The sequence below is a fragment of the Phoenix dactylifera genome, chromosome 6, assembly GCF_051530095.1.
Source record: "Phoenix dactylifera cultivar Ajwa chromosome 6, Ajwa_hap1_PhDact_Kaust_v1.1, whole genome shotgun sequence".
Lineage (NCBI taxonomy): Eukaryota > Viridiplantae > Streptophyta > Magnoliopsida > Arecales > Arecaceae > Phoenix > Phoenix dactylifera.
Genome location: NC_143195.1, coordinates 36,447,908 through 36,731,118, shown reverse-complemented (window position 1 = coordinate 36,731,118; position 283,211 = coordinate 36,447,908). Strand labels below are relative to the sequence as shown.

At 39.4% G+C, this 283,211-nt stretch overlaps 25 protein-coding genes, 1 long non-coding RNA gene and 3 pseudogenes across 68 annotated transcripts in view; 15 read left to right on the top strand and 14 right to left on the bottom strand.

Moving 5' to 3' along the window:
- The window catches only part of ATRAD17 (RADIATION SENSITIVE 17), a 15,050-nt gene extending 7,805 nt beyond the window's left edge, over positions 1-7,245 (top strand). For 2 of the 5 annotated variants that reach the window (XM_089923643.1, XM_089923644.1), the window contains exons 6-12: positions 441-543; positions 772-1,082; positions 1,164-1,548; positions 4,071-4,190; positions 5,237-5,351; positions 5,435-5,495; positions 6,538-7,245. In XM_089923643.1, the coding sequence (XP_089779769.1) occupies positions 441-543; positions 772-1,082; positions 1,164-1,548; positions 4,071-4,190; positions 5,237-5,351; positions 5,435-5,495; positions 6,538-6,786 (1,344 nt within the window). In that variant the 3' untranslated portion in view covers positions 6,787-7,245. Of the gene's footprint in view, positions 1-440; positions 544-771; positions 1,083-1,163; positions 1,549-4,070; positions 4,191-5,137; positions 5,352-5,434; positions 5,496-6,537 lie in introns of all 5 variants that reach the window. The other 3 variants (XM_039126328.3, XM_039126329.3, XM_039126331.3) reach the window with 2 other exon arrangements.
- Positions 7,246-7,936: 691 nt separating this feature from the next.
- Positions 7,937-10,288, bottom strand: LOC149753420 (GDSL esterase/lipase EXL3-like; annotated as a pseudogene).
- A 326-nt stretch (positions 10,289-10,614) lies between these two features.
- On the top strand, positions 10,615-11,819 carry LOC120110916 (uncharacterized). The gene has a single exon (XM_039126958.3). The coding sequence runs from the start codon at positions 10,644-10,646 to the stop codon at positions 11,817-11,819; it is 1,176 nt and encodes a 391-aa protein (XP_038982886.3). The 5' UTR covers positions 10,615-10,643.
- Positions 11,820-26,189: 14,370 nt separating this feature from the next.
- LOC103714603 (MYB31 transcription factor31-like) lies at positions 26,190-27,621 on the top strand. The gene is made up of 2 exons (XM_008801911.6): positions 26,190-26,600; positions 26,993-27,621. Exons 1-2 carry the CDS (start codon positions 26,338-26,340, stop codon positions 27,438-27,440), a joined length of 711 nt encoding a protein of 236 aa, XP_008800133.1. The 5' UTR covers positions 26,190-26,337; the 3' UTR covers positions 27,441-27,621.
- Positions 27,622-41,179: 13,558 nt separating this feature from the next.
- LOC113463215 (ATP binding microtubule motor family protein) lies at positions 41,180-65,440 on the top strand. Of its 5 annotated transcripts, none has more exons than XR_016395626.1 (25): positions 41,284-41,845; positions 42,396-42,598; positions 46,460-46,583; positions 46,678-46,772; positions 48,687-48,822; positions 50,434-50,499; positions 50,638-50,700; positions 50,972-51,022; positions 53,798-53,880; positions 55,359-55,473; positions 58,897-58,954; positions 59,110-59,315; positions 60,251-60,505; positions 61,260-61,371; positions 61,478-61,587; positions 61,757-61,822; positions 61,945-62,044; positions 62,151-62,263; positions 62,371-62,457; positions 62,562-62,670; positions 62,918-63,003; positions 63,492-63,619; positions 63,783-63,855; positions 64,071-64,236; positions 65,318-65,440. XR_016395626.1 is itself a non-coding variant. In XM_039126336.3 (24 exons), exons 1-24 carry the CDS (start codon positions 41,354-41,356, stop codon positions 64,161-64,163), a joined length of 3,024 nt encoding a protein of 1,007 aa, XP_038982264.3. In that variant the 5' UTR covers positions 41,180-41,353; the 3' UTR covers positions 64,164-64,462. The 5 variants fall into 5 exon arrangements, 2 of the variants coding, with proteins under 2 accessions (XP_038982264.3, XP_038982265.3); XR_015988292.2 differs by lacking the exon at positions 65,318-65,440 and adding an exon at positions 65,072-65,204; XR_005511890.3 differs by lacking the exon at positions 65,318-65,440 and adding an exon at positions 64,961-65,087.
- Positions 65,441-65,466: 26 nt separating this feature from the next.
- LOC103714627 (E3 ubiquitin-protein ligase UPL3-like) lies at positions 65,467-88,954 on the bottom strand. 3 transcript variants are annotated; one of them, XR_005511888.3, is made up of 18 exons: positions 87,601-88,954; positions 86,647-86,757; positions 86,387-86,503; positions 86,098-86,265; positions 85,866-86,027; positions 81,522-81,770; positions 81,326-81,447; positions 79,782-81,201; positions 78,225-78,320; positions 76,388-77,965; positions 76,055-76,285; positions 75,864-75,968; positions 70,215-70,295; positions 70,060-70,128; positions 69,849-69,977; positions 69,620-69,742; positions 69,351-69,538; positions 65,467-65,864 (listed from the first exon to the last, which is right to left on the bottom strand). XR_005511888.3 is itself a non-coding variant. In XM_039126335.3 (17 exons), the coding sequence occupies exons 1-17, from the start codon at positions 88,486-88,488 to the stop codon at positions 69,473-69,475; spliced, it is 5,715 nt and encodes a 1,904-aa protein (XP_038982263.3). In that variant the 5' UTR covers positions 88,489-88,954; the 3' UTR covers positions 68,979-69,472. The 3 variants fall into 3 exon arrangements, 1 of the variants encoding a protein (XP_038982263.3); XR_005511887.3 differs by lacking the exon at positions 65,467-65,864 and adding an exon at positions 68,979-69,157; XM_039126335.3 differs by lacking the exon at positions 65,467-65,864 and having other exon boundaries at positions 68,979-69,538.
- Positions 88,955-91,591: 2,637 nt separating this feature from the next.
- On the bottom strand, positions 91,592-101,422 carry LOC103714628 (Ubiquitin-like superfamily protein). Of its 6 annotated transcripts, none has more exons than XM_008801950.5 (4): positions 100,763-101,422; positions 100,010-100,115; positions 94,937-95,036; positions 91,592-92,696 (listed from the first exon to the last, which is right to left on the bottom strand). In XM_008801950.5, exons 1-4 carry the CDS (start codon positions 100,977-100,979, stop codon positions 92,613-92,615), a joined length of 507 nt encoding a protein of 168 aa, XP_008800172.4. In that variant the 5' UTR covers positions 100,980-101,422; the 3' UTR covers positions 91,592-92,612. The 6 variants fall into 6 exon arrangements, with proteins under 6 accessions (XP_008800172.4, XP_038982267.3, XP_088580129.2 ...); XM_039126339.3 differs by having other exon boundaries at positions 91,996-92,208; XM_088724003.2 differs by lacking the exon at positions 91,592-92,696 and adding an exon at positions 92,962-92,982.
- Positions 101,423-103,003: 1,581 nt separating this feature from the next.
- On the top strand, positions 103,004-105,351 carry LOC103714630 (Tetratricopeptide repeat (TPR)-like superfamily protein). Its single transcript, XM_008801951.6, has one exon. It carries the CDS (start codon positions 103,195-103,197, stop codon positions 105,259-105,261), a length of 2,067 nt encoding a protein of 688 aa, XP_008800173.4. The 5' UTR covers positions 103,004-103,194; the 3' UTR covers positions 105,262-105,351.
- Positions 105,352-120,378: 15,027 nt separating this feature from the next.
- On the top strand, positions 120,379-128,062 carry LOC103714631 (rac-like GTP-binding protein 5). Of its 2 annotated transcripts, XM_008801952.6 has the most exons (7): positions 120,379-120,895; positions 122,046-122,133; positions 122,228-122,337; positions 122,458-122,521; positions 127,301-127,365; positions 127,471-127,536; positions 127,617-128,062. In XM_008801952.6, exons 1-7 carry the CDS (start codon positions 120,797-120,799, stop codon positions 127,719-127,721), a joined length of 597 nt encoding a protein of 198 aa, XP_008800174.3. In that variant the 5' UTR covers positions 120,379-120,796; the 3' UTR covers positions 127,722-128,062. The 2 variants fall into 2 exon arrangements, with proteins under 2 accessions (XP_008800174.3, XP_088580127.1); XM_088724001.2 differs by having other exon boundaries at positions 120,408-120,895; positions 122,228-122,521.
- A 519-nt stretch (positions 128,063-128,581) lies between these two features.
- LOC108511563 (ubiquitin-conjugating enzyme E2-17 kDa-like) lies at positions 128,582-130,216 on the top strand (annotated as a pseudogene). The gene is made up of 3 exons (XR_015988291.2): positions 128,582-129,000; positions 129,101-129,220; positions 129,949-130,216. The product of XR_015988291.2 is annotated as a ubiquitin-conjugating enzyme E2-17 kDa-like (transcript).
- A 5,915-nt stretch (positions 130,217-136,131) lies between these two features.
- LOC103714632 (protein kinase STUNTED-like) lies at positions 136,132-140,586 on the top strand. Of its 3 annotated transcripts, none has more exons than XM_008801953.6 (12): positions 136,132-136,500; positions 136,797-137,048; positions 137,113-137,198; positions 137,277-137,395; positions 137,469-137,584; positions 137,665-138,150; positions 138,254-138,502; positions 138,782-138,942; positions 139,064-139,143; positions 139,239-139,386; positions 139,774-139,923; positions 140,003-140,586. In XM_008801953.6, exons 2-12 carry the CDS (start codon positions 136,883-136,885, stop codon positions 140,249-140,251), a joined length of 2,010 nt encoding a protein of 669 aa, XP_008800175.4. In that variant the 5' UTR covers positions 136,132-136,500; positions 136,797-136,882; the 3' UTR covers positions 140,252-140,586. The 3 variants fall into 3 exon arrangements, with proteins under 3 accessions (XP_008800175.4, XP_088580123.2, XP_017700118.4); XM_088723997.2 differs by having other exon boundaries at positions 136,149-136,622; XM_017844629.5 differs by lacking the exon at positions 139,774-139,923 and having other exon boundaries at positions 136,149-136,500.
- Positions 140,587-141,414: 828 nt separating this feature from the next.
- Positions 141,415-147,742, bottom strand: LOC103714634 (DNA ligase-like protein). 2 transcript variants are annotated; one of them, XM_008801959.5, is made up of 3 exons: positions 147,391-147,742; positions 142,795-143,131; positions 141,415-142,679 (listed from the first exon to the last, which is right to left on the bottom strand). In XM_008801959.5, the coding sequence occupies exons 1-3, from the start codon at positions 147,457-147,459 to the stop codon at positions 142,042-142,044; spliced, it is 1,044 nt and encodes a 347-aa protein (XP_008800181.4). In that variant the 5' UTR covers positions 147,460-147,742; the 3' UTR covers positions 141,415-142,041. The 2 variants fall into 2 exon arrangements, with proteins under 2 accessions (XP_008800181.4, XP_008800179.4); XM_008801957.5 differs by lacking the exon at positions 147,391-147,742 and having other exon boundaries at positions 142,795-146,662.
- Positions 147,743-148,214: 472 nt separating this feature from the next.
- Positions 148,215-154,868, top strand: LOC103714633 (basic leucine zipper 23-like). Of its 4 annotated transcripts, none has more exons than XM_088723999.2 (3): positions 148,215-148,350; positions 148,443-149,454; positions 154,533-154,868. In XM_088723999.2, the coding sequence occupies exons 2-3, from the start codon at positions 148,659-148,661 to the stop codon at positions 154,550-154,552; spliced, it is 816 nt and encodes a 271-aa protein (XP_088580125.2). In that variant the 5' UTR covers positions 148,215-148,350; positions 148,443-148,658; the 3' UTR covers positions 154,553-154,868. The 4 variants fall into 4 exon arrangements, with proteins under 4 accessions (XP_088580125.2, XP_088580126.2, XP_038982273.3 ...); XM_088724000.2 differs by having other exon boundaries at positions 154,432-154,868; XM_039126345.3 differs by having other exon boundaries at positions 148,218-148,350; positions 148,636-149,454; positions 151,361-154,868.
- Positions 154,869-156,993: 2,125 nt separating this feature from the next.
- LOC103714636 (CO(2)-response secreted protease-like) lies at positions 156,994-161,015 on the top strand. Its single transcript, XM_089923641.1, has 9 exons — positions 156,994-157,234; positions 157,724-157,989; positions 158,101-158,212; positions 158,420-158,954; positions 159,096-159,202; positions 159,298-159,540; positions 159,644-159,758; positions 159,877-160,087; positions 160,189-161,015. The coding sequence occupies exons 1-9, from the start codon at positions 157,044-157,046 to the stop codon at positions 160,746-160,748; spliced, it is 2,340 nt and encodes a 779-aa protein (XP_089779767.1). The 5' UTR covers positions 156,994-157,043; the 3' UTR covers positions 160,749-161,015.
- A 2,069-nt stretch (positions 161,016-163,084) lies between these two features.
- On the bottom strand, positions 163,085-165,491 carry LOC103714635 (SKP1-like protein 1A). The gene is made up of 2 exons (XM_088723988.2): positions 164,657-165,491; positions 163,085-163,558 (listed from the first exon to the last, which is right to left on the bottom strand). Exons 1-2 carry the CDS (start codon positions 164,948-164,950, stop codon positions 163,385-163,387), a joined length of 468 nt encoding a protein of 155 aa, XP_088580114.2. The 5' UTR covers positions 164,951-165,491; the 3' UTR covers positions 163,085-163,384.
- A 1,419-nt stretch (positions 165,492-166,910) lies between these two features.
- LOC149753419 (CO(2)-response secreted protease-like) lies at positions 166,911-171,340 on the top strand. The gene is made up of 9 exons (XM_089923642.1): positions 166,911-167,136; positions 168,252-168,511; positions 168,617-168,728; positions 168,932-169,436; positions 169,578-169,681; positions 169,777-170,019; positions 170,123-170,237; positions 170,357-170,567; positions 170,669-171,340. Exons 1-9 carry the CDS (start codon positions 166,946-166,948, stop codon positions 171,226-171,228), a joined length of 2,301 nt encoding a protein of 766 aa, XP_089779768.1. The 5' UTR covers positions 166,911-166,945; the 3' UTR covers positions 171,229-171,340.
- Positions 171,341-176,919: 5,579 nt separating this feature from the next.
- Positions 176,920-179,198, bottom strand: LOC149753418 (SKP1-like protein 1A). Its single transcript, XM_089923755.1, has 2 exons — positions 178,824-179,198; positions 176,920-177,699 (listed from the first exon to the last, which is right to left on the bottom strand). The coding sequence occupies exons 1-2, from the start codon at positions 179,115-179,117 to the stop codon at positions 177,526-177,528; spliced, it is 468 nt and encodes a 155-aa protein (XP_089779881.1). The 5' UTR covers positions 179,118-179,198; the 3' UTR covers positions 176,920-177,525.
- A 10,002-nt stretch (positions 179,199-189,200) lies between these two features.
- Positions 189,201-189,857, bottom strand: LOC103721137 (uncharacterized). Its single transcript, XR_606274.6, has 3 exons — positions 189,681-189,857; positions 189,468-189,542; positions 189,201-189,380 (listed from the first exon to the last, which is right to left on the bottom strand). It is a non-coding gene; the product is annotated as an uncharacterized LOC103721137 (long non-coding RNA).
- A 629-nt stretch (positions 189,858-190,486) lies between these two features.
- Positions 190,487-194,273, top strand: LOC103721150 (CO(2)-response secreted protease-like; annotated as a pseudogene). The gene is made up of 9 exons (XR_016395625.1): positions 190,487-190,968; positions 191,262-191,521; positions 191,627-191,742; positions 191,946-192,446; positions 192,588-192,691; positions 192,787-193,029; positions 193,144-193,258; positions 193,382-193,592; positions 193,698-194,273. The product of XR_016395625.1 is annotated as a CO(2)-response secreted protease-like (transcript).
- A 3,512-nt stretch (positions 194,274-197,785) lies between these two features.
- Positions 197,786-202,176, bottom strand: LOC103721138 (glycerate dehydrogenase). Its single transcript, XM_008811202.5, has 13 exons — positions 201,792-202,176; positions 201,613-201,696; positions 201,390-201,530; positions 200,313-200,434; positions 200,120-200,201; positions 199,376-199,448; positions 199,188-199,279; positions 198,838-198,912; positions 198,631-198,738; positions 198,461-198,538; positions 198,307-198,351; positions 198,114-198,228; positions 197,786-198,026 (listed from the first exon to the last, which is right to left on the bottom strand). Exons 1-13 carry the CDS (start codon positions 201,912-201,914, stop codon positions 198,004-198,006), a joined length of 1,161 nt encoding a protein of 386 aa, XP_008809424.1. The 5' UTR covers positions 201,915-202,176; the 3' UTR covers positions 197,786-198,003.
- Positions 202,177-203,184: 1,008 nt separating this feature from the next.
- On the bottom strand, positions 203,185-214,256 carry LOC103721139 (cell number regulator 13-like). 9 transcript variants are annotated; one of them, XM_088723989.2, is made up of 8 exons: positions 213,837-214,256; positions 212,792-213,698; positions 210,076-210,494; positions 208,419-208,528; positions 206,707-206,778; positions 204,997-205,103; positions 203,764-203,857; positions 203,185-203,636 (listed from the first exon to the last, which is right to left on the bottom strand). In XM_088723989.2, exons 2-8 carry the CDS (start codon positions 213,200-213,202, stop codon positions 203,584-203,586), a joined length of 1,266 nt encoding a protein of 421 aa, XP_088580115.2. In that variant the 5' UTR covers positions 213,203-213,698; positions 213,837-214,256; the 3' UTR covers positions 203,185-203,583. The 9 variants fall into 9 exon arrangements, 7 of the variants coding, with proteins under 7 accessions (XP_088580115.2, XP_088580116.2, XP_088580118.1 ...); XM_088723990.2 differs by having other exon boundaries at positions 208,419-208,525; XM_088723992.2 differs by having other exon boundaries at positions 210,133-210,494.
- Positions 214,257-225,253: 10,997 nt separating this feature from the next.
- Positions 225,254-228,095, bottom strand: LOC103721151 (uncharacterized). The gene is made up of 3 exons (XM_008811225.6): positions 227,782-228,095; positions 226,363-226,827; positions 225,254-226,269 (listed from the first exon to the last, which is right to left on the bottom strand). Exons 1-3 carry the CDS (start codon positions 227,890-227,892, stop codon positions 225,577-225,579), a joined length of 1,269 nt encoding a protein of 422 aa, XP_008809447.4. The 5' UTR covers positions 227,893-228,095; the 3' UTR covers positions 225,254-225,576.
- A 2,915-nt stretch (positions 228,096-231,010) lies between these two features.
- LOC103721140 (F-box protein At4g35930-like) lies at positions 231,011-235,377 on the top strand. Of its 3 annotated transcripts, XM_089923638.1 has the most exons (7): positions 231,065-231,446; positions 231,540-231,578; positions 232,772-232,842; positions 232,955-233,394; positions 233,515-233,589; positions 234,691-234,800; positions 234,886-235,377. In XM_089923638.1, exons 4-7 carry the CDS (start codon positions 233,038-233,040, stop codon positions 235,142-235,144), a joined length of 801 nt encoding a protein of 266 aa, XP_089779764.1. In that variant the 5' UTR covers positions 231,065-231,446; positions 231,540-231,578; positions 232,772-232,842; positions 232,955-233,037; the 3' UTR covers positions 235,145-235,377. The 3 variants fall into 3 exon arrangements, with proteins under 3 accessions (XP_017701671.4, XP_089779764.1, XP_089779765.1); XM_017846182.5 differs by lacking the exon at positions 232,772-232,842 and having other exon boundaries at positions 231,011-231,446; XM_089923639.1 differs by lacking the exon at positions 232,772-232,842 and having other exon boundaries at positions 231,308-231,446; positions 233,271-233,394.
- A 1,263-nt stretch (positions 235,378-236,640) lies between these two features.
- Positions 236,641-239,782, bottom strand: LOC108511800 (GDSL esterase/lipase EXL3-like). Its single transcript, XM_017846184.4, has 5 exons — positions 239,392-239,782; positions 237,946-238,076; positions 237,623-237,853; positions 237,243-237,498; positions 236,641-237,113 (listed from the first exon to the last, which is right to left on the bottom strand). The coding sequence occupies exons 1-5, from the start codon at positions 239,675-239,677 to the stop codon at positions 236,917-236,919; spliced, it is 1,101 nt and encodes a 366-aa protein (XP_017701673.4). The 5' UTR covers positions 239,678-239,782; the 3' UTR covers positions 236,641-236,916.
- Positions 239,783-244,386: 4,604 nt separating this feature from the next.
- On the bottom strand, positions 244,387-247,577 carry LOC148703259 (GDSL esterase/lipase EXL3-like). 3 transcript variants are annotated; one of them, XM_088723982.2, is made up of 5 exons: positions 247,226-247,577; positions 245,678-245,808; positions 245,356-245,601; positions 244,979-245,234; positions 244,387-244,849 (listed from the first exon to the last, which is right to left on the bottom strand). In XM_088723982.2, exons 1-5 carry the CDS (start codon positions 247,512-247,514, stop codon positions 244,653-244,655), a joined length of 1,119 nt encoding a protein of 372 aa, XP_088580108.2. In that variant the 5' UTR covers positions 247,515-247,577; the 3' UTR covers positions 244,387-244,652. The 3 variants fall into 3 exon arrangements, with proteins under 3 accessions (XP_088580108.2, XP_088580109.2, XP_088580110.2); XM_088723983.2 differs by having other exon boundaries at positions 245,356-245,586; XM_088723984.2 differs by having other exon boundaries at positions 245,356-245,547.
- Positions 247,578-249,250: 1,673 nt separating this feature from the next.
- LOC103721152 (GDSL esterase/lipase EXL3-like) lies at positions 249,251-254,365 on the bottom strand. The gene is made up of 5 exons (XM_017846186.4): positions 253,955-254,365; positions 252,649-252,779; positions 252,319-252,552; positions 250,843-251,098; positions 249,251-249,666 (listed from the first exon to the last, which is right to left on the bottom strand). Exons 1-5 carry the CDS (start codon positions 254,214-254,216, stop codon positions 249,473-249,475), a joined length of 1,077 nt encoding a protein of 358 aa, XP_017701675.3. The 5' UTR covers positions 254,217-254,365; the 3' UTR covers positions 249,251-249,472.
- An 11,905-nt stretch (positions 254,366-266,270) lies between these two features.
- LOC103721153 (BOI-related E3 ubiquitin-protein ligase 1-like) lies at positions 266,271-267,442 on the bottom strand. The gene is made up of 2 exons (XM_008811227.6): positions 267,054-267,442; positions 266,271-266,916 (listed from the first exon to the last, which is right to left on the bottom strand). The coding sequence occupies exons 1-2, from the start codon at positions 267,315-267,317 to the stop codon at positions 266,404-266,406; spliced, it is 777 nt and encodes a 258-aa protein (XP_008809449.3). The 5' UTR covers positions 267,318-267,442; the 3' UTR covers positions 266,271-266,403.
- A 6,781-nt stretch (positions 267,443-274,223) lies between these two features.
- Positions 274,224-275,858, top strand: LOC103721141 (heavy metal-associated isoprenylated plant protein 27-like). Its single transcript, XM_008811208.5, has 3 exons — positions 274,224-274,604; positions 274,728-274,803; positions 275,197-275,858. The coding sequence occupies exons 1-3, from the start codon at positions 274,527-274,529 to the stop codon at positions 275,505-275,507; spliced, it is 465 nt and encodes a 154-aa protein (XP_008809430.1). The 5' UTR covers positions 274,224-274,526; the 3' UTR covers positions 275,508-275,858.
- Positions 275,859-282,443: 6,585 nt separating this feature from the next.
- Positions 282,444-283,211, top strand: part of LOC103721142 (uncharacterized) — a 4,873-nt gene continuing 4,105 nt past the window's right edge. For all 7 annotated transcript variants that reach the window (XM_089923637.1, XM_039126355.3, XM_088723981.2 and 4 more), the window contains exons 1-3: positions 282,444-282,586; positions 282,717-282,771; positions 283,153-283,211. The exon at positions 283,153-283,211 is cut by the window's right edge and continues 51 nt beyond it. In XM_089923637.1, the coding sequence (XP_089779763.1) occupies positions 282,453-282,586; positions 282,717-282,771; positions 283,153-283,211 (248 nt within the window). In that variant the 5' untranslated portion in view covers positions 282,444-282,452. The remainder of the gene's footprint in view (positions 282,587-282,716; positions 282,772-283,152) is intronic.

The window sequence follows — 283,211 nt, the reverse complement described above, 5'->3', positions numbered from 1 at the left end:
CGATATTTGTAACAGCTGATCCTTTATCAGTCTGAATACCTATTTATTTTTAACTGTTACAATCTTTCGGGCATATTAATCTTGCTTCTATGGCTAGTTTTTTGCTGTTCATTTCTGAATGGAACATTTTATGCATGTAGATATGAACTTTTTCAAGATATCCTGTGCTGTCTAAACTTTGAAGCTCATATGTCAGAAAGCTGATTGAAAGATATTTAGTGTGTTTTTAGTTGCGCAGTTCTTAACTATCACATATATTAAATAATCAGATAAGACACTTGTCCAGGGGAAGAAGCTTTTTTTTGTTGATTGTAATCCACTTTCATCTGAAGCTGTGGTTTGTCTTCTAGTAAATTAGCTAACTATATCATATTATTTTGTAACATTATACTAAAAATATTTCTGGGCTTATATGTATGAGGGCAAAATCTCTCTTACAGGCAGCCGTTCGTGTAATAGCATCACAACTTGGAGCTGAATTGTGTGAATGGATGACTCCCACACCTACACTCTGGCAAGAGTATATACATAATACTAATTCAGGTACTTCACATTGTAGTTGCAATTAAGTTTGCAGGTTAACTTGATATTTTGATTCTCACATATTGGAACTATACACCAAACAAATGTTCTGTAAACAGATAAGTCAAACTTTTGATAGGCCTTTTGTCAGGCCAAGATTTTCTCCTTGTAAAATATTATAATTATTAGACAGTTGGTGTTCTAATTTTTGTTTTATTTTATAACAACTGATACTGATGCGTTTTTTAGAAATACGCTACATGTCAAAGTTGGATGAGTTTGAAAACTTTGTAGAAAAGATCAGAAAGTATTCATTGCTTCATCCAATGAAGATAGGAGGATCGAGAAAACCAGTTATTCTCTTAATCGACGACATTCCTGTGACAACTGGAAGAGTTGCTTTTGCAAGATTAAACAAATGCTTAACAACTCTTACTCAATCAACTCAAGTTCCAACAGTTATTTTGATCACTGAGTATCATAAAACGGAGTCTGGTGACAATGCCACACACTACTGGGAAGAACTTGCGTCATCTCTTGAGAGAGCTGGGGCTTATAAGGTAAGGTTTCCTGCAGACCTTTTGTGCAGTTAGTAAATCATCAAATTATTCAGAGAAGTGTCTCAATTTGCTTGTGTGCAGGTAGCTTTCAATCCTATTACAGTAAATTCTATCAGGAAAACGCTCAGTAAAATATGTCAGGAAGAGAAGTGTCATGTGACTGCAGAGGGGATAGATCAGATAGCAAAATCCAGTGGAGGTGACATCAGACATGCTATAACATCTTTGCAGTATTCTTGTCTCAAACCAGATAGATTTTTTACTTTGCCTGCATCAACTCTAAGTAACTCTTACTGTGAAATGAATTCCGATAAGTCCAAATTATTGTCAATTTCAAGCCATGAAGATGGCAACCCTGATTGCAAGATATCCTTGCCATGTGGAAGAGATGAAACACTTACAATTTTCCATGCCTTGGGGAAGTTTTTGCACAATAAGAGGGTGGCAGTAGATCCATGTGCACTGGGTATGTATAATGATTACACACACACACAATACTTTTAGAGCATTGGATCTAAATTGGTTACTTAAGATCGTATATGTAGCATGATATATAAGTTTGGTATTGATTGGCACCTAGTTTGATAACTTTGTTCTGCAGTTTACCAAGATTGTCTTCAGGAGGTCCAAATAAATGCATGGGGATGCTTCTTTTAAATTTGCTAATCCTTATTTGCTATCCTTGTGTTGCATTGTTAAATTTCGTGATGTTTGTCACTGTATCTTTTTTTCAATAACTACATCATTTTGCCATCCTCAGTGGATTGATGGACCATGAATTTCTCATCACTTTGAAATTGTATATTATTCTTATTGAAGCAAGAGTTCTCAATTTTTTAATGACTACCATCTAAATCTTTTTGGGTTCTAAAAACCTAAAGGTGAGCATTTCTTTTGTTGTGCATGACCAATAAATTTCAATACCACATTATCTTCTTAAAGTGTAACACTTGTGTTCTGATGTATGCCTTGCCTATAAATCAGGCCCTGATCCAACATGTCTTGAAATCAAGCCATTTAAATAGCAGTTTGGTAGGTTTTTGTAAACTGACAACCTGATTGGGAGCTTATGACCTGATTAACCTGATTAAGAATTGGATTGGGCTGGGTTTGGGTCAATCCTACCCAACTACAACCTGACTCAAGTCTATTATGTATTATATGGTGCATAAATATTATACATTGTATTAATATTTTGTTATAGGTCTAATGTTGGATCTTCATCTAATGGTTGGCCTAGTGTGCGTTTCTCTAGAGATTTGGGAACCAGGAGAGGAGACTTCCCAAGACCCAAAATCCCAATCCCCTTGAAAATCCTAATTTCCTTGCTTAGCTGCCATGAGTCTGTCTCTGGTCCTCCTCTGTTCTGTACCTTTGTGAAGTCTCCTCTCAACCACTAGCAATCCATGTGAAACATTTCTCTCCACGCCATCCAGTTCTCTTACTTCCTTGATGTATAACAGAAAAAAAAGACTCATGTGCATCCAAACTCATTTCTACATGCATTCAGTGAAAATTGTCCTTGAGTGCACCCCTTAGTGTAGTTAGTGGATCCGAGATAGTAGATTAAATGTTAGGTGGTTTTCCTTGGCTGATAATTTGATTAGAGCCTAATTATGATTGCAGCATCTTCTATATTCGGATTAGTTGTAATTCTGCATTGGTTGTGCTTTTTGTAATTAAGAGTATCATCTCTAGGATGATGAAACCACCATGATTGGATCTCTTAAAATTTGTAGAATGCTATGTTCCACTAATTCACTGTCAGTCTCCACCATAGTCGGCGGAATCGTCTCAAACCGCCTGGTTCGGGGTGCGTCAAGTCGTACTGGTGGTGGACCAGGACGGTTCCAACAACCAAAATGAGAAACTAGCGATGGAGGGGGAGAAGGAGAAGGAAAGAGAGGAAAAGAGAGAGAGTGTGGAGGGAGGGAGAGGAAGGAAGAGAGAGGGAGGGTGGCAGCCGACTGGTGAAGGGCCAAGGAGCCACACGAAGGGGCGGAGGAGAGGCTCCGCCTCCGGTTTTGCCGACTTCACTGAAAATTTTCGAAAATAAAAAGAGGCCTCCTTTGGAACCCTTGTTTTGTACGAAGCAGACGAACTGGAGGCGGACCCCCTTCTCCGCCCCTCCGTGCGGCTCTCTGGTCCTCTGTCGACTTCCGCCAAATGTCCACCACCCTCCTCCTCTCTCCCTCCCTCTGTCCCCCTTCTCTCTCCTTCTCTCTCCCATTCTTCCTCTCTCCCACCCCCTCTACTGTCGGTATGGGCCCGGCACAGAACGACATAGGGGCATACTGACCCATGCTGCTAGGCAACCGGTCCGGACCCCGGTTCCGACGCAGCAATCCTTGGTCTCCGCCATTGAAGAGCATAACTAGTAGCTCCCTTCTATATTACCACCTTTATCTGGTGCGATCACTCTAGCTTTGTTAGCATTCGGTATTTTATTCATGGCCAAACTATCATGAAGTTGTTCAGGTTTCAGTTGGATTACAAGATATCTGTTTATCGCAGCAAAGGGTCTCCATCTCCATGAATCCCCATGGTATGATTGTTGGATCAACATCAAAATCTAGTAGCTGATGTTTTCTTTACATCATGGTAGGGTTTTTTTGTTTAGATAGTATCTTTAATCAGGCAATCATTCTTCATCCCCGGCTTTTGAATTTGCAACCCTTTTTCTTTTTCTTCTTCTTCTTTTTTTTGTTTTGAGACTTTTACCCCTTTACTAGCAACGGCTCATTGTAATCCTTAGTAGTTGAACATAATAAATTCTTATCACCTATTTTTTGGTGTAATCATCATATGTTTACTTTGGTATACTACTCTCCCCTACACCATTTACCTTCTCTCTGGCCATGCATGAACAAAGTAAAAGAATCAACTTTTGTTGTTTGCCTTTTATATTGTATTTATTATCTCTTGGAGGATGTTATTCTTTCTTTGCCCTGTGTCTTGATCATTTATCACTTGCTGCTGTGGAACCAGATTCATTTGCTTTGCAGGAGAGATTTGCAAGGAATCCACTGAAAATGGATACTCCAGAGAAAGTTCTTTCTCAGGCACATGGGCAAGTGCGGCCTATTGTTGATTTTCTCCATGAAAATGGTAATACTTCTACCATTATCCTGGTTTTCCACTTCATCGTGTCTAGAAACTTGCTGAGTATTTACAATTCATACTAGAATATGTGTTTGCCCTAGTAAATTATTTGTGACAAAATTTTAATTTTCTTTTTTTGTACATGCTTGTTATATCATGAAGAGAAAGTGTTGATTCTTTTAAATGGCAATTAGCAATAGTTCAGCTTTTGTGGAAGTCATTCTGATGAATGGACTCAAAACCATGTCTTGGATGGATTGCTTAGTTAATTTGATGAGGTCATTCACAATATGGCATTCTGTTATACCAGTGACAAAATTTGGTTCTCCAATGTATGTTGTAGTGATGGTGCTTGACTTGTTCCTTTCCAATTCACTGTGTTGTTGTTCAGGAAATTTCTTTTTGCTAACCTCGATTGAGTTGTGGATAGCTAATTTCTTGGTGTAGGCGATTATCAAACTTACTGTTTTTATTCCATGCATGCAATTAAACATGAAGTTGAGAAACTTGCGGCAAAGACAACATTGTGTATTTGTGAGAGTCTAGAATATGATTTTTGATCCATCTAACGGCAATTTCAATGTTTCAATATTCTGGTCGAATTTCTAGTATGGACTTTGTTCTTTGTTGCCAAAGTGTGAACCCTTTTTGGGAGAAAGGGAGGGAAACCCACGCCTACCATACTTATCCAGGTCCAGCCTTTTGGAATTGCACCACCCAACAATCAAACCTAGAACCTGTGGTTGCTAATTAGAGGGGTATTACCACTGGGGCAGGCCCATAAATGTAAATTATCCCATAAAATGCTTGTTATCTTAATTTGGACTGCTTAAGGTTGTAAATTGGTATTTAATATGAGAAAGAAATTAACCTTGTTACTTCGGTTGCACTCTGAATGTCATGATATTTAAGTATCCTTGTAAATGTAACTAGACCCACGTCTCTTTCTGCAGTTCTCGATTTTATCAGTGATGAGGAAGTTGATAATGTATGGTTGGTCACGTCTTATTTAAGTGATGCTGACTGCCTTCTTGGTGGTGTTCTACGCCCAGCAAGGCGTCAGATGATACCTGAGATATACGACGTGGAAAGTGTAGCACAAGCATTTGCTGCTTCAGTGGCAATACGTGGGGTACTATTTGCAAATTCTAAGCCCTCACCTTCAAGGTCTCTTTGCTCGGTTATTCTATAATAGTAGTATATAATCAGTTCGACATGAAGCTTCTTAACTATGGGTCGTGATATGGCAGGTGGCACACCATCCGCCGCCCAAGGCTTTGGCAAGTTGAGCAATCATCAAGACACAATAAGGTAGATCAGTTATATTATATCAGCTGATATTGATGGCCTTGTTGAAAGATAGCAGACTTATCTAAAACTGATATATCACATGTTAGTGTGTGTGTGCAAAGAGCTAATAGTTATCTGTTCTGTTCTGTCTCTGTAAGGAGGATAAACTTTTGGTTGTCAATCAGTGAGCACCAAGGGTAGAAAAACCTTAAAGGCTATGCCCCAGTGGAGAAAGACCTCCAGATTGTGATTTCCATAAAATTCTGCTTCTGGCTTGGTGTCACAACTGGGAACTTCATGGGGGACACCATCAAAAGTTATTTAGAGAGGGAAAATTTTCTCTTATTGTTAGATACGTGACACCATCAATATTTCTTGTTGATAGGTTGGTGTTAGCATTATTGGAAAGAGAACTGTCTTATCCTTTCATTCATTTCTTCTTTATCCAACCTCTTAAATTCTTGGAAGAAAAAGCACTTAAGAGAGAGCTTCCGTCCTTTGCTGTGATAGCCTAATAAACGTCCTTTTCAAATGGAACAATCCCCAGATATCAGAGACCTTTTTGTCCAATTTATGCGGGGGTTATAAACTTGTTATGCAGTAGCCAAATTATTCTCTAATAAGTTTTCCTCTTGTAGCTTGCTTCAGGACTACTGCAAGAGGTAAACTGGTTTGAGAAAATAATTTTGTAGAATTAGCTTCAACGTATAACCCCACTTGGGAATCATAAGTTTGGTTGGTGGGCGTGTTAAGCATCTGTAGAATCTCTGCAGCAGGAACCAAACCCTTGATACTGTCACCAAGCACAAATTAGTAGGAAACAAAAACGAAAATACAAGTCCTAGTTCATACATATTATTAGATGCTTAGATGCCCCATAAAGTTTGGATAGGTCAGTGTCTCATGACTTAAAATTACTTGCTTCATTGATCTAAATTTCATGTGAATCGATTACTCTTAAACCACACCTAGGCATGGACATTTTATCCAGCTGTCTTGTTATTACATGTGCACGTCCTACTCCCTCTTTAGCTTCCATTGATTTCTCTGTCCGGAAATACAGACTCAGATGCTGTTGGAGAGAGGTGACACCTACAACAGTTCAAGCTTGTGCGGCATGTCCTACAAAGCTGCTGAATGTAGACCTACAATTAAATGGCTTAGCACGCAGACATTGCTGGATGTTCATAAGCATAAAAATCTTTTACATTATCCAGAAGGTGAGGAGGATAACTCTGATTTGTTGGGCATAGATAAAAAAGGAAGCAACTCCGAGGAAAGTGAAGAAGATGATGATATTGAAGATTGGTAGACCTTTTTTTGCTTGTATTCCTCGTTATTGTGATGGTTGTATATCCAGAGATTATATGGCAATATAAACCGAGAATCACATTTGGACATTTTGGCAAGAGAAACTCTTCATCCCAGAAGCTCTGTGATATGTGGGTGTATATCAGGGCATTCAGGTCTTGTGGAATCACTTAATTATTAAAACTTGCATTTGCCTCACCTCGTTCTGCACATCCAAAACGAGGTTGTAGCATGTTCAGATGGGCCACAGTCTGGATTGGGCAAGCACGAAGAAGCAAACCCTCCAAGTTGTATTCAACATCTGATGTGCTCAATTTTTTTGTAGTGAAAATTTTCATTTTGGTGTCTTCGGAATGAACATAGTGAAAACGGTTAACGTGACTGTTTTGTATATTAGTTGAATGAAACATTGTAAATGTGAATGCCATATTATGCGAAGGAAAATTGTTTGCTCACCTCATCTTTGGTTGCGATAGTCAAAGCAACATCTAAATCTTGTATGATGATCCTAACTTGACCATACTCCAAGCCCGTGAAACAGCTGGGGCTGAAGGCCTGACTGTCATATAACCCAACTCTCAGCAAAATGTCTACATATTTCTGAGACTTTACGTTTATGTTGGATTATTGAGTTTCTATTGACTTATTTCAATCTTTTTTTTTTTTTTTCCGAAGCTTGTTTGCAACAAAAATATTATCCGCACCTACGGTGTAAAATTTGCATCTGGAAAAACTTAAGATAATTTTCAACTGATTGCGAGTTTTTTTACGAAAAAAGTCGCTAAAATTTAATTTGCATTCTAATAAAAACTTTTTTGACCAACACCGTTGCATTTAAATTAAGTGGCTGAGGGTAAATAATACGTGGACTCCAACCACTTGGCGTACCAGGATATACTTGAACATCAAGGAACCAACTACTCTACTCGCTCGTTGAAGTGGACGTGATGTGGTTGTGGTGTACTCGTGGTTTAGCGCATTGCCGGAGTACACGGTGGTGCGCTTGATTGCAATTTTGAATTTCGCTTGGTAAAAGTACATTGAACAGAGACCATATTGCGATTAGGGTCACAATCGAGCGCCGGTGAGAAATGTTGCCTTCCCAGCTTAGCAAGTGGATGTACCTCTGCATAAGCTGCTCCACTGGGACCTCATAACCTCTCTCCGTGGGGTGATAGCGATCCCAGGAAAGGACTTGGGCAAACAGTGCTTAAGCTCTTGCACAGCACCGAGACCTCCAAAATTCCTGTACCACAACATCCTTTTGTCGCCTCTTCAAATCCTGCACAAAACTCCAAATTTAAATCCATTAGTTAACCAAGTCGTCGAATAACAACTTCATGCAATTGTTCCACAATATTTACGTCGGGAAGGTGCTACCTATGTCTCAGCCAACACGTAGGTTACAAAAGTGCCTAACAACTTATTTTTCTCCATTACAATTTTTGTGCAACTTATCTTTACCAAAAAATACAAAAGAAAGATTTGTAAAACTTGGCATATTTTTCTGGATAACAAATAAGACAAGCAAGGTAGAGTAGACATCAACGTAGATTAGTTTTGTTCCTTGACTTTTGGTAGTAAGATTTTGCAACTCGCTAATTAGCTTTGAATTATACATTTGCGCGAGTTCATTACGATCAACATCTCCGGCAAGAGTTCTTTGAGATGGTACGCATCCAACTGGTAGAATTCAAAGAACAGCGACCTTTCTTGCTCCAAAATTGACCGATTCCTACATAGCAAAAGAAAGAGAGGGCAAACAAAAATTCCTTAAAGATACCCTTTCTTTCACGCACAGCTCTCTCTTTTTTTTTATGTTTATTTTAGATTCATTCTCCATCCTCGATAATATTTTTTAAATTATAAATAAATCAAACCAATTAATTTAATAATCTATTCTGCATTTTGAAGTTTCATGAGGAGCCTTACAAAATTAAGTTTAGGGTCACACTCAACATCTACATTATCTTTTATGATTTATTGATTTAAATTCTATATCACGTGTTTTGGTTCTAGAGCAATACTTGTTTTCATCCATGAACAAAAATGAAAAGGTGACCATGAAATGTGTATAATGGTATGTGACCTTTAGCTATACAAAAATTATATCAGGAAGAAGCTTGAAGCAGTTTGAGACAAAAAATCAATATAAGCATTTAGAGTTTTAAATTCTGGGGGGATAAAGGTGTTCTGATTTCTCTATGAAATAGATTACCCCACCATCCTATCCCATCTCGGCAGTGGCTCTACTCATGCTTCCTAATAGATGTCTTCAGTCTTTCTCTCCTTCTTTCCTTTCTTTATTTTTTTCCCCTTTTTTTCAACCTTTTTTCCCCTTCTCCTTTCTTTCTTTATTTCTTTTTCCTTTTTTCTTTCCTTTTCTTCTCCCTTTTCTTATTTTCTTTCCTTTTTCCTTATTTCCTTTTTCTTCTTCTTTTTATTTTCTTTTTTTCTTCCTTGTGTGTGTGCGTATGTATGTATGTATATGTATATGTATATATGTGTGTGTATTTATGTCTATATGTATGTATGTATATGTATATGTATATATAAAATAATCCTAGTATGTAAATTTAAGAATGTTCTATGAAATCAAGGTCAAGTTTAAGTTGGCTCTTTCTAGTTTTATATAAATTTTTAATTTTGATTTTAATTATCAATTATATATTTTTAGTTAGAAAAGAATAGCCTAACGCTTGTCTTGAGCTATTGACCAAATCCAATGCTGACTTGAACCTGAATATTTGGACTGGATTGGGGTTAACTTGACTTTGACCCAACTCAATTGATTTGATGGATCTAAAATCTTTTTCATGAACCTGATTCGGACCAATCAGATAGTGGGTTAGATCTAGGTCAGGCTCAAAGATGCCTCAGTTTGATCCAACCTATTTTTAGCCTACATACTTTGAAAAAAAATATTTCTAAATCCCTGAGTGATCCTTGAATTATATTTAAGTCCTCCAGGCATATATCTCCAAATCTTGGTAAGATTTTCTTTTCATCTAAAAGTAATTGCTGGATAAGGCTTAGAGTTGATATGCAATAAATGTAACCACTAATCCTAATTTTAGCAAATCTTAATTCACCAATTCAGACCTCTTCCAAAAATATAAAGAAGATATGATATTTTAAGATAGGTTAAAAATAGAAAGAACAAAACCTCTCGGTTATGCATAAATGTGTTTTGGAACATTTATTTTATAATAGTAGAGGCAGAGATAAGGAGCAAAATATCATCAAGGGGGACAAAAACACTTTAATTTGCTGAGATGGCCATGGGATGGTACTTTATTATTCAATTCAATGCATGCACAGCTTCCATAAACTCCTCCAATCAATTTACGCCACGTGGCATAGTTTGCTTCGTCCATGCAACTGACCGGCGCCCTGCGGCATTCAACTCTCAGCATGCAGACACATTCCCCTGCCACCGCGATTTTCACTGACGGACCGCAAACCGGAGGCCGATAGGGGTCGGGGGCGTAAGGAATCACCATCCTTCCCTCGCATCCACCGTTGGAGCGAGCAATTGTCGCTTCGAGATCTGTGCAGAGGATGACTGAAGGCGTTCGGAGCGCTTGGCAATATGTGCGGATCACGATCCAACGGTCCACGTCCCGAAAGGAGATCAATCATTCTTTCGCGCAAAAGATACAGCCCGAATCCGGCCGATCCTCGCCAATGTTTTAACAGCCCCAGCGCCCCACGGAATACGCTCCTCTCTCTCTCTCCCCAGAAGCGGCCGGAGTTTAAAAATTTGGGCAATCCCCGAGAGGATTCTCGCCTCCCTGTTTCCATTTCCATCGATCGCCACCCCCAGCGCTCCTCTCTCTCGCGCGCGCATCGACGACGATGTCATCCCGATGGGCCAACATGCCGACCGATCTTTTGAAGGCCATCGCCAAGAAGATGACCGAGCCCGCCGACTACATCCGCTTCCGCAGCGTGTGCCACTCGTGGCGATCCTCCACCAGCCGGTTCGCTCTCCCCTTACACATCCCTTTACTGATGCTGCCATATGATCCAACCACCGATGTCCGCCCTGTGCACTGCCTCTCCAGTAATCAGGTACGCATTCTCTTCTTGCCTGGGATGGTTAACAAGATAGTCCTCGCATCCGGCCGCGGTTGGCTAGTCTTGCTCGACATCACCACCCCCAACGGAAGCCTGTCGTTGTTTAATCCCCTGACCGGGGATGAAATCCAGCTCCCTCCTACAGCAGATTTCTTCCACCAACCTGGGTATCAATTCTCTCGATACAATAAAAAGTTCGTGAGCGTAGGCCATGGAAAGCATGGCACCAAAGGCCTGAATGAGTACGCGGATATCTACCCGTGGCGTGCCTTCTTGTCCTCGCGCCTGATTCCGATTAATGGACATGGCATGGTCATGATGAGCAACTGCTACTCTAACAAAAACGATGTTGCCTTCTGCAAAGTGGGTGATTTTTCCTGGACCGTTTTGAGAACAAACTTAACTCAGACGATCGTTTCCATGGCATGCCATAAGGACAGGTTCTTCATAATGGACGCAGGAGGCAACATCTCAGTTTGCAACATCGCTGGTCCTTTGGAGTCGAGACTGATTCATTCACTGCGAGTCGAGCCTCGTGGTGCTTTGTCTTTCGTGACGGCATCAAAAAGGTTGTTCGTGTTGGTCTCTTATCATGAAGGGGCTGATAACAGTAGAAACAGGAAGGGGTGCTTCAGAATGTTCAAGTTGAGGTTGAACACGCCACCAGGGCCGTCCAGGGTGGAAAGTGCTCGCGGGCATGCACTGTTCAGATGTGAAGCTATAAACCAGAGCTTGGCAGTTCGCACAAAAAAGGACATTCCAGGATATAGACCGGAATGCGTTTATTTTGGTGCTCCTTTCGACTTCCCTGAGGAACGACTGGACGGTGCTGCTCATGAGATAGATGTACTGAACTTGAGGACCGGAAATTGGGAATATTTGTCGAGCGGATGGATGCGGCCGCTCTCAGGAAGACTGCTACCTTCTATTTGGGTTCAGCTCAGTCTATGCTAAGTGTCTAAGTATTCCAGCAGGTAAGTATGTAATCCTCTCATCTATCTTATACTTAGATTTACTGCACGATCTTAGCTGTATGTACATGATTATATTCCTAAGGTTATTTTTGTTTTTAAACTCAATATGTTTTCAAAACTGAACTTTTAGGTTGATTTTAATCGGTAGAAATGCATGTATACATATACATATACATATATACATACATACATCTATATATATATATATATAATATGTATGTATGTATGTATATTTGATGCATGTGCTTTGTTCACATATTGCCCTTTAGTTTTGTAGATCTGTTTTCATTGTGCTGCTGATGTCTCCATTAATTGGTTTCCACAAGTGGTGTCTGCTTCATAAAATGTGCTAGTTTGTTCAGTTCACAACTTATGATCTGCTAGGAATTAAAATATATAATTGTAAATGCAAGTGCAATGCATGTGGAATTCAGAAAATTGAAGCATAGCTTATAATTTTAACATTATCGTAATAAATGACAAAATTTCCACTAATTAGTATGATATGATACAAAGCCATCTTTTGTAATAGGTTAATAACTGAACCCTAGCTTTTAAAAATATACAAATTTATGCTGACTTGTTAATCGTATTACATGCAGTATTCGATGGAATAACACTTTATTGCTCTATAGCCTATGATCCACCGAAAGATGATATATGTGTGTGTGTGTATTAGAGGTACAGATGGGTCGAGTCGGATCGGGTTGACCCTGACCCAACTCAGTTTCTTGTTCAAATTCTAATTTTGGATACAGACCCAACCCAATAGAAGATCGGATCAGATCTACCACTACAATTTTGATCCAACGGGTCATTCAAGTCTGGTCGGATTTATATATAATCCGAACCCAACCAAAAAAAAAATGGATCCTGTTTGGGCTCGAGTCGAGTCCGGTTTGGGTCAACCCATCTATGTCTTCATAACTTGTTTCTACCTCCACAAACTACGGCCTGCGGGCCCAAATAATTTTACAGATTCTGATCAGGTTGGGTCAGGTCAGGTCGTAGAATTGAAAACCCAAAATTATCCAAATTTCAAATGAATCGGATTGGGTTAGGATCGGATCGTAGTACCCAACTCTGAATGATTTTACCAACTACATTGACTAGCAGTCACTTTTCTCTTTCCAAATTGCCCATCTAGTTGCCGAACCTAGTTGATATTATGCTGATCTAAAGTAATCTCTCGAGGTTGATTATGCTTGTTGAGCCAGACCAAGATGGCATCCAAAGGTTGAACTTGAGAAGAACGAGGACCCAATCATTTTAATTGATGGTTGATAAAGTTGCAGATGGCTGCAAAAGCATAAAAGACATCCTAAGCTAATATCCTAGCCCTTTTTGGCAAGGATCCGTGAGGACAAGCTACATGAAGGTTCTAATCTTTTCTAGTCTATGACATGTCCTAAGTGTTAATGAAGTAGGAGAAATAATGCTACTATAGCTGAAGTGGCGGAACGATTTGATTAGAAAAATAAAGAGATGTTTTAACTCCATCTTGCTCAATTGAATATGGTTGAGGGTGGTATGTCACTTAGAACATCGTACAAGAGATAGCAGTTCAGTCAACAGATCTCAATTCGGCGGATGTAGATCAAAATATTCTTAGAGTTTAAAGATTATCACAAAAATGAAGCAAAATTAAGATGGCCTTTTAGCAAAAATTGGTTGAAAGATAGAGGGAAAATAGAGTAATCAGCTAGCCATCTCTTGAGCCAAAGCCTCCCTTTGATGGTTATTTGAAGTGAATGAAATGTTAAGCCACAAAATATAGAATTTTGGATACATTCTTCCATTTAGAGGTTTTAAGTTTGTAACAGCCTAGTACCTCACCCAAAATGGTTAGCTGCAAAATGCTACTTCGGTTCCTTAGCCCTGTATAGATACCTAAGATCTATCGATTACATAGCTGGTATAGGACTAAGCAAGAAGTTTTCACCTCCACTAAGCAACAAGGGCATGCTTAAAATTCATTAATTCTTAATTCCAAGTTTGCTTATATCCATAAATAATGCAACAATTGACAAAGCAAGAGAAGGCTGATGGTCATATAACTTTTCTAGAGGAAGATGCTCAGTTTGTTGATGAGTCAAGTAATTGGAAAGACAACAGTCAACATTTAGAAAGTGATTAGCCAAAAAGCATAGTGTTTATGAGAGCAAAATGACCTCAAGAGGATAAAAATTTGCCTCTTCATCTTGCCAGATTGGAAACAAATTTGTCAATAACGAGTTGCTACCATCTCTATTGAATGGATGCGAAGGAAGAGGGAGAACATGTATTCAATGAGACTTTCTTTCTCATCTTCTCCAAAGCTGCTGCTTCCTCGATGCTTTTGTTCTACTACCTAAGATCTCGACAATCCATTAACACCCCTCTCCTTTTGGAGCTTATTCATTAGAGGAGTTAGTGTTGCTTATGAGATATGGTTTCATAATCTAACATCAGCTTTACGAGCCAGCTGTTCCCTTTGGGAAGCCTTGGGATTGTTTCTCCCTTTTTCATGGCCTTCCTTTAATTGGAATCACACACCTCCACCAGTTCCATTGTTGATATGTGTCAAACCAGCTAGTAGATCTTTGAGCTTGTCAAAACATATATTTTTAGTAGATTTGCCAAAAAGGTCCTTGTCAGGTAATTAGGAAAGCTTTAAACTTAATGAAGTTTTGTTTATGTGTTACTCAAAGGTCTTTATCTATTCTCTTGTACAGATCCAAGGAAAGTTCTAAAATCTATAATATGTAGATTGGCCTTTTAATTAATAAAATATATATAAACCTTGATGGATTCCACATCTCTCTTCTTCTATACAGCTTGTTCATTTCCTCATTTTATTTTTTTTTAAAATCTCTCCTCAATCAAAGACCTATCATAAATGCTAAATTAGTTTAAAACATAGTCTATCTTTCCTAGTTTAAAACATCACTAGTTTACCATTTCCATATAATTGAATAAAGTGTCTATATTCTCCCATTATGCTTAATGACACTGCTTGGATCTGGAAGCTGGGTATTCATCCTAGAATAGCTCTCCTGCTGTCGAATGTGGATTTGGATCACCTTCCATTGCCTGAAGAATAAGAAGACAATCAATCATGTTATTCTACATTGTTCAAGGCTCGCAAGGTCTAGCGGGTTGCATGGGACCTTGGCATCATTAGTGGTCTGTTGCACTCCTTGGATGCATTGCTCAGATATCTCAAAGAAGAGTCCTGGAGTAGAAACAAAGTTGGTAGAGTGATCTCCACCTGTTACATTATTTGCCACATTTGGTTGTCCAGGAACAATTGCATGTTTGAAGGTGCAGATCAGGATCCTCTTACCACCATCATGAAAGATTAATCATATCCCAATGAATTCATCCAAGCAAATGCTACTCGGCGGTCTTTGATAGCTAAAGAAAGCTGGGCATACTCTACAGACGAGTCTGCATCGTTCAGGGTGATCCACTTCGGTTGGAAGCCTCCACCCTTGGCTTCCTCAAGATCAACTTCGACGAAAGTATTATGGATCACGTTGCAAATGGCAGTGCTAGGTTTGTTCTGTGATTAGTGGTCAGAATTGGTTGCAGTGGATGGTTGTCATTTCTATGATTGTGCAATGCCAAGAGCGTAGGATGGCTCGGTGTATACCATTACAGTCATCAACGCCCCTGATATTATTCCCGAGCGGGATTTCGAAACTATCATTGCATTCAGAATTGTTAACTGCACATGATGATACTCATCCCATTCTGGAGAATTTGAAGATATTGATCTCTACAATGAGATTCATTAAGGCAGCTCATGTATGCAGAAAGTGAATAGTACTATAAATTGGGTTGCTTCTCATGTGGCGAACCATACTAGCTCACTGATCTACAAATCCCCCCTAATGATGCCCCTTCAGTTGCATGACTTGATGTACTCTGATACTGTTGGTTGTACCTATACTATGGCTACGTAATCATGCAATTTTACCAAAAAAGTGTCTACATTATCCATGAGACAGAAGAACGAAATTTAGGAATGCTTGGAGCTAGCTATTTAATATAGTCGACATCATCATAAGGTTATGATGCGGTGCAGGATATGGCTAGCTAACAGATACTACAATCAACTGGATCATCCCAAATTTTGTAGAAGCTAGCGGATTTCCTGCCAGATCTTCCAACAATCCAATATTTGGTCAAAAGTCCTAGAAATTTCCTTTTGGAGTTGTCATTTATGTTTGCTGAATTTTCATACTTTGTGGCTGAATAATTATAATGAGTTACACTTTTATTTTCAAGGCCGAGTTTTGTATTTTTAACATGATTATATAAGGCCCATCAATATAAGGCAACCTAGGGTTTAGCTTGAGATAGACTTTTTTTTGATTCAATAAAAGAAAAAAAAATCTTTAATGGAGTTGAGTTTTCTTCCATATCTAATCCATTTGTTTACTATGTCTATTCTCTCTCTACGTTGCCTGGGTTAAGGCCTGCAACAGATTATCTTGAGATGAGTATATTTTTAGTCACATTAACTAGTTTGTCATCAAATTAAAAGAAAAACAAAAGAGAGGAAGGCAAAAAAAGAGGACTAATTCCACAACTTTAAGCAAACTCAAAATCACCCAATTTATCTAGTCTCCAAAATATGATACTCGAGTAGACAATCGCAGAAAGGCAACATTTATGGTTACTTAGGAGTCCATTTGTTACATATTTGGTTAGAAGGATTTAAGCTTGATAATTTTGATAACTAAAGATTAAATATCTTGATAAAATAGAGCTAGTTTCACCAAATAGTATGTTCTAATTATCCTAATCTTAATATGGAAGATATATTGGTTGCGGTTAAACTGGTCTACAATGGCCTACTCGAAGAATTCAAGATGACGTCATAAGGGCAAAATTATGAGTATTGGAAATCCTATTCATGTAGATGATGTCAAGATAACATTAGTCACCTTCGAAGACCCATTTGTTAGGGATCTTGATGCAATGATCCAAACATGATAACTTAGAGAATAAACCACCAACATATCATTCTACTATCATAGTCATGCAATGTCGTACTCTTGTGATTGAATATCTATTAATTGCATATCAACTAGTCAATGGTGGATTGCATAATTGCCACCCTTTCTCCCTCTATCTCCTTTTCTGCATTGCATGCCCTTCCTTTTTCTATCTCTCTCTCTCTCTTCCCTGCACAATATCCTAATCATCCCCCTCTTGCATTCTCTCTCTTTCCACGTGGTTCCTCCATCACCTCATCCATCCGTTCTTCTCTTCCCGTGCACAACCCTCCCATCTTCCTTCTCCTTCTTCCACTAGAAAATTCTTGTGCTCTCTCTTCTTCTTCCCTCCTCCCATGCGCAAGCCTTCCTGAGCATTGCCTTGCTTCAGTGTCGATCATCTCCTCTCCCATGTCTCTCATCATACTGTAACAATCCAAGACCTCACTCAAATAGCTAGCCAAAAGGTATTATTTGAATTTTTTGATCCTGTATAAGTATCCAAGATCTACCCAACGAATAACTGATGTGGGACTAAACACACGCTTGCATGGATTCTCACATACACTCTCCGTTTAAGCCCTGACGTTCTCGTCGGGCTAAGGGTTCAAATCCATTCAAATCTAATCACAAATACCACGATCGGCTCGTAGTCAACCCCAATAGTTCCATGTTGCAGTATCCCCTGGTCTACATAGATTATGGGCTGGATCCACTTTGATATCATTTGTAATAACTCAGGACCTCACCCAAAATGGCTAGCCAGAGGTATTATTTAGGTTACTTGATCCTGTATAAGTATTCAAGATCTACCCAGCGAATAATCGATGTGGGACTAAGCATACGCTTGCACGGATCCTCGCACATCGGTGTGAGGACCCGTCGAGCGTGTGTTTATTCCCACATCGGTTATTCGCTGGGTACAGAATCAAGAAACCCAAATAATACCTTCCGACTAGTCATTTTGGGTGAGGTCCTAAGTTGTTACACATACCATCCCTCTTGCACCACTATCCCCTCTCCCGTCCATTCTCAAATAAGTCATCTTTTTCCCATTTCTGTCTATTTATCCTCCTTTCTCATGCATGACCTAACCCTTCTCTCTTAGATCTAGAGGCTTGGACTAATTATCTCTTAGGGTCATCAATTTCGAGGGTCTAACCACTTGGATTTGTGCACAATGTAATCACTAACACCTTATTACTTAATATCTATCTTTCTTGCATTTTATAGATTAGATCTCTCAATTGATGTTCAAATAAGGGATAGTTAGACCCTTTGGATTCTAGGTTAAGTTATAAGTGCCTCAATTAGGGCTCTACCTTCCAAAGATAGCACCATTGTAGATCTAGGGTCACCATCCCTAATCTGAAAGAACCTAGATTGAGGAGCCCTAAGAGGGTCTCATAATTCAGAGGAATGGACTTTTAAGGATTATGCTAATGATTGGTGTATTTATTTTAAATCATGTGTAGCCTTTTATCAAGAGAAAGTCTTTGTTGATCTAGATCTATAGATCTCTTGGCCATCCTAGCATTTTTTTTTTACCATGCATTTTCATATGATATTATTAAAAGTTTATTTTTTAAGCTTGTAACTTAACTCTGTGATGTCATCATATCTTGATATCTAGTTTTAAATTATATTTTGTAAATATCAATAATAGTTCCAAAAATTGAATTTATGGAATTATTATAGAAATTTTATAATTAAAATAAATATTATGTTTACCCTACATAAAATGGATTTTAAAATAAGGATCAAGCATGAAATTTTCTACTTGAGCATTATGATGAATTTTTAAGTATCAAAAAGAACATGTTGGCTTGATTTAGTATTGTTGAAATATGTAGAATGAGTTATTTAATTGTTTTGTTTTAGTGAAAATTTGTTCAAAAGTTTATGAATATTTGAAAACTCCATATTTTTTGTATATTAGAAAAATTAGTTATGGAATAGATATGGACTGATTATTAGATACTCTCTAGTCTAGCTATGACATGGGTCTAGTTAGCAGAACTGATCGCTAGTAATATATGTTTAGAAACTAGTTTCTTTCGAGGCTCTACTATAGGACTAAATATGATTTTGGCCCACCTTACCGGGCCAATGTGGTTTTGAATCTTGTCCTTGGGATAATGGTGGTGATAGTCACAAAGAATTAAAGATGTTGTATTTGTAAATGTTCTTGAGAATTTCATGAAAATGTGTTTTCTCAATAGTTATATTAAACCTAGAATTTTACTAATATTTTGAAGGTTTAACCATTTATGATGTTGAACATCTATAGCCAAATATAGAATTCTCGTCCCGAATTTGCAAAATTACTTCTTTTACAAATTCATGGAGCCATCTGCATTTATCCAAGTAGTTTTTGTTATTATATACTTGATCTAATTAGAAGTGTTATTACTGAGCTGTTGGCTCATAGTCCATTTTGTTGTCCTTTTTCAGATACGGGGTAATGTGAACCGGATTATGGACCGAGTGCCGGAAAGCCTAGGGCTTAAATTGGTCTCTTTATGTTGGTCTTAAGTTTATGTAATGCAAAAATATTATGTATGACAGTTTGATAATTTGAAGGCACATACTTGAATTAATCCTAACTTACAGTTGGAATGTTTATGTTAGAATTTTATAGATTATGCCAATGCCTGTTCATTGTTGCATGGAGAATATGTTCTTGAAAATAAGAATTTCTCATGCAGGCCTTGCATGTCTTATTTTCCAATGGGAGTTCATCAGATGAAAATCCTGGATATAATTTGAGGTTCAGGATTTGCAAGACAAGTTTTAAGGGGTGTGTGACTCATATTATTCAGTAAACCTTAGGCCAAACAAAGAGAACAACTTTGGCTTGGCTTTGCAGATGCAAGGCCATTTGGAACAATTGAATTGTATGTCATTTGGTTTCTTGGTTGTGTCACATCCATCAATCCTTCAGAGGCTTGTCATCATGGCCTATAAAATCATGCAGAGCAATAATACTACCTGTTTTAATAGAGACTGATTCACATGTCATCTATTCATGGGCGAGGTCATGTACATGGCTGCATTGCCCTTAAACTAGTTCTGCACATATATGGTCTCCTATCTGCTCTCAGATACTTGACATTTGAACTCACAGGTTTTCCATTTGAACTGGTTTGTGTCAGACCAAGTTGTATTGGAACTAGTACTGTGTTGTTTTAGGTAAACTTTTGCGCTTTAATTTGGTTGGTTCCAACTCAGTTGACGTCAAAGATCAGACTTTGGCATGGATCAACTCAGTAACTGGTTTACTGCGACTTGATTTTCTGCAGTTCGCCCTGTTAATTATGAAAGGTAAATAAATATGACCTCGACATATGCATTAGTTCACATAACTATAGAGTTTCCACTGCATTGCTGCCCCCTCTTTTTTTTGATTTTATATGTGCTATTGATCTCTCTATTTTCACAACCGTTCTTCTATATAATTGCAGATATTTCACTTGTAAATACCAAAGCAAAATAAGAGTAGTAACTGATACTAGTTGACGTCTCTAGCTTACCACCATATATTTTTATATTCTCTACATCCATGAATCAAAATGAAACCTGATTTTATGTCCTTGTATGTCTTTATTTGAATTATTCATCCTCGCTATTTCTCTCTGAGAATCTTTTGAGATATGAGATGATTCATAATTTTAGGCTTTCTACTGTATTAGCTAGTTAGTTGTGATAAAAATGATTTTCTACTATTCTATGTTTCTATATTTTTCGATAGTTATCTATTGTGTCTCAAATTAAAAATGGGCAGGAAATGTTTTGCCCATGGACCCGTTAGGTGGATTCATTACACTTTCACAACACCTCAACAGCTATTTTTTACTTTTCCAACAACTAAAAGTAAAATTTCATATATTATGTTGCAACAAGTTATGATCATCAACGAACTGGAATTCAAAACCTTGGAATATGCCAAATATACCTAGTTGCAAAACTTCTTGTTCCTCCTATAGACTTTTCAGAAATACCTTGATCGTTAGAGCTTTTTTTTTTTTTTTTGCCAGCCTCATTATTGATTGTGATTTTGGAGGCTTTCATATTTGGAATTTTCTTTATGAGTGACTGATCTTTGAAATCTGTCACCCATAAATTGCTTAATTATTCCTCCCCAATTTTACTTTTTCTCTTCGTAACCATAGAAAGATATACCTACCTTGGGGCTACATTATTTCCATGTTGATGTGAGGACTTACGTGGATATATATTTAGTCTCACATCGGTTATTTGCTGAGTAGAACTCAAGCACTTATATAAGATTAAGAAACTCAAATAATCTTTAGACTAGCCTTTTTGGATAAAGTCTTGGATTATAACAAATAGTATCAAAGCGGACCTTGCTCATGGCCTATGTGGACTAGAGAACACTGCAGCACAAGATCATTGTTGCTGACCATGGGCTGATCGTGGTGCTTATGATTAAATTTGAATTGATTTGGACCCTTAACTTGGTAAGGATGCCTAGCTTAAATTGGAAGAATATGTGAAGACTCGTGCGGGCATATATTTAGTCTTTTGTCAGATATTTGTTGGATAAATCTTGAATATTTATACAGAACTAAGTAACTCAAACAGTATTTTTTGGATGAGATTCTAGGTTGCTCTACATTTTTTGCATGACATCCCTGCTTGAGCCATATCAAATATGGCTGCCCATGTTCACTTCCACTTGAGAAACGCAATGCAGTAGTATTCTTGTGTCACCGGCGGCCCGCAAGCACTGGCTCGGATTCGTAGGAATTATTGTACAGTTTTGGTCGGTAAATATCATCAGAAATGAATAATTTGTGTTGGGGATATGAAATTTTCAGATTGTTTTGCAATATTGTCCAAGCTTGATTTTGGAGCCACATAGGCTTGACATGCAATAATTTAGCTCGCTTGAATTATATACTCAAATAAAATTTGTCGTGTTCATTAACAAAAAGTTATCATTGTATTTTTCTATATATTTGTTATTTTCCCGCAAAACTCTTTCATTAAACATCACGGATCCAAGCTAAATTGTATGCCTTTTTTTTCGTTTTGTCTAGGAGATGCTGCACTTAAAGTGGTTTTATGAAGAATTACTGTTCTCTAACTTCCACATTTGTATGCATTTATTTGATTCCTTTTCTTCCCTCCAGTCTCTCTTGAACTCATAGCACCACAACTTGTTCCAAATGACTCCATAATATAATTGAGGGAGTTCGAGGAGTACTTGGCACAATAAAAGCAAATGAAACAGGATCAGCTGTCCATTAAAATCAGAATACCTTATTTTTTCTGGGAGAATCTTTTTGGAAAGCTTCCTTTCCTCTATTTAAGGGGGCCCGACAACGGAAGCCGTTCACCAGAGAAGCCAATTCCTTAAATGCACGACACAAAGTTGGTACCTAACTGCCTATCTTTGGGTCATTTTGGCCAGCGGTATCTTTTCACGATGGGCTGAGCTCGGCCCAGCCCTATCCAAAGATGAGCATATTTCTCTCAGGCACATATCCTGGCCTTGCCCACCCTTCGGGCCTACCTTCTAGGCCTAAGCCGGGCTTTTTTCATGGCTACAAGCTCCAGGCCAAACCACAGACTTTATGCACATTTTTAATTTTATTATAATATTAAAATAACTAATATAAAAAACTAAACTTTATTAAGTTCATATTTCAACAGTAATTATCAATTAGATCTACAAACATATTAAATGTAAACAAATAATTCTTGCAAAATAAAGAATTCAAGATAGGCCAGGTTCGAGTCTTGGCTTTAATCCCCAAGCCCAAGCTCGGCTCATTTATTAAACGGGCCTAGTTTTCAGGCCCAGTCCGGTCTGGCACTCCCAAATCTTTAGCCAGAGCCCGTCCAAAAGGTATTGGGGGCCCGTTAACAGGTCTACATTGCACCCAGGTCGTCCATTTTAGAAGAGCATTGGTGCAACACCAAATCAGTTAGGGGCAGGTGGCATATCATAGCGTCAAGTAAAAGCCCATGGACAACGCCTATACCTACTGCTCAGGAGAGAGAGGAAGGAAAACCCATTTCTCCAAGCCTATCCATTCCTTACCTCAAAGTTTTAACTCGTATTTAAACTGTTAATGATTGGGTGGTTTTCTTTGGAAGTATGGAGACTCTTAGAAATAGGGTTTACTTCCGGTCTTGTTTGCATATAGCTCTAGCTGGAGGGAACTTTTCAAACTATACCAATATAAGGTGTTCATCAGGTTATAGAAGGGCATTCCAAATTCAAATAATAGTTCCATGTTTCCTCGACAGTTCTTTTGCAGTAGTTCGTCTTTCATCCATTGCTGGTGAATGCAGCAAAGAATTTAGTTTCTTATGTAGTGTCTTACCAATCGGATCATTATACTTTGTCATTTTCCCAAAACTTGATTGACCCAAGTGATCAGGTATATATTAAACATACTAGGTATCCAACAAGAATAAATAATTAAAGGAACGTACTCGGTATCCGACAAGCATAAAAAATTTAAGTGTAACCTTGGCTTTTAGGATGCATTTGCTTTGCGCCTGGAATTAGAATTAAAATGGGTTGAAATAGAAATCAAAATAACTATATCTCTATACATCTACTTAATGACCGAAATAGGAATATAATTTAAATATTAAAAAAAAGTAAAAATTAGATTTTGAAGAATTGAGACATATTTCTATTCTTTTGGAGTTCGAATAGAAATGAGACTCTCATCAACTGAATCGCTGGAATGGGACTCACTTAGTTCTATTTTCATTCTAAAGTTCAACTCCCTCCAACCAAAAATATCCTTAGTTTCTATAGCCCACGAGATATTGAAATAAAATATGCACCTTTGAAAGGGTGGGATCTTTAACAAAAAGAGAGATAATGACGAGAAAAAGAGCAACCAACCTCCTCCCTAACCCCACCTCCGCCTAGACTTGCACCACCAGCATGTGGAACAAGTGGAAGGTAACCAAAGCTCGCACGTTAACCACAACTTTTCCCTACCCTGCCATTCTCCACCTTTTAAAGCTTCTAGAAGAATGCATCATTTTTTCCTAAACTTTTAGCAATATGTAACCATGTACTTTTTTATAGCACAAACATAGTGATTAGATAAGTCCCTAACGTAATGTTGGTATGGTTTGGTAGATGATGATTTGGCATGAGTCCTCCACATCGTGGATAGTTGTATAGTCTCAATCATGGATGTCCAATTGTTTTTTTGATGACAAGGGAGGCTCCAAAAAAAGGCCACCCAGATGGATGTCCAAATTGTGGGGATGGTTCTTTATATTTTTCTCGACAAACACCTAATTGCTGGTCCAGTTTTAAGCAACTACCCAGGAAGGCAATGGCCCGCGCCATTGATTACGCAGGTGCGATAGAGACTCGAGCAAGATTTTTTGGTATGGAAAATGGAGGGGTTCACATTGCGACCACCTCTCTTAATGGTCGAGGATTACCCAATAATCATTTGAATTGTAGGTCTTATAAATAGAAGTATATTTGCATTAATTACATCATACGCTGCGGGGTTTTTTTTTTTTTTGTTTGCTAAAAATAGATGGTTTAGGTCCATCAAATTTGAGTACAGCCAATCATATCAGAAAATAAACAATGCCGAAAAAGAACAGGCATCCTTTTTTATTATCCTTTTTTTTCTTTTTTTTTGATTTTAAGAAGGGTTAATCTTTGCATTTTCTATTATATATCCATCTCATCATCCAATAAATCTGGTTCTAACCAAACAAAACCCATCCTATCATCCTGAGTGGCGAGGAATGATATTGTCCAAACAAGGACTCTTTCAACATTGCCACAAATGATTTGCCAAGAAATTAAAATAGATCTTCATAACAAAGATCTTTCCAAGCTGCTCAAATTAGAACCAAAATATGGTAATACAATTCCTATGTATGGTGACCTTTTTCTACTAATATTTCCATATCTATATTTATTTTATTTAAAAAATACAAATACAGCTGTTAGTCATATGTAAAAATTTATATTTATATTTATTTTAATTGGATATGGATATAAATATGAATATAAGTCAGATAATTAAACTTTATTACCATAGAATCAAATATATTACTAAGTAAATGATAAATCAAGTCAATAGCATATTAAGATGGCCATTTATTTTTTTAAAAAAATTTATGAGTGCTATATAAAATTAAATTGGATTAGAAATAAAATCAAATATTCGGATACGATTTGTATAGTTGTCTATTCATATCCATTTTTTTTTGATAAATATAGATACAGATATCGATATTAATCGGATGCTCAAATTTCTATCCATATCCAAATAATTTTAGATATGAAAATAAATCGGAATGGATATTATCCTATCCACTCTCATCCCTGCTATGTATAATTTTTTTATAAAAATAATAGAGGAAGTGGGACACTTTTTCTAATTTTATTGACTGTGCCTGCTTTTAGGTTCTGCCGTTAGATAATTTTGGATTGCAGAATAGAGGTTGCTCTTCCCCGACACTTCTAGCCCCTAGAAATTAAATAAAGGGGTAATTTGATCCCAAATTTCTCATACGACTATAAAAGAACTTCTCTGGTAGTGCATTAGCTAACAACATTCACTTGTACGTAATACCAACTTTTACATGCACACATCTTGAAGAGGCGAGTTATGCTATATACATATTGGCAGAATTTTTAGTACCACAATTCTAACAGCAGAATTGCATACGTCCTGGGAGGGATTGAAATATGCTATATATATATATATATATATATATATATATATTGGGAGCTTCACAAATTTTTTTAGATGGTAACTTTATAACGACCGTCCGATGATTTTCCATTCCACCACTTGTTGATGGTAGTCTGCATCCAAAATTACGGGATTGTGAGAGACCGACGCGCTAATTGTTCTCTATTGACGCCTCGCATATAAGATTAATAATGCTACTGACTAGATGGTATCTAACCACACAAGATCAATGCTATATATATATATATATATATATATGGGTTTCCTCGGGTAATCTTCCTATTCAATATTTTTAGATTTTATTTTTTTTGGGTTGTATGATCTATTCATATTTAATTTAATGCATCGCCAAAAAAAAAACAGTTATGCATAAATTATGGCAATAAATATGATGAAAAGGTTAGTATGCTATCCGACAGGCCGGCCTTAGTCAGGCCGTTGTCATTCCAGCCAACTTTAGGTCACACCTACTGTGGTCGCATGCCGCTATGCTTTGTCTATATTGTTGGTTGGGCACACCGCAATGGTTGTGCCTTTTTGAAGTGGCGAAGCGACATCATATATATGTGGGATGATGGTGATTGCATGGGACGGGAAGAGAGATGCCTGCAATCCTCTCGCTCCCGGAACCTGCTTTTTCTCACCAACTCGCTTCTAGGAGAACAAGACTCCCACCCCTCCTCCTTGTTTCCAAGTCAAACGCCTATATATCCCCACCTCCCAGGCTCCCACCACCCAAGAGGAGGAAACTCTCGAGAAAGGAGGAGCTTAATTAACCATAGAGCCCATGGGAAGGTCACCGTGCTGCGAGAAGGCTCACACCAACAAGGGAGCATGGACCAAGGAGGAAGATGACCGTCTGATCGCCTACATCCGGGCTCACGGCGAGGGATGCTGGCGCTCTCTCCCCAAGGCTGCCGGCTTGCTTCGTTGCGGCAAGAGCTGCCGCCTCCGCTGGATAAACTACCTGCGCCCCGATCTCAAGCGTGGTAACTTCACCGAGGAAGAGGACGAACTCATCATCAAGCTCCATAGCCTCCTCGGCAACAAGTAAGCAATCCCCTAAAACTCACAATAACATTCAGAGGAACACCTGCTAATTAAGGAGCGCTATTGATGATGGCAATACTTGGAGTCATATGCAGCTCCTTCGCTCATCTTAGGGTTGGAGACGAGTTTCTTTTGGTTTGTATTAATTGGTGCTGCAAGCCTACAACTTTATTGCATGGTTGCCTTTGGGCCTTGGAGGTTATTATTCCTTAAAACCATTTGGCTTCTATATGCACTGGAACGCAAGGGTCTGCCAAGCCTACCATCCCAAGGCATGCAGATAGATTTAATTTAGAAAAGAAATTCACAATCATATTATAACAATATTTAATATATCAGCAGTTGATTTGATATCATGTTCGCTAATCAACAACTTTTATAATTTCCCACAGATGGTCTCTTATAGCAGGAAGGTTGCCAGGGAGGACGGATAACGAGATAAAGAACTACTGGAACACACACATCAGAAGGAAGCTGGTGAATCGGGGAATTGACCCCGCCACGCACCGTCCGATCCATGCACCTCCGTCGGACTTCATTATCAGTTTTGCTGAGAGAGAGGAGAAGGATGGGGGAATTCTTCAGCGCGAGGAAGAGAAGGCTAGCAGCAGCAGCGAGGACTCATCATCATGGCAGCGATACAAGCGCCCGGATCTAAATTTAGAGCTGTCTATAAGCCCTCCCTTCCAACAAAATAAATCAGTGCAACCCATCAAGGAGGAGATGAGACTTTGTCTCTCCTGCAGCTTGGGGCTGCAGAAGAGCCAGGAGTGCAAGTGTAACGGCATTCTTGAGCTCCGAACTGGAGTCTTGGATTATAGAGCCGTTGAGATGAAATGAAATGAAGTGCTTAATTATTAGTCTCCTAGCCTTGTTGAGATGGAGCATTCAAAAGGAAAAAAAAAAAGGATTATATGATAAATCCTGCTTTTCTCTTCTTTCTGTAGAATTGTTGGAACAGAATACTGCACTTTTATTGTTTAGCTGTGATCTTTTTATAAAAGAAAGACATGGATTTCTATCAAGAGGTGCTTGATCGATCCTTCTATTTACTAGTTCTCGTTAGGTTTCATAAATATTTTATTGGTTATATTAACATTTAATTAGAGAAAAAAGATGCTAAAAAACCTTGTCATCCATTTGCTCTTTCTGCAAGTCTTTTTGGTGGACAGTTTGGGGCCTGTCTCATTCAATTCATATAGGCTAATGGACAAGAAGGTGAAAGGAGGCAAGCCGATGGTTAGAAGGTTAGGTAACCTATCAAAATAGAAGGATGAAACAAATATCTGGACAAAGTGATGCTATCAATTACCCAAACCCAACAACAAAAAAATATAGGGCACTCGACTGAAAACGGATCACGCGTTCCATACGTTGCCCTTTATCCGATGTTATGTCAGAGATTAACAGTGATTTCACCTTTAGGTTGGGTGGGGACTCTCATGAGAACCTGATCCAAAGGCTTAAATTGATGGTTAATATAATTTTGTCATTACGTTAATTTCTTGTTATTAATCGAAAACAAAACATGTTCTATATGTTGCCCTCCGTCTGGTGCGGTGTCAATGCTTAATGATGTTTTGTCCTCTATCAGGAAGTCTTGGACTCTTGGGACCCGCAGGAGATAGAACTAAGTTTCCACAAGGGCAGCCGGGTCAACAGCGGACCAGAATATTCTCTACTTTATTGTTTGAATATATAATACTGTACATTTGCCTTATGAAGTGATCCTTGAAGAAGAATTCAGAGATTTGACATGATTGGTTTTTCAAACAAATGTGTTTCTTAATTACCATAAGTTGTGGAGCTTGGTGGGATGCTCACAAGGCTGCCCACGGGTTGATTACAGTTTATTTATGATTACTTTATTCTTCCATTAAATTTAAATTGACACTGTGTGTGTAATAGGAGGGCACATAGTTTTGAATTTAGTGATTCCTTAAATGTGCACTGGTTTATTTAAACAAGAGGTCCCATTGGAAAAATTATAGTATGTACCCAATGGTCTAGGTGTACTGCTAGGGCTAATCACTGAAACGAGCATGGTATAAATGGAACCCATGCAAATACGTATCGCTAGCTGATTGATGGCATGCACCAATATAGCCTTGCACATAGTAATTCCTCATCCTTTTGCCACTGAAATCACAAGCACATATGCTTCTAATTTGGTGGGTCTTTAGAAAAGCAAACAGCAGGTCTTTTTAGCCACCAAATTCACTCAAAAATTTTATGGACATTACTGGCCTGTAATGTAATCTCGCTTCTTGAATTAAGATCTTTTTATATTTCTTCTATATTTCTGTTTTACGCTCCGCTAATATTTTCTGTATCAGTTCTCTCTAAGGACAACTATGGAGCATCATCTATATAAAGTTTATCTTAATTAGCGAATCTCATAATACATGAATTATCTATGAGTTTGTCCCATGGTCTCTATATAATCTAAGAAAAAATTGGCGAAGTGACCAACCATCTCATCATTTTATATGCATGATCAGCAAAACAAATCAGCTTTAAGGATTTGCACCCATGGAATAGGTACTTGTCACATTGATGCATGGTCTTAACAATATTTAAGCATTTAAGCCCACGACGTGAATGTGCGGGGCATGGTGGCATTTTGATGGTAGAGAACTACTGTCAAAGTGAGGTGCACAATTTTTAAGACCATGCATAAAATGAAAAATATAACTTGCTCTCACCTTCTAATTGCTACCGCCTATCCCTCCACATGTATGACGTCGCAGCATCATGATAACTTCTAGTTGCCAATAACTCATTATAAGTTATCCTTGCATTTAGTCTAACAAATCAAATTATGAATAAGTCATCAAACACGACAAAAGGGTAACCCTCCATGGCTAAGACGAAACCTCGTGACTGCTTAGTCCAATTTTTTTTTATTAAAATAAAGAAATTAAGTTCTAGGAAGAGAGTCTTTGCCCAGCTGCGTTTCAACAACGTCAGTATCGACCAGCATAACGAAGGTAAGATTAATTTACCTCTTCAGTCCAATCTTTGATATTTAAATTAACATTAAATTTATACATATATAGATATATGTGGCCTTCTTCTTCTTTCCGGCTGGGTTAGGTAGGCAGAAGCTTCTACGTCCATCGATCTGTCCTCCCATGGTTGACTCCAAGGAAATATTAAATGAGAAAACGCATACCAACATTTCATTTTTCTGCTCGCTTCTCCCTCCAAACCAAACCAGTAAGTTCTTTTTCCATATGTGGGTCCGGTATTGCACAAGGATGACATCTTCCCATCTCCTTCCCGGATTGGCTAGGCCAACCTTCTCGTGCCACGTCATTCCCCATTATGAAACACAGTAGGCCCACGTGAAAACCAAAGCATAAACTGGGGGGTTGCCTGGAAAGAACAGCGGTGGAAGGACATGCATGTTTCGGATTAACTTGTTTGAAATGAATGGTTTTGGACTTTTTCTTAGATGAGTGGAAAATGAATACTTGGGTCTGTTTCCATTTTGTAGCGAGGAAAGCATGGTTTGAATGAGCCCAAGATCATGGGAAGAACTCACAGGATTCTTTTCGCTTACCTTCCTCGGCGAAGTCAAGTCTTGTCGGGAGAAACTAGCTGGCCTATGGTGGTGCTACAACCAGAATCCCAGCCAGATTTTCTGCTCTGACAAGGAAGGTAGTTCTAAAGAAAATGGGCAGGGTTGACCCGAAACCCCCTTGATCCTCTCAATCAAGACTCATAGATTTAATTAACAACGGCATCACACTGCAGCGGCTGCCAAAGGTTTTGAAGATTTGACGAGTCCAGTTTCCTGTTTGAGTCTTAAGAAGTGCTTTCAGACATGAATAACTTTCGTCATCATTTTTTATGAAAAAAAACATGTGGCCGCCATTATGGCATTATCTTTGAACAAAGCACAATTCTACAGCACCTTTGTTGTAATAAAAAGTAATAGATTAAACAACAAATGTTTAATTTGTAAGTCGTAATCATAACGTATATTGGCAGCAACAATTATTTAATGTCAAAAGTGTTAACAATATTTAGTATTTCTGTATATCTTGTTTTGATAAACTCCTTGTTTAATGAAAATGAAGTTAAAGAAACCGTCCCTAGCTCGTTAAAAATGCAAACATCCAAAAGGAGAGCAGCCTTGAGAAGCCACAACGTACAATAAATACAAGAGAGGCAAAAGGAAAAAAGATTGGAACATACAATAGCTAGTTAATTAACACTCGTCTAGCAACAAGACAATTTAAATCATGGATTTGTTTGGCCAAACAACCATCCGATGCAATAGTGCAGCTATAAATTGGCTGATTGGAATTGGCTCGCCTGGATTCCTATGCAGCCGGTTGCTGGATCACTCGTTTTGTTTCCAACTTGTATATTATGTTTCATCACTCACCGCCGGTCCTTTAACACAGGACTCCGACTGCGGCCAGCTTATACTGAAAAGATTTTAATGAACTTAGGGTCAAGCTTACCCGTTTTCGTGTTAGTAGTGAAGAAGTTGTGCAAGAGCTAAAAAAACGCCAACTGTAAACGGCTCTTTAGAGTGAGAAGCTCTGAGGAGAGAGAAAGCGCTGAGGAGCGAGAAAGCTCTGTCAACCCAACGGCTCTCTTCGCCGGTGGTCGGTGAGCTGCTGCTGGCCGGGCCTGTGCGGTGAGGAGGGTTTGTCGTTTGGTCTGCTTCTTGTGTGCAGGTCTCCCATGGCCAGGAGAAAGGGGAAGGAGCCGATGGAGGGGTCGACGGGTCCGGCAGGGGAGCAGTCATCGGGGCCGTCGTCCGCGGAAGGCAAAGACCTGACGGAGACGGCTGCGGCGGCGACGACAAGGACGTGGGCGGAGGTTGTAGCGCAAGGCAAAGGTACGAATCCGGTAAAGAAAGGGGAGAGACCCGCTGGCCGGGCGCGGCCGGCTCCATGGGTCACTCACCGACTGACTGAGACGGAGGTGGCTCGCCTGAGCCACCACTTCTTGTCGGTGTTTGAGCTCCCGGTGGAGCCCATTGAGGCTGCTCGCCGGGAATGGGAAGGGTTAGCGCTCGTTGGCCGGAGCCTCGGTCGGCGGGTGCCGGTCGAGTGGGTGGCCAAGGATGTGGCCGCCCGACTGAGGAAACCAGGGGAGGTGGTGGCGGTGTCTTTAGCCGACGACCACTTTGCTCTACGTTTCCGATCGTTGGAGGTTCGGGATCGCGCCCTATCGGAAGGGCCCTGGGTGGTGGCGGGGCAGCTCCTAGCCATGGAGCCGTGGACGCCGGACTTTCTACCCAGGGAATATCCGGTGCAGAGGGTGGCGGTCTGGCTTCGGCTGCCTGGGCTCCCTCCAGAGTATTGGTCGACGTCGACTCTTCTGGAGATTGCGGCCAAGGCTGGGCGACCATTGGCGGTGGACCGAGTTACAGAGGAGCGCCGAGCTATGGGATTTGCGCGGGTCAAGGTGTCGATTGACGCCTCTGAGCCCCTCCTCCCTGGCATCCGGATACTCGGAAGACGAAGGCCCTCTGGCAGCCGTTCGTCTTCGAGAGTCTACCGGACTTTTGCGTGCGGTGCGGTCGGATCGGACACCTTGAGTCAGGGTGCCGATTTGGGGCTCCGGCACCGGCGGATGGTTGCCCTTCGGGGGAGGAGATCCCCGGGTCGCTCTACGGCCCGTGGTTGGTGACGACCCGTGCGCGGCAGACGCGGGAGAAAGGTCCGCCGCAGCCGCAGCCGGGGAAGACGACTGAGCCTTCAGTCGGAGCGCCCCCATCTCGGCCGCCCTCGCCGGTTGCCTCGCCCAGGCTTCCGGTGTCCCCGCCGGATCTTGAGGGCTGGCAAAAGCCAAGTAAAGTGGCCCGTCGCCACTCCCCGCCGGCGGAGGGGGCCCCGGTTCCCGGTAGGCAGGAAGATGACTCCCGAGTCGACATGTCCGGCGACTCACTCGTGGGACGAGTGGACTCGGAAACCGGGTTGACCATTGGTTCCAAGAAGCGGTCCAGATACTCTAGGTCGCTGCTTGATGCGGGCCGCCCGCAGGGTGTGGGACGCGTGGGCCACGGGGGAGGTCGCGGGGCACGTGAGCCCCGCGGGAGGCATGGCCGTTTTCGCGCGATGGGCTCCTAGGCCCGTCGCGCGATGGGTTTGGCGTGGCCCTGCTTGGCTGGGGCCCGTGCGGAGGATTCTGGGAAGGCCCCTGTGGGCGGGGGCCTTCCACTGTTCCCAGCCCATGTGGGCCCTATGGGGTCCACAGATGGGCCTGCTACTGGGCCCGATCCACGGGCCGAGCTGGCGGGTGAGCCTGGGTTCCAGTTCAGTGCCCGGGCTTTGGGGGTTGCCTCATCGTCCGAGATCCCTACCATTCTAGGTTCCCTAGCGGTGGATGTGGGACTAGGGGATGGTGTCTCGAGCGGGCCTGATTTGGGCACCCCGACCATGACCAGCGATTTTTCAGTCGGTGTAGATTGCCCGATGCGGGATGCACCTGCACCTGTAGAGCCTGGGCTAGGCGACTCGAGTGTCTCCGAGGAGGCGGTGAGCAGGTCTACGGATCACTCGACAGTCGTTCAGCGGGTTCGGGCGGCAGTGTTGCGTGTTGTGTCCGGGCCTAGTGTGGATGAGGGTTTGCGGGATGTTCCTCATCACGAGGCAGCGATGGACCCTATGGCCCAGAGGGTGGATGTGCTTGCGGCCGATCTCTCGGACTTTTCCCCATGAGGATTCTTGCGTGGAATTGTAGAGGGGCGGCTAAGCCAGCTTTTATGTCATCTTTCAGGAGGTTGGTTCAGATCCATAGTCCAGAGATCTGCCTTCTCTATGAGACATGACTGTCTGGTAGAGGTCTGGATCGTGTATTACGGCATTTTGAGGTTGAGTGGGAGTCATATGTGGTTGAATCCCAGGGGTTGTCCGGGGGCATTGTGGCTTTGTGGAAGCGGGGTGTGGCCACAGTCGATGTTTTCCATAACTGTGCCCAACAGGTCCTGATGATTATTTCGGAACCTAACGGTGCTCCATGGATATTGAGCGGTGTGTATGCTAGTACTGACCATCGGACTAGGAGGGTGCTGTGGGATGAGCTTACCCACTTGATCGCTCAGGGATTTCCGACGGTGATTGTGGGTGATTTCAATTGTATCTTGGAGAGGAGTGAGAAACGTGGAAGGAGGGCGTTTACTGATTCCGTGGACAGGAGGGAGTTTCGCGACTTCATCTCGAGAAATGGCCTAGTTGATCTAGGTTTTTCCGGCTCGCAATTCACGTGGTGTAATAACCAGTCTGGTTGTGCCAGAGTGTGGGAGCGGATTGATAGGGCGGTTGCTTCTGCTGACTGGCTCACTAGATTTCCTTCCTACAGGGTTAGCCATTTACCCCGTATTGCTTCGGACCATTGCCCGTTGCTGGTTTCGACGGCAGCGGGCTCTAGTTACCAGTGCCCCTTCCGCTTCGAGAAGGTTTGGCTGTCCATCCCTCAATCCTGGGACATTGTCCAAGGAGCTTGGGGTCTGCCGGTTCGCGGCGACGCCATGCAGAGGGTCTCACGTAAATTGGAACTGACTAAGCGACGGCTGCGGCGGTGGAATCGTGAGGTCGTGGGTGATATCTTTAGAAAATTGGAAGGTGTGGAGGCTGCGATTGCTGACCTTCAAAGTAGAGAAGATCAGGTGGGTGTGCTCCCTGAGGCCGATATGGTTAGCCTCCGGGGACTGCTCGCCGCTCATCACTCGATCCTGCGTCAACATGAGATCTTCTGGAGACAGAAATCCAGAATCCAGTGGGTCAGAGAGGGTGACCGAAACACTAGTTTCTTTCACCGCTCTACGGTCATCAGAAGGCAGCGGAATATGATCCGGTCCTTGCAGGATGACCAGGGCCATCGGGTGGAGGGCGATTCAGATATTAGCCGTATTCTGTTCGACTTCTTTCGATCTCGTTGGACGGAGGACAGTGGGTCTTATGTTGCGGGCCAGCTCCCGAGGGCTGAGTCCCAAATTGGTATGATCGAGAACGCTTTGTTGGTTCGACCTGTTACGGAGGGAGAGGTGCGTGAGGCCATTTGGGCTCTAGGGGAGGATAGGGCTCCGGGCCCAGATGGTTTTCCACCTTTCTTTTTCCGGAGATATTGGGGTATCGTACGGAGTGCAGTGGTGGAAGCGGTCTTGTGTTTCTTTAGGCGGGCTGGGATGCCTGACGATTGGAAGGCTACTTTTGTCACTCTTATACCTAAGCGTCAGAATGCGGTCGAGCCGAGCCACTTTAGGCCGATTAGTCTGTGTACAACTTTATATAAAGTTGTCGCAAGAATACTCATGATTCGTATGAAGCCCTTCCTTGCTGACATTATCTGTCCCGAGCAGGGTGCTTTTGTGGGTAGTAGGAATATTTCAGACAATGTCATGGTGGCCCAAGAGATGATGTGGGATCTTCGACGGGCCCCGAAGCAACACTGCCTGATGGCTGTTAAACTGGATATGGAACGTGCTTACGATAGAATCCGGTGGAGCTTCCTTAGGCTAGCCTTGGAGAGTTTGGGGTTCCATGAGACATGGATTAGGTGGGTTATGGGGTGTGTTCGGGGACCGAGGTTTTCTATCTTAGTGAACGGTTCCCCATCTCCTTTCTTCAGATCTACTATGGGGCTTCGGCAGGGATGCCCGCTATCTCCATACTTGTTTATTATTTGCTCTGATGTCTTATCTCGCTCGCTGCGGGATGTATGTGCTGCCGGTGAGCTAGGGGCCTACGTCCCAGCTCCTGGGGCCCAGCCGATATCACATTTACTCTTTGCTGATGACTGCCTCCTCATGACTCGGGCCCGCGTTGTGGATGCTCAGACCATCAGGAGGGTTTTGGCTGCTTATTGCTTTGTATCTGGTCAGAAAGTGAATGTCCAGAAATCCTCCATTTCCTTTAGCCCTGGTACGACACTCGTGGTTCGACGGAGGATCCGGAGGATTCTGGTGATGCCCGAGCAGGATGGTACCTGGACCTATCTGGGTGTTCCGATCTCGGGTAGGAGATTGCGTGTGTCCGAGTGTACTGGACTGGTGCAGCGGGTTCAGGGTAGACTAGAGGGGTGGCGGGCATCATCCCTGTCGATGATGGGCAGAGTCACGCTGATTCGATCAGTTTTGAGCTCTATGCCCATCTATCTTATGGCAAATACGGTCGTGCCAAAGTCTGTTCTACTGAAGATTGAGCAACTTTTTCGGGGTTTCCTATGGGGCTCACATGGAGGAGGTCGGGGGGTGCACCTGGTGGCGTGGGAAAGCATATGCCTTCCCCTCAGCGAGGGTGGTCTAGGGGTGGTATCTCTCCTCGAGAGACGAGAGCTGCTCCTTGCCCGGCATGCCGCCCGAGTCATTCTGGAGCCGCGGGGGTTCTGGAGTCGGATCATCACTAGCCGCTATGGACGGGCGGGCCCAGAGGGCTGGGCCCGAGGAGGGCGGAGTTGCTCCTTTCTATGGCGCGAGATAGCGCGGTATTTGCCGCTAGTGTCTAGTCACACCCGATGGTTGATCGGCGACGGGTGTAGTATCGATGTTGCCAGGGACCCATGGGTCGACGATCTTCCTTTGCGGCTTTGGCCGACTACGGTTAGTGTTGAGGCTGGGGAGGGTCTTCGAGTTTGTGATCTCATGACTCCCGGGGTGGCTGGCTGGGATGAGACTCGGTTGGCCAAGTTCTTCGGGCAGTATTTGGCGGAGCGGGTTCGCTCACTCCCTCTACCACAGAGTGGCGGACCCGATGTTCGTGTGTGGAGCTCCTCGACCAGGTCCCGGGTTAGGATGGGTGACCTTTTCCGTCTCCTTAGGCGAGGTAGTGAGCCTGGTCCGGATTGCGCCTGGATTTGGCGATTGGGGCTCCATCCGAGGGTAGCGTTGTTCCTCTGGAAGGTGGCCTGGGACCGTCTTCCTACGAGTGCTGTTCTCGGCGGTCGGGGTGTGAGGATCCCACTGCTGTGTGGGGCTTGTGGTGCCACCGAGACGGTGGACCACGCCCTATTTCGGTGCACATGGGCTAGGGCTACTTGGCGTCTGGCAGGGGTCCCACATGGGGTATGGCGTTGCAGGGATATGTTCCTACAGGCCATGCGTCAGGGATCGGGGTCCCCAGTGCTTCGTCAGGCGGCTATTCGAGCGAGCTGTCTTGCCTACCAGATTTGGCTGGCCAGGAACGCTCGCCTGTTTGGTGAACGACGCATGTCACTGCGATTCGTGGTCGAGAGTGCTTGCGCTCGGGCGGCTGAGCTGTGTTTTACTAGTCCTGTTGGAGGGACCTTGACAGCTCGGGACATCTGGGGTTCCCACCCTGCCTCGGCAGTATCCCGTACGGTGTTTTTCACCTGGGAACCCCCACCCCCGAGTTTCCTTAAGGTTAACTTTGATGGGTCTGTTCTGGATGGTGGTTTGAGGGGAGGCGCGGGTTTTGTTATTCGGGATCCGTCTGCTAGGGTCGTGGCTGCTGGTGGCAGGCAGTTATTTGATACTTCGGTTCCATGTGCGGAGCTGAGTGCAGCCTGGGCAGGCGTTCGTTATGCCCGATGCGTCCTACGGGCTAGGTCTATCATCCTGGAGGGCGACTCAGCCACCGTTATTAGTTGGATCCAGGGGGATCCGAGGGGTGGCGGGTGTGACCATCCCCTGCTCCGGGACATCTGGGCCATGGCGAGGGATGGATGGGCTTTTCAGGCCACGCATATTTTCCGTGAAGGTAACGGTGCTGCGGATTGGGTAGCTGCGTTTGTAGCTTGTCACTCCGGAGACACCTTATGGCTTGGTGATGGGGAGTTGCCCTTGGCACTCTGAGGTATTTTATTTTTCGACTTTATTGGGTCTATCCGCTCTCGCCGGGTATGATCGACCCGCACTAGCAAAAAAAAAAAAAAAAAAGAAAAAAAAAGAAGAAGAAGTTGTGCACATAGAAGACTGGAGAAATCTCAGCGTTACTCAAACATATATTATGAGCAAAAAATATTCATACGTGTCATACACCCTTTATTTATCTCTATCATGATTAATTCTGGTCATACATCATGTAGAAGAATCATACATCATGTTGCCATCCTTATCTAGTCCCACTATTTTTGGTTGGAAAAGTATGGCAAATTTGGCACGACATAAGCCTTAATGATCTTATCCTAACCTCTGTGGATCATCATTAGACGGGGACATTAGAAGTCTGGAAAATAGTTTCTACCTACTTTCTATAGAAATGACCATGTGTAAGTATGCACGTAGGAGAGGAGACGAATCCAAGATGACTGCTGTGGGAATTTCGTCGTCTCCTTCCTCTTTCAGGGGAAAGGTTTGTATCATTGCATGGTTTCCTAAAGAAGTGCTGCTTCTTGTGGCGGAGGAATGGTCTCTCTATTTTAGACCGTAGAATAATTTTTCATTTTGTCTATCCACCTAAATTCTCTAGAGGAGGTGTCACGCCCCCGCCTCTGCGGGGCACGTGAGGCATCTAGTGCCCACGTGGAGGCCACATGAGGGGGGACCGCGGGGCTCCTCTGCCAGATATTGTCCGGTTTCGGGGCTTCACACAAGCGTCCTTCACCCCTCCCCGGTTTTATTTTCCTCCCAAAACGCGTCTGCAAGATTAGGAGACATCCGCCTCATATGCCCAGGCTCTGGAACGAGTCTTTCCGATGTGGGACTATTGGGCCTCACACCCTTCCCACCATCGGACAAGAGCCGTCCTCGGCTTTGATACCAAATGTCACGCCCCCGCCTCTGCGAGGCACGTGAGGCACCTAGTGCCCACATGGGGGCCACATGAAGGGGGAAGACGGGGCTCCCCTGCCAGATATTGTCCGGTTCTGGGGCTTCACGCAAGTGTCTTTCACCCCTCCCCGGTTTTGTTTTCCACCCAAAACGCGTCTGCAGGATTAGGAGACACCCGCCTTATATGCCCAGGCTCTGGAACGAGTCTTTCCGATGTGGGACTATTAGGCCTCACAGGAGGTGCTTGTTGTTTGGGTGTCCCTGGTAGAAGCTACTAATTGTTCCATGGTTTCGAATTTGGAGGACTTGGAAATAATTGAGGACCATGTTCACGCAAATCTATGGACTGGTGTCCTCTCGGAAATCCTGTTCTGTGGTTAGTCCTCCCTATAGTTGATGGTTGTAAGGTTTTCAGACTTTGAGACTTCGTGCAGCAGGGAACTGATGTATCTTTATCTCATGGATAGGTGTGTAATTATTTAGCATACGGCTTCTGAAAGCGTCGGTGCAAAAATTACCAATGCTTATAAGCATTGGTACAAGCTCTAAAAAGTACCGAAAAAGACTATTTTTTTTAGTGATAGCAATAGCAGATGTGCAGGCACGCCACCGATATTAAAACAGCCAAAAATAGAATAATTAATGAAGGAATAATATGAGAGTAGCCTAAATCCAATTATCTTGACTTTTGTGAACTTTTACTATTATCACACCATTGATAGAGAAAAAGAGTTTGGGATAAGTTGTAGCATGGGCTATATAGTACTAGAGATCTAAGTTAATATTACTTCTAAGATAAAGTCCTACTGACAAATAGTGAGGTAAAGATAAAATAAAATACATTGATATATTGGATGTCAAAAGATCTTTTTTTTTTCTCTAAAATTACTATCCAATATTTATAAGTGGCTTCTCATAAAAAATAAAATGGGTGCCACAACTCATTTTGGACATGCGTCCTTACTATTATTTGTCATATAGCCCAATATTGTCATACATGATTGGTAGTGCTATCTCTTCTTCCACATCATAGGCAGTGGAAAGATAGATGTAATTATCCTACTCCTTTTATGTCATAAATAAGATGAAGATGGTTATAAGTACCATCCTTAGATTCTACTCTACTAAAATCTCATAATAAGTTGATAACTCTCATCTTCTTAGGACCACACCATACATTTGACTTGTACTTTCCTTGTTGTATCATTCTTTAGATTACAATTGGTCTGGTAGTGGTATAAACAATGATATTGGTAAGATCTTTCTTTATATTTTCTATGTTGTTTATGTTGAATTATCAGCAGCTAGCTCAACCTATGTTTGGCTCAAGTTTCAAATTCAAGAACCTAGCTTAAACATAATTCATCAAACCATCTAAAATCAAAGTCTATACCTAAAAAGCTATAACAATATGATGAAGCCACCTTATTGTTAAAATAGAGAGGGGCTCATTGATTTTAGTCATTGGATTGCTTTTCAATATACTTATAACAATCCAGAATTTATGCTAAAAAAGGCTAACTAAAAGATATTACTTAAATTTTTTGGCTTTATATAAGTACAAGATTTATCTAATATACAATCGATATGGAACTGAACATACGACTCCATGAATCCTTACATGCTCTCTCTATTTAATCCTTAGCATTATCTCTAGGTCAAGAGTCCAAATCTATTCAAATCATGGTCAATTCAAATAGACTCATGTTGCATTGACCCTTAATCTATATAGATCATTGACCAATTTTGCTCCAATACTATTTGCAACAAAGTAGGATTTTATCAAATGTGGAACTAAACATACAACTGCACAAGTTCTCACAATACTTATTTTTAGCCAAACTTGACCGGGCCGAGTTTGCTCGAATTTGAAGTTTACTTCAAGCCTGAAAAACAGAATTGAGATTTATTTACTTATAATTGTGAAAATGCTTCATGCTGTCAGTTTCTTGTGCACAAAAAAAATTATCATGTACACAACAAATGATTCGGCAAATCCATAATGAACCAGAATTGAGATTTGATTACTAATAATCAGTTTGACCGCAAACAAATCTAGCTATACAGTAGGCAAAGCTGATAGCCACTTCTACCATTGGCATCAATTTTTTTTTAAAGGATATTTGTTGGATGTCCACCATGCAAAAGAAAAGCTAGAAAGTGTTAAAAGGGAGGCAGCAACATCAATACTTCATCATGAGTTCGCTGTGAAACACATTGTTAGACTTGCATACACAATAGGTTCGGCATACGGTTATGTTCATAATTAAAAAAAAGAATTTTTTATATGAATGCTCTTCTAAATATCAAATTTTATATGAATATCTTTCTAAAATTGATATTTGCATATATACTCTTATAAAATACTTATTTTGCTACTCTCTTTTTTTTTTTAATTCTTGTTTTTTTATATAAACCCATATTATCTAACGCCGTTAAAAAATTAATGATTTCAAATTAAAATGACTAAAATACTTTTAATGGGTAAATATGTAAAAAAATATTTATAAGACGATCGCGATGGAAGATAAAAAGGTAATTTCAAAATTTTATTTTATTTTTAATTAAAATTAATATGGTTTTTATTAATGGTGTTAGAAGAATCATTGTACTAGGAGCATTTGTGCAAAAATAGTATTTTATAATGGTATAGAAATAAATATAAATTTTAAGTAGGTATTCATAAATTTAAATTTTTTAGAAGGATATTTATGAAAAAAATTTAAAAGAAAGGGAAAGTTTGCGATCGAATTTAAATTGTAGGTTGGGTTCGTGATCCGGACTGGACTAGCGAAATGCACCAGTCGGTCTCGCGTGGGTCCAACTCCAACCCCGCTCAACTGGCACCCCCAATTCATGCACCCACCTCGACCCATCTCACTGAGGCGGTGGATCCCAGCTGGTCAAGCAGATAGAAAATAATCTTACCCCACTTCCGCCGACTCCCGCCCATATACATCTTGAATTTACAAACCGAGGAGCCCAAGAGAACCCTCAGAACCCAAGAAAATACCCATCGCAGAGAGAGAGAGAGAGAGAGAGAGAGAGAGAGCGAGCCATGGAATTTCCCCCCGCCTCGTCTCATCGTGCCCCCACCACCGTCCGGCGAAACCCTCCCCGACGGGCAAAGCAAACACCTCTCGCTGCCGCTCCGGATCCCTCCTCCTTATCATCCGCCGTCGACGGCATCACCCCCTTCCCTCTCGACGAAATCCTCCAGCCCGATCCGCCCCAAATCCCTCCTCCCGTCCCCAAATCCCCCGAACCCCAATCTGCCGATTCCTCTGAGAACCTCAAGGTATTCCTCCGGATTCGACCCCTCGAGATCCGGCCCAGGCCCAGCCGGAACCCCTGCGGCGGCAAAGCCAAGCCTCGAGGGAAATGCGCCTCGCCTAAGGGCGGAAAGAACAAGAACAAGAGCTCTTGTTTGGCAGTGAATGATTCGCACTCGGTCACGCTATCGGCCCAGCCCTCGCTGCTAGACTTGAAGCGCACCAAAAGCGAGGTGTATGATGGCTTTTCCTTTGTCTTTCCGCAGGATTCTCTTCAGGTAAGCTTCTTGTCTCTACCATCTTATGATCCGATCTTGAACCATATATGTAGAATTTGCTGTTGTGAATTCTTCACAAGAATATATATTTTTTTAATCAAAACGACTGTCAAAATTGGCTATAAGTAAGTCTGCGAACCAGTGAACCACCATTGCCTCTGGGCTGCTATCAATTCTTGAAATCAATTAAAAGCAACAGCACTGCATTCAACCACTCAATGTCCGTACTTCTCCTTACCTGGTTACAATCTTCATCTCTTTTGCATCCAGAATGTGTAGAAAAGAACAATGTGGACTAATATGATCAACATTTGACTTGGTTTGGTTAAGCATGCTATGGATAAAAATCACGGTAAAGTGATGATGTTTAGAAATTGTCTTTAGATGCAGCCTTGACAGCCCCTTAAATGTTTGTCTAGGATATAGTCTTGGTTTGAACATTTGAGTTGTTTCTCCATCATTATTGCAAAGTTTATTTCTAACTCATTGTTTCTGTTACTTCTATATATATGTTTGGCATGTGTTATTTTGACGGGACTTGTATTTGCAGCAAGAAGTTTATGACAAGGTGATGAATCCTTTAGTGTTGGATTTTATGGGAGGAAAAAATGCTCTTTTGGTTGCAATGGGCCCCACTGGTTCTGGAAAGACTCACACGATGTTTGGGTGTCCAAGAGATCCGGGTATGTTGCCTCTCGCATTACGACAGATTTTTAGTCATGCAACTGGAAGTGGGGATCCTTATTCATCAAGGTACTTTTTTGTCACACATAATTGCAAACATTTGCTCCTTATGGTTGCTTTATTTCTCAATTTTCTTCTAAATTCACTTTTTTGATAAACTTTTATTGTCAGGTTACTTATATGTGCCGACCATACTGAACCTAGATCAGAAGTTGGCTTTACCTTATATTCTTTTGGCTCTTACTATGCTTAGGGAAGCCACTGATAGAAAAGTCGATGGCTAGTCAATCACCCCTAAAAATAGAGAACGAAATGTTGATTAACAATCCAACCATCTTTGTTGTCTTTTCTATATACATTAAACTACTTTATCTAATGAATGGATTTGGTACATGGTAGTCCTCGCTCACTCTTCTAAACCTCTCGCACTCTAATCCCTCATTATAAGTCCTAATTGGATGACTTGAAGGTTTCTCTTGTCGCATGCCAATATGTGATGATGTGAATAAGTGAAAGGATGCATGATTGCCTATAGGCCTTGTTCTCATGGAAATACAAATGCATTTGTAATGACTTGGCCCATGGTCCTCTTATGAGTGCTTTATTTGCAATCCTAAACAATATTTAAGATAATACAACAAGGGGCAATAATATCTCATTCATCCTACAGATATCATAGTGTATCCAATATTAATTGGCGAGTATTTAATAGAGTAGCAGACGCCATGATACATGTGGTTTCTCATTTAGCATGTGGGCTAAATCCAATGCTCTCAACTATTACTTGCTGCTGTAGTTACTTAGTATGAGAATTTGTTTCCAGGTTGATATTTGGGTTAGCACCCTTTACATCTTGGAATATTCTCTATATTATCTTGATGAAGTGAGTGAACCATTGAAAGACAGGTGTGGCTGGTACATATGTTCTGAACCTTCCCCTTGTAATTTCCTTGAAATGAAGGATTCTTCCTTCCCCTCTCACCTTCGGTGCCTTTTCCTTGGCCCCTCACTTGTCATTTCAGTCAAACACCTTCTTCTCTAGATGTAATTCGTTGATTCCTGTGTATCGTGAACAGATGGAGAGTTAGGACATTAGTGGATGTTAGTCTTGATGAGGTTTACCTTTCTCTATTATTTTATTCATAGGACAGGGATTTTAGCCTAATCTGACTGTTTTTATCTGATGTTGAGATAAATGTCCTCAAAGTGGTACTTGTATCTAATTAGGCTATAGCTGATTCTGGCAAAGACAGAAGGTAATACATCTGCAAGTTATATGATCTTGGGGTTAAAGCTTTTAAGTCTTGTAATGATTGGCAAACATTGAAGGAAGTCAACCAGTAGACCACCTTGCCAATCTTGCCATTACCATCCCTAGTCCTATGGACTGGTCCGTTATTATTCCCCCTTGCTTGGTGCTCCCATCTAATGCTGATGCTTTTGGGTATTTGTCTGCAAGGGTGCAGTTGGGAACTTCTGAGTAACTAAAAAAATGATTCCTGTGAAGATCAGATTTTATATAAGGAGAAGGATTGGAATAAGATTGTTCTTCTAAAAGCTGATGTTAGCTTTCCGTAAGGTAGATCTTGTGAATTGAAAGTCTGTAAAAGGTGGAAAGGGTACATCAGTGTTATGAAGATCTTATTTCATTTTATAATCAGACAGAAAATCATAGCCTGAAAAATTAAGCAATTGGAATTTAAAAAAGTATTGTGTCTTAAGTATGTTTTACGAAAACTAAAATGGAGGTTTATGGCTGTTTATTATTTTGATAAATGCTAAAAGGCAATGTGCATGGACTTGGAATTAGGCTGTTCTCTTTGTACAGGTAAGTAGTTCCTCTAGAGTATGTATCTGTTTAAAATGGATGCTGCCTCTGATAATTATTTATGCTGAAATTTGACTGATGGAAGCACAGGAGCTTGGAACATCGCTAACATTTAATGGTTCACAAGAAGGAGAAGATGAATTATTGTTCCTGAATCAACTCAGAGGGTTCAAAAACCATTGCAATCTGATTTGGGACTTCAAAAATGAACCACATTTTTTTTGTGTGCACCTGATGAATTTACAACTCAACTGTATCGAGTGTAATTACACCAGGCAGAATCAGAGTAGAATCTATCCTTGAGCTCAACAAGGCAATCATCCAGAGATGTCCACAAACAGTCACCACTGTGGTGAGCAACATGCAAAGCGACCCAATCAGCCGGCCCATTGACCTAATTATACACATATTTGAAATGAATCGATTATTGGAGGCTGCAATTGACTTGATTCTGCTGTGATCCTCACTAATTTGACATTCCTTTATACGTTTAGTGTGCTAGTGGGCTGGATCTTGGCAGAGCATATGCCAATCTTGAAAAGGCTCAACTAGATGACTTGGTCCAAAACATAATAGATTGGTTCTGGTAGTATGGCCTAGTGACATCTCTAACTAGGTTGCAATCATTTCCTTTCAATCTCATGTGTTAAAGTCTATAGATGGGGAGATCTTTTGCCTTGGTATATCTCGTTCTTTATTACTGAACACTTATTTCTGAGCTGGTTGAGAAAGCTACATTGACTTGTGTGCTAGTGTTGGGTGTGGGTGTGTCGAAGTATCGGATCCTTTTGAAATCCAAGAAATTTTTTTTCTTATATACCTGTATTCGAGTGTCATACTGAATTTGTGTCTAAGTGCCAAGTGCAGGTATTTTAGGCTAAACTAAAGGAAATGGGTGACATAGATTTTATTTTGACATTTAATTGGATCTTATGGTGGTATGTAGCTCTACCTTTTCAACTAGAGAAGATTTGGTTGGATGGTTGGAATTTGATGACTAGATAACTTCACAAATTGTAGATACAATGAGAGTTGTATACCAAGCTTAAAGTTAAGTATTGAATCTCCATGGCTCCACTACTTTAATCAGCTTCGGGAGGGAAATTTTTGTTTGCTATGTTAAGGCTTCATATTTTTTGTTGTCCCCTTCTCTAAGAGCTTAAGCTTTAGGGTCTAGTGGTTAATTGACATGGTATCAGAGCCAAAGGTCACAAGTTAAAATCTCCATTCATGCCAATTTTTCTCATCTTGGTGAGTCATTCTCGACTCATTTATGCCTTAATGTACGTGGTCCAGGCCGCATATGGGGGGTGTTGAGGCCTGGTATACATTGTTGCCCCCTTCCTTGACAGCTTAAGCTTTTAGGGGTCTAGTGGTTGGTTAACATATTATCTATTGAAGGACATATCAGTGTTGAGGGATATGTCAGTATGGAAAATTTGAAGTGCATAGCCTAAGAGATAACTTAGCACTCTCTCTTTCTCTCTCTCTCTCTCTCAAAGAGAAGAATTGGACAGAAGCCAATCCAAATTAGCTGTCCATTTAAATGCCGGATTTTGAAGGTTTCTTGATTGAAATAAAATAATGCAGACATATAAGAAAAGGAGAGAGTTGCTATAGAATTCTTCTTGTAGGATTCAAGCTTCAATCCTGCTGCTGCAAAATTAATAATGAAACTTGTAAATTAAAAATTCAAACTGTCAAACATAATGTGAAGTGCATGGTCTTATGTTATTGCATGTGCATACATATTTTTGAGAAGATGTTTATATATATCGAACATTGTAGATTTTGATCAATGGTGTGGATCTTCAATATTAAAGGTCATTCATCGTTTTTGCATTGGTTGGGTTAAGGCTTCAATCCTATGGGATCACCAATAGTTTAGTCTCTCTCACATATATGTATACGTGCATACGCATACATATGTATATGGTTGTAATAAAAATACTCAAATGGAAAATCATAAATGTATCTCTAAAAAATGGGAGAGATGGTTGGCCAATTTGTTTTAGAATATTTTGCTTGGCGCTCAGTGTACATGTATCTTTCTTTTTATCTCATTCCTGAACTACTAAAATTGATGGTTGGTGCTTTTACAGTTCATATTACTTATCAATGTTTGAAATATATTCTGAACGAGGGAAAGGAGAGAGAATCCTTGATTTATCTCCAAATGGAATTGATTTGTCTCTCCAACAATCAACCATTAAGGGTCTTCAAGAGGTAGCTGCTGGTTATCATTGTATCTAATTCTTTTGGAAGTTTATCTCATCAAATGCCAATAAGATAAAGTTATATTTCTGTTCTGTCTTTTCAGGTTATGATTTCTAATCTTGCAGAAGCAGAGAGTCTAGTGACATGTGGAATGTTGAAACGAGCTACTGCTGCAACAAATTCAAACTATCAATCAAGGCATGTGGTTATTAAATTATTCAAACCAAAAAATATACCTTTAAAATATAGAAAAATCAGCATCTTTTCCTTTTCCATTTTATTTTTTCCATCATCATGACTCGAGATGTTGACACATTTCTTGGGGTCAGATTGTGGACACTGCATTTGTTTCTTTTGAACAAGGAATCACATTGTGATGTTGCACCATCCATTTTATTATGCTTGCTTGAATAAGAAATGTCCTACCTTACCTATTATCTCTCACTCTTTTGTTTCATTTTTGGCATTTTCTTTCAAATCGGTTCTTGTAAGTTGTTTTATAATAGAAAGAGCTATCTGAGAAAATGTTACATTCAGTAACATGTAATAGAATGTGTTTGCTTTTAAACAAAAAATTTAAAAAGCTGCTTTTGGAGAAAGCTAGAAACATTAGATTCTAACTTATGATTATTTGAAACTGCTAGTTTATATGTTGGAAATGTTGATGTTTTGACTTCTTTAGGAGCACACTCAATGGGAATACGAGCATGGTATGCTGAACCGGCCCGTACTGGCCGGTTCGGCATGTATCGTACCGGTACTGCCGGTTTAGCACGTATCGTACCGGTACTGAGGCCAACTGGTACGGTTCAACCATGAAAAACGAGTTCCGCTACATACCAGTGCAATCGGACCGGTACGCGCGGGGTAGCTTGCTCGCACGCGCGAGGAAGAAGAAGAGGAAAGAAGAGGAAGAAAGATGAAGAAAGAAGAGGAAGAAGAAGAGAAAGAGGAGAAGAAGAAGAAGAGAAGAAGACTTACCGGTACCGAGCCTCGTCAGGGTGATCCTCGTTGGGGTGCTCAGCCTTCCTTGCTCGTGGGAGAAGGGGGGAAAGCGAGAAGAGATGAGGAGAGAGGAAAAGAAAGGAGAAGGAGAAGAATTGGAAAGAAGAAGGAAGAAGAGAAGGAAAAGAAGAAAAGAAAACGACGAGGCCGTGCATGCCCCACACGGGGAAACGCATCCCGCGCGGGGAAATGCGTCCCGTGCGCGTGGCCTTGCTCGTGGAAATGCGGAAAAAAGGTGGGGTAGCGCGCCCGCGCGCGTTGGAAACCGTGCGAGCGCGCTCCTGCGCGGCGGACAGGGTCAGTACAGGTTCAGTACGGCCCGAACCAGTACCAACTCGGTCCGGATTGCCACCGGTATGCCGACCGGTACCGATTCGGTGTACCTTGAGTACAAGTGAATCAGTAGAAACTAAGTTCCATCCGATTATCATGAACTCAATTCAAACTGCTAGGCTTCGTTTAATGGCTAATTTTGGATTCCTAGATTTAGACCCAATTCAAAAACCTCAACGAAGTTGGACTTAAGTCTACCGCTTTTAAATGAGATGGACAGCTGGACTTTGCTTTGAACTATTAGTCAGGCCCATTAAATAAATCTTGACCCAAACTAAGCTATGCTCACCTTGATTTGAATTCAGTATGCTCGTTGACTCGGGATTTGAATTCTACATATTTGATTCAGGTTAGGGGACCAAAGAGCATATTAACTCCTTTCTCTCTCTCTATATGTATGTAAGTATGTGTGTATATATATATTGCTTTATCTGCACATACTTTTGTCTCATTGACTAACTCGAGCTTTTCCATCATGAGTTTACTGAGCCAAACATGTGAAGAAGTGCTTCTCTTTAAAGCACTCTTATGAAAATGCGTCTTGGAAGGCTTTTTCTGAAAAGTAGAGGCAAAAACAAGCATGCCTTTTGTCTTGCTTGCTTATGCAGATCTCAAATGTAATGCTAACTTCTCTAAGCTATTCATTATTGTTTTTTAGTTTTCTTGTTCTTGCTGTTGATCTCGGTTTTTCTTATTCATTTACGAACTGATAACTGCAGAGTTTGTTGGCGACTTTTAAACGTCTCTGATTTTTATTGCCGTTTCTTCTTGCAGCCGATCTCAATGCATCATAAACATTCGTGCTGCTCGTAAAAGTGTGGATGATGAACAGCATTTTCCCCCAAATAATGCTGTTCTTACCATAGCAGACCTTGCTGGAGCAGAAAGAGAAAGAAAAACAGGGAATCAGGTTACCTTTTTCTCCTCGTTAGGTAGTATCTAAATTCATTGGTTACCATTTGGGTTAATTATATTTGTTCATGAACCAACTACTCATGATGCTATACACAAGACGGATGCATATATTAAGTCCACATGCAACGGAGAGGAACATTTGAAAGATCTGGATATTATGGTGTCTCTCTATTCTTCCATGTTTGCAAGTTGTTTCTCTTGTATAGATGCATGAACTATGAACCAAAATGGACTGGACGCATGTGAAGTAGATTGGGAGCAATAATCCTATAGCACGATTATAAGAGGAGCATTACATGAAACCTATGTGTTACACTTGATACCAAGGATACAAATATTTAGGATCATAACATATGTTGTATGATTGAAATACGTGATCCAATTGAGATTGTTTCACAGCTGTGCACTCATGAATGCATAAGGCATGGCATCCAATCCTTGTACCCCTGCTAAGTTATTGCTTGGACCCTCTTTGCCAACCTAATGGAATATTCCACTGTTTCTTCTACACCCTGGAAGCTTGAAAGAGTAAGAGAGAGGAAATTGAGAGGTAGGTGATGAGAGAGAGATTGCATGTGCGAGAGAGGGATCTCATGCATGTTATGGTGGTCAGCCTTCCTTGCATTTATAGGAGGGGGCATCCAAAAGAGGCCATTCCCACCTCCTCTTCTTTCTTTCGATGGAAGTGAGGCAGAGAGAGCAGTAAATATGGGGACTTTAGTTGGGCCAGTCCCCTTTTTCTTTCCCTCAAGAGAAAGAAGAGGGGGGCTCACCAATAGTGGCCTTTTATAGGAGGGGAAATCCAATAGAGGGCACCCTGACCCCCTCCTATTTCTCCCATCGAACAAAAAGAGGGTGATAAATGTGGGGACCATAGTGGTGCCAACTCCCTTTCTGTTTCTCTTAGCCTAAGAGAAGGAATAAGGGGGCTCACCACTAGTGGGGCTGATTGGCCTGGCGCCTCTTCCTTTCCTAGCGTGCGCTCTTTCATTAAATACCTATAAGTGCTAGTTCTTAAACATGCCTTATGAGCCAGGCTCATATTGAATTATTGATGCGGGCTGAGGTTGCATACTTGCATTCCACCTTTCATTTGATCTTGGGCCAGAATGTGACTCCACACCACATAATGAGGAGAGTTACATCAACGTGCCAAAGAGTACGTATACTCTTGAAGACTGATGGCCTGCATAGCAGTGAAGAGAAACATTCACCTATAATCTGGTTAGCATGTGAAGAATTTGTTTGTCATATCACTTTTGATAGGCCTGACATGGAGTACTCTCCAACAATTTTTTGGATCACGACAATTGGAGGTTGAATGAGGAATATGCTTTTCAACTAATGTAGAGACAATATGCTTTGTCAAGATAAATCTTCTTGTCTAGTTTGTTGCTAAATACCAATGGTTGCCGGACATTGTTTATGTGCCTACCACCATAATTTTTTTAAGCCGATATTTAGGACATTAATATACTAACAGGCATGTATAAACATGCTGGGTTTTTACTGTAGACATGACTATGTGATCATAGTGACGATTGTGTAGCTTGCAAAATTTGATTATCCATATGTGTCATCATTTTCACTTTTTTCCCATTTGCAGGGTGCTCGATTGTTAGAGAGCAACTTCATCAACAACACATCGATGGTTTTTGGTCTGTGTTTAAGAGTAAGTAGCTACTAAATACTAAGTGGTATGTTCTTACAGTTCTGAATAATACACAACTAGTACTTTGCACATTTCCTCAGTATTCAATAGAGAGTTGTATATTCTTTTTTTTTCTTGCTCATGATTTTCTTTTTCCAGTCCTTGCTGGAACACCAAAAAAATCCAAAGAAGCCATTGCACAAGCATTTCAAGAACTCGCTGGTATATTTCCATTTCTTGATTTCTGATATTTATAGGGTCCTAATCTGCTTATTCTATAATAACAAGTAAAGCACTGGTAGTTATTTATGCTTTTACCATTAAGTTTTTTTTTTAAATTATTGTGTTACATTAAACAATCCGCCATTTTATATAATGTGACACTTAAGTACTTCCTGGAGTTCTGATTGTGACAGTATGAAGATTACTTGCATACTTCTCTTTTGGAATATTCTTCATCTACTAAGTTGTAATGCTCATTTGTATTTGGTAGTTGACTAGGTATTTGAAAGATTATTTGGAAGGCAAGAAGCACATGACTCTGGTATGATAACATTACCTTCTTCTTTTTTTTTCAAAAAAATTCCCATTTCAGAACTAGTTGCAACAATGTAAACTTTATATGTATCCTTGTTAGCTTATTTCAGTATATTTTCTTAATTTCCTTTGTTTCTAGAGACATTATTTGCTTCACTTTTAAGTTAAATACATTTTTTTGAGACACATCTGGAAATTGACCATATGCTTTGCTTGAATACCCTTTCTTTTTGCATTAATGTTTCATGCTAGCATGTTCCACATTTGTATCAAGCCTTGAAGAAGTGATATTTTGAATGAAAAACTATTTAAATTATCTTTTAGGAGTTCTTCCAGTGTTCTTGCCCATCCCTACCATTTAATGGAGCCGAATCAAAGAAATCTTATTAAGCGATTGCTATTAGATGTCAATTATGGTTTCTTACTGTCCATGACATTTGACCTTGTTTGACCAAGCTCTTTGTGGTGATATAGGAAAAATAATTTTGGGAGCGACTAGAATGTTTTGCAACTTCAGTTTGGAAACTCTCTTGCATTAGGTTGTTCAATGTGTTCGCTACATTTATGAAACACTGTGCATAAGCATTTTGCATAACAGCTTGGTAGTCATGCTGTGGCTAAAACATTGGTTCACCTTTTATGGATCATTTTGATGTATAAATTTATGTACCTACATAGATTTGCTGGTCGTGCTAGCCATTGTCTTGCAGTCAACCTCAGGAATGATAAATTGGTAGTGTCCTGACATATCGAGGTATTCTTTCAAGTGCCTTTAGATGTGGTCTCCTTAGAGAATAAGCTAACAATCCAATATTGTAGGACCATTATGGTTTGGTAATATATTTACCAATAAACAATTGGAAGTTGATGCTTTAGTGGATCTCTCCATTTTCGAATGCCTTGTGGCAATTGGAATGTATAAAGGATTCAAATGATTTTTTTTTTTTCCATTCTTTTCTTGCTTCCTAAAGACCAAATATATGCTTCAATTGAGGATGAAGATAAGCATTTCAAGCAAGCAACACCAAGCCATGGCAATACTTTAAGGATCCTAAGGCTTGTTGGCAAAGACTTTATTAATGTATCTTTATAGATCTTGAATCTCTTTATGATTATCTCCATATAACCACCATATATCCACACAAAAGTTATGGTGCATCATCGAGCAGTTGCTACAGGAGACTAGACATTAAGGTTTCTCATGTGCAATGATTACCCTTGAAGTGAATGATTTGAGGTTTTAAAAAACTGAGAAGGGCTTCTAGGGTTTTGATAATCCAAAATCAGGGTCTGAAGGGCTAATGCATGCTAGTTCATGATACAGTGCATGAATTTCAGAGATTGAGGGGGATAAGGAAGGAAAGAAGGATCTAGTCGTTCCTGAGGTCAGAGTTAAACTTTAGGCTGAGGGATAATCAAGTGATCAAAGGAACGAAGAATTAGTTTTCATAACAGTTTAGATCTAATCCCGGCATAGATCATGTACTCAAAAGAAATTCAACAGTTCAAAGGTATTTTGATTGCAAGAAAAGAAGCGCATATCTTTTTTCTTTCTTGTTTTTTTAAAGCCCACCAAGTGAAATGTAATAGTAACTAGAATAAAAGTGAAGATTTTAAAGCAAGATAGAGAAGAAAGAACAGAAGAGAGGATATGGGAGAAAAGGATAAGAGAGGGAGAGAGACAGTCATGCCAGGTCTTTTCCCTTTCTCTTCAAAGTAAACTCCAAAGAAACAACGCTAACAGCCAGCAATAACCCTTAGTCCAATTAGGACTCCACAAGTACAATAGGAGACTGCTATACGCTGGTCATTGTTACCGTAGGCGTACAATTCTCACTACAGTGATTTCAATGGTAGAACTCCTAAATACTGTCCTATCTAAAGCCCATCACCTAATAAAAAGAAATAAAATGCATTATGTTATCCCCTAAACAATTTTAAACCAGATAGATAGAAAATAAGCTTGGACTGTTGGACTTTTGTTGACAACTTCATGGACCCAAGGATGTTCCCGCATCAGCAGTCCTTTCACATGCTGTGTGATTGGTATGGCATCTTTTATAGCTATATCTGGTTACAGACATCTTACTCTGCCTGAAGCGATTGGGACCATCAATGGCCTTTCTCAATTTGCAGCCACCATAATTATCATCATGATACAAGAAAGTTTATAATGGTCCCTGTAGACTTATTCTTGTCCATGCAAGAAAATATTCTTAATCATAGCTGTTGAGAAGCACATTTTCTCTCAATATAGAGTATCCTGGGCAAGGCATTTTGGAGACAAGTTTGATTTGGTTTTCTTGCGGACTTGGTTATAAATGTATTTTGTTTCTCACTGGAGAGTTGAACATACATAGACACCTTGTTTGATTGAACAACTTTGTAATTGTTTAAAGAAAATCCCTTAGTTCATTTTGAGAGTGAATAATAAACTTATATTTTACCATTTATGAATTTCAAGCTGTCAAATTTTGTCATTGATATCTTACCATTTACATCTTTAATATTTTCTGCATGTCGTTATATGAACTTACAAATAATTTTTTTTGAAGTGCTTAATATTTGTTTAACCATATAAATGATTTTAGGTGCTTAGGGATGGTGGGATTTACTGGCTGTTTAATGTTTTTGAGGATCATTTTGTTAGCCATTCCCTTTCATGTACTTCACCTTTTGGGGTTATAAGTACATTATGGTATCAATAACTTGTCTGGTTAAATAGTCATGAAAAAATTAGGTTCTGAGTATTTTTGAGTATCCATGTTGTTTCATTTTGCAGATTTTAACTGTAAAACCGGGGGAGGAAGATTATGCAGATACGTCCTTCTTACTAAGACAGGCATCTCCTTACATGAAAATCAAGTAGTACTTCAATTTCTCTGTCTTCTTTTCAAAGGGAATATTTAAATGTGTCACCTGTTAGGTTTCAACATTTTTAGTTTCTATATATTTCGGAAATCACTGCTTCGAGATCCACATTTTTGAATGTCAAATATGATATTGTTGTCTGTGTAAATCATGTCTATTTTCATGCTACCTTGGGGAAACCCTCTTGAGTTTCTTTCGACATGTTTTCTAGTCTGGACAAAGAGGAAAGTAGTCAATGTGCTAATCCATGTGCTAATGTTTAGAAAAAGGTGCATGTAACTGCCTAGATGCCTGCTTCAATGTTTTCTGCATCATGTTTGAAACTTACTACATACTATTTAGTATGCTATGTTTTGTTTTCTGGATATAACTCTTTTTTTGCATTTGACCTTATTTTTATTATTTAAGCTGCTTTAATCTTGAGGTACCTGCCTGGTGCTTCGCTATGCAGTCCCTGGCTGCCCATCTCTTGCTTACAGTCCATTAAAACATAGTGAGATGGAAGCTGGTAACGTAAAGAGCAAGCCCAAAATAACACTATTAATCTAAATAAATTGTAACTTGCTACATGCAGAATTTCAAATTGAAATCTTAGTGGGAAATTCATAAAATCCTTCTAATTATTAATCTAAATAAATTGTAACTTGCTACATGCAGAATTTCAAATTGACATCTTAGTAGGAAATTCATAAAATCCTTCTAAAGAGAATATGTTATGTTCCACTTAATTGCTAATTCCCTAGTTGATGGAATAGTATCACTTTAGTTGCTAATTCCCTTGTGGAATGTGCAGTGTAGAAAAAGATGTTTCATATTGAGAAAAAATTGTACTTATACATGTTCTGTTATCCAATAAACTATATGGAAATCATTTTATAGTTTAACATCTTTTGTCGCACATGTATATGGTGTTCTGAACCATTTTTTTCTGTTTCGTGCACTTTTCAGTTTCTATTTAGATGTCTCCTGTATGTTGTTTGATATCTTTCTATTAGCTTCATGTTTTCGCTTATGTCTGTTTTCCTTGATAAACCGATAACAGGGATGCTGATGAGGTTACCAGTTTTATAGATCATTGTCCTAATGACATTCTATCTCTTGTTTTGGGATAGAAGAGTAGCCGGTCATCTCATTGTATGATTGTGCATGTTGTTCCCTTGAGTTTAAAATTATGTTAGATGCTCCTTTCTTATGGTGTCTATAAAACGAATGGTGTCAAAATGCTACATCTCTTTGCACTTCTATATTGGTAATCCTTTCTTGCACTCTTATTTCTTTTGATGTAAAAGGCAGACCAATAAAATTAATTTAAGTTTATTTGTAATTAAATGTTAATTAGTTTGATTTTGTATAGATGGTTTGTTAGTGATGATTTTGCGATATTAGCTATAAAACTATATTATATGCATTTATTCTTTTTACCTTAGTTACTCCTTTAGTTATGTTGTTTATTTTGTCATCTGCAATTTCAGGTTTAATAATCTTGAAGAACTTACAAACCTGCATAGTCAGAAAAGAACTACAACATCATTGATTAGAATGGATCACTATAAGCGAATGAAGTTCGACAACTCAGAAACTTCATTGGTATTTTCTATCCAATGCTTCACGTACCCATTTTGTCTTTTGCTAGTGTTCTTTGTAATCAAAGAAATGCTGTTTGTGTTTTTTAGTAGAGAATTCATACACCACTGAACTTGTCTGCCATATTGTCTGCATACTAATATTGACAAGTTTTGATGCTGTTATATTAGGAGAGTTCAAAATTGTAGCTTGTCATTAACACTCTGATGCTTGATAATGTCTTTTAAGTGACTTCTGTGTTTACCTTTGTAATGCATTAAGAATAAGGTAAATCCTAACTCATTTACTCGATACCTGTAGCCTAGTTTTAACTGCTCTTGATTATGAATGAATTTTGACACATTTTGTGAACGAATTTTATTTCATTAGCTATTTTACGAATATTAATACTTGAAGTCCCTATTTCCTTGTTATTGTCCAAGTCACTTAATTCATGCTTCTTACTTTCTTCAAACGTTGAAGATACTACAAAATAAATATGTCAGTTTGTTCTAATGATATAAAAACATCAAGCATTCAGCTTTGTGGTTGTATTATTCCTTTCAGATGAGTCCTTATCGTATATAACATTCCTAAACGTATGTTGTGTGCACTGAAGGTATGAATTGAAAAGTTGGCATGTTGACAATGTGAATATTTTTTTGTTAGTCAAATTGTTGTCTTTTTGTCTTTTTCCTTGATTTCTTATGGAATAATCTTGACTTCACAATTTCAGTTGTTGACTTTTTTCCTTAGTTTGATATAGAATAATCTTAACTGCGCACAGGATTCAGATGTTTTCATTTTATATTATCATGACTTCATTCGATTGTCATCCATAAATTCCAACTAGGAAGCAGTTGAAGTAAATGCTTGATCTGTTTTGTACATTGGTTCTTTTTTTGGATGCAGTCTGAGGAAGTATATCAATGAATCAATTCCACCTCCATCAGATGAAATTTATTTGAGCAACTAGGTGGGAATACTCAGGATGAGGGTCATAAAACTAGTAGTTTTAGTAATGGAACATCACATTTAGTGAGAAATTCCTAAAGCTGTTGTTTGTATGCTGCTCATCAAACTCTAGTGTTGCCGGAACCAATCAAATGAAGTGTCATCTGAAAAATGGGGCTTTAACAGGACATAGTGGATTAGGTTGGAAAGTCGGGGTAAATACAGAATATCTCCCTCAGAAAGGATAAAAATTCACCTTGTGTTCTGAAAGACCTTTTGTTTTGAAAATAATGAAGGACGAAGCTATCGTACAATTGAAATTGATAGGACTAGTCGGAAGCTGGAGCAGTAGGCATAGAAGCAGTGGTAGGACAGATATTAGCTTTTTATGTGTAGCCTGTGGCTGGTGGCTCGTTGCTAGCTCTAGCTGCTCTTCTGTTCTCTGGCTGCTAGCTCTGCTTAAGGTAGAACTTCTGTAGTCTTCTAGTTGATGCTTGTCTCATGAGTGTGGCTTATTTCCTATTTCTTTTTTTGTTAGCCTATTTTCTGTAGACTGAAGTCCTTTTAAATATTTGTCATGGTTCATAAATATCTCCGCATTGGATTTACAATGTTATGGTGGCTAACCTGATCTTTTGAGTTTTATGCTGTCATAATAAATGAGAAATTTACCAGTCCTAAACTTTGCTCACTGGCATGGTCTTAACATAATCATACCTTCTTGAATGAGCCCACCAACTCTGTTGCTTGTTTACCACTGATGCAGTCCTGTTTTTTTGTCAACATTGTGCTTCTTGCTCATTGAAGGCTGTCATCATCTTTGGGCAAGTTATTTTCGCATTGCAGTCATTAATCCTGTTCCTAGTATCTGATCCTGTGACCATGCTGACTTGATACTTATTTGAGGCAGTTTATTTTGAAGATCGTTCTCGTAGTTGAGGCTGTTTGAGCTGTATGTTACCAGAACTTCCTCTCTGACTGATCTATGTACTCAATGCCCTCACCTTACCAATGGTATGCTAAACAGCTATTTTAAGTGGCACTGGTTTGCCTCATCTAAGAAATAGGTCATCTTTTCCTCAATCCATACCTTCCATTTGGCATGATGGTCTTTATTTATTTTGCCTGTTTGAGGCAATCATCAGCCCTATGATTCCTCATTCCCCAGGACATATTATAGAAGATCATTAACCTGTTTTTTATTGATGGTACGCTTGTTCATTAAGGAACTTAAACAATGATTTACATGAGCTTAATTGGTAATTTCCTTCTTTGACACGAGATGTTACAGATACACATATCTTTAGGGAAAATTCCTATTTATATCAAGGTTTTTAAATCTCAATATATCAGTTTATATCTTGGTGAGTAGCCAAGACTAAGATGAACTAAGATCTCGGTTTATCTTGGCTGATATGATAATTGGGAAATTTTGGGGAAAACTGAAATTTTCCAAGATCTTGGCCGATATTTTCAGATTGAGATATTGGAATCTCAACCAATATGGTAAATCCGAGATTAAGAACAATATTTAAACAATAATTTGAGATTTATTAATGTAAAAACATATTTAAAGGAGTAAAATGATTGAAAAATATCAGCCAATATGAATAATCTATCAGCCAATATCTCAAATTTTATCAGTTATATATTTTTGAGATAATAAGACCCATGCTTTAGACATCTCGTATTAGGGGGTGCCTATGTCGATACAAACCGAGATCTTGGCCAAGATGAAAACCTTGATTTATACTTCATAAAAAAAATTTAAATTTCAAAATACTTGAAATTGATTATGACTAAATGGTTGTTATAATAATATTTTTCATTCAGGGTTGCAATGCCAACCTTTTCATTTTAGAAAACCCTGTATTTTTGTTATGACATTTATAAGCATGCATTCTAGATTTTGTTTGAGGTCTATCACTTACATATGTACCATTTGTCTATGTCTAACAAAATTAACCTAATGATGTTGCATAGGAGCATAAGTTGAAGGTGACTGATTTTAAAGTAGAACATTAGTTTTCATAATTGGATTTTGGATTCTTGATCACTTATGAGTTGAAAAGGGCAAGTTGAGGCGGATTAGGAAATTTTTGTTAGAAATGCTTCGTTTTGTTTTTTTGTTGCTAGATGGATAAGTCTGTGGAGGTCTTGGATTTGGCCTCACCTTTCTCCTCAATTTAACATTGACTGTTTCATCCTGTTCCTGTCATTTTTAAAGAACCTTAATCTTAGTGAAGAGGAATTATCTCTTCTATATGGGATCAGCTGAGATATTTATATCATTCAATAGAAAAGTTAAATGCATGAATTGACCGCATAGACAGATGTGATCGTCATGCGAACAAATTCCAGCTACTCTGGGGGGTTCTAGCTATTTAGCTTGTGATGTATAGGAACTGATGTTAAGAAATATGCATAATAATATCATGTTGTTAATTGATTGATAACGCAATAATGTCATCTTTTTTCTTTCCCCATTCTCAGGTTGACGTAGGAAAAGTTGATACGGATGCAAATGACGAGAATCAGATGTCTAAAAAAGGTTTTGGAACATTTTCCTTGAAACTTATGGTTGCAGATCCTTTCTTGGCAATGTTGAATCAGGGTTTCTTTTTGTTTACAATCCGTATGGCACCGTTCAATCTCCTCCCTCTAATTATGCTTTTTTTTTCCTGGTTAATTAATAAAAAATCTTAGAGGTTAACTCCCAGAAACTTCAAGAGTCTGAAATACCTCAAGTTTTAAATATTTCTCCAAAATCTCGTGGAGGAGTGCATGTGGGAGTGCAATGTAATGAAGAAGTGCATGTTGAGTTGCAAAAAATAAAGAGAAATGAAGAAGTCATGAGGAATTTTGCCAAGGCTTTATGGAATGTTCTAAAGCAGTATAAGCAAAAGCTTGAGGTAATAATCACGACAAATAGGTTTCTTTTTTCATTACACTTGATAATTTCTTCATTGCAGCAATTCCTTTTTAATTGATGATTTTATGTTGCCTATATATTTCTTGACACGAATAATGTCTTCCAGCCAAGTTAACCCTGTAAGAAATGCATGTATGAAGTTCTAAATCCTTTATTTTTTTAAACATTCAGGCATGCAACATTCATGCATACATCATGCATGCATATATAATTTGACTACACACTGAACATTAAATCTTTGGCAATAAATAAATCAATGATTGACTATGCAAAATCGAAAGTCCAAATGTTGGACATAATTTACATCTGAAAAATGCTTAGAAACAAAAAAAAAAAATGTATATCTCGAAGGTCTCTAAACTATACATCAAGTGGTAGAAAAATAAACAACATTAATTGCACCAGTGTGCTAAAATACATGATAGGGAAAATAAATTAAAAATCCACTTTATTGATTATGATCTACACATCTTAAAACATGGGTAAATTTATATCCACTAGGTTTTGATGTTTAGGTTACAGTAAAATATAGTATCAACTGTCCAGATTGGAGACCATCAAAACAAATGAACTTTAGTTTTATGCATTTTTTATTGTGGGCATCACCAATTTGGATGGTTTTTTATTAATTTTAATTGTTATATATTTTACCAAAGCTTTTTTTTGTTTAATGTATAGTCCGATTTATATGTATGTACCTATGAACAAAGGGTGAAATACTAAACATATTTTTTTTTAAAAAAAAATCAAGTCTATCAAGTTTATCTATTCTCATTTTTTCAAGGTGTTTTATTATTTATAACCTATGTTTTCATATTCCGAGCTACCAGTGCTAATCTGCTATAGGTCATTGTTAATTTTTTGTCTTTATGCACACTTGGTCTTCAGTTTTCTGAGATTCAATCATGTCAGCAGGATTCAGAGAGGGAAGTTGGAAATATGAAGGAGGCCCTTAGGAAGGAGATGGCGAAGGTCATGGAACTGAATAAAGAGTTAAAGGAATTAAGGTCCTGTTGTTCATTCCATAAACATCCTTCCCCAGAAGAAATTTTCAGTTCAGAAGTGGATGCTTCATATGAATATTGTGCAGCTGGCCCATCCAAATCTTTATCAATCACTGATGACTTCACCAACTTCGATGCATCTCTTGATGATGATACTACTCCTGAGGTGAGGCTCATCTAGCAGAAATAATATTATTCATTAACTTGCCATTGTTTTGTATTATCAAAGTTCCTTGCTTCATCTTGACTAAATTGAATCTCTAGGACCTTTTGCTTCATTAAACCGACTGAAACATCCTATTTGTATCTCAATTTTTGAATCTATTTTCAGCCCTATTTAGTCTCATATAGCTCTCATAAGCTCAAAAGAGGAACAAGAAATATGAAGAAGTTTTCAATTTAATTTTTCCATAAAGTCCGGAGGTTTGTATGTTTATTTTGAGTTAATAAAACATAAAGTAGAACAATATTTTACCAACATAGTTTTACTATCCGGATTGTGTATGCAGTTGTACCCACAAGTTATTGCATCTGTATCCATTTAGAGTAGTTATGGAGATGAATTTTGGCATCCGATGAATGTACATGTCCATAATCATACTTGCCAAATAAAAATGGATAGAGATATGAATATTTCTAATTTGTGATATGTTTTGAGTGCTACTAAAGGTTCAAGCCCAAGACTACTTATCTACCAAACTAATGAGAAGTATTTTTCCTTTTATCCAGCAAATGGAGATATTAATGTTATTTTTTTCTTTAGGTGGCTTGTTTTTAATAGTAGATTTGTCTGACCCTCAGGTTAAGGGTTTATGTGAAATCTGATATGTTGCAGGTGAAATTTATCATGAGCTTTTTCCCCCCCTTCGTTTTCGGTTGCTTTCTAACTGAAAAAATTGAATATATTTTCTGTATTATAGATAGGAGATCAGCTATGCATAGGCATGCCAGCAATGGTACTTGCCCATGAGGATTTTACAGGATTGCCAGATTTTGGTCTTGAAACGGACTCATCTAACTCAAACCAGTCAGGTTTGGACATAATTATGATCTATTGCATCTTCTTCTTGATCTTGGTAGCATTTTATTCTTTTAACATAGAAGTAATGGCCTAAGCATATTATGGTTTGCCTAACAGAAACTGCTAAGAGAGATTCATCTTCCCCAATTAGCTTCTCAGTAGTTGATGACAGAACCATTTGTTCTTCACCAAAGGAGATGCCTACGCAACAACAGGAAGATAAAAAGGTTAGCATATTTGTGATGCTACTAATTTTCATGACGTTTACTCTTGGGATCTAAGGAAGTTTTTATTTTCCAACACAAGTAGTGAAGTTTCAGCAATCCATTTACATGGTCATGCAATCTGCTTCTTGTGCAATTGCTTGCCTTTTGAATATAGTTTTATTTTGTTCAGATGCGAACTTCAGATACTGCAGAATTAAGCATCTCTCCAGGAGACATTAAAAAATTGAGCTATGAGGTATCTAGTTTTTTTAAAACTAGTGCAGTCTTAGTTAATAAGCACACGCTGATTTTTCTGTCATTAGTATACATTATTCAGCAACTTTATTCAGACCAGTTGTGCCACATTCTATTGATCAGAAGGACAAAGGCTTCCAAGAGAAGGATTATAGAACTGGTGATAAAGAACAGCTAAAGAATATTGATGTCAAGGAGATTTCATCCCCGGAAAGTTCAGCAGGTTCAGTAATTAAAACTATGGCTCTTCTCTATATCTGTTGATGGATTTTTTGTAGTTTGCAATGCATAAATATTTGTTTTCATCTAAATTTGAATTTCTTAAACAGATGGTGCATATGCGGACCCTTTGGTTAACTCTAAACAAACATACCTGACTGTAAGACATGTCAAAATCACTTTGTCTTCGTCAAATGTGCAGAAGGCATTGGTTGAGGAAAAGGTTAAGATCTCATTAATCTTACCCCCTTTTTGAAAATTGAGTATCAAATGCTAGCCTTATCATTTTCTCTACACAGCTTGATTCTCTATACTCCATACTTTTGTCAGAATGCATGTTCATCTCAAGTAAAATATTCTGATATTGTGTGTTCAAGCTTGTCCGTAAATAAAGATGCAAAGACACAGGCTCATCAGGTAATGGGGTACTCTGAATCCATAGACCATGAATTGCATAACCATGCCCTTTTTTTGATCCCCTTGTGTCAGAAGGTATTCTGAACGTTATTTGCAAACCACAGCTTTTATATCACAGGCCTGAAAACTTCCAAGGACAAAAACATGACCATGAAGACCTGCAAGGGAAAGAAGATAGGCCTACCGAATTATCATGCAAACCAGGTCCAGAAGGTTGTGAATCTTGGAAATCTGATTCTTGCATACAAGTTTGTTCTTAATTAAATCAAGAAGGAGCTCCTTTTACCAGTATTTGAGAATTTTAAATTGTGCAGTTAAAATCCATATTACCCATTAAAGTGTGTTTCTGGTTCTTAAAAACCACTTCTTTTTAATAATTGTCTATCTTTTGGGTCTGGATGATTGTGTTTTAATTTGATACTTCTTTCTATGCTGATTAATTATTCTTTTGACTATACAGAGATGCATTCATCTCCCGAGATCCCTCCTCAGATTCATGAACCAATAAAAGAGGGCAAAGACATATTGCCTTCAGTGAGTCAACAGGTATCACTTAATGAAGATAACAAGGTTAGAACTTCAGTTATAAATTGATTTCTATGAGAGTATGCTGTTCAGAGTGAGTGATTACAATTCCGTTTCAATTAATGAGACACCTTTGTCATGCCAACATAGTTGAGTCACTCTTAGATTCCTTTTTTATGATTGTCAAGTATTTATCTGACTTTTTATATAATCTATGTGAAAGACCATATGTTAAAACTTTAAATTTACTACATATAAGCAAGACATTGGGATGCAGAAATTGCATGCTGTGTGTGTGTGTTTTAAATATCAGATACTGATACCCATTGCGTATGGCTAGGGCATATTTTATATTCTAAATGTCCTTGATTCTTGAAGTGATAAATTTACTCCTGCATATCTTTTAAGAAGTCCGAATTGATGTATCCATTGATAATGTTTGTATTATTTTTGTTAAAAAAAATGCTTAGAGTATTTACTACATTTGTTTCTTTATTCTTATGTTGCAGTTACAGGAATCAGATGTACAACCTGTTATAGACATGAAAACAAGCAGCAAATGCCAGCTCACCAAAAATCCGAAAGAAGTAAAATGTGACTCTATTTCAAAACCTAAGGTTGCAGAGAAGCCTAAAAGGTTAGTGCAGTAAAATATTTTGAAAGCCCAAATTTCCATATATAGCCTGTGTACTGCTGCCAAAATTTGTGGATAATAAGTTGTAAAATCAACTTATGTTTGTAAATCTGCAACTTTAATACTCAACTAAGATGTTTTCTATCATGCGTCTTTTCTTATTTAGGAGGTTGATGCCTGCATCAGCCATGCTACTGAGAGAATTTGCTGGTCTTGACATGGAAATCGATAAGCCAAAGGTCTTTGAAAATTTCTTTATTTTGATGTACTTTTGTTGGCAATCACATCAATTTGCGGAAGATGCTTTTATCAAATTTTGATGCATAGTATATTTTAGGACCATGCTAGTTTTGCTTTACTAACCTCTTTACAGTAATGAAAAACAAGAATTTGAGTTTGTCATCAATAATATGCCTTAGATTTTGGTCGGACTGAACTTACTTTTGGATGGCAGGAGAGTAGAGGTAGGCTAAATGCAGATGAAAAAATGAGGTCTGATGGTAGCATTTCACTTTTTCGTCTGTTACAAAGCAACCTTCAGCATTGACATCAAGAAAAAAAAATTGGGACCTTGGATTTTGCTTCATCACCGCTGTCAAGACCTGAAGTATGTTGGGCAGGTATCGTCGAGAAATTTTGGCAATCTTTGTTTTACAGTGATTGTTAAAAGATGCGTGTTCACCTATATTAGAAATAATATTGGAAATTATAGGCATGATTTTTCAACCATAGCATCTAACACATTGCATTGTAAAGGACTTATACAGACACTACATTGAGTTTGCATGTAACCTGTTTTTGTAGCTCTGAAAATCTGTATGATGATATGCGAAAATCTTTTTTTTTGGGGTTTCTGATTTTGTTAATTCGAATTTATATCAAACTTCTTTGCAGTATTCAAATTTTCCCAAGATTAAGTTTTAAAATTCTTATCAGTGACTAGGCATGATGGTACTCATTGCAGAATTCGAGTTTTATAGAAAACTGATGTATATCCAGTATAATGCCTTAAGATATCAGCAGCTTTGCGTACAACCTTGATGTATCTTCACATGTAAAATGCTAGTATCGCTATTGGCATGCCATGATTGTCTTTCGATTCTCATCTAATACAAATGGGCCGAGGGTTGTGCCATGTGTGGTCTGGGTAGAAACTACATACTGTGGATTGAGGTTTTCGGCATATTGCGTAGTGATTGATGTGGTTTAGATGTAGGGTATCAGATTGGGTTAGGTCTAGGTTGAGTCAGAACCGATGATGCCGGTTGTATCGAAACGTTAAAATCACCTAGCCTGTGAAATGGTTTTAAACTCATGCTGACATAGTGGGTCCTGATATTACAGTCAGGTTGTCTCAGATCGGATTTGTTTAGCCCTGATTAGCTTGTCTTTACACGAGGATCATCTTCTAAAGCAGAATAATAGTAGTCTGAAGCAATAACTGGGGCCTAACAGGAACTCAGTGAGTATAAAATCTCGATACTGTAAAACGTCTGAAGGCCAGGGAAGTTATCTTTGCAACATCCAGGGATTTTGGACAAAACGGGAAGGTACGGAATCGACCCACGCTCATCATCTGTATGGGGTGAGTATAAATAGGTGAAACACCGAAAGGTTTAATATATCTTGCAATTTCGAGAACTTTGTGTGTTAAGAAAATAGAAGGCAGAAAAATAGGTAATTAACATTTTTTTTTAACAGGTGACAGTTGAACATAAACAAGCCCAACTTCCTAGGCTTTCCGATGGTCCGACGTTAAGAAACCATACAATTGGAGCGGAGCATTGCGACCCAGGCGCTCTGAACAATCACTTGAGGCTGCATCGCTATTGGGTCCAGAGAGGAGCCTGTGCAAGTAAAATGTACCACATCTGTTCTAATATTATAGTTGAAGTATGTCGCTTTTTTCAGCAAAAAAAAAGTATGTCGCTTTTTACAACATTCTCAACAATGCAAAAACAAAGCCAAAAAAGGCCAAAAAAGAAGTCCGTAGTGCACCTCTTAAAAATTTGGTACACATTTGTTGAATCACATGATTCAGTAATAATAAATTTAGGTTAGGGAACCACAGTCATCCAGAGCATCTTCACGTGTGTTACATGGGCCGAAATATAGTTAGCGGTACCGACCATATATGGACTTACAGGTTTAACACTTGGACCTACGCGGCCCAATTCTTGTCGCACCAGACAAAGGAGGAAGTCGTGTAGGACCAACATGAGCATCTCTGTTTTCGTCAGAAAACGCCCTGCTCGAATCACAAGCAAAAGGTTATATTCTTTCTTTTTCGAAAGTAGCAAGCTGCAGGCCTCAAAATTTTATTTATAAAAAATGATAAACAACACAATAAACTAGTTCCCTGACTCCAACAAGACAATATGATCGTAGAAGAGAATAGCATTGACCGGTTCTAGCCACCTAGGTTTACGGTGTTCGGAAAGTAAAACGGGCGTCGCTAGCTTGGGATGCTTTTAAAACCAGATTTTAGGTTTACCTTGCAATCCACTTCGGATAAGTGGACTCTCGAGCGTATTCTACCAGCCCATCCTCCATTGCTAAATACAAACTATACAGCATTTTCAGTTGTCTTTATCTGGAATTCAGATTGTTGGCAATACAATAAAGCATACTTTTAGAAACAAGACTTTGATGCCAGATTTCTATGAATTGGACTTTGTTCATAAGAAACCATACATATAGTCATTGTTAAAGTATGTTTTAATAAATTGGATTATAAAATCAGACATTATAATTAGTTGATCGATCATTAGATTTGATATAAATCACTTTAACAAATATGAAAATATCTGGATAGAATCACTTTATCTATTACATCCAAGACTCAATGAAGTACCAAAATTTCAAGAAGCTGTAACTGCAAATCAGAAAAAAAAAAAGGCTGCAATATGAGATGAAGTTGGTGTATGAATCTAAACCTAGTTTCAATTCAAAGTTGAGAATTTTTAAAATATTCTAATCATTTTTCATAATTTAGAAAGTGGACTTCTATGAAATAATAGATAACATCCGTCTTCTCATTTTTTTACTAGATGAAGAATCTAACTTAAATGAAAAGGATCTCACTAGTATAAATTAAGGGCATGGGCCAGCATGAGAATGAGTGAAAGCAAAGACTATAAAATATTCTTTCCACCCACTAAAACATTAACAAAGAGAGTAAAAGCAAAAAGCAAAGAATATTTTTCATCCGTTCGCATGTATCAAAATTTATGGATCACGAAATATTAATGAAAGTAAATAATTAAAGCCTCACTTTCTAGGATTCTTACAATTTATTATTTTTTTAAAAGATTTGAGTTCAAATATTTCAATTTTTTTCACGTTGATATTAGAGCCTAAGATCCCTATAGAGTACATCAAAGAAAAGCTTTTGATGCTCAAAGTACATCAAAGAACAAATATAGAAGTTAAATCTTAGTTAATTAGATGACAAAATCATACAGCTCATAAAACATGAGATTCAACTAATACCATCAGCTTCAATGCTTGCAACTTCTATCATAAAAGTACCTCTAATATCTAAAGAAGCAACCTATAAATACTCTAAGACCCCACTTTTTCAAAGTTGATGATCAAATTAAGATCCCTGCTTACACTAAAACTGTTTGTTGCAAAGAAGTTGGATAATTGGCCAAAAACAAGTTAGATTCCTATTTCATAATCTATGGATACACTAATATCTAGAAGATACCTTTTACCTAGGGGTGCAAATAGGTCAAGTCGGATTATGAGTGACCCCGACCCAACCTAATTCCTAGTTCAGATTCTCATTTTGGACTCAGACCCAACCCAATAGAAGATCGGGTCGGGTCGGATCCATATATAACTCGAATCTAACCAAAAAAATTTCAGTCCGTTTCGAATCCGGGTCGGGGCCGATTCGGGCGAAACCATCTATGATTTCAGAATTTGTTTGCACCCTCATGGGCCCAAATAATTTTACAGATTCAGGTCAGGTCGGATCAGCTCGTCGGATTGAAAACCCAAAATTACCCAAATTTCAAATGGATTAAATCAGGTTTGAATTTAGTAAACCCGGACCGGACCCAGAAAATGTAATAGATCTAATTTTAGGACCCGACCTGGTCTCACGAGTCCTCTAAAACAGGTCGGGTCGGATCTAAGTCAACCCGACCTATTTGCAGCCTTACTTTTACCTTAATCTTTTTAGTTATACTCTTATGTATTATAATTCATACATAAGAAATAATAATATTTCTAATCAAATATAAAGCTAATTCAAGAGCCTAATCAAGAAATAATTCGATCAAATCATCCATGAAGAAGACAGTAGATCAAATGACAGGACTTGCAGTGAAAGTACAATTGATCTATTCAAATCTAGATCACCAAGTTCTACAAGTAAGCTCTCTCACTTAGAATCTCCATTGATGATCATGTTGTAATCTTTATTAAGTGTATTGAATATCTCCATGAGACATCTAAGAAAAAATGGAAACTCATATTATCATTATTATGATTATAAACGCACAAAGGCTTCTGTTCATAAATTTGTGAAAAATAGGCTTGGTTCTGAGATGTAGAATCTATATTGAGTCACCACTTAGTAGGATAACCATGACTTGGATCTCTCTCTTGGGTGGGATAACCAAATCCATGCATCTTTACTGATTAACTAATTTCTCGATGCTGGACTTGATCCAAACGAGACACTACTTCCTTGCAAATTTATCTAATAAATACCAAAAAAGATGAGCTTTCTATATATGCATCATTCAAATTAATCAATAAAGATACATAGAGGACATTAGTGAAAGGCATCAAAATGGAGGAGAATAGCCACCTAAAAAGGTAAAAAGTATGATAAGTCTAAGAAAGATGATAAAAACTAGACAAAAAATAAACAGAGACCAAGAAACAAGCCAACATGGCTCAAAGAAAATTATTGCAACTATCGTTAAAGTAATAGACATAGCAAGAAGATATGTGAAAAGCTTTACTCTGAATTGAAGGCAAATAGTCATAAAAAGATCCCAAAGGAAAGACCACTCATAAGATTAAGAAACTGTATAAACTTGAACAAGCAGACTCAAAATTAAATCTGATCAGCAATAACCATAAATTACTATATTTTTATTGGGAAAATAATTCATTTATACTCAACTCGGTGGTTTCATTTCATTTTTCCTATTATATTAGTAAAGCGAGATCAAACAACCACCTACAATTACTTATCCACATGATGGTGCAATGACTTTTGACCATCCTCCAGACACTGCAAATCTTATGTTCTAATTCACCTCCAGCAGAATGCAAGGAAAAGGGCATTTATCGACAACCAAATTCCATAGCCAAGAAAGGGGAGATGTTGCATCACAGCTGGAATCAATTTGAAAGATTCATTTCTTCTTTATATTCCTTCATCAATACATCATAAACCATCCGGCATACTCAAACTTATAAATAAGGTGAAATTTCTCCCTTTATTTACAAGCAATGGCACGGAGCTCTGCATTCCCTCTTCAAAGCTTCAAAATGCCGGATCAATGTCACATTTAGCTGACAGTGAAAAACTTCTATTATTGAAGAACAGAAGGGAAAATCCAGCCAAAACAAATGATATTTGTTGCGGCGATATGAAGAATGAGAATATACAGGATCGGCGGAAAAAAAAAAAAAAGAATGCAACCAACCCCGTGGACGAGAGGAAAAAGAGAAGACACTGGCATGGCTGTTGGAGGTAGAGACTGACCTTAGTGTCACCATTGTATAGGCGCGAGAGAAAAGGCTGATGTTGGGCAGAATGGGCAATTGATTTAGAAGCAGAAGATGAACACCCATAACGAGACAGTATCCATCACTTATGGTCTTGGCTCATGACAGATCAAATGATCCCTGGCCCTCGCTGATTGCATAGAGCAATTTCTTGTGCATGATTTCCTGCAAAAAAAATTAGCGAGGGCTGCAGTCAAGAAGGCGAAATGTCAAAATTGAGAAAGTTTCAGAGGAGAAAATAAAAACCTTAGATGAATAGGGAGGAAGTTTAAGGTAATTGGCACAGGTCATGACACTAGGCAAATCATCATCAGCCAATTCACAAACTCCATTTCCATTCGAGGTTGAGTTTGTCGCACTCGAAGAATGCTGTCATTAAGCATATAGTTAGAGTTGATGAAAGCATAAGCATGAAAATGTTGAGAGTGCATCTAAATGAGACTCTATGTTAGACATTGAAAAAAAAAATCACCACCTTCCTCACGATGGTTAGCTTTGGGTTCAATGCAGCCAGACCACCAGGTGGAAGCCTCGGAGCACCAGTCACAAATTGGCAAAAAGCATACTGCTGCCCCGGTGTGAATTCTCCCATGATCTCAAGCAGCTGAAAGAACAAAAGATACTCAGATATACTAGTTGGTAAACATTTAGTGCAGAAAGTCAGCTGTTTTAAAATTAGCACATACATTGACAATCACTGGACTTTTTGCAGTGTATCCATGATCAAACTTTATATGATCAACCAGTTTTTCCGCCTGCAGCATGTAATGGTTATTAATACATTTCCAAAAGTGATCAAGGTTAGGTATCAATGTGTAGACAATAGATGATAAAATATTACCTCCCACAATTGTCTACGACCACAGATTAGGTAATCAAGCTCATGTGGAGAAAATATTTGCAGAGATGAGATATCGAAGACCTGAAACGGTTTTTTAATTGTGCAATATAAGAGCCCTAACATATACTGAATCTCAGACAATATAAATGCTGATTGATGCACCAAAAAAAAGACTGTTTATACAATGAACAGATTTTTGAAGAAATAATTTGATGAAGACAGTGTTCAAGACTGGTAATTCTAGATGGTGGTGTACTCACCATTATCCTCAATAAAGGAAAAATATATATTTTTTAAGATTATGCAGGATAAAAATGATTTGGAGTTTGGACTAAGCTATCAGACTTAACATATATAGAATCTCAGACAAAAAACAAATGCTGATTGATGCGGGCGGGCACAAAAAAAAAAACTGTGTTTGTACAGCAAACAGATTTTTGAAGAAATAATTTGCTATTGACTGTGTTCAACCCTAGCAATTCTAGTTGGTGATGCACTCACCATTATTCTCAATGATGTTTTTTTCCAGATTACACAGGATATGAACAATTTGAAGTTTGGACTAAGCTATCAGCCTCTAACAATTCAAATAGAGAAGAACATGGGGAATAACTTCAATGTCAAAAGCAAACCAACATGGGTATGCCTTGTAGAGAAAGAAATACAACAGGTCATTCAAATTAATATTTATCATAATATGCAACATCCAGAATGCCTACAAATAGAACTTCATATGTATCAGAGACTTGTCAGTAAAGCATCAATTAATCAAAAAAGGGTTTCTGCATACAAAACAAATTATTTATTCAAATCCATGAACGGCAAAAAAAAATCCATAAACATTTGAATTATGGTCTACAAGTGTTTTCCAAAATTTAACACAATGAACACCGCAGCGGATCAATAACTAGGAATAGCTACCATGCCAGAGAGGCTTGGGTCCAGCATGCAAATAGGGAGGTGAATTAGTTTTTGTGTGAGTAGGCAAGGCTTTATGGATTCATGAGTTACTGATCTAGCTTCATTGAATTTCAGCAGTTCAAAGGGGCCCATGTTTTTCCATTGCAAGGTGAAATTGTGGGTTTTTCCTTCGTAATTAAAAAGATGGAGAAAAAAAAGTCATCGAGCATTTTGGCACCGAGTGCAACCATCTCGATTATACTAAGAACTTCGAAGTCGTCCACATATACAAACTTAAGCATATGCATACACTCAAATACGTGCATGTATCTACCACAACCACAAATATCATTATGTATGTACATGTATACTTATGTACATATGTATGTATATGTAGAGAGAGAGTAAAGCTAAAATCCTATTGGAAGGGTTGAAGCCTTGATCCCTTTAGTATAAGATCCATGACGGGATCTGTAAGTTGAAGATCCACGTCTGTGCCCATTGTCAACTATATTTAGTACTTAAAACAAGAAAATTGAGCATTTGGAGTAGTGTTGTCAAAAGCGCTGCAAAGGTGCCTTGGTGCTCAGCCAACCTAGACTCCCCGGGTTGCCAGCTAAGCACTCTTATATTAAAAGATATATATAATCCCCTTAAGACTTTTTGTTTTATACTTTCTTGCTTTGTTTTTATTTTCACTGTTGTGACAGAAATTAACTTATTTTAGGTAAATTTTAAGTAATATACCTAAGACATGTTTTCACCTTAGAAGTACATAGGGGATCAAAATAAATTTCTAAAATGTTAATGCAGATCTAATATCAACAGAATCTCTGGGAAGATTTCTCCAAAGCATTGCACTCAACTTTGTAATATGAAGGCACTTTTCCATTCTTTTGCAGCGCATATAGAGAAAAAACATCAACTACTTAACATGGAATCCCAGTATTCCCATCCATCCCACAATAACTTCTTTAGGTGCTTAACTTGATAGCCTGGGTTGCCTGGCACAGGCATGCGCATGGGCAATACTACAATACAAACTGTCTCGTACCAAATAGTATTGAATTATGACTTAATAGACAACTGAAAGGAAAAGGTTTTATTTACATCTATATTATTTAAGTGAATGAAAATTTGTCTAAATATATTCTGTGTAAAGAAGGAACCACCACCATTTGAGTTTGATAAGAGCAATGCCAAAACAGGATAACTTTAAATCCCTTCTGATCTTCACATGGACCAGACCACAACTGAAAAGTCTCAACTCTCAAGCCATTCACCTGAGCAAATCACGTCCGTTTCTATATCTCCTAATAAAACTTGATATACTATAATGCAAGAGAGAGAGAGAGAGAGAGAGATTTATTGAGTTTGGGTTCACATATTCAATATATGGTATATTTACATTTTTAGGTTTGGAATTACAAGAAAAGGCAAGTCCATTGTGATTTTTTAAAATTAATGAGACAGGATTATATGATCCTGACATGATCCTAAGTAATTTCTGAATTCAAGTATGGTTAAACTAGTTTTGTTCATCATAATCTAAGTTTAGCCCGTTCACTTAAATGCTTGAAATAAACTTGGGTCTAATCATTTTTATTGTGTTTAGTCCAATTTCACAAGGCTCTTGCCTAACCTGTAATCTAATCTGGGATATCTGACCCATATGTTATGCACATTACTTTTAGAAATGTGTATCTTTTCGAGTGTCCTGTGTTATACATAATAGTTGTATGTAAGTGCACTAGCTCAGCTTTACTGTTGCTTGGTTTAAACAACGAAAAAAATACAGAGAGCTCCATATTAAAAAGTTAAAATGCATGCATGGAATTGGATCATGGACAAGCATACTCAACTCAACTAAGCCTAAATCCCAAATTAGTTGGGGTCAGCTACTCATGGACAAATAAGCATGCCTTGTTTAGGCAACAACTCTGTTGAGCAGTTTTGCAAGTATCCTGCCTTTTTAGGATATTGATGGTAGCATTTGTGATCAGAAACAAGGCTTATTTTGCCATAAACTGACCACCTTTTACTACTTAAAGTAGGGCTTTATTCAAGGTCGAGAATAAAAAATTAACCACCATACACAGGTACATGCAAGGAGCAACTCGATTGTCTCAAACAGGTTTGGTCCTAAAGGCTAATGTCACCAGCTCCAATTGATGAATATGTTGGGACCAAGTTACTTCATGTGGGGGCCATCCAAAGTGACTTTTAAAATTGATAATGACTGATACAGCTTCAGTGATGGCAGGCAAATCTCTTTTCTATATATATATATATATATATATATATATATATATATATATGTATATATATATATATATGTATATATATATGTATATATATATATATGTATATATATATATATGTATATGTATATATATATATATATATGTATATGTATATATATATATCTATGTATATATGTATATGTATCTATATATATGTATATATATGTATGTATATATATGTATGTATATGTATGTATATATATGTATGTATATATATGTATGTATATGTATGTATGTATATGTATGTATGTATGTGTATGTATATATGTATATCTATGTATGTATATGTATGTATGTATATGTATGTATGTATATGTATGTATATATATATATCTATATATATATGTATATATATGAAAATAGAGGCTCTACACTGGCGGAGCTCTCTGTCCGCCATCTATATTAATCAAGGTCGGCGGAACTGGTACCAGGCATCGTACCGGAGAGTTCTTTGGCTGCATGAGTCGGTACATGCCGCAATCCGTGGGACAGATGAAAAGAGAGAGAGAAATGGAGGCCGGCGGAGGGTGGCGGACGCTGCAGGAGACGAGGCCACGACCGGTTCCCCTGTTTCGAAACTAGCTCTCCGCCGGCCTCCCGCCCTCTCCCTCCCTCGCCCGCTCTCTTTGCTTCTCCTTCTCCGGCTCTAGCACGGATTTCGTTTTTGTGCCGGACCGTACCGGTGAGCAGTCGGTATGGCTCAGAACGACCGGAGCCGCTCGGTTCGGGACAGTTCCGCCGACTTTGGTATTGATAATATCCTACTATGCGTCCAAACAAAGTTTGCTTCCATGTGGAAACTCTGATTCGGCCCATCACAAACAACTTAGTAGAGTGGACTCGCAAAAGCGGACACTTTTGTTCCGGGCCCCTCATGTTTAATTTCTCTTCTTCCTAGGATTGAAAGCTACATCAAAGCTCCGTGACCTGTATCGTTCGATTAGTAGGGCTCCTTTGACTAATTTGGACCCTTATAAGAGTACTATGGCAGATTCATTGATTGCCAGAATCATATGATACACAAATACCCCCAAGATTCATAGTAGACCGTTTCCCCTGCCCCATACCATTCAAAGCAATGAAGAAAAGCATGGTTTCCATTAATAGATGTGCACTCTAGATTTCCTTAATCTTCACCTGTTGAGACCTTCATCCAAGGAAAAGTTTATCTCACCAAGTAATGGCTTCCCTCCCAAAGCTGTTAATTACCATTTTAACGAAATTAATAACTGTCATTATTTCCTAAATTGAACTAATTCACAGCACAAACTCCAGAAATTACCTGAACACTCTCTTATTGCATAGTTAATTTTGTCTAAAAGTCTATTTCATTATTGTTTTATAAAAGAATATTAAATCTATTTTTTGCTTAAAATATATATTTATAAATTTCTGGTAATTATAGTTCCTTAATCCTTCTGTGACCACCAGATTATACTAGCAAATTTAAAATTAATAAGATAACAACACATCACAGTCATGATTTATACTAGCTTGAGCTTTAATCAGACATAGTGAAAGCACGATTCCAATAATCTGATTGCTCAAATCATCTACCAGATGTATCGGACTACCAAACCATGAAGGGATTGCTCAAAAAAATATTTTAATATAAATATTAATAAAATTCAATAATATTTTATACGTTAATTGAAATTATTAATACTTTACTTAAAATAGTAAAGGTAATAATATTAATAATACTAATATTAATATTAATAGTAAAAAATAGTATGTTTTAGTAAAAATAATAATATTTTTATTTATAATACTTTTAAAGATTACTCATATTTAATACTAATATATTAACAAAATTATATTTTATTAAAATTAATAAAAATATTTTTTAATAAAATAAATATTTATATATTAATAAAAATATATTATTTTCTAAATAACTATGTAATTAATAGAAATTAATATTTTAGGATTGGTATATTTTATAGATGAAAAAGGTATCCCATGCATCGCACAAGTTATATGCTAGTTTAGCCCCGTAAAACAGAATCTTCATACCCGACCAGCTACAGCTGAACCCTATCTAAGCAGTGAAAGCTATCCCTTCAGATGGATATGACCTCACCATTTGCTACTTAATGTGTTCCTGTTCATTTCCTCTGTCCTATAGTTACAGTTACATCCTGCTTCTTTTATTATTATTTGTTCATATCATTTAGAGTAGCATAAAAATATGAAATGATGGTTCAACGAATAACAATTATGAATTTATGATTAAGTTAATCAAACATGGATTTCCCATAATGGTTTTAAACGAAATATTTTTTTAACTACCTATTATTATTTTGATAAAATTATTCTGTTTTATTACGTGCCACATGTGCTGCCATGGGCCTTGAGCTAGTTTGTGACCTAGTGAAGAGCATGATCAAATTTACCTAAAAGAAAACAAAAAGCATGGAATTCAATGCTACAAAGGAGAAGCTACCTGATTGAACCCTGCTCTAAATGCTTCTATCTGTCGCATAATTCCTGTCTTAACAGTTGCGTCGACTACCAAGGAGATGTATTCTTCCAAGTTGTTAATATTAACCTGCAAGTGTCATCAGTAATTCAAAAATTTTGTACTAAGATGGTCATGAAGTACAGGAAAGTATTGCCAACATTTTTGTTACTTACCAGGGTGCCGTCCCCTCCTTCTTTAAGAATATAATCAGGATATCCAGGAAGTGTAAAATCTAGACATAGATCTTCAATAGGAGCACCACGGAAATGCAAGTCAGAGATTGTCTTTTGATCATCACCAGCTGTTGCCTCCAGAAATTGCTTGCGACGAACAAGGAATTGCATTTCTTGCAATATCTTCCCAAACTCAGCATCAAATGAGATAAGGTCATGCACATCAAGCCCCTACAATGAACCATGAATTGTCACACATGATACCAAAATAATCAAAAGTCACTCAAGAATTTAGAATACAAGAAAGTGTATACATTGCATGCAGTAACTTACTTGACCCAAAATGAGTTTATAAAATACAGTTGACAACGGCAGATCCAAAAGCCGCCCATCTTGTAAAGCTTTTGCCATCACTCGACCAACCAAACGGAAATACTCAACAACCTTAGAGAACTGGCTGCCATCAGAAGCAGCTGCATTAGGAGGCCAAGGGCGAGGAAACAAACCAAGTGGAGCTTGGATAAAATCTCTGCTTCTAAAAGAAAAATCAGGAACAAATTTCTTTGCTTCTGAAACATCATTATTTCCACCTTTCATCTCATATCCATCAACATCCATTGTGGAGTTATCCGATGTAGAGCTGGACCTCCATAATCCTAATCCAGCCTTTTGCAGTTCATGACTTAAGAGAGTATAGAATTCCAGTGTTGGACCCAATCCTGTGCCAACTTCACCAAAATATTCTACTTCAAGAACAGCCTTTGTACTAGAATACATATCCATAACTTTAACAGCAGAATCTAAGATACGATTTCTAGCAACACGAACTTTTTGCCGTTGCAATCTGCTAACACGGACCTCCCTTTCACTGGATGAACTATGATTATCCGCACTTTGTTGTTGCTGAAGCCGATGCAAGGCACGGGATAATCCAAAAGCTGTCGAATAGAAGTACTGCCTCCTTGTTTCAAAAGGAAACAGAAAAGGGCATGCCTTAGTCATTTGATAACACCATGAGGGGAGACTGCCACTGCACAATGCAAGAGCATCCTGAATTTGCCGAGCGAGTTTAGGGGTTAGCTTGCTATTTATAAACTCTTCAGAAGGAACCTTTGCACCAGTCCTATAGAGTTCATCCAGGCTAGAAATCTTCCCCTCAGCAAAATCGTCAGACACTGTCTGCACTCTTAAGCGAGGAGCTAGCTGACTCAGACCTTCCAATACTCGCAACAATGCCAAAATGTTATAAGTAGGATTAGACTTTTCAAGATCACAAGGGAGCTCCCCTTGCAAGATGCTATCAAGAAGTGACATTTGCTGCCACTGAGAGTCAGAAACAAATTTGGAAGAAGAAATAGACTTAGACTTTGAGGTTGAACCTCCTTGAGAAGCCCGGTCAACCTGGCTATCAGCCTTTTGATAAGTTATAGTAAATATATCACTCCAGATCCTGCTGCCATCATTAGGCAGGTCAGATCCATTGAACCTTTCATCATCATCTTCCTCAAGCACCAGCTGGCGTTGGATAGCCTGATATATAGTCAAGTGTTTGCTGAGCTGTTTACCACCTGCTGTGAATACCAATTTATTGTAATGGTCATTTACACTACTGCCAGAGGCCAGGCTGTGACGATCTCGACCACCTCTGATACCTCTCCCACTCACAGAAGCAAGCCCAGCCATTGCAGCAGCAGCGAATGACATTGCACCACCCCTTGAACCAAAAGTACTTCCACTTCTGTATTCAGCTGGGCCTCTAACTGCGGCAGATCTATTACTAAAACCAGATGAAGGTTGTGCTAGATTGTCACCTTCTGAAGAAGCAATTATCGCATCATCAGCTGGATCTCCTAATTTGACATCGTGTACCTTGTCTGGTACACAAACAGGAAGAGAGTCATCTCTGAGGACCTGAAAGAGTTACGAATTTCAGCAACCATCATGACACAATTAAATGTGGAATAAATAAGATCAAAAGGAAATTGTGTCAAAATACAATTTCATTTAATATCTGAAAGACAGCATTCATATCTTGAAAACATAAAATCACTTTTGCATACGTTTGCCAAATAGTGGAATGATAAAGTGAATTGACAGTAAAAAGGAAAAAAAAAAAGTAGTCTCCACTTAGTTAAATTTAAAAAACAATGGATAAGGTTAACCAGATCACCTCATCATGATCATCATCTTCATCATCTAAGACATCATCTTCTTCAATCATCATAGCATCATCTATCTCAACAGGAGACATGTCCAACTCCTCATCCTGCATAGTATGAACAAGACATAAGTAATGATACGATGATGAACCAACATACATGCAATAGTGTCTCAAAAGAACAGAAACATGGTGCAACAAAATGACTGGAGGTAAGTACTGAAGATGTCCACTCCTGCATAATATTGATGTTTGTTGTTCTATAGAATATAGCTAACGCCCACATTAAACTAGCACCAATATCTGTTACAGCCATTCACGTGTGGGAATCTTACCATCACTTAAGCCAGAGTGGGAGAGGACAGTCTTTCCAATCAAACATGTCATTAACAGCCATACCACATGCCAAATTACTAATCTATTAAAAAAATTAGTCATGGCAAAATTTCTATCCTTAGTCAATCAAACTGCAAAGAGTAGACGACAGCATGGATGCCTCTATGACACCACCACAGGGTGGTACCAAACTCCAAGATTTCTGACGTGGAAACGGAATTCAGATGGCCAGAAGAATAAATATGCTAGTTATTAGAAATAAGACCAGGCTTAACCATGAGCAGTGTATAAGCATCATCATTATCAACTAGATACCAGCTTCCATATTCTTACACAGTCTGACAGAGACAGTCTTTCAGGTTGACCAAGAAATTCAAGCAGTACAAAAGGTCAAAAAAAATACAATACAACAGCATGTATATGGGCATCCAGCACACTGTTTACAAAGATGATGGCGATAATGAAAACAATGATGATGATAATGACAACACTGATGATGAAAGAAATGGTGAAAGACAACGTATACACATTACAAGCAAATCTGCAACAGCGAGTACAGCAATTATATTTCAATTTATCTGACGGAATAGTCAACCTTCTAGGCTTTCCTTTTTTGAGGGGGGGATCAATCAGACCAAAGGCTCCGCATACAATCAGCTTCCAACTAGTCCAAAAGATCCCTTCAAAACCATTATCCACAAAAAACCTGACATGAACATGATGCCTCCATTCTAGCTAACCAATCAGCACCTACGGTTCTCTTCTAATTACAATGAGAAAGCTTCCATTCGCTCGTGCCACCCAATATCCAACATATATTCCTCATTTTCAAATGTTCTGTTGGGAATGTTGGGTATTAACGAGACAAACATTGGAAGCTTTGTGCCTCACCGACAATAAATTTTGTTTGGGCTAATATTTTATGGAATTTATAACTCTAGGAATAACCAGACTACCAGTGCCAATATAGCAGTCTGAAATTATAGCCAACTGTAATATTAAAAATAGATCTTTAGAGCCACTGGCTTCAATACATGATGCTTGAATGAGGTTAGTTCATAAATTTCAAAGCACAAAAAAGAAATTGTTTTCCAGTGCATTGGATGAACCAGTACCTAGCACCAAGTTTAATAAATAACCTCAGATTCATACTATACCAAGCTAAGTACTGAGGCAAAGAAAGTGCATTATGTCAATAACTAAGAACCTCAATTTTGATAGCACAAAACAAACCTCAGAGCTAGAGTCGCTGTGTGCTGGTTTCATCTCTTTCTCTGAAGCTGCTTTTCTACGTGCGGCATTTCTTGTTTGTGGTCCTCTTGCTTCATCAGTACTAGATTTCAAAACAGCTTTACCCTTTCCTTTTAAAGAATTTGCAGAACCCTCTTGAGAGTCCTTTCTACCAATACTTCCAATTGTTACCGATGACCTAGATCTGGTTGAAGGGCGATGGCCTGTTGGAATTGATGCAGACGGTGATGATGCACCAGCCCCAGTAGCTGCAGCTCCAGAGTCGAAATTGCCTGCTGCCACCGAAAACTTTTGTCCAGACTCACTCCGCTGAACTCTTGGCCAGAGGAACTCTTCGACAGCTGCTAGACTTGCAAGTGGATCAATGAGTACAACATTTGACGAATAATCACGAAGAGATTTTTCACCTTGTGCTCGGCATAGACGTAACTTGAAGGGCTGGGATAATGCACTTAGACCTGAGGAAAGGCGTGCACTTCCACCACTATATGACCTTGATGAATGACTCAGTACAACTGGAAAGCGTTCTAAAGAAGACAAAGCATTTTGAAGCTTCTGAACTAATACCGTCATGGGATTTCCAGTCCCTTCCTTAATGTCAACAGGAAGTGCAATTGAAATAAATGATTTGTATCGTCTGAGTGCTTGCTGACGAAGCTTAGGCAGGTTAGCTTCTGAAATTTTCTCCTTTCCAAATGTTCCACATGATAAATAATTTAGCAGTGCCAAAACAACTCCGCTGCCAATGAACTCAAATGTGGATACACCATCACATTTAGTTAGTTCAGCCAGTATTTCTGCTATTATTCCATCCAATTGTTCCTCGGTACTAGCTGAGATATCAAAGGAACAAGCAAGTGTGGCCTTACATTTACCTTTAGCTTTTGTCCTGACATTTTCAACACTAGCATTCAACTTCGAGCAAAGATTTTTCAAATGAAGAAGATCATCACTAACTCCAACTTCAGTTGCCCCAGGATCTGCAAGAAAATACTTATCCTTGAAAGACTTGGCACAGGCACTGACTGAAGCACGAAGACTAGAATTTGCAGTCAGCACTTCTACTGATGTTGGACGAGAACCAGTACTTCCTGGTACAGAACCTTTTGAATCATCCAATGAGATGCTTTCTGTGTTCAAGCCACTATTACGCCGTCGATAACGCCGGGAACGTGAAGATGCCCCAGGCAAAGAATCAGCATCCTTCTCAGAGATGGATGCTTGAGCAGGAACAATATTTGACGAATCTGAGCATATCAATGCATCTACAGCGTGAACAACCCCTTCTCTCACGAACATCTTGGTAAATGTTCCAGGAAGCTTCTCCATAAGAATCTCTGCTATCTGAAGAGCAGGAATCAAGATCTGGGGATCCTTCCAAGCTAAAATACCTGCTAAGAAGCTGCACGTCAAAAGTAAAATGAAATGGTTATTAGACCATGAGCACAAAGTACTCGAGCCTTTCTCCCTCCAAGAATTTCCATGAAGATTACTACATATTGCAATATAATATAACTAAAAAGTACCTGGAAATGTTTGTTACACTAAGCAATGACTGAATCATATCAGCAGAGCTGAAATACATCAATTTCCCAATAACAGACAGACACTTATGACGAACTGGACCATTTACACTGGAACTATATACCTGCTCAACAAATAAATCAGGTGTTAAAATGTATGAAGGTAAAAGGAGATGGAGGGGGCGCTTAAACCAAGAACCTGTGTCAGAACAGGAAGGAGGTCCATTCCAAACTGCTGGAGAAGTTCAGGTTGATCATGCAATAACTTCTCATGAGAGGAAACTTCATTTTTTACTCCATTAGTCTCCTCTTGCTTGTGTGAAGAGGCAGCAGGAGGTTTCTTTGCAGCTGATCCTTTCATGAGAATATTGTAAAAAATTCGGAGAGAGATGGTTCCTTCAGGCAAAGGAGGAAGGAGCTCATCCGCAAGGTTAACAATCTCATATATCTAAATAATAGAAGTGAAATTAGTTGCATGCCCAAAACTTCATAAAGGGAAATCAGTAAGGTGTCCATATTAGTAAAATACAAAACACTGAATTTTCTCTAAATGTAATTTCTTACTGAGATCTAACAGGTCTTAAGCAATTTATAGAAGAGATTTCATGCAAATGAAACAAAGATTGATATACAATATAGCATAACCACACATTTAAAGGCGTGCAAGTAAGATAAACAAGATAGCACATCCGCACATTTAAAGGCATGCAAATAACTCGTTTATCATAACACAAACTTCCATCCCTTATCATCATTCAGTAAACAAATGAAGCAACGTGTTTTTCGTGAAGATGGAAAGCTTATAACCAACATGGTAGTGCCAAACTAAACAGTTCTAGTTCAAGGTTGCATAACCAAATAAGGAAACATAATTTAAAAGATACTTGGATACGCATCAATCAACCATGTGGGAGAATGGAAGGCACTTCATTCACAACTGAAAATTCATATCCCATCATCTACAAATTCAGTGAGTAAAACAACCACAGGAAATATTGCCGTGTCTGTATTGCTGTATGCAAGCATTGATGCATCCACTAGTTAGATGCATTTTTGCTAAGAAATGTGAGTTATGACAGATCTAAAATATAAATGAAGGATGAAGGATATAAGAGAGCTAATGACGTACCTACATTGGTGAGTCAACCTTTGCAGCAAGTATTTTACTCCTAGAGAGTAAAAGTCATCAGCTACCACAAAAAGCTTACTAGGATTCAATTCTTAATCTTAGATATATCATTGTTTGCCATACTGAACATCTAGAACAATGTCCCACGGAAGGCCCTAATAACATGAGGTTTTAGTTCTATTAGGTTAACAAAATCAAGATTTTGAACTTGAACATATAATAGTTTTATCATAGGTCCACCATAGTTTGTATTGACATCTCATTACCCAATTGTCTTTAGATAAATATGCCACAATCAGAAAGAGGGGGGGGGGGTGTGCAAGAATGGAAAATCCAGAAAATCCAGTATGGGAAGATTCCATTATCTGCATCATACTTTATTGTAGGAACCATTCTAAGGAGATTGACCATAAGGCTCTCTACCTACTTTGGGTGTTTCTCGTTTCTCATTTGATATTATCTTCTAACTTCCAGACATTCTGTCCAATATCAACATGATAAAGAGACAGAGACTGTGCCTTTATATTAGCATCCCATGTTGATTTTTATTTATGATTTTCTAAACCATTAAAGAAGTCCCCTTAAAATCATCCTTAAGGACCTTCAGCCATTTGATGATAAAAGAATACAATAATCCCTAACCCATTTGCAATGAAAAGATATGCTAAGCATGGAAAATTCTCAGTGATTAGACCAGAACCATTACCAATGACCTTTTATCTCAAATCCTTCATCAAATCTTATATTCATGTTCTGACAAGTCATCGTCTCCAAGCTGACTACTTGAACATATATAAGTTGCTCTTGTATCCTAGATTTCCTCAAATATTTTAATATATAGAGAGCATCCCAATTAGTATTCTAACAATCGCCTTAACTACTAATTTACTATAAATCCTATACATTTTGCATCCAAAAAGATTCACCTTAATATTAATATGTTATAAGCTCTTTACACCCAAAATCAGCAATTACGAATAAGATCCTTAGAAGTACGATTAGAAAAAAGAAAAACCTTCGATAATGCATTGAGTGCTGTATTCATGTCTATAATTCTTCTAACATAAACATGCTATATTGAGTGTAATATTCATGTCTATAATTCTTCTCGCACTTGAACAAACCTTTATTCTCTCATGAAAGATTTCACTGATGGATGAGAATTGATAAACTTCTCTTTTATCTAAAATGTACTACTTAATACACACACACATACATAAACACACATAAATATAACAGAAAAGCCAAACTTGCAACCCAAAGTGAGAATATGTGAGCAAACATTAATTTCTTTTTTAATCAAGGTTCGTTATACCGACCATACCGACGTACAGGTGGGCACCGGTACCAGTACGGTACCAGTATCATACCGAACCGAGTCGGGGACAGCGCGCGCGAGAGCACGCGGCCCACAGCGCGAGGCCCAGCGAGCGCGAAATGCATTTCCGCATGTTTCTCTCGTTTTTTACTTAAAACCGCAGACCGCAAACGCATTTTCCCGCGTCATTTCCCACACGGGATTTCCTTCCTTCTTTCCGAGCCTTCTCGTTTCTTCTCCTCTCTCCTCCGCTCTTCTCCCCGAGCAAGCCCCGACAATAATTCTCTCTCATCCACTCTTCTCCCGCAAGCAAGCCCCGACGAGGCCCGGTACCGGTAAGTCTCCTCTTTCTCTTCTTCTTCCCCTTCTTCTTCTTCTCCTCTTTCTCTTCTTTCTTCCTCTTCTTTCCCGTTCTTCTTCTTCCTCTTCTTTCTTCTTCCCCGATCGATTCCGACCTAGGAGGGGTCGGAAACGATTTTATATGCCGGACTGGTGCCGACTACGATTTTATATGCCGGACCGGTGCCTGTCGGCACCGGTCGGTTCAGCATACCTTGGTTTCAATATGGAAAGGTAAACAAAGGTTTTTGTGATTGCATTTGACCACTCTATATCAATCATCAAATGTATCAACCTTGTTCCCTTGCTTCCTCTCCTAGAGAAGGCATAAAAGTTCTCTTTTGGTCCAAATTTAAACTATATCTATGAATCCAACAACATGTTTACTTGGCAAACGCTGAACTAATTTAACAGCATAAAAAACAGTTGAACCTCTAACACAAGTCAGGATCTATATTTCAGCATCTTCTCCTATGCAATAAATGCATTTTTGATAAGTTCTGAAAAGGGTTTCAAATAAGAGAGATCAGGAGGATGAATAGCAAGTTAAATGGAAGGCCTATGATCGGGCAGGAGCACAGGCAGATTACTATTAAAAAAAAGAATTAATTAAAATTCACATATATATATAAACTATAACAGAGAAACTAATTTATATCCATAAATCAAAAATAAGTCAACAAAAAGATAAATAAAAAGGCTTCCAAATTTATTCAAGGCCTAATTCAATGTAACATGACATGTTATTAGCAAATTTATAATTTATCCGTGCAGATTATATGATAGTATTTGTCACTCAAAAAAACATGATCTAAGTTGATGCAACAAGCAATACTGTCAAATCTTGAATAATTAAAACAAACCAGGAACCTGAGAACTAAATAAGAACTATTTAAAACATGTAACTTGCAGGCCATAACCAAACAATGGGATCAAGGAGGCATCAGAAGTGAAACAAAGAGGGGAAAGCATGGTGTGACTCCACCTGCCTAGCATTCCTAATCTCCTGACAGAACCACCTAACACTTGATGCACCACAAAAGATAGCCAGAACACGACACACCTGAGTTGCCCACACTTACGCAAGTTGCTTTCATGCCTGATTGGCAGCCAGCCTAGACACAACGGCCACTAAAGCAATCAGATACTAGGCGAGGCTAGTAGTGGACCATTTAAATTTATTCTGAGCTTCATTTTCAAGCAAGAACATATGAGTTTGCTCCTAACTGTTTTCATCTGTCAGAAGGAAGGCATCCAATGAAGTGAAGCTAGACTTGTGGAGGAAATACTCTTGCATGACACCTGAGTCAATCACAATCCTATTGCACAAGATTGAAAAATAATTCAATAATAAGGTGTTAAAGAGAAATGCCTCATTGAGCCTTGTGCACTTTATTAATGGCATCAAATGATATCACTTCTTCTAATGCCCAGCAGAATACCAGAACAGGTGGACCATCTACCCGGAAATGGTTGGAAAGCATGATGTGGCTCGCCAAATAGTTAGCCTTATTAAAATAATGCATTCATCACCATTATTTTACTTCAAATATATTAATCACCATTGTTTTAATATCTCTCTATTTATCGCCATTATTTTACTTAAAATAGTATAGCAATCACCATTATTTTAATATCCATCACAATTATTTCACATAAAACATACTAGTACTCTAAATAGAACGTACCATGGTACTCTAAAGAAACCAGCCAGTTGACCCAGAAAACATACCAAAAGCACAAAACACATAAGATACCTGTTCTGCGGGCCTTGTTAAAGCAGGAAAAACAGAAACGCCAGCAACTAGACCAGAACAAGAAAGAATATCTTTAAGCGTGCCACTGATTCCAAGAAGGAGAAGAGTTTTGGCTCCTAATGGGGATCCACTTGCGCATGTTGAGAGAAGGCGAATCAAACCCTGAAATAAATATGTCAAAATTGGATTGAGCAAGGAGTCTACATTAGTCACAGTCTCTTAATGCTCATACCGTGTATGTTGATGTACTCAGAGAAGCCTGTCCTCCTGAATTACTAACAGATATAAGTCCAGCAGCTTGCGCAACCAAGCCATGATTACATAACTCATCCAATTTCTCAGGAGATGAGGCAAATGCTTCTGCAATACGTGTCAAGCAAACAGAGGCATGTTCTAACACCTGCCATAAAAACTAACAGTGAGTAAAAGACAAACAAAAAAATATTTTACTGTTAAAATTTGAACAATGGTCAAGCCAGAAATGGATAATCCAATCACAGGCTACATAGCATCTGATTTACCTTAGAATCATGATAGTTAAGAAGGTTTGTGAGCAAAGGAACTGCTTCCATTACAAAGTCAGCTGCATCTGATGGAAGTTTCTTACACATATTTGCGGCTGTGGACAATGCTACCCTCTGAAAAAATTGACAACTAACATGAAGACAATAGGGAAAAAAGAGGGCCAAAAAAAGGAGGAAAAGGAAATGTTGCCTTAAAAAAGTAAAACAAACAACCAATAATCATTAAAGAAAAAAAATCAAAAAGAATGTATACTTACCTGGACCCCTGTCGAGAAGAAGTCAAGGTAAGACAACACTGCCATAAGTGCCCCAGCACGCAAACAAGCAGTTGGATGCTCTTGTGATATCTTCTTGAGAGCTTGTAGAGACTGAAAGATACGTAAGCGAATAATCAGATTCAGATTGGTAGATGAAACAAATAATGAAAATAAAGATTGGCAGATGAAATCCAAGTAGCATGGAGGGCTTGTATAGCACAGAGGGGTTGTACCAATATATTTACTCATGCAGTGCTTGCTAACTGGTGAAAAGAGGAAATAGATGTCATGCATACATATCATATGAAGAATTTGATATCCAAGAAATGATTTAAAAATTTTCTTCCAGCCACCATACCAACATCATATTAAAACTCACCTACCTGGAAAATATGAAGCCTAAATAACATAAAGCTTCCTACATATCCCAGTCACTGAACTTCCTACAGAACTCAATGCCCAAACTGCTAGTCATGTACACTACACTGAGTCTAGCAGGCAAATAACTTTATAAAACCCAGAAATAAGCTTATTTTAAGTCCAGTTAGAGATTCTGATAAGGGGTCTGTAAGTGGACAGCAGCAGTTGACATGGGAAAAGCAGAAAGGTGGACTGTGCTACGGCTGATTGTACCCGTCCAGAAGATAGCACAGTCACGTCACAGTCATGTTTGGAAGTGTCAGTTCTAGAACATGATCACATTTGAACCAATATATGAACCAATATATCACAATATAAATTCAGAGGTCCTAAGCAAAAAGAAGATAAGTGGATAGCACAGTCACGGCACTGCCCTTGTTTGGTTGTGTCCTAACACATGAAAGCTTTCAACCCAATCAATCAACGTATAAAGCCTGAGGTCTCGAGCATTGGATTTACAGTTCAGAGAACATACGACACCGAGGTATGGAAAGCAAATATGAACCAAGTATAGGAGAAAAAGAAAAAGCATACCTGTTCTGCCAGGTCCATGTATTCAATCGTGAGAAGGCGAGCACAGAAACACGGCACAGCACCATAATGCACCACCGCGGAACAAGAAGACGGCAAGACGTCACAGAGATGGGTGAGTGCCCTCGCCGCAAGCAGCATGATGTCAGGGTTGCTCTCATGGTTGAGCAGGCCCACAAGGACGGGCACAAACGAGTCCACCGAGAACGACCCCAGCGAGTCCTCGGTCCCGATCGACAGCATATCACAGAGCTGGGTCAGCGCCTCCACCTGCCGCCCTTCCTCGCCATCAGATCTCAGCCCTGAAAGGATCTTCTTGAGCCGCCCGCTCTGGTGCGAGGAAGAAGAGGCCGACACAGCCGAGGACGGCAACAGATCGTCGAGACCAGCCCCCAGCTTGCGGAGAAGCCCCTGGAGGGCGCTGCTGGCCGACGTTAGATTCTGGTGGAGGATGCCGACGCCACCCTCGCTATCGTTGTCATCATCAGCTCCCCCGCCATCGAAGCTCAACCCTAAGATCCGTTCTACATCCCTATCCCTATCCCTAGCTCTGGAAGCCTCCGGCTCTCTCTCCTTCCCCTTGTCCGAGGACTCCCGGTCGCGCTCCGCCGGGGGGTGGTGGTTCTTGCCGGAGCTGCTGCGGCGGCGGCCGGCGGAGTCGCTGGCGGAGGAGTCCATGGGGGAAGGGGCGGCAGCGGCGGCAGACGTACGGTTGTGGGCGCGGCGGGAGCGGGTGGAGGTTGCCGGAGGGAGGGCGGGGGGAGTGCTGGAGACGGAAGCGGAGGCAGAGGCGGCGGAGGTGCGGGAGCGCTTAGAGGCACGGGTGGTGGGGGCCTGAGAAGAGGGCGCTGATGAGGAGGCCTCCGCCCGCTTCCGGCTCCGCGTTTCCATACAAAGACACAGACCCCTCCTCGCCCTAGGCGGCGGCGGGGCGGCGATCAGGCCTCGGCCCCGGGCATCTCCGATCGATCGGCAGGCAAAAACCCTAGCTTTATGTCGACTAGTGGATCAAGAAATCAAGAAAGCAGGGTTGATGGAAAGCGTGCAAGGTCTCGGTTCGATTGTCCTAGGGCTTTCGAATTGGGGAAGGGAGGGCGATTGGAGTTCTTGGAATTGGGGGAGGATGGATTTGTTGAGAGGAGGGGGATGATCGGGAGGATCTTTAATTGAGATACGGTGGAGGATTTGATGATTAACGGGAGGAGATGCAGAATGGGGAAGATCGGGGGTCTCGTGGCGGTGGGGGTGAGTGTGGAGGATTCCGCTCAAGAAGAGGGAGTGCCTTCCGGGCAGAGCATCACCTTGGGTGCTTATACCCCTCTCTCTCTCTCTCTCTCTCTCGCTCGCTCTCTCTCCCTCTCTGGGCCTGGGCCTGGGCCTCCTACAAGCTGGAGTCGGCGGTTGCTGTCAGCCAGCCTTGGATTTGGGTCAGTCGTTGCCTTGACGTTCTCTTCTGTGGCTGGATTTTATTGACTGCGTTGGGGTCAGGTTACGCCTGCGCGCGTGGATCTTGATATGAACTATTTCGGATATTGGGCGAAAAGAAAACCTTCATTTTCCAAAGCACCCAACCAAGCCTCAGGTTGATTTCAAGCCTCATCAAGCTCGTGGCTCCAAGATTAACTTGACGGCAAGGAAACCCTATGGCTCCTTTCTCTAGTTTTTGCATTTCTTTAGGTTATCTTTTTTATCTAGACGCCACCGGTCTTTTACTTTATCGAGATCGATTTTGATGGCAATGTTTTGCGAAAAAAGCTTATGGTGTAGCTGGTTTTACCATCAGAAGTTGTTGCCACTCTTTTTTTGCCACATATAACACTCAGGGCTCGTTTGGTTCGCGGAAAATATTTTTCCTCTTAAGAATATGATTCCTGGGAAACAAATTTACAGAGGGCTCGTTTGGTTCGCGGGAAAAGAAGGAGGGAAAGTGTGGTCAACGGGAAAGTAATGAAATGCCTCTTGTTTGGTTGGAGTTTTCAAAGGAGAGAGAAGGGAAAGTTGTATTCTCATGGGAATGTGATTCCCACATTTCATGGGAAAGTCTTTCCCATGAGAAACATGGGAAAGTTACTTTCCCATGAGGCGGGAATCGCTCTATTTTTACTTTTTTCCAAAAAGTCCCTTCAACATTAAAGAAGCATTAAAGAGGCATTAAAAACCTAATTTTTATTAAGGGCATAATAGGAATTATATATAACTTTCCTAGGAAAGTGGATGGCCAACCAAACATAAGCATCTTGGAAATTTGTCACTTTCCCATAGTCAACCAAACATGCCAAAAGTACTTTTCTAGGCATCCTCTTCCTAGGAATTTGTTTCCCGGGAATCATATTCCTAGGAAGGAAAATGCTTCCCGCGAACCAAACGAGCCCAGAAAGATGATGCTTAGGAAAGTACTTTTGACATGTTTGATTGACTATGGGAAAGTGACAAATTTTCAAAGTGCTTATGTTTGGTTGGCCATCTACTTTCCTGAGAAAGTTATGCATAATTTCTATTATGCCCTTAATAAAAATTAGATCTTTAATGCCTCTTTAATGCTTCTTTAATACGGAAGGGATTTTTTGGGATAAAGTAAAAATAGAGTGATTCCCGCCTCATGGGAAAGTAACTTTTCCATGTTTCTCATGACAAAGACTTTTCCATAAAATGTAGGAATCATATTTTTATGGGAATACAACTTTTTCGTCTCTCTCTTTTGTAAACTCCAACCAAACAAGAGGCATCTCATTACTTTTCCGTTGACCATACTTTGCCTCCTTCTTTTCCCGCGAACCAAACGAGCCCTCAGATATATAACTATTCCAATGGCTAACTACATGGAGTATGAGAAGGGATGATCTTTGCTATGAAGTTCATGGCGACATCCCACATTATGCTAGACGGGGATTTTAGAATGATGATTGAGTGGTGGTCAAATGGATGATGGCTATCGTAGACTTTTTTGAGGTGGCACATATCTTTACAAAAGCAAACCATGCATCTGTTTAAGTGGCAACTTATATAGCTAATCTCACTGAGATAACTGTGGGATTCGGCTTTTGTTGCTCCTCCTTGGCCCCGTCTCTTGTGGATGTATTTATACAAGGAACGCATAATATATCCGGCAAATTAACAAAATCTTGAAATTATACAAAAGTATTGGTGGAAAATTTTCAATCATGTTCTCGAGATTCCCATCTATAATAATCATATCATTCTGCATCTAATTGCCGGTTGGAAGAGGCTTACATGGAATCAATCTTTTTAACTAATTTGTTCTACTTCTACCCATCAAATATCAGATAAAACAACCAATTTAACTAATTTATTCCAAGATCAAAATAAATAATTTAATCCGAGTAAACTATTCAACGTTGCAAAGTTAGGTACTTAAAAGGGTTAAGTATAAGCTAACCTGAAGATTAATGAATGCTGCTACTAACGGATTTGCTAAATATTCACTTATCGAGGAATAGAACACCCCAGTAGATGATCGTTAGTTTTAGTCAAGTAAATGTTAAAAATTTTAGCCCAAAAGGCACATATTTCAGTAGAGATTAAAAAACTTAATAAACTAGGATCAAGTGATCGAAGATTTCAGGACATATTATACAGATCTCTATATGGAAGAAAACTGCCCAAAAGAGAGGTCCTCCGCTGGATCGCTAGTAGCAAGCAGAAAACAGAAGCTACGTTAGGCAGCCCAAGAATAGTAAAAACATCTCACATAAAAAGATAAGAACGACACTGTTATTGGCGATATCTAAAATGCCCAAAAGCACGAGGTTTAAACCCCAACCAAGGAATAGTAGCCTCCATGCAGAGGGCAATAGTTCCAGGTTAGGAACTGTTGCAACACTAACACTAAAATGCAATCGATGCAAAGGCTAACCCAACTCATTCCTGTCAGCGCTGTAGAGTAGCCCCACTTGTGCCAAAAAATTTCGAGGCTGCATTAAACTCTATACAGCATATTAATCATATTACCAAACTAGAAGTGTTGAAAATCTTGTCAAGAATATCTTGCGAACTACTCAAGCAAGGTTTCTCATGATTCAGCAATTGGGCAAAGCCTTTTTCAGTTCAATTGTGCCACTTTAACATCTAAATAAAATAATTCAACAACATGAGCATGTGAAAGCTCTTGGTAGCAAATGGTACATTTTGACATAAGCCCCTGACGGCACCAGGTCATGGCCTATAAACAAGGTTCCAAACGTTATCATTTTTCTATTAGTCAATGAATCTGAGTGCAAGCAGAAAATGAAAATCACAGCCGGAGATCGTCGCACTCCAGGTCTTAACATAGTTGGGGCAGAGCTTCGAGCAGCTTGGAAGGATACATCATATGTGAGGCGGATGCTCGATGCCGAGCAGGTGTACATCGAGGAAGACTCATCGATGGTGATCGAGTGAATACGGGGTGCGAACAAGTATGGTGATGGTCATCCCCTTATTCGTGAGACACGCAGGCTCGTGGTAGAGCTGGGGAAGTACCAGGTAGTAATGCTTTTCATAAGGCGAACAGGGCTGCAGACTAGGTCGTCTCCTATATTGCACAACATTCTAAGGAGTTCCTGTGGACGCCCACAGTAGAGCTCCCGCCCCCATTATACTCTTTACTTTCTTCTGACTTGGCAGAATGTACTCACATTAGAGCTATATGAATTGCCGTTTTCCAACAAAAAAAAAAAAAAGCAGAAAATGAAAATCCTGCTCAAGCAACAAAAATCATGAAATGATTATAATCCTATTAATTTCTGGCAGCGGGAACATGTGAGGACTCCTGCGAGTGTTTGTTTAATCTCGCATTGGCTATATACTCGGTTTGATATTGGATACTTAAAAACTTAAATACTGGATTGTTACAGAAAAACAGATCCATACCAGGAAAAGAAAGAATGATAACAAAGATATAAATGTACTTGTGGGTGCACAAAGGAATGCAGGAGTTATATAGACATCCATCAAAAGCTTTATAAACATGAGAACCACCCTCAGGAGAGAGAGATGCTTGCAGCTCAATACATAAGTCATGAACATCTGAAAAAGCGATGTTTTCTTCTCTTAGAATGTTTCCGAGATTCTCTAGACATGATGCATGGGGAAAAAAGGACCTGCATCCAAAGAAGAGAGAGAAAACTTATGGATAATGGGTATTTTTTAAATGGTAAACTGATCATCCTTTAACAGCCTAAAATGAAGCCATGATACGGGAGTGCTCAGATGAGAGAATTTCATGTCCGCACTTATGGAACCAAGGTAGTCTATGCAAGTTCAATAGCATGACTGCCTCTAAGAATTCCATAATCAAATGATAAGATATTTTCCAAAAAAAATCTGGATGTTTTTTTCTGTACTTTGTGACCCATCCATTATTCTTCCACATTACCAAAGCTACATCTGTAATATCAAAAAGTCATAAGACTATTTCAGAAATTTGGCAGTGGGAAACTTGAAGAACAGAATCTATACTTAACCTTATTGTTATAGTCGGCATGCATAGTAACATAATTGTTTGGTTCAATGATGTGCCCAAAAATGCAGGTTTTTCAGTTTTGCTTGGAAAAAAAATTGGAGAGAAGCCAGATAGATAGAACATGTTTCTCCTTTGCTTAAGCCAAGTCATAATCCTCCTCTTTTGGGAGTCCTGGAGGTCAACTTTGTGGATAACTATTTAATAGACGTAAGTTCAAAATTTAATGGAGTGCTTTCTGTTAAAAAAAAACAAGATTGTCCAATAGCGGTTACTGGCCCATTACAATCTGTACATATCAAATGAAGCAAAAGCAGTACACCTTGTCAAATTCTTGTGAAAGAGATTGCAAATTGCTTCTGCTACCTCCATTTGTGAGTGGGGGTTTTTTATTGACACATCAACAGCCAGGGAAGGACCAACAGAATTTTGATCCTATCTCCAATGAGGCACAGGGTACACAAGAGAGGCTCTCACAGAAATGGCAGAATCCTCTCTTTGTAGAGGCACAATTGAAGTAAATGCCCATATACAAAAATTCCTTGCCTTAGTTTTCTTTTAATGAAGAAATTCCGTGCCTTTGTTGTTTTTTTTTGTTTTTCATAAGGAGTCACTACCTTATTAGAAATGGCGAACATTTGGAGTACACAATCCACACATGACCTGGATGGTTCTCTTAATGTTTCAACCTGGTTTGGGACCTATACCACCAAACTTGGAGAATTTTCATCCAATATAAGTTTAGATGCTTGACCTAGTAATAAGTTATTCAACCATTGACCCTTTTTGAAAAACAAGGACTTTTAGTGAGCAGCAATTCATAAATATTTGCAAGTTGCATCACTAAGAAAGCTCAAAAGACAACCCCCCCCCCCCCGGTGGGGGGAAAAAAACAGAGAACGTGAGAAGTCCTGGGTCTATTATCTGGTTATACAAGTTGTAGATCTCAAATGAATTAGAAGCAAAACCTCTTTCCAGATGTGATGTAAAAACTAATGAATTGCTTCTGATGCTTTCCATTTTGCACAGGACACATATAACGGTATATCTAGGTCCAAGGACAGAAAATATGGAATTTTGCTCCTATCTCCATTTAGACATGCTGCAAGAGTGGCATAGACTGCAGAATCCTTTCTTCATGGAGTAGTTGAAATATTTGTCCAAACATTTTTTTTTCTTCAGTTTGAATCTGAATATACTTAAGGCCAATAGGGTCAAGTTTTACTCGGGTCGTACAGAGCTAGATCCCAAGCTCAAATTGGTCTTTTAGCACCAACAACAGATCAGCAGCAGTCATCTCTACAAGTAAATTATTTTAAACGCCCCAACTGTTTTTACAGCACAAATGTGTGCATGGCATGCACATCTTAAGAAAAGGCACATCCAGGATCTCTGAAAACCGGATCAAGAAATCACATGATTTCCAAGACAATCAAAGAAATGATTGCTCCCTCTCGGATTTCAAGCAATCACATGATTTCAAGCAGCGAGTGGTTCAGTATAGCATTCCATGTTCAAAAATTGGAACAATTCATGCAGTTTGGATCAATTGAAATCTGATGGCTAGGATTTGGCTAGCGCCATATCCAACCATTAGGATTGCAGACCCAACACATCAATTAACATAGCACATTGAAAATAACAATCAGAGGGAAAAAAAACAGAAAAAGACAAATTAACAAAGAAGGGCAATATCAAAAAGTAAAAAGGATCTTGTTTGGAAACATGAAATATATATAACTGAAGAATTTGCTGTTAATTTATTTGCTGCTGGCTAGCTAAACAACTTGTCATACCAAACAGTGAATATATAGGCATTATAAACAAGTCGTATGTTAGGAGAAAGAAAGAAGCATTTCGATGCATGTAAATGATAGTCACCTTTGAATTGTTATGCATTCCATAGTCACGAAGTGGAGAATTGTCATCAATGAGCTTCTCATTCTGGTGAACCAAACAAAAGTTAGCCCAGATATGCCTCCTGTAAAGTACATAGCCCAAGTTCAGACCCAAAATCGGGATAGAAAAAGAGAAACTAATACTCCAAAGTAAGATAAGGACTAATATGAACAAGAATGGTTTGGAAATCTTACCAGCAATCTTCGAGTTGTGGGCCTGGACATGTTTAACAAGTAACACAAGGGCAAGATGAACAGACTACAAAAGATAGTTTCAAGAAATAACATAAATTTCTGATTGTTTATGCTCGTAAGGGTTCATGACATTTAGTGATGTGCTTTTACATTAGAAGTTAGGGAAGATTGAGAAATACCAATTCTATACTTTTACTCACAGCAAAACAACAGGTGACTGCACAAGAAGAAGAGATATGGCCTGACCTTCAAATCCTAAATTATTCAGCTTCAACACTAAGACCACCAGCCTTAGAGGAAACAAGCTTGGTCTTAATTACAATGGCCATGCCAAGACTAGAAAAAGAAGAGACCAAATAATTACTAAAACTAGGAGCAAAGAGCCACCATTTGGATCAAGAGAAAGTTCAGTTCTATAACATCACAGTCTTAAATATTAACATCCCCTTCTAGAGTCTCTTTAAGCGATCTTATTTGGGCATGGGAAAAATTATTCTGGCACTTTTTAGTTCATTTATTTAGTGTCTAAAAGGCAATTGTGAAACATGAGTGGTTAATAGGATAAATTAAAGAAATAATTTTTTTCTGTTTATTTGATGAACTATATAGTATATAATGACAATTTCTTAGTAACTTCAAAAATTTTGGTAACTCGTCAAAAAAACATGATAAAAAGTGTGAGGCAAGATGCAACTCTACCAAATGAAATAATCAATACAAATTGGAAATGAATGACACACAAATAGCGCAAAATGTAGCTTTTAAGTTGTAATTGAGGTAAGATCATTAAGCATCAAGGAGACTGCAGGGCTAGACTAGCTTAATACTGGACCTATCCTAAAAGATAGTCCATACCTGATAAACCCAACAAACCTACAAAAAACTCGAGCTTACTTAGGAAGTTGCTTGAGTACTTATGCATTTTGTGCAATCTAGGTAACTGGACCATAAGCAGCATGACTAAGGGCCTACATTTATGCGGGCAGTCACTTTTTATGTCACCGCGATATATAAATTGCTGGGCAATGCTAACAATAAATTACATTCTTTAGAACCATATTTAATAGGATTCACTTGAACAAACTTCAGTATTAGCAAAGGTTACCATATAACTTACTATCTCTCATCTACGGCTTTTGAACAAGAGGAGTTTAGTGGTTCTTTCAAGGAAACACTATAATCATCAAAATACCAAATTTCCCTTTAGTAGATCATAGGTGAAAATATCATTTTTAAGCACCAACTTCAAGAATCATGGAGTCTAGAAGAGAATCCTTTTCCCAAAAGACTTTAACATATGACTTATTATTCCCTTCTCATGTTAGCCAATAAGACATACAGAGACTTATAAAGAAAATGATTCAATGTGGTCCCATTTCAAATGTCTTAAATCAACCTTTTCAAATCAATTGCAATTTGTTTGTAGTTCTTTAAAAGTTTTTCTTAGCTTAAATAAATAGAAATGTTCATACCTCCCTCCATATTAACAGAATTTTTGCCTTTTTTCCACCTTCTAAACAATGGCTACCTAGGTAGTAGGTATGTCTTCAGTTGAAAGACATCCATCATACAAATAAATTGTTAGTGTATTTTCTTGACTTCTCAGTTATATGTTATCTAAACCAAGGTCCGCCGTACCGGTACCGGTCGGCGTACCGGTGGCCGGCCGGACCGGTACGGTACCGGTCCGGTCCGGTACGTACCGGCTGGTACCGGTCCCGTACCGGCCGGTACGCGGTGGTTTCAAAAACCACAGCGCGCGGCACTGTGGTTATAAAAAAAAAAAAAAATCGTACCGGTGCGAACCGGCCAGTTCGCACCGGTACGAGGCCGGTACCGGTCGGTACGGGCTCCGAACCGGCCGGTACGGGCCCGAACAGGCCGGTTCGGATAAAAAACCGGAAAATACCGGTTTTTATCCGTTCAGGTACCGGTCCACGGCCGGACCGGTACGTACCGACCCGTACCGGCCGGTACGGGCCGGTACGGCATTCCATGATCTAAACAATATTGATTTTAAGAATACCTTTTGCTAACAACTATTACGGACTAGCATTGTCTTGGTTGTATATTGCTTTTGATATACTAATCATGATTCTGTAACTTATATAGCAAATTCCTGGAATAAGTATAGTTCGTGTCTAAAACAATCAAAATCCAAGCCTCAGCCTCCTCTAATCTTCACAAATGCGAACTATTTTTGCTAGACTAGGTGAGTTATCTTATTCTTGGAAAGTAGAACTTCTCCCATCCCACAGAAATATCCTTTTGTTCTTCAATCTCACAACCATAAGCATGAAAATAATTAACAACTCAACATCAAGTATTTGAAGAAACTAATCCATAATAAGAACTGTATTCATGGCTCTTTGCATATAATTTGTGCCTCAAAAATGAATTCGATACACAGAAGCACATCCTGATTTCTTCTATATTCATCGAGAGAAACCATGGAGATATGCCCCAGTTGCACAAGTTTTAACTTTTTTTTTTTAAGATTGGTCTTTCTTGAATCAACAAGATTTTTAATTTTTATGGAAGGCTCCTCCCTTCTCCAAAATTACCTTGGGAAGGAATATGACACTGATTTGTAAAGAACTGACTCCAAGTTGAAAGACAATCATATTTTTTTCCAAACTTGATTGGACCATACCATGATCCACAAAGCCAAACACATATTTGGGGTAACTTGTGTAGGTTACTGTTGACTGTTAAGGTTCAAGGGTAGTCCATAATCTACAACAATCTCAAGCAAAAACAAAGAACTAGAATTAAGGTTCAAGGTGTCTCTATTCTATTATGAAAATGATCGAGGTGGAGATTTTTTTTTAAAGAAAAGGCTATCTATAAGCGATATTATATAAAATGAACTTTGATTATATTTTGGCTTGATTGAAAGATGAACTTTGGTTCCACCCCACCACAATTAAAAGTTGTTTTTCATTTCAAACATTCCATAATAGTATTTTAATAATCACTGCATCATTTTTCTCTTGTTTACTTTTTAAGTATTTATTTTTCCTCTCTGTTATTATATTTGCAAAAACTCTCCAGAATGTATATTGGGAATCTCAGCCATGCTGATTATAAAAAAATAATCAGACAATTGATGAAAAAGATAAGGTTCAAGGTGACGAACTGACCCATGGTTTTTGTTAGTCTAAAACAGGGAATAAAAAACAAGAGTAATATAACAAACTATATTGAGACGGCAAAGCAAGGTTAGGATGGATAGGAATGAAGGTATCAAATTGAAAAATCCTGTCCAACCATCTGTGTGCCTGCATGATTATTTTTCCTTGTCACTTCTCACTTGGCTTACAGTTTGCTTGGTTGCCTGGTTACTCATTGTCCTAGACTAGGCGGGAGTTGCCAAGTAGGGAATGCAAAACAAGAGACAAATGGGAGAAATTGGTGAAGGATCTTGCTCTCCCAAAACTGAGCTTTTCTGGAATCCACCTAAATAGGTGACTTCTGGTACTACTGTAATACGAGATTGTGAACTTCCACGATACCATAAACCTCTTCTCTTCACACCTTCCCACTCAGGCAGGAGATCACACATTAGTGGGCCATCCAAATGTCCCTTAACAAATGTTGGATGCTGACATCAAAAGTTATTCCCCTTATTTTTTTAATGGTGAAGCTGCTCTTCTTCAAGTCAGCAGTTCATAGATTCCTTCATTTTTGTCTGTAGGACTTGTTTAAAGAATTTGAAGTGGTCATAGATGTAAATCAAGATACCACCATATTATAAATATATTAAGTGCCAATATTGAGACTACAATCGAGTTTTTTTTGGACTTCAGTCAATCTTGAAAAGGAGATGTTATTCTCAATCGATGGACAACATCCGTGATACCTCAACACTAGGATATGGATCATCTAGTCCTCCAAATGAAAATTGTTTGAATAGTAGTTACAAATAAATATATCAAAGGGAGCAAGATTTTGATGGAAGGATATACACATGAATAACCTTCTATTGACTAATAATAGAAAGACGAAGTATATCATGTATAGACATGTTTACTAAAGGGTCAATCAAACCAAGAAACGAAAAGTGATTAATAACTAACTGAAATGAGCAAAGAATTTGTACATAACAACTGGAAAGAAGGATTTGATGAAATGTTGGTGTTATGAGGGACAAGACTAAGGTAGCAATATGGTTTTGAGGACTTATTAAAATGGCTACCGACAAATAGTACATGGCAATGCTTCGTTACTTGTAAACATCATGTATGAATAACAAAGAATCAAATCTTTTTTTAATATCTATGATATTTTGTCTATGAGTAAGTTACAAAAACCCTCTCTGAAGTTCACATTTATTATATTTACACCCAATAGTTTGTAAAATCTACTTAACCGTGTTAGTGAAACAGTTTACCTCATGTGAAAAATCGAAATTGCTCTTGGGTGGGGAGGAAGATGCACATGTTTTCTTATATCCTTGATTGGTTGTTATGCCACTTAAGGTTATTTTGGTCATTTTTGAAATTTTTTTGATATGGTCTTTGGGTCCCATTAAAGATTAATAGTTTGACTAATGTTCTATTAAGTTATAGGTAAAGTGTTGGAGAAAAATGAAAATCAAGCGTGAGTTTTTTTAAACTATTGAGTGTAAGTGTAATTTACCCCTGGTCTCAACGGGGGTTTTGCAATCTACTCTTTCTCTATTGAATAAGCAATATATAACAGCCAGAAAAGTTTTCGGAAAAATAAAGTACATTATGAACAGGTGAATTCAGATCACTCTTGCATGCAAATGCAAATATTTGCACAACTTGAGTGAAATATTATACAGGAACTGCTGACTATGTAGATACGTAATGACAGATTACAAACCAATACATACCATGAGATGTGGCGGTGTCCCATCTCTGCTTGCTCCATCTCATTTATTTTCTTCCTGATTGCCCATTTCAAGTCCTTCACCGTAGCAGAATTCAGTACTGCCACATCTTCAAAAGAAAGAAAAGATGAATTACATACAACACATCTCAGTCAGTTAATTATGTTCAAAATGGTTTGTTATTTGTTAAAATGTTATGACAGAAAACCGAACATAAGATGACACGCCAAATTAATAGTTCTATGAGTTAAATTGAGGATTAGTTAACAATACTGTACTAATCAGACTTTGAAAACTAGTTCGCTAAATGACCAGATAATTGGTCAACGTATAATAGAATGTGTCTGAGAATAACCGCCACATCATGGAGGGAGTAGATAATCCACAACCGTGGATAACACTGAACCATGAAATGGGCATGATTATTGAGAGCCTGAAAAAAAATACTGTTCAAGACATCACATGCCCATCAAAATATTGCATACTGTTGGAAAAAAGAAATATTCTAACAAATACGAATAATCAACATCCAAAATACTAATTAGATGTATACATCATATTCTAACATCCAGAGGCTTGCTTTAATTACTAAATCCGTTTCCATCAGTCAGTCACAAATCAAGGACTACTCTAGAAATAATTTATGAATAAAAGAACAATGCTAACGATCAGAAGGCACTATGAAGCGTAGGTGAAGATAAACTTAAAATTTGAGATTCATAATGTCGGATGGTTTCTGAATTTAAGACAGCATACCGAAGGAGGTATCATCCATCCTAACAACGGATATTTTCATCGCGCTGCCTAACTCCAAATTGATCAAGGTGTCGACATCTGCCAAGATCGGCTTCTTTGGAACATCAGACAATATGGGATCGTCAAGGAGAGCGGAGAGCATTGACTGCAGCCGGGCCTTCTTGGCAGTGCTGGTGTTGTAACCAACAACATCCTCATTTCTGGACCCTGAATCCATCTCTTTGGTAAGTGATGGTTTGATTATATCAATTCATAGACAGCGAACCGGAAAGGCCGATGAAAAGAGTCCAGTGAAAGCCAAAAGAACGGACACGAGGATCAAGAAATCAAGAGAACCGGACTGATCGAAAGAGTGCAAGGTCTCGGAGGGATCGATCTAGGGTTTTTTTGAACTGGGGAGGCGATGGCGATCGGAGTCCTTGGAATTCGGAGAGGACAGCGATTTGTTGAGAGGATGGGTGTGATTGGGTGGATTTGAATGAGATACGGTGTAGGGTTTGGTGCTTAATTGTAGGAGATGGGCAATGGGGAGGATTGTAGGGTCTCGTGGCGGTTTCCAATCAAGAGGGGGGTGGGGTTTGGGGGGGATGGGGCTCTGGAGCTGAGGACGGTTTCGGCTGGTATTGTTCTGCCGGCCAATCTTGTGCTTCAGGGTGACTCAGCCACGATAATTGGATCTAAAGATATTAATAGTATGGTGGGTGCCACTTTTGCTTCGAAATAGTTAGATTCTGATGATAAAAAATGTTGTCTGAAAGAGAGAGCGAGAGAGATGCCTAAAACACTTTAAGAGTTGTTATTATTTTTTAATTTTTTTAAATATATTTATGCTATATGTATATGAGTGGTTCAAAAAAAAAAAAAATTGCAGCATGGCTACGGTTGTTTATAACCTATATCTCTCTGGGGCTGGGTCGGGTTTCCTATTGTCTGGATTTTGATGGCCGCGAGGGGCCAAGTAGAGCGATATCAAGTTGCGCGCATATGGACGTTGGATTAGTACTATTTTGGAGATCAGGAAAAAAATATCTTAAAATTATACACAAGTATTAACATTCATCTATTTCATTCCTTGTGGAAAAATTTTATTCATGTTATCCAAATACGGTTATGTCATCTAAAATAATTATATTCTTGGGGGCCTAATTGCGAGGTTGCAAGAGGGTTATACCGAATCAAAGTCTCTTTTGAACTTATTTTTTCTACTTATACCCAGGAAATATCAAATAAAACAACTAATTTAATTAATTTATTCCGAGAACAAAATAAATATTTAAAAGAAAAAACTTATAATGTTACTTTTCTAGATCCAAGTAAAATATTTCATCTTGCAAAGTGGAGTACTTAATTGTGACGTAAAAATGGCTTGAGAAAAAGCTAACTCATTTACTCCGAATAAATTTACTCTATAGCTAACTCATTATAGGCTTAAAGTGACGTGACGATTGCATCTGAATGCTTAGTAAAGAGAACAGAGGATTATAGGCCTAAAGTGACATGACAATTGCATCTGATTGCTTGGTAATGAGACAGAGAATTACAGGCCTAAAGTGACATGATAATTGCATCTAAATGCTTTAGTAATGATAATTATAAAGATTGCCTTCTACTCTTATTTTACATGCGTCAAAGGACTGTCTGATAGCTAGGCAGATCTCAGACTTAACAATCATCTGATAAATGCTTCAAAAAAAGTAGTGTTTTTCTTTTTTTGGAAATAAAACATCCTAGCATCATCTTAGTTCATGGTGCAATCGCGCGAAACATGTTGAGTAGTTAGAGGCTTGAGCTTGACTTGATTCAAAATACTCAGATCCAAAACTCAACTTGAGATTGATTGAACTTTAATATTCAAGCTTGAATTAGACCCGATAAAAAAATAGCAATACCATTCAACTTGACTAAAATATAAATTGAGCCATAATCGAGCTTAAGTTCGCGCTCGAATTCAAGCCTGGGTCATAATTAAAAATATAGTTAAAATTTAAAAGTTAGATCAGATTAAAAAAGAGTACTATATATTTAATATATATATATATATATATATATATATATATATATATATTTGATTAGGCTCGCAAATCTTCGAGTCAAGTTTTTTGCTACTCGAGATCAGTAATAATTGAGTCGAGTTGAGCTTAGATCCAACTCGAGCTCGAGCAGCTTGCGAGTTGGTCGGCTCATTTGTATCTCTAATCTTAGGTATTAAGGAAGATCTAAATCTTAAGATGATTCAAGATGAATAAATATAATTTCAAACGCAAAAGCAATCATATATATCAAAGTATAACACTTTCATACGGGATTTGTTATGTGGAGATAATTTTGGTGATATAAAAATAACTAATGTGATTACCGGATTCCGGATTCCCTGCTCTAAATCAAATGCCCGGACGGTGGGAGGATGGAAGTCGCATAGCCTGCTGTAGTTGATGAGAACCACCCTCATCCCACTGACCCCTCCTCTCCGCATCATCAAGGCCCGGCACCCATTCCCCATCTCCTTCCCAGACTCCCTCCTCGGATCCTCCTCAAACTTCCGGCCAGAACTCACCGACGACGCCGCTGCCTTGGTCCACTTACTCGACGAATGCCAGTCCCCGCGCTCCCTCCCGTCCCTCCGCGATCTCCACTCCCGTCTCCTCGACCGCGGCCTCGCCTCCCACCCCTCCGTCCAGATCAAGCTTATGCGCGCCTACGCCGCCTGTGGCGACCCCGCACGCGCCCGCCGCGTCTTCGATGGCGCCTCCGCCAAGACCACCATCTTCTTCAACGTCATGATCCGGAGCTACGTTACCCACGGCCTCCACCGTGAAGCCCTCCTCCTATTCTCCCAGATGGCTCGCCTCTACCGCGTGAAGGCCGACCATTATACCTTCCCCTGCGCCCTCAAGGCCTGCTCGGACTCCGAGAACCTCCAAGGCGGCCTCCAGATACACGGCGCCGTCGCCAAGCTCGGCCTCGACGCCAACCTCTTCGTGGGGAACACGCTTATCAGCTTGTACTCCAAGTGTGGCTGCTCCGATGACGCGTTCCGATTGTTCGGTGAAATGTCTCACAGAGACGTTGTATCTTGGAATGCGATGATTGCCGGGTACGCGCAGAACGGCCAGTTTGAACGGGCTATTGAGGCCTGTAAGGAGATGGTGGCGGTCGGGAGGCCAAAGCCTGATGCTGGCACCGTGGCAAGCATCCTTCCCGCTATGTTGAACACTGAGCGGACCAATGTTGTGTTCGTGCGTAAGATGTTCGATGAAATGCCTAGGAAAGGATTGGTTTCTTGGAATGCCATGATCGCAATCTATGCGAACAACTCCATGGCAGCGGAAGCAATGAATCTCTTCTTGCTGATGGAGAAGGAAGGAGTAGAACCCGATGCGGTGACATTTGCCAGTGTTCTTCCTTCTTGTGGGGAGACGTCAGCTCTGGCAGTGGGAGTCCGAATTCATGAATTCATCAAAAGGAAGAGAATGTGCCCAAATCTGGTGCTCGAGAATGCACTGATGGACATGTATGCTAACTGTGGATGCTTGAAGACTTCGAGAGAGGTTTTTGATGGTATGAAAGGTAGGGACGTTGTGTCCTGGACTTCGATCATTGCAGCATATGGAATACATGGAAATGGCCGAGAAGCCATCAGCCTTTTCGAACAGATGCAGGAATCTGGACTAAAACCCGACCACATAGCCTTTGTTTCGGTTCTTGCAGCCTGCAGCCATGCAGGCCTTTTGGATGAAGGGAGGTATTACTTTAAGTGTATGACAGATCAGTATCAGATGGTTCCAAGAATTGAGCACTTCGCTTGCATGGTGGACCTCCTTGGCCGTGCCGGCTGCATTGAAGAAGCTTATGATTTCATCAGACAGATGTCCATCGAGCCAAACGAGAGAGTGTGGGGAGCTTTGTTGGGTGCTTGTCGAGTTCACTCTAATATGTCTATTGGGTTGGTGGCAGCAGATAATTTGCTGAGGTTGGTTCCAGATCAAGCTGGGTATTATGTTCTTTTATCCAATATTTATGCAAGAGCTGGTAAATGGGAGGATGTGATGTCAGTGAGGAGCATCATGGTGAGCAAAGGGATCAAGAAGATACCAGGTTGCAGCAATGTGGAACTCAGGGATAGGGTTCATACCTTTCATGTGGGAGATAGGTCGCATCCTCAGTCTAAGGACATATATGCAAAACTGGATGTCTTGATGGGGAGGATGAAGGAGTTAGGCTATGTTGCTGAGACTGAAGCAGCCCTTCATGATGTGGAGGAGGAAGACAAGGAGGGCCATCTGTCTATGCACAGTGAAAAGCTCGCGATCGCATTTGCATTAATAAATACTGGTCCAGAAATACCAATCAGGATCACGATGAACCTCCGGATGTGTGGAGATTGCCATCATGCTGCCAGGTTCATTTCAAGCATCACCGGGCGCGAGATTATCCTCAGGGACACTAATAGGTTTCATCATTTTGAGAATGGCATTTGCTCATGTGGTGATTACTGGTAATTGCCCATCCCAATTCACAAACACTACTTATTATTTACTGTAATATTGCAATTGATAATCTAAATTTTTATAAAGAAGTTCATTTTGTGAGCTGTCAGTCTTAGAAACATTAGATAAAACCAGCGGACGCTATAACACGCAGAATCTATTTTGGTGTGTTACTAATGTTGCCTAAAGTAAATAATTTAGGAGCATAACCAGAAAACATCTAGACTAGTCTTCATTTCAACTTTTTATGCTCTCAACCCTGACAGATCGTTGAGCAAAGGGAAAATTCTGCTTTTATTGAATAGTCAATCAGTGGTAGATGGTCTGAGAATTGAACAAAGTGCTTCATAGTTGACCTTCAGGGCATCTGATTGTGTTGTGGTTCCCCATCAAACCAAGCAAGAGGCCGCGGGAGTTTTTGCGGGGAATTTGACAATCCTGTGACTCTGCAACTTGTATATTATGGTGGGTCTTCTAGATCACTTATCTGTTAAATCATGTCATGTTTCCAAGTTTATGCTGTAGCTAGTAGATGAGAAGATATGTTGGTGATTTAGCAGGGGGATCAAGAAATCGGATTATTTTCAGCACAAAAAAAAAAGAAAAGAAAAGAAATCAGATTATAACAATATTTAACTGGGTGACAGGGTTCATGAGTTGCATGTTGGAAATGGCTCCTACACGTGGTTCAATGATATTTGAGTAGGTAAATGGAGTTAAGATACAGATATTGGTTTAGAGATATTGATCACAAGATTATCTTTAGACATGTGAGATTGCTATCGTGCTATCAAGCTGATTTCAGCTATATAAGGTATGACATAATCCTAGAGGATGATAGTAGGCTTAATCATTTTAAGCATGAGATCTACTTTCGGGAAGCTAAATCTAGTTACCAAAAATAGGGCCATGCCACTCAGGGAGGACGTTTATTGCAATCTTGAATCAAACAACTGCTATTAGTAAGCCTTCTTCCATTAGCACGCCCTTGTCCCCTTCCTCTCCTCCTAGAATCCTTTCCAACCGTAGTTTACCAGTCATTCTCTAATCTCTGCAAGGTAAATCCTTAAGACCAATTTACGAAAGTAACAAAATATTATCGATATGAATCTAATGTCTTCAGCTCACAGGCCAATGCTTTTAAGTCAATCAATGGCTAATTGGTATGTGCTGCTAAAACTTTACAATCTTCCATGACAATTCACACCCCCCCCCCCCCCCCCCCCCCCCAATATTTTTTTCCCTGATCACACATAACTTAGACGTAAAGAGGGAATTAGGAGATCATCAATAAAGATGGAAACATACATCATAGCGAAATTTGGTCCGAGTGGAGCTTCTTTGGTTGGTTTATAGGGACGTCAAGCAAGAACCTTGTGACAGAGAGTATATATGTTTTCTGTCCTTATGTTATACCCATATCAGGGATGTATTATTCAAACAAAAATAACAAAAAAAAAGGAGAGGGCATGATTTTTAGTGTCAAGCAAATCTTAGTTCCAGAGCCAGTAGATACCACCACTTGCCTCCAATCCCAATGTCACCTTCTCTTTATCAACTGATATATTCAGCACACATGCCCACTAGTAATAGTGATACACTTCTATTTAGATGTGCTTCTTTGGGATTGAACGAAGCATGAGTCATCCATTGGCTTCGAGGCAAGCTGGTCGGAAGGTGGCCGGCCAAAAGCGGTCCCAACCACAAGTTGTTTGTAGTGAGGAAACTACGAGACTACCAAATACAAAAGATGTGGTTCAAGAAACATTATATAAGCCAGCCCACGACTACATAGGTCAAGAGTTCTGCCATTAGATGTGCTGGGAGTTGGAAGCCAAATAAAATTAGCCAATACTGTTATAAAAGCAACGCCGGGGCCAGTCACATGAAGACTTTCTGACTAGAGGCCATGCAACCCAGCAGCAAACTGCTTTGGCTCTGGCTCCACTAAATTATGTGCACTCATACAATGACATCTCGAACCTTTGAAAAATCCACCAAAAAAGAAAGAAAATCTAGCAGAAGATCCTTATCATCTTGGAAGCATCATGTTGGGTTGGATGCTCTCTTTCAGATGCATGCATTAGAATTTCTATCCAAGTTCCGGAGCAACCAAACGCATCTACCGTGCTGCTCAATCACATTCCGCCAGCCTATCAAAGAAGTCAATGGCAAGCATCATAAGCACCATTTTTTTCCCTAGTATGATGCTTGCACGCAAGGATTACATGACCATTTACTTGAGGGTCGGCTCCATACCACTTTCAAGTAACACTTCATGTTGCTTTGGCCGGTGAATCATTTCTATGTGGACTGGTGTTGCTTAACGTGCACAAAACCAAATTGGACGTGCGCTAGATGGATAGGAACTTTTACCCCTCCTCTTTGATTGCACCAAGCACATGTTGTTCATCAAAGGCTGAAACTTTTTTACGCTTCGTGCATAGGATAGGAACATTCTCAAATGCACTTCTATGGCTAAACTCCGTAGGGTAGTCTAGATAGGCAATAAGTGGTTAATTAGCTCGAGCGAACAACGAGTGGTTTAATGATCTGCGAGTGCTTAGAAATTCCCTGAAGAAAGAAAAACACTGCCATATGGATAGAGAAGTGATCAAGAAGAAGAGTGGCTCTCTCCATCACACGCTTCCAGGTGCAAAGGACTCTTAACTTAGCTCGAGACTTGACTTGGCTTGGTAAACCTTTCCATCGAACTTGGCCTAGCTCGATATGATATATGTCACGCCCTAAAAGTTCACTTAATTTTGACCTGACATTATTACTCTGACTGAAGCATGACCGAGTCCAACCCTTGCCACTTGCTCCACCATGTCATACTTTCAGGAGAAAACCTTCTTATTTCCCATCATATTCCCATCATGAGCTTTATATTTTTAACCTATTGTGCTGTTTAAGTATGGGCATGCCTAGAATTTAACTTAAAGCACGCTTTCATATCATGCTCCGACCATCAACACAATGATCCATGAGCATAGACAATATTTGGTCCATCAAAAGAAATGCCATGAGAGTTCATAGTGTCACGCCCCGGATCCGGATCCGTGACACGGCCGTGCTATTGCCGACTACCGCCCACAATAGCACGCAGCCTCATACCTGGGAAATAGGGTAGTCAAACCAACCAAATCTTTTCATGTGTATTCATCTAGTACAACATGCTGGTCAGTACCCAAATACAGAGCTTCTACGTAGTTTATATACACAAAAGTATATACTTACTTTACCCCAAAAGAAAGAAGCGCTAATACCAAATTAACGTGTCTCTGGCAGCTATCAGTGGTGAGGATCTGAAAGAAAAAAGTAAATAAACGGATATGAGCTACACGGCTCAGTAAGTAATCCTGCATAATCCTACCGGATCAACCAGTAGACTAAACATGTAAATCAGGGTTTTGAGAAGCTGACATGCATGTTTATCTAATAATCATCATGGCATAATAAGTATGCGATTTAAACAAAGCAGTAGTGCAAATCACAACAATTTTCATAATATATGCATATGAAACCGTGCCCCCCGGCATGCCGTGGTCCTTTTTCTCTCGGATGCTACTACGAAGTCCATTCGGCCACTGGCGGGGCCAGCTTGTCATTCTCGGCCACTAGCAAGGCCAGCGAAGTTATTCTCGGCCACTAGCAAGGCCAGCTCAGTTGCATTCGATCAGTAGCATCTTTGAGCCCGTTACAGTGCCTCTTGGCTAACTAAGACTTTATAAACTTACATGCATGATTAAAATATCAGTATCATCATGTCGCATACATAGCCATAGCTTCTGGGATCATGCAAGTTACTTATGCATTGTAACATATCAGGCATGAAACATATATACTTAAAATAAATGCTTAGGAAACATTAATAACATAATATGATCCATAACAGGATTAGGACAGGTTACTTACATTCTTCACTAATCATGCATACAATTCAAATTGTATAAAAAAACACTGGTTCATCTTATAAAACGTATTACAAGATCTACGATAGGATTAAGACAGATTACTTACCTCAATTCGCTTTCCAAATTGCTCAAGTCCAGGTGACTAATCCTCAATCACCTAAAACAACATCATAGGGATTACATTATTTCCCCTTCATTTATTATAAAATTTCTTAGTTCATCATACTATGAACTTACTTGCTTGGGTCCTATCCAAGGATTTAGCCCAAGTCCAATTTGAAGCCTTTGGGATTCGATTTAAAACCAGATTGGGTCCACCTGGGTTGATTGGGTTTTTAATTAAAGGATTGGGCCTCGTTTATAATTGGGTCCAACCTTTTCTAGCCAATTGGGTCCTCTGATTTGGTCAACGTGGCTCATTTGGGTCTGAGTCAGGATTAGCCCAAGGTCAATTCGACCTTCTGTCAGTTAAATTGGGCTTGAATTGGGCCTGATTTACAATCAATTAGGTATGCTGAGACCAACTCAGCTTAATTGGATTCGGACCCAATTTAATTTGGGCTTAACGTGTTTCGGATCCGAACCCGATTCCGGCCCGTTAACCCACTCTTTTCTTTTCTCTTCTCATTTTCTTTCTTTTCTTTTCTTTTTCTTTTTCTTTTCTTCTCTTCTCTTCTCCTTTTTCTTTTCTTCTCCTTCCCGAAGCTTCCTCCCCTCCTCCTCTCTTTCCTTCCTTCTCTCCCGATCTCCCCCTTCCTCTCTTCTCCGACGATGGCCGGACGGCGAGCGGAGGGGAGGATGGCGAGCGGAGGGGGACGGGCCACGACCGGCGGCGTCCGCGGCCAAGCCCCACGGCATCCCCGGTCGAGCCCGCGGCCGAGCTCTCGGCTTCCCCGGTCTTCTTCTTCTCCTCCGGCCGGATCTACGGCCTCTTCCTCCTCTCTCTTTCTTTCTTTCTTTCTTTTCTTTGGTCCTTCCCCTCCGGCACCACCCCATATTCTCTCTCTCTCTTACTCCCAAACCCTCTCTCTTCCTCTCTCCATTTTCCCCTGTGAAGGAAGAAGGGGGGTTTGGGAGGGCCGAGCCACAGTCGGCAGTGCCACCGCCGAGCTCGCGGCGTCCACAGCCGCGCCTGCGGCTGAGCCCACGGCCGCGCCTGCGGCTGATCCCGTCGGCGCGGGCGTCGGCTGCTGGCAGACCAAGGGAGCGGCCGCACGCGGTGAGCCCTGTTTCTTCCCCTTCCTTTCTGTCTTTGTTTCTTTCTTTATTATCTTGAATAAATCAGGAGGAGAGAAGGCAGGGGGCTTACCTAGCTTTTGGAAGAAGTCACGAGCCTCTCCTCCGGCGACGGAAGTAGGTTGGCAAACCCTCTCTCTCTTTCTCTCGTTCGGTGTTTAGGGGGGTCTGTGATTTGGGGTTGCCGGCAGAGGCTTAATTGATTATTTAGAGGATGAGACCCCCCTCTAAGAGGTCCCATCCTCTCCATTCCCTCCTGCTCCGGGACTGGCCGCCGCCTCCCCTTGTCTCCGGCGCGCCGGCAGCGGCTGTCAGCAGGGGTGAGGGTCACCCCTCCCTGTCGGTCTTATCCCTTCGTTTTTATTTCTTTTTTTTTTTTTTTAAATATGATAACAGCACTGCCCACAGTGAAATTTGGGCCCAACCCTTAACTGGGCCCATTCCTTATTGGGCCTAGTAGGTTCTGGGCCCGGACATTACATCCTACCCTCCTTAAAATAATTTCGTCCTCGAAATTAGTCATACCTTAAGGTTCAGGCTTTAAAAGTATTCAACCATCGAGTCACCCTCTAGTTCTCGGTTAGTCTCCCTCTTAAAATGTTTGCTGATAAGATTTTGGCAAAATCATGGCACCTCAAAACTTGATCCCTTCTATTTATGATATAGGAGTTCTTTTGATCTCTTCCAAAAGAAGACTAATCTTCCCACCTTAGATGCTATAATCCTTGGCCCGAGAAATTAATTGCTTTTGATTAAGTCCACACAAAGATCGTAATCGGCTTAACAAAAATAGGTGAGAGCATTAGCATCAAATACTTTTCATAATCTATAATCTTCTTTCTTCTCTTAACCTTGCCTACAATTTTATGATCAACTTTTATCCTAGCAAAACTTCAAACCCCTTTTAGATAGGTAGATCGAAGATGTCATAGCTAGGAGTAGGGAACATTTCAGGTCTAAGCCCAACCAAGGCACCATCAATCCGTTAATACTAAATTTAAGATGCCAAGATTCTCCCAGGAGTTACCAATAATAGAAAAACTCACGGGTGAAGATTATACAGCTCTCTCTCCAGATTATTCATAAAATCAACATCTTAATTCTGAATAAGAAGATCAAGTTTCTTTGTCAAAGTATCAACTGCTCTCGATTACCCGATCTATCACAAGATTGGATCATAAACAACTCTAGTCCACTCTTGATTGAAATTCATCATAGTCTACTGATAACCTCAATTTCTTTTAATCAGATGGAGAGTTGATATTAATTAAAAAAAATTCAAGCTTCACATTTAGAAGGACGGAGGTTCATATCAGCATATTTCAGATCTGAGATCAAAATCGATGATCCATTAATTCTAGTCAGAAGATGCTAAGAATTTCTTAGCACGACATAAAACTGGAGAATCTAGGATAGCACCGTGCTATCCAAAATCAGAACATTCTCTTTTTATTTATCAAGAAAAAATCCTACTACACCAAAAAACAGATCAAAACTTTCCGAATTAAAGGAATCGCACTTCTAACCAACTTAGATAAATAATTCAGACCACTATATTTTCGCTGCGCACTCTGATTCAAAACATCAAAATCCTTTGAATTCACTAATAACTTTTGATCAACATACTATTTGCCTACAAACAGAACTATTTAATTCCTCATCTGTATTTGCACTTCAAATCTTTCCTCCATCTAGATCGTATGTTACTTAGCCAAAACTTCTTTTTTACTTTTCCATGAGCGAGCAAAGAAAGGGTACCCCAACATAAGATCCTCTTAAATAAGCGACAACGCTTTAAAATGAATTTTACATTTTCAACAACTTCATTCATTGAAAATAAGCCTTCTTTCCTAATACGAGATAAGCTCTCAAATCATCTTAGGACATTTTAAGCTCGAAATTGTGTAAACTTCTGAAAATTATTTCTCAATATCCCAATCTTATATTAGGTATCTTTAAATTGCATGAACAATAATCTGCCCTACTTTAGCATTGCTAGAAGGTGATTCTGGATCTCACATCCCCGTTAAAAGAAAAGGATGTATACTTTTATTGTAAGATCTCTATTTAAAAATCTTCTTCTATTGTACTCTTTCCACTAGACGATGATATGTGGAATTATCATCCATAATTTTTTTTTTTTCACCTTCCTCATAAAACAATTTAGACTTGCTTCTTAGTGATAAATGAAAGCATTTAATAATTGCCCCTCTATTAGAGATAAAATAATTTATTTCAAATCTTACAAACATGATCACTAAATACAAACTCCTGCAACATCATGTGCTATTGGGCATGTTCCCGTATCAATTCTATTGCTGATTCCACTCGCATTTCCTAATGACCCCATGTCATCATCATTCTCTCTCTTTTTTTTTTTTTTTAATCAAAACATCAACTAATATTTGTTTAATTGATTTATCACAGGATCACAAACTACTGCACTTTATCCAATGTAGAATATTTGAGCCTAAAATATTCTTCAACATTGAAAATTATTCTCAGAATTTACTAAATGACTTCCAATCGAAATATTAATCTTGCATTATAATTTGCAAAGATCTAATATTTCACATTCCAAGTAAACAAAGGGGAAACTCTTAGATCTCATTTCTCAAATATACTTTCTTTCTATATAATAGTTGCCTGCATAATTTGTCATACAGATTTTATCCTTGAAGAATATTAAAAATATCTTTCCTTGTCCAAGCCTGAAACAACTTATGAATAAACCCTATCCTGCCATCAAAATAATTAACTTCAAACTAGAAGTATCATCCACAGTACCCAGTACCAAGTTAAACTTCCAATATCACCTATATACTGATACATAAATAATCACAATGTACTTTAATATTCCATGGCTAGTACTCCACTTAATATCAGTCAAAATATACTTTAATCATAATCCAAAATACAAATTACTCCATCGAGAAATCTCCAAAATAATTTATTCTTATTTTGGCATGGCTTGCTAGCATTCTGATTCAAAACACCAAAATCCTTAGTCGTCTTAAGTCTTGAATTCTAATACCATACCCGCCATAATCATGCCCCTAGAATGATTTTGTATTAGCCTTAACTTCCTTCTTTTTGTTGCTCATTGTCATCTATCAAAATATTCGTGTCAAGCAATTTTCGTGACTGACCGATGATGCAACCAATAAAATCTTTTCTTTCTTTCCAATTATACGGAATCTCACTAAATGAGACTTAACTACCCCTGCCCTTGTTAAAATTTAAAATTCTTACTCATGGTTAACCTATTGCTCTGATACCACGAGATGTCACGCCCCGGATCCGGATCCGTGACACGGCCGTGCTATTGCCGACTACCGCCCACAATAGCACGCAGCCTCATACCTGGGAAATAGGGTAGTCAAACCAACCAAATCTTTTCATGTGTATTCATCTAGTACAACATGCTGGTCAGTACCCAAATACAGAGCTTCTACGTAGTTTATATACACAAAAGTATATACTTGCTTTACCCCAAAAGAAAGAAGCGCTAATACCAAATTAACGTGTCTCTGGCAGCTATCAGTGGTGAGGATCTGAAAGAAAAAAGTAAATAAACGGATATGAGCTACACGGCTCAGTAAGTAATCCTGCATAATCCTACCGGATCAACCAGTAGACTAAACATGTAAATCAGGGTTTTGAGAAGCTGACATGCATGTTTATCTAATAATCATCATGGCATAATAAGTATGCGATTTAAACAAAGCAGTAGTGCAAATCACAACAATTTTCATAATATATGCATATGAAACCGTGCCCCCCGGCATGCCGTGGTCCTTTTTCTCTCGGATGCTACTACGAAGTCCATTCGGCCACTGGCGGGGCCAGCTAGTCATTCTCGGCCACTAGCAAGGCCAGCGAAGTTATTCTCGGCCACTAGCAAGGCCAGCTCAGTTGCATTCGATCAGTAGCATCTTTGAGCCCGTTACAGTGCCTCTTGGCTAACTAAGACTTTATAAACTTACATGCATGATTAAAATATCAGTATCATCATGTCGCATACATAGCCATAGCTTCTGGGATCATGCAAGTTACTTATGCATTGTAACATATCAGGCATGAAACATATATACTTAAAATAAATGCTTAGGAAACATTAATAACATAATATGATCCATAACAGGATTAGGACAGGTTACTTACATTCTTCACTAATCATGCATACAATTCAAATTGTATAAAAAAACACTGGTTCATCTTATAAAACGTATTACAAGATCTACGATAGGATTAAGACAGATTACTTACCTCAATTCGCTTTCCAAATTGCTCAAGTCCAGGTGACTAATCCTCAATCACCTAAAACAACATCATAGGGATTACATTATTCCCCCTTCATTTATTATAAAATTTCTTAGTTCATCATACTATGAACTTACTTGCTTGGGTCCTATCCAAGGATTTAGCCCAAGTCCAATTTGAAGCCTTTGGGATTCGATTTAAAACCAGATTGGGTCCACCTGGGTTGATTGGGTTTTTAATTAAAGGATTGGGCCTCGTTTATAATTGGGTCCAACCTTTTCTAGCCAATTGGGTCCTCTGATTTGGTCAACGTGGCTCATTTGGGTCTGAGTCAGGATTAGCCCAAGGTCAATTCGACCTTCTGTCAGTTAAATTGGGCTTGAATTGGGCCTGATTTACAATCAATTAGGTATGCTGAGACCAACTCAGCTTAATTGGATTCGGACCCAATTTAATTTGGGCTTAACGTGTTTCGGATCCGAACCCGATTCTGGCCCGTTAACCCACTCTTTTCTTTTCTCTTCTCATTTTCTTTCTTTTCTTTTCTTTTTCTTTTTCTTTTCTTCTCTTCTCTTCTCCTTTTTCTTTTCTTCTCCTTCCCGAAGCTTCCTCCCCTCCTCCTCTCTTTCCTTCCTTCTCTCCCGATCTCCCCCTTCCTCTCTTCTCCGACGATGGCCGGACGGCGAGCGGAGGGGAGGATGGCGAGCGGAGGGGGACGGGCCACGACCGGCGGCGTCCGCGGCCAAGCCCCACGGCATCCCCGGCCGAGCCCGCGGCCGAGCTCTCGGCTTCCCCGGTCTTCTTCTTCTCCTCCGGCCGGATCTACGGCCTCTTCCTCCTCTCTCTTTCTTTCTTTCTTTCTTTTCTTTGGTCCTTCCCCTCCGGCACCACCCCATATTCTCTCTCTCTCTTACTCCCAAACCCTCTCTCTTCCTCTCTCCATTTTCCCCTGTGAAGGAAGAAGGGGGGTTTGGGAGGGCCGAGCCACAGTCGGCAGTGCCACCGCCGAGCTCGCGGCGTCCACAGCCGCGCCTGCGGCTGAGCCCACGGCCGCGCCTGCGGCTGATCCCGTCGGCGCGGGCGTCGGCTGCTGGCAGACCAAGGGAGCGGCCGCACGCGGTGAGCCCTGTTTCTTCCCCTTCCTTTCTGTCTTTGTTTCTTTCTTTATTATCTTGAATAAATCAGGAGGAGAGAAGGCAGGGGGCTTACCTAGCTTTTGGAAGAAGTCACGAGCCTCTCCTCCGGCGACGGAAGTAGGTTGGCAAACCCTCTCTCTCTTTCTCTCGTTCGGTGTTTAGGGGGGTCTGTGATTTGGGGTTGCCGGCAGAGGCTTAATTGATTATTTAGAGGATGAGACCCCCCTCTAAGAGGTCCCATCCTCTCCATTCCCTCCTGCTCCGGGACTGGCCGCCGCCTCCCCTTGTCTCCGGCGCGCCGGCAGCGGCTGTCAGCAGGGGTGAGGGTCACCCCTCCCTGTCGGTCTTATCCCTTCGTTTTTATTTCTTTTTTTTTTTTTTTTAAATATGATAACAGCACTGCCCACAGTGAAATTTGGGCCCAACCCTTAACTGGGCCCATTCCTTATTGGGCCTAGTAGGTTCTGGGCCCGGACATTACACATAGCATCGCAATTGCTTATAATAAACTCCTAAGAGCTAGGTTCCAAGCAGAATTTTAAAAAAGAAACGAGCATATATCAGGGGAGCAAACCTCACATCCATGCAATGAATGAATCAGGCCAGCAGTTGTACAGGCTTGCTCTTAACTTCAAAAGCCTTCAAAAATGTCAATGTTACGTATGGTTATATTGCCTTTATCGATTGGCACCGTTCGGAGTGGATGCACGGTGCTTTGCTTAACTAGAATTTGTGTTGTCTTGAAGGAAAAGGCTGCTGCTTAGACCATAAAATCTTTTGAAAGCGAGCACATCCCATTAGGAGCTGCCATGGCCGTTCTGAGTTACGGTATATTAAACGATCTATAGAGAGAGAGAGAGAGAGAGAGAGAGAGAGTTAAAAAAGCAGCACTGGCTATCATTTGATCCTACTCCAGTCTCCCTCTTCCACCTACCATGACCACATATCCAACAAAGATTAGGTGGCTCATGAGTGCAATGGATCACACCCACTCAAAAGCCACTTAAAAGTAGTCCCCCAACCACCCTACCCTTATATTTTCTCAAGCTTTCCCAATCAAAATCCACCCCCCCCCCCCAGCTTAAAAATTAAGAAACACAATATCCCAATCCCTTCCCCTTGCTTCACTCCTCCAAGTTTCAATGAATGAAGTCATGACCCGATATTATATATATTTAATTTCCAATGAATTCTTCCAAATTGCCCATATGAATACTTAAACCATTCTACCATAATAACTGGATCGAGTAATGCACTGATGAATATTATTTTGATATCCTATTTATCACATTATGATGGTAGCACCTACAGAATGACCAAAAAACGTGAAAAAAAAAATCATGGGCAGGTCTAGTAGATTATTGTTCCAGTCCAGTGATCAGTTCAGTCTTAAGGAGTTGTTATGCTTAAGGATTCTTATTGAGAAATTGTCAATTGGTTCAGATCCACCGTTGAGATGGTGGACCAGTCTAACTGGAAAGCAACATGACCAAACAGGGACCAGTTCGTCAACTCAATGGTAGACTTGATCCATCTAAAAATTTTATGCTCTTGTCAGCCAGAAAAGGCAGGGCCTCTGCCCCCTAGATTTATTGAATGGCCCCCTTGGGAGGTGTTATGGCAATCACCATCTTCCAGGTGGAAATACTTGGGAGAATGCAGAAGGAGATAGGATGTACGAGAGAGAGTGCAACGTGCAAACCTTGTTAGCTGTGCTTTTCAGGAAAAGATCGGAATTATTATTACATATAATACACCCAAATTATATTTTTAGGACTTATAATAACGTTGTGAGTACCTGTCAGATTAAAAGAAAGAGATAACACTATGGATGGTTATGATCCTATTGATCAAGAATATTCATAATCAAAACATGTACTTTAAAGCAGATTTAATGAATATTATACTTTATGTTTGATCTCATGCACCCTTCTCCTTTCTCATGGACGTCTCAGAATGAATTTGGAGGGCCGTGTTAGGATAAAGATGAAGAAGTCGGAGGTGGAGACCCATGGGCCCATCTCCGGGTCTCCCCCTCCTCCGTAGTTTCGGTTGGCGAGCTGATGTGTAGGTACAAACCCTTACTATTTAGGCTTTGTGTCCTTTATGCATAATATTTAATTTAATCTAATTTAGGATGGTCTTGATGGCTAGTGGTCGCTTAGTTCCCAAGAATTCACTTAAGGTCAGAGGGGCATTAAGAGATTTTGTCCGGCTCTGCAGGTATTTATATTGACTTGTATAACACCTTTTGAGCGCCATCTTTGTGAGGACCCAATACGAACGTGTGTTGCCACCAAGATGGTAGTCCAGTTGAAACGGAGCGTTTGCTTCCAACCAAGTGGTTCCAGGTTCGAAATGCACGGGCGCCGATTAAATTCGGGAACCGGATGCCCCACGCCTGGACACGGGGTCTGGAAGCGCTACTGGTCGGCTGGTAGCCTGGGTGGTGCCAGGTGTGACGTACTCACACGGAGGGTCGGGTCGGATAACTGAGCCGGCCCACGGGTGGGGAGGGTATGAGTAAAAATAGGTCGGGGTGCCCAACACACGACTCGGTCTACCCGCATCGAACATTCTCCTGGCGGGGTGGGGGCCCAGTGGTCGGGGTTGCTACGCGGGGGTGGGCTTGTCCCTTCCTCCCCCTTTCCCCTTTTTATTAGCAAAAAAAAAAAAAAAAGTACGGACGTGTGTTTAGTTCCACATCAGTTATTCGCTGCGTCGATTTTGGATATTTATACAGGATTAAGAAACTCAAATAATATCTTCCGGTTAGTCATTTTGGATAAGGTCTTGGATTGTTAGAAATGGTATTGGAGCCGACCCAACCTATAGCGTATCTGGACTAAAAGATACTGCAGCACGGATCTACTGAGACTGACCACAGCCGATCGTGGTGTTTGTGATTAGATTTGAATGGATTTAAATTCTTAGTCTGACGAAAACGTTAGGGCTTGAACGGGAAAGTATGTGAGGACCCGTGCGGACGTGTGTTTTGTCCTACATCGGTTATTTGTTGGGTAGATCTTGGATACTTGTACAGGATAAAGGAACCCAAATAATACATTTCGACTAGCCATTTTGGATGAGATCTTGAGTTGTTAGAAGTTTTACTATATAAAATATTGATATCAAATTAATATTTACAAAATATGTAAAATATTTTTTAAAATTTTAAAATTTTTAAAATTTATTGTATTGGCAGTTGACCTTTTCTATCTTATTCCCTTCTTTATTTTGACTCATCACCTCATGAAATTCGCCTATATTCGTCCATTTCTCGAGCATAAATTATGCAAACAGAGAAATAATATTTGGATAACTTGTATTGTATATCATATGGATAACTCTATTTTCCCCTCAGCAGAAGAATTGCTAACCTCACCAGTAATAATATTAACTGCTGATTTGGCATCAAATCGGCAAAGCTATGAAGCTCATTGCCGTGCTTACTTTCATCATTCCTTCTTATTGGCAATGGTGAATAGCTAAAATTTAATAAAATGCATTAACTCAATAACTACAACTTTAGTTTGCAAAATGAAGGGGCCAAGCATTAAACATAACTTGCCAAAAACCCAATGCTTAGAAATAAGGGATCTTTTAAGTTGAATTCATTCTGTATCTATATCAAACAACAAGGATGTGGACCATAACTTTATCCATTCTGAGATGCATCATTGTATTCAAAAGCAAGTCTGGCATGCGTACTGATTGATATATATATTCAAAAGAACTTCTCCAAATCATGGATACAATAAAGTTCTTATGCCCTTTGAGCAGAGAAGAAAGCCTTGGGATCAAATTAGTTGATGGAGTTCCTTTGGATTGGTTTACTTCATTCATAGTGTCTGCGCCGAGGCTGCCAAATTTCTCCCCTTCTGTTCAAAACATGTGCAGACACAAAATCTAGAACTATTCAACATTCGGTCTTAGAGGTCCTCTTAAGTGTATTTTCCACCAAACAATGGACCGCATTTCACACCTTTTTATTTTTGATGACTGCTTAATGATCACTCGTGCCTTGGAGAAAGATTCAGAGGAACTTAGGAGGATTATGATGAGCTATCGTAGACAATCAGGTTAGGCTGTCCGTTTACTAAAAAAAATCTGCATCTGAATCTTATCCGAATTGGATACGAAACCGGACACGATCAGATATAATCCGACCTGTTTAGGTTCTAGTTTGGATAGAGGGAGATTCATCTACTATAATCTATTGCATTTCTAAAGATTCAGCAGTAGTTCCTTCCGGAATGGCCTCCTCTGGGAAAGAAAATCAAGCAGCAAATTTGATGGCTGACATGGCTAACGAGGACTTGATTTTACTGGAACTGCTAATTGTCCGACTCCCAGATTTTTTTTTTTATTTTTTTTATTTTTGAGGTTCTACCTCATTCTAACAAAATAAACTGCTCGGTACTTTTTTTTTCAAGGTTTATCGTTCCTTGATGTAGATTTTTTAATTGGATTCCCATTGGGGTTTGGTTTTAATAATATCTTATTGGTTTCGGTAGTATGAATATGGCATCCAAACCTAAGATTAAAATAGTCAATTAATTTGATAACGTCTTACTACTGATAATGTTAATCTACAGATATTTTTATCTCACTGGGGTCAGCGACCGCTTCAACCGCCCCCCTTCCCCCTTCTGCCCCCCCCTCCTTCCCTCCTCCCTCCTCCCTCCTCCTCTTCCATTCCGAGCGCAGCGAAGAAGAAAGAGAGTGGGAAAGAGAAGAGAAAGGGGATTTCCTCGTAGATCTCATCGTCTTCGGCTTCATCCAGGGTTAGGTTGGTCGATCATCCGACTCAGTCGTTATTGTGCCCTTTTCTTTTTCCTTTCGATCCCTGGGAGGGTTTCGAAGGCATTAGGCCGGGAATGCGGGGTGTTTCGAAAGGGATTTCTGTTTTGGAGTGATTGGAGGAGGGAGGAGAAGGGAGAAGGTCGATTTCCGGGGTTTTTAGGGTAGTTTGTGGAGATCTGGGGGGAGGAGATGAGCGCGTCGAGGTTTATAAAGTGCGTCACTGTCGGGGACGGCGCCGTCGGCAAGACCTGCTTGCTGATATCCTACACCAGCAACACCTTCCCCACGGTGAGTCCTCGAAATTCCGGGTTTTCTTGCCGTTAGGCTTTCATATTTGTGGGCATTGGGTCGTGGGGATGAGAAAAGTGCTGTCTTTTTTTTTTGTATTGATGCTGGTGAGGTTGATATCAGGAAGATTGAAACAAATTTAGGTTTGTTGTTGTTCGGAAAAAACCCTTTCTTTTTACTTTTTTGTCTATCTGATGAATCACAATTGTTTGTTCGAGGACGTAATTTGGAGTTTGTTTTGTTTTATGTTGCATGCGCGTTGTTCGAAAATCGAAAGTTCGTGCCTTTTCAGGGTTTTGCTTTTTTTCTTTTTAGTTTAAGTCATGGGAAAGAAGGCAAAGGAAAAGAACTTCATGTCTCGAAAAAGAAATAAAAGATTTTATTGTTTTAAGTTTTTGGTGTCGTTTGATGAAATGTTGGAAAACTATTAACGATCCTTCTTATGCTCCCTCTACAGTTGATGATAGATGGTAGTTATTCATGAAGATTTAATGATTTTACTTTGGCTCTGTATAGTGTGTATTGTTCTTTTTTTCTGCTATAATTTTGGGAGAACATTCCGGACCATAAAACTATCCATCATTTAATGTTTTACTTTCTGGTTGATAGACTGGAAAAGATGATCACAGAGAAATTGATATGCTTGTAATTACCTGCTCCTTAAATTAGAAAGGCAATTTTAGAGTGAAAAACGCCCATTTGGTTTCTCTTTCACTGAGTTGTAAAGATGATCATATAGAACACATTGCTTTTGATATTTGGGATTTCCATTAACTGCAAATTTGGGAAAGCGATCCAAGTTTCACAGTACTTGTCCATGCAAATATAGATATGCTTGTGAGAGAGAAGAAAAAAAATGTTCTCTATGGTTTTGTTATGTTGAATTACTGCTCAGGTCAAACAGTTTACCTTCGGCAATTTGAATTTTTATTGTCTTCTGTTTCTTCTTAGTTTCTTTGAAATATATGCTCTTATCTACTAAAAGGACTCTGCCTAGTTACAGCCTTATGTGTCAGTATTTTATCTGAGAAATATCATGCCTTCTCAAGTTTTCTTGTTGTATATATGTGTACTAGGCATCTTTTACTCAAGTTTTTTAAAAAATATTTATCGTCTATGAAATTTTATGATAATGTATATTTCATTGCAGGACTATGTGCCAACTGTTTTTGACAACTTCAGTGCAAATGTGGTGGTGGACGGAAACACCGTTAACCTAGGGCTGTGGGACACTGCAGGTAAGTGCTCCACCCCCTCTGCACTGCCTCCCCCTCCTTCCCCCTCCTCTCCAAGTTTGTGGTCCCAGTCTGAAATTGTTCTTCAATGTAATAGGCCAGGAGGATTACAATAGGCTAAGACCTTTGAGCTATCGTGGAGCTGATGTTTTTCTCCTGGCTTTCTCTCTTATCAGTAAGGCCAGCTATGAAAATGTCGCTAAAAAGGTGTGGGATCTATTACTATCTTGTCATTTACTATATGATTCTGTCTTTTGCTTTTTTTTCTTTAAAAAGTGTGTAACCACTAATGTTCTATTATTCCATAATTGTATTTTGCTCTTCCAGTGGATTCCTGAATTGAGGCATTATGCACCTGGTGTTCCTATAATTCTTGTTGGAACAAAACTTGGTAAGTCTTCATAATCCCATTTGGTGTTTTTCATCTTCTTCATTCTCTGCTTTTTTGTGCTAAGTGTTTCCCTTATCTGTTTGATTAATCTACAGTGCATGCAATTCTGCATAAAAGCCATTTCAATGCTAGAGAATATGAATTCTGATGATTGCTGAATTGTTTTGACACCAAGTGCACTGGGATTGCATTTGTTATTAAGTTTCAGTTTTATGTCACTATGTATGATGTGAAGTGGCTGACTTAGGACCTGGTGGATGGCAGTAGCTAGAATCGACGGGTATTATTAAAATTCTTGAAATGTAACCAGTGCTGCAACTGTATCTGAATTTCATTCTCCAGGTCAACTCAGTGATTCCATATTTTGCGATAGATAATTGTGTCTAGGAGTAAATTTGTCAAAGCCAGTGGTCATTTTGTTAGCATCAGGAATGCTTAATTTGTTCTAGGAAACACTTACGTGCTAGGTGATTTCAGCTACTGTACAGTATGCTTGTCTTGCTTCAGCATTAATCTGCTATATGTGCTGCATTTGTTCTGTAGCACTAAGGGGTCTATCCTTCTCTTCTGGGTTATAGTTTTGGAATTTCATTGTTGAATCTACTCTATGGCTATATTTCCTTTTTGTAAATCCACCTCTTATAGGTTATCCAGATATAGGTCCAGGTATACCATGATGATGCTGCAATATATTGTACCATATTGCTTGATTTGTAAACTATTATTGGTAAGGGTGGATGATGGATTTTGCTGGATGTCCATGCTGAGGAACATGATAATATGCTAAAATTAGTAACTGCTCGATGATTCAGCATATTTAAATTCAGTGCAATAATTTAATATATAAAGAGCTAATTTTGAAAAAAAACTGTTGATCTGTGTTTTTTTTTCTTCTTACGTACTGAATTTGTAAGCAGAATTGATATATTAAGCATGTTTATAACCATCGAAAGTCACTTATACTTGCTCTAGCATGTTGCAAATTTTATAGATTCAATGCCTGTTTACATTTGCATGATTTCTTGTGTGTCCAATTCTCTGGTTTTTTTTATTTTTCTTTATGGTGCTGCAAATTTTCCATTCTTGTAGATATTTGTAACAAGAATCATTCACATGGGATCTTCGATGACATGGCTTCCTCCTGGCCACCTTATGTATGTACAAATACATTTAATGTCTCTTAGGATGTTGTTGTAGTCCTAGTCCAGTGGATGCCATAAAAGCCCTGTGCACTCTGCATATAATTGCTGGTGTGGTGTTATGGATGGACAAAGATATTGTAGCATATAATAATTTGTTGAGTTGTTGACCCAAAAGGGTCACACAATTATTTGAAGTTGTTTAACATCAATTATTTCATCTGGAAATTTAGATGCAAATTCAATGCTAAGGGTCACACAACTCTAGTATATACAAATCTAGAAACAACTAGGATAGCCACAAATAGGTTAATCTCATGGAATGAAATAAACTTTCCAGAATCCTGGTCATTGGAAGAAGAAATTCCAACACCACCAATAGTAAATACGAACATAGACCAAATAATTCAAATGACTGATGGGTCTGTAGAAATCATGTTTAATAATTCTACAAGAAAGGTCAAAATTTCTGAAATTGGCAGGTCAATGTCAAGTAGAAGTCTAGATACAAGGCCTTCTACTTCCAGAACTAGAAACAATGAGACAAATGTTGTAGAAGAAATAAATATAAGTAAAAATAATATTCCCTATGGAATTTATAAGAGTAAGGAATCTCCTACTCGATCAGAAATGAGTTTTCATATTTAATGGATTACACCCAAGGAAGTTATATAAGAAGAAAACTCAATGAAGAGTTTCAGTCAGAAAGGAATAAACTATTTAGAGTATGGTATTTGGGAAAATTTTCTCCATTAGAATTAGTATATTACAAAAATAAATATTATGAGGAATTAGAATACTATCAAAAGATAGAATATTTTACCCCTTGGTTTTTAAAATTTTATGCAAATGAGAGAAACCAAGAAATCGCGGTTCTCCAGAAAACATGGACAACTATACAGGATGAAATAATAAATTCACCTTTTCCTCCACAACAAATGTTAAAACTTCAATCAACTGAAGCAATGGCTTATTCCAACTTAAGTAAGATGGAACATTCACATGTTACAATAAGAGAATTAAATACTCTTATTAGAGCACAAAATTATACAAATGCATACTTACATTGCATAGGAACAGAATTATTACAGCTAGAGAAAAAATTAAATGAAATACAAAAGAATATGGAAAGAGACATCCAGATTCTAAAAAAATTAAAGGAAAACCCTGAGAAAAATAAGGAACCAATGACTCCGGTTATTCAGCCTCCACCAGAAGTAAAAAACTTTAAATTACAAAAACCAAATGCAGAATTTATCAAAGTCCTTGAAGAAAGACTAAAAGGATTTCACATAGGAGTAGTCAATAGAAATTCTAGGACTAACCCTGATAGCGAACAGACAAATGAAAGTAGTTCGGAAGACTTATGCACTATGATTGAACAAAATCTTCAAATAAATTCAGATGAAGAATTATCAGAAGAAAATATTCTAGGCTTAGAAAAATTTGAAGAACAAATGAATGAATTAAATGTTAATCCTATTAAGTATGAGCCTAGACCACTAGAAAAATATTACTATAAAAGGCCTTCTCCATTAGATGTACTACATGAAGAAAGAGAACCATATCAGAATTCTTATTCTGGAAAACACATCTATGAATGGAACATAGATGGAATGTCTGATAAACAAATCTTAGATGTAATACATAGAATAATGATGTATTCAACAATCTGCCAGCAAAATGGAAACACTGATCATGAAATTGTTAAATTTATAATAGCAGGGTTTATAGGTCAGTTAAAAGGATGGTGGCAGGGATATTTAAATGAAAACCAAAAGAATGAAATTTTGGGACATATAAAAACTATAAAAGTAGAGCCAGATAGGCCAACTAGCAGTGGCACTCCAGGAATAGACACTGAACAAGATGCAGTATATACACTGTGTGTTACGATAATCCAACACTTTGTAGGATTAGAATTAAAAGATGGAGATTCAATGAGAACTCTATTACTTAACCTAAAATGTCCAACTTTAACACATTTTAGATGGTATAAAGATACCTTTATGACTAGAGTATTCCAAGTAGGTGATCCTAATACTGAATTATGGAAATCTAAATTTATAGATGGATTACCATATTTATTTGCTGCAAGAGTCAAAAAGACTTTAAGAGATAGACAAGGTGGAATAAACATCAACTATGACCACTACACTTATGGACAAATCATAGGAGTATGTGTTCAAGAAGGTTTAAATATATGCAATGATCTAAAGCTTAAAAAACAAATTAAGAAACAATCACAAACAGAAAAACACCAATTAGGTGATTTCTGTCACCAGTTTGCATATGACATGCAAGAAAAACCAGAAGGATCTAAGAAAAAGAAAAGAAAGTACAAAAAATATGTACACAAAACACCTCGTAAAGAGTATAAAGCATATAAACAAAGAAGGTACTTTAAGAAAAAGCAACAACAGCAAGAAAAACAGGCTGTTAAGAAAAAGAAGAAAAAAAGGATTATTAAAGAAGATCCTTATTTTCATGTTTTAACATAGATATTTCTATTTTTAATTGGTTTATCTCATATTTCAAGTCTTGTAAGGAAGCAGGTTTTTCTTTTATTCTAGAATGATTAAATCTATTCATTACTTCCTGAAATTGATATCCTTTATTGGTGGTGTGGTGTTATGGATGGACAAAGATATTGTAGCATATAATAATTTGTTGAGTTGTTGAAATTGTTGGATTCATAAATATACTGTTACTAACTGCTATGAGATTGGAGCTCACAGATCTTGGAGATTCAAGCTCAAATCTTTTACTACGCTTGTTGGTGAATAGAGGGGGCGAGACTTCATTTTCTTAAAAATGAAACTTCTTCTTCTGTAAAATTGGTTTGATATGAAAAAATCTGAATAATTACTGAATGAGTTTTAGATGGAATGCTGCAACAAAAGTCAGGACCCTCTTATCTAATCAATAATATGAAGATGAGCCAATGGTGATACTAACTGCTCAATTATGTGCAAAGAAATGAAGAAATAATTAAATGACACAAAGAAAACCAAGTAATGAATATATATGACATCTCCTATCTATTTTGCTTAGTTTGGGCTGGAAGATCGTTTTCAGCCCAAAGTCAAAACCTTAGTCTAAGCTTGCGCTTACTGTAAGTGTGTGCTTTAGTAACATGACAAAGTGATGCACTTGATGCAATTTTTGTTTTCCATTCTTGCAACTTGGATCTTCCTATTTCCGTGCTTAACTTGTATAGGCAGTTTGCCTTATTCCTTTCAAATGGTGATTGGTCTGTCCCTACAGTCTCCAGACTGCAGGATCAGCAGCGGTCCTGTTATTCTCTTTATACCTCTTCTTATCTTGAAGGCTTAAACCTAGGTTCCAAAGTTATGTTCCACTCTCAACCATGGGATATTACAGAAGCAGGGAAGCAAGGCTTCCAAACCTCTGATTAAAGTCAAGTAATTGGTAATTGAAGAGTAGTGAATAATTGTGCAGTCTCATTTTCTTATATAATTTGCATACTACATGATGCTTATTTAAAACTGCTATTGCTTGCTAGTTCTCAGGCTTTCTTGTAACACTGTATGTTGCATCTGACATTTTCTGATGTTGTAGCTATTTTACTTGTAATAATCTTGATGTGGTTTCTGAGTAACTAATTCTTCACTTACAGATCTTCGTGACGATAAGCAGTTCTTCATAGATCATCCTGGTGCTGTGCCTATTACTACCGCTCAGGTAAGATATAACATGTAAATGAGTTGAAGCTTGAATCTTTGACATTTTCTTTCTGTCAGCATCATAACAGCGCTGCATATGATTTGTTCACATTTATTGTTAAAGGGAGAAGAGCTTAGGAAGCTGATAGGTGCTCTTGCCTATATTGAATGCAGCTCAAAAACACAACAAGTATGCTGTTTCTTTTATCTTTGCATGTCTTTACCATTTGGATAGTCCTTCATGGTTATACAATGAGGTTTTGTGTGCAGAATGTTAAGGTAGTCTTCGATGCAGCCATTAAAGTTGTACTTCAGCCCCCTAAGCAAAAGAAGAAGAAGAAGAGAAAGGCACAGAAGGGCTGTTCCATTTTGTGAACAAGGAGAAATAGAGGATGAATTAGGACTTACCGGCCAATATTGTTGCATTCTCTTGCTCTATGAAAGGAACTAGGCCTTTGGTGTATAGTCTACTGACAGCATTAGCGAGGTATAGACGTGTCAGTTGATGATTTATTTTTGCTTTGTCTGGGTCTTGCGGTGCTCCGTAACCCACTTGTCAGTAACAGGCACCTTATTGCTGATGGCTTTTCCCTACTCGTACACGGGCACAGAACAGGCCATCTGAATTGTTTCTCTTGGATGGACCATCCTATACAATCACTATTTGTGTACCTTTATTTTAAACCCCTAAGAAGGTTTAGCTGTGTTGCTTGTTATGCTTCTGGTTGACAACTGTTTTAACACTTGTTCGTGCAAACATTGGAATCTGGCAGCGACAACAATCATTAAAAGCTTGTTTCTGATCGTCATGTATCTTTTGCTGATATCGAAAGCTCAGACTCGTGCGCAATAGCTATTAAGAAATGAAATTTTGGTACCGAAATATGTATTATGCTACTGTTTATGGCCGTTGGCAGAAAAAAGGTAGATAAGAAAGGATTTGTTTAGTAAGTTGGTGAATTGTTGGCCTTGTCATGGATCAAATATAGCAGGCGTAGGCGTATTTGTTAAGCATTTACTTGTATCTGTTTTCGGCCATTGGAAGTAGGGTGTGACAGCAGAAAAACGGTAAGGACCTTGACCTCTCATTAAGCTTATTCTCTCATGACAGGCACAGAGGGAAATATTTGTTCACGTTTTCGTCTCCATAGGAAGAACTTGATATCGTCTGCCTTTTCCAATAGCGTTTAATAGAACTTTTTGCTGCTTGTTTTTGTTTTTTTAAAGGTCTCTTGTATCTACACCCCCTGCGCCAACTTCAGGCCTCCATGTAAGCTTCTGATCTTCCCCTTTCTTGAACACCAGAAAAAGGTTCTCTACATCTTCTGTGCCAAGTAGTTGTGAGGCACCCATGGTTCCCCATTGCTAGAATGGTGTCGAGAAGAACTATCAAAGAGCGTGAGGATAAGTATTTGCAGAGAGAACCATCCACATCTTGCATTGCAGGTACCAATGACGTCTCCATGTTGTGGGAAAACTGTGTGTCTTCTGTTCTGGAGTCTCATTGGGTACTTTGTGATTTCAGGTCGCGAGTGGCTGATGAGATGTTCCACTGGCAAGCTACCAAAGTAGGACCTAATGACAGCCCCTGCTCTGGGGTGCGTCTTCCTTGCGTATCCACTTTCCACCATACCATCCATTGAAGCCTCCCAAGGTACAAACAACTTCATGATCCACCTCCAGCCTCTCTTTTTTTTTTTCTCAAATAAAGGAGAATGGTTGCTGATTCTGCTTTGGCACGAATATGGTTACAGGTGGCCTTCAAAACCAAGGTCTTTCATGCAAACATCAACAGCAATGGAACGATATGCTCGAACATTCTTGTTAAAGAACACTGGAGCCCCGCTCTAACTATATCAAAATTTAAAAGTATGGCAATATGCATAATTTTCAAGTATGGGAGAAGATGAATTGGATTGCTTTTATGGTCCAAAATTCCAGGGTCTGTTGTCATGTTGGATAATGGGATCCATACTCCATCCCTGCCTGAACTGGACCTGCTATTAGGTCACCTAACTAGGAAGCGCCAGAAGTGCATCAGGATTGGGTCTGGATCTGTAGGGTTTTGGCTAATATATTTCGGATTCCCCAGATCTCGACAGTGAATTCATAAATCAAAACTTTAGAAAGCTTACATATAGCATTACAACAGTATGGAGCCAGCGTCGGTCGGTCAGCGTGGGCTTTCCCGAAGAAAAGTCCGTTGGTTCGTGCTCGGTGGGATTAGTTCCAATGTCCTAGGGTCTTATTTAATCGGAAGAATGGAAAGAGGGCTGGCTTGACTCTCGTTCCGTCTCACAAGATGTCGTATTTGTATTTAGACTCTTGGCTAACTAACTTAGAGCCATTCAGGTCTGTATTAAGTCAAGATCCTAAGATAATCCTAACTCCGCAAGGAGAAACGATCCGATGTCGGCAGATTAAGATATGATAACCATAAGAAAAGAAAGCTTTAATCCTCTCTCTCTCTCTCTCTCATTTTTTTTTATATAAGATTACCCTGTTAAGTAAGTGAGAAAAATTGCTTACAATTTTGAATTCTAATAGACGTGACAAAGGCCAGATGTGTTTGTCTGAGTTGAACCATTTGGGTTATGTGCAGGTTTTGCTCTCCATCTGCTCGCTGCTCACAGACCCAAACCCGGACGACCCATCAGTGCCGGAGATCTCTCACTTGTTCAGGACCGATCGATTCAACTGTGAGACTACTACCCGCAACTGGAGCCAGAAGTATGCCATGGGCTAAAGCTGGGGCTCTCACATTGTTCCACCATTGAAATTATCCTTGTTTAGCTCAGTACTAAAATAATTGCCATCATCGGCTTTTGACATCAATCTAATCTTATGACCAAGTGGATGACTTTTGCAAATGCTCTCACCATTTGGCAGCACAAATATCTACATTCCATCAAAGTGTTTGTTTTTTATGGTTAGCTCATGCCTCCGGTTTTTGCAAGAAGCATGCACGTTTGATGTTTGTCTTGGTACCTGGTAGATTTCATCTCACTTGAAAGGTCTGGATTCAATTCATCGTGCTCTTTGTGACGCACAATGCTCCATATGCAATCGTCAGAACGAAATCAGAATAATCCTGGGCACAACATCCTTGTCATAACCTAGGACAGACTAGCTAGAAGGTATTATTTGGATTCATTGAGCCTATACAAATATCCAAGATCTATCCAGCGTATAGTTGATGTGAGACTAAACACACGTCCACACAAATCCTTGCATATTCTCTTCATTTAAGCTCCAATGTCTTTGGCAAGCTAAAAGTTTAAATTCATTAATTAGAAGCACCATAATCGGCCCATTGTCAGCCCCAATAGACTTATGCTGCAGCATTCCCTAGTTCATATAGGCCATGGGTCGGATCCTTCTGATACTATTTGTCACAACCTATGACTTTATCAAAAAAAGGCTAGCCGAAAGATATTATTTGAATTCTTTGTCCTTGTATAAATACTGAAAATCTATCCAACACACGATCGATGGGGGACTACATACGTCCGTATGAATCCTTACAATCCTCCTATTGCTCCATCCGTGGGAAGCCTCTTGGCCAGAGCCGACCACTCTTTTACCTTATGTGTTAATGGAACTCTTGGGTTGAAATTTGGCCTCAGGGTGACCACGTCGGAGGAATCTGAGAAGCTGCTGGCCGGGACTGAGAAAGGAAGCTGACCTCCTAAGCACTGGTGTACCTGCACAAAGCTTTGGCCGGGAATTCCGACGAAGGCCCTCCAATGGCTAAGTTAGTGCTAATCCATAATTTTTAAGAAAGGTTTACGAGTACTTTCAATGGCCTCTTATGGCTTACCGAGGGCTTTTCCCTATCCCCTTTTTATAGGATGAGTGTCTCGGCCGTTACCTAAAATCTCGAGCCGGCCATTAGCCATTATCTAAAATCTCGGGCCGAGCTGTGATCAACTGGCCATTAGCTGGAGACAGTGTGAATGACAGAGATCAATCCCGCAGGCGGAGGATTCGGGAGATACCTTTCCAGATTTGTTTGAATATGGATTCCGAGGATCTGCGGGATCTTCGATGGGATTAAGATTGACAGGGCCGAGGTCAACTCAGCCTCGAACTGAGGTTGGCTCGGCCTTCGGTGAGGTTCGAGGTCGGCCTTGTCTCTGGCCGAGGTCGGCTCGGCCTTCGGCAGGATCCGAGGTCGGCCGGGCTCTTAGCGGGACCGAGATCTGACCTGCTCGGCTCTGAGGTCTGCTCGGCCGGAATTGGATGGCTCCGCGCTGGAGTATGACGATCCATTTTGCCTCCCATCAGCAACTATTCCTTAATGAGCGTCATTAGATACCTGAGCTCTTCTAGTGCATCATGGGTCATATGCGTGTCAAATATGCAAGAACCTGATGTTTACAAGAACCTGATGTTTAATTTTCTAAAAAGCTGTCCTTGGCTTCAAATTACACAAAGAAATTAAATGTAACATGTGCTTTGGTAACGCGCACGTAGGCTTGATTTAAAGCTGACCTAAACCTGAGGTTGTCCGTCCCCCACCAACTTGGCATCGCAACCAAAGAGAATGGCCCAAGGGCCGAAACCGTACACCCAACATTCACTAAGCCAACCCCACCTTTTTAGTGATCATAAAGCAGCACATCGCCCGCGTCACCGGACTTTTGGCAGGAGTTGGCAAAACGTATCTCTCAGGTGAGGTGAGAAGAACCACTTCATTCTTTCCCATGCTTGGAGAGTATTCACTCTAAAGAAAGCCTAAGTAATATCTGGTGCTCGCTGCACTATCATTTCCGCAACAAACACTAGCAAGTAGTTAAAGATGCAAAACTATCTCCTAACCATACTTTGGGACCTTCTGGCATCTCGGATATGGTTAACGGTGGCAGCCAGATTGGATCGGACTATGCACGAGCTAAATCAAATGCATGATAGATCAAAAATTTGTTAGTTTGAACCTGATCTATTTAGTAAATATGTTAAAAATCTAGACCCAAAGCCAATCATTTTATTAAATATCAACCGAATTTGACTTACAACAGTTTGAATCAAATTAAACATGTTAAACGGTTAAGCATTGCAATTCTTTGATATGATTTTTAGTAATAATGCGAGATTCTTAATTAGTCCAATCAAAGCCTACAATTTGCCTTAATTAATCCACTAGCAACCAAACCTCAAACTGTCTTTTAGAATAAAATAGTTAATAGGCAGGTGATGAGGGAGATCAACTTCTCAATCCAATCTGTTGGAATGGATTAGTCATATTCCGGCCGTTGTCCGGCCAAAACACACGTCTTTTGGTCCAACAACCAAAATGGAACATGACACTGATGGCGATTTCCCGGGTCTCACGGCACATTGGAGCTAACGGCTAGCTACTATAATAAATTAGTCATGATGTCATCATAGGCATGATCCTTAGATCAAGCAAACTATATTGAAAGGAGAAAAGTCATGCGCGTGATGTTAAGTAACTAAAAGAGCCCTTCCTCTAGCTGTTGTCAGTTCAAAGAAGCGTTCCTTTCCAAACCTCTCAAGTTTAGGAGGTTTTCTCAATCCAATTCATGGGAGAGCACTTCAGTGGACTTGAAAGCTATTGTTATTTTAACTGCTCCCATTTAGTTTATGGTTGGGAAAGCAACTTAGTACCGGACTTCAAGGTTAGGGTGACAAAAATTGTATCCTGTGCACCCAAAATATAGCCACTTAAACCTAATCTTCCACATGGCATGTAGCAGGTGCTTTACCGATGTAAGCAACAAAAAATTGATGAATGATGATATAACAATGAACATCGTTGGGGTAAATTGGTTTGAGAATTCTTGTCATCGTCTCCACTCAATCTGTTGTTAACTGATCAACTTACCCGAAAAGCTTAAATTATTAGAAAACGGGTCAACAATGTATAGAGACAACAACTGAATACAATATGCTAACCAAGCAATCATGATAAATTAAACAAATAATTAGCAAGGAGGAGACTCTCGAACTCATGACCTCTAGCAAATAACTAATCGATTTATCCCAAAAATTTAAGTTATTAGGAAAGGGACCGAAAATGTATATAAAACTTAACACAATCAAATAGCTTTGCAGTGATCTTTTACTCATGCATGTTAAAGATCATGGACCGCTGCCAGGTAGCTAGCTGGTCCAAGGTTAATGAAGCCTGTCCATTTACTAGTGAGAAATTATTAGGCGAACCAGGTTGGACCAAGGATAAATTCAGTCTATTTTTCCTTCTCTTTCTTCTTTTTTATGTGTAATAGCAACAAGGTCTAAGATGATTTTCTTCTATGTCCACCTAATAATTTTTCCTTAACTAGCAGACGGGACAGGGATATATCGGCCGTGAATGACCCAAAAAAGTAGAAAAAGTAATAATATCAAATGAATGCACCGATAATTTTGAACTACCAGTGAATGACTGGTGGGTTTTGAATGGGCTGACCAGTGAGTTACTAACAAAAGCTATGTTGAGATATTTTGAGCAATGGCTGTCTCCTGTTGAGCAATGGAACGTGAGTTACCAGCCAAAATTGTACGTGAAGCCACGGGTGAAACCACAGTGGAAAGTGTCGCAGCCACGTTGCAGGTGGTAATCTTGGTCAGCTTCGTCGTTTACGCCGACTCTAACAGCAATTAGTCCATGCAATGCGGTTAACTAAAAAAAGCTGACAGAACGGACATCAGAACCCGTCCCCGCACCGAATAGCCTACTTACTGGCTACGACGACTCCAGTAACAACTTAATACTTCACCCAAAATAGCTAAAAAGGAGATATTATTTGAATTTTTTGATTCTATATAAGTATTTAAGATATATACAGTGAATAACCGATGTAGAACTAAATACACATTCATACGGATCCTCATACTTTTTTTTTTTTTTTTAGAAGGAATAAATAAACACCTTAAAGCTACAGAATCTCTATTGGCTAACCGGTCCAAAGGGTAATTAGCTTTTCTGAAAGTAGGAATTGCAGCGAAAAATTTTAAAGCCACGGAAAAATGAAGGATGTCAAGAAGAAGATGGCCTAGAAGGAGACTTTGCACTAATCCAATCAATATTAGAATCACCTTCAAGCCATAATCTTTTGCATTGAAAGATGTAATGCAACCATGAAACCTTTCTGGCTGGGTAATTTTCAGTTTAGTCAAGGGAACAGATATGGCTGGTAAACACCTGTGCTGGCACAAAAATGATGGCAAAAGTGGTCTCTAAGCTCCAGGGATGGTAAATGTGTACGGAGTGTAATGGCTCATGCCTGGTGACGTATTAACTTTTCGTCTTCGTTTGATCTACCAAAAGAAGTCGCTTTAAATGCATAGTCGCTAAATGTCGTAGCTATGTTATTGTCCTATATTTTTGACTGCTAGTGAGAGAATGCGCTTCAAAATCAAATGCTCCTGTGACCTGAATATTGCGAGGTGATTACACCGACCATCTTCCACCTAGGTTGGTAAATTACTAGGCTTGCCCCGAGCACAGGTTACCAAGTTGTCATTTTAAGATTCAAACATGCCTTTTTTTATAAAAAAAATTAATGATTCCAATAGAGGTTGGGCATGAAATTCTGCAATGATGCCGGGTGGGTGTGAAAATTGCAGAAAGTTTGCAAATTTATGCGTAGATTTGAATGCAAGGATGTAAATCACAGCCTTCTGCTGTGGTGTTTCAGTACTTGGACATATAAAGATGGAAAATTCAAAGTGGATCGAAACTTGAAACTATATAAAAAAAGGTAAAAGAATCACTTGAAAATTTGGTTATCTAAAGGACCGAGCCTTTTATACTTAAAAAAAAAGAAAAGAAAAGAGAATGGTGTTCGTACTTCCCTCCCAATTCAAGCAGCTAGATTTGTTAATGGCATTAACAATTTATCCTTAATTGAGGTGGTATCCTTTGATGCGAAGAACCATATCTTATTTACTTCTCTCTATAGTCCTAAATTTAGTGTGTTTCGCACGTATTTTTCTAGACATCATGATAATTTAATGGTTTTCTTCAAGAATATGCTGCAATCCATCTTGATTATACAAATTTATGATGCTGCATTCATGCTTTAGTGTCGCTTCACATGAATTTGCAATTTTTTAAAGATCTTTTTGCTACTTCAAACAATTGTGACTGAGGAACTTATGATAAAGATGATTCCTTACAATATTTCAGAACTTTTAGGGATCCATCTTTTTACCAGCAACACATTGATAGTTTTAAGTCAAAATCATCCATCCACCACTACAAACAACAGGCATATAAATTATATTTCATCTTTGGTCCAGGATCATTCGTCGTAAGGGAAGGCCTCGGTCAATCAACTCACTGCCATTGAGCAGAGGAGGGGGGAACAATCTGACGAGTGAGATCGTAACACCTCCTTAAACATTTCAAAGCCATTCGACTTAAAGAATTAAAAATAAAATTATCAATGTTAAATAATTTCAACATGCATCCGGCATCTGATCGAATTATTTCGACCCGAACCCAACCGGGATTATTTAGCATGGGTCGTCATCTTATTAGTAGTGAGTCCAAATTTCCCTCCCATGAAGGAAACGATCAATGTCCACAACCCCACAGCGAGATCGAAATGGAAAATTTACCTACCATTATATCGTTCAACGACTCTGGTTCTAAACGGCCAACCATTTACAGGTTTTAGTAGAATAAAATTTTACCGTTGGACTGCAACCCGCTGTAGCCGGTATCCGAATCCTTAACAGCGGTGTGGATCGCGATCGGGTGACCGGTTATCGGTGGTTTCCCGCGAAAAAGGGGCGGGTATTATAAACCGCAGGCATCGAATGAGGGCTCTCGCCCCTCCCCTCCCACTTCCTCCTCCCTCTATCTCCCCTGTATTTTGGACCCTGGTGCTTGTCCACTCCCGGACTCTCTCTTTCTCTCTATCCGTGTGTGGGTTTCTTCACAATCTGGTCTTCTTCTCTCTTCCAAACTCCCTCTCTCGAGCTCCTTCTCCTTCTGGTAGTAGAAAACTGCGGCTTAACTAAGCTCCGCTGTCATCAAAGAGCCACCTTGACATGGTTTTTCGGTGACTCAACGGAAGGGATCTGAATGTGATTATAGTTGGAGTAGGGGGCTGATGATATCTCCGGCGGCCATTCCATTTTTAAAGAACCCGCTGGACTGTGACAAAGGAGCAAAATTTAGGTAGGGTTAAGTTTCAGCTAATAGGCTTGTGTTTTACCTGCACTTTTTCGTTGGATATATGAGGCTTTTCAGTTCTTCTACTCGTACGGGTTCTGCGGATTTTGCTCTGTTGATACGCTGAGGTTCTGGTCTTTTACTTGCAAAGCTTAAACTTTTTCTATTATTTTCTTAAACTCAATGAGGTAAAGCGTTCGAATGTCTTGCTTTAATATTTAACTCGGGGCTATTTTTACTCCTATTGATTCTTTCTTTCTTTCAAAAAAAAAAAATGCTAATGCTTTGTTTTAAATTCACAGAGCTTTGAAGTAAGAGGAGCGTGTCTGCAACTTCCAAATTCTAGAAGGATTTGAATCCATTGAGGCTTAAATACTAGAAACTGAAGATGATTGTCGATAAGGTAGCATCTGATGAAGAGAAGGGCGAGGGCAGTTGTGTATTGGTGGGACTCTCGCTGGATGCCAATGGCAGAGATCTGCTCAATTGGGCCCTCAGCAAAGTTGCCAAGCAGGGCGATCGTGTCGTGGCAGTTCATGTCTGTCGCGATTCAGGTTGTAACATGATTCCATATTTCATAGCTTTATCTAGTTTGCTAATGTTCGATTCTCCTTTCAGAACCCCGCAACAGCTCCACCATTTCTCTGATCGAAGTCTTAGATGACCACTTGGCAATATATGAAGACTTGTGTAAGCTGAAGAAAGTGAGTCATCCTTGAGCAAAACCAGTTGAGTAATTGATGATAACTTGGTTTAATGCTCCAATAATTCATGGCTTGTAGGTAGTTCTTGTGGGCCGGATCTCTCCAGGAAATTCTATTCGTGAAGTCCTAGTGAAGGAGGCCAAACTCTGTTCTGCCGTGACAGTGGTGATTGGAGTCAACAAGAACTATTCATCTGGGTAGGTGCAACTCCTATTTACATTTGGGGGAATGGCAGATGCTCTTGCTAATCTGACCATGATTGTTCCTCAGGGGTTCAGCTTCTGTCGCCAAATATTGTGCCAAGAAACTCCCTTCAAGCACTGCTTTAATTGCAGTTCACGATGGAAAGGTGATATTTGAAAGGGAAGCTACCAAACCACCTTCAGGTCTGATTTCTTAGCCTCTTGACTTTAGCTTGATGCCTATGTTTTTATTCCAATCCTTGGGTTTTGGTTTTTCGCATTAGGAGGAGAACCGAAGGTGACTCTCCGTAGTGTGCTGCATCCGAGTGTTGGTTTAGATCCCAAAGTTATTGTCCCAAGTTCGAAGGTTAAGCTTGACACAGCTACCCTTAGGATCTCCAAAGTTGGATATAGAGGTGGACTTAAGGAAGAGGGTTCAAAAGATCAGGGCCTTCTGGTTAATGTGAAGATGGCAGAGGTTAGACCAAACTCAATTTCAGTTCTAGTGAGAAGGTTGCCAGAAAAGAGGCTTGGTTGGCCTCTACTACAAAGAGCAGTTTCAGCAAACACAGAAGCACCAAAGGATGATGAAGACCGGAAAATGTCAGTAGTCCGGTGGGTTATGAACCTACCACACAGAACTTTGCCATCTACTCAACCTCATATGGAACTAATTAAGGAATTGAAAGTAATCTTAGGAGCAAATACCTCTGGTTGCCAATGGTTTCGATACGAGGAACTTCAGAATTCAACTGATCAGTTCTCTTCAGGTTCTCCTTCAATGCAAGATCTCTTTCAAAGATGCTCATATCACGCTTCTATCAAACATTCTGAAGGAGGTCCTGACTTCACCATGATTTCAATTTTGAACAGAGAATTTGATCGGAAAAGGAGGGAGTAGCCAAGTTTACAAAGGTTGCCTTCCTGATGGTCAGCAAGTGGCTATCAAATTATCAAAATTTTCTGCAGATGCATCGAGAGACTTCCTTTTGGAAGTTGACATCATCACTAAATTACGGCACAAGCGCATAGTGCCATTGATGGGCATTTGTGTGGAGAACAACCACCTTATTTCTGTGTACAGCTACTTCTCTAAAGGAAGTTTAGAGGAAAACCTCTACGGTATCGCCATCAAAAAAATTAATTCACCTCAATTTACAAATTTTTGATTAATGCGTACCAGTGTTTTTATCGTTACAAAATTTGTCAATCTTCATCCAGGTTGATTCAAAATTTACTAAGATCTGCAGCATGCCTATTAGTGTGGTCCTCATGCTTTTCATTTTATCATTTAATTTTCTGATGTTTTAGATTATTTTGCGTATTCGATTTTTTTGTATCATTATCAAGCTAGCCCAAATAGATCATTTTATGGCATTGCTTCCAACTGATGAAAGACAGGTAAAGGAGTCGAGGCACCACTACCATGGGACATGAGATTTAAGGTGGCAATGGGGGTTGCTGAGGCCCTAGGCTACCTTCACAGTGGCTGTTCTCAACCAGTAATTCATAGAGATGTCAAGTCCTCAAACATTCTTCTCAATGATGAATTTGAGCCTCAGGTAATATTCCAAACTCAATTAGCATAGGCATTTGAAAATTTTCGACTAGATTTGAAGAAATCTGGTCTCTCTCTCTCTCTCTCTCTCTCTCTCTCTCTCTCTCTCTCTCTTTCTACGACAGTTATCTGATTTTGGCTTAGCTACATGGGCACCAACAACTTCAGCCTACGTAACACATGGTGATGTTGTTGGAACTTTTGGGTATACTTCTTTTCCATCAAACTGTGCCCAATTTGCAGTGATTTGATGTGATCCTCTGTAAATGAAGATTCTTAATAATTGGATCGCCTCCACAGGTACCTTGCTCCTGAGTACTTTATGTATGGGAAGATTAGTGAAAAGATTGATGTCTATGCCTTTGGAGTTGTTCTACTTGAACTGCTATCAGGAAGAAAACCAATCAACGATGGCAATCCCAAAGGCCAAGAAAGTCTGGTCATGTGGGTAAGGCCCTTATCTGTTGCAGAATTTTACTACTTCACAAAAGTTCCATGTTCTGTTCTTGAGAGATGCCAAAAGATAATCATGGATTTCCCTCGTCTTGCCATATTTTTTTGTGTTATTGCTCAGAACCCTAATTTTGACTTTGAGGAATTTTACTACACACAAACACACACACACACACACACACACAAAGAAAGCTTGCTTTGGCAGAAGTTCAGCCTTCAGTAGTAATGAGGCACATAAAATTTGATGAAGCTAATTATTCAACCCAAACAGGTAGACATGGACTGATCTATGATTTCAAGCACTTGTTTGTACCAAAATATCTGAATCTGAACTAACCAAATTTAAGAAAACTTTTTTGATTGGATGATACTTTCTGAGCAGGCAACACCAATACTAGAGAGAGGGGATGTTATGAACTTAGTGGATCCCAATCTTGATGCGAAGCTTGATGAGGTTCAAATGAGAACAATAATTTTAGCTGCATCTCTTTGCATTAGAAGGGCCGCTAGTCTCCGACCTCGAATGAGCCAAGTAATTCATGCATACTAGAAGGGTTCTCTGTTTACATTATACAATGCCAGATACATGTTTGAGTCCTTTTGCATTACAGATACTGAACCTTCTCCAAGGTGTAGAAGATATTGAGGCTTGGATGAACTGCCACATCGATACTACACTCAACGAGTTGGATTGTCAGGATGAGGAAACCTATCCAGCTTCAAGCATCGAGACACATTTAGGCCTTGCATTACTTGATGTGGAAGATAATGCATCGGTCGCTAGCTTCGAACAGAGCCAACTTGCTCACTTGGAGGAGTACCTACGAGGAAGATGGAGTCGCTCTTCAAGCTTTGATTAGCTTCTTCTCAGACGGCTATGACAATTGTTTTCTTCTGTTCACTTTGCATGCTTTTGGGCATGTTTGTGCAGTATTAAGGCCAGCTGCAAACTTTGCATTGTGCTGCTTAGGTTTACACAAGCTTCCAAAGAAGATAACAACATGATAATAGGAGAAACATCAGCAGGGCAAAGAGACCAATATCCATGAATACCTCTTACCATGATGTCAAACGCGACTCATGGTTAGTTTTGTTATTTATGCCTGAATTGGTTCTTTCCTTCAAGCCTATGCACTTCTTTATGATTTTAAAATAAAATTAGGCATATTTCAAATGCCTGATTTCTAGTCTTAAATGCAGCGCAGTATGAATCATGGCAATGTGAGCAATCTCGTGTGCAAATGTATTCTCCACATCACGCAACGTAAGGTTTCGATTGCAGACTCTTGATGACATTTGCTTCGTAGCACCTCCTGCTTAGACAGTTTATTAGTGGGGGCTTCTGCTGGATGCTTTGGATAAGGATCGGTTGAAGTTAAAGAAATTATCTTTCTTTTCGACTTCTCAAAGTCTTTCCAACGAATGTAGCGATCCTTAATGAAGTGCATTCTAATCCAGTTGATAACTGAACTGAGAAGTAAACCAATACTAATTTTACCTTACAGATGTCTCTTGGCCCGATCAGGCTGCTACCTGGAAATTCATTGATATTTCAGGCCTGATCTTATCTTCTACAAGTTCGGACGCATGGCCTCTCCTGAACTGATGATACAAGTTCGGAGAGAAACCACTTCAAGGGAACCATGATCAAATGAGTGGTGTCATATCAGAATTATTAGTACATCGAGAAATCCTTCCCATCCCTTTTCCCCTTCAAATTATTAAGGCAGCCAGAAAAGGCCAAAAAGATATTCTCCCTGCCTCCCCCTCTCTGCATAATTTCCCCTCCATGCAATTACTTGCCTTGCCATCCCCAAGCAGCCTTAACACTCCACAACGCCACAAAACTGATGTACACAGCTATTTTTCATTTAACCACCTCTCTGACGAACAATTTCATAACCAAATATCAACAAGTATTTTACCCAAAAATAATTGTAACCACAGGTAAACATGAAAGGTCGGTTCTCACGAAAGCAACATCAGTCAGGTTAAAAGAAAACTGGTGTATCGGAGGACCCTGGAAAAGAATGAGCTATCGCACGAATTAGATATTATTCATATGCTGCCCAACTTAAACCCTAAATACAAATTGCTCTCAACTGCACCATTGGAAAAAAAAAATGCGGAAGAAAAATTGCTTCCTTTCCCAGCCTCACCTCTTGTATTTATATAAAATGCTCTCATACAGCAAGCATGTTTCTCAACTACAACATGGAATCACGGAAAGTAGATGATACAATATACAAACCCAGGCAGATGACAAAATTGAGGCCAAGAGAAGATGGCACACCGCTTCCATGACTCCACAAGCCTTCCGTGCTGGCTTTGCACCTCTTGGCATAAGGACTGGAGCATCACTTTGAAGACCCGAACAACCAGTCTTGGTTACCAATATCTGAATGCTCGAGCAGCAAAGATGGAGGGTTCCAGTTTGCTATAAATTCTATGAATTGCCTTCTCATTTCATGAATCCTGCTATTCCTTTCATAAGGAGTTTCTGATGTTTCCAATTCAGGGGCAGTTTCCATAACCATGCCCGAGAAGCATGGCTCCTTGCTGCTGGTGGTAAACTATAAATCTATTTGGTTCAATGTTGGCATGGTGGCGGATGGCTTTAGATCAACAAGCTCGTTTCTCAACCACAAGTTCAATATGGAATCACATATGGAAGTTGATACATACCAAACTCAGACAGATAACAAGCTTGAGGCTGCAGAGAAGACGGCACACCGGTTACATGGCTCAACAAGCCTTCTGTGCTGGCTTTGCACCTGTTGGCATCAGGACCGGACCGTCTCTTTGAGGACAGAGACCCAAACAACCAGTCTTGGTTGCCCATATCTGAATGCTCGAGCTGCAAAGGTGGAGGGTTCCAGTTTGCCATAAGTTCTCTGAACTGCGTTTCCATTCTTTGAATCCTGCTATTCCTTTTTAAGGCAGCCTTGCTATCACGAGTTTCCACTGCTTCCAATTCAAAGGCAGTTTCCATAACCCTGCCCGAGAAGCATGGCTCTTCGCTGGTTCTGGTAAGTGCTAAATCTGTTAGATTCAATGTTGGAACAGTGGCAGGTGGCTTTAGATCCCGTTTCACTGTTGGCATGGTGGCACGTGGCACTGGATCTTTCTGTTTCACAATTCGCATGCTTGCAGGTGGTGTTGGATCTTTTTGTTTCACAATTGGCATGCTTGCAGGTGGTGTTGGATCTTTTTGTTTCACAATTGGCATGCTTGCAGGTGTTGGATCTTTTTGCTTAACCGGCGGTAACCTGATGCGAAGGATCGAACCTTCACGAGAAAAATAATATCAGCACCTACATAAGATTGGTACAAGCTCACCTAGAACACAACAATTATGGAGCCTGATATGAATGGAAAAAATTGATAATAGACAACTACTCACCATGGCGAGCTTGGCTGACATTGGTGGCCACAAGCTTTCTCCTCTTACTGCTGTCCTGGGAGCTCTCGGAGGAGTCATAGGTATTCCGAACGGAACATGGCTGCTCATGCTCTTCTGTAAGCCCGCTCTTCTCCAACTGCTCAACAGAATTAGCAGCAGTTGTTGCTTTTGCATTGTAGCCATCGTTCTGATCCAGCCGGCTCTTTCCCTCGTGCTTCCTCTTCTTGTGGTTATGTACTTGGCATTCAGTGTTCTCTTGACCAGCTTTCTCCCTCTTCTCTTTCTTCTCCCTTTTCTTTTCTTTCCTCCTCTCCTTCTTGGCCTTTTCCCTTTCTTTCTGGAGTTTCAGTGCACCAGAACAATCATTTCCAGAAGACAATAGGAAAAGGAAAGCAGAACCAAGGAGTAATATAATGGAACCACAGAATGCTCTTGAAAGCATCCATTTTTTGAGAACACAATCTTCCAAAACTTCAAGAAATAATAGCATGACACTCATGAACACAATGTGATGTCCAGAAACACATAATCGCAAGAAAGAAGTGTATCAATTTGCAGAACCAAAGGATCTTCCAGCAGCAAATCAAGTGTTACACTCTTAAGAAAGCCACTTATTTGGGCCAGTCTATAGCATATATTGAGAAAATCTGCCTTTAAGAGAAGTTGCCACCAGGCAACTTGCAATTTCTCAAGGACACACACAGACAATTGACACCCATTTATATAATGCAAAGCCTTTAAGATGATAAAAAGGAGACATTTCACATTGCTCTTAAAAACATGCTGACAGTTGCCAACAAATAGTACACTAAAACCGACAACATGCTTTGCAAAAGGCTATGCCTGAATCTCACAGTATTACTTCAAATAGTTGAGAACATGGTTTGAAGCTCCTTCCAAAACTCAGCCCTATCCCAGTCTATAAATGGGGCTTTTGCTTGTGGCTGAAAATAACTTATAAAGCCACATTTAATACATTTGTAGGTTGCTCATTCTAATTAATAGCAATTCTTCATTGCTTTAAATGTTCCAAAACTAGACCAAACTAGAGTTTATGTTAGTAGAACATTTGGAAGAACTAAAAATTAAAATTTCTGATGTAGAATCGATTGCTCACAATTCATAGACCTATTCCATAGGTTAAATTGTCGATGATGTATAACGATTTCAACATGACTCTGAGTGTTTTGTCTTCTGAGGACAGAAAGTTCTTGGGTGTTTCAAAGCTAAACAACTGAAAAAATTCATCCAAAGGTCCCTAATATGTTTTTATATTATGTTTCCTCATTTTAGATTAGTTTTAATTTTGTTCCCTGTTTTTACTCTTTGTTCTTAGGGTATATTACTATCAAAACGGCTCTGACAAAATTGATACTCATTTCATCTGTCTGAAACCAAAACCAAGTTTTTGAACCTTTATTCAGACAGACTTGATGGTTATCCTATGATTTTACTTTAAAAAGAAGGTCAACACTCTATTCTTTAAATTTTCTCGATATCATGACAAGGAAAACCCTAAGACAAATTCCATATCTTCAAATAGTTGCTTGACCACAAGCAAGCAGTCCACTTAAGACATTACAGAACTGCAGATGTTACACACAACTCTTTCATAGTCTTCGACTAATTAAGTACTTATTTTGGGTCAAACAAATATTACAAAAGATTTGTTGCCACATGCAACTTCTACATCCACCATCATACTTTTCTCACCTCAATGCAGATCACAAGCACATCAATGTATAAAGTTGGACATCTTGATGCATCCTATCATCTTAATGCATCATTATCAAGCCTATATATCATGCCGTCTGTTTTCATGGACATGAAACTCAAAAGATGTAACAGCATGATGTAAATTGTGTGAAGCCTGATAAAAAAAGTTATATCCGGATACAATATGCATAGAACTGATAAAAAAACAAAAAATATGGTATCATACTCTTGTCCTTTGGTATGTGTCCCATGGAAACCATTTTTCAATTTTTACCGGCAGACTCAAGCATACCACAGATAAAACTATATCTGCTAAGAAAGAATTTCTTGCATATGAGTCAGGAGATTATCAGAGTCCAGAACACACTCCAATTAAACATATACAAAACTAAAAACACGTTAAAATGGTAATGAGACACCTAGAACTATATACAACGCATACAATGGGGCACTATCTCTGGCCTAACGTTCTGATCTTATAAGTCAACCACTATTTTCTAGGTTTGCACACTATGGACAATCCAACTATGAGCACCTCCATTGGGGGTGACAAAATATGACCCAACCCGCCAACCCGACTCGTGTTCGACCCACCATAAACCGGTTCGGGTTTGGTCTAAACAAGTTCGGGTCGTAAACAGATTGATCCGTTCAACCTGTTTAGAGCCGGCCCAAGTCCAAAAAAAGCCCCCTCCTACTGCCTACTCGGAGCTCTAAACACGCTCGCCAACGATAAGATGTCTGTGACTTATCATACTAGACTGTTTATCGATTTGACATGAGTAAATATTCTTTAAAACGACGCAGCTCAGCATGTCTGAGGACTTCCCAAACTCGACATTGATTGCTGTCAAGTCTCATCACCTGACACGTCTTCTCGCAATTCCCTATTTGCAATAGTTTTGATTAAATATTAATGACACCCATTTGCGTGTTTGAAAAGGTAAAGCTTGAGGCGACATAAGTCCATGGCCTTTGTGAGACTATGACCGTCCTCCTGCCGTCCATAGCCTCTATGAGACTGTGACTGTCCTCCTGCCGTCCATAGCCTCTGTGAGACTGTAACTATCCTCCTGCCGTCCATAGCCGAATAGCCCATAGGACCATAAGCATAGCACGTCTTCTCCATCCGCCGTTCTGCTATAGTAACTAGAGTCCAGCCGTCCATGGGTCTAGTCGTCTAGAGGACAGAGGAGTGAGGACCAGAGCGAGAGCGGCATTCTTCCTTCCTCTTCTTCTTCGGACTTCGGTTCTTCCTTCTGGCTTCCTGTTTCTTAGTTCTTTCGAGTTCCGCCCTTTGCCCGTTTGCCGCGACGCCGTCCTTGGGCTTGGGTTCTCACTTCTCACTCCTCCCCGTCGGCAGACTCGGCATCCGGCCGAAGAGAGTGACAAGGAGCCAGACCAAGGCCAAAGACAAGGAAGTTTGAGAGACATCGAAAGAGTTGGGAGCTGGAAGAAGAGAGCATGGAAGGACGTGCAGGTTGTTTTTGCCGCTGGTTCTTCATCGATGACTTCCACTATTGCTTCAATCCCTAGAGCGAGGGAGGCTTCATAGAGGGAGCAGGGTGCCAGAGGTTGGTGGGAGACGAAGGGTGGGAGGAGGCAAATGGGGATGGGAGAAGTCATGTTATTATTTAATATTTATTAGACACGGAATGGTAAACGTCAGCAAGATTATAATATATAGTTAAGAGGAAAAAAGGGGAGGAGAGATTTACCTATACGGGTCGGATTGGGCAAACAGATTACCAGTTTATTAAACAGGTTAAACGGGTCAAACAGGTCGGATCGAGTTAGGCAAACAGATTATCTATTTATTAAACAGGTTAAACGAGTCGGATCGGGTTATCTGTTTATTAAACATGACAGGTTCAGGTTGTAATTTCTGACCTGTTTAAATAAACAGATCGGGTTCAGATTTATGATTTTTTGAACTGACCTGCATCTGACCCGACCCGTTTATGTCCGACCCGACCCGATTGCCACCCCTAACCTCCATGCCAATAAGCACAACCTATATTTGGATCATCCAATGGTAACTTTCTTCATCTTGCTTGCATCAACCCATACTCTATTTGATCTTATTAGCAGTTTAAAAAAGTTAATCTCTAGAGACAATCTTGTACTGAGAAAAGAGGTGTTACCCCCCCCCCCCCCCAACCCTACCTAAAGAAGTTCCAAAAGATAATGAGGAAGCACAACAATGGGTAGGCTATTGTTCAAACATCACCTAAAACATGTCATTAAGGATGCCAAGCGTTTTCACTACTTCAAAGTTACCGGAGGTCAAACTGGTCTAATTGTACCTGCTATAACTAATCTGCTTTGCAATCTGAACTCTCTTCATAACATGAAATCGAGAAATTTGGGACCTCAAGGAACATCTATGGCACACTACATCAGCATGCATCTCATAAACTACAGTCATCTACACATTCAAATCAACTAACACGACATGGGTAGTAAGATGACTTTCCGCATGGAAGCCCCTCTTCAATCACGCCAATCGGTGAAACATGACTAAACGCGAAAACCATATAATACCATCCCAACTTACTCCATATAAACTCATCAATCACTTCACTATAAAACCAAATTGAGAGGTTAATATAATTAACAGAGAACCTGAAACACTAAAAAAAACGCCACCAACCGTGGGCAATCCCAATCTTAGAGTTAATTACATTATTTTCCATCTAGTTCGACATATAGATACACGATCTTACACGGCTTTTATACAGATTCAACAGTTCTTCTTGATTATTATTTTTCGAGATATTTATACACAGTAATAGAGCCTATCCAACGAACCGATCACCCAAAAAGGAGTCGAGCAAGAATGCAAGAAATCAACTGCGGTGGCATCACTGCTCAACAAACCTTAATCGATTCGATCAGGCCCTCCTCGTAATACGGAGGCGGTGGCGGGTACCGGAAGCACCGAGACATGGCCGCCCGCCTGCGATCTCCCCCCTCCTTCGGTTCAGATAGATAGAAGGCAGCAAATCGGCTCCCAAACCGCCGCAAGAAACAGCAGGGTTGCAGATCTCAAGAAACCGAGGGTCGAATCGAAGCAAGATCGAAGGCGGAAAGAAGATCTGGGCACCAACTCGATATTTGTAAGAGATCAAGCGGGAGAACGCGCGGACAAAAGATTTTTTGGAGCTGGGGAGGAGGCAAGAATTAGGGCTAGGGTTCCTGGGAGAAGGCGAGCTTTGGGGCAGGAAAACCAGGGAAGCCGAGGGTCCGGGGGGCTATTTATAGAGGGCGGGGAGAGTCCTACTCCGTTTAGGAGACTGGTACGCTGTGACGCGCCTCTAAAAGGGTCCGGCTAGCGTGCAGAGCCATTGGTGGGATTGGCGTGGGTCCCACGCGGAAATTTGAAGTAGGAAGTAGTGTGGCACGGGGAATGCGTATTCCTGCGGGGCCACGGAAACCTGCGGAACCGCCTTGAGGTGCACCTGAGGCGCACGTGAATGTGATGGATCCCAGGTTCCCAGTGGCCAGGCTTGTGAAGCTGTGATAAGTCTGTGACCTTCTTCTTTCGCGACGTCAACCACCAGATCGCGCCTCGCACAGATCTCCAAGCACTCTAAACTTTTCTTTCATCCTCCTGCACATATCTTGAAGTATCCGTTGTGCGATCCAACGGTTAACGTCACGAAAGAAGGTGAATCATTCTTTCGCTCAAAAGGTACAACCCGAACCCCCCCATCCGCTCGGTCGTTGCAAGAAATTCCTCTCCGTTTCACGGCAGCTTCCCTTCTTCTCGCTTCGTCCCTATTTCAGCCTCTATTACAGCCGCCTTCTCCATCGCTGTGAGAACTCGTCCCAGGTCTCGTGAGTGCCTCGAAACCCTCTACTCTATCTCTCTTTAACGAGGGATCCATCAAAATCCTAACTTTCCCTTTCTTGGTCCGGGTTTCTTCTAGGGTTTCATTGTTCTCTGCTTTCTTTCCGAAAAATCCAGTCTTTTGAACCGAATTGAACGTGCCGCTATCTGATTCCGGCAAGCAAGCCTTTTTGTTCCATCTGGATTGTTCCTAAAATCCATACTTTCGATACAATCTTTCGTCTTTCGGCCCTTTCTTGAATTTTATTGCTTCCAATTCCCTTTTGGAATAGGAACTCAGCTGCTCAATTCGGGCATGGACGACTTGGACTTCGACTTCCCGGACCCGGAAGTGTTCCCGGGCCCCGAATTCGGGGACCAGATGCCCGGCAGCTGCTCGATAAATGACTTCTTCGACGAGAGCCTCAAGGACGTGCCCCACCACTCGTGCACCCACACCCACACTTGCAATCATCCAGGGCCGAACCTCTCGCACACCCACACCTGCTTCCATGTCCACACCAAGATCGTCTCGGCTTCTGCGGAGGAGACTTCCGATTCCGCCGAGAAGAGCTCATCCAAGAAGAGACCGATGGGCAACCGAGAGGCTGTCCGTAAGTACCGCGAGAAGAAGAAGGCTCATACGGCCTCCCTGGTGGACGAGGTTGTCCAATTGAGGTCTCTCAATCAGCAATTGATGAAGAGGCTGCAGGGCCAAGCAGCTCTAGAGGCAGAGGCGACGAGGCTTAGGTGCTTGCTTGTTGATATAAGAGGGAGGATAGAAGGAGAAATCGGAGCCTTCCCGTATCAAAGAGTGGCCAGAGTGGGTGGGGATATGGTTTCTAATGCCCCCCAGGGGAGCTTTCTCGGTGCCCGCATCATAGATTCGTGCAATTTGCGCTGCGATGACCGCGTTAACTGCATGCAATCGGTGATGCAAGGGAAAGGTGACGATGAAGATGGAGCCTTGGATGGTCCGAACATTGGTGCTTGTGAGGTTGGCAATATTCAATGCATGGGGAGTTCGAGCACGGGATCTAAAGTTATTTTGGCTTGTGGCCGTGGGAATGCGATGGCTGCTGGATGTTCATCCAAGGCCAAGAAGACTAAAGGTCAGTTCCGATTTACCCTTCGCTCATTTACTCCTTCGGCATCCTGACACTCGTTTGGAGGAGTGGTTAGTGGTAGAGCTTTTAAAAATAGAGCTTTTATAAAAAAAATTGTTTCGTAATTACATTTTTAAAGTGCGGTAAAAGTCTAACATGTATTTTGTAAACAAATTAAGAAAGTACTTTTTGATATGACATATTAATGTATTATATTATAATATAATATTTTATAATATAATATAATGTAATAATAAATATATTAAATATTATTATAAAAGGATATTTTGTGTAATTATTATATTTTATTATAGGTATTTTGGTTTAAAAAGAAAAAATATTATAACTCAAAACAGCTTCTCGACAATTTCTAAAAGTGCTTTTTCCGAGAAACTCCAAAATGAAGCTTCTTCCAAGAAGCTGTATTATATGTTGTTATGTTTTAGCTTTCTGAAAAAAACTAAAACAGCAGAAAGATAAAACGGCTTTTTGAAAATTTTACCAAATATCCCTTTTTTATCTAAAAGTGCTTTTGGATGGCTAGAAAGTACATTTTGGCCTCTAAAAGCTCTTCCAAATAAGGCCTTAGAGACAGATTGGCATTTCTATTTTAGGTCTAGCTTTTGTTTCTCTTTGCTCCCCACTGCATCTTGCCACATCCCTCCTAACCTTCTAGCTTTTCATGGGTGTATGGCGTTGGTTACCCAAGCCCTGCAGCACCTGCTACTTGGATATCAATGATGACCTTAATAGCTAACTGTGTATATGATGCTGAATTGGTTAGGTGCTTGGGTACACGGTATAGTCTTTCCAATGCGATAAAGTAAGGTGGTTGTCACATTTTTATTTACGAGAGATCATACTTTAGGCTCGGTCTATCAGATCGGCTGTAGACCAAACCTATAACGGCCTGCCCACATGGACAGGGCTGACCAACTCAGCGCTAGGGGGCATGGGGGAAGGAAACAAAACCCTTTGATTCGGCCGAGCATTGACCCCTCCCCCGAGCGAAACCCTGGCCACGATTGCCGAGCGAAACCCACCACTGAGCGAGCGCTGCTCGCTTGCCGATTTTGAACCTCTCTCAAGCGTCCTCTGCCTCCCGAGCGTCGCTCATATCCTCCCAACTGTGCCATCCTCACCTCCCTCCCCTCCGCCCGATCCCCAGCACCGCCCGACTCCACATCCCGGACGGGCTGCAGCATGATGACCTCGAGCTGTTGGAGCTTCTGGAGGAGGTCCTACTCCACAAGAATTCCTTGCTGGGGAACAACGGTGACAAGATCCTGATCAGCATTCGGCGAGGGGGTGGTGGGAGGAAGGAGAGGGTGAGGAGGTTGCCAGAGGTTTTAATGGCTAGCATTTTATGGGTGGAGAAAGGGAGGAGGGGGAGCCCATGGGTGCACGGGCACTTGATGGGGATGGAGGCTAGGGCGGCGTGGCCACGGCAAGGGCGGGGGCTGCAGAGGTGGAGGCGGCGACGACGGAAGCGAAAAAGGGGGAGGGGTGGTCGGATGAGGGTGGTTCGTTTCAATTTCTTTTTTTGTTGTTTTTGGTAAGCCTTTATGGCCGTTATAGGCCCGGTCTATAGTTGAACTGGTAGACAGGGTCTAGGATAAATTTTTCTTTATAGTTTTATTTACAAATCTCTGTGACTTTAGCTCATACTATTGTGGTACCCGATTTCTCAGTTCAGCAGTTTGATATATGATTTATCATTCATGGCTGTTGATAAGATCCTTCTATTTAGCAGCACCTTAGGTTGTCATAGCTTAAATCACAGAGCGATGGGGAGGATAAACTTTATGGGACTTGTTTTAATGCTCCTGACAATCTATTAGCATTGCTTCTTTGTATTACTTGTAGATGCAGTTCTCAACAAAAATTATCTTACTGTTATGTTTTGATGCAGTGTACTGTTCAGGAAACCATGCTACGTGTAAAAGAAGAACATGTGTTATTTATGATAAAAAATAATTTACAATGGATTTCATTTTTTTATTCCTTTCTTTCCATACGCTCCTATCTAGATTACCAAATAGCAGCCAATCTTCAATAAGGTCACAATATTTGATTATTCATTATACCTAATTGATGGTTCTATCTTTTAAATCTTTTCACTTCTATATATTTCAACAAACCACATTAGTTGCAAGATCAGTATTCATTTGATCTGACCAATAAGAGAGTTTGTGCACCGTTAGATGGTTTGAATTTCCCTTCATGTTTAATATGTATTAATCTGAACCTAATGCTTAGCAGCTTCTTTCTGCAAATTGCTGTCTTTTTGGTGTATTGTACTCTGTGGCTCCTAATTTCTGATCAACAGATTCAAAGTTAAATAGTTTTGATCATTTAACCATTACATTTTCTGACATTTGAATGATTCGTTTTTCTTTTTGGCTTTTATTTCCAAATTGGTTTATGAATATGATGACCATGACAACTTAAACATCTAGAATCTCAATTGCAACAGACAAAACAGATGACAAATAAGATGAAAAATTATACTGATATTTATTTCCGAAAAGATGCTAAGTCCACCAAAGCCTGCCTGACTTATGGTTGGCTTTGATAGCACCCGCCATTCATGGGAAAGGGCTTCAATGATGGTGATGATTTTGAAATCACTTTAGCATTGTTTCCTACCCATTTGGATAGGTCAGAATTTTTGCGAGTGGCACTAGATAGGTAATTAGCTTCAATTTCTCCCATTGAAATTGAGGCTTATTTAGTAAGTGAATCTTAGTTTGTAAGAGTGCTCCCTATTGTAGTAGAACCTGAGTATTTTACATATTGGGAGCAAGCATAAAGTTGATAATAATCGTTGACAATCTACAAGACAGTATGTATATATATTTTACATATATGTCATTCATGGACCACAATAATAAACATAACTCTATCAATGGATTGTCGCGATGAATTCAGTTGGACAGTCTAACATCAAATGTTGTTGGCTTCAGAAAGGTTTGGGCAAATGTACATGATTGTCGACCTGGCATCAACCTTCTTAAAGTTTTTGCTGACAATCTTAGGCCAATTTGTGGGTTGGGATAAATTGGTGTCAAACATATACCAACAAAATGCCATTGTAAAAGTTTCAATATTGGGATAAATGAAACTGACAGAAATTTTCAGGTGTCTTCTAGCAAGAATACAATTAAATAAAACAAATTTTTATGAGTAATTATAACAGCACATATCAGATATTCTATAATGGTTTAAATTACATCAATTATTCCCAAAAAATCCTCTTTAAATATTCATCATTAATATAAATTCTATAAATTACTCCAACATTATCTTATGGTCTGATCAGCGATGGTGATCATTTTGTGAAAATAAAACAGATTTATAGCTAGATATGTTTTTAAATAAAATTACATATGCCAAAGAACGGAGTATGGAACAAAAACTGGGTAATGCTGTCTGTATTGGTTAATTTAAACTGGTAGTGTTGTAAACAGTCCAGTGTTGCACCTTAAAGTAGTAAATAAGAAAAAGACCGATTCAATAATAAAATTGGTTGGTGTAAATATAACTGCCCAGAGTGGAGAATGGGCTGGTTGTAATTATCATTTCAATATGGTTCTGCTTGGATTAAGGTGGTTCAATCGCATTTGGGCTATTAAAGTCTTTCAGGTGATGGTTTCATTTCTTTCTTTAATACTGATAAAAGAAGAAACGAAGAGACGAAGCAGAATATAAGGAGAAAGGAAGAAAAAGAGACTACATAACATCTAAGCGTGAAATATGTTTGTTAGATGGACTTCATTTTAAAGAGCCATATTGTTCTTGAAAAATGCATATTATAAGAAAAAAGTATTTTTTTCAGGATGTTGTTTAAATCAATGTTAGAGCTTACATGCATCCAAATTTGCTTTGTATCTAAGCCTATTAGGCTTTGCCTTAACACTTGTTGGTCAACTCTGTTTTTAGCTTTTTTTTTGAATATAGAGAGTAAATGTCAAATTTTTTATAGATTATATTTACTTAGATTAAGCATTCATGTTTTCATCTGTTTCTGGATCCTACTGGGAATGAGTAATCATAATTTTTCATCCTAAGTTTTTCCTAAAATATATGATTTTTATGCAAAATCATAATTGTTTATTTGGCCACAGGAGTTGATAATGCTAAACTTGCTCTTTCCTAGATACTCAATTGAAAAATAAGCAGCTCAGGTAAATTTTTATATTTTGAGTTGAACTAAAGACTTCACATTAAATCTTTAACACTAGGATTCAAGTGTGATGTTGATGATTAATTATCGAAACTAAGGATTTGAACTATTGGTTACAGTTATATTTAATTACCCAAAAATAAAAGTAGTTATAAGTTTTGGAGTGGATGATATTGTGTATTAGTATGCTAGAATGATCTGAACTATAGATGGCTGGGCCACATTGCAACAAAAATAAAATTTTGGTGGCTAATTGAATTTTTTTAAAAATTTGGTACCTAAGTGTAACTGGCCGAAACTTGAAGGGGTGTCTCTTTTTTTTTTTTTAATAGAAAAACTTATTAGATCATGATCAATACTTTCTCGTCATGGATTTTGTACATAGTAACTTGTAAATATTTAATGGAAAGAGTGTTGTGTTACTCTTGTCTTTTTTTCCGTGCAATTTGCTTATGAAATTCCTTGCATTTTCAATAATATTTTGTCTTTTTGTATCTATTAACTGTTTTATATTATTCTCGGGTTTGTCTTTCATTATCAAAGTCATTTTGCAGGTTTGATAAATGTGTTATCTGAATTTTACTAGAAGAAACGTAAGACTTTTCAGTTGTTAGTACTTTATATTATTCTGTGACTTGTGTTAAAAATTAACACCGTTTATGCTATTCGCTACCAATTTTGTTACTGTGACACTCAAATAATTATGTAATTGCAGTTATAATATTGGATTGAACTTTTTGACATCATTGATGATGTGGTATCTTGTTTATTTTTGTTGACCATCTATCACTTTCTAGTTTGATATAGCTGAGCTTCATGAGCATCCGGTGTCTCATGTCTTATGATGGTGTTTCTTCTTCTTCTTCTTCTTCTTCTTCTTCTTCTGGATCATGTGCAGCAACAACAACAGATGGTTGACCATGTTGGCCATGAATTTAACTGTCAGTTAACAAAGTGTTCGAGAAAACTGCACTGCCTGAACCGCATCCTATGGAGCCATTTGTTTTGGTAGAACAAAAGATCTTATTGGTATTCTTTTATTGGATTCGGGCTTGTTCCTTTTGACATCCTCTATCCTTCTACAACTGTTTGTTTTTTATCTTTTATAATATCTTCTTGCACATCAGATGGTCTACAATGTCTGTGGAGATAATCTGTATATATGTACATGTGATACTGTGCTTGCTGCTCTTATCATTCAAAGGCTTTATCATTATTATCGGTATCATTATAATTTCTTGTTGACCCAAAGATTGTGGCACATTGGTTACATAGCTCAGTTGTGAGGGGCCAACTGGTTCAGTTGATAGATTCATTTGAGGTGCATTGGCCCCTTAACTCAGTTGTGAGGGTGTTAACTATTTCACTTGATAGATTCATTGGGGGTTGGGTATTGGTGTGATGGGCTGATATCCCACCCTTATCCTTATTTAGGATGGGCTTTGAAGTAGAAGAAAGATTAAGATGTGACTGGTGCTTTTAATCCACCTTGTGTTAAGCCCCAATTTGTGCTAAAACCGCTTTGCCTGATATGAACTCCGGCTGTAACAAGCAGCTCCAGCTTTCAGTGGAATTGTTGTCCCTGAAATAAGCTCCTTTGATCAGAATCCTATACTTTCAAGTAATTCTGATTTCTAAGATGGTGTCTGGCTGGGATAGGGCTATTTCTACCTCCTCATCACTTGTTTATCTCTTTGACAAACTTGTTAAAAAAGATTTCCTACTTATATATAATGATCCAATCTAAGAGAATGGAGATTTCTCTTAATCTGTTCAATTTGAATTTTTTAAAAGAAAATTAGAAGGTGATGGAAGAATTGTAAAAATAAATTTTTTTAAATTTAAAAATGCCTCTCTTAAAATTATATGATTTTAAAAAAGATTATCTTAGTTAGACGTTGTATAATTAATTTATGGTTTTTGAAAGATTGGCTTGCGATTTGCTTTTTCGATACGGTGAATTTCGCTTTTGGATCCTGTTTAGCCCTACTCATAGAGGCTAAAGTGATTCACATCAAATCTAAGGATCTTTCTGAATCATCTAAAATGAAGGAGAAATATTCAAACATGTGGTGAGTCTTTTTTTTTTTTTTTTCCCCTCCTCTTTTTAGCACTCGTACAACTTATTTATAGTTTTTCTTCCGTTGTTGCATGCTCTCCCGAAGGTGGTTTCATTTTCAACATGGAGTGCGTGTAGCTTTTCTTTCCTATGAAAAATGGTCCCAGGTGACGGAGATGGTCAACTTAAGCATGCTAAAACCAAGCCAACCCATATGTTTTTAATATCCATTCTAAGTGGCTCAAACCTAACCCCACTTTGATTTGATACCCGGACAATTTTATCCAGAGCCCATCTGATTCTCCAAAACAAACATCAAACCCTAACATGGAGGGATCAGGCGGTCGGGCACCGACATTAAAACATAGCAACTTTTCATTCAGATATCAGTATCTAATCTTCTCATGCACCACATTCTAATCTTCTCATGCACCACATTAAAGCATAACGTACATTGACACCTGGGCAATGCAAGCTTTTTTTCTTATAGCTAACAAAACATGTCCAAACTATCATCTGAGCAGTTTCATTCCAGACAAAAGCGAGACTAACTAAGCCAGCTCCAATTTCGCATATAAAATATATAAATAAATCTGCCTCATCCTATTAGCTTAAGCTTTTAGGATAAGTGGTGATTTCAACATGGTATCAGAGCAGAGGTCTTGAGTTCGAATCCAGTTCCGCACTCTTTAACCCTATTATTAAAAAATTCACATGTTGGGCTCACCCATTAAAAGAAAGTTCGGCCCACATATGAGGGAGAGTGCAAGAAAATATAAAATATATAAATAAATTTACCTCATCCTATTAGCTTAAGTTTTTAGGATAAGTGGTGATTTCAACAAAGCCTTGAGTAATAGGTAGTGGATCCTTGGAATACGATATAGTGCTCAGCATGTCTAAATCCCATGTTGCAAACATGGCACACCCTTCAGTCTTCACACCTCCTGCAATTCATCAATTATACTAGCACTAGTGTACCACCTCTGTGCCCACTATATCTTATCCCCCCCATCCTATCTACACTAGCGACAGGTAAAGCTCCAATTCTCTAGCATTTTGCTATTGCGCAACATGATTCCATCTCATCAGCATACTGTCATGACTCAAATATAGTATATCAAGAGGGGGAGAGAGAGAGTGAGACTGGAGTTTTTTCCATAGAATTGCTAAATGTTAAAGAGATGATGGCGCACTTGCAAGCAGTGGGCTCGCAGTGGGGGAGGTATCAGCAAGCACCCACTAAGCCATGCCTACCACCTCCTTCTGTTGACATCTCTATAAATCCTCAGACCTCCACACAGTAGGAAGGAAGAGCCATTCATTTTGGAATTGGCTGAGACAAAGGATATGATGGGTCCTTCAGTAGTCCTTCGCATTTCCTTTTTCCTTGTCTGTCTTCTCTTGCAGATAGGGATGCTCTGGGGCCAGCAAGGGAACAGAGATGTTTATGTGGTCTACATGGGAGCTGTCCCAGCTGATTCCTCTGGGAACATTTTGAAGGAAAGCCACCTTCAGCTTCTGGCTTCAGTACTGCAAAGGTTGCTTCCTCTTCAGCTCCTCCTTTAGCCTCTCCCTATTCATTCAGATTTTTCCTTTTAGTATTATTGCAATTTGCAGGTAGGATGTGGAAATTGTAGGAATTAGGACGGTTAAAATCACCATTTGTCCCAAAAGCTTCCATTCTTTTAATAGGTGAGCCTAACATGTGAAATTTTTAATAATGAAATTAAAGAGTGCGGGGACGGAGTTCAAACTCAGGACCTTTGCTCTGATACCATGTTAAAATTACCGCTTGTCCCAAAAGCTTAAACTAATATTTTATATATTTTATATTTTTTTACAATGACAGAGAATTTTTTGGGTAACATATATTTATAGACCCATCTTATAGTTCATATTATCTGAAATCGCTCCACAGTTTGTTAGTATTTTAGACATGAGGCCATCTAGTTTTCGAAGCTCTGCTACCATGTTAAAGGCTTAACATATGGTTCCTTTCCTCGTTTTGGGATTAAAATTTGGATCAGGGGACAGCATGCAGAAAAGACGCTGATCCGGAGCTATAGGCATGGTTTCTCTGGGTTCGCTGCAAGATTGTCAAAGGAAGAGGCCCTTGCCATCGGTAGAAAAGCAGGAGTTGTGTCGGTGTTTGTTGATCCCATCTACCAACTCCACACCACTCGATCATGGGACTTCCTACAGCAAACAATGGTGGAGACCGACCCGAATCCAGATTCAGACCCAGCCTCATCAACTCAAGCATCAGACACCATTATTGGAATCCTAGACACAGGCAAGCTCCAAAAATCAAAATCCTTCCTTCCTATCCAACATAAATTAATTGGCTTCTCCGACCCCAAAGTCTAGGTTCTAAGTAAATTCTTTCATCATTTTTCGCTTCTAGGAATTTGGCCAGAATCAGAGAGCTTCAGTGATGAAGGCATGGGTGCAATTCCAAGCCGATGGAACGGGACTTGCATGAAAGGGACCGATTTCAATGCATCCAACTGTAACAAGTGAGCTGAAACCAGAGCAGTTGGTAGTTAAAATTAGTTAATACTGTTTATAACCAATGGACGCATGCCCTGGGCTACTAGAATAGAATTGGTTCTGTGTGCACCTCATGGCCCCACCTGAGAACCCATGACCCGTGTTCTCTCACCAAGGAGAAGGCCCCGAGCATTCCTTTTTTGAGTCATCGATCCTTTTCTTCTCTTAAACAGGAAGCTGATTGGAGCAAGGTACTACAAGGATGATGGAGCTGCAGCGACACCGGTCGGCCGAGCCACCTCCGACTCTCCACGAGATGAACTTGGTCACGGGACGCACACTGCCTCCACGGCAGGCGGGAATGCGGTCGTGCAGGCTTCCTACTACGGCCTTGCAGCAGGGACAGCCAAGGGAGGGTCCACCGCAGCCAGGATCGCTATGTACCGAGTTTGCACATTTAACGGCTGTTCTGGGTCTGCAATTCTGGCCGGGTTCGATGATGCCATCGCCGACGGCGTCGACCTGCTCTCCCTGTCGCTGGGGGCCTCAGCGTACTTCCGGCCAGACTTTGATGAGGACCCGATTGCCATCGGAGCATTCCATGCCGTGGCGAAGGGGATTACGGTGGTGTGCTCCGCCGGGAATGATGGACCCGACGCCGGTACGGTGGTGAACGCGGCCCCGTGGATTCTAACAGTTGCTGCCACGACCATCGATCGGCGTTTTGAATCTGATATCGTGTTGGGTGGGAGCAACAAGGCAGTCAGCGTATGTTATTCTCGCTGTTTTATTTTTGGATCTTTTGTTTCTTTGGATTCATTTCTTGAGAGAATTCCTCTGGATTCATCAAGCCACAGAAATTAGCCAACTTCTTTCTGCTGGTCTTGTTCTTGTTATTGGAAATTGCAGGGTGAGGCAATAAACTTCTCTAATTTGGAGAAGTCGCCAGAATATCCATTGATCTATGGCGGATCGGCCAAGTCTAATTCTAGCTCCAGCGACGTCGAATCAGCAAGGTTAGTGAAATGAGACAAATCTTCTAATGTAAACATCTACCCGAAAGAGATTATAGAATACTTCGACTCTATTGATCTCAAAATGAATAATTCAGTCGCTGCGAGCTTGGCGCATTGGATGGAAGCAAGATCAAAGGAAAGATTGTTCTTTGCAAGCACTTCCACAACGATTCGCCGAAGATGTCAAAGATAGAAGGATTGAACAACTCGGGTGCAGTTGGTGCGATCTTGATTGATGACTTGGGAGTAGCCGTTGCTACCGCTTACGTCTCCTTTCCAGCGACTGAAGTCTCCTCGCAAGCAGCGGAAGAGATACTCACCTACATCAACTCCACCAAGTAAAAGAAAACTAAAAATAACAAATTCTTCTTCTATGCATGGCCGCATCAACTTGTTACTTCACCATTACTAAGTGTGCTTCTTGTTTGTTTTTTTTCGAAGGAACCCAGTTGCCACAATCCTTCCAACAATCACAGTTACGAAATATAAGCCAGCACCAATGGTGGCCTACTTCTCTTCAAGAGGGCCTTCTCCTCAAACTAGTAACATTCTCAAGGCAGGTTCAATCATCATGTTTTTAAAACTTTTTGGTCCTTGTAGGGCATCCTTTGTGTCAAAATTAATTGTGTTCGAGTGATGAAGATGGTAAAGAGAATAGAGATTTATGTCTGCAGCCCGACATCGCTGCTCCTGGAGTCAACATCCTTGCAGCATGGACACCAAGCGACTCCTCAGAGGTTCCCCAAGGCCAGAAGAGTTCAGCATTCAAACTTGTCTCCGGGACTTCCATGGCCTGCCCGCATGTTTCTGGAATCGCGGCCACCATCAAAGCTTGGAATCCTACTTGGAGTCCAGCCGCTATCCGGTCAGCAATCATGACCACAGGTATCAAGCTCCTCATTTCGAACTATTCGAGACTGTATTGCTTTGTTTCAGTCGCAAACTAATTTCGAACTCATCTGGGTGTGATGCCACCCGACATATAGCAACTCAGACGAACAACGATGAGGCTTCACTCACAACTGACTCGGGATCCACAGCGACGCCATATGACTATGGAGCAGGGGAAGTAAGCCCAACAAGTGCACTGCAACCGGGTCTGGTGTATGAAGTAGGAACCGAAGATTACTTGCAGTTTCTGTGCAACTACGGATACCAGTCATCAGAAATCAAACTCATAACAACCATTCCGGATGGATTTGAGTGCCCAGAGAACTCAAGCAAGGACTTGATCTCCAATCTGAATTACCCGTCGATCACCATCTCGAGCTTGATGGGGAATGGAAGAAAGATAGTGGACAGGACGGTCACCAATGTGGGAGCTGAGGAGGAAACCACGTACGTTGCGAGCATTCAGTCTCCACCTGGGATAGACGTGAAGGTGACGCCCAGTAAACTGCAGTTCACGAAGAATATCAAGAAACTGAGCTACCAAGTTATCTTTTCCGCTGTGAACTCTTCAACAAAAGGTGACCTCTTGGGTTCCATCACTTGGTCAGATGGAACATACAAGGTTAGAAGTCCATTAGTAGTCAGCAGCAATTGAGCGAAATGCTTGGTCTTCCTGCAGATGTGTATCAGATAATTTACACAAATGCTGTCGCAATCAAAATAATATTTTTAAAAAAATTCACTTCAGTGGGATAATGAGACAGAAAGTTCAGATCTTTTGACCACTAATACACTAAGGAATGATTCATCCAATATATTAATGAGGTCTATGTGTGTGTCTGCACGGGGATATCCGTGGATACGTTATGCAATTTTCAGCAAAAGTGATGCCCTAATATGACACGGTCACAAGTTATGGAAACCCTAAATTGCTTCAATATGGCATATTATTATCTCAACGTAGGCGTTTTGTCACCCTGTCGACTGAATTCAAGAGAGAATAACACTTGCCACTAAGATCTGCTTGGCTCCTCACAAAGCCGGCCCAAACCATGTCATCAATGGAGAGACCTAAAAGTTATTGTCAGGAATTCTGATTCAGTTTATAAAATGTCAGATTCCACTGCCGGGCAAATATGAATTGCCCGGTACTCCGCCTGAAAGTCTCACTTCCCATGAAAGATACCGCAAGACATCTCATCCTCATTTCTTACCCATCGTCAGTTTTTTGGCTAGACCAAATGATTTATATAACACATGTACGGATGTACTAAAAAAAACGAAAAATAAAATATCACAGAGCTCCCAAAACATCTCCCAATCCTCCACCCACAGGCTGCTACTGGCATGGTTAGCCACGTAGCATGTGTCACCTTCAAAACTACTCCTTGCACCGCATACCTATAGAATTAGAGTCTAGTGCATGCGGTAAATGAAATCAGATTCGTGCATCTTCGGAATACACGACACTCCACTCGGAGCGTGCATTGCTCCATCAAACATCCTCTTGCCACAAATGTTACAAATTGAGCCATCCATCCACAAAAAAATATCATCCTTAATTTCGAATCAATACCAATACCTCATAGAGCAAACATGGTAAGAACTACCCAAATCCAAAATTCAAGTATCATTAGAAATGACCATACCTTTGGAGACCCTGAGAATCTCTCCAACATCGCCATCATTAATATGCGTAGATGCCATTGCCGCATCCGAAGATGATCTTTCTCGCTGAGCCTCTTCAATAAGCAAAATCAACATCACCAAGTTCTTTGTTAAAAATTGTTGCATTTCTAAATTCATGATCAAACCAGCCCAAGAATTGGGCACCGAGCTAAGTTATATAGCTACTTTTTCCTCGTTACCAATCACGACCTTAACCATTGCTAATTGGCTAATCAGTATATTAAACTAGATACTCTTACAATGAAGCTCCATCTTGCATCCTCAAGGTGTACAATTATTTTCGAAGAAAAATCGTACCTAGCATAGATTTTCCTCCATGCATGCATCTCAATTTCTTCCATAATCCTTCAGCGATAGTTTCTGAGAAAATACTAAATAAGAATGACTCATCAAGTACCAAATAGAGATCTACCATCACCATTTTTTTCTATTGGTGAATTCTTTATTCATCATTGTGGTAGGTTTCTTCTCTTTATCTTCAAGGACCACATTAATTGCACCCATCCTTCACCAACATGGCCTTTTATCTTTGTCTTTCAGTGTGCAAAGCCAATGCAATTAAATCTTAGAATTTCAAATTTGATTGAAGTGCACGTCATTATGAACAGTCTATTATTTTTCTCTATCTTGGCTCTAAGCTATAACACTTATTAAAACTCCTAGAACAACTGAATAAAATAATTGAAAAATATTAAAAACAAAATTGGCATGGCCCATTAAGATTTAATGTGGTTCACTCCAAAATCCCAATTATGTCCTGTCAAGATGGAGAAAACTTAATAGAAATAATTTTCTTCTCCCATACCTCTCCTTCCTACCTCTTTTATCTCTCTGTAAATTCTGTCTTCTTTTCTTTGCACGCACGCACGCACGCCCGCCCGCCCGCCACGCACCACCCAAAAAAAAAAAAAAGGCGCCGCGGAATCCACCACCACTTACCGCTGAACAACGCCACGCCAACTCCTTTCATAACCGAGGTCGCCGATCTCTTGTTCCAACCAAACCTTGACGTAAGGCCCAAGTCAAATTAGGACTCAACTTCCTGTTCAACGGATTCCCTAGCGGCAATAGGAAGCTAGGTATCCCAATATTAAACATTTAGAATTACATGTGAGAATTAGGCTCACATGGAATTAATTGCTTTATTTCATAATATCTTTTTCTATTTTTTCTGTTTAGCGAGCACATCCGCACCGTGCTATAAGGATTAGAGCCCCTTCTAAAGCCCTGCTAGGGATCCTTGGAGCAAGCATAACGTAAAAAATAAACATGATAATAATAAAAAAAATTGAGTTGCGCCCCAAACACCATATCCATGAGGAATGAGTAATGATAGATTCAACAGAATTGATAGGCCACCATTATTTCAAGGAACAGAATTACTTGGAAACGTTCAAAACTTTTTAACCATTGCCTGCATCCAAAACAGTGAGGTGCATGCGTATACCAATCTGACTATATCGACTAAAGAAGGAGAGCAAGAAAAAGGTCCTGCCAAATTTTTGATGCTCTGCATCTCTTAATCATTTCTATGTTGCAGCTACCAGTTATCAACCCTGTATGAGCATAGCAAGTTTAAAGAGCTCCATCCTTTCTTTTCCTTTATTCAAAGGCCCATAACATCTCCCTCTCGACCTCTCGCAATTCCTCAGCAGAGAAGTCATTCGGGATTTTGAACCACTGCCGGATCTCCGCGAGAGTCCTTCCCTTGATCATATCAGCCGCTCTTTGGCAGCCGAGCTCGAAAAGGCTTTTGATATTCAGATAGTTGGAGGCCTGGATATCATCAACACAGCAAATATTATGTCATTTACAGCATGATCATAATAAATTCAACTGGCACTTCAAATATTTTAGTCAAAATACATAATGTGGTTGGGTGATTAGGAGGAGATCCAGAGACTCGAAAGGCATGTTCTTAATTTCTTTACTTTTTTTTTCTCTATTCACTCCACAGGCCAATTAAGCATAAAGAAAGTGTTCATTTAATTTTACAACCCTCATCCGCAAAAAAGAATACCACATATTCATTGCAAATGATAAAAAGAAATGCTTATTTATTTCAATGCAAAGGATTAGGAAAACAAAAGAAAATGAATACATAATTCTATTGAACATCTTTCCAATACCTTTGATATAACTGCAAACATGTTGTAAAGTTGTACGGAATTCCCTGCTATAAAGTTAGAAACGAGTAAGGCTTTTACCATTAGTGACTACAAAGTTGAAGAATTAAAGATTGTCTCCTAACTGGGAATAAAAAGAATCAAGAATGGAATATTAAGGAAGATTTTTCTGGGCAATATATAATTCCTTCTCTTTTCTTTGTTAATTGATAATTCCTACATCACCAGAAGAATATCTTGAGCAAGCATGTCGATTAACATTCTAGCCTCGGTTATTGTGTCATTCTATTTACAAAGGTAGGTAATTGGGGCGGGCGATACACAGATTATCTTGCGGAAATCGATGAAATCATTGCGACTTATGATTCATGGTGGATTTCTGAATTATTTTAAGCTTAGCTTGTAGATATGGCTTTGAATTCCACTTATTAGCGACCAAATCAATCCGGTTCTACATCTTGTTGAACGAAAGATTCAGAGTCCCCTTTTCCTCAAGAATCAACCATAAGAATCTGTTTCTTTTTTTTTTTCAAAAGATCATTACGAATGAATCCTATAATCGATCAAACCCTATATATCCAGAATCATCGAATCGAGAACATGGAACAAATCATAAACCAATAGAAAACTCTCCACGCCAACAGAATCCCATTCGACCAAAATCCTGACATTAGAAAGCCAATCGAGCAATAGAAGAAAACCGATCGAGTAATAGAAGAGAGAGAGGAGGACGGCAAAAGAATCTCACCACGATGACCTCGTAGAGGACGTCCTGCTCCACGCTGATGTACTCGTCGTCCCAGGCGGCGATCTCCTCCTCAGTGGCGGCAAAGTCGGCGTGCTTCTTGCAGTACTCGAGGACCTTGGCGAGGACTTTGCCGGTGACGTTGGAGACGGGGACCCCGCCGTCGGCGCACCCGTCCTCGATGATGTTCGTGATCGTCGTCGACTGCTTCGCCGCCGCCTCCTCCACCTCGAACTCCTCCCCGTCGGAGCTCCGCAACGTTATCGTCTTCTTCGCATCGCCCGCCGCTGTCGCCATAATCGCCCGTCCGATCGATCGACTCGGAGAAACGCAAGAACCCAAGGTCCGCGCGATCGCTCCCGCTCGCTGTCCCAAGAACCTCGTAAATTGAAGACTGAGGCGAGGTGAGGGCCGCCTATTTATAGGAGACCAGGGCGTCTTGGCGGCGAACTAGGATTGAAATTGAAGGGTTAATTAGCTTAGCTTTTCCGGGTCGAGCGGGAATCTTTAATCCGGATTAGGATTATTTTAAAGTTAACTACGTCGAGGCCCATCATAAAAGCGTCTCGTTCAAGAGCCGGTTTCGCACCGGGATTCGCCGGTAATCCTAAACACCGAGCCTAAGATCAGCGCGTCCCGTACTCAGCCCAAGCTTAATCCAATAAATTACAAGTGAGCTCCAAATCAAAATAACCCAAATCAGCAACAAATCAAAATTAAGAAAAAAAATCATCTAATTCTCCCTCCATAATTACGTTTATAATTCGAAATAAAAGTGAGAGTGGATTGCATGATATCCGTTCGGATCCGTTTTCATATCCGAATCTATCTGGATATGGATAAAAATTTGAACATTTAACTAATATCAGTATCCGTAAAAAAAAAAAGAAGATATGGATAGACAACTATCCAATCCGTATCCGAGTATCTAATTTATTTTCTAATTCTATTTAATTTTGTATGTCGCTCATGAATTTTTTATATCTTTGATTCTGTGATCATAAAATTTAATTATATAATTTACATTCGTATTTATATCCAAATTTTTGGTTTTCGATTTTTATCCGTATCCGTTTAAAATAAATATGGATATAAATTTTTGCATTCGACTGACACCTATAGCCCGTATCTGTTTAAAATAAATATGGACATAAATTTTTGCATTCGACTAATATCTATAGTCATATCTGTATTCGTCAAACGAAATAAATATGGATATAGATATGTTAGTATCCTATTCGATTTCTGCCCTAATTCCAAATATGTATCAATAATTTATATACAATCTTTAATTAAAAGAATATTTTTTTGAAAGACTGGTATCTTTACTTGTATGATAGACAAGTTTTAGTATTGTGTTTTCACTATAATATAAAATACATACTCTAGTAAAAATACAATACTAAAGATATAGTAAAAGTCTATTACAAAATATAGTAAATAGTAAAAATATTGTACTACAGCATTTCTATCATATAAATAAAAATAAAAACTATTCTTCTAATTAAGAATTGCAAACATGAAAACTTAGGCCTGCTCTTAGTGAGGCCTCCGACGACGCTTTGTAAAGCATCATTTAGGGGCAGATTAGGCTGGGGAGGATTAGGCCTCCAACGACGCTTTTTAAAGCGTCGCATTAGGACACTAAGGCTTCCGCTAAAGCGTCGTCTTAGTTAAGAGATGCTGGATGGGCTTCTGACAATACTATTAGAAAGCTTCTGACAATGCCTTACCTTCATTCATAAATTAAAGCAACAAGTCCGGACTTGACTCAGACCCGGACCCAGAATAGGATCCGAATTTTTTGGGTCGGGTCTGAGTTATACATGGACCCGATTCAACCCGAATGACCCGTTGGATCAAAAATTATAGCCGTGGACCTGACTCAATCCGATCTTCAATTGGGTTGGGTCTGAGTCAAAAATTAAAATCCGAGCAAAAAACCGGATTGGATCAAGGTCACTAACGACCTGCCCCATTTGCACCGCTACTCTATACCCACTATCCTGTCGACCTGCCCCATTTGCACCGCTACTCTATTTCCACCGCTACTCTATACCCACTATCCTGTCTATGCTAGCGACCGGTAAAGCCATGCCCGCCACCTCCCGAAACGACCCATTTGCCCCGCTACTCTATGCCCACTATATCTTATTCCCCCTGTCCTATCTATACTAGCGACCGGTAAAGCCATGCCTACCACCTCCTTCAGTTGACATCTCTACAAATACTCAGACCTCCAGAGTAGGAAGGAAGAGCCAATATATTTTGGAATTGGCTGGGACAAAGGATATGATGGGTCCTTCAGTAATCCATAGCATTTTCTTTCTCCTTGTCTGTCTTCTCTTGGAGGTAGGGATGCTCTGGGGCCAGCAAGAGAACAGAGATGTTTATGTGGTCTACATGGGAGCTGTCCCAGCTGATACCTCTGGGGACATTTTGAAGGAAAACCACCTTCAGCTTCTGGCTTCAGTACTGCAAAGGTTGCTTCCTCTTCAGCTCCTCCTTTTGCCTCTCTCTATTCATTCAGAATTTTCCTTTTAGTATTATTGCAATTTGCAGGTAGGATGTGTTAGCCTAGATGCACAAATATAATTGATAAATTAAATATTTCTAATATTCAAAAACAATAAATAAGAAGAATAAACTAGCAAATAATTAACTTGACAATATAATAATAAAATGAAGAAAGAGAGAGAAGATGGCCTGTGGATCGAAGCATGCTGATGCGCTGTCCCAGGAAAGTTTATGCCCCCCACGCACGGGTCTGCTGGCACAGATCTCCTAGAGATACGACGATCCAATATAGAACCACGTCTTCCCCGTCAGTGTGCCTCCAGGGAAGAAAAAAGAGCACGTTCACGCTTGCAGATAGCTCAAAAGAAACTTAGAAAAATTATGAGGAGAAGAAAAATTTTCTTTATTTCTTTTCTCCCCAATGATCCCTAGAGCCCTTTTTATCTAGACTCTTGGAATAGGGAGAAGAGAAAATTTTGATTGACTTTGAAATGATCCCTAGAGCCCTTTATATAGGCTCAGGTACGTCAAAAGAAGAAGATTCCTCTCCCGCGAATTGATGACGTGTCTTCTTGTACTCCTTTGATTCTTCAGCTTATTGCATCTTGGCCGTTCATGCTTCCTTCCTTCTTCGAGGGGCCTTTCCATGCTTGCTCTTGCGCTGGATGCATGAAACTTGTCATGGTTTGCTTTCTTTGGAGATTTTTCCATGTTTGCTCCTGCGCTGGATGCATGACACTTGTCATGGTTTGCTTTCTTTAGGAATTTTTCCATGTTTGCTCCCTTGCTTGTGCACGGATGCTTGCCACTTGGCCGTTAACCAATTTGGTTTTCAAAATTTTAAATTATTTGATTTAATTCAACAGGATGTGGAAATTTTAGGAATTAGGACAGAGAATTTACTGGGCAACATATATTTCTCGACCCATCTGATGCAGTTCATATTATCTGAAATCTCCCCACAGTTTGTTAGTATTTAATTTAGAGATGTGTCCATCTAGTTTTCCAAGCTCTGCTGCCATGCTAAAGGCTTAACATATGCTTCCTTTCCCCCTCGTTTTGGGATTAAACTTTGGATCAGGGGACAGCATGCAGAAAAGACGCTGATCCGGAGCTATGGGCATGGTTTCTCTGGGTTCGCTGCAAGATTGTCAGAGGAAGAGGCCCTTGCCATCAGTAGAAAAGAAGGGGTTGTGTCGGTGTTTGTTGATCCCATCTACCAACTCCACACCACTCGATCATGGGATTTCCTACAGCAAATGGAGACCAACCCGAATCCAGATTCAGACCCAGCCTCATCAACTCAAGCATCAGACACCATTATTGGAATCCTAGACACAGGCAAGCTTCAAAAATCAGAATCCTTCCTATCCAACATAAATTGGTTTCTCCGACCCCAAAGTCTAGGTTCTAAGTATAATTCTTTCATCATTTTTTTGCTTCTAGGAATTTGGCCAGAATCAGAGAGCTTCAGTGATAAAGGCATGGGTGCAATTCCAAGCCGATGGAACGGGACTTGCATGGAAGGGACTGATTTCAATGCATCCAACTGTAACAAGTGAGCTGAAAACAGTGCAGTTGGTAGTTAAGTTAGTTAATACTGTTTATAACCAATGGACGCATGCCCTGGGTTACTAGAATAGAATTGGTTGTGCGCACCTCATGGCCCCACCTGAGAACCTATGACCTGTGTTCTATCACCAAGGAGAAGGCCCCGAGCATTCCTTTTTGAGTCATCGATCCTTTTCTTCTCTTAAACAGGAAGCTGATTGGAGCAAGGTACTACAAGGTTAAAGGATCTGCCTCCCCACGAGATGAAGTTGGTCACGGGACGCACACTGCCTCCACGGCAGGCGGGGATGCGGTCATGCAGGCTTCCTACTACGGCCTTGCAGCAGGGACAGCCAAGGGAGGGTTCACCGCAGCCAGGATCGCTATGTACCAGGTTTGCACATATAAGGGCTGTCCTGGGTATGCAATTCTGGCCGGGTTCGATGATGCCATCGCCGACGGCGTTGACCTGCTCTCGGTGTCGCTGGGGGCCGAACGGAACTCCCGGCCAGACTTCGATAAGGACCCAATTGCCATCGGAGCCTTCCATGCCGTGGCGAAGGGGATTACAGTGGTGTGCTCTGCCGGGAATGATGGACCCGGCGCCGGTACAGTGGTGAACGCGGCCCCGTGGATTCTAACAGTTGCTGCCACGACCATCGATCGGCGTTTTGAGTCTGATATCGTGTTGGGTGGGAGCAACAAGGCAGTCAGCGTATGATATTCTCGCTGTTTTATTTTTGGATCTTTTGTTTCTTTGGATTCATTTCTTGAGAGAATTCCTTTGGATTCATCAATCCACGGAAATTAGCCAACTTCTTTCTGCTGGTCTTGTTCTTGTTATTGGAAATTGCAGGGTCAGGCAATAAACTTCTCTAATTTGGAGAAGTCACCAGTATATCCGTTGATCTATGGCGGATCAGCCAAGTCTAATTCTAGCTCTAGCGTCGAATCAGCAAGGTTAGTGAAATGAGACAAATCTTCTAATCTAAACATCTACCCGAAAGAGATTATAGAATACTTCGACTCTATTGATCTCAAAATGAATAATTCAGTCGCTGCGAGCTCGGCGCATTGGATGGAAGCAAGATCAAAGGAAAGATTGTTCTTTGCAAGCACTTCCACAACGATTCGCCGAAGATGTCAAAGATAGAAGGATTGAACAACTCGGGTGCAGTTGGTGCGATCTTAATTGATGACTTGGGAGTAGCCGTTGCTACCGCTTACGTCTCCTTTCCAGCGACTGAAGTCTCCTCGCAAGCAGCGGAAGAGATACTCACCTACATCAAGTCCACCAAGTAAAAGAAAACGAAAAATAACAAATTCTTCTTGTATGCATGGCCGCATCAACTTGTTACTTCACCATTACTAAGTGTGCTTCTTGTATTTTTTTTTCCGAAGGAACCCAGTTGCCACAATCCTTCCAACAATCACAGTTACGAAATATAAGCCAGCACCAATGGTGGCCTACTTCTCTTCAAGAGGCCCTTCTCCTCAAACTAGTAACATTCTCAAGGCAGGTTCAATCTTCATCTTTTCCAAACTTTTTTGGTCCTTGTAGGGCATCCTTTGTGTCAAAATTAATTGTGTTCGAGTGATGAAGATGGTAAAGAGAATAGAGATTTATGTCTGCAGCCCGACATCGCTGCTCCTGGAGTCAACATCCTTGCAGCATGGATACCAAGCGACTCCTCAGAGGTTCCCCAAGGCCAGAAGAGTTCAGCATTCAAACTTGTCTCCGGGACTTCCATGGCCTGCCCGCATGTTTCTGGAATCGCGGCCACCATCAAAGCTTCGAATCCTACTAGGAGTCCAGCCGCTATCCGGTCAGCCATCATGACCACAGGTATCAAGCTCCTCATTTCGAACTATTCGAGACTGCATTGCTTTGTTTCAGTCCGAAACTAATTTCGAACTCATCTGGGTGTGATGCCACCCGACATATAGCAACTCAGACGAACAACGATGAGGCTTCACTCACAACTGACTCGGGATCCACAGCGACGCCATATGACTATGGAGCAGGGGAAGTAAGCCCAACAAGTGCACTGCAACCGGGTCTGGTGTATGAAGTAGGAACCGAAGATTACTTGCAGTTTCTGTGCAACTACGGATACCAGTCATCAGATATCAAACTTATAACAACCATTCCGGATGGATTTAAGTGCCCAGAGAACTCAAGCAAGGACTTGATCTCCAATCTGAATTACCCGTCGATCACCATCTCGAGCTTGATGGGGAATGGAAGAAAGATAGTGGACAGGACGGTCACCAATGTGGGAGCTGAGGAGGAAACCACGTACGTTGTGAGCATTCAGTCTCCACCTGGGATAGACGTGATGGTGACGCCCAGTAAACTGCAGTTCACGAAGAATATCAAGAAACTGAGCTACCAAGTTATCTTTTCCGTTGTGAACTCTTCAACAAAAGGTGACCTCTTGGGTTCCATCACTTGGTCAGATGGAACATACAAGGTTAGAAGCCCATTAGTAGTCAGCAGCAATTGAGCGAAATGCTTGGTCTTCCTGCAGATGTGTATCAGATAATTTACACAAATGCTGTCGCAATCAAAATAATATTTTTAAAAAAATCCACTTCAGTGGGATAATGAGGCAGAAAGTTCAGATCTTTTGACCATTTATACACTAAGGAATGATTCATCAGGTCTAGATTCTTGCGGCAGGCAGTGACGAGTCAGGAGCTGGAGGCTTACAGACCGGTGGAGGGAGCAGTGGCGATCTCCCATCTGTTATTCGCTGATGATTGCCTGCTTTTAGTCAGGTCTTCGAGACAGTCGGCTCGAGTTATAGATCAGATTCTCCGGGATTACTGTGCTCTTTCTGGGCAGCAGGTCAATTTGGCCAAATCTGCTGTTATCTTTAGTCCGAAGACGCGCGGGGCGCTGAAGCTCTCTATACTGGAGGTTCTAGGAGTGGGAGAACAGGGTGGCCTGATGTCTTATCTGGGGGTACCATTATATGGTCGACGACTGAGGATTAGGGATTGTGTCCCTTGTGACTAGTGTCAGACGCAGGCTGGAGGGTTGGCAGTCTCATTCATTGTCTATGATGGAGAGGATCACCCTGGTGCGTTTTGTACTTTCATCTGTCCCTATTTATCTTCTATCCCACGTCGATATTCCGGTGGCAGTCTTGAGGTCCCTTGAGCAGCTGTTCAGAGAGTTTATCTGGGGGAGGAGTAGCGGCAGAGGTGGGATCCATTTGGTGGCCTGGAAGATTGTATGCCAGCCGACCAGTGCCGGGGGGCTGGAGGTGCAGTCCTTGGTGACGAGACGGGAGGTGTTAGCGGCGAGGCATGCAGTCAGATTTGTGCTTGAGCCCGAGAGTATGTGGTCCTCACTGATGAGGGCCAAATATGGTGTCTTGGTGCCTGGGGGGCGGGTGGAGCGTCACCACTCTCCGATATGGCGAGTGATGTGTGCCAGGGCTATGGTGGTGCTTCCGGAGATCAGATGGGTGATTGGTGATGGCCGCTCGATAGATGTGCTGGAGGATAGCTGGGTGACCGAGTGGCCGATCTATCGTCTGCCAACCATGGTGGACTCTGCGAGATTAGCTGGGTGCAGGATCAGAGATCTGTTGGATTCTGAGGGGAGCCATTGGAGGGTGGGGATGATCAGGGAGGCGTTTGGTGAGCAGTTGGCGGAGTTGATTTTGGCCCTGCCAATCCCCTCTGGAGGGGTGTCGGATAGGCTGCTTTGGACTCCGACGGGGCGGTCGCGGGTGAGGGCCAGAGATCTTCTTGCGCTGTTCTGCAGGGCGCCAGCTCGACAGATCGCTGGAGGCTGGATATGGAGATTACGGATTCACCCACGGGTGGCACTTTTCATCTGGAAGGTGGCTTGGGGCTGTCTCCCGACTAGGAGTTTGCTTGTTTGGCGTGGTATGGGGGTATCTCAGTTTTGTGAGACATGCGGTGATATCGTGGAGACCATCGAGCATGTTCTCCTGCAGTGCCCTAGAGCTCGAGAGATATGGCAGTGTTCTTCGGTTCCCTTGCTTGATGCGGTAGTCTCGACGCAGGATTTGCTACGGGTGTTGAGAGATTCCATGTGTAGGCCTGGGTTGGCAGCGGAGGGGATATTGAGGGCGTACCTGTCCTATCACATTTGGTTGGATAGGAACGCAGGCATATTTGAGGGGAGGCGGGTGCTTCCGAGGATGGTGGTGGATAGAGCGGCACAACATGCGAGGGAGGTTATGGCGGCTGCCTCTGAGTTTTCTTCTGGGATCGCCAGGGACACCTGGGGTATTTCTCACGCTGTTTCAGCGCCCCATTTCGTTATTGTCTCTTGGGTACCCCCACCCCCTGGCTATCTCAAAGTAAACTTCGATGGCAGTAGGTCACTAGACGGTTTGACTGGAGGGGTCGGCTTTGTGATCAGGGATCACGGTGGTAGGTTGGTGGCCGCAGGTGGGCGTCGAACACATGGGATTACAGTTGTTGGAGCGGAGCTGCTTGGGAGGGCTTATCCTATGCCAGGCAGGTCCTTGGCGCCGAGCGAGTGTTCCTTGAGGGAGACTCTGTGGTGGTGATCGATTGGATTCGGGGGTGGACAGGTACGGTGACGGTCACCCCCTTATTCGGGAGACTCGGAGGATGGCTTAGATGATGGTCGGATTTCAGATTGGTCATGTGTTTAGAGAGGCGAACAGGGCCGCAGACCGGGTCGCCTCTTTTGTGGCCCGGCATTCCGGGGATGTTTTGTGGACGTCTACTATAGACGCTCCTTCTCCTTTGTTGTCTTTTATTTCTACGGACGTGGCGGGTTGTACTCATGTTAGATCTATATGAATGAGTAGCCGTTTTTTACCAAAAAAAAAAAAAAGATTCATCCAATATATTAATGGGGTCTATGTGCATGTCTGCACGGGGATATCCATGGATACGGCATGCAACTTAATTTCAGCAAAAGTGATGCCCTAATATGACATGGTCACAACCTATGGAAAGCCTAAATTGCTGCAATATGGCATATTATTATCTCAACGTAGGAGTTTTGTCACCCTGTCGACTGAATTCAAGAAAGAATAACACCTGCCACCAAGATCCGCTTGGCTCCTCACAAATGCCGGCCCAAACCCTGTGTCATTAATGGAGAGACCTAAAAGTTATTGTCAGGAATTCTGATTCAGTTTATAAAATGTCAGATTCCACTGCCGGGCAAATATGAATTGCCCGGTACTCCACCTGAAATTCTCACTTCCCATGAAAGATACCGCAAGTTATCTCATCTTCATTTCTTACCCATCGTCAACACCACGATAGCATGTGTCACCCTCTTCTTTTTTTTTTTTTCTTTTTTTTGGCTAGACCGGATGATTCATATAACACGTGTACGCAGTGTCGGCTCAAGCCTTGGCCCAGGGAAGGCCCCCACCCACGGCCTTCCCTCGGGTCGTCATTTTCCGGCGTGAAGGTGGAGCTGCAGCAGCTGGTGCTCGCCATCCTCGACGACCCGATCGTCAGCCAGATCTTCGGCGAGGCTGGGTTCCGGAGCTGCGACATCAAGCTCGCCGTCCTGCGCCCCCCGCTGCCCATCCTCCGGCTATAAGTAAAAAGATTTTAGAAGTAAAGTACATCGGTCTCCCTTCTACCATCCTCAAAGATCCTTGGGACGATCAAATCCTCTTGGAACCGGGAGGTGCTGCTGCTATACAAACACTCGTTCCCCCCCCTCGTCTTCTTTCCACCATCCTCAAAGATCCTTGCGACAGCTGATGCACGCCTGAAGCCACTCTTATCTTTCATCCCTTCTCTTTTTTGGTTTTGGTCTGGGTTTTCCCTCCCTCACATTACTCCTGATCCAGCTGGGCCATCGGGAAGAAAGATAGGGGGATTGGAGATGGACTTCCTGGAGGGTGGAGATTCTTTTAATTTTCTCCTCTCGGTTTCTTCTCCCCTCTTGGGTGGTAGAGAGAGAAAAGGAGCCAGAGCGGGTTGAATGGCTGCTGTGCTGTGATGTTGCAGTTGCTGCTTGGGTACTCACTTGAAGGGGAGATGGTGGGATGGGACTTTTATTTATTAGATGGAGTGAATTTTCCATAATGCCCCTACTTTCTCTAATAGAGAGGTTCAATTTTTTTTTTTTTTTTTTTCTAAAACCGATGATTCATACTATTCGGGTACGAATGCACTTAGAAGAGTCAGCATACAAAATCTCCCGGATAGCACCAGGTAAATCACCCTCACCGACCCATAGTGAGCCGCCTGAGTGGCACGCAACAAACGCCGCCACCCAGTCTGCTGCACCATTGGCCTCCCGATATACATGCCCAGCTCGAAAGAAGTGCCATGGGATGACCCTTTCCTATTCGGCTCTTGCTTGACATGGTAAACATTATTGCCAAGCATCATCTCAGTTATTTAATCAGTTTCATGGCCCTTTTTTTAAATTAATTACTTTTATGTGCTTTCATTTAAAAATTATATTAAATTAAAAAAACTTTTTGCCTATTTTTGTTAGATTCATGTATCTTTGTTGAAATAGTGTACTTGATAGCTATCCATTCTTATATCTTTTTTTAAGTATTTTATATTTATTAAAAAATTTATTATTAAAAAAAAAGCCCTCATTCATTGGATTTGCCTTAGGCCCCCAAATGTATTGGGCCGCCCCTGCGTGTACGGATGTACTCAAAAAAAAAATGGAAAACAAAATATTACTGAGCTCCCCATCCCCCGCTCATTGGCTGCTACTGGCATAGTTAGCCATATAGCATGTGTCATCTTCAAAAATACTCCTTACACCGCATACCTATAAAATTAGAGTCTAGTGCATGCGGTAAATGAAATCAGATTCGTGCTTCTTCGGAATACACGACACTCCACTCGGAGCGTGCATTGCTCCATCAAACATCCTCTTGCTTCAAATGTTACAAATTGAACCATCCATCAACGGAAAAATATTTTCCTTAATCTCGAATCAATACCAATACCTCATAGAGCAAACATGGTAAGAACTACCCAAATCCAAAATTCAAGTATCATTAGAAGTGACTATACCTTTGGAGACCCTGAGAATCTCTCCAACATCACCATCATTAATTTGCGTAGATGCCATTGCTGCATCCAAAGATCTACCACCATTTTTAGTTTCAATGCATGTTGCGGGCATGCTCTTCTAATGTAGTCAAACTCTTTACAATAATAACACTGCACTTTGCTCTTATCTCTAAACTTGGATCTTGACCATACACTGCTAAATCCTTTTTTCAATGGTCTTTCTTGCTGAGCCTCCTCAATAAGCAATATCAACATCGGCAAGTTCTTTGCTAAAAATTGTTGCATTTCTAAAGTTCATGATCAAACCAACCCAAGAATTGGGCATCGAGCTAAGTTATATAACTACTTTTTCCTCACTACCAATCACAACCTTAACCACTTGCTAATTGGCTAATCAGTATATTAGACTAGGTATTCTTACAATGAAGCTCCATCTTGCATCCTCAAGGTGTACAATTGTTTTCGAAGAAAAATCTTACCTAGCATAGATTTTCCTTCGTGCATGCTTCTCAATTTCTTCCATAATCCTTTAGCAATGGTTTTTGAGAAAAATACTAAGTAAGAATGACTCATCAAGTACTAAATAGAGATCTACCATCACCATTTTTGACCTATTGGCGAATTCTTTATTCATCGTTGTCGTAGGTTTCTTCTCTTTATCTTCAAGGACCACATTAATTGCACCCATCCTTCACCAACATGGCCTTTTATCTTTGCCTTTCATCAGTGTGCAAAGCCAATCTAAGTGCATGTCATTATGAACAATCTATTATTTTTCTCTATCTTGGCTCTAAGCTATGACACTTATTAAAACTCCTAGAGCAACTGAATAAAATAATTGAAAAATATTAAAAACAAAATTGGCATGGCCTATTAAGATTTAATGTGGTTCACTCCAAAATCCCAATTATGTCCTGTCAAGATGGAGAAAACTCTAATAGAAATAATTTTCTTCTCCCATACCTCTCCTTCCTACCTCTTTTATCTCTCTGTAAATTCTGTCTTCTTTCCTCCCTCTTTGCACGCATGCACGCACGCACGCACGCCCGCCCGCCCGCCACGCACCACCCAAAAAAAAAAAAAAAAAAAGCGCCGCGGAATCCACTACCACTTACCGCTGAACAACGCCACGCCAAATCCTTTCATAACCGAGGTCGCCGATCTCTTGTTCCAACCAAACCTTGACGTAAGGCCCAAGTCAAATTAGGACTCTAACTTCCTGTTCAACGGATTCCCTAGCGGCAATAGGAAGCTAGGTATCCCAATATTAAAGCTTTAGAATTACATGTGAGAATTAGGCTCACATGGAATTAATTGCTTTATTTCATAATATCTTTTTTTATTTTTTCTGTTTAGCGAGCACATCCGCACCGTGCTATAAGGATTAGAGCCCCTTCTAAAGCCCTGCTAGGGATCCTTGGAGCAAGCATAACGTAAAAAATAAACATGATAATAAAAAAAAAATTGAGTTGCGCCCCAAACACCATATCCATGAGGAATGAGTAATGATAGATTCAACAGAATTGATAGGCCACCATTATTTCAAGGAACAGAATTACTTGGAAACGTTCAAAACTTTTTAACCATTGCCTGCATCCAAAACAGTGAGGTGCATGCGTATACCAATCTGACTATATCGGCTAAAGAAGGAGAGCAAGAAAAAGGTCCTGCCAAATTTTTGATGCTCTGCATCTCTTAATCATTTCTATGTTGCAGCTACCAGTTATCAACCCTGTATGAGCAGAGCAAGTGTAAAGAGCTCAATCCTTTCTTTTCCTTTATTCAAAGGCCCATAACATCTCCCTCTCGACCTCTCGCAATTCCTCAGCAGAGAAGTCATTCGGGATTTTGAACCACTGCCGGATCTCCGCAGGAGTCCTTCCCTTGATCATATCAGCCGCTCCGCGGCAGCCGAGCTCCAAAAGGCTTTTGATGTTCAGATAGTTGGAGGCCTGGATATCATCGACACAGCAAATATTATGTCATTACAGCATGCTCATAATAAATTCAACTGGCAATTCAAATATTTTAGTCAAAATACATAATGTGGTTGGGTGATTAGGAGGAGATCCAGAGACTCGAAAGGCATGTTCTTAATTTCTTTACTTTTTTTCTTTCTCTATTCACTCCACAGGCCAATTAAGCATAAAGAAAGTGTTCGTTTAACTTTACAACCCTCATCCGCAAAAAAGAATACCACATATTCATTGCAAATGATAAAAAGAAATGCTTATTTATTTCAATGCAAAGGATTAGGAAAACAAAAGAAAATGAATACATAATTCTATTGAACATCTTTCCAATACCTTTGATATAACTGCAAACATGTTGTAAAGTTGTACAGAATTCCCTGCTATAAAGTTAGAAACGAGTAAGGCTTTTACCATTAGTGACTACAAAGTTGAAGAAGTAAGGATTGTCTCCTAAGTCCTAACTGGGAATAAGAAGAATCAAGAATGGAATATTAAGGAAGACTTTTCTGGGCAATATATAATTCCTTCTCTTTTCTTTGTTAATTGATAATTCCCACATCACCATTCACCGAATCACCAGACGAACATCTTGAGCAAGCATGTCGATTAACATTCTAGCCTCGGTTATCGTGTCATTCTATTTACAGAGGTAGTAGGTGATTGGGGCGGGCGATACACAGATTATCTTGCGGAAATCGATGAAATCATTGCGACTTATGATTCATGGTAGATTTCTGAATTATTTTAAGCTCGGCTTGTAGATATGGCTTTGAATTCCACTTATTGGCGACCAAATCAATCCGGTTCTACATCTATTGTTGAACCAAAGATTCAGAGTCCCCTTTTCCTCAAGAATCAACCATAAGAATCTGTTTCTTTTTTTCTTCAAAGATCATTACGAATAAATCCTATAATCGATCAAACCCTATATATCCAGAATCATCGAATCGAGAATATGTAACAAATCATAAACCAATAGAAAACTCTCCACGCCAACAGAATCCCATTCGACCAAAATATTGACATTAGAAAGCCAATCGAGCAATAGAAGAAAACCGATCGAGTAATAGAAGAGAGAGAGGAGGACGGCAAAAGAATCTCACCACGATGACCTCGTAGAGGACGTCCTGCTCCACGTTGATGTACTCGTAGTCCCAGGCGGCGATCTCCTCCTCAGTGGCGGCAGAGTCGGCGTGCTTCTTGCAGTACTCGAGGACCTTGGCGAGGACTTTGCCAGTGACGTTGGAGACGGGGATCCCGCCGTCGGCGCACCCGTCCTCGATGATGTTCGCGATCGTCTTCGACTGCTTCGCCGCCGCCTCCTCCACCTCGAACTCCTCCCCGTCGGAGCTCCGCAACGTTATCTTCTTCTTCGCATCGCCCGCCGCTGTCGCCATAATCGCCCGTCCGATCGATCGACTCGGAGAAACGCAAGAACCCAAGATCCGCGCGATCGCTCCCGCTCGCTGTCCCAAGAACCTTGTAAGTTGAAGACTGAGGCGAGGTGAGGGCCGCCTATTTATAGGAGACCAGGGCGTCTTGGCGGCGAACTAGGATTGAAATTGAAGGGTTAATTAGCTTAGCTTTTCCGGGTCGAGCGGGAATCTTTAATCCGGATTAGCATTATTTTAAGGTTAATTACGTCGAGGCCCATCATAAAAGCGTCTCGTTCAAGAGCCGGTTTCGCACCGGGATTCGCCGGTAATCCTAAACACCGAGCCTAAGATCAGCGCGTCCCGTACTCAGCCCAAGCTTAATCCAATAAATTACAAGTGAGCTCCAAATCAAAATAACCCAAATCAGCAACAAATCAAAATTAAGAAAAAAAATCATCTAATTCTCCCTCCATAATTACGTTTATAATTCGAAATAAAAGTGAGAGTGGATTGCATGATATCCGTTCGGATCCGTTTTCATATCCGAATCTATCTGGATATGGATAAAAATTTGAGCATTCAACTAATATCAGTACCCGTAAAAAAAAAATATGTATATGAATAGATAACTATCCAATCCGTATTCAAGTATCTAATTCCTCTTGTAATTCTATTTAATTTTATATGACACTCATGAACTTTTAAGAAAAATAAATGATTATATGATATTAACTTGATTTATCATCCACTGAATAATATCTTTGATTCTGTGATCATAAAATTTAATTATCTAATTTATATTCATATTTATATCTAAATTTTTGGTATCCGATTTGTATCCGTATCCATTTAAAATAAATATGGATATAAATTTTTGCATTCGACTAACATCTATAGCCCGTATCTGTTTAAAATAAATATGGATACAAATTTTTGCATTCGACTAATATCTATAGTTATATTTATTTTCGTCAAAAGAAACAAATATGGATATAGATATGTTAATATCCGATCCGATTCCAGTCGTAATTCCAAATATCTATCAATAATTTATATACAATCTTTAATTAAAAGAATAATTTTTTGAAAGACTGGTATATTTACTTAAATGATAGACAAGTTTTAGTATTGTGTTTTCACTATAATATAAAATACACACTCTAGTAAAAATATAATACTAAAGATATAGTAAAAATCTATTACAAAATATAGTAAATAGTAAAAATATTGTACTACAACATTTCTTTCATATAGGTAAAAATAAGAGCTATTTTCTAAATAAGAATTGCAAACATGAAAACATCTATTTAGAAAGTAGGGTGCCAACCAGCCCAGAACATAAATTATGTTGAGAAGGCACATTAAGTTCCATGAAATTTTCTTGAGTTTTTTGCATGGATACCCTTCTAAATATAAGATTTTACGTGAATACCCTTCCAAAATTGATATTTGCATGTATACCCTCGTAAAACTCTATTATTGTACAAATATCCTTAATATAACGGTTGTTCTAATGGTGTTAAAAAAAATCATATTTATATTAATTAAAAATAAAATTAAAATTTGAAATGGCGTTATTAACCTCACCTTTCTCACACCCCTCCCAAGCGCCCGGCTTCCCACACCCACCCACCGCCCCCCGGACGGCGCCCGGCTTCCGCCCCCCCCCCCCCCGGCCAACGGCTTCCCCCATGCCTGCCCGCCCTCGACGTATCGAGATCGCGATCGCGATGGCGAGAGTCATGGGGCGCGAGATCAAGATCCCGCTGGCCATGGGGAGTGAGGTCGGCCCGAGAACGCGATGCAGCTCGCCCGCGATCTCCTTCCTCCTTCCTCCCTGTTCTCCTTCCTCATTGGCTGGCATTTCCCATCCCTTTAGAGAATAATAAGGCCATGGGAGCAAGCTAACAAGGGAAGAGTAAGGCACTGTTGGGGAAGCCGAAGCGGAGGGGAGGGGAGGGAAGAGTAAGGCACTGTTGGGGAAGCCGAAACAGGGCACGAGGGAGGGAGTGGGAGTGGGGGGGGGGGGGGGGGGGTGGTGGAGGTGGGGATGGAAGAGTAAGGGTAATAATGTCATTTTAATTTTTATTTTTATTTTAATTAATATAAATGTATTTTTTTTAACAACAACCGTTATATTAGGGATATTTGTACAATAACAGAGTTTTACGAGGGCATACATGTAAATATCAATTTTGAAAAGGTATTCACGCAAAATTTGATATTTAGAAGAATATTCATGCAAAAAACTCAATTTTCATAAAGTTTAGAAATGCTACAACCCAATCTCATAGGTACTTGAGAGAGGCTATACAAATCATAAAATAGCCAACAAGAAGCAAAAAAAATTAAATCTCTTAGCAAAATTAAGTTGGAAACTGAGGGTAAGCTCACAAATTTCAAGTATATTAAGAACGTTGCTGTTGCACATATGATGCCTTTACATGAATACAGCCATTATGTAATACGAACTGTTTAATTCATTTATGAAAACCAGTAGTTTGCATTACCTAGTCATCTGAAGCATTAATTAGCTCAACAAATGATTGCATGCAACTTGTGATATGATGTTCTCCCCTTTTTTAGAGCTCTTTGTTGCAACCTTTTTCTTTTGCCATTTCTACTATCTTTTCATCTCTCCAGCCACCTGACAACATAATTGGGTATATGCTTCTCTGAGATCATACGCACAGCAGAACCCTCATTAGATTCAGTTTTACTGTTTCTTGGGATCATATCCACCGCAACATCATGTTTGCTTGTGATCGACGATATGATGGATACATATATGAGCATAACTTATACTTGCATAATCGGACTAATGCATGTAGTGCTCTAGATTAACTATGTTATTATTGGTTACCCCATCATGGGCTGGAAACGTGACCACAGTTAGGCTAAAGCTGGAAATAAAAAGGGATTGATGTGTGGATGTGAATTTAATTAAAAGAACATGGACTTTGGGTTATCTCGTTATTATTGGTTTGCCCGTCACAGGCTCTAAGTGTGACACTATTGGTTTGCCCCATCATAGGCTCTAAGTGTGACACTATTGGTTTGCCTATCACAGGCTCTAGGTGTGACACTATTGGTTTGCTCGTCACAGGTTCTAAGTATGACACTATTGATTAGTTTGCCCCATCATAGGCTCTAAGTGTGACACTATTGGTTTGCCTGGCCATCACAGGTTCTAAGTATGATACTATTGGTTTGCCCATCACATGCTCTAAGTGTAATACTATTGGTTTGCCCCATCACGGGCTGGAAACGTGACCGAGATTTGGCCCAAAGTCAAAAAAATAATTGATCCGGATCAAGTTTAAAAGGAATAGAATTAAAAACATTAATGAAGATATTTGAGATATTGCATGACATATCACGCTTGAGTGGCTAGATTTTTGTTGAAATTTGACGCGCATATTTATACCGATTATTCGAGCCTTTTGATAGCCGGTTTATGATTTCATGATATGTGCATCAATTTCTTGTGGTTTTCAAATTCATATTATTGCTGTGTTGGTATGAATGTGTAGGAATTCTTACTGGGCTGTAAAGCTCACCCTCCTTATTCTTTCTCTGTTCAGAGTTGCAGGATGCATAAACATGGATGGATTGGGTGTGGAGTGCGAGTGTAAGAGTCATTAATTAGTTAGATAGTTTATTTGATACCGATGAATATTAAAAGTTCTTGTAATTGAACCAATTTGATTATCTGGATATATTGGATTTGTCTATTTGAATTAATTAATTAAGTATGGATTTATTGGATTTTTGTTTATTTTAGACCTTGCATGATCTTTAGGGCACTTCTCTATGACTCATGTGGCCGATCGCATACCAGACTTGGGTGCTGGGTTCAATGCGTGACACCTTATGCCAGTTCTAACGTAGCATATGCAATTGGGTGGATTATAGAGTTAAAAGCCAGAACTGCAGACAAAATCAGGCCAATGAGGGATCGCTAGCACACTATGACTGAGTAGTATAACTAATATTCCAAAGGATGAGGTCTAACCACATCAGTCTCTCTAAGCACATCCTCCATTGCAGCAGCTCTTTTCCAAGTAACAGGCTGCTCACCATTTGCTTTCAGGAACTGTCCATATGCTGCAGTAGAAGAAGATGGTGACATGGAATTTTGAGTTTCAGCTGAGTCTCTTGGAATGTCAAGAGATAGTGAAACAAGCGATGACAACAACATGCCTGCGACAAACTTCTCTAGTCTAGTTGCCTGATACAGATCGTAGTATATCAGATTCATCTTGAAACCCTCAACCTGTTGTAAAGCAGACAAAAATGAAGTCAATGACAGTGTAATAAAACCAGCAATCAAAACAATTCGTTTATAGTCTTGTTCATAACACCGTCTATTGTATCTTCAGTTCTTATATTATAGATATTGTTTAATATTGTTTTCCAATATGATTCCATGCAACAAATTCTGACCGTCTTATGGGATTCTTTTTGTTTTTATATTCTAGCTAATCAGTAGCTGAATTCACTAGAGTTAGACCATAAATTTATGATAAAAAGTTATGTTAAATTCTGTATTCAATTAAGACACTCTGAAGAGATAACTTTGAAAGTAAATTAAGCAATATGGAGCTGTATACAGCTACTGGGTTTAGTCTCCTTAGTGTTGTGTTATAAGCATATGTTTGCATGAGAGCAGGTGTACGTCCACAAATTTGTAATTTATCACTACATCCAAATGGATACAGACATTGCATCTCTAGTAGAATCTAATAATGGTAAGCTAAAATATTGCACAATTTGGGTATAAATTGTTCCCAGATGAACTTAGAAGGATCAACATCTTCTTCGTCATAATAAATGATTCCATCAACATTTGGATTAAATTTTTTGATTTGATTTGATCCAATTTACATAAATACTAAGTATTTTTTGTATTTGGAAAAAAAAATAATCAAAACTTTGATTGGATATCTCGAAATTGTGTATTAGTAGGCTAGCATGATCTGAACTATAGACGGCTGGGCCACATTGCAACAAAAATAAAATTTTGGTGGCTAATTGAATTTTTTTAAATAGTTGGTGCCTAAGTGTAATTAGCCCAAACTTGAAGGGGTGTCTCTATAATTTTTTTTTCTTTTATACAATAGAAAAACATACTAGATCGTCATCAAAACTTTCTCATCATGGATTTTGTACATAGTAACTCGTAAATATTTAATGGAAACAGTGTTGTGTTACTTGTCTTTTTTCTGTGCAATTTGCTTATGAAATTCCTTGCATTTTCAATAATATTTTGTCTTTTCATATCTATTAACTGTTTTATATTATTCTCGGGTTTGTCTTTCATGATCAAGGTCATTTAATTTTGCAGGTTTGATAAATGTGTAATCTGAATTTTACTAGAAGAAACATAAGACTTTTCCGTTGTTAGTACTCTATATTATTCTGTGACTTGTGTTAAAAATTAACACCGTTTATGCTATTCGCTACCAATTTTGTTACTGTGACTCTCAGATGATTATGTAATTGCAGTTATAATATTGGATTGAACTTTTTGACATCCTTGATGCATGATGTGGTATCTCGTTTATTTTTGTTGACCATCTATCATTTTCTATTTTGATATGGCTGGGCTTCATGAGCATCTGGTGTCTCAATTCTTATGATGGCTTCTTCTTCAGGATCATGTGCAGCAACAACAGATGGTTGACCATGTTGGCCATGAATTTTACAGTCAGTAAACAAAGTGTTCGAGAAAACTGCACTGCCTGAACTGCTTCCTATGGAGCCATTTGTTTTGGTAGAACAAAAGATCTTATTAGTGTTCTTTTATTGGATTTGGGCTTGTTCCTTTTGACATCCTCTATCCTTCTACAACTTTAAAGGTTTGCTTTTTATCTTTTATAATATCTACTTGCACATCAGATGGTCTACAATGTCTGTGGAGATAATCTGTGTATATATACATGTGATCCTGTGCTTGCTGCTCTCATCATTCAAAGGCTTTAATATCATTATTATTAGTATCATTATAATTTCTTGTTGACACAAAGATTGTGGCACATTGGTTACATAGCTCAGTTGGGAGGGGCCAACTAGTTCAGTTGATAGATTCATTTGAGGTGCATTGGCCCCTTAACTCAGTTGTGAGCGTGTTAACTATTTCACTTGGTAGATTCATTGGAAGTTGGGTATTGCTGGGATGGGCTTATGTCCCACCCTTATCCTTATTTAGGATGGGCTTTGAAGTAGAAGAAAGATTAAGATGTGCCATAATCTTCTAATGCTTTTAATCCACCTTGTGTTAAGCCCCAGTTTGTACTAAAACCGCTTTGACTGATATGAACTCCGGCTGTAACAAGAAGCTCCAGCTTCTAGTGGAATTGTTGTCCCTGAAATAAGCTCCTTTGATCAGAATCCTATACTTTCAAGTAATTCTGATTTCTAAGATAGTGTTTGGCTGGGATAGCGCTATTTCTACCCCCTCATCACTTGTTTGTCTCTTTGACAAACTTGTTGAAAAGGATTTCCTGCTTATATACAATGATCCTATCGAAGAGAATGAAGAGTTCTCTCAATTCATTCAATTTGAATCTTCCTCAATCCGTTCAATTTGAATCTTTCAAAAAAAAATTAGGAGATGGAAGAATTGCAAAAATAAGATTTTCTGATTAAAAAAAAAAATCAACTCTCTTAAAACTGCATGATTTTTTTCTTAAAAAAATTATCTCAGTTAGACATCATATGATTATTTTATGATCTTCGAAAGTTTAGCCTGTGATTCGGCTTTTTGATATAGTGGATCTCGCTTTTGGATTTTATCCAGCCCTACTCGTAATGGCCAAAGTGATCTACATCGAGTTTGGGGATTCTTCTGGATCATCTAAAAAGGAGGAGAAATATCCAAACATGTAGTGAGTCTTTTTTTTCCCCTACTCTTTTAACGCTTGTGCAGCTTCTTAATTTATATTTTCTCTTTCTGTTGTTGCCTGCTCTCCTGAAGATGGTTTCATTTTCAACATGGAGTGCTTGTAGCTTTTCTTTCCTATGAAAAATGGTTCCAGGTGACAGAAATGGTCGACTTAAGCATGCATGCTAAAACCAAGCCAACCCATGTGATTTTAATATCCATTCTAAGTGGCCCAAACCTAACCCCACTTTGGTTTGAGACCCAAAAACCAAGTCAACCCATGTGATTTTAATATCCATTCTACGTGGCCCAAACCTAATCCAAATTTGATTTGATACGTAAATCAGAAAGGAGAATTTTATCCACAACTCGTCTGGTTCTCCCAAAAAAACATCAAACCCTAACATGGAGGGATCAGGCAGTCGGGCACGTTTCTTTTCAATATATGAACCTTCTATATCTGTTCTCAGGAGCTGCGAACATAGCAACTTTTAATTCACATATAAGTATCTAATCTTCTCCTACACATTAAAACATAACGTACATTGATACCTGGGCAATGCAAGCTATTTTTCTTATAGCTAACAAAACATGTTCAAACTATCATCCGACCAGTTCATTCCAGACAAAAGTGAGACTAAGCCAGCTCCAATTTTCCATCCAATAAAGGATTTCTTTCTGGTCAGTGGTCACCACCATTTCCACAATCAATTGGAAGGGATATTGGAAAGAGCCAGCCTAAGGGTCTAATTTCCAAATAAACTTACAATTTGAGCCGTAAAGGGAGGAGAGCTGGGCATTTCTAGGGTGCCAAGCCTTGAGTAATAGATAGTGGATCCTTGGAATATAATATAGGGCTCAGCATGTCTAAATCTCATGTTGCAAACATGGCACACTCTTCAGTCTTCACCCCTCCTGCAAGTCATCAATTATAGTAGCACTAGAGTACCACCTCTATGCTAAGGCTGCAAATGGGCCGGGTTGACTTGTGACCCGGCCCGCTTAGATCCGATCCGACCTCAACCCGGCCCGCTTAGATCCGATCCGACCCAAATTGAAGGACCCGCAGGGCCGAGCTAGGTGCTAAAATTGGATTTGTTCTATTTTTCGGGTCGGGTCTGGGTTTACTAAATCTCGACCCGATCCGGACCCGACCCGACCCATTTTTTTGGATCAATTTTGAATCATTTACCCAATGACCTGATCCGACCCGATCCGAACCTGAATGACCCGTTTAGGCCTGCAGCCCGCCGGCCCGCAGTCTACTGGTACAAAGCTAAAAACATTTTTATTAAAAAAATGCAAAAAAAAAAAAGCAAAAAGGGTGGGGGAGTGGTACAAGAGTACTTGCCTCCTAGATCACGCCTCCCCACTCCATATGGTCGCGGAACGTCATGTCGTCCTTAATGATAATGGGACGGCTATAGATACGGGAAGCCCCTCACCCCCTTTTCATCCGAAATTGGGTGGCCTTCCCTATTCTCACCATCTTTTTCTTTGGGTTTTTTGGGTTGCAGGGCAATGGAAATGGAAGGAGCCGCAGAGGTGCTAATTAAAGTGAGTGACCTGCTCATCTCCGGAGAGGGCCAGTGGGATGAGGTGCTGATCAGGGAGGCGTTTGGGGCGCAGTTAGCTGAGAAGATTCTTGCTATCCTGCTACCTTAGGGAGCAGCGATAGACAGACAAATTTGGGTGGCCATAGGGAGAGCCATAGTCCGCTCAGTTGACCTAAAGGCAGTGATGGTTGGCGAGACTTCCACACGATTTGATGGTGGTTGGATCTGGAGGATGTGGGTCTACCTCTTAGTTTCTTTGTTCAGTTAGAAGGTCGCCTGGGATTGTTTGCTGACCATGAGCTTGCTGGCTAGAAAGGGAGTCAGGATTTTTCCGATGTGTGTGGACTGCTCAAACTTGGTGGAGTCTGTCAACCATATTTTGCTAGAGTGCCCATGGGCAGCACAGGTCTGAAGGAGGACCTTGTTTCTCTTGTCGGGCCCGTGGTGTTAGCTGCGGATCTTCTTCAGCATGTGAGGTCTGCCATATGGTTCGAGCACTGCTAGGTGGGGCATTGCTGCCATCTATTTGGCTTACCATATCTAGTTAAGCAGAAATGACAGAGTCTTCGGGAATAGGAGGGCTCCCCTGAGGATAGTTGTGGAAAAAGCTCTCTGTCAGGCTGTGGAAGTCACTAAGGCAGCCGAGTCTGATTCATCTGAAATGGCTAGGGACATCTTGGACCCCCTCTCTGCTAATATTGTTTCCAAACATGTCCTTGTGTCTTGGGAGCTCCCACCCCTGGCCATCTCAAGATGAATTTCGATGGTAGTCTGTCCGCTGATGGTGATAATGTTGAAGTAGCATTCGTGATCAGGGACCAGGCCTCCAGATTGATTACTGCAGGAGGGCGCCGTACTTTTAAGGCTTTTGCTTTTGGGGCGGACCTCAGGGCAGTGTGGGAGGGACTCTCCTATGTGATGTGCTAGAGGCTGGGTGTATCATCCCTGAGTGAGACTCAGCCGCAGTGATTGAACGCATACTAAAGGGGGGCGGGGGGAGGCAGTGCAGCTACTTCTAGGCAACATCCGGCTGATGCTAAGGGAGTGCTATGCTTTTCGGGCTGTGCATGTATTTTGGGACGCAAATAGAACTACTGATTGAATCGTCTCATTTGCTGCCCAACATTCTAAAGGGATGCTCTAGACTCGACATGCTTCTGTCCCTCCGCCATTGTGTAGTCTTCTTTCTATAAATTCAGCTAGCTGTGCTCACGCGAGGTTAATGTGAGCAACCGATGTACAAAAAAAAAAGAGTTGCAGTGGCTATTGCTGCTCCCCAGGACAACAACCGATCATCATATGACAGGTGGTGAAATGTCATGTTGCCCTTAATGATAATAGGATGCGGACCCTCTCCGCAATTTTGGCGTCGATGCTTTCTAAAGCGTCACAAAAGCGTCGGTATTTGGAGAGTGGAAATTTTTTTTGCTGACGCTTTTTGAAAGAGTCGGCAAATAATGAAAACTTTGCCCATGCTTTAAAGCGTCGGCAATACTTATTCTAACGACGCTTTAAAGCATCGTTAGAATTATTTTTTTAAAAAAAATAAAAGTTTAATTAATTTTTTGGGAGGCTAAAAAAATCTGTATCCAACTGGTTCCTTTTGATTCTCTTAATAGCACAAGATAGATAAAAAAAAAAAGAATAAAATTAGAAAAGACATAACATAAGAAGAACCACTTTATTGATGTTTCTTTGCATATTTACAAATTACAAACTAAAAATTACGGTAGAAATAACACAGGAAGCATCCCTTGGCCGCAGTAGCTTCTTTGAAGTCTTCGACGCCGCAGTCCTCTTCTTGGTCTTCATCTTCTTTGCACAAACCTTGTACAGTTCTTTCTAGAAAGGAATGCTTAATATGTTAATGTTTTGAAGGTTGAATAAATTCCAATCAAACCATGAAATTATCAAGAAAATAGCAAGAACCTCATCCATGGCTGCGACGGGAAGGAAAAAATGCATGGGATCGCATCTCCATCCAAAAACTCCAAATCGAGATGACTACATACACAAAAAGTTTAACAGCTTCCACATCAAGAACGAACATAGCATCGGAGAAACGCAACCTTCTCACTGATATCTATGAAAACCAATCAAAGATCATGAAAGAAACATATACAAGATGCAAAAGTTACAGACCTTGACATGGAAAGCGGATCGAAGAGCGATGGCAGAGTAGATCGGTGATCTCGTCGCGGTTGGAGAAGAGGGCTTCTTGGCTCATTGAAACCCTAGACGGACAAGATGGGGGCTCACAAAAGAAGGAAGGGGTCAGGGATTTTGTTTGGTGGGGGGGGGGGGGGGACGATTAGGGATTTATGGTGTTTGGGGGGGGGGGGGGGGGGGTGCGATTTCGCCGCAGTTGGAGAAGAGGGCTCCTTGTTGGCACGTTGAAACCCTAGACTGACAAGATGGGGGCTCGCAGAAGAAGGGGGGCGCGATTTTGTTGCAGCTAGAGAGGAGGGTTTCCTGCTGGCTCGTCGCGGCTGGAGAAGAGGGCTTCCTGCGGCTGCAGAAGAGAACTGGAGATGGACAAGATAGGGACTGCGATGACCAAATTGCCATACTTCTTTCTTGCGTCGGTAGCTAAGAGTCAGGAAAAACTTTTTTTGCTGTAGTGGCAGCAGCAGCGGCAGAAAAACCCTTCTCCGCTAACTCCATACCTTGCCTTCATTCATAAATTAAAGCAACAAGTCCGAACTCGACCCGAACCCGGACCTAGACTCGAACCGAACCCGATCCGATCTTCAATTGGGTCAGATCTAGGTCCAAAATTAAGACCCGAATAAGAAACTTGGTCGGATCGAGGTCACTCACGATTCGACCCGATCCGACCCATTTGCACCCCTACACTATGCCCACTATATCATATCTCCCCTATCCGATATATACTAGCGACAGGTAAAGCTCCAATTCTCTAGCATTTTGCTATTGCGTAGCATGATTTCATCGCATCGGCATCCTTTCGTGACTCAAATATCGTATATCATGAGAGAGAGAGAGAGGGAGAGGGGGGGGGGGAGAGAGAGAGAGAGAGAGAGAGAGACTGGAGTATTTTCCCTGGAATTGCTAAATGTTAGATGATGGCGCACTTGCAAGCAGGGGGCTCGCAGTACGGGAGTTTATTAGCAAGCACCCACTAAGCCATGCCTACCACCTCCTTCTGTTATAAATACTCAGACCTCGAGAGTAGGAAGGAAGAGCCATTCATTTTGGAATTGGCTGAGACAAAGGATATGATGGGTCCTTCAGTAGTCCTTCGCATTTCCTTTCTCCTTGTCTGTCTTCTCTTGGAGGTAGGGATGCTCTGGGGCCAGCAAGAGAACAGAGATGTTTATGTGGTCTACATGGGAGCTGTCCCAGCTGATACCTCTGTGGACATTTTGAAGGAAAACCACCTTCAGCTTCTGGCTTCAGTACTGCAAAGGTTGCTTCCTCTTCAGCTCCTCCTTTTGCCTCTCTCTATTCATTCAGAATTTTCCTTTTAGTATTATTGCAATTTGCAGGTAGGATGTGGAAATTTTAGGGATTAGGACAGAGAATTTCCTGGGCAACATATATTTCTCGACCCATCTGATATACTTCATATTATCTGAAATCTTCCCACAGTTTGTTAGTACTTTAGAGATGTGTCCATCTAGTTTCCAAGCTCTGCTACCATGCTAAAGGCTTAACATATGCTTCCTTTCCCCCTCGTTTTGGGATTAAACTTTGGATCAGGGGACAGCATGCAGAAAAGACGCTGATCCGGAGCTATAGGCATGGTTTCTCTGGGTTCGCTGCAAGATTGTCAGAGGAAGAGGCCCTTGCCATCAGTAGAAAAGAAGGGGTTGTGTCGGTGTTTGTTGATCCCATCTACCAACTCCACACCACTCGATCATGGGACTTCCTACAGCAAATGGAGACCGACCCGAATCCAGATTCAGACCCAGCCTCATCAACTCAAGCATCAGACACCATTATTGGAATCCTAGACACAGGCAAGCTTCAAAAATCAGAATCCTTCCTATCCAACATAAATTGGTTTCTCCGACCCCAAAGTCTAGGTTCTAAGTATAATTCTTTCATCATTTTTTCGCTTCTAGGAATTTGGCCAGAATCAGAAAGCTTCAGTGATAAAGGCATGGGTGCAATTCCAAGCCGATGGAACGGGACTTGCATGGAAGGGACTGATTTCAATGCATCCAACTGTAACAAGTGAGCTGAAAACAGTGCAGTTGGTAGTTAAGTTAGTTAATACTGTTTATAACCAATGGACGCATGCCCTGGGTTACTAGAATAGAATTGGTTGTGTGCACCTCATGGCCCCACCCGAGAACCTATGACCTGTGTTCTATCACCAAGGAGAAGGCCCCGAGCATTCCTTTTTGAGTCATCGATCCTTTTCTTCTCTTAAACAAGAAGCTGATTGGAGCAAGGTATTACGAGGGTACTGGATCTGCCTCCCCACGAGATGAACGTGGTCACGGGACGCACACTGCCTCCACGGCAGGCGGGGATGCGGTCATGCAGGCTTCCTACTACGGCCTTGCAGCAGGGACAGCCAAGGGAGGGTTCACCGCAGCCAGGATCGCTGTGTACAAGGTTTGCACATTTAACGGCTGTTCTGGGTCTGCAATTCTGGCCGGGTTCGATGATGCCATCGCCGACGGCGTTGACCTGCTCTCGGTGTCGCTGGGGGCCTCAGCGTACTTCCGGCCAGACTTTGATGAGGACCCGATTGCCATCGGAGCATTCCATGCCGTGGCGAAGGGGATTACGGTGGTGTGCTCCGCCGGGAATTATGGACCCGACGCCAGTACGGTGGTGAACGCGGCCCCGTGGATTCTAACAGTTGCTGCCACGACCATCGATCGGCGTTTTGAGTCTGATATCGTGTTGGGTGGGAGCAACAAGGCAGTCAGCGTATGATATTCTCGCTGTTTTATTTTTGGATCTTTTGTTTCTTTGGATTCATTTCTTGTGAAAATTCCTCTGGATTCATCAAGCCACAGAAATTAGCCAACTTCTTTCTGCTGGTCTTGTTCTTGTTATTGGAAATTGCAGGGTCAGGCAATAAACTTCTCTAATTTGGAGAAGTCACCAGTATATCCATTGATCTATGGCGGATCAGCCAAGTCTGATTCTAGCTCTAGCGTCGAATCAGCAAGGTTAGTGAAATGAGACAAATCTTCTAATCTAAACATCTACTTGAAAGAGATTATAGAATACTTCGACTCCATTGATCTCCAAATGAATAATTCAGTCACTGCGAGCCCGGCGCATTGGATGAAAGCAAGATCAAAGGAAAGATAGTTCTTTGCAAGCACTTCCAGAACGATTCGCAGAAAATGTTAAAGATAGAAGGATTGAACAACTTGGGTGCAGTTGGTGCGATCTTGATTGATGACTTGGAAGTAGCCGTTGCTACCGCTTACGTCTCCTTTCCAGCGACTGAAGTCTCCTCGCAAGCAGCGGAAGAGATACTCACCTACATCAACTCCACCAAGTAAAAGAAAACGAAAAATAACAAATTCTTCTTGTTTGCATGGCCGCATCAACTTGTTACTTCACCTTTACTAAGTGTGCTTGTTTTTTGTTTTTTTGTTTTCTTTTTCCGAAGGAACCCAGTAGCCACAATCCTTCCAACAATCACAGTTACGAAATATAAGCCAGCACCAATGGTGGCCTACTTCTCTTCAAGAGGCCCTTCTCCTCAAACTAGTAACATTCTCAAGGCAGGTTCAATCTTCATCTTTTTCTAACTTTTTTGGTCCTTGTAGGGCATCCTTAATTTGTGTCAAAATTAATTGTGTTCGAGTGATGAAGATGGTAAAGAGAATAGAGATTTATGTTTGCAGCCCGACATCGCTGCTCCTGGAGTCAACATCCTTGCAGCATGGATACCAAGCGACTCCTCAGAGGTTCCCCAAGGCCAGAAGCCTTCAGCATTCAATTTTGACTCCGGGACTTCCATGGCCTGCCCGCATGTTTCTGGAATCGCGGCCACCATCAAAGCTTCGAATCCTACTTGGAGTCCAGCCGCTATCCGATCAGCCATCATGACCACAGGTATCAAGCTCCTCATTTCGAACTGTTCGAGACTACATTGCTTGTTTTTGTTCAGTTCGAAACTAATTTCGAACTCATCTGGGTGTGATGCCGCCCGACATATAGCAACTCAGACGAACAACGATAAGGCTTCAATCACAACTGACTCGGGATCCACAGCGACGCCATATGACTATGGAGCCGGGGAAGTAAACCCAACAAGTGCACTGCAACCGGGTCTGGTGTATGAAGTAGGAACCGAAGATTACTTGCAGTTTCTGTGCAACTACGGATACCAGTCATCAGAAATCAAACTTATAACAACCATTCCGGATGGATTTGAGTGCCCAGAGAACTCAAGCAAGGACTTGATCTCCAATCTGAATTACCCGTCGATCACCATCTCGAGCTTGATGGGGAATGGGAGAAAGATAGTGAACAGGACGGTCACCAATGTGGGAGCTGAGGAGGAAACCACGTACGTTGCGAGCATTCAGTCTCCACCTGGGATAGACGTGAAGGTGACGCCCAGTAAACTGCAGTTCACGAAGAATATCAAGAAACTGAGCTACCAAGTTATCTTTTCCGCTGTGAACTCTTCAACAAAAGGTGACCTCTTGGGTTCCATCACTTGGTCAGATGGAACATACAAGGTTAGAAGCCCATCAGTAGTCAGCAGCAATTGAGCGAAATGCTTGGTCTTCCTGCCGATGTGTATCAGATAATTTACACAAATGCTGTCACAATCAAAATAATATTTAATAAAAAATCCACTTCAGTGGGTTAATGAGACAGAAATTTCAGATCTTTTGACCACTAATGCACTAAGGAATAATTCGTCCAATATATTAATGGAGGCTATGTGCATGTCTGAACGGGGATATCCGTGGATACGGCATGCAACTTCAGCAGAAGTGATGCTCTAATATGACACGGTCACAAGCTATATATGGAAACCCTAAATTGCTGCAATATGGCATATTATCTCTGAAAGAATGGGTAATTTTAAGAAGTTTTGGTATTCAGTGACCAAAACATTATTTCATTGAATGTTTAAATAGAGTTGCTGGTTTACATATACAGCTGACAGAAGATAACAATACAACGTAAATATCTCAACAGGAATTTAAATCCTAGAGCTAATCCTCAGGTGCAATAGATAATATAAACAGAATACAATATCTCAACAAGAATTCAAATCGTAGAGCTAATCCTCAAGCGTAACAAAAGCTGGAGAAGAGGTCATATTGATCGAGTCCTTTGTTTCACTAACATCCCCTTGCAAATTGATGGGGGGTGAAACCACGAGCAGTTTGTCACGAAGAGTCGGAAAACGTGTAGAGGATAAGCCCTTGGTAAAAACATCTGCCAACTGATCATAAGGGTCTAAGTATTTCACGACAACATCGCCATTCAATACTTTCTCATGTATGAAGTGAAAATCAGCTTCAATGTGTTTAGTCCTAGCATGAAAAACTGGGTTAGAGGCCAATGAAATAGCAGATACATTATCACACCACAAGACCAGCGGATTAGGAAGAGGTATCTGCAGTTCACGTAATAGCATGCGCAACCAAAAAACCTCAGCTGTAGTGAGCGCAAGTGACCTGTACTCGGCCTCAGTGCTTGAGCGCGATGATTGCTTTTTAATTCTTAGCAGACCAAGAAATTAAACAAGGACCCATAAAAACACCATAACTAGAAGTAGATCTTCTATCATCAAGATTGCCTGCCCAGTCCGAATCACAAAATGCTTGTAAATTGATATCACCTTTCTGAAATAAAAGGCCATGATTGATAGTACCTTTAAGATATCGAAGCACTCATTTGACCACTGTCCAATGTGAAGAAGAAGGACTATGCATATGCTGGCATAGCTAATTAACAGAGTAGGAAACATCAGGACAAGTAAGTGTGCAATATTGTAAAGCACCTACTTTTTGGTAATATTGTGTGGTCTCATCATCAGAAAGAAGATCACCATCATGAGCTAAGAGTTTTGAACCAGAAGCTGAAAGAGAATTAACAGGTTTGGCACCCGTCATATGAGCTCGATCGAGAAGTTTCCTGATATATTTTGTCTGCCTCAAATAAAGCTCGATCAAGATCTGTGTGATTGCTCCTGCTCGTTGTCCCAAGAACCTCGTAAATTGAAGGGTGAGGCGAGGTGAGGGCTGCCTATTTATAGGCGACTAGGGCATCTTGGCGGCGAACTAGGATTGAAATTGAAGGATTAATTAGCTTAGCTTTTCCAGGTCGAGCGAAAATCTTTAATTTGGATTAGAATTATTTAAAAGTTAATTACGTCGAGGCCCATCATAAAAGCGTCTCGTTTAAGAGCCGGTTTCGCACCCCGGTAATCCTAAACACCTAGCCTAAGATCAGTGCGCCCCGTACTCTGCCCAAGCTTAATCCAATAAATTACAAGTGAGCTCGACTTGATATCACAATAACCCAAATCAGAAACAAATCAAAATTAAGAAAAAAAATCATCTGATTCTCCCTCCATAGTTACGTTTAAAATTTCAAATAAAAGTGAAGTGGATCGGATAATATCCATTTGAATTTACTTTCGTATCCGAATCTATTCGAATATGGATAGAAATTTGAGCATTCGACTAATATCCGTATTCGTATCCATTTCCGTCAAAAAAAAATGGATATGGATATGGATATGGATAGAAACTATCCAATCCGTATCCGAATATCCGATTCCATTTGTAACTCTATTTAATTTTATATAACACTCATGAACTTTTAAGAAAAATAAATGGCTATACTAATATGCTATTAACTTGATTTATCATCCACTAAGTAATATATTTGATTCTGTGGTCATAAAGTTTAATTATCTAATTTATATCCATATTTTTGGTATCTGATTTGTATCCGTATCCATTTAAAATAAATATGCATATAAATTTTTGCATCTAACTAATATCCATAGCCATATCTGTATTTGTTAAACGAAATAAATATGGATATAGATATACTAGTATCCAATCCCATTTCAACCCTAATTCCAAATATGTATCCGTAATTTATGTACAATCTTTAATTAGAAGAATAATTTCTTGAAAGACTAGTATCTATACCTGTATGATAGACAAGTTTTAGCACTGTGTTTTCACTATATAAAATACCTATTATAGTAAAAATATAATATAAATATAAAGTAAAAATGTATTACAAAATATAGTAAAAATATTGTACTACAACATATCTATCATATAAGTAAAAACAAGAATTATTCTTCTAAATAAGAATTGCAAACCTGAAAACTTCTATTTAGAAATTAGGGTGCCAACCAGCCCAAAACATAAATTATGTTGAGAAGGCACATTAAGTTCATAGTATTATGAAATTTTCATAAATTTTAGAAATGTTACAGCCCAATCTCATAGGTACTTAAGAGAGGCTATACAAATCATAAGATAGCCAACAAGAAGCAAAAGAAATTAAATCCCTTAGCAAAATTAAGTTGGAAACTGAGGGTAAGCTCACAAATTTCAAGTATATTAAGAACGTTGCTGTTGCACATATGATGCCTTTACATGAATGCAGCCATTATGTAATATGAACTGTTTAATTCATTTATGAAAACCAGTAGTTTGCATTACCTAGTCATCTGAAGCATTAGCTCAACAAAAGATTGCATGCAACTTGTGATATGATGTTCTCCCCTTTTTTAGAGCTCTTTGTTGCAACCTTTTTCTTTTGCCATTTCTATTATCTTTTCATCTCTCCAGCCACCTGACAACATAATTGGGTATATGCTTCACTGAGATCATACACACAGCAGAACCCTCATTAGATTCAGTTTTACTGTTTCTTGGGATCATATCCACCGCAACATCAGCACAGGGAGAGGGGAGAGACAATTTCAATCCTAGAGCCACTAATTTCTCATGCCTTAATCCAAAGTAGCAATTTTGAAAACTCCTAAATCCTTTTCTTTTTTAATTTGATATTTATGATATATCATGCAATTTGATCTACTCTCACAATTTCTTATGACACAGTAAACATAACCTTCAGTTCAACCTTTCCTTCATGAACATGCTTATGTGGCAAAAGTATATTTGTTTTCAACATTGGCACCTAGAGCTGCATAATCAAATGCACACGTTTTTCTCCATACCTAACAACATTTTTTGTTTATTATAAGAGTTTCAACATCATGTTCATTTACTGCAAAACTGAAGGTCGGATGCTTTAGGTGGCCATGTTAAACTTAGAATATTGATGCCTCACTGTCTTACTTGAGAATAGCTACAACATTCTGCTACTATTTCCTTGGGTGAGATGAAAGATTGAAACATACATTGAGCAGCATGTGATATAAGAACCAGACACACATTTCTACTTCTCCCTTACAAGAACATTATGTACTGCTCCTTTTACTTTGAGATGGATAGCATCAAACTCCCCTTTAAAGCTTTGAAGAAGGCAGACCTAGAACATGAACCGTCAAGAGTTGGTAAGAAGTCCAGAAAAAGGCAGCAAATATTCCTTTTGAGTCCTCACAAGATGGATATATACCAAGTTGTTTAGCATTGACAATGCTTGGACAAGCAGCTGGAGGAGGGGAATTCTCATCCAAGAAAACTTCAATCCGGTTAGGATCTGACCAAACTGGGTATCCTTTAATCTTACCCTGTTTGCCAGCAAACAAGGGAACTTCTCTGTCAAGAACAAAAACTCATCTCGAAGTTGTTTAAATGTTCAAACTTACCAAAACATTTAAAGCAGCGAGCGTTGCCATTCCTTCACGTGTCCACTGAATTAAAAAAGGAAGAACTTGATTGTACTAGGAGCAAAAAAAATGAATATATAGGAAATAGAACTTGTTACTTTTGAACTTAAATGTAATCATATAAGATGTTTACCTTTGAGGCAGATGCAATATGTGGCACAACAATGGCATTTTTCATCTCAGCGAGCCCAGGTTTCATGTGAGGTTCATCCTGTTGAAAGGTATCGACCAGGTTAGTGTATTATAAAGTGGTCTTCTACAAAGCAACTGAAGCATCAAATATGGAACCAACCGCATGATTACCTCGAATACATCAAGCCCCACACGGAACATGGGGTTTACTTTCAGATGCTCTACCAAGGCAGCTTCATCAATCACTGGTCCTCTGCTACAATTCACAAGGATTGCATCCTGTAGCAATTCAAAATTTGGATAATTTTGGTTTATGAACAAAATGGATACAAGTTATAAGTTATGTTGATTTTACTGTCCTAGAGCTGGAGGTTTCACCTTCTTCATTATGGACAACCTGTCTTTGTTTATCAGATGATACGTTGTTTTATCCAAAACTGGATGAAGGCTTATCTGCAAAGAGAACAGGTCTATTAAGGGAACAAAAAAGTTCTGAACCTAGTAATTCGTAGTAGTACCCATACTGGTTCTGATCCAAATACAAACTTTTGTTGCAATAATTTCTGTGTTGTCCTAAGAGGATTCCTTATGCCAGTTCTAATGTAGCATATGTAATTGGGTGGATTATAGAGTTAAAACCCAGAACTGCAAACAAAATCAGGCCAATAAGGGATCGCTAGCACTCTGACTGAGCAGTATAACTAATATTCCAAAGGATGAGGTCTAACCACATCAGCTTCTCTAAGCACATCCTCCATTGTAGCAGCTCTTTTCCAAGTAACAGGCTGCTCACCGCTTGCTTTCAGGAACTGTCCATATGCTGCAGTAGAAGAAGATGGTGACATGGAATTTTGAGTTTCAGCTGAGTCTCTTGGAATGTTAAGAGATGGTGAAACAAGTGATGACAACAACATGCCTGTGACAAACTTCTCTAATCTAGTTGCCTGATACAGATCGTAGTATATCAGATTCATCTTGAAACCCTCAATCTGTTGTAAAGAAAACAAAAATAAAGTCAATGACAGTGTGATGAAACCAGCAATCAAAACAATTCGTTTATAGTCTTGTTCATAACACCATCTATTGTATCTTCAGTTCTTATATTATAGATATTGTTTAATATTGTTTTCCAATATGATTCCATGCAACAAATTCTGACCATCACATGAGATTCTTTTTGTTTTTATATTCTAGATAATCAGTAGCTGTATTCACTTAAGACACTCGGAAGAGAGAACTTTCACAGTAAATTAAGCAATATGGAGCTGTATACAGCTACTGGGTTTAGTCTCCTTAGTGCTGTCTTATAAGTATATGTTTGAAAGCAGGTGTACGTCCACAAATTTTGTAATTTATCAGTACATCCAAATGGATACAAACGTTACAACTCTAGTAGAATCTAATATGGTAAGCTAAAATATTGCACAATTTGGGTATAAATTGTTCCCAGATGAACTTAGAAGGATCAACATCTTCTTCATCATATAAATAATCTATCAACATTTTGATTAATATTTTTTGATTTGATTCAATCCAATTTACATAAATACTAAGAATTTTTTGTATTTGGGGAAAAAAAACTATCAGAACTTTGATTGGATATCTCGATAGTGGCATCAATGCATGGTTCACTCAGATGTTACGGAGGTAAAAACAATACCATCATCCTAGCATAAGCTGATCCAATACGGCCAGCTCCAATAACTCCAACAGTCTGTCCCTTTAGCAAATTCCCCACAAACCTATTGGGAATATGAACTCAGGATTAGCCATTCCTTGGAAGAAGACTAGTCTATTCTGTATCACAGAAACCATTCGAGCCTCATAAAATGTAAGGGTGATTCAGATCATACAAATGGGGAAGCCATCCATCATATAAACCTGCCCTCATAAACTGATCTGCTTCAACTATTCTTCTGGATGCTGCCAGTGAAAGTGAAGCAGCCAACTCCGCTGTTGTCTCTGTGAGAACTCCCTGAGCACACAAAAATAAACAAATAAACAAACAAATAAAGGGAAGAAGAATGCAAATAAAATAAAATTCATGTAACAAGAAAAGATAAACAAAAAGTTTTCCAGTCTTTGCATGTTTTGAAAACACACGCCTACATAAAGGGTATTAGTAGGACAAGATCAATTAGTATAATAGAACCAAATAGTATAGAAATGAAGGAAACACTCCATTGAAAGGAGAGAAAAAGTAGCAAATAGAACTACAAAAAAATTGGACTATAAACTTTACTACTTAGAAAACGAGTTAACAATTTCAAAATCAATGATAGTTATCTAAACTGAAGATCCAAATTGTCGAACATGATAATACACTACAAAAATTACCTAGAAACCAAAATTCATATATTCTGTTGATCTTGAATCTATGCATCAAACCAATATAAAAATGGGTTGAGTTAATCGTATTAGTATGATAAAATATATGACAGGGCATACAAATTAAAAATATTATTAATCAAGATCTAAACATCTTAAAGTATGAGTAGATTTAAATTTACTAGATTTTGGTGATTAGATTATAGTAAAACATGAGATCATGCTACTAAAACCATTCGTTCTGATACCAACTTGATGATTGGATTAGAGGCTACCAAAATACATGAATTCTGATTCGCAGGCCTTTTTTATAACATAAATCATGTTTAACGATCGGGATCTTGAAATTGAATAGTCTATCATTGATTTTGAATCATTAATTATGCGGTCCAAATCAACTACAAATATTAAAATAGATTATGTTTTCTTTCACATTTTTTCCATTATCAATACAACTAGCAAACTAGAGGGCATCACATAGGAATAATCATGTTTGTTATATGCACGCATGCATACATAATCGAGGTCAATATGAATGTATTTTTTTGCTTTTTTCATCCACATAAGTTGATAAATCCAGGAGCCATGAAATTCAAACTCACTGGGGTGTTCCCGACAGCAACGCCATACTTAGCAGCAGCATTCACATCGACATTATTGTACCCCACCGCCATGTTGCTGAATGCAGTCCCGCCGGCTCTCCTCAGCGCAGAGAACAGCACCTCACCCCAATCTTCTGTCAACTGCGCCACAGAAACAAATTTCCACTTCTACAAAACCCCCAAAAAAATATTATATATATATATATAAAGAAATTCTGCTTGCCTGTCCAATTACTCCATCGCATTTGTCGCCGAGGAGTGCAAGAATATCTTCCACAGACAAGATGGTCTTCTTCTCGGTGCATATCTGAGCACAGAAATTAAGGAGAAATGAAGCGTCGCTCTTTATGAACATAACGAACAATTGAGGAAAAGAAATTGGTGAGAGGAAAAGAGAATTGCCTCGACGCGGCAGTCTTGATCGGTCAAGAGACGAATCCAACGGGTCCCAGGCATCGGTTTGGTGCTGATGACTCTGTACTTCCCGCTCGGGTTCCACACTTGGATCGATACGGGCTTTGCCATGTCCGTAGAACCCGGCGCCTAGAGAGAGAGAGAGAGGCCGGTAATTTATTCTGGGTGTCCTATATTTTATTCCTCAGGGTGTACAGAATTTAGCCAATGGTGAGCTGATAAGAGAGTTGGGGAATGGGGGGACAGCAGCTCGTTGATGGAGATAAAGGGCGGCTACAAACCGTGATCTGGACCTCTCGTTCGCCAGGGTCGGACAGGATAAGGGGTTGAGGGTGCCCAGACTACCCCTCCAGCTCTGTGAAACTACTGGGCCGAATCCTGGCCGTATGAGAGGGGCGTGGGATTCATAGGGCAGAAACTACAACGCCGGCAGCAGGAGGTCAACAAATTTTCGACACATCTATTGCTTGCACTGAGCTTAGAGTTGCACTGGAAGACATTATCTATGCGAAGCTGATATTGGGCGCGGATTGCATCCTCCTGGGAAATTCGGCCACAGTGATTAAATGGGTTCGGAGTTGGAGATGCGTAGTTGGAGTTCCATGATATCCATAGGCTATTGAAGGAGTGTGACTCCTATCAGACCATGCATGTATATAGAAAGATAGACGGTGTCACGGACTGACCTCCTGTAGCTGACTACTTTGGAGGTTTTATCTAGACAAACAACGTGTCATTGCCTGAGCCCTCATGTAGCCTTTTATTTTCTGGATTTATTAACCGTATTCACACCCATTGCATGTGAGTCGCCATTATACCAAAAAAAAAAATCATGGCCGTATGATCGTTGTCAGACAGTAAGTTGATGCAAATTAACCGCATTCACACCCATTGCATGTGAGTCACTATTATAGGCGTATGATCACTGTCAGACAGTAAGTTAACATTGCATTATTCCTTTGTGACGATGAATTGAGTGCTGTGGTGATGAGTTGAGTGCTAACTAGGCGTCCGGATGAACCTTTGAGGTAGATCATCGTCCGCTCACTTTTGATTCTCAATAACCGAGTCCATCATGTCAGGAATGATAGCTAGGCACATATAACTTCAAGAATGCTGGAGATAACAAAAGGAGAAACCAAAGTTACACATCATACTCATTTATATTAGAAAGCATCATTCCCATCCTAGTGCTGTTGGCAGCTGAATTCTTTCTACAGGAATGTGAATGCACATCAACCTTGCAGTCCCCCTACTTTCGTGGGTTGGTTGCATCAATTTTTTCCTCAAATTGCTACAGATGCATTTAATTTGAAGTGCAGCAGGCACCGAATAATTCTAATTTCTGAAGGAAAGCCTCTACGGCATGAAAAGATAGGGCTTGATGATATTAATCATTTCTATTGATCTTGCAAAACCATTCTACTTACAGAACATAATGATGCTGACATGCTGCTGGTCTTTCAAAAAATTGTGCAGGTGGCTGGAGCAGCCTTTATGCATGGGTTTTTACATAAATAAACTGACAAAAGTTGGCATCCTTGAGGGCAATATGCATCCTAGCAACCGACCGACCTTTTCAAATAGGCTAAATAGACAATGCTATACCACAATAGCATGAGTCTATAAGACACAGCATAGTAGCAAAAGCATACAAAGAATAAAATGGGTACAACAGACAGCAAGACACAGCTTCATATAACCGGCACAGCTGCCTCGGCATCCAATCAACGGCATATTTACTATACAACACAAATTGAATTTCTTCTCGCAGTGCCATCTAAGATTCCATGTATTGAGAAGGTGGTGAGCTTGTTTTCGTCTCTTCCGTACCTGCAAGAACATTGCAGGAGGAAAAGCCTTTAAGCATGCAAAACCAAAGCCCTAGAACTTAGACATTGGGCGGGCCATGGTACCCGATGTCTAGACCAAAACAAGTTTAGAAGGAAAACAACATTACCATAAACCCCACGAATCTCCACCTCACGCCATTCTTGAACGAGCGCACAGCAGCAACACATCAGGTGCGACAGGAAATCATCACATAAACCTCCCTGCTTGGCAAAGGAAGCACATATATTAGCAATATTTGCAAAACAGAAACTTTAGATCATTAATTTGTTAACAGTAAATCTGCTCATCTAGAAGCTTATTTAGACACCAATTAAATCATTATATCTAGTTTCAAAGTACTGCATTCAAAATCTATACATTGCCAAGAATTGGTGTGCAATATACGGAAAATCTGCAAACAGTGAAATTATATGCAAAGATATGCTTGGTCCCCAATTTTTTGTAAATATAGATTGCATATTTGACGGTAAAAGCAAAGAATTGCTGCATCATGAACTATTATAAAACTCTTTTGAAACCTTTTTTTTGATCTCAGGAATGCAAATCATAAAATCAACTGAAAAGACATACTACATGCAACTTATCATCAGTCTAAAATGTATCAATAAGCTCAGTACATATAGCAAATATTTGGTCTACCAACGGATATGCAAGGATGGATTGAAAATATCAGAGACTAGTTTATTGATGCCTCTGGGTACAGGTTATGTGCCATGTCAGAATGTTCAAAAACTGAAAACTATCTGATATGGTACAACAAAAATAGATAGTTAAAACATAATTAGAAGTTTCTTGCCAAATTTCTTCAACAAATTTTTCCTGTAACAAGAAAAATATGATAATGCCAGATAGCTATAGTCTTCTAAAATTTTCTTTTTGGGCATTTACGACATGATGAAGGAAAAAAAGAAAAAGAAATTTCATTACAAAGATTAAGTATTCTTTTGAGCAAAGAATAAGTATTCTTTTGAGCAAACCTCTTGTGGGCTTCCAACCCATTCAGCATAACTGAAAGGTTTATGAAATCTAAAAAGCCAACCAGATAATATTGCCTGCTGAAGACAACAAATCACTTTGATCATCTCAAAGGATAAGACAACATTTGATTCCATAAGCATGTAATTATTTAATAGTCAATGAACATACCAACAGCACGATTTAAACACAATGTTCCACTGCCGAAGATATTTTATTCACATGCAATATGGTACAGGAAAAAGAAAAGAATATGCAGCAAACCATATGCAGGTGGAGATGCAAACTTAGTATAGAATCCACTATCTTAAAAATATTTTTTTAAAAAAAAGAATCAATCATCAACTAAGTATTTGTGCATTACCGTTATGTTCAGCATCTTGCGGAGTTTCCTCCTGACACAGCAGGTGTAACAACAACATGATAATATTAAGGAATATGCCATCAGGTCATTGCAGGCTTCTGCAGAAGCTGATAACAAAATATCCCGTCATTAATATATATTTATATGATGAAAAAGTTTTGCTTCTAGGTTTGCTACATAAATGCACAGATGTCATTTTCCATAATAATCATTGTAGATTAAATAGAATATAAAATCATGTTAAGATTGAGCTATTTAGCAGCTTGTTGATGTACGTTTGGCTAGACAACCAGAAGATTATGTGCCATATCAACCCTTAAGTATTTCTTGATCTGTTAAGCTCTCTAAGATATAAAAATTCCTTAATCTTGACAGCAAAATATACCAAAAAAATTGCATCCCATAAAAACATGTTGGATGATTGGCCTATCATAGATGCAATTAGATTTTTAGAGCACCATACGATGGCTAAAAAGCAAGGTAGAAAAGTTAAAGCGCAGCTTTCTCTATAACTTTTGTTTCAGCCTTTCGTTAGATGTATGGATCAGCAGTCAATTGTCAAAAGATATGTTTGGCAGTCTGCTTAAAGGCGTCTTTTACCAACTCTAGTTAAGGTCATCCCAAAATTATAACATGCAAAATATTCGTAAAGCACGCTCTCCTTGATACAAAGATTTTATAACTGGAATCAGAGTCCCAGCATACAACCAACAAAAAGCTGACAATTTTAATACAATGGAGTGATATTTTACTTTAATATGAACATATAGCAGATTTACTGATTTGTTAATGTATTGTAGTTTTGAACCTTATAGGTACAAATTGGTGAGGATTGTAGGTTCCTGTGCTTAGAGAGTTACCCAGGGTGCAAGACCTTTGATACAAAATAAAGGTTGCAAGAGTGCATAATTATCTACAAAAATGATTCTCTTTATCATGTGTCCCCAACCTGCACACGACCTGACCCACCCCACTCAGCCCACACGTGACCAGCCTCGCCAACTGGCATCCTGCTAAACTGCTTATGCGGGCACTATGCGACCCCTTCGACTTATGCCTATGCAGCTGGATAGACTACTTTTACGGTTGTCACCCGACACGAGGGCAATCCTCCAAAACCCATTATTCTCATCGTCATTCTTTCGCAAACAGTTTTAATTAGAAGATAGCAGAATAATTAGAAGTCATTTTCACTAAGTATATTAAACAGGTTTTGTACATAAACTTACAGTAAATATAGATGATAAGATCCCTGTAACGACCCCAAAAGTATATAGTCATTTGTGATAATATGATTCAGGGGCAAGTGGGGCTTTACCCTATTTTTTTCTCAGCAAAAAAGATAATTATATGTCGGGTTAAACTTCTCTCTTTGACTCCATAAAGTTTTCAAATCAAAATAGTTCTGATGCTGCACCTATCATTTTGATTACTTTGTTAGAATCAATTTAGAAAAAGATCACAATGAAGACTTAAGAAGAAAATAGAATCTGTCTTTTTAGGGTTATCATAACATGACACCCTCGCACACTTGCATGCGCGTGCACACACACACATAAACATAATTCATCACTATCCATCTTTGGCAAGACATTTGTAATTGGTAACTTTAAATGGTGGCTTCAAGATGGAAAATAAAAATGACAAGAAGCACATAACGAATATTTAACCTAGAAAAAATTAAAAATGACAAGTAAAAAATTTACATACAAACATGTCTGTTTTTGGCCACTGTAGCTATTTTTGAAAATGTTCCGCAAGGGTAGAGAAAAGTCTTCATGCCTGCAAAATATTTATGCTAATGTGAAATATCATATGACAAGTTGCTGGTGGGGGTGGGGGGGGGGGAGTAATGTAAACATTATTAAGCAATTTAAAGTCCATCAAAGAAAAAATAAGTTTCTCGACATGATATATATTTACCTCAATCAAAAATCTCATGTAATAACAGCACTACTTCTCAAAGAGTACAACATAGAATCTGAAAGAAAGTAATAAACTTTTTGAAGGGGAATCTGGGTTATGGAAGACATAAGATTGCAACATTCGTGTCAACCATTTTGAGCTAATGGATACACCAAGAAAACTTATTGTTGTACAATTTAGAAGTTAATGAATCATTTGGCCTTAGGCCTAATTATATATAAAAATTTGCTTATGCATATTGTGATCCTAATGTGAAAAGTTATATCTATTCATGGTAGCCCTTCCCTCCTAAGGGGTACAGTGTTACACCAAGTGTAAGTTGCAGCAAGAACTTAATAGACAAGCCTCATCCTGTCTAACACGGATATGGAAAATCGGCAAGTCAAAATTTTATAAAAACCATGGGCACATGCATGTCTTTATGAAGGTAAAAGAAATCAATTCAATATATCTTTTGGTTAAGTGGATCCAAATGTATGGCTTCATCATTTCTATCTATTATTTTATATCCATTGCATCCACTCCCAAAATTTGTGCTCAAGATTCCATCTTATTTCAAAAAGATCATCTTTGATATTTCTATAGATTGATTTTCAACACCAAATGGTTGACAAAAGGGTTAAGAGCTCATTACAGTCTACAAGAAAACAAGAAACACTGGATTTATCACAGATTTTATAAACTGGTCTGATATATCAAACCTAAAAACATTTATCATTAAGTCCATGTCAAGGTTTGTTCTCCCCGGACCGAACATCATCGGTACTTTACCAGTATACTATAGGTTTGCATGGGACATCCCCATACCGACACATGGTACCTCCAACAACATATCATGTATTAGTACAATACCATATGGAGACCTTGTACCATACTGGTACCTTACCAGCATGGTATGGTACACCTTCATACCGGGAAGTGCAGAATACAGTAAACCAAGGTCCATGTCCGGAATGATGGAACTCCAAAGCCAAAATGCAGATCATTTGGAATATGGAGCTCATATTAGAGGCAAAACCAAAAGATGAACTTATTTCTCTTGCAACAAGGCAACAGATTCTTTTATATCAAAGCCTTCATTTATGTAAATGAGATTTGAGACCAGATTTCTAAATGTATATTAAAATTCTAGAATAAATAGACAGCAGGTACGATATCACGCATGTCTAATTTGAGTATGATATATAAATATAGCAAGATTAACTGCTTTTGCAATTTAATATTCATTACTAGTTCTCACCATCATGTGTCTCAATTCATTGCACTCTAAATGATAACATACTCTTTAAATATACTCATACATTTCTTAATTTTCAAAACCAAAGAAAATATGAACACTCACTAGATGGACCAACAGAGAAACGGTAAAACCACAAGGGTGAATCAACTAGTAATTTCATAAATAGAGACCATACTAAGTATATCTAGCATAAGAAAATAAATATGTATAAGTATCCAAGTTGATGATGAACAACAGGTAATTGAAACTGACATACATAGATTTGGCTCCGAGCAACAACCAAGTAAATCTGAGTGCCAATCTTCATGTCTGTGTGATCCTCTATTAGAGATCAAATCATGACCCGATGAAACTTGAGAAACGCTTCTACAAGGAATTTTAACATGGTGTAAGAGCTTTCAAAGTTTAAATATTGTATGTAAAACATCAAAAAGAATTGTCAAAATTTAAATATAATATGCCAACATATAAAGTTCAACAGGAAATATAATATCGCTAGACATTCATAAAAGTAATGAGCTTATAAAATGTAGTGCTGAATAAGAAGAGGTGACATTAACAACATGCAAGGTTTACATTATGAGGCAAGGATGAGCAATATCAAGAAAAATTCATACTTTTCGCATAAATTATATAAAAACATAAAGGCAATAAAAAGTATTCTGCCACAAGAGAGGGGGAATATGTAAGAAAAACATTTGAAATTTGTAATCCGTCCCAGCCGGAAAACTGCAACAAGATGGAGCAAGCTATTATGTCAAAATATGGCATTCTATCAATGATGGTCAACCTTTGTCTCCCAATTTGCTTTCTGCAAATGTGGAAGTCAAACCAGCAGCTCTATGAACTGTGATGATCCATCAAGTTATACTGTTCGGTCATATGATAGTTAAGTATATTGGTTTTAAACATTAGATCATTTTGCCTTATATTAATTTCCTTGAGTTCCATTTAAAACCAATCTAAATTTTTAATTCTTGAAGTGCATGCCAAATCCTTCCTCTAAAATAGAAAGTTGTAAACAGCCCACTGATCGCCAAAACCTTTGTTTTTTTTCCTCAACCATACAACCCTCAGATCAACAAGACAATGCAAAATCTTTCTTTCATCAATATGGCTATCAGACTAGTCTGTCTTTCCTGCAGCATGACTAGTGTATCTGGTGCAAGGACCTAGGTTTGAATTCCCAACATGACTATGCGAAGTGAAAGGAACTTATAGTGGACTTGAGGGCCTAGGTTTTGCTTCCTGTAGAAGATTCTAGAATCTTCCTGCACGTCACCAAACACATGCTAAACACCAGCAAGAGGGTAGAGTCTAGAACATAACAACGTGCTCTTGGCTGTAAAGCAAAGACACTTGACAAGGCTGACTCATTTGTGAAGGGAGGATTTCCACATGCAAAAGCATAGGAGTTACCTACTTTATGGAGCATTGGATTTGGTCTATTGTGCAATGGTTTTTTAGACCAGATCACAAGTTGATGAAAATTTTACGCCATTACGAGCAACTCCATTATTAAACTAAGAGCTTAAACCATGATCATGCAGTAATAGGCATCCGATTCTCGCTGCAATTACATAAATCCAACATTTCAGATCAAACTCAATATTCAAAATGCCCCAGCATCACTTCATACCATTCCAAACCTTAAGGAAGTGATAATTGCAGCACATTCCAGAATTCATTGTTTCTCCACATTAGTACATTTTCTTTAAATAAAGTATGACAGGAGATGATGAGTGCAAAATACTGACAAGAAGAAAAGGAAATATCAAGGCAACTAAACTTAAGAGGAAACCATGGAGATTATTATTATTATATCTACTAAGAAAACAAAAAATTTGACTGATTGGACTAAGGTTAATTGCATTACACTTATCAATAAACATGTAAAGAAAATGGAAACTGACTTTGATGCCATGTAAGAATCGTTTTGTTGGCTACAGTAGTCTCCATCAAAGGAATACCGTTTCTCAGTATTGGTATCCGAATAATCTGACTCTACTTTCTTGGAGTCCTTGAGCTTTTCGCTCTTCTCTGGCGGAGAACATGCTATATTTTCCGTTACTGCAAGCAAACGTTGAATTACTTCACATTGACTAATATCCATGTTACTTTGTGATCTTTGAAGTTCCATCTGGAGCTTCTCATTTTCTTTTTGAAGGGCTTCATCAAAAGGCACGTTCGGATAAGAACATGAAAGATTCTTTTTTAGCACCCTCATCCGATTTTTGCAAGGATCAGGGTTTAATAAGGCATCTTGCACTTTTTTGTCCTCTTCATCAAAAGTATATTCACGTTGATCCCTTTCAATATGCTCCAGCCTTTCCTGAAAATTTGATCATGTAAAGCAAATGAAACTAAGAAAAAACTACCACAAGAGAACAAAAAAAAAAGATATTGTAGTAGATGATAAATTTTCATTTAACAAATTTTCTTTCCCTAGCAGACATAACCAGATAGATGTCTTTCATTTTTCTGGTCAAGCAATAAACATCAAGTTGCTTTTAATTCATTGGTCATTAAAAAATGAGAGTTCTTCAAAATAGTGACTGCAAAGCTACAGGCCTTTTATGGATTTTTATTGATGTCTATGCTATGTGGAGAGCTTGAACACTTGTGATAGTACTGCAGTTTAAACGTAAAATATCTAACTATGCCATGCTTATTCCTGTCCATTACTAATCCAGGGGGATCATCTGACCTACTATGGACCAATCTAGACACTCGAATAGGTCTGGACAAGCTTCGGGAGCAAGATCCACTACATCCATGATTCAATCGATTACCAAAACTTTGGGAAGTCATAACTTCTAATCTAGGAAGAATGTAGCAATGCGACTAAAGATGATGCTAATATAAACATCAAGATCTAGCTTTTGCCTAAATTTGCAGTTTTTAAATATTGTTATTATTTTTATAATTTGTTTCCCCTTTTAATTAGGAGAGGAACTCGATAAGATTTGGCTTAGACTTTACTAACATAAAATGAGAGAAGTTTTTATCTTATTCTAATTAAAGGAATCAAACTCAAATAAAAAGAATGAGCCTCTATAGAATAATAGAGAATCTGCACCTTCCCTTTTAGCTAGAAGAAAAATCCGATTCAAATAAGGAGGATCTCACTAGTATAAATAGAGCATATGCTATAGTTTTGCAAAACGGAAATAGAGGAAGCAAAAAAAAGAACATAGACTCTACTTTCTTCTCATCATATATACCATAATATATAGATCATGAAAATTAATGAAAGAATAAAAAGAGGCATGTTTTGATATTCTTTTAAAAGATTCGAGTTTAGTAGATTGAATGAATTTATTCCTTGTCCCCAATTGAATCAATTATATAATGTGATATGTGCTCATTTGGTTACATAACAAACAAGCATAGCTAACCATCAATGTAAAACTTCGCTGCAGCACTTGCCTATCCACTATAATAAAAATATAGGTGATTGCCAAGGCAATAATTCTTTAAAAAGGTAGAAAATGTTTGGAGAATTGTGAGATTTGGAGAAAAAAGGAGAGATAAATTAACAAGGAACATCTTGGTGAATAGTTAGGGTTCAACCAATGTCACTGGAAGTTTAGAACACAAATATATAGAAAAATCATGAATTGCTTACATAGGCTGTCATAAAGTTAAGGAAATCTTAAGGAATGTTTGAAGATATTCTAATATTCAGAGAAATTTTCTACTGATCTTTTGAAGCTACAAAATGGGACATTTCTTTTCTAGGAATGATGCTAGATTCTCAATAAAAGGTAATTATTTATCCTCAAATGTCTGTTCCAACAGGCATGTTAAAATCAGAACAGTCTGGTTATCACGTTCATGGCAACATGACAATTTAACGCTAGGACAGGTAAACTAGTAATCTATTACATTAAGGAGTGAAAAGTATTGATCTCAGTAATTAGCAAGGTGGTCCCGAGAGCTTTAAATTAGCGACATTGAAATGGAACAAAACTCCAACTTTTGGATGACCCAAGTTGTCCTCTTGGTCAAAAGGCATCACCACAGAAAAAGCAACTCCAAGTTTTGATGCTTGGCAAAGCTGCCACACAGCGCAGTTCATTTTGCTCCTTGGGTTTGAGTTGGTAAAATATGAAAAAAAAACAGGTTTGTCATCCAACTTTAAGATTTCATGAGGTATTAGGTGGTCATAGCCATAAAAGAACCAAATACTTCTGGACCCATGATAATGACCTCTGAACAAAATGTTTGTTCCACTGGGTTATCTCACTCTTATTTACCCAAAAAATTGAAAAAGCAACTTGCTTCATACCACCACGCTAGAGACCTATACATGTGATTCAAGCATCAATCATATTAAAAAAGAATAACAGAGTCAATCCTGAAGTCATGCTTTTTTAATAACAAAAAAAAGTACCAAGTTTTACAACTGAACAGAATCTATCGACATGGACCCCAAACCAAACTGAATTTACAACAAATGCGCAAATTTGCAGTGACTTCTCAGCATCTGCTTATCTCAACAGCAGAAAGGGATCTTAACGAACAAAATATACATTAACATATAACAACAATCATAAAATACACAATAAAATTTACTGGCAATAAACAAAATAATTAGGAAAAAATTTCAAGATCAGAAAACAATACCCTGACTCTAGTATTATCCACTAGTGTGATAAGTGGAATGATCTTCAAGTATCGATCAATCTCACTCTGAGCCTTCCTGAACTGATACACGATGTTCCACCCCATGGCCAAAAGATAGAGATAGCTGCGGTCCTGGCAGCTGTTGACAAGAACATATGAACGCCTCAGGGCATCCTCGAGCTGCTCCAGGGGCTCCTGGGTCTCAGGATACTTCTTGAGCTCCGAGATCCTGAGCTGTTCCAAGAGGTTGCCGATCAGCTTCAGGTGCTGCGCGAACTTCCGGCAGTTTTTCTTGTGCATCCGTGCCGTCGCCGCCGCCTTCACAATCATGCCGATCAGGCGAACAGCATCCAGGCCCGTCAGCTGGGCGACATTCGCAATCTCACCCAGCTGGTCAAAGGAAGACGCCATTTCCCCAACAAGAAACCTCGACCAATTTTTTTTAGCAAACACCAAACTTCCTAACAGCCAAAGCTACAGCACACACCGCATCTACTCCAAGCCGCCCATCCATAGCTTTCCAAAATCAAATTTCTGACATAAAAGAGTCGAAAACTCTATTTTTTATTCCCAGCAAATTTTCTGTTTTTCTTTTATTTCCACCCTTTTACTTGTTATTTTCCCGAGCGTAACTCAACCGACAGCATTCCAGAGCAAGCTTTAGAAAAAGGAGGGTGGTTTTTCTCACTTTTTCCCCTAATTCTCGGAAACGATCTTTTTGAGTATCCCGGCAACTTTCGCCTCAGCACAAGCTTGTTCGCTTTCAAATCAAAGAAAACGATATTCTTCTTCAAAGATTCCAAGATCTCACCTCCAAAATCTTAAATACTATACATGCATCTAGCAACAAATCATCCAGTTCCAGAGATTAAAACATTCCTGCCTCACGCTACAGACCATTCGTAACCTTTACCAAAAATTCCAAAAAAAAACACAAAATTACGAAGAATTACGACGTAACAACCATTAACCCCCCGCTTCTACTGCATTCCAGTAAAAAAAATTCAAGAAACTAAGTATCAACCGCACGGTAGAGAAATCTAACCATTTCTTGGATAAATCATCAAGATTCCTGCGAGATCAACCGCTGCTCCTCTCCATCCGTCCAGAACTGATATGAAATCTTCGATTTCCTGCCACGAATTTGAGGGAGAAGCAGCAGAGCGTCCTCTCCTCCAAGAACTCGAACTCCCTTCGCCAAGAATTCCCGTCCACTACCGAAATTTCGAAACTATTGCCGCCCTCTCTCTCTCTCTCTCTCCTTCTCTTTCTCTCTCTAGACGCCTACTCCGGCGAGGGCTTTGGTTTCGTGGAGCCTCAGGCATTGCATTGCGTGAGGCCGAACCCTCCCGTCGTTTCTTTGTGCTCTTTGTTGCCTAGGGTTTGGGGTTTTCTTGGACGGACGCCGCTTGGCTCCCTCCGACTCTGCTCTCCCGTACCAGAGCTCACAGGGGAGAACAAAAGCAGGCGCTAGTGGACAAGATGAAGGTATTAAAGTGCGGTCCGTCCGTGAGTGCGAAACGAACCCCGGTCCCATGATTTATTTTACGAAAATATCCCTACCATATTTTTATTTTTGAAGCACGTTTGTTAACGACAGTTGTCGTAGCGTTAACGGTCGTGAGAGAATCCGTTATGTTATATATTAAATTACGAGTATTTAGATGATAGCTGTTTTGGCGCTATATTTGAAGTTGCCAAATGTAAAAGTAGAAATCTTTTATCTCTAGGCCCTATATTTATAATTAGTTATAGCTCCAAATTGAGCTAGAATGACCTAGTCTCACAAGCAAGAATTTATCTCCAAAATTTTGATGATATTTTTTAATATCTTCAATCTTAAACATTTCAGTAAATTTTGATGGGAGCTCCATTCCTTCGCTTTCTCAAGATGAATTTTGATGAGCGACGTGAAATGGGAAGAGTGGGCTTCATCATCAGAGATCACTACTCCATATTTGTGGCAACTGACGGTCGTCGGATCTACGACACATCTATCATTGGTGCGGAGCTGCGGGCGGCATGGGAAGGTCTCTTCTACACAAGGCACGCTCTGGGTACGAAATACATCACCTAAAGGGCGACTCAACCTCAGTGATCAAGAGAATTTGTGGACGACTCGCCGAGTTAGATGAGTACTCCTTGCTCCGTGATATACGGCAAATGGTAGGAAATTGCGGCTCGTTTAGAGCCACACATGTGTACCGAGAGGCCAACACGGCTGCTGACTGGGTGGCCTCTTATGCGGCGCATCACTCAGAAGACTTTTTTTGGGTGCGCCAGGCGGATATTCCCTGCTCGCTGGGTCGGCTTTCTTTTTCTAATTTTCTTAGTTGTACTCATATACGTATAGTGTGAAGAGCCAATATACCAAAAAAAATTAAAAAAACAATATAATTTTGATATTATTTATAATCTATGACAACAAAATTCAAAATTTAACGTAAAAATTATAATCATCATAGCCTTCTCTTAAGTGCCGACGATGTTATGCATATCTAACATTAATTTTATTATAATATCTACCAATACTCGATTGTCCATCTAACCATTAACTTAAAAAGTTCAAATTTTCAACCATCAAAGAAATTATATTAATTAAAAACAAATTTTTTTATTTGATCAACAATCATATGAGCAAATATTAGCATCAATGATCATTTTTTATTATAATAATAAATAATAGTTACTTCGGTTGCCGTTAGATTATTTTTTTCAAAGCTGTGATGACTTTGGACGGAATCCCCTGCCCAGCACCGAGGGGAAGGAGGACAACCAAGCGCCGAGGGTTATAGTTGTAATTTCAAAGAACATGGAGAAATTTATCCATGAGGTTGCCGTTCTGCCGGGTCTGCATTGGCCTTCGGCAACTGCTACGTTGGCCCGCGGAACAACGTAACCGTGCGGTGAGACGAGCACCAGGCTGGCAGAAGAAATTGAGCCTCTCATGCCGGTACAGTGTCATCAGCTTCGAGAAACGTCCTACTCCGCCGTAGGCGGCTTTTTTTTGGGGTAAATATCATGAAAAAATAATTATTTTTTATATTTTTTTAGAACAACAAATTATTTTTTTCATATATAGTATTTATCTATAAAATAAAAGAAATTATCCACCTAGAAAATAATTTCTTTTATTTCTAAAATATTCTTAACCCCTAATAATAATAATAATGTAATATATATTGTCTATATATTATTTTTTTAAAAAAATAGATAATTAACTAAATATAAGTTATTTTGGAATATACTATTTTTATGATCAATTAAATATGTCAAAATTATTTTTTCAGACATCATATTTTAAAAATTATATTTTTAAAAAATATATTTCAGTAAAGAAAGTTTTTTTTCCGCGAATCAAATACGTCCATAATCGCAACAGGCTTTAGTTCCTCCCTTCCTCTACAGCCGTCCATAATCGCAACAGGCTTTGGTTCCTCCCTTCCTCTACAGCCATACAAGCTACTTTTCGCATTAGAATCCTTGCTATCATGGGAAGTATGTAAAACACAATTATTATGTATAGGTGTTGTGATATGGAATCTATTCTTATACCATCCAATTTAAGCATTCTCTTTGTGTATGATTATAAAAAAAAGATTTTTTTAAGAAAAATATTTAAAGAAGGTGATTTGATTATCCAACTTCGAAACAACAATTCTTTGAAACTTAATGAAACAGTGTTTTGAAGCTTATTAGATATTAAGATCAAAGATTTCTATCAAATAAATAAAATTTTCAAGGAATAAAATTGAAAAAGACAACATCATACACATTTAACTTAGTCACTTAGCACGAAATATAGCTTTATAAGGACTTTTTGACTTCAGACGCAATTGTCTCATATAAGGTCATGTAATTTTAGCTTTTTGTTGATGCAGCCTATCCAGCATCATCAATTAACCCCCACTTCATATGTCAATTCCTCAAATATTATGCCCTTCGATACTATAAGTTCTCTTTTGATAGTGTTACGGGGGGTTCCCCGAATTTAGTCCTACATCGGCTAATCAGTGGAAAGGTCTGTGCCTTAAATGGGGGGCTCAATAACCTCTTCTCATCGAGGCGCCTTTTGAAGGGCAACCCGTGAGAGGTGGAATGGGTGGTTCCACCCGGGGCGCCGTCAAAGCGCGGACCCCCGGGAGCGGTCACGATCCCCGATCCCCAAAGCGGACAATACCTCGGTGAGGACGCGGTCGCTTTTCCTGCTCGGCTGGTGTGCGGGCTGTGCTGGTGACGGGGTGCAAATCCCGCATCAGATGGCGCTAGAAGGAGGGCCTGGCCCTCCGCCTATCCAGCAAGGAGCCGTCCCGGGCACAGGACCTTCCCGCTGGGGGGGCTGTGTTACGGGGGGTTTCCCGAATTTAGTCCCACATCGGCTAATCAGCGGAAAGGTCTATGCCTTAAATGGGGGGCTCAATAACCTCTTCTCACCGTGGCGCCTTTTGAAGGGCAAACCCGTGAGGGGTGGAATCGGTGGTTCCACCCGGGACGCCGTCAAAGCGCGGACCCCCAGGAGCGGTCACGATCCCCGATCCCTAAAGCGGACAATACCTCGGTGAGGACGCGGTCGCTTTCCCTGCTCGGCCGGTGTGCGGGCTGTGCTGGTGACGGAGTGCAAATCCCGCATCAGATAGTATTAATTCCCTTCAATACTATGTGCATGTATTTGTGTCAGCATAACACAACTAGGACAAGCAAAGTGATTATATAGCAGCAATTTATTTAAGCGGTGGATTAATTAGTGTGATTCTCCAGTTGGCAACTGAGAGCCTGTGGAAAAACAACAGGAGAAGTAGGTAGGTATAGCATGTTTTAGTGCACAGTGGATGTACAGTAGTTTGATATCCCCACTTTTTACTATTGCTTGTGGAGTGCTCACATGACAGCCTTAGCCTAATGTTATTTATTATGGAGGACAAGAGAACAGACAAACTATCCCTACTATGCAGTGTTTTATATTATATCATATGATATGGGTTCTGTCTTTGGCCTTAATCTATTCCATTTACTTTACATTGAAGAAAATGTTTCAAAGACAGACGCTCAACCTACAAGTTCTGTCATCAGTTGATTGAGAAACCTATCAATACCCAAGTCATGTACTCAAAAAGCCTTTAGCTGATCTTTAGAATAGCAATAGTTTGCGACAACATGTTGCTTAAGAATTGCATCCTTGTATCCTTGCGTTCAGATAAAATTTGAATACCGATGCAATGGCATTTACTAGGCTTAGTGTCATAATCCTACATCAACTGATAAAAAAAATACCACATAGATTTATTAGACTGTGTCAATCCTCCTCCTAATAGCTTAAATTTTTAGATTGTGAGCCTATGATAGCAAGTATCAGAGCTAGGTGCATCATAGTTTTTATTAATGTAAGCTCCTCACAGGGGATACTAGCTTGCGTAGGACTCGGACCATGGATGAGTATCTCCATGAAATACCACCATGCGAACTTGTACCCTGCTGCCAAACATTAGCATAATCCCATTTACCCATATTCATACCGCATAAACCAATTTTGATTCGAAAATGAAACCTCCCCTATGAGAGAGGCACAAGGGTTCTTCCTATCTTTTGCATGAAAGAAGGATTGCATAATGGTCACTACGAGATCTATACAGGTGGATGAATAAAATCATTTGGGGGTGCTTTGAAATCTATATAAGGTGCGATTCAACTATTGATGTTGCGAAAAAAAGATCAATCATTTTTTTATAGAAAAGATGCAACCCAAACCTAGGGGGAGAGAGGTACCACGCGGGTGGCTTGCTCGAAAAGGACTTCTATTGGTTAAAGTTCTTAAGTATTCCATTGCACTTAAAATACGGTCGCAGAGATTTTGTTGGCCCCTTTTCTTTTCTGTAACTTGTCTTCATTTTGTCATACGATGTGCTACTTCTCGGTCATCACATTAATTACAACCCTAGTGGTAAGATCATGTGATGGGGCAATTTTCCCATATTGCATAGGGCAATGACACAGTAGATTTTTCACTGCACACCAAGATTAAGACGCTCCACCAACCAGCATGAATTCTCACTGTTGTTGATGAACAAACACTCACAATCATAATCCTGCAACCATTCTCCCAATTTTTCCTATAGGCTCCTCTTATGCCCTTGTTTGCTGCCAACCGAACACACTACCATAATGGAGCACCTTCTTTTTTCAGTGGAACTGCACTACCAATCTGGCATGACTCACCAACTTGTTTTCTTTCCATGCAATCCCCACCTTCCCTTCCCTCTCTCTGAGAGCAAAAGATTAGTGAGATTTAACCACATCCATTGAGGGTCATATTTCAATGTTTACCTTGTCCCACATCTAGTATGTACATCTTTTGTCTCAAGAACTCAGCAGGCTTTCATTCTTGTGGTATGTGTTATGTCTGTTCTACTATCTTGCAATAATGGCTTGTCGAAATTATCACAGAATGTACATAAAGCGTGAGAATTTCTACATCGGTTATTCGCTGAGAAAATCTTGAATACTTATATAGGATCAAAAAATTTAAATAATACCTTCTGACTAGTTATTTTAGATGAGATTCTTGATTGTTACATGAAGTCGAGTAAACTGGGGATTACTTTTATAATAGATTTATCTACCAAGTGGGGGGGAAAATGTTTGAGCTAGCTGTGTGGGTATGCCTGCCGTATATCATGGTAGTGCGTTAGGTAAAGTTCTACATAAACTAATCTTCAAATCACAAGTTGATGACAAGTGGGTCCCTTCCTCACACCTTGCATCTGTTGAAAAGTTACATACGAAAAGAAGAGTTGGCCACCCGATATATAACTCAACACTGCCGATGCCAAGTTGCAACTTGGAACTAGGGCGCCCGTGAAGAAACTATCATTAAACTTGGAACCTCCGGCTGTCACAATTCTTGTGTTATATCTTCCCTCTGAAAAAGAGAGAATTGTGAGCCGTCTAGGCTCTGAATTGCCTGCAAAGTTCTGGCACCAAACAATTAGCATTACCACCACCAAACACTAACCGAATGTGGAGTCATTCTCCATGTCCCACGGTACTATATGAACTAAAGCAATTTGCAAGGACTCAGTTTGGTTTGCAAAAAGTTTAACAAAAAAAATAAAGAAATACTTCGTGTTTAGTTAGAATTTTTTTAAAAAAATTGATAGAAAAGTAGCTTTTCTAAGATATCGAAATTTTATCGAAAAAAAATCATATGGAACATAAAAAAATCTAATTTTTATGAAAATTGGAGTAGATTCTTTCCAAAACTATCATTAAGCTTTTAGATAGAATAGAATGAGATCTTCCTTTTATTAAAAGCATAATAAATATTTTGCATAATTTTTTTGGAAAACTAGATTCTCAATCAAACATAAGCAATTTTATAATATGTTGCTTTTTTATGGTCAACCAAACATGTAAAAACTACTTTTCCAGACGTCAGCTTCCCATAAGGTTGGGCTAAGCCTGAGCCAAGTTTGTGCTTTCGGGTGGATAACTATAAGAATTTTCCAACTAAACCTGAGAACATTTGAGCTAGATTCTCTCACCATAACAACTCCCTCACTTTCCCATGGCAATCAATATCATCTTTTAGCTGCAATCCAATCCAACCCATCATTGGAGAAAGCCAAAGCCAGGGCAACATTGACACCAAAGTTAATCTTTTGTCTCCCTTTAGATACCCTACCTCAGAAGTGTAATGGGAGGAAAACACATAGCCTAGATCCATAATATTTTTTTAAGAAACTTCTGATTGCGAGCATGTACTTTTTATCCTCCCATGACTCCCCTCCTCCATCAGTAATTTTATTAAGGGAAAAAAACACCGACACCTATTTGTCCTGTATGTGATCAAAGTGGTTCATATGCATTAAACTACTAGGCGGAATCAGCAAGGTTGTGGTGGCGGTAAGATGCCCGGTTATGTTATTCATGGGATATCCTGCATGAGAACATGATTGTTTAACGGATGGTAAGGTAGAGCTAGAGTATTCAGCCGTACCATACATAGAAATTACTACTTTAGATTAACATCATTGATTCCTTGTGCTCCCTTGTTACACCAGGAACACCATTACCTCATTTTGTCCGCTTTACAATGTTCATCTATCTGGACTCAATTTAGTTATTACCCACGGTGCCTGTTTAAATGATTAGGCTGAAAATTTTATTGAATTCATGGATTGAGCTGGTACACTCAGCAAAATAATAGATTTATAGGTTGGACTAGGCGTATATTCATAAGTACTCAAGAATAATTTTGGAGGGAGCCGACCCAAATCCCATAGGTCTGAAAAAAGAAAAAAAAAAAAGACCTGCCTAAAAATAGCTTTGGAGTAGCATGTATTAGACAGGTTTTTTTTTTCGGGACCTATGGGATTTGGACTGGCTCACTCTATGAATATAGGCCTAACCCAGCCTGTAATCCTATGATTTTGCTGATTTTTTTCTAAGCATGCTTTTTTTTAACCTATGGGATATAGGTCGGCCTACTCTAAAGTTATTCTTGGGTACTTATGAATATAGGCCTAACCCAACCTGTAATTCTATGATTTTACTGATTATATTTACTCAATCCATAAAGCCAATAAAATTTTCTACCCAATCATCCAAGCAGGCCTTTAATATTATTTTAATTCAATATTCTACTTAAAATTTCTATATGATATTCAACATCCGTCAAGCCTTATCCCAACAATTCAATGTTGTCAGTCATTTGATATGCCATAACATGTACAATCTCTATCTGATTCACCAGAGTCATTTTCCCCTGCCTGATATGCACCATGAATTGATTCTTACTTTTAAAAAAGCATCCTTTACCAAAGAAACCCCCTCCAAAATTTGTATCTAAAAAATTAAAATGAAAGTATAAGAAAAGGGTCCAGACAGATCCCAGATACTACAGGCAAAAAAACGCTTTGCTGAACCCAACTCCTTTTTCAGTTTAATCAGCTGCCTGATAGCCGAATCTTACCATTGCCATCAATACCTACTAAAAAGGTCCCAAAGTTCTTCAATCATTAGAAGCAATTAGACAATTAAATGAGAAAGAAAAAGTAAGCTAAAATCAGATATTAACCATTATCAAGCCACCCCTTTCTGTATGAGCCAAATTATTATTATTTTTTTTCTTGTCGATGATCTAGTTGGCTGCAGATAGTGGCCAGCCAAAGATTTCACAGATCAGAAGCACAGTTGCCAAGAGATGAAAAATGACATGAAACACTACATAAAAGGGAAGCAGGAAATACAAGCTATAGGTTCCCAGAGAAGCATATGAGACATCTGAAAAGTAACAGAAAATTTGCAGGGGGCACATGGAAAACTACAAGCAAACCACTGAAAAACTAGTCTTCAGTGGTTCCTCCCAAGTACTTCCAAAATTTCTTGTTCAGAACAAGTTCTTGATTGTCCTTTTGTTTTTTCTTGCAGCTTCCCATTTTACACTGTTTCAAGGTAAAGAGCATTTTCCTGAGACAGCCATGCTCAAAAGCAAAGGAACAAGTTCCATGTGAGCTCCAAAAAGGGTCCTAGTAAACGATAACTGCACCCACCAAATGAAAGATGAGGCGATCCTGAGATGATCTATGATGTGAGTACCACTAATTTATCTGGGCCTTTGCTGGTATACAAAAAGATTTTACATATCAATGTTTCTCTCAAAGAAGAATTCTTCATCTCTATCCTTTTTCATTTTGTTGGATATGCAAAACCTACCCAATGGAAGGACGGGAGATTGGATGATGCTCTTTCCTTTTTCTTGGTGAGAGGATGATGCTCTCATTTAGTTTGTCACTTCCTCGAATACTAAATCCTCCTAGGACCACATGTTCACATGCATCAGCCATTGGTAGTTTAGCACCTCCACTCTATTGGTTTTAGGTCTCCCTGACAAAAGAGAAGGACAAAAGGAAGAATAAAAGGTTTATTTGCATGAATACCCTCCCAAATTGATATTTACATGTATATCCTCGTCAAACACTTGTTTTGCAATTCTACCCTTTTTTTTATTCTTGTTTTTGTATATGTACCCACGCCATCTAATACCGTTAAAAAATTAACGATTTCAAATTAAAATGACTAAAATATCTTTGATGGATAGATATGTAAAAAAAATATTTATAAGGCAACTGCGATGGAGGACAACAACATAATTTTAAAATTCTATTATATTTCTAATTAAAATAAATATGGTTTTTATGAATGGTGTTAGAAGAACTATTATATCAGGGGTATTTGTACAACAACAGTATTTTATAAGGGTACAGAAATAAATATAAATTTAAGAGGGTATCACGCAAATTTAAAAACTCAAAAATAAATGGTACCGGATGAAGAGATGAAATATAGAAAAGTTCCACAAGAAAAGGGGTCAAGAAAAAGAAAGAAAGCAAGAAAAGATTAGGAGGAAAAAAAGATCGTGAGCCCTCTAGGCTATTTTCAAGCAAGAATTTGTTGGAACTTAGAAGCACTTGGAGAGTGATTTGTCAGAAATGTTATTTCCTGCCGATATCTACAAATTTCTTGAAAAAAGTAATAAACAGGGCAGCAAACACAGAGACCATCAAAATCTCATATTGTCATGTATTTGGAATTTTGGATTAACCTAGTTGCCTAAGAAAATAAGGGACAGGTGCCCACAAGCTTTCATTTGCCCAGGCAACTGGAGTAGCATTTCCAGGCAATTAACTGGAAGAACCTAAAATCAAAGGTGACGATTATCTCCATTCCATATCTTAAAATCTCAAAATAATTATGCATAGAAATTAAGTTCTCCACATTGTTTCAGTTTTACTCTGATTTTTTTCAAATAATTGGTGATTCAAACACAAGTAGTTTTTTTTTTCCATCCGATTGTCATTTTGACATTTTGGAGGATAAATATTTATCTATCAAGTTAGATACATTTATAGACAGTATATTGCAAATAATTGTAGGACTTGGAAAATCCAAAGAATTGTCAGAAAAAGCAGCTTCTGTATAAGGAACAGCATTAAGCAAGCAACTGCCTCGCTCAGTAGATTTTATCACTCTCAAAGATAATGCCTTCTTGAAATGATTTCTAAGCATCACAACATGTTTATTTCTAAGTGAAACCAAGCGACAGGGTAATCGGTTCCAAGTATCATTTGCTGGAGAGTTGGTCACATTGAAAACAGAGTGCAAAGCCAGACCATCAATGCATCAGGTCAGCTTAAAAACTCTGAACAACAAGTGCAAGAACCAATACTTAATGTCTAGGCAACATAATCTGCACTAGGAAATAGATGTAGAGGGTACATAATAGTGTACCCTATATTTTCAGATGCATTGACCATCAACACGATTAGGTTACACCCTTGGAAATGGTAAGATATAGAAATCACAATGTTCAAAAAATGGTACACATGTCAAGAACTTAGTGCATTGACTACAAGGAAAAAGATTATCAAAAGACACAGTTACTGAGGATCCCACGAACAAGAACAAAATAAACACTCATAAAGCATACTCTCTAGACGAACATAAAAGGAGCACCAGAGGATGAGTAATTAGATAAGCACAGATGAGGATCAGTTTGACAAAGCATAGAAGTGGAGATCAGTTATGTGCGAGGAAGCTTAAGAATTTGATATTATTTCCACTCAACTGATACCATTCCAGTCAAGATTATGAGAACTCGATAGTTGAATGTGCAGATGCCATGAGAAAAAAACAATCACAGATTCAAATGAGAGGTACCACAGGACAGATCAGAAAAGATGGCCCCTGAAGGGCAGCCAACCTATGTTTGAAACTTTGTACTAAATAATGTTTGGTGTTGCAGACATGACACCAATGGAAAACAAGGTAGATCCAAATAATTAACAGAAGTTTGACAGCAAAGCATACAAAGTAAGCCTAACCATCCATAAAAGGCATGACGGCTGCATATTGGAGAGAATGAAGAAAACACTGCTCTTTTACTTACAAGAGAGAATGAATAATGACAGCCAACATGATAAAATTACATTCCATTAGGACAATAGCCCATACGCAAAAATGCATCAGTAAGCAGCATAGAAAGCATACCATGACACAGGAATAGAAAAAACAAGGGAAACAGGGGCAAAGTACGGATATACACTCTAGCCCCACCGGCTAAACATAAATTACATCGATAAACATGTCAGCCAGAGTACAGGTGCATCTATCCACAAAACATTATATATTTTGGCCATGTACATACTTATAATGATTAAGAAAACACACCAATTGTAGTATAACAAACATAGATACGGCTGAAGTATTTAAAAAGTGCTAGCTATCTACATTATACAATGACAATGGTCTATGGACCTAGCACATAGCTAACGGATGACATATATCAGCATACACCAGCATTGATGCAACTCCATAGCCATCTTAGACTGGAATAGCTATTTCAACCATACCTTTTCCTTTTACATTTGCTATTTCACAGAAAACATCCACTTAGAAAAATAAATAATACAAGATAAAAATATACTCTATTTCTTTCCACGACAATAGGGAACAAGATGGCAGTAATGCTAATTATATCAGCGGACAAAAATACCAGGAATCCACTCTGAATGCCCAACATATACAGAATGAAATCATTCTTTTCCTTTCATCTCTTGTACTTTGTCATCTATCATAAGAATCCTAGAGAAAAGAAGTAGAGAAATATACACTTAAATTAAAAAACAGAATCAGCCTAATCTGGTGCAAAAGAAATTAACTTCTTTGGCAAGCTGGGGCCACCAATTTCCGGCATATATCTTGCATGATGATAATAAGGTTCTGACTAATCACATAGACCAGCTTGACCGAAACACCAGTGCAAGAGATGGGGTCATCCCCTCCATCACATATACAAGACCTGGTTGCAAGTTAATGCTCCTACCAAGATTGTAATTAAGAAATCCTTCCAACTGGAACTGATTTAAATGTCCTTTGACAGTCCCTCCTATTCTCAAACCATATCCTAGCTCATCGCCTGGGGTATCATATAAAGAGATGCCCCACTGGAAGAAATTATGGCTAGATTTCTGAACCTCAATCCAACCACCAAGTCTGGTACTTTCATCAAACTCTGAATCTAGCATCAAAGCAATGGATCCAGATGAGATAGAATCTACTGTATTCCTTGTAGTGGCATTAGGAGGTGCTTGCATCTGTACACCAGAGCCCGTCTGCTGCTTTAAACTGCCCAATGGAATAGCAAATGGACCAAGTTTGATCAGCGGACATGGTGATATAGGCATTTGCCAAAGACCAGATAAAGTCATTTTAATTTCTTCAAGTGGTTGATAGGCAACTTGTGCAAATGTGCTCCAGCAACTCCTGTTACCATCAGCACTATGTTGCATCCCCTGCCCAGAAACCAATCCGGCTAAACAAGCTTCAACATTTGATCCTTTAACAATTAAACCAGCAGCACAACTATGACACTGACCGAATAGAGAGGGTCCAAATGATGAAATCCCAGCACGACGATGCCCCTGACAGAAACTATTAAGTTAGAAGAAACATAGTCTAGATAGAAACAGTAGAACCATATTCAGAAACAATCTAAAAATTTGGAAAGGCATTACCTGCAAAATATTTGAGCCAATTCCAAAATTGCTGCATCGAGCACCTAACGGAACTGAAATAACAGATAGCCAGTCATTGATATTTGCCACATACATCAATGATGAAAGTGTCAGAGGAATTTCAGACCTCCCACTGTCGTGGACCCAGCATTTTTGACTAGTTGCAATCTCAGCTATTAGAGCATCTTTCTGTCTCACAACCGTCTCAAAAATGAACTTTGAATCAATGCCTATTCTTATTCTTGCTCTATCCAAGGCACCACAAGCATGCTGGAAATCATTTCCAGCAAGCAACATAACTCCAACCACATCAAGAAATCCTTTTATTTGTGTTTTGGCTTCCAGGAATGGAAATCCTTTGGTAAATTTATAGACAGAAAGCATGCTTTCCACTTTTTCCTGCCCGTCCCGTAGCTTCCCTAAGTCAGAAAATGCTTCTCGATGCAAACGCTTCAATATCTCCACCTAGTAAGTGAGGACACAAAAACATCACGGGTTGCAGGGTTAGGAATTAGCAGATAGTTTTGTGAAAAAAAATGAAGAAAAAAGTGAACTGCTGAAATTGAATGCATTTGAAAAATCTGGTGGAATTACATGTGACCTGATTCTCCCTTCTTTTTTTTTTTGTAAACATTTAAAGAGGTGTCTTTTTCTTTAATAAATAACCGAATACAGTGTTGTACTCCAACTTTGCGATTGCTTATAATTATTATCACCATAGAAACCTGAAGTCCTTTTATTAGAACCCTATCATTTATTTTTTTATTTTTTTTATTTTCCTTCGAATGTATAGCTCATTGATCATGCATTCTATCGTTTGCGCTCGTGTGAAGGTCATTTAAGCATTAAGTTTATTGACATAAGACCTTGATATAAAAAGCGGATCCACTGTAATATACAAGGTTGATTACTACATGGATCAAAATAAACTTTATTTATAATAAAGCATATTCATCTTTACTCATTGAACCCCTTTCAGAAATAAGTCGGGCACAATTCCTGAACATGATAGTTATAAAAATTCTTGCAGACAGCTATGCTATCAAGTTAAACGGAATTTTAGAAAGAGTATCAAAGATCAATGCAAAGTTCAATCTCTCTCTCTCTCTCTCTAATGAGTAACCAGATGGCAGCTACTACTACGAACCTATACCCTTATGAATATCATATCTTAGCACATGAGAAGCAAATTCGACTGCAGCAAGAGCAAATTGCCCATTAATTTCCCTTCCAACCGATCATTACTGATATTAAGCTATAAGGTTCAAATTCCCAGACATTGGTCTAATGCCTGGCCATAATTTTCAGTAAATTTCAACGATAGCATGCATTTTGTAATCAAAACTATCAGAAAGAAGCAAGAGATTGAAATTTCTTTTCTTCTCTGCGAAAAAGATAGAAATAAGGAGGCAAGGTTACTGGGTTTTGGGTGGAGAAATCTGTGCTTTTCTGGAACCCAGCCTTCACAAAGCCCTCGCCAGCTTTTGCGAACCCTTTGATCTTATCCATGAGCAATCCAACGGGCTCCATCTTCGGGCCAACCACGAATTTCGATAGAGAGGAAGAGATGGAGGATTGGAAAGAAGGCCCGCGGAAACCCTAGCAAAGCCTAATTCTATTCTTCTCCCTCCAAAACGAATGGCGGTACTTCGGTTTCAATTTGAAGCCTCTCCGATACCCTTTTTTTTCTTTTTCTTTTAATCTTCTATTCTGTTCTTTTCCTTTTCTCTTTTACTTTATTCTTCTTCCCTTTTTTTTTTTCTTGCTGCTTGGTGACTTGGTTCTGAATTCTGATTGTACCTTTCGCATGAACGAGATGATCGATCTTCGTTGGCGACGTTGACTGTTGGATTGCGTCACACACAGATCTCAAAACACTGCGAACCATTTGATGCTTGAGCTGAGAAAAATAAACATGGCACAACTCCGCAAAAATTAAAAATGAAAAGAAAGATTGTATGAATATTCTTTTAAAAATTTAAAATTGCGTGAATATTTTTTTAAAATTTATATTTATTTCTGTACCCTCATAAAATATATATATTTGCATAAATATCCCTACTATAGCGGTTCTTCTAACACCATTAATAAAAACTATATTTATTTTAATTAAAAATAAAATAAAATTTTGAAATTATTTTTTTGTCTTCCATCACGATCGTCTTATAAATATTTCTTTTTGCACATCTACCTATTAAGAATATTTTAGTGATCTAATTTGAAATCGCTAACTTTTTACGGCATTATATGGTGTAGGCATATATATGCAAAAATAATGATAGAAAAATAGAATAATAAAACAAGTGTTTTAAGATGGTATAGGTGTAAATATTAATTTTGGAAGGATATTAACGTAAAATTTAATATTTAGGGAAATATTCCCCTAAAAAACTCAAAGAAAAATAACTTTGAAATTTCACAACTTTCCTTTTTTTTCCTAAGTGATCAATCTTTTTTTTTATTAACTTAAAAATAGGGAAAATACTTTAGAAGAAGATAACTATGTTTCTGCTTTGACTATATAGGGAAAAAAAAAAAAACCCTCCCAATCTCTCACCCATATCTCCAATTTTGGTTCTATTTAGAAATTAAGAATAAATAAAAATATAGATACTTTTCTCTGCTATAATTATTCTCTCTCTCTCTCTCTCTCTCTCTCTCTCTCTCTCTCTCTCTTCCCTCCAAACTCTTGAGCTTTTATACATGCATATACATATACAATAGGCTCCCATTGATTTCTAATATTTTATTGTCCATTAATGTAGTTATGATGTCTATTAGAATATCAAAACAGAAGCTATATATGGCCAATCCTCCTATGGATTTATTAAATGTCGAACCCATTTATGACGATGAATAAATTGATGCAAGAACTTAATTTCTTTAAAACAATAATGGCAGCGAGAGATAAAAGAGAAAAAACATAGCACTCGTTGAGCTGCCTCCTCGTACTCTTTGCATTTCCTAAAATACATGTGCTATGTCTCACGGCACTTAGAATAGCTTTAGGAATCTTATGAAAAATATGTAAACAAGGCTTGCGGTGGAATAAAACAAGATTATGCGAGAGATGGAACCACCCCATGCATGTTAGTGAACACACCTGGGATTATATATAACTAACCAATGGCTGCCATGGGAGGAATGGGGAAGAGTGACTGAAACTTTGGTTTCTCTTCACATTTCTTTATGCTCGTCTACTGCATTGAAATCAGGTGGGGTGAGAGGGTTACTCTCACTCTAAATCACAATAGTTTCATGATTTTGAATATATATATATATATATATCTATAGAGAGAGAGAGAGAGAGCTGGACTTGAAAATACTCGGATGGATATCTATCTAGATTTTGTCAAATTTACACTAGATAACAAGAATCCTATATCGATGATCTGAACTGTTGGATGTGATTTGCTATCTTTAAACTGCTTACATACCAAAAAAACACGTGATTTAGAGACCTCTAATATATGCATCAACTAATATATATATAATTTAATGTTATTTAGATTATTCTTTTTTGACTACATCCAACAACTTGAGTCATCGAACTCTCATTGTCCAATTAAAAGTTGATTGGATCCAAGTGAAGATCCACTCAAGTACGTGTTGCGCACGAACCAAGATATATAGATGGTTGTTATTAGTGACGTTAAACCTAGTACGCTAGGAAATCATGTTAACTAAGATGCGTCCCAAAGGCCAGCTACCCTTTCGACCAATGTCAAGCACCGCACGCGCCAACAACTCATTGGATCATGTCTTCATTATATATTTGTTCGTTCATAGGTCAATATTTTCTTGTTGGTATGATCTCAAATGCTAACTTTTGTCCAAATTACTCGCTTCGCCATTGATGGAGAGCTTGATTAATTGCGCTAAGATTTTAAATCTCTTTTCAACAAATACAAAATATCCCTTCATAAAAGGACAAACATAATTTTGTTCTATCTAAAAACTTAAGAATATTCTTCGAAGAAAATTATAATTTTTCTATAACCCATATTGATTTTTTTTCTCCATAAAATGAGGGTATCCTTATTTTCATCGAAAGTTATTATTATTATTATTATTATTAAATTTCAATCAAATATGAATTTTTTTTTTTGAACCAAAAGAGTTCTAAATGATCATATAAATGCAATAATCAAATTAGTTGCACCCACAAATCATTGCCTCATGCGGGACCCCGCCATTGGTCACAAGCCTCTTCCCAGGATTTGAACTGAATAAAACGACGAAAGATACGACCGGAAAAATACAACACTAGCGCATGGGATCCCCTTCTTATCACGCCTACATGCCGCTCCTCCCGTTTTGCGCCAATATTAAAGCGTCACATGTCGGCTCATTATTCTATCACGGATCCCCACAAACGGCCATAAAAGCCCCCATCGCCGACCACGTCTCCCTGCGCCGTGGCAGGAGTATCCGAGGCTTCGCCGCACGTGGCCACCTCCCTCCCCCATCACAGCCGTCCATTCCGGTCACCTCATCTCGAGCACGGTAGACCTCAGTTCCGTACTCCCATCGGTACCCTCGAGGTTAATCCCGTCACTTTAATTTTAAAATTTAAATACGTATTATTTCGAGTTTTCCCTCCTTAACCCACGTTTAAAGCCCAAAATTCCAGTTTTAATCCACCTTTATCGCCCACCGCCACAGCTCCCATAACCCCCGGGCCCGTTCGCGGGCCCGTCCCCGCGCTCTTCGCCGCCCTAAACGGAGGCCCGGCCCTGCCGCTACCGAGCCAGGAGACCGCCACGTAAGAGTCCAGCTCTCCACGCCGCTGGATCTCGTATCCTCGTGTATCGGTCAGCGTCGTGTTTCTGTGAGTTTATTTATAGAAGAAATTTCTCGGCTTCCCATCACTTCGGGTTTCTTGGCTTCTTGCAACAGTAGTCGAAAAATTTTGGCGCGCAGTTTTAATAAATTCGAAAACGGGCGGAGCCACGCCGCGCCCGTCTCTGATCTCTATCCCCCGCTCTCTCTTCCTCACGCTATCTCTCGCCCCGTCTTCGGTTTTGTTTCTGTTTTAGGGTTTTGGGTCGCTGGATTCGATCTATAGGTTATCCCCTTGCAAGGTATGTGATTCTATTACCCGGTTATTCTCGCCTTATTTCCTTTTGATTTTGTGAGAACTTTTTTTTTGGTTATTCTGGTTTGTTTGATTGCAGGGGAGAGGACTGGAGCTGGGCGCTACATCTAGTTATCCTGTAAGCATTCTTTTTTCCCCAGTCCTGTCAAACGTTTGGAGAAGAATTAGATTTTAATAGTTTTTCTTGGCAGTAATGATATGTATATGCTTTTATTCCCTCGTCATGGTGGTTTTTATCATATTTTTGCTGTTTTATATGCTGCTTTCCCATCTTTGTTGTCTTGGGTATGCAGAGTATGGCTGTGCTATAACTCTCCAGCATTCTTGATTGGAATAGAATAAAGATGTAAACGTTATTTCGGAAAAAAAAGCCTTTTCAATTGATAGCAAGTAACGTTTGGATGAATTTGATGTGAGTGTGTTGGAAACGAAGGATTATTGGGCTTGTTTTCAAGCGTAAAAGTTGTGTTTATTTTTTCTGAAGGGCAAAATGGAGGAAACGAAATACTTCCCCAATTTATTAGTAAGTGTGAATATATACAAGAGAGAGCAAGCGTGAGAGTTGGCTGTGTTTGTTTCTGCCATGATGAAACCTATTTCTTTGTTGAATCCCTTCTGTGAGTTAAACTGGTTTCGAATGTGATCTGGTTTGACTCAAATAGCTGGTAGATTTCTTTAAGATAGGTTATGTGCTAAAAACCTGCAGTTCTATGAAATTTATACCCATTCATTTTTCTTTATTGACATGATAGTGGCTAGTGATCTGCTCATTTCCTTCAATGTTTGTTGAGATGAAGCACATAATTTTCTGAGAATGGAAACTAATGGGACAATGCATCTTTTTTTGTGCATATCAGGCTAATCTAGATTCTGTTCAGCTGATTATTAGATCAGATGATTTGATTACCTTTTTGCAGACCATTGTAATGGGAACTCTGATTTTGTTTTTTTGGTTAAAAGAAGATGAATGCTTCAATTGTTGTGCTCTTTCATTGGTGAAATTGCGGGAAACCTTTCTTAATTTTGAGGAAATCAATCTAATGGCATGACCATCAAGCCTTGTTGTAACTGTTTGCACTCATCTTCGTCAAGCCTTATTCACCAAATATTCCTATTAAGGGCATCCTAGGGGGTGCGCGTGCACATACGCACACATGTATGCAGCGCGTCTCTCTATCTTTTTTTTTTTGGGATCAGCAAGGGCGTCCTGGTGTTAATGTTAGTGTTTTTAAAACTTCTGTCTATTGAAATTCCCGGTCCTCCTCTCTTCTTTCTAGACATTCAATATTTCTTCTTTTTTTTTCCCTGCAGAAATTCTTAGTCTCAGTCTGAAGAGGAAGTGGGTGATTAAAGATATAAACATGGATTTTAGATGTTTCTAGGTTGCTGTATTTTAAATTCTTTAATTTTCCTGTGTCAGATGATATAAAGCAGACAAAAACATTATGTTTGACTGACGTAGTCTTTGTTGTTTGTGTTTTTCTTGGAATTAAGATTAAAGGTAATAATGGGAAAAAAAGTTCGAAAACTTGGAAAATTGCATAAAATTTAATCTATTCGGGGAAATATTTTTCCTGATGAGTCCAAAATCCATGGCATTCAAACAAAAGAAGCGAGTGAAGAATGCACGCAATAAGTACTTGAAACCTGGCGCACTTGCCCAGCTCCGTAATAGCAGGACCACAACCAGATCTTGCACAGATATAGGCAAGAAAAGGGTTGTCTTGGATTCAGAGAAGGCAAAATTAGATTTACTGCATCAGGAAGAGGTTACTGTTCACAGTAATACAGCTGCTGCATCTCCAATTAGGACCAATTTCCAGCCTATGGTTGATGGGAATAAGCAGCAGAAATTGCCTGAAACACCTAGAACACCAGAAGGGGCAGACTGCGATAATCAGTTGGGGCTTGAATCTCTTCCTGTGGACCTCCTGGTAGGCAATAACAAATCTTTGATTGGTCCTTTATTTTGTCTTGTAGTTCTCAATGTTCTTGGTTTCCTTTTTTACCTCTTTATATCTAATGTGAATAGTTGAATGTCTTCTGGTTTCAAGGTTAAAATCCTATGCCACTTGCATCATGATCAGCTAAAAGCTGTTTTCCATGTTTCTCAGCGAATTCGGACAGCTGTAAGTGTCCTCTTTTGCTGCTTTATCAGCTTAGCACTAGAAATTTTTTCTAAGTGTCTTGTTAGTTCTCATAATTTAACCATATTTTGTTCAAATATAACATATAAGATTTTCTCTTTTATGTTGTACATAATTGGTGCATTGGTTTCCTTTAGGTATATAAATATAGTATATAATTTATACCTTACAAAACATGAATCTTTAAAATATCTGCATTGTATAAGGTCTTTCCTCTTTTTTTTATAAAATATCTTTGGTTTATTACTGTTTTTGGTGAAAATTGAAAGCTGTACGTGGCTATCTAGCTCTTGATAGTCCAGCCTTCTTGCAAAATGCCCTGCAATACTTCATTGAACTATGCCAGTTTGGTTACTTTCTATGTCTATCCCCTCTTGTACAGCTACATGCTTTCTTGCTCGCTAAAAACTAGCATTCTTGTATTTATTTATTATTATTTAATTTTCCAAAATTTTACAGCTAGCCTTGGCATTGTCCCTTCTGGAAGCACCAAACATGCATGGATACCTATATGTCTTAGCGCCATCAATTAGATCCCTAATTTTTTTTGTAATTTATTTGATCTGTCAAGCAAAATATTTGCCTTCAACTCCTTGCAGGCATGGGGTAATTATACAACAATTTACATGTGAACCTAGACCTAAATGAACTTGTTCGCTTATCTGACTAATTTATGGTATTGTTAGTGATTTCTACCTTTTTCCCTCAAGGAAAAATGGAGCGATTGTAACCATAGGAATACCAACATATGCGGACCTACCTTTTTGATGGACTTCATTAATTCTACCTTGCAATTATTTTCATCCCTTCTTTCATCCTTGTTAAACTCTTATTTTCATCCTTAGTTTCTTCATCTCTTCTACATGTTTTCTGGCTTTTTAATAAATATTTTTTTCTTTCTCACAAAAAGAAGTCTGTCCTTTCCTTACTGAGGCTATGACATGGTATGCATTTACTTTGATATTCCTAAGTATCTAAATTGACAGGTTTTTTAGGTGCAACTGTAATGATTGCAAGTTCATGATTTTATCTGGTTTATTTTGAATTTAGAATACAGAAATTGATTGTTAAAATTCAAACCAGGTCCTTCTGGCCAGGCAACTCCATTTCAATTTCACAACTCCTGACCGGTCTAGACAAGAGATGCTTAGAACAAAGACACCTCTTCCAACAGAGCATTGGCCTTTTGTAAGGTATCACACATGAAAGATGCATGAAGAAATTTGTTGGTTCGGTTATTTCTTTCTAACTTTTGTTTATTTTAATAAAATTATCCAGCAAGGGAGATGGGAAGGGTATCCGTGGATCAAGTCCGCACACTCCAAAAGCTCCAAGGCCTGGACCTCGTCCTCCTCGTCTTCACATGATGGATATGAAACAGATTGCAGCTGTTCTTTTCCAGGAGTCTGTGTTACCTTCGAAGTGCATGGTGCCACCAGGTTTGCCAAGGCCTGTTTTGAAGCCCATGGCTTCTAATAGAGTTCTAATTTACGAGGACGAGCTATGCCAGGCGGTAGCACAGAATAAGCTGCATTGACACTTCTACCAACTCTGCTATCCATGTTGTCTTCTTATCTAGTTCTTTCCTATATGTATATGTCTTTTTTCTCCTCCTCATAATGTTCCTGGTAGTAGAACCTGCAGGTTTGTAGCTCGCAAATGCTGCATTAGGTATAAAAGATCTGAGAGGGGGCTGAGATTTGGAAACTATCAGCTTAGAACACATTTGTTTATAAGTCTTTATAAAGTTTTGGTTGGCCTCTCTGTATAGTTCTATGTATATTGTTTCTTCTTGAGCTTTTTTCCTAAATATGTATCCTATAGTTTACTTGTTCATATCTAAATTGCATATCATATATAAAGTGTTTTTCTTTGATCTCTTAACATCATGAATCTACCTTCTATTGCAATTATATATGCTTGATGTCTCAGAATATTCGCATCTACAAGTTCTGTTTCTCCTTACCTTGGAAAACTGTTTGACCTCACCTTATATGCGGACGGATCTTTCTTCCTTGCTCTCCCAAAAATTGCGATTGCCTTGTCCAGTTCATCTACCTGGCCACATTCTTCTAATGGTAACCTTTTACATCAACTCTTCTATGAAATTTCTCTTCAGAAAGAATGACTTTACACTTGTTTCAATCTTAAACAAATGCCTCCTTTGACAATCAGTTCCTTCAATTGTTTTTCAGCCTTCAGCTACCTGTGGCTTTGCAGGCCATGTCTGCCTGGGCATGTTTTAAATCTATATTCGTAGTTTAATTTTGAGAACCTCTTATCCTCTCCAGGAAGAGACCCATGAATGTTTCTCTGATGTTCTATCAGTTTCTTGATCTATTGGTGCCACTTTCCATTCTTGCTTTTGCCTTGAGATGCATTAATTGACTTCAAAAAGCAGACAGATGAGAGTATAAAATTCGTCTCTGCTGAGGTTCTATCAGTTTCTTCATCTATCGGCGCCACTTTCCATTCTTTCTTTTGCCTTGAGTTGCATTAATCGACATTGAAAAGCAGAAAGATGAGAGTATAAAATTCCTCTCTTCTGCCTTTCTCATGGTGTACTTCCTGAAGAAGATCAATTTGATGAAAGCACAGAGCTTAGGCTCTGCTGGAGTTAGTGTGAAGTAAGTGTTGGACTTCCTGTAGGATTTCATATCCTTCTTAGCCTCCATTATCTATTGTAACACTATTTTTTCAATTTTTTACTTCTCTGCTAAATCTGATAGTGTAGTCACTGTCTCTTTAGTAGTTAGATCGAACAAGTGGTATCACTAGATGTATGGTTTTTATTTCTTTTAATAATACTTAATATACTGATTTGCCTAAAAATGATTTAATGTACCTACACAACCGGTAAATGACATTTTGCACATCAATTTTGGGATGATATCCTCTTCTATGGTGGATAATGTTCCCCAAAATATTCAAGATGGAGCTCCACTTGATTTTATATTTTTTTTGAGGTTAGTTCATTTCTTTTATCTCCTCAAAATGCCCATGCGAATCTTCTTATGCAAGGCTTCATCCACATGCCCAATAAATTTAAAGAACTTTTATTCATTCTTTTAATGACAGACATGTTTATATGCTGCACATAGATATGATATTCTTATCCTCATACTGCATGAATATAAATTGATGATGCTAGCATAACACGCCTGGTGCTTATGCACCTGTTACATTTGAAAACAAGATAATTTGGATCAAAGCAGATAAATAATTTGATGACATTACTCATAATATTATTTAAGAACCAGGAGCGAACCAGGAGCAGCTCCAAGCAGATGGTGTGTTGAGTTTGTTCTTCTAGTTTAATAGCAATGAGCTATAACGTTGCTGAACTTGCCTCATCAAAATGTTATAAGCCCTCTCTGTAGGGTGATAGACATCCCAAAATAAATATTTCGAAACATCATCGCATGCAGGAGCAGTGTAGCTATTACAGGTAAATGTAACCTCGAAGATTCCTGTGCCGCAGCACCCCCTCTTGACCTCCTCAAACCCTGCAAAGGGAGCAGCTCCAAGTTAGAAATGTGAATTGAACATGTACATTCACCAGGTAGATGATTTTTGCAGTTCTATGCGGTGGCCGCGATGATGATGCCTTAAAAAGTTTAGATCGACCATATTACCGTAAGCAAAGGGGCGTATAATCATATCAAGCAAAGGCGTATACATATCGATGTAGACTATCCTCGATCCTGCTAGTGTGTGATTTAGCCTTTGTATCTCCTTTTGTAGTTCAGAATTGAGCGTTTTAGAAGCTTGGTTATATAAGGTCACACAATCTCTTTCGATCCCTCCAGCGCGACTTCTTTGTGATGGCAAGCATCCTACAGGAGGAAGTCCTGTTATGCCTATCCTTCGTGCCCCTAAGCGGTACAATTTCTGAAAGATGAAGAACAATTGTAAGTGATGAATGCTGCTAAGTCTGTCATTTTGATTACATTGTTTGAGGTTAATGATTTTCTCCCAGGAGGACATAATCCTAACTGTTAATAAATATAAATACCTGGAAGAAACTTGAAGCTGATTGCACCACAAATCTGATGTAGGAGGAAAGATCATAGTTTCTTCGAAATGGGCTAGTGAAATATGTGTTTGCTAAATCATCATTTCCTGTAACCACGATATATAAACTTCTAGAGATGATGGTAGAAGCTTTCTTTTCTCCTGCAATTGCCTTTAACTTCTCTTTGTACTCCTTGAACAAATTTAGTTGATCATCCATTGTTAGAGCTTGCTGTAATAACGAAAGCCAATCATTGGTCAGGATGATAGAAAGATATGATCTAGGATCCTTAGAAAGTTCTGAAACAAGTCTTTAACATATACCACTAATTGAGCTGTCAGAGGATCATATCCGCCGCCGCCGGAGGCAAAGCTTACACCGGTGAGGAGATCTTGGGCATCAAGCTTCGTGCCGAGATATGCTGGTACATATTCCTTTATCCCTATCAGAGAAGCTGGAACAATAACAATCTTTTGATTAAACATAACATGAAATCCTGGTGTATGTTTGAATAATACATATTTTTTCATGTAGAGATAGCACTAGTTTGATAGCCCTCACCACAATACTCTGAAAGATATCTGGGTTCCAGCTAGCTAGCAGTGGAAAGTTTTCTTTAACTAGTTGTTATTATGAAGATTTAACTATAATATGCTCTCTATTTATGTGAGAGTTGTCTTCTACTGCTCTCTGTAGATCTCTCTTTTGTGGTCGAGAACAAGCATGGCCTGTTGAAATGTAGGTGAGCATAGAGAGGGACGCTTGTTCACGATCAAGGATGAGCCTGAGATAGACCCTGAAACTGGACCCGCAGTTTGAGTTTGGGTCTTGAAACTAGATCCCATCACAGAACTGAGTTGCGAAGGTTGATAACAACTCCCGCAAACTTAGACCTGATCTGGACCTATCTTGAATTTCAATCCGATCGGACATGAACTTGTCGAGTGAATCAACATCTTGTGCAGGAATAGACCCAATAACAATTAAAAATCAAATATTTATGTAAATATGCTTGAACTTTGCTCGAGCTCAAGCCCACTCTGCTATAGTTGTTCGAGCTCTTGCGGTATAAGATCTGACTTAAGCTTTTGATTAGAAGGATCACTAGAATCGATGCGAACTACTTTGGCCGCTACGAGCAGGATTGGATAGGATTCATCATTTGGACCTCAAAATGAGCTAGTCACACTTTTTTTTTTTTTTTTTTTTGGTGGGGGGGGGGGGGTGGGGTAGAGATTTTGGTTGGGCATATCTCTTAATTCAGAAAGAGTTGGATCAAGCAATAGAAGGTGAACTCGATGTAGGAGTCGAAATCTACTTCCCGTAGAATCTTCATTTTTTATTTATTTTTATTTGTCATGTCTATTTTAGTAAAACTAGTCCTACTTGAGAGAGGAATCCGACTAGAATTGTATGAGGGTGAAGCTTTCACTATAATAAATAAAGGCTATATATATCAATCAATGAACTACCAATAAAACAAAATATGAGATAAACTCTAATTTTGTCATTTTTGTTTGTTTTTTAATTATATCTTTTGAGAGATACAAATTGAATGGGTTGAAAAAAAAATTCTCTTCGAACGAATCAAAGCCAAGCCCAAGCCAAGCCCAAATCAAGCCCCAGAGCAGTTGTTTGCACCCTTACCATCTGGCATGGAAAGGAGGCACGAAACTATGCCGATCACCTCAGTGATACTACATTCTCGCATTATTGCAATGCAAGGAAAACCCTAAACCCATGCAGTAGACTAACTCTTCCATGCTTACCTAATATGTCCGAGGGGATCTTCCCGTTGCTAAACCTTCCGGTGGCTTTATGCCCGACGAAATCTTTCCCGTAGGGCGGGAAATTGCATCTGACCGTGGTGATGATCGCATTGTTGTTGCCTGGGTCGACGATCGAGTCGCCAAACACTATTAATGCAGGAGGACGAGTCCGATTGGCAGCTTTGGCAAGGCCTTGGATGATCCCGAGGAGAAGGATAAGGAGAGTGAGTGCAGTGGAGGGAGCTCTTATGAAGCCGTTGTTCCCCATCATCCAGCTTCTTCCCATGGCTACTTGGTTATGCTGCAGTGCTCCCAGCGCTAGAAAAGCTGGTCTAGCCTATCAAATGATGATGGATGCTCACGAGATTAAATAGAGTGACAAGAAGGCATCAATTTTTTGGGTTTTTTGGTATTACTTTTCTTATAAGATGCAGTTGATGAAACTTGTTCAGCCTCCCTGAACTCTAGAAGGTAACAGCTGTTTCATCTCGGATTTGAGTACTCAGAAGGCCATTCCTTCGAAGCTTGTACCCATGTTTATTTTTTTTGTTCGTGTCTTGTCCATGTTGCTGAGGTGCAGGAGAAGCTAGTCACCTGGCACAGCCTTAACCAGCTCCCTTTTGTTGAGCACTAGATATATTTACTTCGTTAATGCAATTTATCTGGACGCATCTATTGTTCTCCCTGGATGCAAACATTGCAAAATATAAAGCATAAACTTATCATGAAAGCACTATTATTAGCCACGTATTAGCTCTAATTAGAGCACTACAAGGCATCTTATATTCACTCCGACCAAGGCATCTATGCGACATGATAAATAAAATGCTGTGAATTGATGTGTTACCCAACACCCTCTCCTTACCCCCAAGCAACAGAAGATGACACCCTCTTTTGAAGCATAGCCGGGTAGATGGTCTTGACAGCCCATTCCGTATGCCCGACAAGTCTGCCCACTGAGTTTTTCCCACCCAACTCACCAAACTTGTTCAGCCACTTAATGTTCGAAATCTAGGGATTCAAATGAGCCGAGCCAAGCAAAGTACCAAGCTGCCCAGGCTCGGCTTGGTATTCAGTTGAGACACTCGAGCTCAATCCAAGCTTAAGTTGGACACATCCATTAATTGAACGCGATTGAGCCCAAGGCTTGGATTCAATTGGTGCTAAGGGGCTCACTTATATAAGAAAATAAATATGTTTGTAATAATTGAATTTTATACGTACTCAACTAAATGGCATTGATTGGGATATAGCCCAATGGTTGCAACCTTCATTTGCTAATAGACCACTTGGAGTTCTAGTCCAAGGCAGGAGTGATAAAGCTTAGACTAACACTTATCTTAGGATTACCAAGGAGTTCATAAAGAACATTGCATATTATTATATAACAGAACATAATAAAATATAATATATATTAATACATAAATATATAATATAGTATAATATTATTATAATGTAATATAATATTATTATAATATAGTAATATAATATTGTATATTATAGCATAATAATTTAATATAATATTAAATTATTGAATATAAAATATCAATGTATTATGATATAATATAATATAATATTATATTTATAGTATAATACAATAATAAAGATATAAAATATTATAATTATTAGTATAAATTAATTAATCATAATATAACAAATTTTCTAGTTAGGTGTTAAAATTGGTTAAATAATTATTAGAGGGACATTTGTTATCACGGATATTTTGATAAAAAAAATATCTTTCCGACTGGGCCTAAAAGTGCTTTCTCGAAAAGCTTCAAAATAAAGTTTCTCCTAAAAAGTTGTTTTTAGCTTTCTGAAAAAGCTAAAATAGCTTCTCGAAATTTTTACCAGACACCCCTATTTTATCTAAAAGTATTTTTGGATGGCCAGAAAGTGTTTTTTGATCCTCAAAAGACTCTCCCAAATTGAGCCTTAGTAAGTGTGACACTGAGATCATATACAATTGCCTACTCCTCGTCATTTAATGTGCAGCTCATGACGGCTGTGATCGAACACCACGAGGAAAACGTATGCATTAGAATTTCACGCATGCAGACAGTAATTAACTCTCTTGGTTGAGTAACCTGCAGGTCTATAAGGAGCAGAGTTGCTAATCTCTGTCGATGGACCTCGAACTTTAAGAGCTATGGAGTTTAGGCTTTCAGGAATGCCCCTAAAATTGTTGCTCGTGTACGATTTATATTCCTTGACCCTTGAGTCCAGTTCACTCTCCAAGCACCAGTACTCAATGGTGGATGATTGAAGGAGAAGTCTAACTTCCTCATTAACACTTTCAAAAGAAAAACAAAGAACATCGAAGACGGCAAGCAAACATAAATGATAACATCCATCTGCTTCTTTTTTATGAAGAAGAAAGAGCATAATTGACATCTGCCAGTTGTAGCGGCTGTTATTTGATGTTTAATTCTTGTTGACTGAAACATTCGACAAATTGAACCCCATCCAGCTTTCATTACCTCATCTAATTACTTCCTGTTGTTTTATGTAGCATGTCTGTGACAGTAACACTAAAAATCATCTTTTAGTGCTTAGAAAAGTAGCTGCTTGACCTTCATCTCAAACTTGAAAATAATCTCACAGCATTGGTGAAGCACGTTGAGAGACGTTGATCTATCTTTTTAAAAAAGACCGACTCACATCAGGATATAGAGCTTATATGGTTGTACATTGAAGATACAGAGATCCTTCAAATTACTTATGAGATTGTTTAGCTTGCTGAATAGTTTAACAGGTCTACTTATAGACCACTATTTTTTCTTATTTTTTTTATTTTTTTTTGTAAATTTTTTATAAATAGTTTATGTAAGCTTTACTTTTTTTAATAAAGGTTGGGTGGCTTTGCCGCCCTCTCCATAAAAAAAAAAAACCCACTAAAAATCATCTGATGAAGCATAGTTCCAACTTAATACCTTTTTTCATCTTTCGTGTTCGCAATAGAGCTATTGTTTACGCTCTAAGAGAGTTCTCTCCTGGAATTTTATATGGTAGACTAATCCTATTACATGCATTTCACCCATTCTTATTTGAAATGTCAAAGTTGATCATGCAGTCCTTCTAATAACGAATGGAAGACTGCTACTTATTTGTTTTTCTTTCAAGATTTATAGGCCACCCATAATCATGACTAAACTTTTAAAAGTCTTCCTTACTTTGATGGTTGCATGACAATAGCCACGCCTTGATATGAATATACAAACACTATCAAGTAGATCCTAATTTAAAGATAAATCAAAATTGAATTGTGATATTTTAAAAATAGCTGTTGGAGCTAATCCGCCGATTATTTCCAATAAACGAAAAGTCAATGGGCCAGTTAAACACTTGAAAAAAAAAAATCAAGAAAAAAAAAACTTTTGAGAAAAAAATTGAAAAATAAAACAAGTAAACCTTAAAATTGAAACCTTTTAAAAACAAAGGTGAAGAACAACTGCTGGTATGGGACATGATGAAACCTATTTCTTTGTTGAATCCCCTCTGTGAGTTAAACTGGTTTCTAAGGTGATCTGGTTTGACTCAAATAGCTCGTAGATTTCTCTAAGATAGGTTATGTGCTAAAATTAGGACCTAGAACCCGCAGGTTTGTAGCTCACAAATGCTGCATTAGGTATTAGTGAAAGATCTGAGAGGGGGCCAAGACATGGAAATTATCAGCTTATAACACGTTTGTTTATAAGTCTTTATAAAGTTTTAGTTGGCCTCTTTGTATGGTTCTATATGTATTGTTTCTTCTTGAGCTTTTTTCCTAAATATGTATCTTATAGTTTACTTGTTCATATCTAAATTGCATATCATATATAAAGTATTTTTCTTTGATCTCTTAACATCATGAATCTACCTTCTATTGCCATTATATATGCTCGATGTCTCGGAATATTCACACCTACAAGTTCTGTTTCTCCTTACCTTGGAAAACTATTTGACCTCACCTTATATGCGGATGGATCTTTCTTCCTTGCTCTCTCAAAAATTGCGATTACCCTGTCCAGTTCATCTACCTGGCCACATTCTTTTAATGATAACATTTCACATCAACTCTTCTATGAAATTTCCCTTCAGAAAGAATGACTTTACACTTGTTGTTTCAATCTTAAACAAATGCCTCCTTTGACAATCAGCTCCTTCAATTGTTTGCAGCCTTCAGCTACCTGTGGTTTTGCAGGTCATGTTTGCCCGGCCGTGTCTTAAATCTATATACGTAGTTTAATTTGAGAAACTCTTACCCTCTCCCGGAAGAGACCCATGCATGTTACGTACTCTGATGTTCTATCAGTTTCTTAATCTATTGGTGACACTTTCCATTCTTGCTTTTGCCTTGAGATGCATTAATCGACATCCAAAAGCAGAAAGATGAGAGTATAAAATTCCTCTGCTATTGTTCTATCAGTTTCTTCATCTATCGGCGCCACTTTCCATTCTTTCTTTTGCCTTGAGATGCATTAATCGATATTGAAAAGCAAAAAGATGAGAGTATAAAATTCCTCTCTGCTGCCCCGCTCATGGTGTACTTCCTGAAGAAGATCAATTTGATGAAAGCGCAGAGCTTAGGCTCTGCTGGAGTTAGTGTGAACTAAGCGTCGGACTTCCTGTAGGACTTCATATCTTTCTTAGCCTCCGCCGTTATCTATTTTATCACTATTTTTTCAATTTTTTCCTTCTCCACTAAATCTGATAGTGCGGTCGCTATCTCTTTAGTAGTTAGATATCACTAGATGTATGGTTTTTATTTCTTTTAATAATGCTTAATATACTGAATTGCCTAAAAAGGATTTAATATACCTACATAACCGGTAAATGACGTTTTGCACATCAATTTTGGGATGATATCCTCTTCTATGGTGGATAATGTTCACCGAAATATTTGAGATGGAGCTCCACTTGATCTTATATTTTTTCGAGGTTAGTTCATTTCTTTTAACTCCTCAAAATGCTCATGTGAATCTTATGCTAGGCTTCATCCACATGCCCGATAAATTTTAAAGAACTTTAATTCATTCTTTTAATGACAGACATGTTTATATTCTGCACATAGATATGATATTCTTATCCTCGTGCTGGATGAATATAAATCGATGATGCCAGCATAACACGCCTAGTGCTTATGCACCTGTTACATTTGAAAACAAGATGATTTGGATCCAAGCAGCTAAATAATTTGATGACAATGCTCATAATATGATTTAAGAACCAGGAGTGAACCAGGAGCGGCACCAAGAAGATGGAGTGTTGAGTTTGCTCTTCTAGTTTAGTAGCAATGAGCTATAACGTTGCTGAACTTGTCTCATCAAAATGTTATAAGCCATCTCTGTAGGATGATACACATCCCAAAATAAATACTTCGAAACATCATCGCATAAGGGAGCAGTGTAGCTATTACAAGCAAAACCAGCCTCGAAGATTCCTGTGCCGCAGCACCCCCTCTTGACCTCCTCAAACCCTACAAAGGAAGCAGCTCCAAGTTAGAAATGTGAATTGAACATGTACATTAGCCAGGTTGATGATTTTTGCAGTTCTATGCGGTGGCTGCGATGATGATGCCTTAAAAAGTTTAGATAGACCATATTACCATAAGCAAAGGGGTGTATAATCATATCAAGCAAAGGCGTATACATATCGATGTAGACTATCCTCGATCCTGCTAGTGTGTGATTTAGCCTTTGTATCTCCTTTTGTAGTTCAGAATTGAGCGTTGTAGCAGCTTGGTTATATATGGTCACACATTCTCTTTCGATCCCTCCAGCGAGACTTCTTTGTGATGGCAAGCATCCTACAGGAGGAAGTCCTGTTTTGCCTATCCTTCGTGCCCCTAAATGGTACAATTTCTGAAAGATGAAGAACAATTGTAAGTGATGAATGCTAAGTCTGTCGTTTAGATTACATTGTTTGAGATTAATGATTTTCTCCTAGGAGGACATAGTCCTAACTGTTAATAAATATAAATACCTGGAAGAAACTTGAAGCTGATTGCACCACAAATCTGATGTAGGCGGAAAGATCATAGTTTCTTCGAAACGGGCTAGTGAAATATGTGTTTGCTAAATCATCATTACCTGTAACTATGATATATAAACTTCTAGAGATGATGGTGGAAGCTTTCTTTTCTCCTGCAATTGCCCTTAACTTCTCTTTGTACTCCTTGAACAAATTTAGTTGATCATCCAATGTTAGAGCTTGCTGTAATAACGAAAGCTAATCATTGGTCAGGATGATAGAAACATATGATCTAGGATCCTTAGAAATTTCTGAAACAAGTCTTAACATATACCACTAATTCAGCTGTCAGAGGATCATATCCACCGCCGCCCGAGGCAAAGCTTACACCGGTGAGGAGATCTTGGGCATCAAGCTTCGTGCCGAGATATGCTGGTACATGTTCCTTTATCCCTAACAGAGAAGCTGGAACAATAACAATCTTTTGATTAAAGACAACATGAAATCCTGGTGTATGATTGAATGATACTTATTTTTTTCATGCATAAAAATAGTACTAGTTTGATAGCCTTCACCACAATACTCTGAAAGATATCTGGGTTCCAGCTAGCTAGCAGTGGAAAGTTTTCTTTAACTAGTTGTTATTATGAGGGTTTAACCATAATATGCTCTCTATTTATGTGAGAGTTGTCTTCTACTGCTCTCTGTAGATCTCTCTTTTGGGCCGAGAACAAGCATGGCCTGTTGAAATGTAGGTGAGCATAGCGAGGGACGCTTGTTCACGATCAAGGATGAGCCTGAGATAAACCCTGAACGCTGAAACTGGACCCGCTGTTTGAGTTTGGGTCTTGAAACTAGATCCCATCACAGAACTGAGTTGCGAAAGTTGATAACAACTGCCGCAAACTTAGACCTGATCTGGACCTATCTTGAATTTCAATCCGATCGGACATGAACCTGTCGAGTGAATCACCATCTTGTGAAGGAATAGACCCAATAACAATTAAAATCAAATATTTATGTAAATATGCTCGAACTTTGCTCTAGCTCGAGCCCACTCAGTTGTTCGAGCTCTTGTTGTATAAGATTTGACTTAAGCTTTTGACCAGAAGTATTATTAGATTCGATGTGAACCGTTTTGGCTGCTACGAGTAACAAAATCCGCCATATTGGACATCGAAACATGCATCAAATTTTCGCAGGCTATAATTTAACTATATAACGCTTGATTGAAATGATCTTTTTTAAGGACAATTTTTTGAGATCTAGAGATCAAATCAAAATTCCATCATTTAGACCTCAAAATCGGCCAGTCAGACTGAATTTTTTCTTTTCAGAATAGATTTTGTCTGGGCATATCTCCTAATCTGGAAAGAATCGGATGAAACAATAGAAGGCGAACTCGATGTTGGAATCGAAATCTATTTTTCGTAGGATCTTCATTTTTTTGTGTTTATTTTTATTAGTCACGTCTCATTTGGTAAAACTAGTCCTATTTAAATTAGGAGAGAAATCTGACCGGAATTGTATGAGGGCGGAGCTCTCACTATTATAAATAAAAGCTATATATATCAGTCAATAAATTATCAATAAAAGAAAATATGAGATAATTTTTTTTTTTACTTTTTTAATATTTTTTTAAGAGATTCGAGTTAAACGGATTTAGAAAATTCTTTTATCTTCTCGTTCCAATCAAAACCATGCCCAAATCAAGCCCCAGCACAGCTGAGCCAAAGCTGCTCGGATTGTTTGCACCCCTACCATCTGGCATGGAAAAGAAGCACGCAACTATGCCGATTATCTCAGTGATCTACATTCTCGCATTATTGAAATGGAAGGAAAACCCTAAACCCATGCATTAGACTAACTCTTCCATGCTTACCTATTATGTCTGAGGGGATCTTCCCGTTGCTAAACCTTCCGGTGGCTTTATGCCCGACGAAATCTTTTCCGTAGGGCGGGAAGTTGCATCTGACCGGGGTGATGATCGCATTGTTGTTGCCTGGGTCGACGATCGAGTCGCCAAACACTATTAATGCAGGAGGACGAGTCGTCCGATTGGCAGCTTTGGCAAAGCCTTGGATGATCTCGAGGAGAAGGATAAGGAGAGTGAGTGCAGTGGAGGGAGCTCTTATGAAGCCATTGTTCCCCATCATCCAGCTTCTTCCCATGGCTACTTGGTTATGCTGCAGTGCTCCCAGCGCTAGAAAAGCTGGGCCAGCCTATCAAATGATGATGGATGCTCACGAGATTAAATAGCGGGACAAGAAGGCATCAAATTTTTGGATTTTTTGGTATTTCTTTTCTCATAAGATGCAGTTGATGAAACTTGTTCAGCCTCCCTGAACTCTAGAAGGTAACAGCTGTTTCATCTCGGATTTGAGTACTCAGAAGACCATTCCTTCGTAGCTTGTACCCATGTTTATTTTTGTTGTTCGTATCTTGTCCATGTTGCTGAGGTGCAGGAGAAGCTAGTCACCTGACACAGCCTTAACCAGCTCGATGGACTCCCTTATGTTGAGCACTAGATATATTTACTTCCTTAATGCAATTTATCTGGACACATTTATTGTTCTCACTAGATGCAAACATTGCAAAATATATAGCATAAACTTATCATGAAAGCACTATTATTAGCCTCGTATTAGATCTAATTAGAGCACTACAGGCATCTTATATTCACTCCAACCAAGGCATCCATGCGGCATGATAAATAAAATGCTGTGAATTGATGTGTTAACCAACACCCTCTGTCACGTCCCCATCTCCACAGAGCACATGCGGCACCCAGTGCCCACGTGAGGGCCATATGAGGGGGGAACACGGGGTTCCTCTATCAGATATTGTCCGATTCTGAGATCCGCTCGCGCGCGCGCGCGCCGCTCGGATCCCTCTCCGGTTTTGTTTTCCACCCAAATTGCGTCTGCAGGATTAGAAGACACTCGCCTCATATGCCCAGGCTCCGGACCGAGTCTTTTCGATGTGGGACTATTGGGCCTCACATCTTTCCCACCATCGGACAAGAGTCGTCCTCGGCTCTGATACCAAATGTCATGCCTCCGTCTCCGCGGGGCACGTACGGTACGTAGTGCCCACGTGGGGGCCACATGAGGGGGGAACATGGGGCTCTCCTGCCAGATATTGTCCGGTTTTGAGGCTCGCATGCGCCGCTCGGATTTCTCCCCGATTTTGTTTTTCATCCAAAATGCGTCTGCAGGATTAGGAGACACTCGACTCATATGCCCAGGCTTCGAACCGAGTCTTTTCGATGTGGGATTATTGGGCCTCACACCCTCTCCTTACCCCCAAGCAACAGAAGATGACACCCTCTTTTGAAGCATAGCCGGGTAGAGGGTCTTGACAGCCCATTCCGTATGCCCGACAAGTCTGCCCACTGAGTTTTTCCCACCCAACTCACCAAACTTGTTCAGCCGCTTAATGTTTGAAATCTAGGGATTCAAATGAGCCGAGCCAAGCAAAGTACCAAGCTGCCTAGGCTCGGCTTGGTATTCAGTTAAGACACTCGAGCTCAATCCAAGCTTAAGTTGGGCACATCTATTAACTGAACGTGATTGAGCCCAAGGCTCGGATTAAATTGGCGCTAAGGGGCTCACTTATATAAGAAAACAAATAAGTTTGTAATAATTGAATTTTATACTCAACCAAATGGCATTGCAGCAAACTGGGATATAGCTCAATGGTTGCAACCTTCATTTGTTAATAGACCACTTGGAGCTCTAGTCCAAGGCAGGAGTGATAAAGCTTAGATTAACACTTATCTTGGGATAACCAAGGAGCTCATAAGTATTTTGCACTAAGATGACAGTTTCTCTTACTTAAGACTCGCACAAATATATGACTTGCAGTCCACTGGATGTCCAAAAGATTTCCAGCATTAAACAAGAGATTTACCAATGTGCAAGAAAGGTGGAACTTTCGAGTAAGTAGGGCTTATTAATGTAGGAGGAGGAGCAACTCTAAATCAAATCAAGGTTTACATGACTAGAGCTAGCACTCCAACATACAACAATGAAATTAATTATTGAAGGAACATACTGTAGGTACTTAATAAAGCTTGCCGATAAAGTGAATAGTATTAACGAGACAATGAAGACAAAAAAAAATATCCTTAGAGCAGGAATTTTATGTAATCTTTGAAAATTTTGTCAACCATGATCTTGTAGGCTCTCTCAGTTGGGTGGTAACTATCCCAGAAAACGTACTCTGTAATATTTGAACAGGTGGAAGCTGTCAGTCTATTGCACAGAACTGAGACCTCTAATTCTCCGGTACCACAACATCCCTTCGTGGATACATCAAATCCTGAGATCAGGAAGTAAAAAAGTCAGTTGAATATATAGATATCCCATTTCAACACTATTGGATGATGATGATGATGATGATGATGAAGTCAGTTGAATATATGGACATCCCATTTCAACTCCTTTGAATGATGATGATGATGAAGTCAGTTGAATGTATAAATATCCCATTTCAACACCTTTGGATGACGACGACGACGACGCTTTTATTTTGCAACTAATGCAGGTTGATAAAAATGTTAATGCTTACATAATGTTGGTGATACTGATTATAATGGTTTTTCCTCACATACTGGTTATGATACTAAGGTGAGAGAAAGTTAGGCGCTTAAATGCAGATAGTCTTTCTATTAGTTCACCTTTGCCTCCCTGAAATTCTTCTTTTTCAGTTAACTTGAGAAGAAGGTATAAATCGTGAGGGATGTGAAGTGTCAATGGGTTGGCCTAATTGCGCTAAGCTTTCTATAAGTCAGGCTTGGGCTTGGGCTTGGGCTTGTTTGGGAGGATTTCTATATATATATGCTTACCATACATTGCACTCTTTTGTGTTCTATAATAATGTAATCATAATATTTTTTAAATTCAAAATTAGCTTGTCTTTCCTCGTTTACTAACAGAATCGTCATGCTTATATTGATGGCAAGGAAAACCAAGAAATTGGAAAAGGTAAAGATAAAACCTTTTTGATGTAATAAGCTTTCCAAATTTATTAATTTTCTAATGAAACAAGTACGTAGAAAACTAGATTTTTCAAGAAAAATTAAGTTTTCATGCCATTATCCTTGCAACAAAACATTGGAGTCTTTGTTTAGTGGGAATTCTCATGCACCAAGTTCGGCCTCCAAGCTTAAAAACTGTGGTCTGGGCTTGGGTTGATTAGTTCTAGGAGAAATTATAATCTACAAGACGTGCAATATGTGGACTTGCACGCTGTTAATCATAGCTATTCGTTTCTATAAACTCCATTCATCAAATGCTTAGTTCGGTACATCGTTATAGAAATAAGCGGCTGGCAGCATGCAGAGTCACATGGTGCACCTTGTAGAATATAATTTATCCTAGTTCCAGAGGAAAACATTATGCACAAAAAAGCTAGATCTAATCTAGGCCTACGGCTCTGTTTTGCATGGAGAGAACTAAATCAGGAGAAAAGTACTGTAAGTGAAGATGGAATTACCATATTTTGAGGGTTGCAAAATAAGATCAAGTAAGATGGAGTAGATATCAATGTAGATAATCTTTATGCCCTTATGTTGTCCAGCAATTATGTCGATCTCCTCTTTTATCTTGGAATTGAACAACTGTGCTGCTTGGTTACGTGTTGGTTCACAATCTCTCAGGATTCCTCCGCCAAGAGTTCTTTGCGATGGTACGCATCCTATGGGGGGAAGGCTCACAAATCCAATCTTCTGGGCTCCCATCTCGACTAATTTCTGCAAAAGTAAAGACAAAGATATGCAAAGATAGGAATATAATGCGAAAAATATCATATGTCATGCTTTGCCTTGATGTATTCATGTAATTGAAGGAAGAAGGAAATGTTTCATGCTAAAATAAAAAAAATTTAATATACTTTGCAGTAGACAGCAAATTATGAGTTAATAGAAGTCTTCGTTTGGCTGCCAGATCCAGGGAATAAAGCCAAAAGCCTATCACAATAAATCTGAGGTTTAAATGTACCTCTTTTCGTTTTTTTTTTATGTTACAAACTCTATAGGGTTTAAACTGAAGGCATCCTCCAAGATACAGCTGTAGGATACCACGGCTTGTCTCGAATTTATTTACTGCCTTGTAATAAAAGTCATATGTTAATTGAAGTGAACATGACTATTAATATCTCATGTCACCTATCGAAGTGACCTATCGCCGTTTCCTGTACGAGACATTATTGTGGTTCTCTTTATTCTTAAATATCTTAGGGTTATGGAAGGTTGCTTGAGATATGGGCTTTACATTCTTTCTGTCATACCATGTTGCTATCTAAGTTTGATGCCTTAATCGACAACTCTTCGAATGCGAGATCTCTATAGTGTTCAAGGTCCGAACGTGGAACTAAGTGGTCGAGAAGCTTTATTTAGGATTTGTTTGGTTGATTGAAATCAAAATTTTATAAAATTTATAAATTAGACCAATACAATAAGTAAAATTATAGGGTTACCCACTGGACTTGAATTTTCAGCCTAATTATCCAAATAGATTTTTAGATATTTTCTTCTATAGACAAGGATAGCTTGGCTCATGTGGATCTATCATCAATGCATACAAATTAAAAAAACAGAAATTAAACAATCTAGTCTGTCTCATTGTAGATGAACAACCACTTTTATTAAGTGGGATAACCATGTCAATTGCAATAAGGCTAGGTCTGGTAGGTGGCTTACCCTTTTGTGTTGTGGTTTTGTAATTAATAAGGACGATGGAGTGCACAGATGTTGGGCTAGTACAGTCTCTCATCAATCAAAAAAAAAAAAAAAGGAGCTAAACAGTCGCGCTTGCCCACTTGTTTTCAGAACTATATATAAATTATAGAGAGCAAAATAAATATGTTGTAGAAAGCTCCTTTTACTGCCATAAAGCAGGAAATTAAGAAGAACATTGCAAACACTCTCCTATAAAGGCTCAAGTTAAAAACATGTCTTTGAATTGAATTCACCTCGAGGAAGGTAGAAGCCCCAGTTATCAGCAAGTTCACATAGGAAGGAATGTCATAATGTTGCTGCCTAAATGGGGTCGTAAAGTAGGTATTGGCGATATCATCGGTTCCAGCACACACAACATACAGACTTTTGGACAGAATGCTTGCAGTCCTTTCTTCTCCGGCTATGGCCTTCATCCTCTCTTTATACTCTTCAAACATCTTAAGCTGATCCGGCATGGATATAACGTTCTGAAACAATGAGCAGTATGTGCATGCCTTATTATTCTCCCTTTCGAAACGCATGCGATAAATGCAGAAGAGAAGTATAATTAGATACAATAATACCAAAATGGTTGAGGTGAGAGGGTCGTATCCGGTTGCGCCAGAAGCAAAGGTCACACCAGTTAGGATGTCTTCAGGTTGAAGGTCATAGCCAATATATGGAGGCAACAATTCCTTTACACCCATCATAGAAGCTACGAAACCCAAATGGTTGGTCGTTAGATATGTGCCAATGCTTAATTAGCATGGATCAATAAATAAAATGCTATGATAAAGAGCACAAATTGGAGAAAGAAAAAAAAAACCTTGCGATCGATCAATCTCTTTCTCCGTTGGATTTATCCATGTGGTGAGGCGAGTACCGTGAGTAATGGATATGGTAGATGTGGGTACCTAATGTTTTCTACAGTGTCAAAATAGTACTAGAATTGAATGAATTATGTAGATTGTGGAAGGGAATTTTACATTTGTATTAGGCCAAAATTTTCTATGGCTTACTTTACAAATATGTGTATAATCCCATCTAATTTATATGTTTAATTTAATTATATTTTTGACAACTAGCATGGGAGGAAACCAGGTTAAAATCAGATTGACGGTGGGATTCGAATTCAAGTCATTGATATCCGAGCACTCTTTCATTTAAGAGAGAGAGAGAGAGAGAGAGAGAGAGAGCATCAAGCTAACACTTTCTTTAATTTATTAATGTTTATCCATATATTTTTAATTTAAGCTAAAGACTTTGGCATTATAATGGAAATAAGGTTATCCGCGGGTGCTAATAAATGCAAACCCTCTTAATAATGTACTTTCTCTTTTTATGCTGCTCAAAGCAAGATAGATCAACCGGATGAACTACAAGTGTCTTTAGTAATATCTTACACGAGGATCAGTCTACGTCGTCTTCAGATAAAGAGTTTGGCTCTTGTTCTCACTACAGTTGCTATGTTCCTACCCTGTTCCTAAGTTTGGCTTTGACAGACTAATTAAATATGGTTGCAAGCAAACTGCGGCACAGGTGTTATTCGATCTTCCACATATTGCTGTCATGGTATAGCTAAGCAATATATGTGCAATTTTCAAATCTTCCATATATTGCTGTCAATATATCTTTATAATAAAGTCTCCTCAGAAAAATTTCATTACAAGGTGCAATTGCTGCGTCCTCATCTAGATTCTCTTAGACTTCTTGAGATCCTTTGAGATAGAAGAATTTAGTGAAGTACTACAGCTTCCACTAAACCTTGAATCTATTTATGTAATCAAGTTCTACAAATCTCTCTAAGGATTAATTAAGAAAGATAATGCACTAGGGAAGATATTTAGAAGCTGAAAGTGAGGTTACTGCATCTGCTCTCTTCATAAATACCTATGAAGTCCGAAGGGACTTTTCCATTGGAGAACCTTCCGGTGGGCTGGTGATCGATGAAATCTTGTCCGTAGGGAGGGAAGTTGCACTTGACGATGGTTTCCAGGTCGTTATTATTGCCTGCATCCACGATGGAGTCTCCGAACACTATGACTGCTGGAACCATGGGAGCCGTCCAGTTCTGGGCAGATGCCAAGGCTTGAGCAACCAAGAGACAAAGTGCCATGTAAGAAGCCCCCAACACAAGGCTTCTGCTCTCCATTCTTTCCTCTCTCCTCTTATCTGAACTCTCTTTCCCAGTTTAAGTAGCTCAGGATGACGCCATGCACGCTGCCTCTATTTGTAGGAGTGGGAGGAGACGAAGGAAATTTTATGTTGAGCGAAGTCCTTTTGACTACCGACTTCAGTGGCCTATGCCTGAAGGCCTTCACACTCCCAATAGTTAACCTCGGCCAGAGAAGTCGATGCAAAGGTCCGTAAAGCAAGGCATGAATAACTCTCCAAAGTGGGGAGGTGAGAGAACATTTATTAATGGCGTGCATCAATGAGGGTGGTTGTCTGACAGAGAGGCACCTAATTGTAACACTGGCCCACAAATCACATGCACCACCATCTGATCGTATCGCGGCACTTACACCAATCCAAACACCTTTTCTCCCTTTTTTCCATGGTTCGTTGGCCTGCGGCTTAGCCGCCTCTCTTTAGAGTGAGGCCCGTCTCCAAGCTGGTGGCATGGTAGGATTTTTAGAAATAAAATTTTTATAAAAAAAACAGTTTTACTGCTTGATAATTATATTTCTAATATGCTGTGCAACTTTAACATGTATTTAGTAAACAAGCTGAGAAAGTACTTTTGGTATAACAAAATAACCATAAAGAACATTACATATTATTATATAATAGAGCATAATAAAATATAATATATATTAATACATAAATATATGATATAATATAATATTACTATAATGCAATATAATATTATTATAATATAGTAATATAATATTGTATACTATAGCATAATAATTTAATATAATATTAAATTATTTAACATAACATATCATTGTATTATGATATAATGTAATATAATATTATTTTTATAATATAATATAATGATAAAGATATAAAATATTATAATTATTAGCATAAATTAATTTATCATAATATAAAAAGTTTTCTAGCTAGGTGATAAAATTGGTTAAATAATTATTAAAGAGACATTTTGTGTAATTGTTATATTTTATCATGAGTATTTTGGATAAAAAAATAGCTTTCCGACCGGATCTAAAAGTACTTTTTCGGAAAGCTCCAAAATGAAGCTTCTCCTAAAAAGTTATTTTTCACTTTTTGTAAAGCTAAAAAAGATTTTCTAAATTTTTACCAAACACTTTTATTTTATCTAAAAGTGCTCCAAATGGGGCCTTAGTAAATGTGACACTGGGATCGTATACCAGTGCCTGCTCCTTGTCGTCTGATGTGCAGCTTATGACGGGCTGTGATCGGACACCACGAGAAAAACGCATGAATTAGAATTTTCTTCGTGGGCTGGTTCACGTATGCAGATAGTAATTAACTCTCTTGGTTGAGTATCCTGCAGTTCTATAATGAGCAGAGTTGCTAATCTCTGTAGATCGACCTCGAACTTTAAGAGCTATGGAGTTTAGGCTTTTAGGAATGCCCCTAAACTTGTTGCTTGTGTACGATTTAGATTCCCTGACCCTTGAGTCCAGTTCACACTCCAAGCACCAGTACTCAATGGTGGATGATTGAAGAGGAAGTCTAACTTCCACATTAATACTTTCAAAAAAAAAAACAAAAAGAAGATCGAAGACGACAAGCAAACATAAATGATAACATCCATCTGCTTCTTTTTTATGAAGAAGAAAGAGCATAATCGACATCTGCCAGTTGTAGCGACTGTTATTTGACGTTTAATTCTTGTTGACTGAAATGTTAGACAAATGGACCCCCATCCAGCTTTCATTACCTCATCTAATTACTTGCTATTGTTTGATGTAGCATGTCTGCGATAGTAACACTAAAAATCATCTTCTAGTGTTTAGAGCAGCTGCTTGACTCTCATATCAAACTTAGAAATAACCTCACAATATTGGTATCGCACGTTGAGAGACGATCAATTTTTTAAAAAAAGGATGGTACACATCAAGATACAGAGCTTGTATAGTTGTACATTGAAGATATAGAGATCCTTCAAATTACTTATAAGATTGTTCAGCTTGTTGAATAGTTTAACAGATCTGCTTATAGACTGCTATCTTTTGTAAAAAATTTTTATTGCTTTATTTTCTTTCTCGCAAATTCTTTATAAATAGTTTCTGTAAACTCTATTTTTTTAATAAATGCCGGGTGGCTTTACCTCAAAAAAAAAAAAAAAAACTAAAAATCATATGATGAAACATAGTTCCAACTTAATACCTTTTTTCATCTTTCATGTTCGCTATAGAGCTATTGTTTACACTCTAAGAGAGTTCTCTCCAGAACTCATATGGTAGACTAATCCTATTAGATACATTTCACCCATTCTTATTTGAAATGTCAAAGTTGATCATGCGGTTCTTCTAATAACGAATGAAAGACTACTACTTATTTGTTTTTCTTTCAGGATTTATAGGCCACCCATAATCATGACTAAAATTTTGAAGTCTTCCTTATTTTGATGGTTGGATGACAATAGCCGCACCTTGATATGACTACAAACAATATCAAGTAGATCCTAATATAAAGATAAATCAAAATAGAATTATGATATTTTGAAAATAGCTGTTGGAGCTAATCCGCCGATTATTTCCAATAAATGACAAGTGAATTGGTCAGCCAAACACTTGAAAAAAAAAAACATCAAGAAAAAACTTCTGAGAAAAAAATTGAAAAATAAAACAAGTAAACCTTAAAATTCAAAACCTTTTAAAAACAAAGGTGAAGAACTACTGGTGGTATGGGATATGGCCCAACTTGCATAATAAAATATACATTTTAAAAAATATCTTGCAGTAATTAGATAAGAAACTCTTAAACTATCTACTGACAAGTGCTAATATATTGTCTCATGCATCTCTGCCCTTTTCTGCTCGGTCAAGTTGTTGATGTTGAAGCTTCTTCAGATGCTAGCAAATTTAGGAGTGAAGGTGAACATCAACTGTTGGATCTGGCTTTCAATTACGCAATGAAAATAACTTGAGTTTCAGGAATTGATGCTGTTTGGGCTAATTAAGGTCAATGTGCCATGTCCCTGTTATATTCAAAATAATGGGGTCAGCTACCAAAAGAAAAAGTTCTAACATTAACTTGATTAATTAAGGAGAAGCTTTCAGGATGCATGACTATTAGTTGATATATGATTGATTGGACCTGATTGAGTAAGAAATTTGATCGATATAAAGGGAGCAAATTATTCCTATATGCATTCATTATTAGTGCTGATATGTTCCCAAAGGCCCATCTTCTATGGATAAGGATGGGTTGACTGTTGACATCCGGTTCAAGATTGTTGTTTTGCCTTTCCACATAATTGGACTTAAGTACTTAACATGGATTTATATTATCATTTCTCTTATTTTATGTTTATTATTGAGCTCTCATATGCTGCCCTCCTAAATGGTGCCAAAACTTGCAAACATAGGAGGAAATATTTTACAAGATCCAAGAATCCAAGGTGGGAAGGGAGATCGAGCGGGCTTGGAGGGAGGAGAAAAGAAGAGAGAGAGAGAGAGAGCGCTCTCCAAAGGAAATAATAAATTTTGTAAGAACATTAACTTAAAATCTGGTACATATATTATAAAAGACTATATCCTAATTGATGAGGGCACAGTGATCCATTAAATGCTCTTAAATAGACTATTGGTTTGTTTGGTTGCCCCATTCCTTAGCAAACACGCAAAATGAGATGGAATAAGGGCTTACATGCACCACATAGGATATAAGAGGATCCGCATAGTATAATTTTATTTTACTATTTCAGCCGACTGGAGTTATATAATATGGAATAGACTTCTTTTTATCCCCTCCAATTACCATTTTTCATGTTAAAAATACATTTTATTTCCGCCTTTTTTTCTTTTATATTTATCTCTTCAACTTAATGCTAAAACTCTCCCATTTCGTAGAGTAGACCTCTCTATCTAACAATACAAGGGATGGCACTTCTAAACTTTATTCTACAACCAAAAACTATCCAAGTTCATAGCACAAACCAAAATCTAGTAGCATAAAATTTCATTAAACTCTTTTCAGCAACAATTTCATGAAGTTCTTCAGAAAAGATATCCTCCCACTCAGTAAATTCTTAATGAGCCATTCTTTAAGCCTAGTTTGGAGATGAGATAAATTTAAAAGAGGAAATTCATCTTAACTTATTTGGGGGAACCATTGGCCTCCGATAACTGATCAACTTTGGGATGACAAGGATTGGCAGTTCCTTGGGTACTCAGAGAACTAGCCAACCAACACCTTCTTATCCTACTTCACTTATGGAAATGATCAAAAAATTTCCTTCAACAATAAACGATAATAAAAAAGGGGGAGTATCCAAAAAGTAATCATTTTCTGGTCTGCTGGTATCACGATACTACCCGATCATGTGCAATGGGAGACTGTCCAAACATAAAAGAAGACTTATTCTGTGGTACTCTGAAATCTTCTAAGCCAGGACATGACAGAAGGCGTTCACAGAGGCGAGGTGTTTTCCAAACACCCCTTCTTGAGGTTTAGACTCAACCAGCCTGTGTCAATTACTACCAGGGCAAGACTTGTCCATCAAGTTCCGAACGTAAGATGTAAGCTTCTTTCTTCAACTACCCATTAAATTTCTTTATCAGCCTTTATATCTTCTATCTAATCATACAGCCCATAAATTCAACGGTTTGCAATGATTAAGCTATCGAGTTCGTCCCAGGACCCAGCTGCCCCATGAAAAATGAGGAGAAAACTCTCACTCCAAAAAAAAAAAAAAAGCTAAAAAATATTATTTAAATTTTTTTAGTCTTGTACTAACATTTAAAATTTTCTCAACAGCTGGATAGCTGATATGAAATTAAATGTATATCTATAAAGATTCTTGCATGTACTTCCTCTTTAAGATCCGGTATCCGCGTTAGTTTTAATGATTTGAAACTATTCAAATTTAACCACAAACACTATGATTATTTTATAGCCAATGTAAACAGGCTCATACGGTATCTGTTAGTTTATATCGGCTATACATCGCATTTGCTCTAATACCATTTGATGGGGGGCAAAATGGATCGTCCTGTTTAGGATAGAGAACCACCCCATTTCGGTCAAGCAGATCTCAGCGCCGACCAGGCTAGACCTAGATCCCGCTAAGAGCCGATTCTACCTCGAACCTCACAGAAGGCCAAGCCGACCTCGGCCAGATCTCTCCACTGCTACGATCTGCAGCAACTTCCTCTGAAGTCTACAACGACGACCCGCCCCCGGCTGAGCTCAAGGCACCCTATACGACGATACGCCCCGGCCCGAGCTCGGGGTGCCCCATACGATGACGCGCCCCGGCCAAGTTCAAGGCGCCCCATACGACGACGCACCCCGGCCCAAGCTCGGGGCGCCCTGTTGAGCAAACCTCAAAGTTTAAGAGCCTAGGTCGATCTCAGAATCCGCCAAGTCGACCTCATCGAATATTTATCGTGGCCCCCATGTTGGCCCGACCTCAGTATCCAACCAAGCGGGCAAGGCTGACCTTGGCCCCTGCCAAAGGCCGAGCTAATTTTGCTCAGTACACGCTGCGGCTATGCCTTGTGACAACCTCACCGTACCATACTTCGCTTGATGGCCACGCTAAGACACATCAACAAAGGATTACGCCTGGCTATCTAAGCCATATTAAAAAAAGTATCAGACGATGCTAATTGAATTCTTTAATTCTATGTAAATATTTAAAAATATATGGTTTATAATTAATGTGAGACTAAACACATGTATGCATTAATGGGTCTTCACTAGGGACCAATGAGGCTAGCTGTTAAAATAAAAGCAGTCCCACAGAAAGGGAAAGCCATTAATCCATGCAGCAAATGTTGTTGGTTTTGATTTGACCTTCTCGCGCACCCAGGAAGATGAGGTTAACTCTGCCTGCTAGGGCACCATACAAGTTACAGTCGCCGGATCCCGTGATAAATAATATTGGACCTAAGGTATGAATATATACGCCATGGTGTCATCACAAGCTATACCCATCAAGAATGCGCACAATAAATATATCAAAAACCCCTTTATACAGCCTCCCGGGGAACCAAATCTATGACCTCCACTTTAGGAGGTTGGCACTGAACCAATATACTTAAAGATTATTGACTCGACGTAGCACAAAAGCCTGAGTAATAGCTCACATAAGCACCTAGATATAAATATTTATCTAATGTTGTTGCATAAATGTCCCATTTACTTGACATCAAACGGAGTTCAGAATGGATATAATAATTACGACAGGCATGGGCTTGCGCAAACAATGCACTTACAAACCATCACTATGAATTAGTTTATCAATCTATGCACCGAATTTAACGAAAGCCGATCCATTAGATTGATGAGAACAAAGTGCTAACAGTGCAGGCACTGCTAGTGTTTTAATAGAATGGTTCATAATTCTATACGACAACCATGGTTGACATGAGCATATTCTCATTTCACTTTATGCATCAAATAAATGTTGGTTGCTGCATGGTTCTCAGAGGTGAATAGATAAAATGTTATAGTACGCGTTTCCCATTTTCAGAGTATGAGTGGGCCGTACCTTTTTGCACAACTTGTGTCGCTAAAATTTGATAGGCTCTCTCTGTGGGGTGAAAGCTGTCCCAAAATACGTACTCAGAAACGTTTTCACATGGGGACGTGGTCATGCTGTTGCATGCTATTATGGCCTCTTGTGGACACCTTGAATCCCATGAAATAATAAATTCAAAGTTAGAGGATTAAAGTAAAAAAATTCTCCTGTGGTTTCTGTGGAAGGTGTACATAGAATACTGGATGGAAAAAATACTTGAATTGAGCAAATTACCGTAAGCAAAGGGGCGAAAGATCATATCAAGTAGAGGTCTGTATATATCAACGTAAATTATCATTGATCCTGGAAGCATGTAATGAAGCCTTTGCAACTCCACTGATAGCTCAGAGTTGAACATGGTAGCTGCTTGGCTGTAAAGAGCCACACATTCTCTTTCAATTCAACCTGCAAGAGTTGTATGTGATGGGAGACATCCTGTAGGATCTTACGGGCACCCAAATGGTACAATTCGTATGAGAGATTAAGCATTATGGCTGGTGGCATAATGAGGAAGCTTGGATTGGTTATCTTGGGGTACAAATAAAGCAAAAGTTTTTGGCCATTTTTTAAAGAAAAGATTAGGCAAAGGCCTAATCGCTCTCATCAGGAGTAAAGAAATTACAGAAATATGATTCATAAAAAAGCAAAGATCTTTAACTGCTTGACAGGTTTTTTTAATTGATAAGCGGTTATTGGTTAAAATGAAATAGAGGTGTTAGAAAAATAAGTAGTAGATCGACATATAAGTTTATCGTTTCAACGTTGTAGATATATAGCAAGGTGTATTTGAGTTGATATCAAGGCAATCTAGTTGGGCGTAAAATGCAAATCTATATGGTTGGATGCGATCATAATTCTGTCACAACTCAGGAGCTCATCTAAAATGGCTAACCGGAGGGTATTATTTGAGTTTCTTGATTCTGTATAAATACCTAAAATCTATCCAGCAAATAATCGATGTGAGACTACACACATGCCCGCACGGATCCTCATAAATTCCTAGACTGTCCATAAGCTCACGGATAGTTTGTCTAAATTTTGATCTGCATGCGTTCAAAACACTACTTAAAACAAAATTAATGGTTTGGATTCTCTAGTCGAAGAAGCTAGGTTCGATTCTACCTTTCATTTCGGGATGATTTGATCATTATAAAAATCAATCTTCAAAAATATGCAATTTTTTAGTCATAGGTGGTCTATATGTTGGAAAATGCTTCGGCGCGTAGGTGGTTTGGTGCCCCAAGAAGTCCTTCCCACAGGGTGGAAACTTGCACCTTGCGATGGTCACGAGCACATTGTTGTTGCCTGGATCCACGAGCGAGTCACCGAACACCATGAATGCCGGTACCTTCGGAGCTGTCCGGTTGGGATCTAGAGTTAGAGCTTGGAAACTCCCGATTAGAAGAGCTAAGAGACGGAGGACAGCGAATGGAGCTCCCCGGACACACTCGTTCCCATCCTCGCTCCTTTTATTTCCCTTCCAAAATGATCCGAGACTTTGAAGGTTGTTCGGCAGCACCCAGTGGAGCAAAATGAGAGTTTTCATGCATTTTTACTATCCTTTCTTGGAAGATAAGCAAGTGGAAACTCTCTCTTTAGCCTCCCGGAACTCTCAGAAGTTCAAGCTCTTCTCATGCAAGTAACCAGCTTGGTGATTAAATCAAAAGAAAAGAAAAGAAAAAAAGCTTTGTGTATGTACTTTTATCTATGTCAACAAGCCGAGTCTTGAAACAAGATAGCTAGCTCATCGAGCTTGGGCCTGGGCCCTGGGATAGCCCACAAGATTAGGTCTGCCAGGCTGATGAACATTGTTTAAGCAGGTCGCTTTTTTCTTTTTTTAAAAAAAATTAGGTCACTGGTTTTACTAATTATGTCAAGGTGCACTTGGATTTTCTAGATGCTGTACGTGTGGTGTCATCAGATTTGTTTGTAACAAAACAAGGCGGCTAATAACATAAGTGTCGTGGGAGACTTCTTCTGATTTTCCAAGCCAGTTTCAGAATACTTTGCTGACTGCGAGTGGTTGTATTTATTTTAGGGTTTCGTGGAATGGCGAGGAAAACTTTGTTGAGCTAAACTAGACCGAGCGACTCTATGGTTTAATTTGTCCATTGGCTTCATCCTTGGACATGCTATTAGAAGAAGGAAGGTACAACTTGAGCAGGAATATCTTTTTTATAGATGAGCATACAAATCATCGATCGAAGGATTACAGGGGCTGCCTATTATTGGAGTCATGACAATAAAATTATGGTATGTTATGGAATACAGAATGCTGGAACTCGGTTAGTTGAAGGATTTTGAAGTGTGAAATAGCAAACTTCCACAATTGGGAACAACGATGGTTACAACTTAACAAGTCTTGAGAAGGTGACTAACAATAGTCTTAGCTTTTCCCACCAAACTCGCTGGTTCAGAAGGATATTTGTGCTGTCTAAAAGTCACACCAAAGAACGATAAGTCACCCCAAAGTTGGTATATTTTCCGAGTAAAAGTGACATCTCTTCTTTTTATGATGAGGCACAAGTCATCCCCCTTCTCCATTCAGGGCAAACAGCAGCAGTCAAGGACTTTATTGTAGAGATTGGGCACTTCGTTGTTGTTCAAATTTCCATTCCAGTCCGTTAATCATTCATATATTCTACTCTCTCCTGATGATAGTTGCAGAGACAGAGGAAAAGCAGCGATACTATCTTCCACAATAATTTTGATAATAATGCTGTCTTGCACTGTAAAACCGATACCATAACATGGACTGAGGGTGCCATCTAGTCACCAGTAACCTGGATTCAATTCTACCATAATCCCAATTCCGACTGGTACTAGCTCTCAATATATATATATATATATATATATATATATATATATTCTATTATATTTAAAAAAAAAAGATAAAGTGCAACAACCTAGAACCTCGTCCAATATGACTAGTCGGAAGATATTATTTGGATTTCTTGATCCTGTATAACTACCCAATATCTACCCAGCGAATAATTGATGTGGAACTAAACACACATCTGCATGGGTTCTGATATACTCCCTTCATTCAAGCTCTGACGTTCTTATTAGCCTAAGGGTTCAAATCCATTCAAATTTAATCATAAACACCACGATCAGCCTGTGGTCAACCCTAATGGATCCGTGCTATAGTGTTTCCTATTCTACATAGATTATGGACCGGTGGTCACATGTGAGTTGTTGTTAAGCATGGCAATTAATTATACAACAGCCATTGCTAATTACATGTTTGTTTCTTAAAATTAAAGGTGGACGGATAAAGCATGTTGTATCACTATTTCAAAGCATATTTATCAAGTTAAATAAATACGATTCAGGTTTGGCCCGAATGTGGTCTCATTAGATCTAGTTTGGGTTACGATTTTGGTGTAATATAATTATGATCCAATCCATTAACCCAATTGGGTAATTAGGTGATAGGTCATGTTCGAGCTTAGGTCTTCCCAAACTAATCATAACACGATCACATCTGTATTTTTGACTTAACCGTTAGATAATATGTTACACTTAGAAATAGGGTTGAGTTCAAAACGTGCAAGCAAGAGGAAATGCTACTGACAACTCTCAAGCACCAAACAAGGCTAGAATTCTCTAGCATGAAATTACTATTCGCAACAAACTCCTTTCCCACCATTGCGTGCCCCTTGAGCATGTGGCCTTCCTTTTTTTTTTCTTCTTCTTCTTTTTTTTTTTTTTTTTTTTTTTACACACTGGCGACTCACACTAGACGAGCATGGGTGTACCCAGAATAATCCGGAAAAAATAGTTGACGCAAAGTAGGAGGAATAGCCTTAAGGCTCTCCAAAAGAAACTCTTCCAAGTGATGTGTAGCAAAGGACGTAACCCAGTTGGCGGCTCTATTTGCTTTTCGGAAGACATGAGTTGCCTGAAAAGCGTCAAGCCCCGCCCCCTCGAACTTCTGTATATGTCTCAAAGCAGAGGGTGTTGATCGTCACTGTTGTGCTGGTTCTGAATCCAGTCGATCATCGTGGTCGAGTTGTCTTTCAGACATATGCTGTCTGTGCCCTATACACGCCTCGCATGTGTGATGTCTTTCCATGCCGCTCTCAGCTCTACTCTGACAAGACTCATCGAAGGTGCGCTGGCCACCGACTGCTACGAACCTAGAGTCATGGTTCCTGATCACAAAGCCTACTTCTCTACCTCCATCCTGCATGACACTGCCATCGAAGCTTACCTTAAAAAAGCTAGATGGTGGGGGTTCCTAGGAAACAAAAATCATCCTAGCCATTATATAAGCTGAATGGGAGCTCTTGATGTCTCTAGCCAACCCAGGCAATACCACAACAGTGGTATTGGAAACCTCAGCAGCGTGAAATAAGCTGTCCCCCACTTTCTTCGGATGCACCCTTCTGCCCTCAAAATTTTGGGCATTTCTATCCAACCAGATGTGGTAAGCCCTGCACATAGGCTGGTACCACCTCTATTTGTTTGCAGTAGGATGGAGGGGATTTTACTCTCATGTATCACCGCTCCATTTACGCTTTACAGTCAGCTATTCCCAGAATTAGTGCAACACATAGAGGATAACAAAGAATTGGTTGACATAAGCTATTCCTAGAATACCACATCACCGTTTGTGGATGCCATATCAGCAATGGCAAATGAAGCAAAATGTTTTCCGCCCTTCACCCTCTCCTTCGTTCCACCTCATCTCGGGGACCCCATCATCCTGGGCCTTCTTCCAACCCACTCCACCCAATCTCTGGCCCATACAAACATAAATCTATCCCTAAATCTAACTCTAATATCAATCTAAACCTATAAGCACGAATCCTTTACAATATCAGAAGATAGACGGCTGCTAAATAAAATAACTTTACACGTGTCATACACTTTTGATAACCATCCATTTCTTGACCGCAGCTGTCAACCATCCGATGCATGTGCCTAGATACAGTAGAATTATGGAGACAAGGAAGCACCTTGCCATCTTCTTCATCTTTGCCTTGGAGTTGGTAGGTGTAGAGGGGTCGCTGCGTTGGGGTACACGGTTTCCTATGTAATTTTTCTTTTTTTTTTTAAAAAAAAAAAAAAGACTCTGTGACAAGTCTTCGAAGGCTGCTTCTTTCCAGGAGATTACATGCAAGGCACAAAGTTCTTGCTCCCGTACAAAAAGAAAAAGAGGAGGCACTCGGTGCTTCCTCTGTCTCTGTCTGTCTCTCGCTCTCTCAAACCTTCCACCAGTTGCCGCTTTGAATCCAACTACCCAGACGTGGAACACCTCAAAACTGCTCACAAAGAAGCAATCACTCAAACAGCAGCAGATTAAAAAAAAATAAAATGTATTGAAATAATAAACAACAAGAAAAGCCAACGACAGATTAACGGAACCCCACGGAAGGAAACATTGAATAGGCATTCAAAATTAACATGGTAAAAAAAAAAAAAAAACAGAGGTTCATTCACTTCGTCTTTCCTTCGCTCTTAATTCATGCAGAGAGTGGAGTCCTCCAACCGGAAGAAACCACTGACAGAAAGAAAGAAATTAATGTCATCAAAATGGTGTCGTCGTTCAATCTGAAGTCTTGTCGTTTTCTTCTTCCACCCTGGCTCTCTCTGTATTCTTCCATCCTGTTTATCTCTGTTTCCATGTTTTATTTTTCCTCTGCCCTCAGACTAAGAAGACCTCAACGCTGCGTTCCTTCACGGAACCACAGAGGGGACAGGCATCGAGGAAGGCCTCGCAGCGCTCGCACGCGCAGAGGTGCCTGCAGGGAAGCAGCAGCACGCGCAATTCTCGAGACCCGCACGCCTTGCACAGCCCCATCCCCATGCCCGCCCTCGGTTCTTCCACCGCCAATGGGTCGCCAGAGCACGAGGCGACGGCCTCCACCTCCGTCGAGAAGCCGCCGGTGGAGGAGAAGCAGGGTTCTCGGACTTGATCCAGAGTGTGGTTCAGAGACATGGCCAAGGCCTCGTTCTCCCTGGCGATCCTCCGCCACGTTTCCCTCTCCTCCTCTGCTCTCCTGAGGCACGCTTCCAGTTCCATCGTTCGCTTCCGCGCTTTCGTCAGCTCGCTTTCTTTCTGGCTCAGAAGGAAGGAGGCCTTCGCCTTGAGGCTCCGGAGAAGCGAGGCCATGTGCTGCTTCCTCTGCAGGTGGAGCGCCGCTCTCAGCCGGTTGCTCTGTTTCATAAACAGAACAAAACCGAATAAAGAATCCCATCTTTCACCAAATTTCATCAAAAAAAAAAAAAACTTCTTTTCGTTCTTCTTTTCATGGTGAATAAGCCGCTACTTTATTCAGAGAAGAATCAACGTACCTGGAGGCGAAGGTACTGATCCATCTCGTTCCTCTGTGTCTCCAACAGGTTGGTCAAGGACTCATCCATGGAAAGATAGCGATTGGTGAGGGAAATGGAAGGCGAAGCAACCGTCATCGATGGTGGAGGAGAAGAAAACCAACCCATCATCATCTGCTGCTGTTGCTGTTGGTAAGGCTGATAGCACTCAGAAGGCAACAACCCACCTTCCATCCACTCCACTCCCCCGTTGCAGGTCAGGGGAAGCGACGCTTCCACGGCCATCAAAACAGAACCGGAAGAGCAAAAACAAACTAAAAGCTAGACAAGAGCAAGTAGATAGACAAGAAATATATATATATATATATATATATAGAGAGAGAGAGAGAGAGAGTAGGAGGAGGAGGAGGAGGAGGACCAGGAGATGGAAACGGAGAGGAGGAGTTGCAGTTGGATCAGACGGGGGGCGTGGAGGATGAGGTGATGGTGTGAAGGAGGTGGTGGAGTTTTCTTGGTCATATATATTATATCATTCCGAATAAGTCTAAATCTGGGAAGAACTAAAAAGGGAAGTGGAAGTCGGTGTAGGGCCGTTACCTCTACGCGCACGCGTCCATTGGGTGCAATGCATACATGGCGTACCTCTCTGAATCCACGAGATTCGGTTGCCCTTTTTATTCGCCCCCCACTCCTCTCCCCACCCCGCCTTACTAAATCTAAAACACAAGTAATATTAGTATATTTATATATATCAAAAAAGAATTCCCACTAATTTATACAATTCTCCTTTTACTGAAATTACTATTAGAAATCTAAAATAACTCTTTCCCTCTTATTATATATTTCTTTCTCTTTTAATAAATCCCATAATTGTTATACTGGTAATAATTACCATGCCCGATGATAAGAGTCATTACTTATGACGTTAATAATATTAGTGGTAGTATTTATAGGATATGGTTGCCGGTTAGGAGAATTAGTGGGCTGGTCTCGTCCGATTCACTAGCGCTGCATTGAAAGAAAGCCGTGGATATATTTTGCCGTTTTGGATGTATTCATACTCGTAATATATAAATTATCCATTTTAACAAATATATATGGGTTGGCAGCTTCAACTAGTCAAACAATTCAAGAGATTTAAATGTTAAGTTTGTTGGCACGAGAGTGTGTGTGTGTGTGTGTGTGTGTGTGTGTGTGTGAGAGAGAGAGAGAGAGAGAGAGAGAGAGAGAGAGAGATGTCTTTGAAGAAGATTTTGGCTAGATATATAGAGTTAATTATGGTTACTTTAATTTTAGAACCAATAATTAAGGATGGTAATGAGATGGATAGGGACAAGCAGGGTTGAGTCATCATCTCCACATGTGGGACTAAACACAATCCGACAAATAATGGGAAAGGGAGCTAGAATAGGATTGTGTTGGCTTCAACCATTTTATGCTTAAAATTCATATTAGGAAGGGTTATTTGAGAAGGATATGAACTAGATAGGACATAGAGATAAGCCAGGTCATAATTGTAGCTGAAACCACGTGAAGAATCTCCATTATAATGTGGAAGGTGTATCACGTTCTGGAGCCCCCTACGATGAATGTAGAGACGTTCAATGTATTGTTTTGAAGTCAGATATGTTATATAATGAGCAATCTCTCTCGCTTAAAAAGGATAGTAAATCATGCCTTAATGAAAGAATCTCGAGTCATCATCATAAATACAATGCCTTTTTTTAGGGTAAATGTGGGGAAGCAGGTTGGCTCAGCTTGATGCTAACCTACGTGGTGTTTGCACACTATAGATTCCATTTATATGCATACGGAGCCTTTTGGAACATGTCCACAACGTAGGGTGGCAATCGGATCAAATCAGATAAGTTACGGATCGGATTGGATATATGATAGATTAAAAATATGTTAATTCGAATTCGATCTGTTCATTAAATGGATCAAAAATTTAGATTTTTTGAACTTGACTATTTTATTAAACAAGTAATTTAACTCGATCTATAGCAAGTTGAGAGAATTTAAATGGGTTAAACAGTTTCCAATTCAAGATCTTAACTATCATCCTTTAGAAAGAGTAAGGAAAACCCACTCACGCCATCTGAGATAAATCGAGCAAATCAATTTGACCAACTGCAGAAGGATACCCTCAAACTTGTCTCTAGTCTTGTTCTGTTCAAACCAACATGTAGTTTTGAACTTGGTTCAAGCTTAGGTTGGAAAATTCAATCTATTTTGAGTAGGGTTGTGTTCAGATTGGAGCTTGAATAAAACCATATAACATAAATTCGTATGGTAGGTTGTCTATGTTTTTTTTTTTTTTCCAAATATACTTAGCATTTCTATGCTATGCTCCTATTCAGACCTAGCCTAAATTAAAGCATAAATAATTGAGAAAAATCTGATTAAGATATAATGCTACCCGAATTAACCAACCCAAGCCAACTGAATGTACTTGTTTGAAAGTTTATAGTCATGTTGGGCTTCATTTTTTGTTGTCAGGTCTATCTTTGATCAGTATAGTCCAGAATTGCATATCATGCTAGGTAATAAGAGATTTTGTGCCTAAATCCACCTAGTTCACCATCTTTCATACAAAAGAAGGATTCCCCCTCCTTCGCACGATTCATTGTTGGATCATCCACAGTATAAATCTCAAAGCACCTCCGAACTCCATTCTTCTGCTACACAGATATCAAGGCGACCAACGGATTATCCAACGATGGATTCGTGCAAAGGAAGGAGAATGCTTCTTTCCTGCAAAAGATATGGCCCTTCCCGGCTGCCCAACTTGCTTCCCAACTATTCCTGTAGTTAGGTCTTGCCAATGGGAGGCGGCATGATTATATAGGAATAGTGTGGATTCATAATTTATATATGAGAAATACAATGCTATTATATTAATCAATCTAGAATATTTGCATTACTAACCAATTCCAAGTTTGAATTAATGGACGTATACTGAAACAATGTGCCATGCATATATTTGTCCAAGTTCAGGTTCATTTTAACAAATTAGCATCCAAAGGACAGTGCAACGTAAACAGTGTCTCCGAAAAACTTGCGTGGGCACATAACATTCTTGTCCAAAGAAGGTTAGCTCAAGAATCATGAAGACTCTTTATTTTATTTTTACTTAAATGGACACATTGTGACAACCAGTGCTTTTCGACATTCAAGTGGCAGCAAAAAAGTTTGTCTAGAGTCATGAAAGACTTATGACCAAGAATAGCAAGACGACGAAGAGAACAACAACTACTCTCACAAAATTCATAATTTGCTCTTCTTCTCTCTTTTAATGCGAGAGATGGTCGATATTTTAGTTCTGATGAGGCAAGGTCGGTGCAATGGAATGCCTGAAAAACTGGACCCGATTGGAGTTCAGTATGATCTCATGAAGACCAATCTAAAATACAGTGATCATGCAGTTTAACTGGTTCTGTATTTAAGGAGTAATGCGACGAGCATTGGTAGGTCGCAAAAACTTTCACGAGTGTGATTGATGTGGCGAAAGGGAGGTTTGTTGAATTAAGAAGCACCGTGTCAGCGTCATTTGCAAGAATAAGGACGGTGGCCTATAGCATTTTCCACACTTAAGGAATCATAATATTGGATGGAACAACTGATTTAAAGTGAAAAAGCCAAGTCGTATTCTGCAATCTAATGACAAGTTGTTTATTTCTTCAAATATAGGATGGTGGCGGATTGTTGAGCCTGTAAAGGTGTTTTGTTGCTGTATCCGAGGAAAAAAAATTTATTGAAATATAAGTTGTTTATAGGATAGAGGTGATTTTTGTGAAGCTAATTTTATTATTAAAAGTACTAACAGTGCAATGGTGATATCAGAAATATTATTTGAGGCTAAGGCTAATGGGCCAGCCTGAAGAGGCCAGGCCTATTAGCGCTGCTGAGGCCGACCACGGTCGGCCGATCGTGGGAGAGTAGGAGAATAACTTCCAACTCCCCGATCGTGCCGAGCTACGTGAAGGGGCTGATGCAGGGGGTGGCGATGAGGCGGCCGCGGCCAAAGGAGGAGAAGAAGCGGCACTGGTGGGCGATCACGGCGAGGCTTCTTGCGGACGCCCGAGAGGGCGAGGAGGCAGTGGTGGACGGAAATTCCGTTGGACCTCGCCGACGATGTGGATGCTGCCGCTGAGGGAGCTCTTGACGAGGAGGACAGCGCGGTTCGCGATCCAAAGCTCCACCGGATGGAAGGCCACCTCGAACTGGTCGAAGGGGATGGCCTCGCAGTTGGGATAGGCCTTGCTAGCGGCCGCCTCGCTGTAGGCCCCCGGACGCCCTGGTAGGCCACGCGGAGTTGGGACCCGTGCAACGATACCGGAAAGAGGTCGGTGCTGGTCAGCGGCCGCGGGAGGTTAGCGATCGGGACCATATCCAGTCTAGTCGAAACATTGGTGGGCGGCGGGTGGCCGCTCACGGCGGCGGGGGCGGAGGTCAGGTGATGCTTTCCATTGGCTTCTCCGGTGTCGGGAGCGGCATCGCCGCCGGTGACGGCGTCGGAGGTGGCTTGTTGTCGTCAGCAGCCTTGGTGGCGAGGATGGCAGGAGGTCTGCCGGTCGGAGCGGCTAGAGCCGACGACACCGGGGAAGAAGGAGGCCATTGCATTAGCTGGTGGTGTCCAAGCTTTGGTAATGCTTGCTTGGTGGTGCAGGGTGCTTCTCTGTTGCTGAGCCTAGTGAAGAGTTCACAGAAGAATGTGCAAGACAGCTGAGCAGCGAGGGTTGGGCCCAGTTATTTATATATTCCTTTGCCACATTGGGTAGTTGAATATCAATTTATGGTTTTTAATTTTAATAATATATTTGGTACTCATTCGCAAGACAGGAGAGCTGTTTTGACACCTCAGTTTCTAAACGAGGTTTGGATTGTGAGAGATAAGAATTATTGTACTTGGATTACCATTATATATTTATATACATGTAATTGATTTGTACCACTAGATTAGCATCATGAGTTTAACATCGATAAATTTAGTTTGGCATTTGATTATATGATTTTCAGTATGAATATACTTATATGGGTATTATATGTATCAGATATTAAAAACATTTATACGTGAACAATGATACCTTGAATTTAAAAGAAATGCACTATGTAGGTGGAAATATAATTTAAATGAACTTCATCATGGAATAGCCTCCATCAGCTTATGCATAGAATAGTCTCCACATGCTTACATATGGAATTGTCTTCATGGGCTTATACATAGGATAGCCTCCATGAGCTTATATATGGGATAGCGTCCACGGACTTATACGTGTGATTTTATCAGTCTTAGACTAGGTCATAATCTTAGTTAGTCTAAAGTCGAAAAAATATTGCTATGAAACCTAAAAATCAAGTTAATGAGAAACAGATGATATGACAAAAGAAATTATTGTTGAATAATTGGTTAAATTGATATATATATATATATGTGTGTGTGTGTGTGTGTGTGTGTGTATTTATATACATACATGTATATATAGACACATATGCATATATGTATATGTATATATCTAATTATATGGATATATATATGTATATATATACATGTATGTATATATATATGTGTATATATATACATATATATGCTTCTTTGATAAGAAAATATACATACATACATACATACATACATACATACATACATACATATATATATATGTGTGTATGTATGTATGTATGTATGTATGTATGTATCTATATATATATATATATATATATATGCTTCTTTGATAAAATAATAATGAGTGCTTATGTGCATGTTATTTGTATGAGTTTTCTGATTATTGATATTGTATTCATTTTATCTAGTATTGTCCATTTAATTATTTGTCTATTAATTATGGTGTAGCGGTTTGGAATTCTTATTGGGCTGGAAAAGCTCATAGCTTGTACTTGGCTATAGTTGAGATCACAGGTAGAAGGAATAAATACATAGAGCATCTTTATTTCAGTTAGATGAATGAATCTGGTAATTTTATATAAGTTTGTTAGTTGTTATGAACTGAGGTCATTATTGTTCATAGTTATTGAAATTGTGATAAATCTTTTAGACCTTGCATATTATCTAAAGTCCTATCGTAGGGAGTGTGCGACCATGTCACGTAGCTGACCTGGGTGATAGGTTTGGGCGTGGTAATATTAATTGTATTATGTATTGTATGAGAAGGTTTGACATATATTGTGAAACATTTGAAGATTTGTTGCATTATTTTTTGAGGAGGATTTTTTTTGATAGTGCTTAAGCAGCTATCAAGTTCATCAACTAGAAATACCAGTCCTCACTCCTTAATTAAGGATTGCTGAAGGATGAGAGCAACTCTATGTTTGTACGAGGTAACACATGTTTATAAAGAAGCTAATAGTGTTGCACGGTGAATGCATGGCAACATATATAGCTAATCTTAGAGAGACTATATTATGAATTGTTGTGACAGATATTTCTTCTAATTTATATATATGTTATTTTCTGATTTTTATGAATATATTTATACTAGATTGATACCATAAATTTGATGGTTGTGGGGCTGTGTTGGCCAATGGCAATATCCGCAATAATTCATAATATATCCATACCAAGCACGCTGAAGAGGGGATGACAGCCTCGTGGGCGCAGAGAATCACCCTCAAAGTTGAGGCCCTCTAACCGGCTGCTACAGGGACCTTCTTTTGGTTCGTTTTCCACCGTAAGGCTTGCTTCTTACATAAAGAGGCTGATTAATTCATGAAATTTGGTTTTTCTTTATTTTCTTTTAATCCTTTTTGTTCCCTTTTCTTGTGTATCCTTGTCGTTCAATTAAGAGCAAAGTTGATATCAGGTTTGTCATTTCTATTTTCTTTTCGAACACCACATAGCCATTGTTGGATCATTGTTTTGTCTCTCATGATCCTTGCCTTGATGATCATGGATGATCCCATCCTGCATCATGTTCATTAATGCTTCATGTTGTTTTGTCCACAATCATTCTAGCTGCGACAAGAACTCCAGCAGCAGCAGCATATGAGATCAAATTTTACACAAGATATATTGTAATCTAAGCGATCCCAAACCTAGCTCCCTCGTCCTACTGTAATTTTTGTTGAGCGGCCTCTCGCCCATCATCGATTGCAATTAGGACAGAATATAACGAAGTTAGATCCTCAGGGCAATATTGGACTCCTGACTTCAACCGAGCATTGCTAGGTTTTGCTGGGATCACACGCCGCAGAGCTCTCAACGAACTCTGCCATTCATCCATCGGCACAAATCTCAAAGGGAGTATGATCGCATCCCACTAGCATTCAAAATATTTTCTTTTATTTTGAATGGATTGTATGAACGGTAGATGGAAGAATCTTAGACCCGGTTTTCTTCACTCGTCTTGCTGTACGAGCCCAGGCTTTTCCCACCCCACTAGCTTTAAAGCTGCTATTAACTTTCCCACCGCTCAAAGCTTCTATTTAGTCGCCAGTCTTCTCATTAGTTGGTGCTAACGCTACCTAGGAGAGCCAAAAATGGGTGTTTTAGACTTTGTCTCGGAACTCTGCTCGCTCCCCAAAGACCAGAGAAAGCTCAGGAAAAAGCAGTTTCAGGTTGGCATGATATATCCCCTTCTCCTCTCCTCCTCCTAATCCTCATCTTCTTCTTCTTGCTATAATTTCTTTAGTATATAAACTCTAATTCTATGGCTGAGAGCGGCTGTTCGTTGGATCCAGACGGTGGAAATGAAGGTGAGAATAGACTGCGAAGGGTGCGAGAGGAAGGTCAAGAACGCCCTGGAAGAAATAACAGGTACCAGTTAATTACTTAACATTCTTCTTCTTCTTCTTCTTCATTGTCTTCTTCTCCCCTCCTCCTCCATCTCCTCCTCCTCCTTCTCCTTCTCTTCTTCTTCTTCCGCCTTCTTCTCCTTCCAGCTCCTCTCGCACAAGTTCTTGAAGCGACGTTTGGTTAGGGAATAATGCTCCGTGCATGGCAGACAGGAATATGTTAGGAATAACCATACCAAGGAAAGACCCGGAAAAACACCCTTACTCTAGCGTTATGAAATAGCCAAACAAGAACATGGGTAGAATAACCATTCTGAAAGGAACAAAATAACTATTCCTGTTCCACCATTGTCTTGAATGTTCTTATAGTGACAATCTAACTCGGTTAGAGGTGATCTGGGATGATAACGAGCAGGGGTGAGCAGCGTGCTGATAGAGCCGAAGCAGAACAAGGTGACGGTGACGGGGTACGTGGACGCGAAGAAGGTGATAGAGAGGGTGAGGCGGAGGACAGGGAAGAAGGCGGAGCCATGGCCGTACGTGCCTTACGACGTAGTGCCTCACCCTTACGCCCCCGGGGCTTACGACAGGAAGGCTCCCCCTGGGTACGTGCGCAACGTGCTGGACGACCCCAAGCTCGCCCACCTCGTACGTGCCAGCTCCATGGAGGAGCGCTACTCCTCGGCCTTCAGCGACGACAACCCCAACTCGTGTGCTATTATGTGATGGCGTGATTGCCGCGTAGATAGCTTTTTCCTTTTTACTTTTCTTTTCCTGGAGTGGCCTGCGATCGAGTTTGGTGGTGTTTCGATTTTGTGTTTTAATTTACTGTGTGCTATTGGTTGACATCATGGAAGAGATTGGAATTGTCTGATTTCTCATCTAGTTTTGCCGATAATGCAGTTGTTTTGCTTTGCTTGGGGGCTGGATTATCTCAGTTCTATATTTTGTTTTAAATTTATTCGTCTGTTCTAACGTTCAGCACGAAAAGGCTTGTTGTAATTACTAGTTATCCCGCGTTGACGTTAGGGAAATTTTTATTGTTATTCTGAATGGGGATGGTTAATCGGTTGCCTGTGATTTTTTAATTGACTTTGCAGTGCTATGTAGCTTGTTGAGTCATAAAATAACTTTTTGTGCAATGTAGCTTGTTGAGTCATAAACAATATTTTCTTTTTGCTAGACATAAACAATACGTACGTTTAGCTGCACAAAGTGGCTGTATAAGAGGTAGGCTCTATTCTACCAAACAAAGAAGAAAAGAACTTTATGTATTTAATTGCCAGGCGATCTCAGTTCAGTGTTGCAGAAGTTGTTTTCATATACTTGATTTAATTGCAAACGGTTGCAGTTGCAGCAATTTAGGAGATTGCTCTGGCTGGAGAGGTGATGAAAAAAACTTTGTGTGGGTATGGATGCATGTGTGCCATCCTTTGTTGAGCATTGGTATCTTGACTTGCACTAATAGGCTCCATGCTTGCAAGTCTATTGCTACAAATTGGTAATTTGTGGATGACCAAATTATAAATATGGAGATTCATAAATCATAAACCTTTGGATCTCATAACATTTGGAGCAATTGTGTTTTAGGAACATGCTATCTTCTAGTTTCAATGCATGGTTTCTAATTATGAATGATAACATCATATCTTTCTTATTTTCTCTTGATTAATGCCATGAATTAAATTTGCACATGGGCCCGTTTCTTCAAACTCACGCCATGCTTGCGTTCTTTGTGGCTGCGAAAAGATTGAATGAAGTATCTCTCTTTCTCCTAAATAAGCGAACTCAAGCTTCATTCTCCTCCGCTCTTTAGTACCCTTCTACAGAGGAAGAGGAAAAAAAAACTGAACTCTATTTACGGAGGAGAGGACCATGCATGGGCGTATTTATTGAACTACAGATGTCCAATTAGCCTGTGGCCTTTTCAAACTTAAGTTCTATGATAATTAGTTCTGAAAAGAAGCAGTTACTCTTAACTCCTTTTCCTCCAAAAAAAAAAAAAAAAAATCACTCTAACTTCAATCAATCTAATTGTATTATTCATGATTATCTCATGGGTTTTCATGTCTGCATATTTCCATAAAATCTATATAGTAGGTACGACAGTCGGATAAAAAAAAAATTATATTTATATTTATTTTAAATAGATATAAATATAAACTAAATATCAAAAATATAGATACAAATATGGATACAAATCGAATAATTAAATTTTATGACTACATAACCAAACATATTACCAAATTGATGATATATCAAGCATTTAAAAAAAATCATGAGTATTATATAAAATTAAATACTACGAAATCGGATATTCGGATACAGATCGGATAGTTATTTATTCATATCAATATCTATTTTTGTATAGGTATAAATATTAGTTAAATAATTAAATTTTTTTATATTTCAATAAATTTGAACATAAAAATAGCTTTAGACAAATATAGAACTAAAGCACAACATCAAGATATTCTTTAAAAAAAAATTACAGGATGGTTGCAAGCAAATCTATGTTAAATTTGCAGTCGTGGGGTCGTAGCTGCCACATTTGTTAAAAATCTAGAGTACAGATTCTTTCAGGGAAGCGCATCACGTGACGAGTCGATATCACATCGCTTCCAAGTCAGTGGCCAGCCCGGTAGTCCTCAGTGTGAGGTCCACGGTCACGCCTTTTCTTGCAAACCATGACAGGGCTCATCATTTTGGGGTTGGCGAGAGAGGGGAAAGAAGGGCAAGCGCGGAAGCTTCGCACATGCGAAGAGGACAAAGAATAAAGTCTTGGGCTTGAGGCTTGGCAGGAAGAGATGCTCCTCCGTCCTCTCAACATACGATGGAATCTTTTTAAAAGTGAAAGATTGTGATGCACTTGAATTGATTTGTACCCTCAATGCGTCCTGGTACTCAGATGTTTTAATTTTCAGCAAGCTAAGCGTACAGGGGACCAGTCATGAGCACTGTGTGCGTTTAATGGCTTCGTCTCCTAATTGCTTTTTCTCATGTATCTCAACGTCTTAAACAATGCATCGGTATGTCTGATTAGTGACTGGGATCGAAATAGAAATAGAATGAGATAAAAATCAGAAAGGCTATAGTCTCCAATATATTTAGCTCGTAATTAAAATTAAAATAAAATTTCATTTGAAAGTAACATTCGAGAATATATATATATATAACATTCGAATGACGAGATCTTATGAAAGCCCGTGACAGATAGAGGACTAAAACAAAAAATTCAGACGAGACTAAATATGCGTGCTTTGGAACAGCTTGGCGGAGCCTTTGGTGATATTCAATCGTCTTAGCTGATGTTATGGATGGCAATGCTTCTGTCAATTTTAATGCAGCTGACTGAAAAAAGTGTGCTGTGCAATCCAGAACCACACGTGCAAGTTTCCCTGCATGTGGCTCGTCCGTGATAACTTCTTCGGATTTGCGTGAACTAGCGGACCGATCACTAAATTACAAGTTCCGAACGGCGAACAAGATGAAGAAATTAAGAGGAAAAGAGGAAGAAAAAATCAGTCCAGAAATTTTATGTGGTTCGGCAATGTGCCTGCATCCACGAAAGCGAAACAATTGTAATTTTACTCTCTCTCAAAAATAATAAAAATTACATAATATTTATCGTTAAATTCTAACCCCAGAGTTCCAACCGTATCAGCGTCTCTGGTAAAATAAAACACTACATAATTGCCTCAAAGAGAAGCATATGTCGTCGCTTCGTTTCATTTCGTTAAAATACCAGTGTACCACTCAATATGAGCCACTTACTCTAATAGAGTGTTTGGATGGTTGGGTTACATAGTTTACCGTTACTTTTTACTCTATGTGAATAACATAGCGCGCAATTTCATGAAGGGCTGTAATCCATTGGACAAGATGTATAAGGTATTTCAATTCATGTATAAGGCCATAAAATTACTCTCCTATAATAGATGGGTTCAAGGTTAAAGAAGAAGAAGAAGAATAGTGTGTGCAAGCATGAATTCTCCTAAAAGAGACAGGTTGAAGATTAAAAAGGATGAAAAATAAAAATATAAATGCATATATTAGTTTCCACAGCAAAAATGGTGTGTGAGAGAGAGAGGGAAACTTGGGATTGCCAAATGTGAGCGAGGAAACATACAGGCATTTCCCCTTACCAACAATTTTAATTTCACCATACCAATAATGAACAAATAAGAATTATTTTCAGAATTACCTTTAAAATCCTTAAAAGCAAACAGTGCTTCCAAATTTTAAAATATTTGCATTGCAGTGATTCGAAAAATAATCAGCCAAGTGCCCCTCTTTTGGTTCACACCCTTAAAAAAATAGAATAATCTTCAAGATCTTTTTAAAGGTAACTTTTATGCTGACAAAAATTCCAATCAGAACTCTGTTTAGATTAAAAGACTGTCTAAAACTCTAATTCAGCCCAAATTTAATAAGAATATCTGAAGAAACCTATCAGATTGGATAACTCATAACCAGAACATGAACTTCTCAACACAGAAAAATACCAACACATCACAGATTCCATATAAATATGAAATCTGTTCCAGAATTCAAACTAGAATTCAGAAATGGAATTTCAACTGAAACCTCATATTGGTCCTCGGTAACAAATTAGATCGAAATTAAAAACTCACCCATGCACTAAGACTATTTTCAAAATCAGTCCAACAAGAAGCATACTTCCTGCCAAACAAGCGGTTGGACAAATTTCAAATTTCAAAGTGCAGTTCCAGCACAAACAGGGATGCATATTAGACAACCATGCAACCAATGGTTCCTTCGAAATATATTGTCGCAGCAATTTGCATGAAATTACAAAAGTTACTCAGGCAATAGTACCAAACCATCAAACACCCCAAGAATAAAAACATGAAGCAAACAAGATGGAGTTCTGCAGCAGTATACTCCATTTACGTTTTGCGGTGGCATCAAATCAAAACCCTGACTATGCAGTAGTTTCAACCATGTTTTTTTTTACGTTGAGAGTTATTGAGTACCAAAGGCCATTTTCTTAAAGAACATAAATGTTAGAAGTACCATTTGCATTGCATTTAGTGAAATTTCTAGACAATTTTGGGCTGTTGAGTCCATTATGACCGCTTGTTAAGTCAAGTGTTTGGAAAAACAGTAGCATCAGCAGAACTGGTGGACCATTATGGGCATGTAAAACAAAGATACAAAGAGGCTTCCATACTTCTATCTTTGCCGAATGATGTAGGAAAATGAGGGCAATAACCAAGTAACATGGATAGAGCTAAATAGGAATGCTTGGTGATAAGGATCTACAAAGCCAACTCTTAATGGTTGGCACAAGGCTCGGCAGCTATGGTTATGGATGTGGTTTTGTGCAATAACAAATCCTCCTTATATAAAAAAGCCATAAATACAAATGAGGTTATCCTAATCCTATGAAACATGATCCATTTCTTTATAATTACCACTAGTTGTGGCCTTTTTACCTCATGCATGGGGCAATTCAAATATCTCCTCCACAAAAATTAGATGGTCTGTATGAATATCTGAAGTCCGAATGTTATATGTACTTTTGCAATTGTAAGGAGATACAACATAGGACTTTTACACTGATACAGACTAGGGTTTTGGTGTATGATACGTCATTTCACACTCATAATTCACTTCCTATTCTCAAGCTGAACATGTCTCACAAAGTCATGCATGTTGTTCTTCTTGCAATTTTCCAGTGTGAGAATTATTCGCACATCATCTACCATTGTCTCTGGATAATATAATATAACATATATCAATATCAAACAAAGTGGATTACACAAATCAACATATAGGTGCAAAATTTCACATCTCAAGAATATTTTATGAAATAGGGAAAGAATAAAACCTCACCATGTTTGGCTATGTAATCAAAGGATTCCATTGCCTCCGAAGTAGTCCGGGATATGTTTGGTGATAAGACATGCACAAGATGCTCATCAACCCACCCGCAATGAGGAAAAATGGATTAGCAGTCAAGTGGCTGAGGTGGAGAGAAACAGTTCATGGTTCTCATAAACAAAAGATAATAACTCTAATTAAATAATACTACCTACAATTTTGGATCAGAGTATAAAATTTACTAACTTCAAACATTTTATGTATTTTCCCTGTTTAAATATCTTAAATTCCTTATACAATTATTCGTTATTTTTTTGCAAGTGCAAGAGATGAGAAACATGTCCACAGCCACAAAGCGGAAGCTGGAAGTACCAATAACTGTCACCAAAAACACAAATAGAAAGCAAAATGTAGAACACATACTGATCTTGAATGCACTGACAATCGATCTAAGAACAAGCTTGACTTATTTTCAGAATTCTCGAAATACTAGTGCAGATAACAAATTTCGCTAAAGAAACTGTACCTACGCCACTTTGCTTCCTCCTCATCAACAACAGAGTTATCAGAATGAAGCCTATGGCTTAACTTGTCAGTAATATCGGCAAGAAAAATTCACATGCTCATACTTCATGATATGAAGTATTTATTAATTGTATGCAATGTTTCACCGGCAAACTGTTGAAAAACTCGAAAAACAGATATAATGAAAATTTGTGTATCTACTTCTAATTCAAAGTCAAAGAAGTTCAAAGTTTTGTTCTCAAGATAAAGAAAAGATCACCAGAGATCTACCTGTTGAACGACACATTGTTTCGAAGGACACGACACTTTAATGCAACCACCTTCCTAAATGATAGCTTATTAATTTTACAAAAACCCTGGTGCATGTATTCACATGTATTTTTGGCGCTTGTAAGTATTTTCTTTTTCCAATTATTATGTGTTTATAAAGATTGATTTGTTGTTAATAAAAGATAAACCCCTCCTAAAATATCGAACATATTGATCTGATTGATATATAAAAATTATCCACGTATTTAGTGGCACCAATGATAATCCCATGGAGTCTTGATCATTTATGCAAAAGAAGATATTGCATGTATGGAATGAATTTTTCTGGTCTTTATCCTCTCCATTTAAGTTAAATTGCTTAAACATGTAATCAGATTATTACTCACATCATCCTTTTATTGAACCCCTCATAGTAAATATGATCTGTGAACAAGGACCAGATGTTTTTTCTTTGTTAAAACTTTAAAACTATTCAATAAATCTATGCTAAATAAAGAGTAGAGTTTTTTTTTGGTGTAAATACCCTTCTAAAAATTCAAACTTACGTGAATATCCTCTCCAAATTTATATTTATTTCTCTACCCTTATCAAACACTATTTTTGCACAAATGGCTCTAATATAACAGTTCTTCTAACACCGTTAATATATTTTAATTAAAAATAAAATAGAATTTTAAAATTATTTTTTATCTCTCATCACGATTATCTTATAAATATTTCTTTTTACACATCTACTCATTAAGGGTATTTTAGTCATTTTGATTTGAAGCTGTTAATTTTTTAACGGCGTTAGATGGCGTGGGTATATATGCAAAAAAAAAAAAATAGAATAGTAAAACAAGTGTTTTATGAGGATATATATACAAATATCAATTTGGAAAGGATATCCATGCAAAATTTGATATTCGGAAGAGTATTCATTAAAAAAAAAAAAACTAAAGTGTAAGCTGTCAAGCAGCAACCACCACTTCCCATCACGTGCGATGCACGTGCCTACGAGTCGCCTCATTGCCTCGCCTCATCGCCCCGATGGCAAGATCCCGAAGAAAAGCGAGGACGGTGAAAATGGTGAGAGCGAGCCGCCGCCTCCTAAAAGACGCAGCCAACATCGGCAAGGCCTTCTCCGACTTCTTGGCCTGCCCGCTCTCAAAGCAGCCTTTGAGGTGTGCGCGCGTCTTTTTTTTTCTCCTCTTCATTCCATAGACCCCGTGTTTAATTAAGAAAAATAACGAAGGGAAACTGCCAGGTTCCTTTCTATTAATTTGATCTTCGTCACCTTTTCCTTCCGAACAGGCATTGCGAAGACTCCCAGTCGCTGATCAGCGAAACAATTGGGGTATCCTTTCCCGTGAGTCCCATATTCCCATCTTGTTTCCTTTGCCATTGCTGATCGCTATAGAAATTATTATGCGCTGCTCACCTTCACCCGAATCTTGGATGTAAAAAATTCTGGTGATTCTCCAGAGCCTTACATGGCATGATTAGCTGAACTAAAGATAACTCTTTCCGGAGTTCTACTCAGAATTGATATTTAAACCAGATAGGAAGAATTTAAAAAGGAAAAAAAAAAAAGCGGAGTAGATTATCAACTTGTGCATGCACTTGTTTTTTTTTTTTTTTTGCTGGAAGTGCATGCACTTGTTCTCTGTGCAGATTCTATGCTATTATAAATTTAATATCCATAGTGGTCGTTTTTATTGTTTTTGTTTTGCGTTTGGTTTTTTTTCAGATAATTGATGGAATCCCTTGTTTGGTGCCCAAGGATGGTAAGTTGCTTGAGGACCAAAA

Coding starts and splice junctions, on each gene's coding strand:
- LOC103721141 (XM_008811208.5), top strand. CDS start 274,527: ATGGGTGTTTTAGACTTTGTCTCGGAACTCTGCTCGCTCCCCAAAGAC. Junction 274,605..274,727: donor TCAGGAAAAAGCAGTTTCAG/GTTGGCATGATA, acceptor CGTTGGATCCAG/ACGGTGGAAATGAAGGTGAG. Junction 274,804..275,196: donor CGCCCTGGAAGAAATAACAG/GTACCAGTTAAT, acceptor GATAACGAGCAG/GGGTGAGCAGCGTGCTGATA.
- LOC108511800 (XM_017846184.4), bottom strand. CDS start 239,677: ATGGGAAGAAGCTGGATGATGGGGAACAACGGCTTCATAAGAGCTCCC. Junction 238,077..239,391: donor GATCCCCTCGGACATATTAG/GTAAGCATGGAA, acceptor TTATTGTTCCAG/CTTCTCTGATAGGGATAAAG. Junction 237,854..237,945: donor CTCTGACAGCTCAATTAGTG/GTATATGTTAAA, acceptor TCGTTATTACAG/CAAGCTCTAACAATGGATGA.
- LOC148703259 (XM_088723982.2), bottom strand. CDS start 247,514: ATGGGAAGAAGCTGGATGATGGGGAACAATGGCTTCATAAGAGCTCCC. Junction 245,602..245,677: donor CTCTGACAGCTGAATTAGTG/GTATATGTTAAG, acceptor ACCAATGATTAG/CTTTCGTTATTACAGCAAGC. Junction 244,850..244,978: donor TATACACCCCTTTGCTTATG/GTAATATGGTCT, acceptor CTTCCTTTGTAG/GGTTTGAGGAGGTCAAGAGG.
- LOC103721139 (XM_088723989.2), bottom strand. CDS start 213,202: ATGGCGTCTTCCTTTGACCAGCTGGGTGAGATTGCGAATGTCGCCCAG. Junction 205,104..206,706: donor GGCCAAAAACAGACATGTTT/GTATGTAAATTT, acceptor TTTTGTTATCAG/CTTCTGCAGAAGCCTGCAAT. Junction 203,637..203,763: donor GGAGATTCGTGGGGTTTATG/GTAATGTTGTTT, acceptor ATGTTCTTGCAG/GTACGGAAGAGACGAAAACA.
- LOC149753419 (XM_089923642.1), top strand. CDS start 166,946: ATGATGGGTCCTTCAGTAATCCATAGCATTTTCTTTCTCCTTGTCTGT. Junction 167,137..168,251: donor CTGGCTTCAGTACTGCAAAG/GTTGCTTCCTCT, acceptor ACTTTGGATCAG/GGGACAGCATGCAGAAAAGA. Junction 170,568..170,668: donor GTCAGCCATCATGACCACAG/GTATCAAGCTCC, acceptor CCCGACATATAG/CAACTCAGACGAACAACGAT.
- LOC103714632 (XM_008801953.6), top strand. CDS start 136,883: ATGATTGTCGATAAGGTAGCATCTGATGAAGAGAAGGGCGAGGGCAGT. Junction 137,585..137,664: donor AGCTACCAAACCACCTTCAG/GTCTGATTTCTT, acceptor TTTTCGCATTAG/GAGGAGAACCGAAGGTGACT. Junction 138,503..138,781: donor TTTAGAGGAAAACCTCTACG/GTATCGCCATCA, acceptor GATGAAAGACAG/GTAAAGGAGTCGAGGCACCA.
- LOC103721152 (XM_017846186.4), bottom strand. CDS start 254,216: ATGGAGAGCAGAAGCCTTGTGTTGGGGGCTTCTTACATGGCACTTTGT. Junction 252,553..252,648: donor CTCTCACCTCAACCATTTTG/GTATTATTGTAT, acceptor TCATTGTTTCAG/AACGTTATATCCATGCCGGA. Junction 249,667..250,842: donor TTTGCAACCCTCAAAATATG/GTAATTCCATCT, acceptor TCCTGATCTCAG/GATTTGATGTATCCACGAAG.
- LOC103721140 (XM_017846182.5), top strand. CDS start 233,038: ATGAGTCCAAAATCCATGGCATTCAAACAAAAGAAGCGAGTGAAGAAT. Junction 233,395..233,514: donor CTCTTCCTGTGGACCTCCTG/GTAGGCAATAAC, acceptor TCTGGTTTCAAG/GTTAAAATCCTATGCCACTT. Junction 234,801..234,885: donor GAGCATTGGCCTTTTGTAAG/GTATCACACATG, acceptor AAAATTATCCAG/CAAGGGAGATGGGAAGGGTA.
- LOC103714627 (XM_039126335.3), bottom strand. CDS start 88,488: ATGGAAACGCGGAGCCGGAAGCGGGCGGAGGCCTCCTCATCAGCGCCC. Junction 86,758..87,600: donor ACATGGACCTGGCAGAACAG/GTATGCTTTTTC, acceptor CGTATCTTTCAG/TCTCTACAAGCTCTCAAGAA. Junction 70,296..75,863: donor TTAGAGCAGGGTTCAATCAG/GTAGCTTCTCCT, acceptor AAACCGTTTCAG/GTCTTCGATATCTCATCTCT.
- LOC103714630 (XM_008801951.6), top strand. CDS start 103,195: ATGAGAACCACCCTCATCCCACTGACCCCTCCTCTCCGCATCATCAAG.
- LOC103714603 (XM_008801911.6), top strand. CDS start 26,338: ATGGGAAGGTCACCGTGCTGCGAGAAGGCTCACACCAACAAGGGAGCA. Junction 26,601..26,992: donor CATAGCCTCCTCGGCAACAA/GTAAGCAATCCC, acceptor AATTTCCCACAG/ATGGTCTCTTATAGCAGGAA.
- LOC120110916 (XM_039126958.3), top strand. CDS start 10,644: ATGTCATCCCGATGGGCCAACATGCCGACCGATCTTTTGAAGGCCATC.
- LOC103714631 (XM_088724001.2), top strand. CDS start 120,797: ATGAGCGCGTCGAGGTTTATAAAGTGCGTCACTGTCGGGGACGGCGCC. Junction 122,134..122,227: donor AGGGCTGTGGGACACTGCAG/GTAAGTGCTCCA, acceptor TCAATGTAATAG/GCCAGGAGGATTACAATAGG. Junction 122,522..127,300: donor TCTTGTTGGAACAAAACTTG/GTAAGTCTTCAT, acceptor CTTCACTTACAG/ATCTTCGTGACGATAAGCAG.
- LOC103714633 (XM_039126345.3), top strand. CDS start 148,659: ATGGACGACTTGGACTTCGACTTCCCGGACCCGGAAGTGTTCCCGGGC. Junction 149,455..151,360: donor CAAGGCCAAGAAGACTAAAG/GTCAGTTCCGAT, acceptor GTTTTGATGCAG/TGTACTGTTCAGGAAACCAT.
- LOC103721138 (XM_008811202.5), bottom strand. CDS start 201,914: ATGGCAAAGCCCGTATCGATCCAAGTGTGGAACCCGAGCGGGAAGTAC. Junction 198,352..198,460: donor ATATTGCATCTGCCTCAAAG/GTAAACATCTTA, acceptor TTTTTAATTCAG/TGGACACGTGAAGGAATGGC. Junction 198,229..198,306: donor TCGCTGCTTTAAATGTTTTG/GTAAGTTTGAAC, acceptor GCTGGCAAACAG/GGTAAGATTAAAGGATACCC.
- LOC103714634 (XM_008801957.5), bottom strand. CDS start 143,293: ATGAGTGTCATGCTATTATTTCTTGAAGTTTTGGAAGATTGTGTTCTC. Junction 142,680..142,794: donor TGTCAGCCAAGCTCGCCATG/GTGAGTAGTTGT, acceptor TTTCTCGTGAAG/GTTCGATCCTTCGCATCAGG.
- LOC103721151 (XM_008811225.6), bottom strand. CDS start 227,892: ATGGAGCCCGTTGGATTGCTCATGGATAAGATCAAAGGGTTCGCAAAA. Junction 226,828..227,781: donor ATTTCTCCACCCAAAACCCA/GTAACCTTGCCT, acceptor CTCACTTACTAG/GTGGAGATATTGAAGCGTTT. Junction 226,270..226,362: donor TTGGCTCAAATATTTTGCAG/GTAATGCCTTTC, acceptor AGTTTCTGTCAG/GGGCATCGTCGTGCTGGGAT.
- LOC149753418 (XM_089923755.1), bottom strand. CDS start 179,117: ATGGCGACAGCGGCGGGCGATGCGAAGAAGAAGATAACGTTGCGGAGC. Junction 177,700..178,823: donor TCCTCTACGAGGTCATCGTG/GTGAGATTCTTT, acceptor GATGATATCCAG/GCCTCCAACTATCTGAACAT.
- LOC103714628 (XM_088724002.2), bottom strand. CDS start 100,979: ATGGATTCAGGGTCCAGAAATGAGGATGTTGTTGGTTACAACACCAGC. Junction 100,116..100,762: donor GATGGATGATACCTCCTTCG/GTATGCTGTCTT, acceptor TTTCTTTTGAAG/ATGTGGCAGTACTGAATTCT. Junction 95,037..100,009: donor GGACACCGCCACATCTCATG/GTATGTATTGGT, acceptor TGTACTTTACAG/GAGGCATATCTGGGCTAACT.
- LOC113463215 (XM_039126336.3), top strand. CDS start 41,354: ATGGAATTTCCCCCCGCCTCGTCTCATCGTGCCCCCACCACCGTCCGG. Junction 41,846..42,395: donor TTCCGCAGGATTCTCTTCAG/GTAAGCTTCTTG, acceptor TTGTATTTGCAG/CAAGAAGTTTATGACAAGGT. Junction 62,458..62,561: donor CAAAGACACAGGCTCATCAG/GTAATGGGGTAC, acceptor TGCAAACCACAG/CTTTTATATCACAGGCCTGA.
- LOC103714636 (XM_089923641.1), top strand. CDS start 157,044: ATGATGGGTCCTTCAGTAGTCCTTCGCATTTCCTTTTTCCTTGTCTGT. Junction 159,203..159,297: donor AGCGACGTCGAATCAGCAAG/GTTAGTGAAATG, acceptor TGAATAATTCAG/TCGCTGCGAGCTTGGCGCAT. Junction 160,088..160,188: donor GTCAGCAATCATGACCACAG/GTATCAAGCTCC, acceptor CCCGACATATAG/CAACTCAGACGAACAACGAT.
- LOC103721153 (XM_008811227.6), bottom strand. CDS start 267,317: ATGGCCGTGGAAGCGTCGCTTCCCCTGACCTGCAACGGGGGAGTGGAG. Junction 266,917..267,053: donor ATCAGTACCTTCGCCTCCAG/GTACGTTGATTC, acceptor TTTATGAAACAG/AGCAACCGGCTGAGAGCGGC.
- LOC103714635 (XM_088723988.2), bottom strand. CDS start 164,950: ATGGCGACAGCGGCGGGCGATGCGAAGAAGACGATAACGTTGCGGAGC. Junction 163,559..164,656: donor TCCTCTACGAGGTCATCGTG/GTGAGATTCTTT, acceptor GATGATATCCAG/GCCTCCAACTATCTGAATAT.